The 277,752-nt window shown below is 39.3% G+C and overlaps 3 protein-coding genes and 1 non-coding gene across 7 annotated transcripts; 3 read left to right on the top strand and 1 right to left on the bottom strand.

Moving 5' to 3' along the window:
- The first annotated feature begins 57,547 nt into the window (after positions 1-57,547).
- LOC100586354 (L-lactate dehydrogenase A chain-like) lies at positions 57,548-58,963 on the top strand. Its single transcript, XM_003260425.4, has one exon. It carries the CDS (start codon positions 57,644-57,646, stop codon positions 58,637-58,639), a length of 996 nt encoding a protein of 331 aa, XP_003260473.1. The 5' UTR covers positions 57,548-57,643; the 3' UTR covers positions 58,640-58,963.
- An 11,191-nt stretch (positions 58,964-70,154) lies between these two features.
- FREM1 (FRAS1 related extracellular matrix 1) lies at positions 70,155-244,140 on the top strand. 4 transcript variants are annotated; one of them, XM_004086992.3, is made up of 37 exons: positions 70,155-70,234; positions 111,203-111,703; positions 116,561-116,655; positions 120,125-120,426; positions 121,863-122,059; positions 128,260-128,583; positions 131,094-131,202; positions 134,426-134,557; positions 138,260-138,604; positions 139,328-139,470; positions 153,833-154,029; positions 154,706-154,796; positions 155,494-155,661; positions 159,385-159,593; positions 163,601-163,694; positions 167,410-167,662; positions 172,377-172,571; positions 173,665-173,850; positions 175,361-175,557; positions 178,490-178,712; positions 182,411-182,555; positions 187,154-187,295; positions 190,925-191,120; positions 195,402-195,666; positions 203,755-204,169; positions 209,107-209,308; positions 210,042-210,186; positions 220,013-220,142; positions 223,472-223,544; positions 229,608-229,757; positions 231,242-231,480; positions 232,164-232,211; positions 232,459-232,623; positions 232,836-232,964; positions 233,417-233,532; positions 241,019-241,104; positions 243,697-244,140. In XM_004086992.3, the coding sequence occupies exons 2-37, from the start codon at positions 111,470-111,472 to the stop codon at positions 243,894-243,896; spliced, it is 6,540 nt and encodes a 2,179-aa protein (XP_004087040.2). In that variant the 5' UTR covers positions 70,155-70,234; positions 111,203-111,469; the 3' UTR covers positions 243,897-244,140. The 4 variants fall into 4 exon arrangements, with proteins under 4 accessions (XP_004087040.2, XP_030672153.1, XP_030672246.1 ...); XM_030816293.1 differs by lacking the exons at positions 70,155-70,234; positions 111,203-111,703; positions 116,561-116,655; ... (18 more) ...; positions 187,154-187,295; positions 190,925-191,120 and having other exon boundaries at positions 195,582-195,666; positions 203,705-204,169; XM_030816338.1 differs by lacking the exons at positions 70,155-70,234; positions 111,203-111,703; positions 116,561-116,655; ... (18 more) ...; positions 187,154-187,295; positions 190,925-191,120 and having other exon boundaries at positions 195,595-195,666; positions 203,702-204,169.
- LOC115836243 lies at positions 129,337-129,443 on the bottom strand. The gene has a single exon (XR_004031208.1). It is a non-coding gene; the product is annotated as a U6 spliceosomal RNA (small nuclear RNA).
- A 16,085-nt stretch (positions 244,141-260,225) lies between the features above and the next one.
- On the top strand, positions 260,226-263,242 carry CER1 (cerberus 1, DAN family BMP antagonist). The gene is made up of 2 exons (XM_003260426.3): positions 260,226-260,793; positions 262,580-263,242. Exons 1-2 carry the CDS (start codon positions 260,287-260,289, stop codon positions 262,874-262,876), a joined length of 804 nt encoding a protein of 267 aa, XP_003260474.1. The 5' UTR covers positions 260,226-260,286; the 3' UTR covers positions 262,877-263,242.
- Positions 263,243-277,752: the final 14,510 nt, after the last annotated feature.

The following is a 277,752-nucleotide window of genomic DNA, read 5'->3' as shown; positions in this document are numbered from 1 at the left end:
GTGAGGAACTGCGTTCCTTTGGAGGAGGAGAGGCGCTCTGATTTTTAGAGTTTCCAGTTTTTCTGCTCTGTTTTTTCCCATCTTTGTGGTTTTATCTACTTTTGGTCTTTGATGATGATGATGTACAGATAGGTTTTTGGTGTGGATGTCCTTTCTGTTTGTTAGTTTTCCTTCTAACAGACAGGACCCTCAGCTGCAGGTCTGTTGGAGTTTGCTAGAGGTCCACTCCAGACCCTGTTTGCCTGGGTGTCCGCAGCAGTGGCTGCAGAACAGCAGATTTTCGTGAACCGCGAATGCTGCTGCCTGATCGTTCCTCTGGGAGTTTTGTCTCAGAGAAGTACCTAGCTGTGTTAGGTGTCAGTCTGCCCCTACTGGGGGGTGCCTCCCAGTTAGGCTGCTCAGGGGTCAGGGACCCACTTGAGGAGGCAGTCTGCCTGTTTTCAGATCTCCAGCTGCGTGCTGGGAGAACCACTACTCTCTTCAAAGCTGTCAGGGAGGGACATTTAAGTCTCCAGAGGTTACTGCTGTCTTTTTGTTTGTCTGTACCCTGCACCCAGAGGTGGAGCCTACAGAGGTAGGCAGGCCTCCTTGAGGTTGAGAAGCCCCGCAATCTGCTGTCTGTAAGCTGAAGACCCAGAAAGCCCGTGTTGTAGTTTAAAGCCCTGATAACTGGAGAGCTGATGGTGTAGATTCCAGTCCAAGTTTGAAGTCCTGCAAACCAGGATCACCGAAGGCAGGAAAAGATCAAAGATTCAGTTCAAGAAGTCTAGCAGAGAGAAAGTGAATCCTCCCTTCCTCTACCTTTTTTGTTTTATTCAGACCCCAAATGGATGATGCCCACCCACATTGGTGAGGGTAATCTCTTTTACTCAGTGCCCTCACAGACACTCAGAAATATTGTTTAACCAGATACCTGGGCATCCTGTGGTCCAGTCAAGTTGACACATAAAATTAACTCTCCACTGAGCATGGTGACTCATGCCTGTAATCTCGGCACTTTGGGAGGCCAAGGAGGGTGGATCACTTGAGGTCAGGAGTTTGAGACCAGCCTGGCCAACATGGTGAAACCCAGTCTCTACTTAAAACACAAAAATTAGCCAGGCTTGGTGGCACGTGCCTGTAGTCCCACCTACTCGGGAGGCTGAGGTACAAGAATTACTTGAACCCAGGAGTCGGAGGTTGCAGTGAGCTGAGATTGCACCACTGCACTCCAGCCTGGGTGGCAGAGTGAGACTCTGTCTAAAAAAAAAAAAAGACTTAATTATCATGCATACCTTCACTTATACCACTGTTTCATTATAGCATTTTTACCTTCAGCTGTGTCTGGTGTCCCTGAATCCATATCCTGGTTCCATATCTCCCAAAAGAAATAATCTTGCTGGTTTCAGGTTGGGAATGAGGGATAGAGAACATTTCCCTGACTTTGCCAAGGGAGGAAATCTAGGAGTCTTAACTGCTTCTGGGACTTTTAATGGTCTCTTTTCAGCTCATCCCACCAAAGAGGTATGGCACTTCCAATTCCTGAGCTTTTATGAGATTCTGCAGTGTCAGTAAGCTTGCTTCCAGGCATCACCTCTGAAAACACTTGGGTTTCAGTTTTCTCTGGTAAGTCCATGTGTTCACCAGTACATTAGCTCCCTAAAGCTGCCATACAATTACCACCAACTGGGTGGCTTAAAACTATGGAAATTTATTCCCTCACAGTTATGGAGGCTAGAAATCAGACATCAGGGGGTTGGTTCCTTCTGGGGTCTCTGAGGGACAATATGTGCCATGCCTTTGCCTTAGCTTCTGGTGACTGCTGGCAATTCTTGACATTCCTTGGCTTGCAGATGAATCACTCCAATCTCTGCCTCTGTCATTACGTGTTCTCCCTGTGCATCTGCCTGTGTCTAACTTTCTCTCTTTTTGTAAGGACAGCAGTCATTAGATTAGGGCCCACGATAATCAAGTATCACTTTTATGATTTATTTTTTTAGATGGAGTCTTGCTCTGTCACTCAGGCTGGAGTGCAGTGGTGCCATCTCAGCTCACTGCAACCTCTGCCTCCCATGTTCAAGCAATTCTCCTGCCTCAGCCTCCCGAGTAGCTGGGACTGCAGGTGTGCGCCACCATGCTCAGCTAATTTTTGTGTTTTTAGTAGAGACGGGGTTTCACCATGTTGGTCAGTCTGGTCTTGAACTCCTGACCTGAAGCGATCCACCCACTTTGGCCTCCCATAATGCTGGGATTACAGGCGTGAGCCACCACACCTGGCCGTCACTTTAATCTTATTTTGATCACGTCCACACAGACCCTATTTCCAAATAAGGTCACAGTCAATGTATCCTTTGGGGGGATGCAACTCAACCCTCGTCAACTGATTTCTGAACTTTTGTGGCATTTTTCTGTTGTCTCTTCTCATGTTTTCTTTGTTCTTATGAGTATATGGTCCCTCTGTCTCCTTTTTTAACATTCTTTCTCTTTGTTTTAGGGAGGCTTCTTAAGGAGTGGAGGAAAGTGGATGTTTTCAAGGTATGTTAACTGGAGTATTTATTATTGCTATTTTTCAGTTGAATAGCACTAGGTTTGCAGTTGTAACCTGTAAAACTGCATTTATTATATACAATTTCAAGTTCAGAACTAAAACTTTGCTCTGAATAATAATTTTGTAATCATCTTTTGTAGAATGTGAATGAAATTTTTAATTCAAACATTTGACATTTAATGTCTTTGATCCTGTTTGTATGTTTGCTCCACAGTGATTTTGAAGGAATGGGTAGAGTTGACCAAATTTGGTATACTTCTTCAGGTTATCAGTGTCTGTCATTTTGAAACAAAGTTATTATTAATAAATGTTTTATATCTAGTACTTACTATGCAATAGTACTATTCTTTTTAATATTTGTTTTTAATTTGCAGATAATTATGTATACTTATAGAATACAGTGTGATGTTTTGATATATGTATACACTGTGGAATGATTATATCAAGCTAATTTACATGTTGATTACATCAAATACCTATTATTTTTTCGAGTGAGAACATTTCAAATCTACTCTTCTAACAATGTTGGAATATGTAATATATTATTATCAACTATGGACACTATGTGGTGCAATAGATCTCAAAAACTTATTCCTTCTGTCTAACTAAAACTTTGTGCCCTTCGATCAATATCTCTGCAGTACCCACTTCCAACCCCCAGCCTCTTCTAACCACCATTCTACTCTCTACTTCTATAAATTCGACTTTTTTAGGTTCCACATATAAGTGAGATTATGCAGTATTTGTCTCTCTGTGACTGGCTTATTTCACTTAGCATAATGTTCTCTAGTTTCATCTACGTTGTCAAAAATGACAGAATTTCCTTTTTTAAGATGGAATAGTATTCCATTGTATGTGTACCATTATCCATTCATCTGTTGATGGACACTTAGGTTGGCTATTATGAATAATGCTGCAATGAACATAGATGCCCAGATATCTCTTTAACATGTCGATTGCAATTCCATTGTATACATACTCAGGAGTGCAATTGCTGGATGATATAGTAGTTCTATTTTTAGTTTTTTGAGGAACCTCCATACTATTTTTCATAACGGCTGTGTTAATTTATACTCCTACCAACAGTGTCCAAGGGTTCCCTTTTTCTTATATTCTCACCAACCCTTGTTATCTTTGATAATGTCTATTGCTGTTGTAACAGGTGTCAGGTACTGTCTCATTGTGATTTTAATTTGCATTTCTCTGATACCTAAGGATGTTGAGCATTTTTGAATAAACCACAGTAGTACTAAGTGCTTTGCTAAGACTAACTCATTTAAGCATCATAACAGTCCTGTGAGGTAATTTCTATTTCTACTCCATTTTACCATACGGCAGCTAACATTCAAAGAGGTTTAGTGAATTGTCCAAAGTCACACAGCAAGCACTGGAGGTAAGATTCAAACCTGAATAGTCTATCATTTCAGAGTATTTTCAACACTATGCAATACTATCTCTCTAGCAATCAGCCAGATTGAATAAGATCTGTAGTTCACAGAGCCACTTGCATTTTTAATCCTAGTTTAATTAACTTAGGAAATTTGTATCTAAAGAATGCATTTTTTTTTTCAGTAGAGACAGGGTCTCACCATGTTGCCCAGGCTAGCCTCAAACTCCTGGGCTCAAACCAACCTCCTACCTCAGCCTTCCAAAGTGCTGAGATTACAGGCGTGAGCCACCACGTCCCGCCAGGATACACAGGTTTTACTGTATCCTCTGAACCTCCCTTTAATCAAGAGAGTGGACAAAACTGTGGGTCCCTCATTTTCAAAATGGCAAATAAAAGAGGAAATAAGGATATGCAACGTTTAGTTATTTTCTGCTGCCCTCTTTAAGTTGGTTGGGATTCTCTTTGTCACTACTTTGGGAAGATAACTTACCTTCTTATCCACTAGGGCTAACTGGAGCTTTTCTCATGTCTTTATGGTTGCTGGGAAATTTTCAAATAAAATTCACTGGGAGTGGTTTGAAATTGCAGAATTTTTAGCCTCCCAATGTTTTATTTTCCTCTAGTGAGTTGGACATAAATAATATCCTCTTTTGAGATTTGTATCTTTGAAAGAAATTTTTTTTTTAAGTTTCTCAGTGAAACAAAGAAAAAATTAGAAGGTGGTTGGGCGCAGTGGTTCACGCCTGTAGTCCCAGCACTTTGGGAGACTGAGACAGGTGGATTGCTTGAACTCAGGAGTTCGAGACCAGCTTGGGCAACATGGCAACACCCTGTCTCTACTAAAAATACAAAAATTATCTGGGCATGGTAGCACATGCCTGGGGTCCCAGCTACTCAGGAGGCCTAGGTGGGAGGATCGCTTGAGCCCAGGAGGCAAAAGTTGCAGTGAGCCAAGATTGTGCCACTGCACTCCAGCCTGGGTGACAGAGTGAGACCCTGTCTCAAAAGAAAGAAAGAAAAAACTAGAGTGATATCAGTTTTATTAGAAAAAATAAAATAAAATAATTTTAAAAATTGCCAGCCTCCCCAGAATTAAGCCATAATATGTCCATAGCTTTGTATCAGATTGCTGGCTTTGCTTGGGGAGAAAATTATATTTGTTTGTGTTATTTTTCCTTTTTTGTCAAATCTGTGGTGACACAATTGTCATCAATATACTTTTAAATCCATGTCTTCATTGGGGATGATGCTAGTGAGCTTATGTGGAAAAATTATCTGTATGGAAGCAGAATTGATTGATGACTGCCAGCACCTTTGATTTTCTCTTAATAATTATAATATGATACTTTAAAATATGTGTTTTTATAGAAATCCATGTCAAACAAGATACATAGAATGTGATTCTGTAGAATACTAATAAATGAGAATTCAGATGTGGACTACCAGAACTTTAGAGTGACAAGTAAAATAAGTGAAATGTAAGGATGGCATGGTTTGAGGTTTTGTAAATAAAATGCTACAGAAGAAAAGGATCCTAATCACAATATACGCTTAGAAAACACACAACAGTAGTAGCTATGAAATGTGTATGTTTTAGATCTAAAAGTTACTGGGTTTGCTATGCAGGCAATAGTCCTTGGTGAAACATGGATTAATAAAAGACAGAAAATGGAAGCAAGAATTCCTATATATTCTTTAAGAGTGTCTGATTCTAGCATTTATCTAAATTTAAGCTCTGGATCAAAGAGAATGTTTTTAGACTGGGCGCAGTAGCTCATGACTGTAATTTCAGCACTTTGGGAGGCCAAGGTGAGCAGATCACCTGAGGTCAGGAGTTCAAGACTAGTCTGGCCAACATGGTGAAACCCCATCTCTAAAAAATATAACAGTACACCAAGCCGGGCATGGTGGCTTACACCTATAATCCCAGTTACTTGGGTGGCTGAGGCAGGAGAATCACTTGAACCTGAGAAGCAGAGGCTGCAGTGAGGTCGCACCACTGCACTCCAGCCTGGGCAACAGAGCGAGACTGTCTCAAAAAAAAAAAAAAAAAAAGAATATTTTTAAAAGTTTTTTTTTTTTCAGTCTTTGTGTACTTTCAAGGCCATAGATGTCATAGCTAGCTTCTTAAGCATTTCTTTCTGCGTTTGTTATGAGAGCTGCTGAAAATTAAAGACAAGACAGGATGCCACTTAAGATCCCAGGACTTGGAGTGTAGCCAGACACTCAGCATTAAAGTGTATTCAGGGCAGGATAACCACATAGAGTGGCACATGTGTAAGGAATCATAGGCTTAGCCAATTGAATTTCTAAGGTTCTAAATGATGAAAGTCATTCACTCTGGCAGTCAGGAATGAGATGAGTCCCTGTGACTCAAGCTGTTGGCCACCCCGTAGGATAAATCAACTTTGAGAAAGCCCAGAGCCCCCACAGCATTATAATTCTGATTCCCAAATATGCTATAAATTAGGACTTCTTTTAGGGGCTATTGATAGTGGGCCACCTAATTAGGGACATGTGGATGATTGTATTACACAAGAAACAGATTTGGGAAGAATAAATTTTTTGTCTAAATTGCTGTACCAAAAGTCAGCAGAAGCTTCAGGCAGAGCTGATCCCAGATCATTGCTACTGATGGGCTGCAAATGAGCTGTAGCATTAATCTTTGACACCACACTCTTGGCCTTACCTTTGACCACTTTGACTCTGGCAAATTATACAGCTAAATGGTGATGAAACTGGTCTGCCCAATTATGCTTAATCCAGATCAGTTACCCTGGGACCATGTAACCTTTAGTTAGCACTAGCTAGATGATCCAAACACATCTTTGAAAGGCCCCAGAGGTTCCCCAGTCTTCATATTTACAGTGGATGAAAAGTCCAGCTGATTCACCAGTTCATTTCTTTTCCTACCACAATTTCTTAGACTCTAGCTCTGAGCACAAACTGGCACATAATGGGTACTCAATAAATATTAATTGACTTACCAGCCTCTTTAATGAATAGCAGTCACCGTCATTAAATAGTTACTCACCCATCCTTTCATCTGTTCAGTCATTTGTTCATTCAAAACATTTATTAAGCCCCAGTTATGTGTCAGAACTATGTTAGGCACTGGAAAGACCAAGATGACACGGTTGCTATGTTCTAGGAGCTTATAGTGTACCGAGGAGTCCTATAAAAGTATAGTCAGTATTCCTGCTAGTCACATAGAAGAGGTGTAAGAATTATGTAAGTCTTTATCACACTCCAGTCTTCCAGACACAGTGCTCCAAAGTAGTCTCTTTAAAAGAGCTGATCTAATCATTTTACTCTGTGACTATCACAGAATTGATCAGACAAAAATTCTGAACTAGTAGTGTTACTACCAGGAAATAAGAAATGACACAACAAAGGGTGATATGGTAGAGAGCAAGTTCAGTTAATATGAGGAGTTTGCTAGGTGATGTTACAAGGGAACGTCAAAAGCAGCAACTGAGATCAAGATCATGGAAAACAGCCAAGGAAACAAGAGCTGGGAATGTAGGGGGCAGTTACTAGAAGGATCCAACAGGATATTACTATTGAGGAATTGTCTTATACAAGGTCATTCTCCTCACCCTCCAAGTTATGTGTTTAATTTCTGAATATAAAGTTATATATTACTTTTAGGGCTGGGTGCAGTGGCTCATTCCTGTAATCCCAGCACTTTGGGAGGCTGAGGTGGGAGGATCACTTAAGCCGAGACCAGCCTGAGCAACATAGCAAGACCCTGTCTCTATAAAAAATAGTAATAATTTTAGAAAATTTGAATAATATCTAAAAATAAAAAGAAAGTTAATTATCATATTATGCCACCTAGATGCAACCTCAGACAATATTTGGTATATTCAGTGTTTTTCTACATGTATCATATTATAGTTTGTTAAATGAAATAGTACTACACATAAAATTTTGTAACTGGCCTTAAAAAGTAAGCTTTATAACAAATAAACATTGTCAAAATGTTTCATCGGTATTTTAATGGCTACATAAATATGCCATTGGACAAATGTTTGATAAAGCAATTAACTATTCTCTTAGTCATAAGTTTTTACTATGTGTCATAATTTTTTATTACTGCGAATAACTCTATGGTCAACATGTTTGTACATAAAGTTTTAAAAAATATTTTGGAATATTACCTTAGTTCAAATTCTTAGAGGAACTGCTGGCTCCACAGATAGGAATAAACTTAGTGTCATAATCCATATTCCCAAATTGCTTTGTAAACAAGGCAGCTTGAAATTGAAACAAAATAACGTATCACATTGTGACTACAGTTAAGAATATTGTATTGCATACTTAAAATTTGCTAGGAGGGCACATCTGATATGTTCTAAGCACATGCACACACAAAGGTACTGTGTGAGATGATACTATGTTAATTAGCTTGATTATGGTGATTATTTCACAAAAATACGTGTATATTAAAACATCAAGTCGTACATCTTAAATGTATACAATTTTTATTGGTCAATTATATCTCAATAAGGCTGGGGGAAAAGGAGAGTAAAATAAAAACGTTTTAAAATAAGTAAATAAATAGAAACAAAAAGAGTGTATGTTATTTTCCCATTGGCACGAGTTAAGGGCACTGCTACTTGGGAATAACCTACACATGGTAGGATAAAACAATAGGGGCTTGTCTGATTTATCTCCATTCTACTTGTCTTCAGCCCCTTCAGAGTTATAACCTAAAGATCAGGTTTTAAAAAATGGATTGGACGAAGGATTGGCAAACCCAGGTTCTAGTCCCATCCTTGCCATTTGTCTCCTCAGAAATCTTGAGAAGTCACTCAATTGTTGTGAAACATAGTTTCTCAAATTGTAAAATAAAGATGTTAGAAAACAAATTGGAATGAAAATGTTTTTTATCAGTTAGAAGCAGTACTTGAGAGTGCTCTTTTCAAAATAGCATTGTCATATAACAGTCTTTGCTAATTGTTTTGTTTAGTATTTCTTTTGAGGTTGAACAGTGAGATGGCTGTTTTGTGCTCAGCCTTCCTTAGCATGAATTTGTGGTACGTAGGAGGTGATTGTCTAGCCAGGGACTTTGTTTCCCACCCTATCTAGAATCAATGGTAGTCTGCTTCAAACAGATTTATCAGGAGCTCTTTTTCTGGGAAGGAGGTAAGATTTCAAAATTATTCAGTTCATGCAGTTTTCTACCTGTTACATGATGGTAAGAGAGAGGGTAGAAATTACACATAAAGACAGTGTATGGGAAATGTATGAGCAGGTCCTTGAACGCTTCTGCTATAGATTGAATTTGTCTTCCCCAAAATTCATGTTGAAATTTGAATCCACCCAGGGTGGAGTCCAGTGATGCGATCTTGGCTCAGTGCAACCTCTGCCTGCCAGGTCCAAGTGATTCTCCTGCCTCAGCCTCCTGAGTAGCTGGGACTACAGGCACCTGCCATCACACCCAGCTAATTTTTATATTTTTTGTAGAGATGGAGTTTCACTATGTTTGCCAGGCTGGTCTCAAACTCCTGACATCAGGTGATCCATCTGCCTTGGCCTCCCAAAGTGCTGGGATTACGGGTGTGAGGGAATCACATTTTATACTCCCTTCAAAATACAAGTGTGTGAAGGAACCGGTGTTTTAATCCAAGAGTATAAGAATGATTTCAAACAAATGGCGCCCTTTACAAATCAACAAGAGACTACATAACTTTAAAAATTTATTTTTTGGACACTTCCCATTTACTCTCTTTATTTTCAGAAAATGGTTAGCCACAGCCAGGCATGGTGGCTCACATCTGTAATATCAGCACTTTGGGGGACCCAGGCGGGTGGATCACGTGAGGTCAGGAGTTCAAGACCATCCTGGCCAACATAGTGAAACCCCGTCTCTACTAAAAATACAAAATTAGCTGGGCGTGGTGGTGCGCACCTGTAATCCCAGCTACTCCGGAGGCTGAGGCAGGAGAATTGCCTAGAACTCGGGAGGCAGAGGTTGCAGTGAGCCGAGATTGCACTACTGTACCCCAGCCTGGGCGACAGAGAGACTCTGTCTCAAAAAAAAAAAAAAAAAAAAAAAAGGAAAACGGTTAGCCTCTTGTATGCGTGTTTCATTCATGTTTATAAATTTACAACTTGGGCATAATGCAAGTATTTGTTCTGTCTTTTCCCCATTTGCTTATATTACAAATGACACAGTCTTCCTCCATTGTCCTTTGTGGGTGTAGTTGGATGTCCCCGCTCTGGTATGAGCAGGCCAGAGTTCAAATGCTGCCTTTGTTGCATACCAACTGCAGCTCTGGCATGTAAGATGGTAAAAAACAAATAAAACCACCACCTGTACAGGACCGTTGTGAGGATTAATGAGATAGTGTCAGTTTAAGTGCTCCATAACTGGTAGTTGTTGTTTCTGAGTTTATCAGGAAATCCCTTATCACGAACAATTTGTCTCCTTAATCTTTTTTCTTCCTTTCCTGCTTCAATATATCATATGCCTCTGGCCAACCCATACTCCTGGCGGGCTATGCGGTTGGATCTTGGCCCCTTCTCTAAGACTTTTCTTGCACGTTCCCCCTGCCTATTTATGGGTGTTACAAAAGTTATTGTAGTTTTTGCCATTAAAAAAAAAAAAAAAAAAAAAAATTGCACAACCGCAATTACTTTTGCACCAGCCTAATATATGTTCCAGGCGGACCTGGGAGGCGTTGGGGTGCACACAGGGAGAGGAGGACACGCTGGCCTGAGAGTTAAGGGCGCCGGCCCCGCAGGGTCAACCCGCCCAGCGGTCACGAAGGGAGGTGGAGTGGGGGGAGGCAACACAGGGCAGGAAGAGGGGAGGGCAAACGGGGTGCACATGGGGACTGTGGCGACGGCATGGAAGAGACAGCCAGTTAGCGTCTAGGCCCACTTAGGCGATGAAGGGCAGGTGAAGAAATCCGGTTCTGTCTTCCTGCAGTCCTCCCTTGGGGAGCCCCCCATCCTATCCTGCTCTGGACCGGGGCAGCTCCTGGAGGGCCTGCGATCGAGATGAAGCCTCCGAGCCGCCCAGAAGAGACTCCGAAGTGCACGCAGCGAACCCCGCGGTTCCCACGCACCCCCTAGGGTGGGTGGGCGAGCTGGGCGCCTCCGTGCGGAGAACTGAGGCGGGATCCGCGCTGTAGCTGTTGGAAACGCGGTTGGCGGCAGGGCCCAGCTTGCGGGGGATCCCCGTCCAGGTCCCAGCGGAGGGGCCAAGCTTCCGGTTTCTAAGGGCCTGGCTGCGTTCCTGCGGTCACAATCAGGGGTCTTTGCTTTCGCCCATCCCCTCCTGGAGAAATAAAGCAGCTTCTAATGCCTTGTCTTCGGTTGGGAACCTTTCTTGGGAAAGCTCCGCCTACCATTGCCCTTGTACCTACCCTCTCTCCCTTTTCCTGAAGTGACTGCCGGTCTCTTGCATCGTGTTGTGAATGCGTCGAGATCTTGGCGCTGCAGCGGCATCGGAGATTGGATCCAGCCCATGGAGTGGTCCCCAGAGTCCATTTGTCTGTCCCCAGGGCAGGGACCTCGGAAGAGCAAGGGGGAGGAGCTGACCTAGCCGGCTGATCTTTGTGGCTCAGACAAAATTTAGAGCTTACTTGTCCTTCCCACCATGCTCTCAGATCAGATGGACAAGATTAGCCTTACACTTAGAAGCGTTCTGGTGGAAGACTAGTGACTTTTTTCCTTCCTTCCTTCCTTCCTTCCTTCCTTCCTTCCTTCCTTCCTTCCTTCCTTCTTTCCTTCTTTCCTTCTTTCCTTCTTTCCCTCCCTTTCTTCCTTCCCTCCCTCCCTTTCTTTCTCTCTCTCTTTTTTTTTTTTTGACAGGGTCTCACTCTTGCTCAGGCTGGAGTGCAATGGCATCATCATAGCTCACTGCAGCCTTGACCTAGTGGGCTCAGGTGATCCTCTCACCTCAGCCTCCCAAGTAGCTGGGACTACAGGCCCACACAACCAAGGCTGGCTAATTAATTTAATTTTATTTTTTTGTAGAGGCAGTGTCTCACTATGTTGCCCAGGCTGGTCTTGAACTCCTGATATCAAGCTAGCCTCTCTCCTTGGCCTCCCAAGATGCTAGGATTACAGGTGTGAGCCACTGTGCCCGGTCATGGCGTTTTTTCTTCTTCTTTTTTAACCTGAAGCTCTATCCCATGTCAGTAAAACCTGCAGCTAATGTTTCCTGTCTCACTGTGTGGAGCAAATCTGCAGCAGTGCCATCTTAGCTCTATTGTGAGGATCTGTTATACCAGCACCTGTTAAGTTGCTTGGCATTTGGAGAAACTAGTTAAATGTTGTGTGAATGAATAAATGAATGAACCCAGCCAAGTATGTCCCATGAGCCAAGTACAAGGAGAAGAGTGGACTTTTGTTCTACTCACACTCTCCTTCATCGTTAGGAAAGGCACATTTTTCTACCCAAGGCATAAACTCCAAGAGTGGATACAATGGACAGGTCAGTCACCTGTTAAGAGAAATGGAGGTTAAATGATTCATAACATTTTGATTTCAATCTGCTGTCCCACCATTATCAGGTGTATGGCCATTTAAAGAAAATGAAGTTGGGGCTAGGCATGGTGGCTCATACCTGTGATCCCAGCACTTTGGGAGGTTGAGGCATGCAGATCACATGAGGTCAGGAGTTCAAGACCAGCCTGACCAATATGGTGAAACCCTGTCTCTACTAAAAAAAAAATTAGCCAGGCCTGGTGGTGCGTGCCTGTGGTCCCACCTACTCAGAGAGGCTGAGGCGGGACAGTTGAGGTGGGACAATTGCTTGAACCTGAGGTGGAGATTGCAGTGAGCTGAGGCTGCACCACAGCATTCCGGCCTGGGCAACACAGTGAGACTCCATGCCCCGCCCCCACTCCCAAGAACAAAAGAAAAAAAAAAAGAAAATGAAGTTGGATTCTTTAATTGGGGGACAAAGGTTTAGATAATCCGCAGGATGGACTTTGAGATGGCTTATGTTTGGGGGATTTTCTTTCAAAAATTTAGTCTCCTAATTATGTGCTCAGGCTAATTTTTTTGTTTGTTTTTTTTTGAGACCGAGTCTCGCTCTGTCGCCCAGGCTGGAGTGCAGTGGCGCTATGTGGGCTCACTGCAAGCTCTGCCTCCTGGGTTCACCCCATTCTCCTGCCTCAGCCTCCTGAGTAGCTGGGACTACAGGCGCCCGCCACCATGCCTGGCTATTTTTGTATTTTCAGTAGAGACGGGGTTTCACCGCGTTAGCCAGGATGGTCTTGATTTCCTGACCTCGTGATCCGCCCGCCTCAGCCTCCGAAAGTGCTGGGATTACAGGCGTGAGCCACCGTGCCTGGCCTTGCTCAGGCTAATTTTTAACGTGAGTATTTATGGAGTAATTTTTAGGAGATGTGGAGACTAAGTTGAAAGAAAACCTAGCCCCTATGCACCATGAACCTAGAGTTTAGAGTTAAGTTGGGATAGTCAACTATGAAGGCTGTTGGGACAGTAGCAATGTTGAAATTCATAAGAGATCGTTGTGAACTGGATGTTGACCCAGGATGCCTTAGAAGGTCATGGGTTAGGCCTTGAAAGAATGTACAAGGAGAAATGAATCAGGTGTTATTTTATTTTTAAAATTGTATTTACTTTTGAGACAGGGTCTCACTCTATTGTCTAGGCTGCAGTACAGTGGCCTGATCACAACACACTGCAGCCTCGATCTCCTGGGCTTAAGTGATCCTCCTGCCTCAGCCTCCTACGTAGTTGGGACTATAAGTACACACCAGTATGACCAGCTAATTTTTAATGTTTTAATATTTAATTTAAAAAATTTTTAAAAGGAGCATTGAAAATGATTTATTTCCAAGAGTCATGATTGCAGACAACGTACGGTCAGTAAGTGGTTGCAAAGCAAATCATTTTTCTCCATCTGATTTGGAAGGAAGAAACACTGATAGGAAAGTGAGTTATTTGGCTTTCTCATCTGGGCAAGCGTGTCAGTGCTTCTGTCCCCTCCTTCTTGGCCAGTGACTGGGTCTCTGGGAAGATTCTGTTCTTAAAAGGTGCTGGTCAGCCAGAGATGGCATATATGCAAAAGTGGCTTTTGAAAAAGTTCAGTGTCAGGCTGGGTGTGGTGGCTCACGCCTGTAATCCCTGCACTTTGGAAGGTCGAGGCAGGTGAATCACTTGAGGTAAGGAGTTTGAGACTGGCCTTGCCAACAAAATGAAACCCCATCTCTACTAAAAATCTAAAAAATTAGCTGGGGATGGTGGCACGTGCCTGTAATCCCAGCTACTCAGGAGGCTGAGGCAGGAGAATCACTTGAATACAGGAGGTAGAGGTTGCAGTGAGCTGAGATGGAGCCACTGCATTACAGCTTGGGCTGTAATGTAATCCTTAGATATTACGAATAGTATCACAGGGTGTACACCCACTGTGATATGAGAAGTAATGTCTTTCTTAGATATTATGAATAATATCATAGGGTGTACACACACTGTAACATTAGGAGTAATAGCTCCCTGAGATATTACAAATAATATCATAGGGTATATCCCCACTGTGAAATTAGAAGTAATATCTCCCTTAGATATTATGAATAATATCACAGGGTGTACACCCACTGTGATATTAGGAGTGGTATCTCCCTTAAATATTACGTATATTATCACAGGGTGTATAACTACTGTAATATTAGGAGTAATATCCCCCTTAGATATTACAAATACATACAGTGTATAAACTCACTGTGATACTAGGAGTAATATTTCCCTTAGATAATACAAATGAAATCACAGGGTGGACACCTACTGTGATATTAGAAGTAGTATCTCCTTTAGCTATTACAAATAACCTACTGTGATATTAGGAGTAATATCTCCCTTAGGTAAGAGAACGTACACCGCCATGCGATATTGGTGTACACCCTGTGCGATATTGTTTGTAATATTTAGGGAAGGAGAAGATGATGTTAATCCCCATATCACAAAGGGTGTACACCCCCCCGAGATATTGTTTGTAATATGCAGGGGAAGAGGATAATGTTACTCCCCATAAATAACCTGCGATATTGACCATAATATCAAGGAAGGGAGAGGATGATGTGACTCCTGATATCACAGGGGGTGTTGCAATATTGTCGATAATAACCGGTGGGGAGAGGATGATGTTACTCTTTATATCGCAAGGAATATACACACCCCTGCGATATTGTTTGTAATATCCGGGGGATGGTGTTACTTCCCATATTGCAGTGGGTGTACACAGCCCTGCGATATTGCTTGTAATATCCACAGGGGGAGGAGATGATGTTACTCCCCGTATCGCCGGGCATGTACACTCCTCTGCAATATTATCGTAATATTCAAGGGGAGAGAAAAGGATAGTACTACACGTATCGCAGGGGATGTACACACCCCTGTAATATTGTTTGTAATATTCAGAGGTGGAGAGGATGATATTACTCCCCATATCGAAGGGGGTGTACAGCCCACTGTGATACTGTTTGTAATATCCAGGGGGGAGATAATGTTACTCCCAATATTGTAAACACCCTTTGCATACATGTTCTGTGATATTGTTCATGATATCCAGGGTGGCAGAGGATGATATCGCTCCCAATATCGCAAGGGGTGTAAACCATCCTGTGATATTGTTAATAATATCCAGGGGTGGAGAGTATGATATTACTCCCAATATCGCAGGGAGTGTTCACCCCTCTTGTGATATCATTTGAAATATCTGGCGGGGGGGGGGGACAATGATATTACTTCCAATATCGCAGGGGGCGTACACACCCCCTGTGATATTTTTGCTAATATCCAGGGGGTGAGAGGATGATATTACTCCCAATATCACAGGGGATGTACACCCTTCTGTGATGTTGTTCATAATATCCAGGTGAGTAGAGGATGGTGTTACCCCCAATATCGCAGGGGATGTACAGCCCCTGTGACATTGTTCATAATATCCAATGGGGTAGAGGATAATATTATTCCCTATATAGCAGGGGGTGTACATTCCCCTGTGATATTGTTTTTAATATCCAGGAGGAAGAGGATGATATTACTCCCAATATCGCAGGGGGTGTACACTCCATGTGATATTGTTTGTAATATCCAGAAGGGGAGAGGATAGTACTCCCCATATTGCAGAGGGTGTCCATTCCTCTGTGATACTGTTTTTAATATTCAGGGGAGGAGAAGATGATATTCCTCTTTTTTTTATTATTGTACTTTAGGTTCTAGGGTACATGTGTAAAACATGCAGGTTTGTTACATAGGTATACATGTGCTATGTTGGTTTGCTGCACCCATTAACTCATCATTTACATTAGGTATTTCTCCTAATGCTATCCCTCCCCCATTCCCCAACCCTGTGACATGCCCTGGTGTGTGATGTTCCCTGCCCTGTGTCCAAGTGATCTCATTGTTCATTTCCCACCTATGAGTGAGAACATGCGTTGTTTGGTTTTCTGCCCTTGTAATAGTTTGCTCAGAATGATAGTTTCCAGCTGCATCCATGTCCCTGCAAAGGACTTGAACTCATCCTTTTTTATGGCTGCATATATTCCATGGTGTATATGTGCCACATTTTCTTAATCCAGTCTATCATTGGTGGACATTTGGGTTGGTTCCAAGTCTCTGCTATTGTGAATAGTGGCACAATAAACATACATGTACATGTGTCTTTATAGTAGCATGATTTATAATTCTTTGGGTATATACCTAGTAATGGGATCACTGGGTCAAATGGTATTTCTAGTTTTAGACCCTTGAGGAATCACCACACTGTCTTCGACAATGGTTGAACTAGTTTACAGTCCCACCAACAGTGTAAAAGTGTTCCTGTTTCTCCACATCCTCTCCAGCATCTGTTGTTTCCTGACTTTTTAATGATTGCCTTTCTAACTGGAGTGAGATGGTATCTCATTGTGGTTTTGATTTGCGTTTCTCTGATGGCCAGTGCTGATGAGCATTTTTTCATGTGTCTTTTAGCTGCATAAATGTCTCCTTTTGAGAAGTGTCTCTTCATATCCTTCACCCACTTGTTGATGGGGTTGTTTTTTTCTTGTAAATTTGTTTAAGTTCTTTGTAGATTCTGGATATTAGACCTTTGTCAGGTGGGTAGATTGCAAAAATTTTCTCCCATTCTGTAGGTTGCCTGTTCACTCTGATGGCAGTTTCTTTTGCTGTGCAGAAGCTCTTTAGTTTAATTAGATCCCAATTGTCTATTTTGGCTTTTGTTGCCATTGCTTTGGTGTTTTAGATGTGAAGTCCTTGCCCTTGCCTATGTCCTGAATGGTATTGCCTAGGTTTTCTTCTAGGGTTTTTTATGGTTTAGGTCTAACATTTAAGTCTTTAATCCATCTTGAATTAATTTTTGTATAAGGTGTAAGGAAGGGATTCAGTTTCAGCTTTCTACGTATGGCTATCCAGTTTTCCCAGCACCATTTATTAAAGAGGAAATCCTTTCCCCATTTCTTGTTTTTGTCAGGTTTATCAAAGATCAGATGGTTGTAGATGTGTGGTGTTATTTCTGAGGCCTGTGTTCTGTTCTTTTTTGGTTCCTTATGAACTTTAAAGTAGTTTTTTCCAATTCTGTGAAGAAAGTCAGTGGTAGCTTGATGGGGATGGCATTGGATCTGTAAATTACCTTGGGCAGTGTGGCCATTTTCATGATATTGATTCTTCCTATCCATGAGCATGGAATGTTTTTCCATTTGTTTGTTTACTCTTTTATTTCATTGAGTAGTGGTTTGTAGTTCTCCTTGAAGAGGTCTTTCACATCCCTTGTAAGTTGTATTCCTAGGTATTTTATTCTTTGTAGCAATTGTGAATGGGAGTTCACTCGTGATTTGGCTCTCTGTTTGTCTGTTATTGGTGTATATGAATGCTTTTGATCTTTTGCACATTGATTTTGTATCTTGAAACTTTGCTGAAGTTGCTTATCAGCTTAAGGAGATTTTGGCCTGAGATGATGGGGTTTTCGAAATATACAATCATGTCATCTGCAAACAGGGACAATCCGACTTCCTCTTTTCCCAATTTAATATCCTTTATTTCTTTCTCTTGCCTGTTTGCTCTGGCCAGAACTTCCAACACCATGTTGAATAGGAGTGGTGAGAGAGGGCATCCCTGTCTTGTGCCAGTTTTCAGAGGGAATGCTTCTATTTTTTCCCCATTCAGTATGATATTGGCTGTGGGTTTTTCATAAATAGCTCTTATTATTTTGAGATACATTCCATCAATACCTAGTTTATTGAGAGTTTTTAGCATGAAGGGGTGTTGATTTTTGTCAAAGGCCTTTTCTGCATCTATTGAGATAATCATGTGTTTTTTGTCATTGGTTCTGTTTATGTGATGGATTACATTCATTGATTTGCATATGTTGAACCAGCCTTGTATCCCAGGGATGAAGCCGACTTGATCGTGGTGGATAAAGCTTTTTGATGTCCTGCTGGATTCAGTTTGCCAGTATTCTATTGAGGATATTTGCGTTGATGTTCATCAGGGATATTGGCCTAAAATTCTCTTTTATTGTTGTGTCTCTGCCAGGCTTTGGTATCAGGATGATGCTGGCCTTGTAAAAATGAGCTAGGGAGGATTCTCTCTTTTTCTATTGATTGGAATAGTTTCAGAAGGAATGATACCAGCTCCTGTTTGTACCTGTGGTAGAATTCGGCTGTGAATCTGTCTGGTCGTGGACTGTTTTTGGTTGGTAGGCTATTAATTATTACCTCAATTTCAGAGCCTGTTATTGGTCTATTCAGAGATTCCACTTCTTCCTGGTTTAGTCTTGGGAGGGTGTATGTGTCCAGGAATTTATCCATTTCTTCTAGATTTTCTAGTTTATTTGCATAGAGGTGTTTATAGTATTCTCTGATGGTAGTTTGTATTTCTGTGGGATTTATGGTGATATCCCCTTTATCATTTATTATTGCATCTATTTGATTCTTCTCTTCTCTCTTTTCTTCTTTATTAGTCTTCCTAGCGGTCTATCGATTTTGTTGATCTTTTCAAAAAAGATCGTTGATATTTTGATTTGTTGATATTTTGGATTCATTGATATTTTGAAGGGTTTTTTTGTGTCTCTATCTCATTCAGTTCTTCTGTAATCTTAGTTATTTCTTGCCTTCTGCTGGCTTTTGAATTTGTTTGCTGCTGCTTCTCTAGTTCTTTTAATTGTGATGTTAGGGTGTTGATTTTAGATCTTTCCTGCTTTCTCTTGTGGAGATTTAGTGCTATAAATTTCTGTCAACACACTGCTTTAAATGTGTCCCAGAGATTCTGGTACATTTTGTCTTGTTCTCATTGGTTTCAAAGAATATCTTTATTTCTGCCTTCATTTCATTACGTACCCAGTAGTCATTCAGGAGCAGGTTGTTCAGTTTCCATGTAGTTGTGCGATTTTGAGTGAGTTTCTTAATCCTGAGTTCTAATCTGATTGCACTGTGGTCTGAGAGACAATTTGTTGTGATTTCTGTTCTTTTACATTTGCTGAGGAGCTCTTTTCTCCCAACTGTGTGGTCAATTTTAGAATAAGTGTGATGTGGTGCTGAGAAGAATGTATATTCTGTTGATTCGAGGTGGAGAGTTCCGTAGATGCCTATTAGGTCTGCTTGGTGCAGACCTGGATATCCTTGTTAACCTTCTGTCTCATTGATCTGTCTATTATTGACAGTAGGGTGTTAAAGTCTCCCATTATTATTGTGTGGGAGTCTAAGTCTCTTTGTAGGCCTCTAAGGACTTGCTTTATGAATCTGCGTGCTCCTTTGTTGGGTGCATATGTATTTAGGATAGTTAACTCTTCTCGTTGAATTGATCCCTTTACCATTATGTAATGGCCTTCTTTGTCTCTTTTGATCTTTGTTGGTTTAAAGTCCGTTTTATCAGGGATTAGGATTTCAACCCCTGCTTTTTTTTTTTTTTGATTTCCATTTGCTTGGTAGATCTTCCTGCATCCCTTTATTTTGAGCCTATGTGCGTCTCTGCACTTGAGATGGGTCTCTTGAATACAGCACACTGATGGGTCTTGACTCTTTGTCCAATTTGCCAGTCTGTGTCTTTTAATTGGGGCATTTAGCCCATTTACATTTAAGGTTAATATTGTTATGTGTGAATTTGATCCTGTCATTATGATGTTGGCTGGTTATTTTGCTTGTTGGTTGATGCAGTTTCTTCCTAGCCTCGATGGTCTTTACAATTTGGCCTGTTTTTGCAGTGGCTGTTACCTGTTGTTCCTTTCCATGTTTAGTGCTTCCTTCAGGAGCTCTTGTAAGGCAGGCCTGGTGTGACCAAATCTCTCAGCATTTGCTTGTCTGTAAAGTATTTTATTTCTCCTTCACTTATGAAGCTTAGTTTGGCTGGATTTGAAATTCTGGGTTGAAAATTCTTTTCTTTAAGAATGTTCAATATTGGCCCCCATTCTGTTCTGGCTTGTAGAGTTTCTGCCAAGAGATCCGCTGTTAGTCTGATGGGCTTCCCTTTGTGGGTAACCCAACCTTTCTCTCTGGCTGCCCTTAACATTTTTTCCTTCATTTCAACTTTGGTGAATCTGACAATTTTGTGTCTTATGGTTGCATTTCTTGAGGAGTATCTTTGTGGTGTTCTCTGTATTTCCTGAATTTGAATGTTGGCCTGCCTTGCTAGATTGGGGAAGTTCTTCTGGATAATATCCTGCAGAGTGTTTTCCAACTTGGTTCCATTCTCCCCATCACTTTCAGGTACACCAATCAAATGTAGATTTGATCTTTTCATATAGTGCCATATTTCTTGGAGGCTTTGTTCATTTCTTTTTACTCTTTTTCCCTAAACTTCTCTTCTCGCTTTATTTCATTAATTTGGTCTTCATTCACTGATACCCTGAGCAGCTCATACTGCAGGCATTTATTTAGTATAGAATTAACAACAGAAGCTTTGAGTAAACACACTTGTGGATAATTAACATGGTTAAGAGAGTAGTTTTACGAATATTTAAAGCTCAGGTACCAAGGTCTAAAGTAAATACCATCAGGGGGCAGTTTCCCTGGTCTACGTGCCCCACAGAGGGCCATCTGGCTCAAAGGTTAGTTAATGGAGGTAGGGTAAACAGACTTACCTGGGGAAGCCTCTATTGTCCCTAGTATTTACCCTATGACCTAATGCTCTAAGGTGAGATGTGGCTGCCTTCAGCCTGTTCAATTAGTACAAGTTATGTAACCTTTCGACCTTCCAAAAGGTTTGTGACTCTTCCCTATAACTTTCTCTAGTATTTCCCTTTAATATTTCTGCCACCATCCTGAGTGAATCCCAACAGGAGAGGATGATATTACTCCCAGTATCGCAGGGGGTGTCCACCTCCCATGTGATATTGTTCCTAATATTCAAGGGGGGAGTGGATAATATTACTCTCAGTATTGCAGGGGGTATACACTTTCCAGCAATATTGTTTGTACTATCCAGAGGAGGGGGAAATGACGTTTCTCCCCATATCACAGAAGGTGTAGACTCCTCTGTGATATTGTTCTTAATATTCAGGAGGAGTGAGGATGTTATTGCTCCCCCAGTTGGAGGGGGTGTACATTTCTCTGTGATATTATCATAATATCCAGGAAGGGATATGATACCCAGGGGGTTAGTGGATAATATTATTCTGAATATTGCTACAGGTGTACAGCCCCCTGTGATACTGTTCATAACATCCAGGGGGAAAGAGGATAATATTACTCTCAATATCCCAGGGAGTGTACCCCCTCCTGTGATATTGTTTGTAATATCCGGGGTGAAGAGGACGATATCACTGCAAATATTGCAGGGAGTGTACACCCCCTGTGTGATAGTTTGTAATATCCAGAAGGGGAGAGGATCATATTTCTCCCAATATCGCAGGGGGTGTACACCCTTCTGTGATATTGTTCATATCCATGGGGAAACAGGATGATATTACTCCGAATATGGCAGAAGGTGTACATCCCCTTGTGATATTGCTCACAGTATCCGGGGGGGAGAGGATGATATCAATCCCAATATCATAAGCACCCTGTGTGTACACCCCCCTGTGATGTTTGTACTATCCATGGGGTGAGAGGATGATACTACTCCCAATATCTCAGAGGGTGTACATCCTTCCGAGGAGAGGATGATATTACCCCCAATATTTCAGGGGATTTACACCCTTCTGTGATATTGTTCCTAATATACAGGGGCAAAAAGGATGATATTACTCCCAACATCACGGGGGTGTACACACTTCCTGTGATATTGTTCCTAATAGGTGGGGGTGGGGACAGGGTGATATTACTCCAAATATCTCAGAGGGTGTCCACTACCTCTTGTGATATTGTTTTTAATATCAAGTGGGGGCAGAGAACGATATTACTCCCAATATCGCAGAGGGTGTACACCCCCACTGTAATATTGTTTCTAATATCCAGGGGCTGAGAGGATGATATTACTTCCAATATCACAGAAAGTGTACACCCCCCTTGTGATATTTTTCCTAAAATTAAAAGAGGGAGAGGTTATTACTTTCAGTATCACAGGGTGTGCACAACCCTGTCTGATATTGTTTGTAATATCCAGGAGAGTAGAGGATGAAGTTACTCTCAATATTAGAGAACGTGTACACCCCCCATGTGATATTGTTTCTAATAACCATGAGGGTAGAGGATGATATTCCTTACAATATCGTATGGGGTGTACACCCTCACAGTGATATTGTTTCTAATATCCACTGGGGAAGAAGATGATATTACTTTCAATATTGCAGAAGGGGTAAACAACCCTGTGGTATTATACCTAATATTCAGATAGAGAGAGTATGATATTACTCCCAATATCATAGTGGGTGTAACTCCTTTCTGTGATATTGTTCTAAGTAGCCAGGGTGGAAAAGGATAATATTACTCCCCAAATAGCAGAAGGTGTACACCCCGCCCCCCATGGTTTTGTTCATAATATCCTGATTGGGAAAGAATGACACTTCTCCCAATATCGCAGAGGGTGTACACCCCCCCGTGATAATATTCCTAATTTCCACAGGCGGAGAGGATGGTATTACTTTCAATGTCGCAGGGGGTGTACACCTTTTCTGTGATGTTGTTCGTAATATCCAGGGAGGGAGAGGATATTACTACAAATATCACAGAAGGTGTATACCCCTTTCGTGATATTGTTTCTAATATTAATGGGGGAAAATGATAATATTAATCCAAATATCACAGGGGCTGTACACCGCCCTTGTGATATTGTTTCTAACATCCAGTAGGGGAGAGGATGATATTACTCCCCATATCTCATGGGGTGTACACCCCTGCTGTGGTATCATTTCTAATATATATGGGGCGAAAGGAATTTATTATACCCAATATTGCAGCAGGTGTACACCCCCCTATGATTTCATTTCTGATATCCAGGAAGGGAGAGGAAGATATTACTACCAGTATGGCAGGGGGTGTACACCCCACCTGTGATATTGTTCCTAACATCCAGGGGAAGAGAGAATACTATTACTATTAATATCGCAGGGGGTGTACACCGCCTTGTGATATTGTTCCCAGTATCCAAGAGGGAGAGCCTGATATTACCCCGAAAATCACATGGGGTATAAACTTCTCCTGTGATATAGTTCCTAATATACAGGGGGGGAGAGGATGATGTTATTCCTAATATCACAAGGGGTTTACACCCTGCCCCCATAATATTGTTTTTAATATCCAGGGAGGGAGAGGATGGTATTACTTCTAATTTTGTGGGGATTGTATACCCCTTTTGAGATGTTGTTTCTAATATCCAGAAAGCTAGAGGATGATATTACAAGGGAGTTTTTACCCTCCTTGTAATATTGTTCCTAATATTTAGGGAGAGAGATGACAATATTATTCCCAGTATTGCAGGGGTGTACACCCCCCCATGATATTCTTCCTAATATCCAGGTGGGGAGAGGATGGTATTACTCTCAATATTGCAGGGTGTACATGCCCTTGTGATATTGTTCTTAATATCCAGGGGGAAGAGGATGATATTACACCCAATATCTCAGGGGGTGTACACCCCCTCCATAATATTTTTTCTAATATTCAAAGGGGGAGAGGATGAAATGATTCCCAAAATTGTAGGCGGTGTACACCCCCTTTGTGATATTGTTCCTAATATCCAAGGGGTGAGAGGGTGATATTACTTCCAATATTTCAGAAAGCATACACCGCCCTTGTGATGTTTTTCCTAATATTCAAAGAGGGAGAGGATGATACTACTTTCAATATTGCAGGGGTTGTACAACACCCTGTGATATTGTTTGTAATAGCCAGGAGGGAAGAAAATGAAATTACTCTTAATATCGAAGAAGGTGTACACCCCCCCAGCATCATATTGTTTCTAATAACCATAAGGTAAGAGGATGATATTCCTTCCAATATCGCATGGGATGTACACCCTCCCAGTGATATTGTTCCAATATCCAATGGAAAGAGGATGACATTACTCCCAATATCGCAGTAAATGTACGTTTCCCCTGTGATATTGTCTCTAATATCCAGGGGGGTACAGTATGATATTACTCCCAATATTGCAGAGGGTGTACACACCTTCTTTGATGTTGTTCCTAATATCCAGTAAGGGAGAGGATGTTATTACTCCCAGTATCGCAGATGTACATTGTATTGTTTTTAGTATTCAGGGAGGAAAGAATGATATTACTCCCAATATAGCAGGAGGTGTACACCTCCCCTGTGACATTGTTCCTAAAATTTACGAAAGGAGAGGATATTACTCCCAATATGGCAGGGGTGCCTACCCTCCTTGTGATACTGTTCCTTGTATTTAAAACGGGAGATGACAATATTACTCCCAATATCACAGGGGCTGTACACTCCCCTTTGTGATGTTGTTCGTAATATCCAGGTGGAGAGGGGATGCTATTAATCCCAGTATCGCAAAGATGTACACCCCCTTTGATATTGTTAATATCTGGGGGGGGAGAGGATAATATTACTCCCAGCATCGGGAGTATACACCCGGTGATATTTCTTCTAATATCAAGGTGGGGAGGGGGTGATATTAATACTAATATAGAAAGAGGTGTACACCCCTCTGTGATATTGGTCCTATTATCCAGGGGAGGAGAGGATGATATTACTCCCAATATCACAGAGGGTGTACGCCTCTTTTGTGATTTTTTTTTTAATATCTAGAGAATTGAGAGGATAACATTACTCCCACTATCACAGGTGCTGTACACCCTCCTCTCATATTGTTTATAATTTCAAAAGGGGGATATGATATTACTCCCAATACTGTAAACATGCTGTGTAAACACCCCCCCTTATCGGGGTGGAGAGGAGGTGATATTATACCCCATGTGGTGGGAGGTGGACACCCCCTGTCATATGGCTCATAGTATCCAGAGAGGGAAAGGGTGGTGATATTATGCCCCATATGGCTGAGGGTGGACACACCTCTGTCACATGGCTCGTAATATCCAGGGAAGGAGAGGGGGTGATATTGTGTCCAGAATTTGTTCCTTCCGGTGGGTTCTTGGTCTCGCTGACTTCAAGAATGAAGCTGCAGACCCTCGCAGTGAGTGTTACAGTTCTTAAAGATGGTGTGTCTGGAGGTTGTTCCTTCAGATGTTCAGATGTGTCTGGAGTTTCTTCCTTCTGGTGAGTTCGTGGTCTTGCTGGCCTCAGGAGTGAAGCCGCAGACCTTCACCGTGAGTGTTACAACTCTTAAAGGTGGCGCGTCTGGAGTTGTTCCTTCCTCCTGGTGGGTTCGTGGTCTTGCTGGCTTCAGGAGTGAAGCTGCAGACCCTCTCCGGTGTGGCCTAGGGAAATGAGAGAACCTTGTATAGAAATCTACTAAGGATGGTTTTGAGGTCAGATTGACCGGAGTTTGAGTATTCTTTCTGTTGCTAACTAGCTGTGTGGCCTCCAAAAAGTTACTTAACTTCTCTGAGCCTCTATTTTGTCATCTGTAAAATAGAGATAATTATAGTACCTACTTCACTTCATTGTGATAAAGATTATGGAGTTAATTTCCTTGAAATCTAGCATAGTGCTTGGCAAAGGGTAAGCCTACTTTTATGTTAAGTCATATTAACTGATTTGCAGCATAGAAGCTGGCATTTTTGTGATTAAGATACGAAATTCTGAAGCAATACAGCAGAGATTGGTTTAAGGTCATAATATAGGTCACAAATTCCCTGACTTCCACCATTTCTGAGTAGTCTTTCTACTGTGAAGGGGTTTTCACCTGTCAGTGTGGAAACACAATGGCCTGGGACCTCAATGGGAGGCCCCATCATGCCCTGAGACGTGGTATTGTCGGGGAGTAGGAGTTCTGAATCCCATCCATTGTGTTCAGCTGAGCTGCAAACAGGAAATATTGTGGTCAATCTTGTAGAATTAAAACCAGGGATCCTTATTAATATGGATATTCAAGATGTTGAAGTCATAGCCCTGGGGGAGGAACTGGGAACACTCATAATCCCTTTGAAAGCATTTGTTATGTATGATTTATTGGTGGTTATAGCAGATGGTATCTAGAGGATGCTGAAAATGGGAACCTCAGGATTCACTCCTATTACCTGGTCTCCTAATTTTTGCCACCTGTCCTCTCTTCACTGAGTTCCCTGTGCTAGAGTCATACCCACTCCATAATGGTTTAACCAGGTCAGTCTGAGTGACAGCAAAAACCGCGATTGTTGTTTGTGGCACTCTGCCTAACAGTGTACTCATCAGAGAGTTGATTTCCTCCCAGAAACAGAACACAGGACTATTTGGTTCTTCTGGCCTAAGGCTTAAAAAGTTCTGAGCGTGGGGCCAGGACCTTTGGCTCTGATTTGGATCATCTCCCTTATGGAAATCTTTCTGAAACAGGACTGGTTTTTTGAAGCTCTTTGGACTTCCTGTCCATAGCAATTTTTTTCTTGTTTATTACTCATTCATTGATAAATAATCAAAACCTACATCCAAAGCACCCTAGAAAAATGAGGCTCTCTAGTCCCTACAATCAAGGAGTGAAAATCTAATTGCAGAGATGAAACAAGCTGATTTGTGTATCTGTGCTGGATATGTGGGGACTAACTCTGTCAGTTAGCAAAGTGAAGGATGCATGTCATTCTAAGGTTTCAATGGTCTAGAATCTAAAGATCTTGTGCAGATGTTACCATTAGAGGATCTTGACTGCGAGTTGTCCAGGTTCTTAGTGTTTTGAACAAAGAATGGGATGAAACACCCAGCAAAGGAAAGGAAGAAGGAAGCAATGAAAGAAGAAAGCAGGGACTTACTGAAAATGAAAGTACACTCCACAGTGTGGGAGCAGGCCTGAGCAGTGGCTCAAGGGCCAAGATACAGGATCTTCTCAGCTTCAAACACCCTCTACAGGTTTGCCGTTGGCCCCTTGGTGGTCACCTCATGTAAATGAAGTGGTGGCCCGCAATCGGTCTGATTGGTTGTGCAAAGCAACCAATGAGAGGCTGAATTAAAGTTACAAAGGTCACACTCCTGTGCAAACATCTGATTGGCTGCAAAAAGCAACCAATCACAGGCTAAGGTGAAGTTACAAAGCTGCACTTCTATGCAAACGAAGAGTCGGCCTGCCATCAGTCTGATTGGTTGTGGACAGCCAATTTCCCATTTGCTGCGCAGCAAAGGTGGGCGTTTGCAAAGGGAGTAGCCTCTGGTCCTTTTGTTGCTTAGGCATGGAGAGTAAGGGTTTTCCTTTCAATTTGGTGCTAGGAAGTCTGCATGAAATGGCCTTAGGTTCCCTGCCTCCAGACCCTATTCTTCTGCTTCAGAGAAACCTGATTTGCCATCTTGCTGAGTGAAACTGAGCAACGTAACAATGATGATGATAATGATAACATCTGGGTTCTCTGTTGTTTACCCAGTGCACATCTCAGATATTCTACGTATAATCTTTAATCTTCACAACAAAAGTATTATTATTATTTCCTTTTCACAGATGAGGAAAACATCTCAGAGAAGTTGAGTAATTTGCCCAAGGCCACACAGCAAAAAGTGGCAAAGCCAGGGTTGGTGATTCATGAAATGTGCTGCTTCCTATTTGTGTTATGTTAGGCATGATCCACGCCCTTTGGAGATTCCATTTCTTTTTCTGTAAGATGAAATCAAAAGGTAATTGGTTTGTCATAAGTATTAAAAGAATTAATATATCTGCCCAAGTGCAGTGGCTCACACCTGTAATCTCAGCACTTTGGGAGGCTGAGGCAGGAGGACCGCTTGAGCCAAGTTCAGCCTGGGAAACATGGCAAGACCTCATCTCTACTGAAAATGTAAAACATTAGCCAGGTGTGGTGGCATGTGCCTGTAGTCTCAGCTACTTGGGTGGCTGAGGCGGGAGGATCACCTGAACTCAAGAGGTTGAGGCTACAGTAAGCTGTGACCATAGTACTGCACTCCAGCCAGAGCAACAGAGTGAGACCTTGTCTCAAAATACATACATACGTACGTACGTACATACATACATACATACATGTAACAGGGCTTGGAAAACTGTAGAGTACTATCAACAGGTAGCTTAATATTATAAAGAATATTTACAGATAGTTCCTTGAGCTCATTTTGGGCTGTTTCATGCCAAAGAAAACCTGTGTTCTTTGTGTTAGAATGTGTTGGTGATGCATTTCTCTGTATCATTAGCAATTTCTGGTAAATTTGCCACCAGGATGGCTGGGCCATTCATCTGAAAAGCATTCACTGAGCTCCTTTACGTATGGAGCAAAATGTCAAGCTGGGTGCTGGCACCTGATGGGGCACATGCAGTCATGACTCCTCCTTCCTGAAACTTGTAGCTCCATGGGGGAATTAGCAGTAGATACAAGAACATACAAAAAAATACATGATTGCAAATCTTCATGAGTTCTCTGAGGGAAAAATGCCATTATGAGAAAAAACTAGTGGGGGTGGTATAGTTGAAATGGTCCAAGAAGTAATTTTTGGGTAAGGCTAGATAAACTGAAACTTGAAGGATAAGTAGGAGTAAACTTGGGGTAGTTCAGGCAGAAAAACACTCCCAGCATAAGGAAGAGCAAATTGCAAGGGCCAGGGTAAGGAAATAATAATACTTAATCATAGTAATTATAAAAGTTAACATTTAGTGAACTCTTTTTATATGCCAGATACTATATTAAGTGCTTTACCAGTATTATGTCATTTAATCCTCAAACACTTTCCGGGGTAAATGTTATGCTTTTTTAGAAACAGGGTCTTATTCTGTCACCCAGGCTAGAGTGCCGTGGTACAGTCATAGCTCATTGCAGCCTCAAAGTCCTGGGCTCGAGTGATCTTTCCATCTCAGCACCCCAAGTAGCCAGGAATACAGGTGCACACCACCATGCCCAGTTAATTTTTAAAATTAAATATTTTGCAGAGATAGGGTCTCACTGTGTTGCCCAGGCTGGTCTCAAAACTCTTGGCCTCAAACAATTATCCCACCTCTGCCTCCCAAAGTGCTGAAATTACAGGTGTGGGCCACTATGCCTGGGCCAAAACACTATTTTTATTCCTATTCTACAAATGAGTAAAACTGAAGCTGGAGAGATTAAGCAATTTATCTAAGGTCATATAGTGTGTAAGTTTTGGAAGGGGGTTCAAATTCATGCGGAATGATAAAAAAATCTTTACTTTCTAAACCATAGTCTTGGTTCAGTTAAATAACTGAGTCTGTCAGTTCATCTGTTAGATTTCAATTGCAGAAATAGAAGCCATTTTAGCTAGTTTCAAGAAGAAGAGATTTATCAGGTACTCAGTGGTTTACTAAGCCATTGCAAGAGCAGGAGGGGAAACCCTAAAGCTGAGAGTGTAGGCAGAGCTTCCAGAAAATCTGCTCTTAGCATTTCCTGGAACCATACTGTTTCTTCTGTGATTGGGAAAGCTGCTGATACTGCAGCAAACCACCAAATCTGGAAGCCAATGACTGCAGATCCACAGTGATTGTGGTCAACAAAATGTACGCATCACCCTGTCTCTCTCTTTCCCCTACTAAACTCAGGCCCAAAGCTAAGTCTCAGACAAGTGCTTATAACTGGCAGAATTAAATCACATGCTGGTCTCTAGCTGCAAGGAGGATTGGGGGAAATGTGGTTCTTAACTTTCCTGCAGTGCACCCCGTGAAGCCAGAGTGCAGGGAGCCACAGGGAAGTTAGAGAGGCAGATAGAACCACATCATGAAAGGCTGTAGTGGTAAGGAATTGATATTCCACGTGGAATACAAGGATGAGCAGAGGACTAATGTAGTCAGATGGTTTTTAAAGATAACCTGGCTGATGTGTGGAAATGTATCAGAAGGGACAGGAATGGGTGCAAGGAGACCATTTACAAGATATAAGATGGAAAGAAGTTGACAGATTTTAAAATATGTTTTGGATATTAAATCAACACGATATGAAATTGAGTTAGATGTAGGGAGTAGGAAAAGAAGGGCGTCAAGAATGATTCAGGCTTCAGGCTTGAGAAATTGGGGAGAGGCCGTAGCATCTGAGGAAAGGATGGGGAGTGGCTTGGTTGGATGAACATTGGGGGAAGACTTGGAAAATTGAGAGTTCTGTGATGGACATCTAAAGTTTGAGATATCTCTCAGATATAGTTGTGGAAATGTTAAATGGGCAGTTGTAGATTGTTCTGGAGCCCAGAGGATCAGGACTGGAGATAGAACTTTTGGAGGCATTGGCATATTTATTTAAAATCATGGGATTCGATGGAATTCTCTATGCACAGCATAGTGTAAGAAAAGGAGTAGGCATAGGAATGAGTCCTGAGCCACTCCAACAGTTTGGGTGGAAGAGGTGGGGCCAGCAACTGAGAGTGACAAAGAATCTGAGAGATGCAAAGAAAAAAAAAGAAGAGAGTGTGGAAAAGATTATGTGCTTGACCAAACTTTAATCCAGCTCCTGAACCTTTGTTTGAACCCATCTCTGTAATTATAAAGTCCAATTTTAGCAAAACCCCTTCCATGCCAGTTTACTAAGAACTCCTCCACCCTGTCCTGCCTATCTGATCACCTTGATATCTATCTAATCCTCCTATCCTCCACCATCCCCCAAGTGATGTCTGATCACCTTCCTTTGTCTTTAGCAAGATTCCTATTAGTTAGGTATAGCCAGAGTCCCCCTTTCCCCAGTGTTCCCTGTTAGTAATTTTCCATCCAGAGACCCTCACCCTGTTCCTTGGCTGTGAATTCCCAGTTGCCTATGTTGTGTTTGGAATTGAGCCCAACTCTACAATGAGATTCCTTCCCCCTATTGCAATAGTCCTGAATAAAAGCTGTTTTTACTGCTTCAACTACTATCCAGCTCTGGTTTTTCTTTGACAAGTGCAAGGAAGTGAAGAGAGTGTTTCATAAAGAAGAAAGTTGTTTTTTGAGAAAATAATTGCTCATTGGATTTGACAAAATGGAGGTCTCTGATGCCTTTTGGTGATTTGCAGAGGACTGAAGAGCGAATCAGAGGAGGGGAAGTGCAGAAAATGTTTGCAGACAACATATTGTGAGAGTACTGTGCGAGAAAGAGAACAGATGATGAGGCTGTGCACTTGCAGGACTGTGGGGTTAAATAGGGGGTGGTTTGCATGTGTTTTGAGCTGGGAGATACTGGAGCATATGCAATGCTGATGGGGAGCAGAGAAGATTCTGCTGGATGGGGAACAAGAAACTGAAGGAATGAGCTTTCTGCAGGGAGAGAGGGAATAGGATCTTGGCCCAAAGCATGAAGTGGCCTTTGATTCTCTTAACAGGAAGGAAGTAACAAGAGGTAGCCATGGACACAGATGGGCTGGGAATTCGGTGGTCAAAGGATGCTGGAAGGCTTGGCTTCTCCCACTGAAGCATGAGGCAAGGCTGGGGTATCAGTAAGTTTCAGTAAAGTTTCCTGGTCCATCTGTCTGAAGAGTCAGAGCTTCGGGGCTGGTACAGTCTCAATGGCTGCTTGTAGCTTTCTGGCCAGAATAACACACAGCTCTTTGTTTGATATTTGGGTAACTTATGGATCACTCTGGTGCCTGGCCCTAAAATGATTCTGTTATGATATAAGTTATCCTTTCCATGTCTAGAAACCAAAATTACCCAGCAAAACCCCATACTAATGCAATTTAAGTTTCTCTTCACAATCACACACAGTTATCATATATTGTGTCTACTACGACTGCTGCATACTCCCATTTTTATGGGAGAGGTAGGAATATGAACATAAAAATGGAATATGCAAGGTGAGAAAGTGAGAAGTCCCGGGGGATGGGGGAGTCAATGTAAGGTGTCTACAGAACAAGGAGGAAACCTAACCCATTTATTTCCAAGCATATTTCGGCCTCTAGTTTCTAAGTTCTTCCCAGAATCCCCAGCCACATTTGTCATGGTATCTTTCTTATTTCCTGGTGGGGAAACTCCTGCTCTAAGAGTGGTGGAGATACTCACTAATGAGAAATATGAGATATTAGCAGCAGAAGGCAAGCATTAGAAAGAATCTCCTGACAGTGGGTCCTAATAATGACAGACTATATCTCAAAGAGGAGAATAAAAAATCACATCCCCTGAGGCATTTAAAACCAAACATAGCAAATAGCTAGACTACATAGGGTGTGTGCACTTTGCCCTGCCCCTAGACAAGATGTTCAAATGACTGTTTCCAATTGGAAGTTTCCAAGATACTATGATTTAGCTGAAAGGCCCATGTGAGTTGTGATTAGATATGAAATAGGACACATGGTTTGCTTTATAATCCACTGAAGCCCTGATAAAGGCCAAATGTTTTGGAGGCTGTTTTAAGTTCTGGCAAAGGTCATGAGGCTGGAATAGCCAGACAGCTCAGGCGAACTTTATTAAAATATCAGTTCTTATTTCCATCTCTGGAGTAGAAGAAAGTGTGGGACAAAGAACTGGAGGAGCTTAGGTAATTATGTTTTGTTTATTTTTTCCATTCTCTTTCTTTGTTTCATTCATCAGTCTTTCTTAGAAACCACTTCCGCTATTATATTAGCAGTTGGCTTGCTAACTTATGAGTCGATTTTAGGAAGACATCTCATCCTAATGCTATCTCATTCTGGTGAGTTTGACCTTTTTTTCCTCCCTCCTCTTTCCTATAACATTTGGCTTTTTACTTCTCTGCCCCTTTCAGAAGATTTGTCATTGTTTTCTATGTGGATTTTAAAAAATTCTTAGTTTTTTTTTTTTGTTTTGTTTCTTAGTGTTTTCTTCCTCTTTCTTCTCTTTTCTTTTTTTTTTTTTTATTATACTTTAATTTCTGGGATACATGTGCAGAACGTGCAGGTTTGTTACATAGGTATACACATGCCGTGGTGGTTTGATGCACCCATCAACCCATCATCTACATTAGGTATTTTTCCTAATGCTATTCTTCCCCTAGCCCCTCACCCACTACAGGCCCTGGTGTGTGATGTTTCCCTCCCTGTGTCCAAGTGTTCTCATTGTTCAATTCCCACCTATGAGTGAGAACATGCGGTGTTGGGTTTTCTGTCCTTGTGATATTTTGCTGAGAATCATGGTTTCCAGCTTCATCCATGTCCCTGCAAAGGACATGAACTCATCCTTTTTTATGGCTGCATAGTATTCCATGAGGTATATGTGCCACATTTTCTTAATCCAGTCTATCACTGATGGACATCTGGGTTGGTTCCAAGTCTTTGCTATTGTGAATAGTGCCGCAGTAAACATGTATGTGCATGTGTCTTTATAGTAGCATGATTTATAATCCTTTGGGTATATACCCAGTAATGGGATTGCTGGGTCCAATGGTAATTCTAGTTCTAGATCCTTGAGGAATTGCCACACTGTCTTCCACAATGGTTGAACTAATTTACACTCCCACCAACAGTGTAAAAGTGTTCTTATTTCTCCACATCCTCTCCAGCACCTGTTGTTTCCTGACTTTTTAATGATCGCCATTCTAACTGGTGTAAGATGGTATCTCATTGTGGTTTTGATTTGAATTTCTCTAATGGCCAGTGATGATGAGCTTTTTTTCATGTTTGTTGGCCACATAAATGTCTTCTTTTGAGAAGTGTCTGTTCATGTCCTTCTCCCACTTTTTGATGGGGTTGTTTGTTTTTTTTTCTTGTAAATTTGTTTAAGTTCCTTGTAGATTCTGAATATTAGCTGTTTGTCAGATGGACAGATTGCAACAATTTTCTCCCATTCTGTAGGTTGCCTGTTCACTCTGATGATAGTTTCTTTTGCCTGTGCAGAATCTCTTTAGTTTAATTAGATCCCATTTGTTAATTTTGGCTTTTGTTGCCATTGCTTTTGGTGTTTTAGCCATGAAGTCTTTGCCCATACCTATGTCCTGAATGATACTGCCTAGGTTTTCTTCTAGGGTTTTTATGGTTTTAGGTCTTACGTTTAAGTCTTTAATTCATCTTGAGTTGATTTTTGTATAAGGTGTAAGGAAGGGGTCCAGTTTCAGTTTTCTGCGTATGGCTATCCAGTTTTCCCAACACTATTTATTAAATAGGGAATCCTTTCCCCATTGCTTGTTTTTGTCAGGTTTGTCAAAGATCAGATGGTCGTAGATGTGTGGTGTTATTTCTGAGGCCTCAGTTCTGTTCTATTGGTCTATATCTCTGTTTTGGTACCAGTGCCATGCTGTTTTGGTTACTGTAGCCTTAAAATATAGTTTGAAGTCAGGTAGCATGATGCCTCCAGCCTTGTTCTTTTTGCTTACGATTGTCAAGACAATATTGTAATGATAATGAAAATCAAATGTAGAAAGTCATCCATAATCCCTCAATTATAACAGATTTTGAGTTTTTAATGCTCCCATCTAGTCCTTATGTATTTGCGTTCCTAATGCTTAGATTGCTATAATAATTTATATAGGAACAATGTAGTATTCTGCTTTATTTCAAATACATTGTATCATAAACCTTTAGTTTTATTGCTTTAAACCTTCATGATCATCACTTAGTGGCCGAATTATATTTCATCATGTAGGGGGGCATATCATAATTTACTTAATCATTGTCATAAGGTTAGGCATTTATGCTGTTTTCAGTTCTGTTGAGTAATTGATACTTGGATGGGAGCAGTTAATATACACTTAGAAGGAAGTGGCCCTATTTATAGATCATAGGTTTTTCTCAGATAAACCTCGATTCTGTTCTTGGCTCGAACACTAGTTTTGTGGTCTTAGGTAAGCTTCTACGTATTTGTTTGTCTGTCTATCTATCTATCTATCTATCTAGCTAGCTAATCTGTCATCTTTTAAGACAGAGTCTCACTCTGTCACTTGGGCTGGAGTGTAGTAGTGCAATCGTAGCCCACTCCAGCCTTGAAATCTTGGGCTCAAGTGATGCTCCCACCTTAGACTCTTGAGTAACTGGGACTACAGGCACATGACACTATACCTGACTAATTTTTTCTTATTTTTTGTAGAGATGGGGTTTCACTGTGTTGCCCAGTCTGGTCTCAAACTCCTTGGCTCAAATTATCTTCCTGCCTTGGCCTCCCAAAGTGTTGGGATTACAGGCATGAGCCACCTTACCCAGTCACTTATTTTTAAATTATAGAACTTGATTGAGGCCTCATTTACATATAGTAAAATGCACAGATCTTAAATGTATAAGTCAGTAAGTTTTTATGTTCCTATATGCCAATATGACCATCTACATCCCCCTCCCCTAATTTGAGGCATTATTCTGATTTCTAGCACTATGACTTAATTTTGTATTTAAAAAATTTATAAATGGAATCACTTAATGTGTACTCTTTTGTATCTAACTTCTTTTGTTCAATAAAATGTTTTTGAAATTCACCCATGTTGGACCAAGCATGGTGGCTCACACCTGTAATCCGAGCAGTGTGGGAGGCCGAGGCGGGTGGATCACCTGAGGCCAGGAGTTCGAGACCAGCCTGGCCAACATGATGAAACCCCATCTCTACTAAAAATACAAAAATTAGCCAGGTGTGGTATGCACCTGTAGTCCCTGCTACCTGGGAGGCTGAGGGAAGAGAATTGCTGGAACCTGGGAAGCGGAAGTTGCAGTGACCCGAGATCTCACCATTGCACTCCAGCCTGAGTGACAGAGCAAGACACTATCTCAAAAAGAAAGAAAATAAAAAAAAAAGAAACTCACCCATGTTGTTTTATATATAAGTTTAGAAGTTTGTTGTATATGGTTATACCAATTTGTTTATTCTTTCTTCTGCTAATGCACATTTGTTTTGTTTCTACGTTGTGGCTGTTATGAATAGAGTTGCTATGACTATTTTACATAAGTCTTTTTTTGCAGATACATGCACTCTGATATAGTTTGAATGTTTGTCTTCTCCAAATCGCATGTTGAATGTAATCCCCAATGTTGAAAGTGGGGCCTGGTGGGAGGTGTTTGGGTGATGAGGGCAGGTACCTCACAAATAGCTTGGTGCTGTCCTTGTGATAGTGAGTGAGTTCTTATGAGATTTGATTGTTTAAAAGTATGTGGCATCTCCCTTCGTCTTGTTCCTGCTCTAGCCATGTGAGATGCCTGCTCCCCTTTCACCCTCTTCCATGATTGGAAGCTTCCTGAGGCCCTTACCAGAAACAGATGCTGGCACTGTGCTTTGTGTACAGCCTGCAGAACCGTGAGCCAAATAAACCTATTTCCTGTATAAATTACCCAGTCTCAGGTTTTTTTTTTTTTAATGGCAAACCAAAAATAGCCTAGTACACAATTCTCTTGGTTGTATTATTCAGGAGCGAAATTGCTTTATTTTAAAGAAAGTATAGTTGGTGAATTGATAAATGTGAACCAATGTTGTGTAATCACAGTATTGAATGGGATTTAAAAAATGCCAATAATTGACTTGGATAAATTTTTTAATCTCTCTAAGCCTTCATTTCATCAACTCTAAAATAAACCAAAACTATCCTGAAGAGTTGCTGTGAAGATTAAAATATGTAAAGACTATAAAGTACCTACCATAGAATCTGGGGCATAATCAGGTGTTTATTAAATGGCAGCTATGATGATGAGGATGATGATGATAATGATGGGGACAATGGTGACATAATTTCTTTATCTGCACTGGTAGGTAGATTTGTTGAGTTAAAATCCAGAGCTGATCTCTTTCTCTTATCCTTGAAAGATACCCTGAAAACATCCATGAAGTTCTGTGCCTCTTGTACATTTGCTAGACCTGTGGTTCTCAACAAGATCTCAGCATCCTACCCCTGAGATTCTGATTTAATTACTAGGATGGGGCCCAAACATCTGTTTGCTTTAAATGTTCCTCTAGTGATGTTAATTACCATCGGGACTGAAATCCACTGCTTAGCAGACGAATTGATTTATGCCTCATCTCCCCAGACTTTGCCATTTTTCAATTTTCCAAAGTAGCAGAGTTGTTGCATAACTTCTGCATTCCTCTCTATGCTGAAAACCTCACTCCAGCCACTCCTGAGACTCCCAGACAGCCTCTAAGATTTATGTCTTACTGGTGATCTCTCTCCCTTCCCTCCCTCTTATTTCTCTTGAGAATCTCAAGTCATGGATTTTAGAGGGTGTGTCTCTCTTCCCCAGTTGCAGCTTGGGTTCAGTATGAAGCATCATTCATCTCAAATGTCACCTTATCAATATTTTCTACTTACTTCTTCCTTTGTTTTTACTTTTTCATTTAAAATAAATACAAATAGGGTAAACTCCTCCAGCCTTTGGCAGGTGGCAGCCCACACGCTTGGCTGCTCCCACCTTCCAGGTGAAGATTATCCTGGCAGACTGTGGAAAGCTGTTGTGACTTAAGGAACAGCTGGGTTTTCTTCTATTTCTTTCACTTAAAAAATTTTACTTCATTTTCCCTCCTAATTATCAAAGTAATATCTGAATACTCTGGCAGGAAATTTTGGGAGTCACATAGAAAAGTCCAAAGAACAGCAAAAATTATGTTGTGCAGTTTTCTCTTTATATAGTAATATCCAGTTTCAGCTCCAGCAATTCCTGCATGAATGGCCCTGGTTACTCTTCTTTGAGCCAGTTGCTTCATATGTTCAAGAGGGATGATAGCAAAAACCTAATGGAAAAATTGGCAAATGTTTTTCTATGAGAAAAATATTTTTCTACTAGAGATTTATTATAAAATAAAAGACATGAGGGATAACTCACCAAAAAAGATTGAAATGGCCATTAAACATATACAAAATGTTTTTTTTTTTTTTTTTTTTTTTTTGAGACGGAGTCTCTCTCTGTTGCCCAGGCTGGAGTGCAGTGGTGCAATCTTGGCTCACTGCAAGCTCCGCCTCCCGGGTTCACGCCATTCTCCTGCCTCAGCCTCCAGAGTAGCTGGGACTACAGGCGCCTGCTACAGCGCCCGGCTAATTTTTTGTATTTTTAGTAGAGATGGGGTTTCACCGTGGTCTCGATCTCCTGACCTCGTGATCCACCAGCCTCGGCCTCCCAAAGTGCTGGGATTACAGGCGTGAGCCACCACGCCCGGCCCAAAATGTTTAATTTTAATCCTATACAAAATGTTTAATGTTACTCCTAAGAAAAGTGCAAATTAATGGCAAAAAATTAAAAAGCTTGACAATATACTTTTTCAGGGAGGCAGGAAAAAAACAGGCATGTCCACATATTGCTAGTGAAAGCACAAAATGGTACATCCATATGGAGTGGAATGTGGCAATGCCTAATCAGACCACAATGTGTTTACGTTTTGGTACAATAATCCCACTTCAAGGAATTTACTCTGAAGATGGATCTCAACAATATAAAATATATATGCACAAGGTTATTCAATGTAGTATTATTTATAATTTTAAAGTATTAGAAATGACCTAAATCCCCAAATATAGGATATTTTTATTGAATAAGATATGGAACATCCACATCATGAAAAACTGCAAAAATATCCAGGCCGGGTGCGGTGGCTCATGCCTATAATCCCAGCACTTTGGGAGGTCAAGGCAGGTAGATCACTTGTGCTCAGGAGTTCGAGACCAGCCTGGGCAACGTGGCAAGACCGTGTCTCTACAAAAAATTTAAAAATTTACTGGGTATGGTGGCATGCACCTGTAGTCCCAGCTACTCAGGAGGCTGAGGTAGGAGGATTACCTGAGCCCAGGAGGCCAAAGATGGAGTGAAACATGATTAAGCCACTACACTCCAGCCTGGTGTCAGAGGGAGATTCTTAAAAAATCTCCATAAACGAAGATGAAATAATTTACTGTGAAAACAGCAAAAGGCATAGGAGTATATAGAGTATGCTGTATTTCCTGTAAGAAACGAAAGTGATAATATACATCTCAGGAAGGATGAATCAGAAACTAATGAGATTGATTACCTACAAGAGATGGATAGGAACAAGGTAAAAGTGAAGTTTTAACTTTTGGCATCATGCTCATGTTTTTCACTCTGAAAAAAATTAGATCAACAAGGATGTAGGGGAAAAACCCTAAAATGGAATACAAACAGAAGTAGATCAACCTAACCTTTAAATGAATAACATGACCATACTGAACAGTGAAAAGGAACAAACTCAATAGAACTTTGGCTATTGTCCACCAAAAGACAAAGCTGAACTGTATGTATTAGGTTTGATTTCCACAATATATGGGTTAGCTATTCTGAAACTACTTTCTGTGTATGGTAGGACTGAGCAAATGAGTAAATATATTGATTATGCTGGCAACCAGATTTTCATAGTTTGAGAACAGGGATACAAATAAAAAACAGGAAAGCTGTGAGGAACACGATAGTGTTTGGTGTTGGATTGTAATTAGAGCTATTAGTATGAATATCTGTATATCTTTACACACATATGTGTATATACGCTTGTCCACTTACTTATAGGTGTATATATACTCATTAACACTTTTATAGGTGTATACAGATAACATCTATATGTATCTATAGACACACACACATTTCCTAACTGCCCGCTGAAGAGACTTAGAAGCAAACAACAATAAACAACAACGCACTTTTGTTTACAAATATCATGCCCCATTAAAAATAGATAGTGGTGCTAGAATTCATTACCGATTCCAGGGCCAGGGAAGAGAAAAACCAAGATGAGCCTGGAACATATTCTTGGCTAAAAATAAAGATGTACTTAAAAAACAGTGGGAGTTTGTATTAGGGTTCTTCAGAGGAACAGAACCAATAGGATGAATGGATCAACAAAAAACAAGAGACGTGTTATGAAAAAATGGCTCATGCAATAATGAAGGTCTTGGCAAGTCTCAAGATCTGTGTGGCAAGCTGGAGACCTAGAAGAGCTGATGGTATAGTTTCCATCTGAGCCTGAGGGGCTGAGAACCAAGAGAATCAATGGTGTTGTTTCAGTCCAAAGGCCAGCAGATTCAAGACCTAGGGAGAAACAATATCTCAGTTAGTCTGAAGGCAGGAAAAATCGACCTCCCAGCTCGAAGGCCACCAGGCAGAAAGAATGCTCTCTTTCATGAAGGAGAGCTAACTTTTTTTGTTCTATTCAGGCCTTGGCTAATTGAATGAGGCCCACCCACATTAAGAAGGGCAATTTGCTTTACTCAGCCTACTAATGTGAATGTTGATCTCATCCAAAAACATCCTCACAGAAACATTCATAATCATGTCTGATGAAATATCTGGGCATCCTGTGGTCCAATTAAGTTGACACATAAAATTAACCATCACAGGACTTATAAAAAAGAAAATACATAACAACAATACAGGATTATAACTCACTGAATAAAATAAGAATTGTGAGTCCATAGTGACAATAAGTAAATAAGTAAAAGAAAAAAGAAATCTCTTTCTTATAGGAGAAATTCAGGAATGATGGAGTTAGAAGATCACTAATTTGCAAACACCATAAAAATGAAGACAAACACAAATTTCGGGGAAATCTGCAAAATGCATGGCCCAAGCATTTACAAAAGTTTACTGTCATTGAAAACAAAAGCTGAGGAACTGTTTCAGATTGAAAGAGACTAAAGAGATACAACATCTGAATGCAATGACTGATCCAAGATTAAATCCTGGATCTCAAAAAAATTTGCTATGATGGACATTATTGAGACAATACAGCATAAAAGTATTATTGTGTAAGTGTGAAATCTCCTGATTTTAATTATTATACTGTGGTTATATAACAAAATGCCCTTTTTCGAAGGAAACATACAGTGAAGTATTTAGGGATAAACGAGCGAGATATACACAACTTGCCCAACTTGTTCAGAAAGTGTGTGTGTATCTAGAAAGAGACAGAGACAGAGAAACAGAAAGAAAGATAAAGCAAATATGGCAAATTGGTAATTGGTAAATCCAAGCAAACAGTGTAGGACAGTTCTTTGTAGTATTCTTACAAGTTTTCTGTAAGTGAGAAGTTATTTCAAAATAGTTTTTAGAGTTATTTTTTAAAAATGAGTGTTTATTTTATAGTGTTGTTACAAAGACTAAATAAAAGAATCCATAAGAAGGGATTAAAACAGCCTGGAATAGAGGAAAAAACTCAGGTTTTTCGCTATTAATAATAATGTGAATATAATATCAACATATTAATATTTGATCAATGTTAATTTACATACTTATAATTATATTAATATCAACATGTACATCAAAATACTTGATATCAATATTATATTAATATTCAATCAATATATTTATTATATCAGTAATAGCATCAATACATTCATATTAAATATGTATATATGTATAATGCATATATAATACATAAATATATATATTTATATATTTTTTATATATATATTTTGAGACAGAGTCTCTGTCTGTCATCCTGGCTAGAGTGCAGTGGGATCTCAGCTTGCTGCAACCTCTGCTTCCTGGGTTCAAGAGATTCTCGTGTCTCAGCCTCCTGAGTAGCTGGGATTACAGGCATGTGCCACCACACCTGCCTAATTTTCGTATTTTTAGTAGCGATGGGGTTTCACCATGTTGCTCAGGCTGGTCTCGAACTCCTAGCCTCAAATGACCCACCTGCCTCAGCCTCCAAAGTGCTAGGACTACAGGGGTGTGCCACTGCACCCTGCCTATACTAATATTAATGTAATATCACTATATTACCTATTGAAGTAACTTATTTTTTTAATTACATAATATCATATTATGGCTTGCTTTTTTCACTTAAATTATACCATAAGTTATATGATTTTTCAGACTCTTGGCCTCAAGCAGTCCTCCCACCTCAGCTTCCCAAAGTGCAGGGATGATAGGTGTGAGCCATCGTACCTGGCCTAGTAATTTGAATTTTAAAGAGGTGTGGTAGTTTATTTTTTGTATATATCACAATTTAAAAAATTTTCTAATTGTAGGTGTTTGTTGTTTCTAATTCTATTCTTTTAGAAATAAATAATACCTGATCATCAAAGTATTATATGTAAAATTACTTATACATTCATAAAATAACTTAAAAGTTATAAATTTTTGTTCCTTTTCCTAATGATGTAGGACAGTGTCCTTTAAGTGATATTGCTAAGCCAAAGGACCAGACATTTAAAACTCTTTAGTTAGCTGCCAAATGGCTTTCCAGAAAGATTTCCCCTCTTTTCTCTTGCACTAGCAGGATATAAATGTGACTGTCTTATATTTCTCTCACCAACATTGCATATCATCAGTTATTTTAATCTTCAGAAAGAGCTGATTTTCAGGGATTTCTGGATGATAGAATTTTGTTAGTTTTAAAAACTTTCTACTTTGTACTATTCTCTATTAAAAAAAGAAAAAAGAAGAAGAGCTTAGTCGTGGCCAGAGTAATAGAGAACGGAATACAGTGCAGATTGCATGCTCTTCATTGTCCACAAAGAAAAGCATGCTGCACCCTGGAAAATTAGAAGCCTCCTTAAGTGACTAGACCTCAGATAGCTTTTCCGTGAGGGTCTCATATGCTGAATAGCTGGTTTTTTGGCATTAGATAGACCTGAGTTCTATTCTTAGTTCTTTTCATATACAGCTCCTAAGCCTGTATTTTCTATGGGCAAAATGATAATAAAAGTGCTTTCCTCACAGTATTGTTGGGAGTTTTAAATGAAGTGAAGCATACAAAGTGGTAGCATACTATATGTCTTATAAATATTAGTTTTTTTAAAATTCCTGATGTAATTAACAGTATGTTTAAAGCTGCAATCCTAACAATAAATGAAACAGTGGGTGTTCTACATGTATACACAGTGTCTCTTAATGTAAGTCAAGAGAAAAGTATTGCCAAAGTGTAACCCACAGAAAGCAAATTCTTTGGGAGGTTATAAGTTGTCCTAGGATTAGAATCCTTGACTCCAGTGACTGTAGCTTAGTAATGAACTGAACCAAAGGTCTGTTTGCCAGATAACCGCATCATAAATGCTTGATTACATTCCTACATTTGCCCAGGAGACCACCAAAGAACAGCCCCCTGCTAGTTAGATTCTGAACTAAGATTTTTTTTAGAGAGGAGAACATTTACTTGGTTTGATTCTAAAAGTAACAAAATCAACAGGTTTTTAGCATATAAAATACCATAAAACAGCATTTAGATAACCTATGAATCAGACATGTTTAAAGAGATGTGGCCATTTCAAGATTCTTTAAATCAGTTTTGGCTTGATTGAAAAGATATCTAACATATTCTACTGTCAAGAGACCACTTAACAGAGCAATTGTCTACTTTCAAGTGGCTCTAAAGGAAATAGAGTTTCCCCAGCTCTAGGTTCTTACTATAAAACCAGATCATTAGTTGTAAAAGTGCTGCTAAATTTAAGGTTTTTTTAAGGTTTAAAACAATGGATGTTGAAAAATTAAGGTTTTTTTCCCCCTGTTTATTTCTCCAGGAAACAGTCACCATAAAACGCATTCGCTTGCCTCTTGATAGTAAGCAGATGCTACACTCCCACAAAACAGAGCTCAAGAAACCTTTGCCTAGGGGGCAGAATCTGCCATAAATGTCTCAAGATATTTACTTGGCCAAGATTTATGTTACATTGCAATTAAGCATAATCTTAAAAGAAATCATCCATTTAATTAATATTTATGTATGCTAGTAAATAATTTGAAAACATATGCTATAAATTTCTAATATGGAGTAGAAAGGCAATGTGCCATTGAATGGATGCATAGACATAGAAATAGAGCTTGGTTTAAAGAAAAAGAAATTCTGAACCCTCTTGGATGTTGCCTCTTTTCTAAATTCCCAAGTTAAAAAAAAAAAACATATAAATAAATTCCCAAGTTTCTATTTGTGTAATGGGGGCCATTAATTTACATTGATGATCACTTTTTTTTTTTTTTTTTAATGTAGAGGTAAACTCAGTGATGCCTGAAAATAGTCAGGTGAAGGGCCTTTGTTTGCAGCAGTTTATGAAAATAGACGGGGCATTTTATCAGTTATTCTGGGGAAATTGCCTCCCTAACTCCGCAACTGTCCAGGAATGCTTTACTGTGGCAGTAGTCTGGGAGTGTACAAAAGCACAGCAGACCACATTTTCAAAGCTTGCTTTCTTTTCAAATTCTCTGATGATCATACGGCCCAACCTGTGACTATGGTAGCTGGCCTTTTTATAAAGGGAATTTATTATTATTTTTGCTAAAGCTAAATTGCTGCTGAAATGCGATGACTTGCTTAGGAGAAAATACAACTTAGTGTTGATTTGCCATTCCCGGGTACTCTAAAGGATCTTCATTTAGAATGGAAGGATTTCTCCCCCCTCACTCTCTTGTTTTGGCAAGTATAGCCTTCCATCCTTCTGTTATAAAAACAGTTCCAACACCAAAAGTTGGCAGATTTGTGATCTTTCATTTCAGTCATGGGGGGATGGTTTAGAATTCTCTAGTCAAATTTAAGGAGGTAGTTTCAAAAGAAAAGCTATTTCTTCACTCTCCATTCCAGCCCTCAAACCCAGCTCCTTCTCCCTAATTCCACAGTTTTAATACTAATAACAAAATAACTAATACCATATGATTTTTTCAAATGTAAAAGTTGGAAGTTTGTGTATGTATGTATGTGTATATTTATTTTTTTATTTTTTTATTTTGAGACAGAGTCTTGCTCTGTTGCCCAGGCTGGAGTCTTACGTTCTGCTACATGGAAAGAGCACTAGATATGGCATCACAGATACCTACGTTCCAATCCCAGTCCAGCCTGTTAGCTTTGTGGCCATGGCTCAATTCACTGAGCTCCTCTAGGTCAATTTCCTCAGCCGTAAAATCAGGAGACTAACACCTTTTCTTTTTTTTTTTTCTTGATATGAAGTCTCACTGTGTCACCCAGGCTGGAGTGCAGCCTTATGTAATAAGTGATCTTGGCTCACTGCAACATCCACCTCCCAGATTCAAGAGATTCTCCTGCCTCAGCCTCCCGAATGGCTGGGATTACAGGCATGCACCACCACACACGGCTAATTTTTTTTATTTTTATTTTTAGTAGAGATGGGGTTTCACATGGCATGTCCATGTTGGTTCTAATGGATACTTGAACTCCCAACCTCAGGTGATCCGTCTGCCTCAGCCTCTCAAAATGCTTAGATTACAGGCATGAGCCACCACACCCAGTCAAAAGTTGGAAGTTTATACTTCATTTGTTTAAGCTTTATTTGGAGAAGCCAAAAAAGCTCCTTCTTAGTAGAAGGCATTGACATATTTTGAAAGTGATTGATTATTCATTAATAAGTATTAAAATGCTTTTATATTTAGAAATTTTTGAAGCCTACCTAACAACCATGCTTAAAGGTACTCCTGGCTCTAAGTATCTGGCTCAATTACTTCAAATTATTGGTATTCTTGTGAATGTAGCCGTAACAGAATTTGTCTTTGTGATTTGAATCTCTTTAGCCACTCCCAAATTGAAACTATGATCTTTGTCTCCTTAAAACCAGATCACCTTACTCAGTAAAAAATTCATGTTTTGCCTTTTATGTGACATTTTAGTTGATTCTATAAATTAGAATTTGGCATGCCATTAATCTCAAGCAGAAATGGAAGTGTCAGACATTATTTAATAATAGGTTGAAGAAATAAATCAAATTGTGGAGGAAAATCCATCAAGTTGTGCAGAGCTTTAGAGAAAACAGAAAATTATCGATAAATCATGAGACAACTATTCAACATCTGGTTTTAGGAAAGGATTGCAAAAAGCTGTCTTTTTTTTTTTTTTTTTAAATTTAAAAACTCACTGGTTCTCAGCCAGGCATGGTCGCTCACGCCTGTAATCCCAGCACTTTGGGAGGCTGAGGCAGGCGGATCACGAGGTCAGGAGATCGAGACCATCCTGGCTAACACGGTGAAACCCCATCTCTACTAAAAATACAAAAATTAGCCAGGCGTGGTGGCGGGCGCCTATAGTCCCAGCTACTCGGGAGGCTGAGGCAGGAGAATGGCATGAACCCGGGAGGTGGAGTTTGCAGTGAGCAGAGATTGCGCCACTGCACTCCAGCCTGGGCAACAGAGCGAGACTCCCTCTCAAAACAAAACAAAACAAAACAAAAAAAACCAAAAAACAAACTCACTTGGTTCTCTTAAGGTACTTAACTGCTAACAGTCTGCTAAAGACAGTCTCCAGCCTTTTTATGGAATATGTATTAACTCTTAGTTCTTTCTCAGAAGATATATTTGCTTCTAGTTCCCGTTAGACTATGCTTACTTTTAGTCAATGTAAAGACTAGATGGATACTTTTCTACCCTTCAAGTATAAAGATGCTTCCAGAAAATTAGCTTCTCTTAAGCTCTTTTCAGGCTTGGTGAGAGTAAGTTTTAGAGAAAAAAAAATGATGTTGACTTTTTTTGAAGAAAACAATACCAGGGGGATAACACTGATTAAGAATTATGGAGTTATAAAATACTGAGATTCAAAGTTAACTTGGAGAATGTTTAGATAAAATTCTTACGTTCTGCTACATGGAAAGAGCACTAGATATGGCATCACAGATACCTACATTCCAATCCCAGTCCAGCCTGTTAGCTTTGTGGCCATGGCTCAATTCACTGAGCTCCTCTAGGTCAATTTCCTCAGCCGTAAAATCAGGAGACTAACACCTTTTCTTTTTTTTTTTTCTTGATATGAAGTCTCACTGTGTCACCCAGGCTGGAGTGCAGTGGTGCAATCTTGGCTCACTACAGCCTCTGCCTCCGGGGTTCAAGTGATTCTCCTGCCTTAGCCTCCCGGGTAGCTGGACTAACACCTTTTCTGTCTACCTAGGTTCTGAGCATTAAATAAAATCATGAATGTAAATATACAGTCATGAAGCATGAAGCATGACACAATTTGTGGAGACAGAATAATTATCTTCCCAACATTCTTTATGGAACATATAAGCCCTTCATTGTTTCTTAGTTTCCGTAAGCCCTATTTTCTTTGATTCAGTCTTGGCTGCTACAATCATGACTAAAGCCAGACTGATTGACAATCTTGTTACATAAGGAGATAGAAACTGCTAATCCAGGAGCTTATTACATAAGGAGATTGAGACCATTTGCAAGACATTTACTTAGTAGTTCTCAAACTTTTTATTCTCAGGGTTACGTTTCACTCTAAAAAATTATTGAAGACCCCAAAGAGCTTTTATATATTTGAGTTATATCTACATATTTACTGTGTTAGAAATTAAAACATATTTATTTAAAAGAAACAATACCTTTATTACATGTAAACATTATTATTTTGATAAAAAATAACTATATCTTTGAAAATAAAAAATTGGTGAAAAAGTAGTGTTTTATCTATTTGCAAGTCTCTTTAGTGTCTTATTTAATGAAAAACAGCTGGATCTTCACATCTGCTTCTGCGTTCAATGTCTTGTGATGTCACATGTCATGTAGCCTCTGGAAAATTGCATTCTATACTTATGAGAGAATGTGAGCAAACAAGGAAAAGAATATCTTGGTATTATTATAAAAATAATTTGACCTCATGCATCCCTTGAAATGGTCTCAGAGACCAGTCATCCCTGACTACTTTGAGGATTGCTGGCTTAGAAGATATTAAAAACACACATTGAGGCTGGGCACGGTGGTTCACACCTGTAATTCCAGCACTTTGGAAGGCTGAGGCAGGCAGATCACTTGATCCCAGAAGTTTGAGACCAGCCTGAGCAACTCGGCAAAACCGTGTCTGTACAAAAAATACAAAACTTAGCCAGATGAGTTAGTAATGTGTACCCAGTTCCAGCTACTCCAGAGGGTGAGGTGGGAGGATCGTTTGAGCCTGGGAGAGGGAAGCTACAGTGAGCCAAGATCGGGCCACTGTATTCTAGCCTGGCGACAGAGTGAGAATCTGTCTCAAATAAAGAAATAAAATAAAAAAATAAAAACACATATTGCATTTTATGTTGTGATGAGGGTACCTCCTTGAAGAATGATACCTGAATCTGATTTAGTAATCATACAGATTTTACTAGGCTGTCATTTAAAGACATGACGAGTTAACAGTAGTCTCCTGTGATTTTAACAGTTATTCTTTCAAAAATATTTATTTATTTATTTATTTATTTATTGAGACAGTGTTTTGCTCTTTTTGCCCAGGCTGGAGTGCAATGGCGTGATCTCAGCTCACTGCAACCTCTGCCTCTCGGATTTAAGTGATTCTCCTGCCTCAGCCTCCTGAGTTGCTGGGATTACAGGTGCGTACCACCACACTTGGCTAATCTTTTTATTTTTAGTAGAGACAGGGTTTCACCATGTTGGCCAAGCTGGCCTTGGACTTCTGACTTCAGGTGATCTACCCACTTTGGCCTCCCAAAGTTCTGGGATTATATGTGTGAGCCACCGTGCCCAGCCCAACAATTATTCTTATAGCTAAAGGTACACATTGTTTGTAGAGAAACCAAGTTTTCTGTTACTTCACTTGAATATAAGGGGATTAAATATCTTTTTGTAGTCGGAAAAGCTTCAGGACTCCTTGTCTGACTTCTACTGTCTGGTTTGCATAACCAGTGACTACTTTACAAACTCATTCCTTCGAACAACTTAAGAGGAGCAGTTCGCTCTGAAGCACATATAAGATGATATTCGTACTGCAGATGAGACTTGGGAAGGTAGGGGTTTTGCCTCAAGTCACACAACAGCTTAATGGAAAAACCGCAAAAGGAGCCCAAAGTGCTTTGATCACAACTCATTCTTGTCCATTTGGTTGGAAAACTCAACCTTTAGTAAAAATAGGGAAATGCGCTCAACCTAAGAGTACATTAGAATGCTTGTTATATGCTCCTGTAGTGACTTTCACTTCCCCTCATGACCCTCATCATGTTGCCATTTCTAGTTAGATGTCCTCCTCTAATTAGATGGTAAGCCTCATGAAGAGAAGCTCACATCTGCCTTGCTCACTGTTGTAGTCCTGTATTTAGTCAGGGCTCTCCAGAGAAACAGAATTAATAGGCAATATATACGTATATAGAACAAGATTTATCATGAGGGATCACCTCATGCAGTTATGGAGGCTGAGAAGTCTCATGATCTGCCACTTGTAAGCTGGAGGCCCACAAAAACCAATGGTGTGGGTCCAGTTCAAATCCGAAGGCCTGAGAACCAGAGGAGCTGATAGTGTAAGTCCCAGTCTGAGTCCAAAGGCCTGAGAACCAGGAGTGCCAATGTCTGAAGGCCAGAGAAGATAAATGCTCCAGCTCAAGCAGACAGCAAATCTGCCCATCCTCTGTCTTTTTGTTTTATTGAGGTCCTCAGTGGATTGGATAATTCCCACCTGCATTAGTGAAAGTGATCTTCTTTACTCTTTTTACCAATTCAAATGATAATGACTTCCAGAAATACCCTCAAGAACCTGGAAATAATGTTTTACCAGCTATCTGGGCATTCCTTAGCCCAGTCAAGTTGACACATAAAATTAACAATCACAATTCCTGACACATAGCAGATGTTAAACCAATATTTGTTGGCTTAATGATTCTAATAAATCCACAGATTTAGTCAGGCTCAGGTTGACTGGACTTGGAAGTTAATGCTACTGTTTAAAACTCTGTTTCAAAATGCTGTGGCTAAAACATACAACAGCTTATTATATAGCAATTTCAGACCTGAAAATATACCGAAGAGAAATTAGTACATAGGTCCACCTAAAGAGAAATTTGTACATAGGTCCACCTAAAGAGAAATTAGTACACAGGTCCACCTAAAGATATACACAAGAATGTCCATAGCAACTTTATTCATAATGGCTCCAAACTAGAAACAATCCAAATGTCCACTAACAGAGAACGGATAAATAATTTGTTTAATATTCATGCAATAATATGCAGTCATAATGAAGAAACTATTTGTATGTGAAAGACATGGATAAATTTCACAGACAAATGACAATACAAACTATATTATTCCATATATACAAAGTTCAAGAAAAACAAAACTCATCTACAGAATCAATAGATGACATATAGATATATAGAAAAAGATTTATCATGAGCGTTTGGCCCATGCAATTATGGAAACTGAGAGTTTCATGATCTGTTATCTGCAAGCTGCAGGCCCACGAGAACCAGTGGTGTGGGTCCAGTCCAAATCTGAAGTCCTAAGAAACAGAGGAGATGACAGTGTAAGTTCCAGTTTGAGTCCAGAGGCCTGAGAACCAGGAGTGAGGCTGGAATAGTGCTCAACTATGAGTGCTGGTGGAGAGTATTGACTGGACATGGAAATGAGGAAACCTTTTGGGGTGTAGAAAATGTCCTATATCTTGATCTGGAGGTTGGTTACATGAGTGTAAATGAATGTGTAAATTTATCAAGCTCTACCCTTAAAATTAATGTGTTTTATGCACTTTATGCATATTATACCTCAAAATATGTTTTTTTAAAAACTCCAGAATTGGTATTCTTTCTAGAGGACATTTTGAATCTGCGATGTGGAAAAAATTTTGCTATGCTCAAATTTTCGAAAGTGCCCTATTTTCTACATAAATAATATGATTAACTAACTTCGATAATTAACATTTATGGTTGAACAAATTATTCCATTTAAAATTTATGTCAACTCCTGGAGATGTCTAAAAGAAAAACCCTAATTTTATCCACAAGTAACTGAGGTTCTGAAAGATGAGGCCACTTCTCCAAGGTCACACAACTTGTAAATGCCAAGGCTTCCTTCAATCCCAGAGCCGCTGACTCTATACCACTACTGCTACCCATGATTCCATGCATGACCAAGCTACTCCATTGTTCTTTTACAGATGTATTATATGGAGCTGATCTGAATTCAAAATATTAACTTTCTTGCAGGTTCTTCATTTGTGAACAAATGACATTTTATGCTGAAGATAGGCTTGCACCTGAGAGTCAACAACAGGGCCTTGTTAGATCTGGGCTGTGCAATGTTGTTCAGCTGTCCCATGATCCAGCAGATTAGAGCATTAGGGACACCCTGACACACTGAAGACTTGACATCACTTCAGATGAAAATGCTAAGATTGGTAGGCTTCTCCCTACCACAGGGAAATTAGAAATTATGAAATACATTGCAAAGACACAAGCCACATAACATAAAAAAAGGACCTGAACTTATGTTTAATCCTACCCTTACCTCTGGGAACTTGGGCACATTTCTGGGTTTTGAATTTCTCTTCTATCAAAGGAAGACCAATGGCCAATTCAGCCATGGCCAGTTCATCACTAATATCCCTTGAAACTCTGTGAATATATTCTATGAATACAAGCCTTAGAGGCAGCCTCTTGCTGCAAAAATGCAGCTACTAGTCTTTGATTCTTCTGTGTGTGAGATGAACACAGTCATGCCAAAATCATAGTGTTTTATAATAATCAAACAAGTTAATGTTTCTGAAATAGCTTTGGAAATTGTAAAAGGCTACCAAATATTGCATTACATATGCAATTTGCGATAATTGGAGTAATTCATACTCACTTAAGATCAGCCATGTTGGAGTAGGTTAGATCACTCACATTCTTCTCTTCATGTACTTATCTAATAAGATTTGATCATCACTTCAGAGGTTACAGATGATGTGCTGCTGTCTATTGGATGATGCAGTTTATGGCTTTAAAATCCTAAGGGCCACCCTAAAGAACCCAGGGTTACAATATGCTCAATATTTCTACTGATGATAGTGAAAAGTCAATTTCTAGAGGATTCTCTACTTAAGAAGACAAAAATCCTTGACAAATACCTGCTTGGTTCCAAGATATGGTGGCATAAGTTGAGCAAAATAACAGATCAGCGGAAAAGCATGGACAAGATAGGTAATAAATTCCTACTCTATTGGCTATAGTACTGAGCATTTACTTTGCTAAAAGGATGCTGGTTCAATGTGTCATGGAAGGAGTGCCCTGCAGAATAAATTTTGGTCTTGAAATTTGGGGAGGCTGAAGTTTCTGAGATCAAGTTGGGCCTTTTTGATCCCTGGTAATCAGAGTTGTGACAGATACAGGTGCCATTTCATAATATTTAGTGATGACAAAGTATCTAGCCTATATTTTATGTCCAAACAACTGCTGGTGATATCTAATTAAAGGACCCACTGGATCTAAGTCGAAGAATTCTAAAAAGACTTACATTCCCATTTCTCGGAAATAGATGATTAAAAAGACCCCCTACCCCTAGCCCTTAGTTTCTATCCATGATTAGAAACTGTGGTATCAGCACTCTTCCCAGTATTCAGGGGCCCCATCAATAACACATGCCGAAATGCTCTAGAGGGGCCACAGTAAGGAAAACAGAAGGCATCAGGAAATTCTCCATCATTTTTCAGTGACAGCATTTGTCAGAGGAGGAAATTAGATTATAGAAAAATGCTGAATTAGATATCTTTATCAGTGACTGTTAAAACCCCAGGGAACATGATGAAACTACTCTGAAGACAGTGGGGGTTGGTAAGTATGCTGCAAGAAACACAGCTATGGTACACTGTTGGAGACATAGGGTGAATGTGAGAGTGAGAGCACACTTGTCAGGACTCAGAAGTGCAAACAGCCCTACTGAATTATCAAAGAATGCACAAGGATGGTTGATGGCAACCACACACATTGTTTGCTGTGTGTTATCGGAGGTTGCTGGAGATTGCTGGGGACTTGCTATATCGTATTAAAATCACAACAATATGCCAAAGACATGGATGCCTTTCTGTCTAGCATTATCTATCCAATGCAAACCTATTTGCTTATGCCATCCAGTGGCTCTCCAGTGCCAACAGGGCAAAGACTAAGCTCCTTGGCAAGATATCAAAGGCTCTCCAAACTCTAGGTCTTGCTTGCCTATCTCACTTCATCTTCCTTTACCCTTGGCCGTCTGCTTTAAGCTTCAGTGAAACCCAACTTCTTGTGATTTTTCTACTTGTAGCAAACTACTCACATACCCATGCCCGTGGTCTTACAAAGGCTACTGGTTAAAATGACCCATCTGTTTTTCTATATCTGCTCCTTTCTATTCCTCCTTTTAGCATCAGCCCTGGCATTTATGTCCTCTGAGAAGCCTTCTCTGAATGTTCCTCTTAGCCCATCCTTGATCCTCCCATGGTGTCTTATAATGCATACTACTGCAGATGCAGGTATTATATGACCTTCTTTACATTGTCCTGTGGTTGAATTTTAGGTAAGTGGTGCAAATGTTAATACACTGGTTACTGCTACTATTGCTACACGTGATAAACTATTCTTTGTCTCAAACTCACAAGTTTTGTGTCTTCTGCCAGCATTCAAGAAAGTGTGGCAAGCTACTTTGTTAGCTTGCAAGTAGGGTAAAATCCCAGGCTTTTAATAGTTCATTGTATACATTATATTCATTGTTTTACTTCAGCACCAAAGTAGTGGTTAGCATATGCTTAGTGTTTAATAAATGTTAGATGAATGAATGAATTGACTTAATGCTATAGAATAAAAGCAAAGAAAAGCAGCCCAAAGTGATCAGTCCACTTAGACCATGTCTTTTCAATGGCACCTGTGCTTCTGCTTAGCCATCTCCAGTGTGTCTTCAGTGGTTGTCTAGTGTGGCTTCCAGAGTTTATTTCCTAACTACATTTTTATTGATGCCAGCAAAGAGAGCTCAGATACTTCTGTGACATTGTTTAGAGCATGAACCCAAATTGCACCATCATCAATGCCATTTCTTACATGCTTACCAGGGCAAGATGCAGTAAGAAGTGTCATACAATTGAAGTTATATAGTTTATATAATTCCTATGAATTATTGTGCTTAAAATAGATAACATTAAAAGCATAGTGTACTAAATGGGCTGTGCAAAACACAGAAGTATACAGTGCAGAAATTAAAGAAAGGCTTAACTAAATATTTGCAGCCTCTTGTGAACAAGGTTTAGTGTGTATAATTTGTGTCTGAAGTGCTGGTATGGCTTTCTGAAATTGTATATTCTTTTTTAACCCCCATTTCATATTGGAAAACTTTGTCATGAAGTTAAAAGGTGAAATAAAATATGTAAGGTCAACTGCTTATAGCTAAAAATTTAGAGAAAGGGTCTCTAGACTCTAGAGAAGCTGTCTTATAATTTTCTTTTACTTTCTGTTTAGAGCCTAGTCCACTTCCTGAACAAAAGGTTTGAGAAGTATTTTTGATATAATTCCAGAGAAGACCTCCAAAAGATTCCTAGACATGGGGAAGTGTCACCTATGTAAAAAAATATTTAATTAGGCCCAGTGCAGTGGCTCACGCCTGTAATCCCAGCACTTTGGAAGGCCAAGGCGGGCAGATCACAAGGTCAGTAGTTGAAGACCAGCCCGGCCAATATGGTGAAACCCCGTCTCTACTAAAAAATACAAAAATTAGCTGGGTGTGGCAGCGCGTGCCTGTAGTCCCAGCTACTCAGGAGGCTGAGGCAGGCTGAGGCTTGAACACGGGAGGCGGAGGTTGCAGTGAGCTGAGATCACGCCACTGTACTCCAGCCTGGGCGACAGAGTGAGACCCCATCTTTGAGATCTAGAAGTAATGAGAGATAATTTGAAACTCTGAACAAAGAAACTTTTAGAAAAAAGCATTTTTTATCATACTCCCACCCCCTACCTCAAACATATTTGGTTGAGTGAGTTGATTGTAAGTTGGGAACCTATCATAACTGTACTTTTAAGTAAAGACGTGTTTTTAAAGAAACAATGATAAAGTTCATTGCATAGCTGGTCATTCTTCAAATGATGCCAGATCCTAAGTGATTTCAGGCTTGTTAAGTATATTCATACTGTTGTGAAATAGATCTCCAGAACTTTTTCATCTTGCAAAACCTGAAATTCCATACCCATTAAACAAGAACACTCCTCTCTCCCTCCCACCAGCCCCAGTAACCACCATTCTACTTTCAGTTTCTATAAATTTGACTACTTTTGACACTTCACGTAAATGGAATCAAACGGTATTCATCTCTTTGTGACTGACTTATTTCATTTAGCATCATATCCTCAAGGTTCTCCCACATTGTAGCATATGCAAGACTTCCCTTTCTCCTAAAGGGTGAATAATATTCCACTGCAGGAATAAATCACATTTGTTAATCCATTTGTCCATCTATGGATGTTTACGTTGCTTCCATGTCTTGGCTATTGTGACGAATGTTCTGATGAGCGTGGGTGTTAAAATATCACTTCAAGACTGCTTTTAATTATTTTGGCTATATGCCCAGAAGTGGGATGGCTGGGTTATATGATAGTTCTATTTTTCATTTTTTGAAGAATTTCCATACTATTTTCCACAGCAGTATCACCATTTTATAATCTCACTAATAATGCACGATGTTCCAATTTCTTCTTGTGGAATTCTTAAGTCTGTGTTTTCTCCTTGAGAAACTCCCTGGGGATTGTGACCAGCGATGTCATTGATTTTCAATCTGACTGAAGAATGTAATTTTCCTTCCAATTGCAAAGTGTGTACTCCCTAAGGAAAGGAGGAGAGAAGGGTCATCTCCATATATGTTAAGTAGAGAAAAATGTCAATAGTTAGATGCTGGGTAAATACTGCAGGAAAAGAAAGGTGTTTCAGTACACCGCATTTATTCAAATCAATGCACCTGACTTGGTGACTGAAAAGTCTTTTCAGTCTGATGGACAAAGCAGATGTTTGAGCATGAATTCAATCATGAAAAGTCTTTATTAAAATACAAAGAGTCAACATATGTCACATGGGGGAGGCATATTACTAAGAATGTAAATTCTTATGACAAAACCTTCCTATGGCCCATGTGATAAATCTCTTTTCTGTTCCTGGTCTTATGAAGGGCATATTACGATGCTTTAGGGCACATTTATTTGTTGGACTTACCACAGTTCATAATTAAGTAGTTTTGTGATTATTTTTTAATATAGGAAATGAACACAGCATAAGGCCAGTGGCATGTTGTTGTTTTTTTTTCTCATTACATTTTCTTCAGTGATGAAGCTGGTGCCTGGGGCATTGTTGGAGGTTAATAGATACTTATGGCATGAAGGAATGGAGTGTGGTAGAAAGAGTCTTATTTTCTGAGGGAGAAGATACGAGTTCTATACTCAGGACCACTACTAAGTAGCTGTGATTTCTAAGGCAAGTGACTTAGTCTCTTGGTCTTGGTTTACCCATCTGTCAAATAAGAATTTCATATTTAAACACTTTTTTCCCCCAGACAGGGTTACTTGGGATCTTGGAGATTCTAGGAGGTGCCCTGAACTGCAGAATGCAAAAATCCAAGAGCTGGGGACACTTGGTCCTCCACCCCTACTTTCCAAACAAAGAGATCTACTTATTTCTGTTTTATGTGTTAGAATACTATCAAAATGTTTATTTACAAAATGATTTCAATGCTTAAAAAATATTCAAAGCCCATAATTTAAATTGGAAAATCTCTAAGTCTCCTTTTATCAGCTAACTACCTGGGCTTTCCTTACCCCCAGAATCTTCACTTTGTCCAGGGTTTTGATAAAGTGTCACCTCCTCAGAGAGACCCTACTTGACCAACAAATCTCTTGGTATAATTTGTATTTATTACCTGGTATTATTCTCTATTTTGTGTGGCAGGTGTTAGTGTATAAATCTTATCTCCTCAACAGCACTGCAGGTTCTTTGGGAATGAGGGCCACATAATGTATATCACTTTCTCCATCCTAATCAGTACTTAACATAAGGCCAGAAATGTAATGGATATTAGTATTCAAACTATTCATTCACAAATCTTTAGAGAACCACTCGTAATGGTTATCATACATTAGACACTTGACATTTATAAGTCTCTCAAGATACCATTTAATTTCTTCATCTTTAAAGTGGGGGAAAGAGTACTTTCTTCAAATGTTCGTTTTGAAGATTAATGAAGAACATGCATTAGATGAGAATAGCAAATCTCTGGTGAGCTGTAGATTCTGGGCTGGGGGTAAGGTTCACTCACTGTTTGAGTGATTAGTGCTATGTCTCTCCCCTACTCAAAACCCTTTAGTAGCTCCCTCTTGCCTCAAAAGTTGAACTAGATATATGTTATGGTGCCTGACCAGCTTTCCTATCCCTCTTCCCTGCTACCATTTCTAAAATCTTTTCCCACTCCATGTGATTCTGATGTGTCCACATCCAGAGCCCCCACTCCTTCCCCAGTTGTTCTGTCTTTTTTTTTTTTTTGCTAAAACTATTATGGATGATGACTCTCTTCTTTTTGGTTCACAAGTCATAGGTATGCAGGCCTACATTGCTGCTGTCCTTCTTTCCCATGAAAAAGCCTGTATTGCACTAGGAGCAAATAAAGTTAATATGCAAAGTAATGTGGAGACAGGGCTTGCTGATACAGAGAGAAAGAACTGATGCTATTATTTAAGTCCCTAGATCCACTCAAGATAGTAGGGTTGTTGCCAGGGTTAAATGAGTTAATAATGGGAGTGCTGCAGTCGCTGCCGCCAATTCTGGATCTCATTGCCATGCGCCCTGACGACCACCTGATGTGCATTCCCGATTCCTTTTGGTTCCAAGTCCAATATGGCAACTCTCAAGGATCAGCTGATTCATAATCTTCTAAAGGAAGAACAGAGCCCCCAGAATAAGATTACAGTTGTTGGGGTTGGTGCTGTTGGCATGACCTGTGCCATCAGTATCTTAATGAAGGACTTGGCAGATGAACTTGATCTTGTTGATGTCATCGAAGACAAATTGAAGGGAGAGATGATGGATATCCAACATGGCAGCCTTTTCCTTAGAACACCAAAGATTGTCTCTGGCAAAGACTATAATGTAACTGCAAACTCCAAGCTGGTCATTATCACGGCTGAGACACATCAGCAAGAGGGAGAAAGCCGTCTTAATTTGGTCCAGCATAACGTGAACATCTTTAAATTCATCATTCTTAATGTAAAATACAGCCCGAACTGCAAGTTGCTTATTGTTTCAAATCCAGTGGATATCTTGACCTACGTGGCTTGGAAGATAAGTGGTTTTCCCAAAAAACGTGTTATTGGAAGTGGTTGCAATCTGGATTCAGCCCGATTCCGTTACCTGATGGGGGAAAGGCTGGGAGTTCACCCATTAAGCTGTCATGGGTGGATCCTTGGGGAACATGGAGATTCCAGTGTGCCTGTATGGAGTGGAATGAATGTTGCTGGTGTCTCCCTGAAGACTCCGCACCCAGATTTAGAGACTGATAAAGATAAGGAACAGTGGAAAGAGGTTCACAAACAGGTGGTTGAGAGTGCTTATGAGGAGATCAAACTCAAAGGCTACACATCCTGGGCCATTGGACTCTCTGTAGCAGATTTGGCAGAGAGTATAATGAAGGATCTTAGGCAGGTGTACCCAGTTTTCACCATGATTAAGGGTCTCTATGGAATAAAGGATGATGTCTTCCTTAGAGTTCCTTGCATTTTGGGACAGAATGGAATCTCAGACCTTGTGAAGGTGACTCTGACTCCTGAGGAAGAGGCCTGTTTGAAGAAGAGTGCAGATACACTTTGGGGGATCCAAAAAGAGCTGCAATTTTAATCTTCTGATGTCATATCATTTCACTGTCTAGGCTACAACAGGATTCTAGTTGGAGATTGTGCATGTTGTCCTTTTTATCTGATCTGTGCTTAAAGTAGTAATATTTTAAGATGGACTGGGAAAAACATCAACTCCTGAAGTTAGAAATAGGAATGATTTGTAAAATCCACAGCTGTATCCTGATGCTGGATGGTATTAATCTTGTGTAGTCCTAAACTGGTTAGTGTGAAATAGTTCTGCCACCTCTGACGCACCTCTGCCAATGCTGTACATGCTGCATTTGCCCCTTGAGCCAGGTGGATGTTTACCGTGTGTTATATAACTTCCTGGCTCCTTCACTGAATGTGCCTAGTACAACATTTTTTCCCAATCAGTCACATCCTGGGATCCAGTGTATAAATCCAATATCGTATGTCTTGTGCATAATTGTTCCAAAGGATCTTATTTTGTGAACTATATATATCAGCAGTGTACATTACCATATAACATAAAAAGTCTACATGTAAACAATGCAACTAACTATCCAAGTGTTATACCAATTAAAACCCCCAATAAACCTTGAACAGTGAAAAAAAAATAAATGAGTTAATAATGCATGTAAATAAAAATGTACATAAGAGTGTGTATATTCAATAATTATTTGCTGTCCTCAATCATATCTCAATGTATAATATTTCTATGTATTCTTATCTTACTTCTCCAACTAGACTGTAAAGTTTTTGAGAGCAGGCACTAGGTCCTACTCAGCACTTGGCCTACACTAAGGTTCAGTAACCCTTGTTGAAGGGATCAGCATATTTCTGTGAGGCACAACCAGTGTGTGGCTTCAGCTTCAGCTTTCCAAACAAGTCTGTGATTTTGTTAGTAGAATTGTGAAATTTACTCCTAATATGTGGAAAGCATCTTTGCCTGTGGTTTTATTTTGTTAATTTCATTGTGTTCTAACTTAGGCTAAGCTGCCACGATGTTTTTGTGCAAAAACTGATTTTATTTTTATTTTTCATCATACAAAATGTCTTTTGAGAAAGCTGGAGTTAGGACATTTTTCTAGAGTCACATTTTAAAAAATTAAGGTTAGTAAGCAAAGACTCCCAACTCCTTGAGTTATGCTTGGAAAAATAAAATTGTTCCTGGTGCTAAGCTTTGAAATTACTAAATCACTCTCAAGCCCCACGCAGATTGTTAAAATGGAAAACATCTGAAAATTAAATTCTTTATGTTGCCTTTGGTGCATCTTCCCCTTTTCTGTAAAAGGTGGAGATAAAAAGGATTCCTGATGATTTTTTCATGTTTTTAATGCATGTGCAAAATTCTTATGTCTAGTTAATGTCTTAATGTCTAGTCATTTGAAGCTGTGTTCAAGTTAATTATTAATGAAAAAAATGCATTGCCTGTTTGATTTTCAGTTGTGAAGACAGAGTGGAATGGAAGCTGTCAGTTTATTCTGATTTCCTGTCTGAATTTAGTGGACAAATGTGGAAATGATAATATAATTGGTAGAATTTTTACCCTGAAGTTTCCATATCTACACACAATAGCTTTGAATATGGAGGATGGGAAATGTTTGCGCAAATAGATTCACTGAAGCACATGATTTGAGTATAAGCCCTTGTAAAGTTAGGGGACCCGAATCCCTCATCCTTTCAGATCCAACTGGACCATTAGCTCCAGAAATGAAACAAAGTGCTGGGAGAAGGCTTTCTTTGTTGTTAATAGCTACATGCTTGCACGGTGTGTGCATGTGTGTGTTTGGAAGCCTGTCCCTTCAGTGTCTCTCCAGTCAGGAGCATCTTCTTCCAAAGCCTTCATGCAGACCATTCCTTTAAAACCTGCCTCTTGTCTGAAATAAAACAATAGCCTGCTAGCAGCCTGGGAGCCCTTGAGGTAATTGGTGAATTGAAATTGATATGTATCTTTTTCATCTATGCTTTTATTTTTACCACAGATGTATAAATAAACAATTGTGTTGGTTTTTTGTTTTTAAAAATTACGTATCATTCTGTCCATCTTTTAAAAAATAGTTTTATTGAGGTATAATTGATATATAAAAATTGCACACATTTAACATATACAATTTGATGAGTTTGAACATATGGACATAATAGATAATCAAGGTAATAGATAAATCGACCACCTCCAAAAATTTCCTTGTGCCTCTTTGTTTTTTGCTTTGTTTCATTTTGTTTTGTTGTAAGAATACTTAACATGAGATCTATCTTAACAAATTTCTAAATACAATATACCCTTGTTACCTATAGGCACAATGTTGTACAGAAAATCTCTAGAACTTATTAATCTTGCATAACTGAAGCATTGTACCCATTGAACAGCGCCTTGTTCCTCCTGCCTCCAAGTCCCTGGCAGCTACCCTTCTACTCTCAGTTTCTATGAGTTTAACTATTTTATATACCACATATAAGTGGAATCATGCAGTATTTGTCCTTCCATGGCTAGCTTATTTCACTTAGCATAATTTCCTCCAGATTCATCCATCTTGTCTCATATGGCAGGATTTTCTCCTTTTCAAAGGCCGAATAATATCCCATTGTGTATATACACCACATTTTCTTTACCCATTTATCTGTTGATAGACTCTTAGTTGTTTCCATATCTTGGCTACTCTGAATAGTGCTGCAGTGAACATTGGAGTGCAGATATCTCTTCAAGATCCTGATTTCCATTCTTTTGGATATACATTCAAAAGCGGGATGGCTGAATCATATGATAGTTCTATTTTTCATTTTTAGAGGAACCACCAAACTTTTTTTTATAGTGGCTGCATCGTTTTACCTTCTCAGCAAAAGGGTACAAGGGTTCCAATTTCTCCACATCTTCATCAACATTTATCTTTTGCTTTTATTTTTTATAATTGTGATGGTTAATACTTAGTGTCAACTTGATTGGATTGAAGGATGCAAAGTATTGATCGTGAGTCTGTGAGGGTGTTGCCAAAGGAGATTAACATTTGACTCCGTGGGCTGGGAAAGGCAGACCCATCCTTAATCTGGGTGGGCACTGTCTGATTAACTGCCAGAATGACCAGAATAAAAGCAGGTAGAAGAATGTGGAGAGATGAGACTGGCTTAGCCCCCCAGCCTACATCTTTGTCCCATGCTGGATGCTTTCTGCCCTCGTACATCAGACTCCAGGTTCTTCAGCTTTGGAACTCTGACTGGCTTCCTTGTTCCTCAGCTTGCAGAGGACCTATTGTGGGACCTTGTGATCACGTGAGTAATACTCCTTAATAACCCTTCCCCTTTTTATATACATCTATTCTATTCTGTCCCTCTAGAGAACCCTGACTAATAAAGTAATATCCATCTTAATAGTGTGAAATAATATCTCATTGTGGTTTTGATTTGCATTTCCCTGAAGATTAGTCACATCAAGCATTTTTTATATACCTTCCATTTTTATATCTTTGAAGAAATGTCTGTTGAATTTTTTTGCCCATTTAAAAATGTCTATTGAATTTTTTTGCCCATTTTTTAATTGAGTTGTAGGAGTTCCTTGTACATTTTGGATATTAATCCCTTATCAGAAATATGATTTGCAAATATTTTTCCCCATTCTATGGGTTACCTTTTAATCTGTTGAGTGTTTTGTTTACTGTGCAGAAGATTTTTAGTCTGATGTAGTTTTACTTGTCTAATTTTGCTTTTGTTACTTCTGGGGTTTTTTTTTTTTTGGAATTTTCCTCCTCAGTGATTCTCGTTCTAATGTTACTTATATTTTTGGTATGATATCCAACAAATCATTGCTAAGCCTAATCATAAAGCTTTTCCTCTATGTTTTCTTCTACAAGTTTTATAGTTTCATGTCTAACACTCAAGTTTTTAATCTATTTTGAAGTGATTTTTGTATATTGTGTAAGCTAAGGGCCCAATTTCATTCTTCTGCATGTGAATATTCAGTTTTGCCAACACTATCGGTTGAAGAACTGTCTCTTCCCCATTGCGTGTTTGTGTAACCCTTGTCAAAGATCAGTTGACTGTACATGCCTGGGTTTATTTCTGGGCTCTTTATTCTGTTCCATTGGTCTCTATCTCTGTTTTTATGTCAGTATCACACTGTTTTGATTAATATAGCTTTGTATTATATTTTGAAATCAGGAGTTGTGGTATCTCCAGTTTTCTTCTTTTTTTTTAAGATTGTTTTGGCCATTTCAAATCTTTTCTGGTTTCATATGAATTTTATGATTTTTTTCTAGGTATAAAAGGAATTTACTTAAACACAATAAGTGCCATATAAGGGGACTTTTAAAAATTGTGGAAAAATTAAATTAAAAAATAAAAATAAAAAATATATACTTTATTTCTCAACATAAACTCCATGAAGTTCAAGATACTTTTGTAAATGATAACACCAACCAGTTAGTCTGTCCCTAAAGAACTGGGCCGGGCGCAGTGGCTCACGCTTGTAATCCCAGCACTTTGGGAGGCCGAGGCGGGCGGATCACGAGGTCAGGAGATTGAGACCACGGTGAAACCCCGTCTCTACTAAAAATAGAAAAAATTAGCCAGGCATGGTGGCGGGCGCCTGTAGTCCCAGCTACTTGGAGAGGCTGAGGCAGGAGAATGGCGTGAACCCGGGAGGTGGAGCTTGCAGTGAGCCGAGATCACACCACTGCACTCCAGCCTGGGCGACAGAGCAAGACTCCGTCTAAAAAAAAAAAAAAAAAAAGAACTGGAAATACTCGGAGTTTAGCCATGTCAATGCGGTCTTTTTAACATTATTAGCTGAAGAAAAATGGGTTCTCTTTAAAGACTTTTTAAGGTTAGGGGAAAAAAAGAAGTCAGAAGGAGCCAAATTTGGAGACTGTAAGATGGATGTGTAATGATTTCCTATCAAAAGTCTTGCAAAATGGCCATTGTTTAAAAGAATGAGCAGCAGCATTGTCCTGGTGGAGGTGGACTCTGGCAAAGCTTTCCTGGGTGCTTTTCTGCTAAAGCTTTGTCTAACTTTCTTAAAACACTCTCATAGTAAGCAAATCTTACCGTTCTTTGGTCCTCCAGAAAGTCAAAAAGCAAAATTGCTTGAACATCCGAAACAAGTTTACCATGATCTTTGCTCTTGCCTGGTCTGCTTTTGCTTTGGCTGGACAACTTTCACCTTTTGGTAGCCATTGCTTTGATTGTTCTTTGTCTTCAGGGGCATACTGGTAAAGCAGTGTTTTATCTTCTGTTGTAATTATTTAAAGAAATCCTTCAGGATCTTGATCTTACTTGTTTAAAATTTCCATTGAAAACTCTGTTCTTGTCTACAGCTGATCACAGCACAATAGGTTTGGCACCACTCAAATGGTAAGTTTGCTCAACTTTAATTTTTTGGTCAGAATTGCGTAAGCTGAACCAACTGAGGTGTCTGTGGTGTTGACTGTTGTTAGTGCTATTAATCATTGATTCTCTTCAATTAAGGTGTGAAGTAAATGAATTTTTTTTCGCATTTTGATGTGGATGGTCTGTCCCTGTGAGCTTCATCTTCAACATTGTCTCATCCCTTCTTAAAATGAGTTATCCATTTGCAAACTGCTGATTTCTGTGGGGGCATTTTCCCCACAAACTTTTCGTAAAGCACCAATGATTTCACCATTCTTCCACCATAAATTTGATCTGTGCTCTTATTTCAATTTTAGCAGAATTCATGTTGCTCTGATAGCAGTTCTTTTCAAACTGATGTCTTATAGTTGTTAGTGCCTCAAGCTAGACGTTCAGACATGTTATAACAAGTTAGTACAAGTTTATTTTGGTGCAAAGAATTTTTGAAATCCATGTAAAGTTTTTTATAAAAAAACTTTTTTTAAAGTCCTCTTTACTTAGTGATAAATATAATCAAGATGAAAGTCTCGTACACTGTACACTAAAAACTACAAATCATTGATAAAAATATTAAAGAAGGAACAAATAATTGGAAAGACAACCCATGTTCATGGATTGGAAGACTTAATATAGTTAAAATGTCCATACTACCCAAAGTGATCTACAGATTCAGTGTAATCCTTATTAAAGCGTGTCCCTATACTTTTGCAATTTCCTTTTTTCTTTTCTTTTTTTTTTTTTTTTTTTTTTGAGACAGAGTCTTGCTGTGTCACCCAGGCTGGAGTGCAGTGGTGTGATCTTGGCTCACTGCAACCACCACATCTAGGTTCAAGTGATTCTCCTGCTTCAGCTTCCCAAGTAGCTGGGATTACAGGCACCCACCACCATGCCCAGCTAATTTTTTTGGTATTTTTAATAGAGATGGGGTTTCACCATGTTAGCCAGTCTGGTTTCAAACTCCTGACCTCAAGTGATCCACCCGCCTGGGCCTCCCAAAGTACTAGGATTACAGGTGTGAGCCACTGCACCTGGCTACAATTTGCTTTCTTTACTCAACATCTTTTTGGTTTAGATGATGGTTGTTTCAATATTTTTCATTTACAATGGCAAAGAATGTCAGGTATAAGGCTTTTTGTACACATATGAGAATCTAAGTGTAACTCTAGAAGTTAAAATGCCTAATTTAAGGTTTTTGGAATATTTACTTTTACTAGAAATGGTCAAACTACTTTCTAAATGTTTGTAACTATTTAAAACTTCCAGTAGCAACTAAGAGTTCCCCGCCCCCCATCTTTTACCAGATTTAATTTATTTAATTTACCAGGTTTAATTTATTGGAAGATTTTAAACTTCTTATTTATCTAAGAGAATCTCATTTTTAGTCTCCATTTGCATTGGCCTGATTATTTGTGTAATTGGATGCTTTCATGTATTCATTAGCCATTTGTGTGTCTTCTCCTTTAATAAAAGGAGAATATTAAGATTTTTTTCTTAATGATTTGTATAGGCTTCAGAAGATTCTTTAAATTTTGAACATAAAGATTTTGTAATTTATTTTCATTGTGATTACCTTCTCCTAATTTCTGTTTTGTTTTTTTTTAAAAAAACTTTAAGTTTTTGCTCCATGGGAAATTTTAATTATTATATAAAATATATCAAGTTTTTCTTTTATAGCCTTTACTTATTGTATCATACTTAAGAAATTTTCCCTTGATATTAAGAAGATATTCCTTGACTTTTTTGGTTCCAAAAGTTAAAGGTTTTGTTATCAAATTAAGATACTCAAATCAACTGCAATTTGTTTTGATGTATAGTATGAGGTAAAGATCTAATGTTTTTTGATATATGATATGAAGTAAAGATCTAATACTATGTTTTCCATATGGATAACCAATTGTCCTGTCAACATGTTATTGATTGTCTATTATTTCATCACTGACTTCTATTCTGACCTTGGTCATACACCAGGTTGCTATATGTGAGTGACCTGCTTCTAAGCTTTTCTAGACTCTTTCTTTGCCTTCTATCACTGTGAAAATTCCACAATTTCTTAATTGTTAAAACTTTATAATATAAAATATCAATATTTAGTGGGGAAATTCATCATTAAATGTATCTTCTTCCAATTCGTCTTGGCCATTCCTGGTTTTTATTCTTTTAGATAAATTTTAGTATCAGCTTGTCATTTTGTATATATATATATATATACACACACACACACAAAATATATACAAATATATAAATACATATAATTTATATATTTCATAGTATATATAATATACATATATAACATATATGTACATAATGTGTATATGTGTACACATATTTATATAAAATGCCTTGTTGGCATTCCAATTGACACTGCATTGAAATTTTAATTTTGGGAGAATTGACATTTTTACCTTATTAAGTCTTCTCAACCAGTTTGATATTGTCTTCCCATTTATCTAGATTTTTTTATGCCCTTTATTAATTTTTTATTTTCTTCATGAAATTTTACCCAAATTTAATTAATTTAGATGAATTACCAGGCTCATTAAAGTTTTGTTGCTATTATAAAAACTGTCTTTTAAAAAGTATTTTCAGTAATTAGTTGTTACTTGTATATATGAACGCCATTTATTTTTGTATGTTGACCTTATGCCCAACAAACTGGCTGAACTCTTTGAATAGTTCAAACAGTAAATTCTTTTGCATATTTGTACAGAGGTGTTATCTTTTGCAAATAATGAAAGGTTTATTTTTCCTTTTAAATTTTTATGCCTCATTTTTTTATCTTGACTTACTGTGTTGGTTAGGGTCTCCTGTCCAACGTTGAATTGTGGAGATTGGAGTAAGATGTCTTTAATTGGATTTAGAAACTTCCCTTCTAGACCTAGTTGGCTAATAGTTTTCAGTTTTTGGTTTTTTAATGAATGAGTATTAAATTTTACTGAATGTCTCTTTTCTGCACCTATTAAGATAGTCATGTCTTTTTTCCTTCTTTAATATATTAAACTGCTAGATGTTCTGATTTTGAAACATCCTTGCAATCCTGAAAGAAAAATTCATCGCTATTGGTCACATTGTCTTTTAAAAAGCAGAGCTGAATTTGATTTGTAAATTAGTTATTTAGGATTTTGCATTTATGTTAAAAGTCAAATTGGCCTGTAGCGCTCTGATGTCAAGCAGAGCACGCTGCTCTTGTGCGCTGCTCAGGGGTGGTTTTATTTCCTGATATCCCCTAATCACGTCGTCAGCTCCCAAGTCTGAGGTCAGCAAGGCTCTTCCTATAAACCCTCTCACTGGGCTGTGTTATTGCTCTTTTCTGGTACACGGAGGTGTTTGTATTGCTTTTCTTTATTTATTTGTTTTCATGTTTATTATTTCAAGTGTGGTATGTATAACCTTTCTATTCCTGGACTCATCCTCTTCTCTTGCCATAGTATTGCTTCCCATGGCCATCTAGTTTTAGAGACTCAGCGAAAAACTATCTTTACGGTGCAATAGATAACACTTCTGTCTTGCTGCCATCATCGAAATTTAATAGGCACATTCCTAATTTTTATATGAATTGTTGGTGAAGGTATTGGCTGTGCTTTTCAGAGAATGCTACATTCTACAGCAATCAACAAAAATCATTCATATTTACAATCCAAAATGATATGCCAATCTCCAACACACATTTGATATTTTTCATTATCACTCCAACTAGGGCTAGAAGTAAAATGATTTCTTTAAAAATGAATTTTGTGCCAGCACTAAGTTCAGCAGCACATGCTTTTAGGGGAAGAATTCTTTGTTGTTTCTTTGACTAGTTCTTTTTAAATGCCCTAGCTTGGCATTTCAATCTGTTCAAACAGCATTTTGATTGAAGTTGATAATTGTATTATTTCCAGGCCCTTATTCATTTGTGGCAGATAGACGGAATGACATTTGTATAAACAGGTACTTCATATTTCAGGACATTTTGACTAATCTAACTCTTAACTGCCTATTTTAGAATATGTTCAGCACTGTTAGGCCAAGCTTCATGTATATAATTAACTTTAGAAAGATTATATCTCCTGCAGACTTTTTGAAATACTTTACAATCTAAGTTTGTTATTTTTTGCTTAGCATGCTTAAGTTATTTTTCCCATAGAAGTGATATAAAGACATTTATCTCTGTTTCTAGACTCATCTATAAACCTTATTTAGCTCAGATGTTAGAATAAGCATGTCGATGCAACCGTTTATACATAGTATACAATTCCTTTGTCAAATGGAATCCAAGTCTCAACTAACAGCTTCTAAAACCATCTTCATTTCTTTGCAGGTAAGATATTCACCACCTGGGCAATTTTGAAAATCAGTTTGAGAATAAAATTGTCTATTATGCTGTGTTTCTTAACTGTCATTATTAAGGCTTTATTTCTTGCCTTTTCAGGATTAATATATGACTCACACATTGTCACTATATTTATTTAATAATAACTGTGTTTAGTAAATAATATCTGTTCACTTATAAAGACCTTAGTGATTCTTAACTTTGATCTTCTTATTCTCAGAGCAAATAAAATGAATCAAGAAATTGATTCATTGAAGATTTGAAATCTCTGATGACTTTGAGTAGTGTATATGCACCATTCATTGCTAAAGTAACCACAGAGCATGTTTTTAAAATATGTAATTTTTTTCTCCCTTCTTACGCATTCTTTTGTTCTTTACATTTTTCTCTTTTCTTTCTTCCCTCCTCATGTAATTTTCTTCTCCTTTTTCATTTTCCTCTCTCTTTTCCTTATGGCTTCCAAAGAAAGGCATATGGTGTTGTGACCTTGTTAGGGGAAACCACAATCTAGGTTGAATTGGATTCACAGTGTTCTATATTTTTGGCAAAGGTTTAGGATAGCCAGACATGTCTTAATATAAACAGTTCCCCCAAAGTGAGTTAATACTTCAAATTCTCTCTTTATGGTTAATTTAAAAGTCCAGATGGTAGGCCATTATCTTTTTTTTTCCTGGTGGGAATAAAATACAAGGAAGCATTTTATTAAACAGTTGTTAAGGATTAAGACTTTCACAGACCACTGAATACTGACAAGTTAACTATGTGAATCTCTGTTGAGAGGACAGTTCTTGGCCTGTGATATATCTGCATTATTGGGATCATGCCCTATATGCAAATGGATCAGATTAATGGGATTTTTATGGATTTTCGAAAAGAGCCAGACACACAAAAAGCCTTACAAATGGAAGAACGAAGGTGGTACTTAAAAACAGCACCTTAGGATCTAGTTCCATCCTATCTTTTCCCTTAAATGTCATGACAAAAGTTAAAACGGGCCCTGTCCCTTCTGAATGCTGGGCTTCTCATCTAAATTTAAATAAAAACTTTTCAAGATGGGAATGTGTTGGAAGAAAAGAAGGACAGAAAAAAAGTGTGTTGGAAGAGTCTGTGTGAGTATGTACATGTGTGGGTGTGGGCATGTGTGGCCTGTGCATATGTGTGTGCCCCCATGTGTGTGTGGAGCATGCGTGAGAATGCATGCACATGTGTGGGGTGGGTCACTATGTATGCATGCATGTGAATGCATTTGCCTGTGTATGTGTCTGTGTGTGGTGACTGTGTGTATATCGTGTGTGTATGTGTGCCTGTGTGTGTACCTCTGTGAGTGGGTGTGTCTGTATGTGACTGTGTGCATGCCCATTTGTGAATGTGTGTGTGCCTGTGTCTGACTGTGTGTGTGCCTGTGTGCTGCAGGCGGGAGAGGCTGCTCTGGCTCGGCGAGTGGCAGAGCAATTAGTACAAAACCAGTAGTGAGAAAGGAAGCTGGGAAGAGACTGGGAAGAGGCAACCGACCTCATTAACAAAAGCTCAGTTTTGTCCCTGTGGACCCAACCAGCAGAAGGCACGGGGCGAGCCGTGGCTGTCCGCCAGGGAGGTTGGGCTCCTTGTAAACAGTTGAAGGCATCTTTATCATGCCCTTCTCGGGGGAGTCCTGAGGCTTGGCGCTCAGGAAGTTTGCAAAGCTGCAGCAGCTGCCTTGGAGAAGACCAGCAAAGAGAGCGGGGTGTGTATGTGAACTTCATTCTGTATTTTCTGTGAGGTGGGTTAATGGATTTTTAGTAAAAAGAAATCTCAAACACCGCTGACCTGAAAGACTGGAATTTCAGCTCTCTTCCTTCCCGGGGTTCTTTTTCCTCCCCCTTCCTCTCAAAGCCCTTTAAACCAGATTGCCGGGTCAGTGATTCTTATCCTGCCCGCCAGTTCCAAGGGTTTCTAACTTTTTTGGCTTGGAAAGGAAAACCACTACCTGTAAGTATCTGTTTTATGTGTTTCTTTTCATCGTGACTGTGAATGTTCTGTTAGCAGAATGCCCCAGAGATTGTTCGTGTGATATCATGAATGGCAAGTAACAATGCAAAGCATCTGCAAGAGTAGGCTTGCAAAAGTTTAATTCTCCTGTTAACTCAGAAGGTGGCAACTTGCAGTGTTAACAAACCAAATGCCAAAAATGAGATTCTTTTTATTACGTGACACAAATTTCTAACTCTCTTCTCAGTCCATTCGTGCTGGCACTTGCCAATGAAATAACCATTTTTTAACTGTGTAATTGTTTCCTCTGAAATTAGAATGTTTCTTCTCAGCTAAATGAAATGGCAAAGGGAAAAGACATGAAAATGAACGAAACAGATAATATCCTCATGGTACAAACATAGAGAAATTTGGATGAGATAATTTCTGGATACCTTTGCTTTAGTTTAGTTATATTTGGAGACACGCTTTCAAAAACATGATTTCTGTTTCATTGTGTGGAAGAGAGATAGTGCTAGGGAGGCAAAGAAATGGCCTTGTTCTGAAGTTTTGGACTGATTTTTAGGCTCTCTCTGCTCAGTACTGAGATTTGGTCCAGAGACTTTGGTGCTGTTGTAAAGAGTTTCTTTTCGTTTTATTTTGAAATTCCGGAAACAATTTTTGGCTTAGGGAAATTGTTTATTGTTTTTAAGGTATTTAATTTTAGTTTCTGATTTTTTTTTTGAACTATTGCACCCAGTCTTGTTGCTTGGTGTGCATTACAAAGCTTAAAAAGAGCATTTCCGGGAGCCGATTGGTGTTTATAGCCTGGGAATCTTACTGGAGAGATTAACCTCTGTGGTGCTGCTTCACAGAACAGAGCTAGTGATTCAAATGCTCTTCAGGTTTCTGCTCTGGAAAACTGACACCCGCTGTTCCTGACTCTAGGTAAAGCTTGAAGAGCTGTGCCTCAGCCCCCTGCTTACACTTGATAAAGGTGCCTTCAGTGCAGCTCTAGGAAACTTTGCTGTTTCTCTCCATCAGGCATTCTCAAAACTGGCTGTGTGTAAGAACTCCCATTTGCTTGGAAAGGCAGGTTCTCAGTCCCCAGGCCCAAAGGATTTTAGACCTGGAGTGGTGCCAGGAATCTTCCCAGGTGATTCTGAAGCAGGTGGGTCACACTTGGTTAAACATTGCTCTACATTGTCCTTGACATGAAATTCTTGTCATGTACTTGGTTAATATTAAACCTTATATCTAAATAAGAAACCTGAGTTTGAGCTGTTGTTGAACATAACTTAATGTGCAACATGGTTTTGCATGCTTGGCTGACAAACCAGGGCTTAATTTTAATCAGTTTTCCACCAATCTCATCTTTTTTTTTTCTTGCTCCCCTTTTCATCTCTGCCTTTTCATTCCCACGAGGGAAAAAAGGAGTTGGGCAAAGGGACCTGACTACCACGTTCCCTGCTTTCACATGTTGGGCTATATGGCCTGATCTGCCCCCGCATGGCTAAGCAATGTTTGTTTTGGAAACTTTAAACCCAGGACTGTTCTTAATTCTTTCCCAGCCTCCTGGGGCTGCTGGGCTGCAGGGGTTGGGCTAGGCTGAGTTGGGGTAAACTGAGCCGGATTTCATGGAACGGTTCAGGAGCCTCATTCCTAGAAAATGATTTTTGGATTGGACCATCCCACAGGGATGAGAAGAAACAGAAAGTGATTCCTCCATGGTGTTAAAACTCTCATTTCACAATATATGAAAGTCAGAGCTCAGCTTCCATCCCCATCCTTGCATTTTCTGGCATTTAATATTTATATTAAAAAGAAAACTGGACATGGCCATCAGAGCCCCTTCCTTTCTTCTCTTTCCTCATTCCAACCATTTAGGTGCACCTACCACATGCCAGGCTCAGTGCTAGTTTCTAAGGATTTCAAAATACCCACTGGGGATGACATGTGCAGGCAGGGTCCTTGTCCTCATGGTGTTTCAAATCTTAGTTGTTGCTAACCAGCCTTGGAAGAGCCATCTAATCCCTCAAAGCTTCATTTCCTCATCAGTAAAATGAGTTGAATTAAATGAGTTTTGGTATCTTCCTAGCTCTGATATTCTGACATTGATGGATATGACTCAGTCTTCTAAACACAGATATGGGATATGAGAGCTTTTCAGCATTTACTTTGAGAGTAGGCCTAAAGATTTGGCTAATTGCTTTTCTTCAAAAATTTTCAGATATATTTTTTTCTCTCACAAAGAACCATGACCACAGGAATATTGAGTTAGACAAGTGTGATCTTTTCAGGGCATGTAGCCATTCTTTACAGTGGGATCCTGTAACTCCCTGGAAAGGCTGTTTCCCTGGGCCAGGTTACATAGGAGGGCAGCCTCTTATCTTGTCTGAATCTGATGTCGCTACTCCTTTGGAGAGCTGGGTGGTCTGAACAGGGCTTGACAGCTTCCACACATGCACAGCTTGCAACCTGACCCTTTCATTCAAGTGATTCAACAGCTTTTGTGCTACCAGGTGAGAGGCTTAAACAGACATCTTCGAGGGGCTGAGCGAAACAAAAAACAAAACAAAACCCACTCCCTAATGAAATACTGGCTATACTATATTTTGTCTGTAATGCAGCTTCTCTCACTGCAGTGACTGGGGCACCATTTCAAAGGGCTCTAAAACTTGGCCATCAAGATAAGAAATTATAGCTGTGATTTATGTGCTTTTCTGACAACATAGCCTCTAGCTGTCTGAAGATAATATGTTTGAGTGGAAAACTATTGACTGGAGGACAGGGATCTTGCTAAGTTAGAATATTTTTAAACAAATGTTCTTTGCCTCTCATGGGTAAGTTTTTACAGAAGCCAAAAATAGTTTTTGGTTTCTCCCTTAAACCTGTCTATTTATGGAGGTGATTATATTTGGGGAAAATGTGTATTAAAAAATGATGCCCAAAATGCTCTTTTTGTGCATCATCCAAAGGCTGATAAGATTGCATGTCACTTTTCACTCTCAAGTTTATCCTTGAAACTTTCTTATCTGGCTCCCTAGCAACAGAGGACAGATAAACGCTCGGGGAACGACTGAGCCTCAAGTCCTTTATTGGATGTTCTGCTTTCCTGGAATTCTTCCCTGCTTTCTATCAAACATTATCAGCTGCTTAGTACTTACAGATGCTCCGTGCACTCTTCTCTTAAAATACGCGAGCCACAACTTTGTCTCATTAGCCCACACCCACTGCCATGGTACCTTCATTCTAAGGCTTACATTTCTTGTTAGCACAAAAATGATTTATTTGGTAAATTACAAACTCAAACCACAGTAAAGTTAGGAAGATTGTAGAAAGGATAGATACCGCAGTTGAAAATTCATCCAAATATTTAAAATTTGTTAGGCGTTTCCTATCAAATCTCTTTCATAGTACAGTTTTTTTTTTTGTAAAAGTGATCCTACACCTTAGAAAGACAACACAGCAACAACACAACAGCAATACTTTAATTCTGTTTTACATAAATGTCCCTCTTTATTATCACATGGTAGGATGGTTCTGTATTACCCAATAAGCATTAGTGATTGTTTTAAAACCAAAAGGCAGTGTTGACGCAAGGGCCCGAATGTTAAATCAGAGAGGTGCAGTAGGAAAAAATAATGGCCTTTGAAAAAATTTCACCTGGGTTCTAATCCTAGGCTACAGTGTTCTTTGGTTCTGTAATGTTAGCCCAGTTACTCAGCCAGTTTCCTCAGGGGTAAAATGAGGTCACTGGTATTTACCTCACTAGATGTTTGTTTATGGAGCATGATGTACAAGTGTTGAATAAATATTTCTTCTTTGGGAGACGGCTAATACAAGTATAATGGCTGAAAAGAAAACAAACATGGCAAGTGACTTAATTTATAGATGAAAAGAAAAGAGAAACAGGAAATAAAGTTACATTCCAGATCCCAATGTCTGGGCAGAACAGATCTCACCCCACCACTCCCCTGGCCTTTAACTCTGATCAGCAGCCTGGTTCTCACTTTATTCTTTTTTTTTTTTTTTTTCTTTTTTTAAAATTTGAGACAGAGTCTTGCTTTGTTGCCCATGCTGCAGTGCAGTGGCGTGATCTCGGCTCACTGCAACCCCTGCCTCCCTGGTTCAAGCCATTCTCCTGCCTCAGCCTCCCAAGTAGCTAGGACTACAGGCACGCACCCCCATGCCTGGCTAATATTTTTGTATTTTTAGTAGAGACAGGGTTTTGCCATGTTGGCCAGGCTGCTCTTGAACTCCCTACCTCAGGTGATCTGCCTGCCTCGTCCTCCCAAAGTGCTAGGGTTACAGGCGTGAGCCACCGCCCCCGACCCTCACTTGATTCTTATAGACCGAAAGCCTGAAACAGATCAGTGAGCTCACAGACTATGAAACTGTTTGGTATGGAGAAATCAAGGGCAATGTGAAAATCATTCTGTCTTCATTTTTTACTGATCCTCCTTAGGTGTTTTAGATAAATGCATAAGGAGATGCATAATTTTGTTTTTCTCAAGATTTTGCTCCATTGTAGCAAGGGTCCCCTCAGGGGTAATGTTAATTTAAGAATTTGAAACTCTGGGCTTGCACTGTAGTGAGCCTGTGAACCATCACCAAAGGAAGGACATATTCATTCAAACATGTGGAGGAGCATGTACTCTCTCTCTCTCTCTCTCTCTTTCACCATTTTAAAAAATAGGTCTGGTATTTGCATTTAGTCAGTCACTCAACTGATATTTATTGAGCTTCTCTGTGAAAGATTCAGTGATCAGCACTAGAGAAACTTGGGTGAACAGAACAGTCATGGTTATTATCTTCAAGGAGTTTATAGACCAGGAGGAACAGCAGACTTTTTTTTTTTTAATGGCTGCAAATAATGACAAAATGCTTATAGATATGCAACATGTGGCAAAGTGTATTTCAGGATTCTATGTGAACAGATAAAACTGGTTAGGCAGATTGAGGCCTGAAGGATGGGTAGAATTTAGCCAGGTAAATGGGGTTGTTGATGGCAGTGGGGAAGGGCGTTCATGGCAGATGGAACAGTATGGACAAAACCTGCAAAGGCTTGGAAGCTGGGGTTGGCAATATGGTGAGTTTAAGGATGGGAGGAAGTCCAGTTTGACTAGCACGTCAATGGCAAGGAGGAGAGTCATGCAAGAAGAGGTTGGAGAGGTGTGCAGGGGGCAATCGGGCACAGTTAAAAGTGATCCCAGAAAGTACCTAATCCACACTCCCTCTCTGAAACAAAGAACGCTGTTCTGTGTCTATACCTCAGCTCTTGCCATTATTGGACAGCACTGAGGGGAAGTCCTTTCTGAAAGTTGAGACTTTCACACGTTCTTCCTGGTTCTGCACCCTGGAACCATCAAGTCACTCCCCTTCAAACATCTGAAGACAGACTATTTTAAAAAATAAAGTGCTGCCAAAGCAGATCTGCTTTTTTCCATACATATGCACTTATTTTTGGGAAATGTAGAGTTACACAATTTTGCTTATTGGAAGGTAACTTACTGGTCAGTGCATCATTCCAGGCTCTGATTATCAAAGCTGTGGATCTTGACTGTGTCCTCAGTGATAATAGTTAACCCTCTTGGATTTGTGCTTTCTGTGAATTGGATAAAGCTTGTCTTCTATATCTTTGTTTAAAGATTTAGAAAAATGTTTAACCAGAGAGAACCAAAAACGAGCTATAAGGCACAACTCTTAAATATTTCTAATGAGAAAATGAGGTCCCTAACGTCTCTTTTTTGTTTCTTTTTAAGGAGGAAACTAGTCACTAGTCTCTATAACCCAGAATCACAGAAATGTCTAAGTTTTTTTTTTTGAGATGGAGTCTTGCTCTGTCACCCAGGCTAGAGGCGTGATCTTGGCTCACTGCAAGCTCCGCCTCCCGGGTTCACGCCATTCTCCTGCCTCAGCCTCCCAAGCAGTTGGGACTACAGGCGCCGGCCACCACGCCCAGCTAATTTTTTTGTGTTTTTTAGTAGAGACGGGGTTTCACCGTGTTAGCCAGGATGGTCTCGATCTCCTGACCTCGTGATCCACCTGCCTCGGCCTCCCAAAGTAATGGGATTACAGGCTTGAGCCACCGCGCCCAGCCAGAAATGTCTAAGTTTTAATATAAAGAGCTCAAAGATATCAATGTGTGTTGGTGTTCTTGTTTTTTATGAGAATGCTTAAGGCACAATAATTGCTGATTTCATTTATTTATACAAAAGTTGAACTCATATTACATGCAGCAGACAGTGTTGTCCTTCTGCCTTCAAAACACAAAGGCAAATACACTACCAGGTAGGATGTGATAACTGCCCTGTGATGGGTTTAAATAAAATATGATTGTTCTGCAATCGGAGGAAGGAAATCTTTCCAGATGAAATGATGAGGTCTTAGGGAATCCTGGATGAGGCATTTCTTGAGGGGTTAATAAATGGGAAGGATGTCAATAAGGATGGAAGCAAAGACATTCCAGGCAATATAAAATAGCCCCTTTTAACGTGAATCCATTGTCACTTAATGTATTGTGATATAATGACCCACTGTTCCCCAGTAGTCAAGCCATCAACCATCCATTTCAAATTACAGACGCAATTACCTTTTGCTTTCCTCATCAGTCATTCTTCATACTTTTCTTTCCTTTTAATATTTTCTTCATCTTAAGAATATCAGGTTCCTGCTGACCACATGTCATGACTCAGTAACTTTGGTCTCATCAGTGACTGTGGCCTCTGCTACCTACTTTCACACATTAGATCTAAATGAGACCACACAGCATTTTATAAAAATGACTTTACTTAAATTTTGAAAAACAGTCTATGTCTCAAGCCCTTAGACATTTTAGAACAATAAAAAAAAGCTGCTGCTGGAGGTACTGATTGGTGATTAAAAGGTCACTCGAGGGTGATTTATCAGTGAGAGAAGAATAGGAGTTAAATGGCCGTTTGATTACATTAAATAGTACCCAAAGAGTTTAACACTGCAATTTATATCCTATTCATAATCCTGTTTACCGTGTAACTCTGTTAAGACTTCCTCCTGGTGTCAGTAAGCTGGTCTTCCAAATTCTTAAGACATTACTACAGCAAAAGGAAGTAAAATAAAATATGTAGCCACATAAACCCCCATTTAAAAATCAGTTTGTAATATACTCTGGACTTAGAGTTTGGCAGCAGGATGGGGTGACAAAATTCCTCAGACAGGACTAAAGGACTAGCTTTGCACTTTTACAGAATCTTTCAAAAACCCCAGATGGCACCAATTTTGTCCTTCTCATTTGTCCGTAGAGCCTCTGTGGTGCTGATTTGACTGTTTAAGCTAGGAGGTGGCAGTGCACCGGGCATACCATTTAGTATTCAAGATACTATGTGGCCTCACCATCACTCATGGATTGTTGCTGAATTGCTTTACTGGAAACTATTGGTCTTCAATTACCCCCAGTAGAGACATTTCCTGATCTGTGGCTTTGTAAGTTGCTTTTGTGCCAGTCCCTTGATAGCGCACGGAAATCACAGGCTATGGGATTCACTGATAGGAAAACTCTGGGGTCCTTGCATATCCCTTCCCCCACTTTAGTTTTTTTCTGTGTTAAGAATGGCAAATGATATCAACCATGTGAGCTAATGGAGATATGGTCAGAGATCATATAGTGTTTCACAACAGGCTTAAATATTCACAGCAATGCTCAGAGACATCAAGTCTGAATTGTTAGCTCTGTGGCCAGAGAGATCTGACATTAAGACTTTAAGAGCTAAGACTTGTCCAGGAATGAAGGAAGTTGAAATTCCATATTAATTAACAACAGCCAAGTGTGGTGGCTCATGCCTGTAATCCCAGCACTTCAGGAGGCCCAAGGCAGGCAGATAGTTTGAGCCCAGGAGTTTGAGACCAGCCTGAGAAACATAGTGAGATCTGATCTCTTAAAAAAAAAAAAAAAAAAATGCCAGGCATGGCAACAGGTGCCTGTAGTCCCAGCTACTCAGGAGACTGAGGTGGGAGGATCACTTGAGACCCAGTGGTCAAGGCTGCAGTGATCCATGATCAAGCCACTACATTCCAGCCTGCGCTACAGAGTGAGACCCCATCTCTTAAAAAAAAATACATAAAAACTATCTTCATAACCCCATGAAGTCAATATTATGAATCCCCACTGTAAGATGATGAATTCAAGGCTGAGAAATTTTAAACAAATTTAATTATATTGTAGATTGAGCTTCTTTGTGCAGACACTAAAATGTTGAAAAAGTGAGTCGTTTAGTTAAAGTGTTTATCTTTAGTTCAGATGATTAAATGAGGTCTTCCTACAATAAGCCATGTGAACTAAAGGTGATCTGTGTTATGCATTACTATCATACTGTCTCTTTATATAAAAAAATCCATTTTATTTTTTAAAAAGGAATAAATTCCTTTTTCCCCTCAAAAAATTGATTTTTGTTTTTTGTTATTGAGTAGAAAAAGCCAGACTGTTTACCCCATGGAGAAAGCTGGAGGCAGTAATATGGGCTGAAATGAACAAGATTGAGGTCCATGAACATGTCAAAGAGTGTTATAAGGAATATGGGATAAGGGCCATTGTTTCATTGAAAAATTAACAGAAGTAATTGACACATTAGGAACACAGAGGGGAATTACACTTACAGAATGATGTGAGAGACTTTTAATTTACAGATCAGGAGGTTTAAATTTTTCTTCTTTATGGCAGATGATTAAGCAGATAGCCTCAAATCTCCTTCTAATGTGCTCAATAATGATTTAGCATTTTATGGTTTTAGAGAGATCTGTTACATACTGCCTAAACCTAAATATCCACTTCTACCTTGTCTTAAAACATCATACTATAAAGAAGCATGAAAAACATTAGCCTTATGAATAATAAAATTTATTGTTATAATATATAGACTTATCTTTGTCTTTAAAGAGTCACAGCAAGGAACAAAGTTAAAATGCAACAGAAATTAGTGGTAGCACAAAATTTTAGTAGTTAAACTTTATGTTAATTTCTTTCATTTTAGGCTTTGCTTCCTTTCTGACAATTTTACTAATTTAGCAAAGATTTTTCTCAACGTAGGAAAAAACTAGAGTTGGGGAAGGGATATGCAAGGACCCCAGAGTCCTCCTACCAAAGAATCCCATAGCCTGTGATTTCCATGCACTATAAGGGGACTGGCACCAAAGCAACTTACAAAGCCACAGATCAGGAAATGTCTCTATGCCACTGACTTGTGTACTTATGTCTCACACATGGGACTGGCTTTCCAGGGATGGCCATCCCAACTAGGCTGCCAATGAAACGTTCGCTCATGATGCCTCCCTTGGAGTGTCCTGTCTTTCTTTACCTTGTGTCAGGCTCTCTCTATCTAGGACCATCCTATCTTCCTCTCCTCTTCCCAGCCCTCCCACAACCAACCACCTCCACACTGGGTCTTGCTTTTGGGCTCTTCCTAGTGCTGTTCTTGGAGGTGGCGTCCCCAGCCCTAGTCCTACTGCTGTGGTCCACCCTGACTAAGAGACTTACTGAGTCTGAGGGTTGTTTTAGACACGCCAAAGATCCTAACTTCAGTCTTTGGACACCAAAGCTCCTTTTACCTTTTGTCATACTTAGAGGAGAATAAAATAAAATGCAGTTATTAATGCAGTTAATATTTGCAGCAGTGGTTCTCCATCCTGGTTGCTCATTAGAATCACCTGGAGTACTTTTAAATTCAGATGCCTGGGCCCCACTCAGACAAATTAAATCAGAAACTCTGGGAGTGGTGACTGGGTGATGGTAATATGAAGCTAAAGAGGGGGCCCGCTAGTGTAGGAGTGGCAGTAAAGGCAGCTCTTTCATTTGGTGTGTTTCCCATTCTCATTAATAGCGCAGACCCAGTAATCCCTCTTAAGAATGGTTTGCCTCTTTCTAGGACAGAGGAGTAGGTCTGAAGCCATGAGCGTGAAATTTATTTGCAGCCAGTGCTTTTCCCCAGGCCATGGGAATCAGCCCCCACATTGCACAACTCCAGGAACACCGTTCACATTATGGTCTGTGTAAACAGCATAAATGGTGCCCTGGAATTTGGTGTGCTGAACTGGGCAAAACCAAGTAAAGGAGTCTCATCATCTTTGGCCAACACCTTAAAGGACAGATAAGTTAGTACGTTTTTCCACAGAAATATCTTCCACCATGATGAGTTTTTGCCATGCTCAGGGACATCACAGTTTGAACTGTATTTGTCAGCCTATCTGGATATTGCGCCTGCAGTAAATACGTTTCTACCTCTAGACAAATTTCTTGCAAACCAATATTTTGAATATAGCCTATTTGTGTCTTGGAGACTCTAAGAAGGTGTTTTAGCCAAGACTGCTTGTGTGTTCCATACTGGTTTCACTTTTAAAATGTTACTCTGACTTACTGGTGTTTGCGATTCTTATATGATGTAATTTTCTACGTTGCTGTATCCTCCTGCACATATTTTTTCAACAAATGAGACATGTAATCAGACATTCGGATACTTTATTTGCAGCCTGTGATGTTTATGGAGATTTTGTTTTTGAACCAGTACTTGAAGCACTTTTAATCCCACTGCCTGAGAACACCCTCCCACCTGCATTCTCCACAGGCCACCCCCAAATTCTGCCAAAGTGAGCAGATCAAGTTTCGCTTTTCTTAATGCCATTAAGCTTAATGAGCAATACTGCATCAGAGACTCCAGCATGTGCAGCAGAATGGACACTGGCACACTGGCATGGGTGTGCAGCCACACGTGGTATCTCACTGTGGGGACATGGCCTGTGAGCCACCAGGGTGGCCCTTGTGTAGCTGGGGGTCAGGAGATCCCCAGAAGACAGTCTCCAAAAGCCCGGAAGTGTGATGAACAAAAACTCTCTGTGATTTGCCTTGTTCCTTTTTTGTTACTGATGGCCCTCCACTACTCTAGAGAAAATTCTCTAGCTGTGTTTGGGTGTCACGGGAGAGTCAGTTCAGCCTGAACCATGAGGCATGTCAAAAGATGGCTCAACTCACAACTTTTTATAAATTAGTAGACTTTAATTTTTGAGATGTTTTAGGTTTATAGAAAAATTGAGCAGAAAGTTCAGAGTTCCTATATACCTTCTCACTTCCCAACCCCTACTTTCCACTATTATTAATGTCTTGCATTAGTGTGGTGCATTTGTTACAACGGATGAGCAACTATTATTATCTAAAGCCTGTATTTTACAATAGGGTTCACTTTTTGTGTTGTACATTCTATGTTTTGTTTTTGTTTTGTTTTGAGACAGAGTCTCACTCTGTCACCAGGCTGGAATGTAGTGGCGTTATCTTGGCCCACTGCAACCTCTGCCTCTCGGGTTCCAGTGATTCTCCTGCCTCAGCCTCCTGAGTAGTTGGGATTACGGGTGCCCGCCACCATGCCTGGCTAATTTTTGTATTTTTAGTAGTGACAAGGTTTCACCATGTTGGCCAGGCTGGTCTTGAACTCTTGACCTCAAATGATCTGCCCACCTCAGCCTCCCAAAATGCTGGAATTACAGGTGTGAGCCACCACACCCAGCTGCATTCTATGGGTTCTGATAAATGTTTAATGACATATATCCACCATCACAGTGGTAGCTTTTAAAATAAATTTTAGAAAAATTTTTCTTCAATAGGTCTGGAATAGAAAGGGGCAGGAAGGGAACTAACTTTGGCTGAGCCTTGCTTTATGTGTGTGCTGGCAACTTTGATTTACATTGACAGATAGTATCACATTTAACTAGTGTAACAACCTTGAAAGGTGTCAATTATTGTCTTCATTTTGTAGATGAGAAAACAGAGCCCAAGGAAGAATAGGAACCTTGCTCAAAGAAATTACGGAACCAAGATAGGTGCACAGGTCTGGTAGAGCTGATTAATAGGCTGGCCTCTGATTTTCTTTCACTTCCTCTCCAAACCTGCATCAAAGAATTAAACTCTCTCATCCTCCTTTTTTAATGCTACTGAATCATAAAATTATTTACAAAGTTGTTTGTAAGAAAGAAAAATTATAAAAAATGAAGTGTAAGTCATAGCTGAAGACCTCAAAATTGTGCTAAGATCCTCAACAGGAAAGAGCATTAAGACTCTTATTAGACTCCTTGGCCAGGCTTGATGGCTTATGCCTATAATCCCAGCACTTTGGGAGGCTAAAGCAGGGGATCACTTAAGGACAGGAGTTCGAGACCAGCCTGGGCAACATACTGAGACCCTGTTTCTACAAAAAAAAATTTTTTAATTAGTCATGCATGGTGGCGAGTGCCTGTAGTCCTAGCTACTCAGGAGGCTGAGGTGGGAGGATTGCTTGTGTCCAGGAGTTTGAGGTGGCAGTAAGCCTTGATCAAGGAACTGTACTCCAGCCTGGGCAAAAAGAGCAAGACTCCGTCTCTTAAAAAAAAAAAAAAATTCTCATTAGAGTTCGATTAAGCCTCTGTTGGTTTTAAGTGTTGTGCTTTTTTTTTTCTTTACTACATCTCAGTATATGATGCTATGCTTTACATTCCTCACTTTGCTTGCATTAATGGGTAAAGCAACAACCAATTGTCTAACCTTTGACAAATCACTTAGCCTCTCTGGGCCCCCATTTCCTTATGTTGATCACCCTATGGTAGAGCAAGGAACATGGTTTCAGGCACCTGGGCTCTCCAAGCTGTCTGCTGGGATTGGAATACCAGGTACTCTAGTTATGAAAATGTGCCTTAGACAAATTATTTATCTATTTCCTTAGCTGCAATATAGGAATAATAATAGAATTGAGTTCATACATTGTAGTGAAGGTTAAATGAGTTACAACAGTGCCAGGTACAAAGTAAGTGCATAATACATGCTTATTATTGTTATTATATGTAAAATTTGGATAAGCTCCTTCTAACTCTAGAATCGTATGATTTTTCATATACTGAAACTTAGGCTTCAATAACATTGCACTTTTTGTCATTTACCATAAAATTTCTTAGGTCATCAAAAGCAGATCTTTACATCAGACCTCTTTAAAAAAATATTCATGGTCATTGATCTCTTTTCTGCTACAGACATCTGTGAGTTTGAATTTTATTATGAGCAAGGAATGCAAATGAGATGATCAAGGTTGTATCACAGATTGAGGAGCAATGCTGAATAGTTTTCTGAATGTCTGAGCAACCCTTTTCACAATGAAGTGTTTCACCCTGAATAGTGGAAGTTTCTTCAAGTGTATACTGGTGAGTTTGGTAAAATCATTAGAGCATTTTGCTCCTATGCTATCACAGCAAATACCATTTTGGTTTTTGTTGTTGTTTTAAGCCAAAGCAAGTTTATTAAGAAAGTAAAGGAATAAAAGAATGGCTACTCCATAGACAGAGCAGCACTGAGAGCTGCTGGTTGCCCATTTTTATGGTTATTTCTTAGTTATATGCTAAACAAAGGGTGGATTATTCATGTCTCTTTTTTTTTTTTTTTTTTTTTTTTTGAGATGGAGTCTCGCTCTGTCGCCCAGGCTGGAGTGCAGTGGCGCGATCTCAGCTAACTGCAACCTCTGCCTCCCCAGTTCAAGCAGTTCTCCTGCCTCAGCCTCCTGAGTAGCTGGGATTACAGGTGCATGCCACCACTCCCAGCTAATTTTTGTATTTTTAGTAGAGATGGGGTTTCACCATGGTGGTCAGGCTGGTCTCGAACTCCTGATCTCATGATCTGCCCACCTCCGCCTCCCAAAGTGTTGGGATTACAGGCATGAGCCATGGGGCCCAGCCCATTCTTCCCCTTTTTAGACCATATAGGGTAACTTCCTGATGTTGCCATGACATTTGTAAACAGTCATGATGCTGGTAGGAGTGGGAGGGTAGCAGTGAGGATGATCAGAAGTCACTCGTATCGCCATCTTGGTTTTGGTGAGTTTTGGCCAGCTTCTTTACTGCAAACTGTTTCATCAGCAAGGCCTTTATGACCCATATCTTGTGCTGACCTCCTCTCTCATCCTATGAGTAAGAATGCCTAACCATCTGGGAATGCAGCCCAGTAGGTTTCAGACTCATTTTACCCAGTTCCTACTCAAAATGGAGTTGCTCTGGTTCAAATGCCTCTGACATTTCCCCACTCCCTTTTGTAAGAGAACCCTTCATCTTAAGAGTTGTAGAGGGACGAAGATCTGTATTCTGTAACTTCTTCAGGCTGAATAGGGGTGATGATATTCCTGCCTAACTATGAGGATCTCTTGTATTTGGGTAGACAGGAGCTCAGTCAGAAAGTGTCAATATGTCAAGGGCCACTCATAACTCTGGAGTTCCAACAAAAGGTGATATCTAGAAGATTAATAAATGTTTAAGAAAATGTTGAGTAGGCTTATTCTGCATTTCTACACAAAGAGTACAACAGCAATATATTCCACAACAGTAAGGCAAAATAAGTAAAATTATCCCAAGTAAGCTAAATTAGAAGATTTTTCATGAGTTGGGCAACCATTGGAACCAAGCAGATGTGGGGTTGTTAGCTGATTCCATTATGTGCCCAGAATTAGAATATTGATCCAGATTTTTACATTACCCATCCCTCTTGTTTCTTCTTTTTGTTTTTTTTGTTTTTTTTTTTTTTTTTTTTTTTTGAGACAGAGTCTTGCTCTGTCGCCCAGGCTGGAGCACAGTGGCGCAATCTCGGCTCACTGCAAGCTCCGCCTCCTGGGTTCACGCCATTCTCCTGCCTCAGCCTCTCCGAGTAGCTGGGACTACAGGCGCCCGCCACCACGCCCGGCTAATTTTTTTTTTTTGTATTTTTAGTGGAGACGGGGTTTCACCGTGGTCTCGATCTCCTGACCTCGTGATCCGCCCGCCTCGGCCTCCCAAAGTGCCGGGATTACAAGCGTGAGCCACCGTGCCTGGCCTCCCTCTTGTTTCTTCTAAGCAGCAGCCAGAGATCACTGGTTGGTTCGCAGGAATAAGCAGTCAGTCTAAATTGCAGAAAAATACTCAAAAAACAACTGATGAGACTAGAATCTAATCAGGTGTACCATAGTTTTTGAAACATAATTTCTCTCTCCAGTTTCCCATTTTCACTAAAGACAAATCATGGTAAGACTGATTTGCTTTATTATACTTGGCCTGATTATTTGTATGAAGTGCAGCAAGAATAATTATTTTTCACATAGGCTTTTTAAGTTGACTTTGATGGAACTCTGTTCCATAAGGAATCTCAAATAAGACTTTTTTAAAGCTGAGACCGGCCATGGGTTTGTACCCTCAAATACCTGTGAGTTGGGTAAATTCCTCTCCTCCTGAGGTCCCAAGATAACTTGGAGCTCCTGGGCCTGTCAGAAAGTGACATTCTTTATTTACCACCAGGTCAGGAACCCTGTACAGAAACTGTGTAGCCAAGTTATGAGGCCATTTTTCCCAAAGGGCTTTTATTGGCTTTACCAGTCAAGTTTAATTCCTTAAAGGAAAGCATACCATTCCAGTCAAAGCCTTGGTAAAATAACCAATTTCTCCAACTGTGACCTGTTACAAAAGAAAACAGATTTTTATTGCACTTATGCAAATAACTATATTGCCATAAGTTAAGAATACTCACAACTAGTTTCCAAATTCTGGCAAAATCAGGTAGAGAGAAACAAATATGCTCCAAATTTTGTTCATAGGAGTATACTTTACTCAATTGTTAAAAGCTGTGAATAGCTCAAAAGGAAAGTTTTCTTGACTCTAAAAAAACAAAACAAAGGATTAGCGCCGTTTTTAGCAAAAAGTAAAAAAATCACTTTAGTCTTCTATTAGTTCAGTCCATGCAGTTGACTCCTGTCCTGCTTGATATTTGTGAACATTTCAGCTTTCCATGAGAGTCCTGAAAGTTGCTTTCCTCTATTCTAATGTGACAATTGCCAAAGTTATTAGAGACCTGCATTTAAGAACACCTGTCAAAGTCCTATAGCTGATGATAAGCTACCTTTTGAAGAGGATTAAAACAAGACAACAATTGTCAGTAGATGATAAAACGCCTTAGGGCAGCCACTATTAAAGCCACAATTGGCAAGGAAATTTTGTTTACTTCTGTGGCATACAACAATTTTGCATAACAATTACAGCTATTAATAACATATGCTGAGTCATATTAGAATTATCGGAATTTTTCCATTATTTTGGAGCACATACCAGTAACATATTTATATAAATGCAGCCCAAAGAAAGCTGACATTGTTTTATATTTGACAATGCTTTCTGCATTATTTTTATACCAAATAAGCCAAATGTCACTGTTGTATTAGTGTACTTTTAATGTTAAATCCAATTCTTAATAAAACCTTATAGACAAAGGTATTTAATCTTAATCAGTTTGAACCATAAGGTAAGATTCTCATAAATTTTTATAACCCTTTAAAATATTTGTGAAAGAGCAGATCAGTGCTCTAAGAAAAACCTGTTGTGCTTTTATTTCAATGTTCAATTTATAGAAAAACTGAATAACACCCCTTTAGCTTTAGCCAATATGTTCACACACAGAATCTCTTTTATAATTAATTTTTTACAAACCTTCCACAACTTGCTTAAACCTTCAGCTTTATCCTATCTAACTTAAAACAACCCTTTAACCTTTTAATCTAGGCAAAAAAAATCCACATTTCCCTGACTTCTTATAGTCTTTTACCAAAAACACATTTTACTTTCTTTACATACCTTACATGTCAAACTGTTTTTATTTTCCAAAGATTAAGCCACACAAACTAAAAGGCATTACGCTTTTTACTTTGCTAACAAAACATTTGATTTAAGCTCTTTTTATTTTTAAGCCAACTAACAAAAGCTCTTTTATATTACAACACAATGCTTATAACTACACAGAAGACAAAGGACTCATTGCCTGATCCAGGAATTGAACCCTGAACCCAGGCCACCAATGTGAAAAGAGAAAGCAGGGCCACATGGTTACAAGATCAAGCTCCCAAGGACATAACTGACCAGTTTTGCTGGGCTGTCTTAGACAGCAGGCTTATGGGGTCTTAGGCCCGCTTTCTATCCTAAGATATCCCTCTTTCTGACAGAAAGATATGGAAAGACAAGTTCATAGCACAAAGTACAACAGATTCACTACAGTTTAAGACTAGCCTCATGAATTCTTTTTCCCATTGATCAAAACTTTACAGAGGAGATAAACAGTAATTTTTACCATTCATTCAACCACACACACACAGAGAGAGAGAGAGAGAGAGAGAGAGAAAGAGAGAAGTCAAAATTCTTACCCTTTTGCTGGCATGCCAGGCTTCTGGGTTTCCTTTCTCTGAGTGGCCCTAGTGACCCGGCTGGCTGCACCACAGCCCTGGGGGCCAAGCCGCAACAGGAAGGAAGGCCAGAGTGAAATACATGTGACAAAACACAGGCATTAGCCCCTCTGCTTATCACCTAGTATCAAACTGACAAGGCTCAAACGTGCCCCCGGCTGGACCCTGCCATTTTTAATCCAACCTCTGACCAGGAATTTCAACTTGTGGTCTCTGGGCAAGATGGTCACCCTGAGTAATGGTAAAGATGGGAAAAGGAAAGGAGAGAGAGAAAAGCATTGCCTGGGGCAGAGTGGGGAAGGTGAAGAGCCCAGGGAGGCCAGAGAAAGACCCACCCATTGCAGCAACACTGAAAAGTTCAGGTGGCAGCTTGTCAGTAGAGGAGGGATCTTTCATGGCAGTTCCATCAGCTCTCAAGTTTCCCCTTTAGGGGGAAACTTGTCCCCATGTCCCATGGTCCTGTTCATGCCTAATTCTGTCACCCATAGCCATCAGCAAAGAGTGCAAGGCAGATTAGCCCAAAGAAAATAGTGGTTAACGTGCTATAGTGCCAAACCCATTCTTAGCTGAGAGGGACTTTACTGGGAGGGGCCTCTAACCCCCTAAATCTTAGGAAAGACTCTAACCTTCATAAGTTGGATCTCAAACCCAAGTTCGGTCAAGTGTCCTTGCCTTTTATTAAGAGGGGCGTTTAACCCACTCTATCTTAGGAGAGACTCTAACTCTCCTTAGTTGGGCTTCTAACCCAATCCCATCATTTACTCAGGTAAATGCACCCCACCTACCCAAAGTCAGCCAATTTGTGTGTGCAAATGATTTTCCTTTGGGTTGGAAGCCTCTTCAGTATCGTCCCTTTGGGGTTTTGCAGAATAATGTTACTGGATCCCACCACTTACCCAGAGTTAGCCTTTGGGTTGGGGATTTTTTTCAGTATTGTCCCTTCTGTAGTGGCCAAAAAGATGTTACAGGAAAGAGGTCCCAATCCAGACCCCTAGAGAGAGTTCTTAGGTCTTGCACAAGAAAGAATTCAGGGCGCGTCCATAGAATAAAGTGAAAGCAAGTTTATTAAGAAAGTAAAGGAATAAAAGAATGGCTACTCCATAGACAGAGCAGGCAGCAAATACCATTTTGTATTGTAAAATGTCTGATTATAAATCTCCCTCCCACAAGACCTCAATCTCTTAAAGATAGAGTTACCTCTTATTGAACTTTTTCTTGCACAGTGCCCCTCTACTTTTTCTCACAAAAACTCCTTGCTTCTGACATAACATCTACTTGTTGATTTTTTTTTTATTTTTTATTTTTTATTTTTATTTATTTTATTTTATTTTATTTATTTTTTTTTTAATTTTTTTTTTTATTATACTTTAGGGTTTTAGGGTACATGTGCACAATGTGCAGGTTTGTTACATATGTATCCATGTGCCATGTTGATTTCCTGCACCCATTAACTCGTCATTTAGCATTAGGTGTATCTCCTAATGCTGTCCCTCCCCCCTCCCCCCACCCCACAACAGTCCCCGGAGTGTGATGTTCACCTTCCTGTGTCCATGAGTTCTCATTGTTCAATTCCCACCTATGAGTGAGAACATGCTACTTGTTGATTCCTTGACTATGCCACATTCTTTTTCTCTGTCTTCAGACATGCCCTTACTTTTCCTATGTACCTTTCTCAATACTAATTTTTCTTTCAAATTTAACTCTTTCCCCTTCTGGGAAGCATACCCTAGGCCCAGTTTGAAGCAAATGCTGCCTTCCTATTTAGTCCTATACCATAAAATATATCTCACCATTACTGCACTTACCACCCTTGCTGTTTTGTTTTGTTTTTCTGAGGCAGGGTCTTGCTGTGTTGCCCAGACTGGCCTTGAACTCCCGGGCTCTGGCAATCCTCCTGCCTCAGCCTCCCCAGTTGCTAGGACTACAGACATCTTCCCCTGTGCTTGGCATTACTGCCTGTTTTGAATCATTAGTTTATGTTTGTCTTTCTGAATTATACTATAAACTCTCTAAGGGCAAGAATTTTTTTTTGTCATTTTTGTCTTCACAATCCCAGCACTTAACATAGCACTCGTCCCTAAGTGAGTACTCAGCAATTGTTTGTACAATGAATGAACAAATGATATGTCATGCTCAAAGAGCCAAGATACATTCTGAAAATTGAATTGGTCTCAAAGATGAATTCCTGGACATGATTTAATAAGAATTTAAACAGAATCTCACTTTTACACAGTTTGGTGTTTTTCTGTTGTAAATTAAGAAATGAAGAATTCGCTCAAGAGAGGAAAATTCATTTCAGTTGGCGTGACACTGGTGGGGAAGGTCCTAGGTGTGAGTTTTGGTACATGCCCACGGTAGGTCCCTGATGAAGAGTGGGGCACACCGTGGTGAATGTGAGTGAGTGTTTTTCACTCTGCTTAAGTTATTCAATTAAAGCAACCTGTTGTGAAAATTGTATGATACAACGCTGTGGCTGAAAGCAACATGATTTTAAATTATGGCCATTTCCTAACTAATCTTCAGGGAAATGTTTTTGATGGTTTAAGAGGCTTTGATAGCCGTTAAAAACAGAACTGTAAATTGAGGGCACACATTTTTTCCCTCTGCAATCAGTTTTCTCTACCTTTGAAGGTAGTTTTAGTAGAAGGCCTCTGTAGAAACAGGCAGATGTCTGGTTTCCAAGGGATATCCTGGAATTTGAATTTCCGAAGTAGACTTATTAGGTATAGATTTATCGGGCATGGCCAGAAATGTTTTAGATACCCTCTGGCCGTTCTATATTTTAGTCATTTTAATTCTCTAACCTTGTGTCTCTTGAATGATTTCTCAAAGAACCCATTTTGTTTTGTTTTGTTTTAATGAAAAAGAACACAAAACGTTTTCCGTAAGTTTGTAGACTTTGGGCTTAAAAAGGCTCCTTTCTGCAAGACTTCTTAGAATCTTTAATATGCTCATATTGTGATTTTTTAGAAGGTGATTTTAGCATTCCGTGCTTCAAATGTATTTGGGTATAGTGAACTTTTTTTGTGGAAAGCTTTTAAGGTCTCCAAAATATTCATTTTCACAAGCACAATTTGCAAAACATGACAGGGTAGAGTTTGAACTATTGAAAATCTGAGGAAGGAAACCTAATGAGTTCGTGTTGTAGGCAAAGGTTTGTCTGTCTTTGCAGCCTTGGTCATCATGGGGTTCAGAACATGGTATCCCCAAATAGGGTGCCTTGGCACATTGAATATTTTGAACTGGAGGAATTTGAGAAGTGGCATGTGCTGGAAAGACTCTCTGACCTTCTCTCCTGAACAGCAGATTACAGTACCCTCGTGTGAGAGAAGTGCCCTCCCGATACCCAGAGGAAAGGAGTATCCTTAGCTCCAAGAATGGAGGGACATCATGGGGAATCTGCACAGGCAGGTCTTGCTCTCTTTCCCCCAGTTTACCACCCTCAGCTCACACATCTTTGTCCTAATACATCCTCCCATAACTTTCTACTCTTTATCAAACTTAGGATAAAAATGCTCATGCTTAATGTTTCTTTCTGTCTTCATTTTTTTAATGAAGGCTCCCATGTCACATGACACATATTCAGTAAATTTTATGTTTTTCCCTTGTTAATTTGTCTCTTTTCAGTCTAATTTACAAGGCCCCAGACAACCTAAGAGACTAGAAGGAAAGGAATTTTCCCTTCCCTCTAGTCATGACAGTATAGCCTGAGGGAGGGCTCCGTCTCCAGAGTTCTGAGTCTGGCAGCTTCCTGAAGATCTGGGAAGGAAATGCTGAAAGGAATATTTCTGGAATAAGCATCTGTGATTTAAGGAAGCCACCTGGGATAATGGACATAGCACTAGTCTAGTGTCAGAACTGAGATTCCCATCCAGGCTTGGTTTCTAGATAGCTGTGTAGTCTTGGTAGGCATTTAACTGCCATGGGTCTTCCTCTCTTATGTAAATGAAGGAATTCCTAGAAGAGAACGCACAAATGGCTAAGGGACATTAAGATAAAAGGGAAAAAATCTATATCTTCCACATAAACAAAGGAAGTGCAAATTAAAACAGTGTCAGGTACATTTCACTTGGGAGATGAATAAAGATTAAAGGGGCAATGTTGAATGTGAGGAAGGCTGGTGAAGGTGGAAATTGGTACCAGCTTTCCAGAAAGCATGCATATCAAGAGCCTCAAAGTAAGTTCATACCCTTCAGCTTTACAATTCCACATCTAGAAATCAATCAAAAGACATAAACTAGAGAAACAGACCGATTTGTACTTAAGGATTTTTTATCACAATCTTTGACATAGTAACTACTTCAATGTAGCAGTGAGATGATTATAGCAACTATAGTACACCCATCTAGTGGCTATAATGCACAAATTAAAAGCACAATTTCAAGGAATGTTTAGTAATACAGAAAATGCTTACAATAGAACGTTATGTTAATAAGGGATACTACACAACTCTGTAGTACAGTTCCAATTAATTTTAAAAACCATGTATATGTATACATACATGCATACATATGAAAGCATAAGAGCCTTTTTGGGGGGTGTTGAAAAGGATTTTTTTTCTATATGTTTCTGTGTTTTTGTCCTTTAATGAGCATGCATTTCTTTCATATTTTAAAAAAAGTTATTTTCAGAAAAAGCAAATACATTGATAAATGAAATGAAGAATATGGCCTCGATGATTTCTAAAGTTTCTCCTGAAATCATACATTGTGTGATGTAGATTATGGTTTAGAAAAAATTGTAGAGAAGAGGAAACAGAATGTTATAGACAGAGTCAACACACATTTTATTGATTTAAATATGAGTCAATGCACATTTAATTGATTTAAAATAGAATTATGAAGTGGCCTATTTGACTTGAGACCTTTAACCTGGGCTTGTAGTGTAAGCAGTTGGAACATGAAGATGCTGGTAGACAGGGTATCTCTCTTAATTATTTGCTCTTAAAGCAGCAGCTACTTCCTTTAGAGAACATTGGTTCTAGTGAAACATTAACTTCTGTAATAGTATCTATTGCTCTCTGGAACCATAAAGGAAGTTGTTAAATTTCCTGCATACTATAGGAATAAAACCTTAGGGCTAGTGAAGTGATTGCAAAGAGTGTAAGGTTTTGTTGTAATGTGAAGCAGTGTATATATAACAGTAGTGGTTAAGGGCAAGGGTTCTGGATTTGGACAAAACCAGGCTCTAATTGCGATGACAAAGTCAAGCTGATGACATTGGGCAAGTTACTTAACCTCTTTATGTCTCATTTTCCAAATCTATAAAATCATTATCTACCTCCTAAAACCATAGTAGGGATTAAACAATATATGTAGAGTATCTTGAAGAAAACCTACTATATGGTAAAAAAAAAGCTTATCCGGGGGGTGGAGCCAAGATGGCCGAATAGGAACAGCTCCGGTCTCCAGCTCCCAGCCCCAGCGACACAGAAGACGGGTGATTTCTGCATTTCTGCTTGAGGTACTGGTTTCATCTCACTAGGGAGTGCCTAACAGTGGGTGCAGGACAGTCGGTGAAGCGCACTGTGCGCGAGCCGAAGCAGGGCGAGGCATTGCCTCACTCGGGAAGCGCAAGGGGTCAGGGAGTTCCCTTTCCTAGTCAAAGAAAGGGGAAGCAGACGGCACCTGGAATATCGGGTCAGTCCCATCCTAATACTGCGCTTTTCCAACGGGCCTGGAAAACGGCACACTAGGAGATTGTGTCCCGCACCTGGCTCGGAGGGTCCTATGCCCACAGAGTCTCGCTAATTGCTAGCACAGCAGTCTGAGATCAAGCTGCGAGGCGGCAGCGAGGCTGGGGGAGGGGCGCCCGCCATTGCCCAGGCTTGCTTAGGTAAACAAAGCAGCCCAGAAGCTCGAACTGGGTGGAGCCCACCACAGCTCAAGGAGGCCTGCCTGCCTCTGTAGGCTCCACCTCTGGGGGCAGGGCACAGACAAACAAAAACTCTGCAAGAACTTCCACAGACTTAAATGTCCCTGTCTGACTGACAGCTTTGAAGAGAGTAGTGGTTCTCCCAGCACGCAGCTGGAGATCTGAGAACAGTCAGACTGCCTCCTAAAGTGGGTCCCTCACCCCTGAGCAGCCTAACTGGGAGGCACCCCCCAGTAGGGACAGACTGACACCTCATTCAACCCGGTACTTCTCTGAGACAAAACTTTCAGAGGAACTATCAGACAGCTGAATTTGTGGTCTCACGAAAATCCGCTGTTCTGCAGCCACCGCTGCTGACACCCAGCCAAACAGGGTCTGGAGTGCACCTCTAGTAAACTCCAACAGACCTGCAGCTGAGGGTCCTGTCTGGTAGAAGGAAAACTAACAAACAGAAAGGACATCCACACCAAAAACCCATCTGTACATCACCATCATCAAAGACAAAAAGTAGATAAAACCACAAAGATGGGGAAAAAACAGAACACAAAAACTGGAAACTCTAAAAAACAGAGCACCTCTCCTCCTCCAAAGGAACGCAGTTCCTCACCAGCAACGGAACAAAGCTGGATGGAGGATGACTTTGATGAGTTGAGAGAAGAAGGCTTCAGATGATCAAACTACTCTGAGCTATGAGAGGAAATTCAAAACAACAGCAAAGAAGTTAAAAACTTTGAAAAAAAATTAGAAGAATGGATAACTAGAATAACCAATGGAGAGAAGGGCTTCAAGGAGCTGATGGAGCTGAAAGCCAAGTTTCGAGAACTACGCGAAGATTGCAGAAGCCTCAGTAGCAGATGCGATCAACTGGAAGAAAGGGTATCGCTGATGGAAGATGAAATGAATGAAATGAAGAGAGAAGGGAAGTTTAGAGAAAAAAGGATAAAAAGAAATGAACAAAGCCTCCAAGAAATTTGGTACTATGTGAAAAGACCAAACCTACGTCTGATTGGTGTACCTGAAAATGATGGGGAGAATGGAACCAAGTTGGAAAACACTCTGCAAGATATTATCCAGGAGAACTTCCCCAATCTAGCAAGGCAGGCCAGCATTCAGATTCAGGAAATACAGAGAACGCCACAAAGATACTCCTCGAGAAGGGCAACTCCAAGACACATTATTGTCAGATTCACCAAAGTTGAAATGAAAGAAAAAATGTTAAGGGCAGCCAGAGAGAAAGGTCGGGTTACCCACAAAGGGAAGCCCATCAGACTAACAGCTGATCTCTCAGCAGAAACTCTACAAGCCAGAAGAGAGTGGGGGCCGATATTCAACATTCTTAAAGAAAAGAATTTTCAACCCAGAATCTCCTATCCCGCCAAACTAAGCTTCATAAGTGAAGGAGAAATAAAACACTTTACAGACAAGCAAACGCTGAGTGATTTTGTCACCACCAGGCCTGCCCTAAAAGAGCTCCTGAAGGAAGCACTAAACATGGAAAGGAACAACCGGTACCAGCCACTGCAAAAACATGCCAAATTGTAAAGACCATCGAGGCTAGGAAGAAACTATAGCAACTAACGAGCAAAATAACCAACTAACATCATAATGACAGGATCAGATTCACACATAACAATATTAACGTTAAATGTAAATGGGCTAAATGCTCCAATCAAAAGACACAGACTGGCAAACTGGATAAGGAGTCAGGACCCATCAGTGTGCTGTATTCAGGAAACCCATCTCACGTGCAGAGACACACATAGACTCAAAATAAAGGGATGGAGGAAGATCTATCAAGCAACTGGAAAACAAAAAAAGGCAGGGGTTTTTATCCTAGTCTCTGATAAAATAGACTTTAAACCAACAAAGATCAAAAGAGACAAAGAAGGCCATTACATAATGGTAAAGGGATCAATTCAACAAGAAGAGCTAACTATCCTAAATATATATGCACCCAACACAGGAGCACCCAGATTCATAAAGCAAGTCCTGAGTGACCTACAAAGGGACTTAAACTCCCACACAATAATAATGGGAGATTTTAACACCCCACTGTCAGCATTAGACAGATCAACGAGACAGAAAGTTAACAAGGATATCCAGGAATTGAACTCAGCTCTACATAAAGTGGACCTAATAGACATCTACAGAACTCTCCACCCCAAGTCAACAGAATATACATTTTTTTCAGCACCACACCACACCTATTCCAAAATTGACCACATAGTTGGAAGTAAAGCTCTCCTCAGCAAATGTAAAAGAACAGAAATTATAACAAACTGTCTCTCAGACCACAGTGCAATCAAACTAGAACTCAGGATTAAGAAACTCACTCAAAACCGCTCAACTACATGGAAACTGAACAACCTGCTCCTGAATGACTATTGGGTACATAATGAAATGAAGGCAGAAATAAAGATGTTCTCTGAAACCAACGAGAACAAAGACACAACATACCAGAATCTCTGGGACACATTCAAAGCAGTGTGTAGAGGGAAATTTATAGCACTAAATGCCCACAAGAGAAAGCAGGAAAGATCCAAAATTGACTCCCTAACATCACAATTAAAAGAACTGGAAAAGCAAGAGCAAACACGTTCAAAAGCTAGCAGAAGGCTAGAAATAACTAAAATCAGAGCAGAACTGAAGGAAATAGAGACACAAAAAACCCTTCAAAAAATTAATGAATCCAGGAGCTGGTTTTTTGAAAAGATCAACAAAATTGATGGACCGCTAGCAAGACTAATAAAGAAGAAAAGAGAGAAGAATCAAATAGATGCAATAAAAAATGAAAAAGGGGATATCACCACCGATCCCACAGAAATACAATCTACCATCAGAGAATACTACAAACACCTCTATGCAAATAAACTAGAAAATCTAGAAGAAATGGATAAATTCCTCGACAAATACACCCTCCCAAGACTAAACCAGGAAGAAGTTGAATCTCTGAATAGACCAATAACAGGTTCTGAAATTGTGGCAATAATCAATAGCTTACCAACCAAAAAGAGTCCAGGACCTGATGGATTCACAGCTGAATTCTACCAGAGGTACAAGGAGGAACTGGTACCATTCCTTCTGAAACTATTCCAATCGATAGAAAAAGAGGGAATCCTCCCTAACACATTTTATGAAGCCAGCATCGTCCTGATACCAAAACCTGGCAGAGACATAACCAAAAAAGAGAATTTCAGACCAATATCTTTGATGAACATTGATGCAAAAATCCTCAATAAAATACTGGCAAACCGAATCCAGCAGCACATCAAAAAGCTTATCCACCATGATCAAGTGGGCTTCATCCCTGGGATGCAAGGCTGGTTCAACATACGCAAATCAATAAATGTAATCCAGCATATAAACAGAACCAAAGACAAAAACCACATGATTATCTCAATAGATGCAGAAAAGGCCTTTGACAAAATTCAACAACCCTTCATGCTAAAAACTCTCAATAAATTAGGTATTGATGGGACGTTTCTCAAAATAATAAGAGCTATCTACGACAAACCCACAGCCAATATCATACTGAATGGGCAAAAACTGGAAGCATTCCCTCTGAAAACTGGCACAAGACAGGGATGCCCTCTCTCACCGCTCCTATTCAACATAGTGCTGGAAGTTCTGGCCAGAGCAATCAGGCAGGAGAAGGAAATAAAAGGTATTCAATTAGGAAAAGAGGAAGTCAAATTGTCCCTGTTTGCAGATGACATGATTGTATATCTAGAAAACCCCATTGTCTCAGCCCAAAATCTCCTTAAGCTGATTAGCAACTTCAGCAAAGTCTCAGGATACAAAATTAATGTACAAAAATCACAAGCATTCTTGTACACCAATAACAGACAAACAGAGAGCCAAATCATGAGTGAACTCCCATTCACAATTGCTTCAAAGAGAATAAAATACCTAGGAATCCAACTTACAAGGGATGTGAAGGACCTCTTCAAGGAGAACTACAAACCACTGCTCAATGAAATAAAAGAGGATACAAACAAATGGAAGAACATTCCATGCTCATGGGTTGGAAGAATCAATATCGTGAAAATGGCCATACTGCCCAAGGTAATTTATAGATTCAATGCCATCCCCATCAAGCTACCAATGACTTTCTTCACAGAATTGGAAAAAACTACTTTAAAGTTCATATGGAACCAAAAAAGAGCCCGCATCGCCAAGTCAATCCTAAGCCAAAAGAACAAAGCTGGAGGCATCACGCTACCTGACTTTAAACTATACTACAAGGCTACAGTAACCAAAACAGCATGGTACTGGTACCACAACAGAGACATAGATCAATGGAACAGAACAGAGCCCTCAGAAATGATGCCACATAGCTACAACTATCTGATCTTTGACAAACCTGACAAAAACAAGAAATGGGGAAAGGATTCCCTATTTAATAAATGGTGCTGGGAAAACTGGCTAGCCATATGTAGAAAGCTGCAACTGGATCCCTTCCTTACACCTTATACAAAAATTAATTCAAGATGGATTAAAGACTTACAGGTTAGACCTAAAACCATTAAAATCCTACAAGAAAACCTAGGCAATACCATTCAGGACATAGGCGTGGGCAAGGACTTCATGTCTAAAACACCAAAAGCAATGGCAACAAAAGCCAAAATCGACAAATGGGATCTCATTAAACTAAAGAGCTTCTGCACAGCAAAAGAAACTATCATCAGAATGAACAGGCAACCTACAGAATGGGAGAAAATTTTTGCAACCTACTCATCTGACAAAGGGCTAATATCCAGAATCTACAATGAACTCAAACAAATTTACAAGAAAAAAACAAACAACCCCATCAAAAAGTGGGCAGAGGACATGAACAGACACTTCTCAAAAGAAGACATTTATGCAGCCAGAAAACACATGAGGAAATGCTCATCATCACTGGCCATCAGAGAAATGCAAATCAAAACCACAGTGAGATACCATCTCACACCAGTTAGAATGGCCATCATTAAAATATCAGGAAACAACAGGTGCTGGAGAGGATGTGGAGAAATAGGAACAGTTTTACACTGTTGGTGGGACTGTAAACTAGTTCAACCATTGTGGAAGTCAGTGTGGCGATTCCTCAGGGATCTCGAACTAGAAATACCATTTGACCCAGCCATCCCATTACTGGGTATATACCCAAAGGACTATAAATCATGCTGCTATAAAGACACATGCACACGTATGTTTATTGCGGCACTATTCACAATAGCAAAGAGTTGGAACCAACCCAAATGTCCAACAACGATAGACTGGATTAAGAAAATGTGGCACATATACGCCATGGAATACTATGCAGCCATAAAAAATGATGAGTTCATGTCCTTTGTAGGGACATGGATGAAACTGGAAAACATCATTCTCAGTAAACTATCGCAAGGACAAAAAACCAAACACCGCATGTTCTCTCTCATAGGTGGGAATTGAACAATGAGAACTCATGGACACAGGAAGGGGAACATCACACTCCGGGGACTGTTGTGGGGTGGGGGGAGGGGGGAGGGACAGCATTAGGAGATAAACCTAATGCTAAATGACGAGTTAATGGGTGCAGGAAATCAACATGGCACATGGATACATATGTAACAAACCTGCACATTGTGCACATGTAACCTAAAACCCTAAAGTATAATAAAAAAAAAAAAAAAAAAAAAAAAGATTAAAAAAAAAAAAAAAAAAAGAAAACCTACTATATGGTAAACACGTAATAAATGTTGGTTTTGGCCAGACGTGGTGGCTCACACCTGTAATCCCAGCACTTTGGGAGGCTGAGGAGGGCGGATCACTTGAGGTCAGGAGTTTGACACCAGCTTGGCCAACTTGGTGAAACCCTGTCTCTACTAAAAATATGAAAATTAGCTGGGCTTGGTGGTGAGCACCTGTAATCCCAGCTACTAGGGAGGCTGAGACAGGAGGATCCCTTGAATCTAGGAGGTGGAGGTTGCAGCGAGCCGAGATTGTGTCACTGCACTCCATTATGTCACTTAAATCACTGTATATTTATGTATGAAATTAAAATAATAATAGAACTAATTAGGTTTGTTGTGAAAAATAAATGAAAAGATGCATAGGAAGAATGTAGCCCAGTGCTTCTGTATAGTAAGTGAAAACACTAATAAGCAAAGTAGAAAGGAAGGAATTTGCACATAGGGGAGACTAAAAATTGTTTATTAAAGGAAAAAATCTTAGAAGTCCCAGGCTCTTTCTCATGATTTTATTATCCCTGTCTGAGAACATTCATTCTGAAAATCTTGTGTTTGGCAAGATCATGAAGACTTTCCATCTTTGTAGGGCAATTGAACAATTAAAGCTCGATAAGAGGTTATGGGCTTCTTGAAAGAGAAGAATCTGATTTATAGTTGTGTCTTCCCAGTGCTGCTTTGTAGTATGGGTCCACCAAGGAAATGGCATGAGATTGTCAGCATACAGGAGAAAGGATACTTGGCCAGGATGCCCGAGGCTTGTTTCTCCCACAGCTCTGCTGTCCTGCTGGGACCGCAGGCAAGTCGCTTCGAATGTTTACTTTTTATTGCCTATATAACCTCAGGGAGTTGGAAGGTCAGTGGGTGCCATGGCTCTGAAGTCTTGGTAAAGACTAAGTCTTGATTTCCTCAATTAAAACACAAAGAAGAGAACCACTTTCTCTAAGTTTAGACAGCTGGTTGTTCCCTGAGGACACAGTTCTCCTGATTTCCAGTTTGTTGCCCCTTGATGAATCAGTTTATGGCACATGTGATTTGGATGCAATTCAGTTGTTCTGTGGATAATTATATTCAGCTACAAGTTTATGCTTAAAACTTTAAATTTGATTTATATGAATAACTTTGGAAATTCATTTGTATGAAAATTTTGATGATTTAAAAATACATCATAAAAATTCAATTGATAGCTTCTTCTTCCTTTTTTTTTTTTTTTGAAACAGGGTCTCACTGTCTCACTTCACTTTGTCACCCAGGCTGCAGTGTCACTCTGCAACCTCAATCTCCAGGCTGAGGTGATCCTCCCACCTCAGTCTCCCCAGTAGCTGGGACCACAGGCATGTGCCAGCACACCAACCTAATTTAAATTTTTTTTTTTTGTAGAAAGGGGGTTTCACCATATTGCCCAAGCTGGTCTTGACCTCATGGGTTCAAGTCATCCACCTTCCTTTGCCTCCCAAAATGTTGAGATTAAAGGAGTGAGCCACTGCACCTGTACCTTCCACTGATAACTTCTAAGTTTAGCTTCTGACTAGCATTTTAAAAATTTTAATGTGAGTAGAAGTCAGAAAATCTTCATTGGCTTTCTTCGCCATTTTGTTGAGGATTTCAAAAATCTCTTCTGTTTGGGTGGGTTGATCCTGAGTTGACTATTTTCACTTAAAATGCCATTTCTCTATTAGTTTATTTTCTTTCTTTCTTTCTTTCTTTTCTTTTTTTGATGGTGTCTCACTCTGTCACCAGGCTGGAGTGCAGTGGCACGATCTCGGCTCACTGCAACCTCCACCTCCCAGGTTCAAGCGATTCTCCTGCCTCAGCCTCCCGAGTAGCTGGGATTACAGGCATTGTGCCATCACGCCCAATTAATTTTTGTATTTTTAGTAGAGATGGCATTTCACCATGTTGGCCAGGATGGTCTCAATCCCTTGACTTCGTGATCCGCCCACCTTGGCCTCCCAAAGTGCTGGGATTACAGGCATTAGCCACCATGCCTGGCAGTTTATTTTATTTCTTAAATGACTTAAGGGCACTTGTAAGACCTAAACTTGTGAAAAAGTTGTTCTCATAGAAGTAGAGAGTAGAAGGTGGTTACCAGGGGCTGGGGAGGAGGGAGGACTGGGGAGGTGCTGATCAAAGGATACAAAATTTCAGTTAGTCCAAAGGAAGGAGATGTATTGTACAACATGACTACTATAGTTAACAGCATTGTATTGTATAGTTGAAAATTGCTAAGAGAGTAGATTTTAAATGTTCTCCTCATAAAAAGAAGATATGTAAGGTAATAGATACGTTAGTTATTTGATTTAGCTATTTCACATTGTATATGTATATCAAAACATCATGACACAACAGTGTATGTATATATTGCAAAACAGCTAAATTAAGTCATTAACCTGGTGGCTCACACCTATAATCCCAGCACTTTGGAAGGCTGAGATGGAAGAACAGCTTGAGACCAGGAGTTTGAGACCATCCTGGGCAACATTGTGAGACTCCCATCCCTACAAAAATTAAAAAACAATTAGCCAGATGTGGTGGTGCACGCCTGTAGTCCCAGGTACTTGGGAGGCTGGGGCTGAGGCTTGCTTGAGCCCAGGAATTGGAGACTGCAGTAAGCTATCATTGCACCACTGCATGCTAGCCTGGGCGACAGAGTGAAACCCCTGTCTTTAAAACAAACAAACAAACAAACAAAAATCATGTTGTACATCATAAATATATACAATTTTATTTTTCAATTAAAAATAAGTAAAAATTAAAAATAAATAATTGTGTGAGTCAAGGGGTAACAACTGCAAGCCCGGGGAAGACAAAAAGATTCCATTGCTTATGTCATCTTTAGTCAAATAGTGATAACTACCTAGATCACTGATGAGAAGAGTTTTGGGCCACATATGAATTCTGCAAAAAGCAAAGCAAATAAAAAGCTATGAGGAATTATTGATATCTTGATAACTATGCTGGGCATAGGAGGGGAAGGCCCTTGCCTTGTGTTGGGTAGCCACCACTGCAAAATTCCAGAGAGGAAGAATAGTAAATACTATTTTCATCAAGGCACATCATTACCATTGACCATTAAGAATTTCCATTGCATTGAGAGCTGTACAGCTGAGATCCATTTTTTTTTCTTGTTGTGCACAGATTATCTCAAATTAGTGACAGGAGTATCATGTTTATATCAACATGAAGAATACAGGCTCATATAGTTAAACTGAATGTGTAATTATGAAATAAATACTAGCTCACATTTCCCCTCCAACCAATTATGTTACTAAATTATTTTCTTCTGTTCAAGAAATTTCCCAAGAAAGTTTGGTTGAAGAAATCCTTATGAATTTTCATAAGGAAGAATTCAAAACAGGGTGTTTTTTCACATTTCAGAAAGAATTTTCACACAGTTTTATTGGCATTTATTGGCTTATACAGATATACTGTACTTAGAATACATGATTACCATGTAAAGAAAAAAGGCAATGGTGGGAAAATGGTCAGGGAGAGCAGAACTGATTTGCAGTCATGTCAGAAGAATTTGGAAATGCTGAGAAACAGCTGAGCCACACAAGCAAGCCAAGACAAGATTTGTTCCTTGTTTTTTTTTTGTTTTTTTTTTTTCTTTCTTTTTTTCCTTTTTGAGATGGAGTCTCGCTCTGTCACCCAGGCTGGAGTGCAGTGGTGCGATCTTGGCTCACTGCAACCTCTGCCTCCCAGGTTCAAGAGATTCTCCTGCCTCAGCCTCCCAAGTAGCTGGGATTATGGGCACCCACCACCACGCCCGGCTGATTTTTGTATTTTTAGTAGAGACAGGGTTTCGCCCTGTTAGTCAGGGTGGGCTCAAACTCCTGACCTCAGGTGATCCGCCTGCCTGGGCCTCCCAAAGCACCAGGATTTGTTTCAAGGATTTGAATCAAGTCCGAGGTGGCTTAAAGTCAGTTTACAAGCTCCCTTGTGGAATATGGCCAGGTGCCCTTTCTACTTCCACTTCTAGCTGCCCCCAATAATTCCGCTGACCCTGAGGGTGCCCATACTAGCAATCAGAGCAAGCTGTGGACAGATGGATTCTGAGGCTCTGACTTAGCCCTATGCTGGGACCAAGAAAATAAAATTCTCAAGATGTGCTAGGCTTCCTATTAGAGTGTTGTTTTTCATGTAGGAGTTGGCTGTCACTGGACATAGTAATTTTGTGTCAGAGACAAGACAGTTATTACCATTTCATTTTGAGGTGTTAAAAGATCCATCATCACTGCGAAATCTTGTTTGCTTCAGAATTTTGCTTTGCTTTGCTGTTGTTCTGTTTTTCTTCTGGCCCTTTCTCAGTCTGCTCATCTGAATTCTTCTCTGTTTCCCCTCCCATGCCACCTTCTTGAAGCCAAAAATCAGAGCAGTATTTTCCATGGAATGTCCACATACTTGGTGTTTCCCAAAACCAAGAGAAAAATACAAGAGCAAAATTAGAATGCAAATAAAACCAAACAAAGCATACCCTTTTTGATTTTTATTGCTTCTAATTCTGCAGCCTTCAGTCTAGTCTCAGTTGATTGAAGGATGAGTTTTGTTTGATTTTGAATTTGGAAATTGTTACTCTTGCACTTTTTCCCCCCTCCTAATTGTGTTGCTTCAGGTTGTTTTTGAAATATCAAAATTTAGTTTTTTAATATGTATTCTGTCTTAGGACTATGAGAAAGAGAAAATTAGAATGTAAATAAAACACACTCTGTTTGACATTTATTGAACCTAATTTTGCCACCTTGCCCCCTTCATTCAGGCCCAATTCCTTCTACTCTGTTTTTCCTGAGAAAGCTTTACTTTCTTGTCTCTTTGATATATTTTGTAATAATAATGTTACATTTGTATGGGGGTTCATAATTAAGAAAATATTTCCACATAGATTATTGGTCTGACAGGGGAACTTTGGAGGAGGCAGGATGGGTGATTCCTTTTTTTTTTGAGATGGAGTCTCACTCTGCTGCCCTGGCTGGAGTGCAGTGGCATGATCTCAGCTCATTGCAACCTCTGCCTCCCAGGTTCAAGCGATTCTTCTGCCTCAGCCTCCCATTTTTGAAAGAGAAAAGTGATGTTCATAAAAATCAGGATTAGAATCCATGGCTGGGCACAGTGGTTCACACCTGTAATCCCACTTTGGGAGCTGAGGCGGGCGGATCACTTGAGGTCAGGAGTTTGAGACCAGCCTGGCTAACATAGTGAAACCCCATCTCTACTAAAAATAATACAAAAATTAGCCAGGTGTAGTGGCGGGCACCTGTAATCCCAGCTACTAGGGAGGCTGAGGCAGGAGAATTGCTTGAACCCAGGAGGCGGAGGTTGCAGTATGCCAAGGCTGTGCTACTGCACTCCAGCCTGGGTGACAGAATGAGACTCCATCTCAAAAAAAAAAAGATAACAAGAAAATTAAAAAAAAACAAAAAACAGGGTTAGAATCCAGATCTTCAAAATTCAAGTTATTCTTTCGACAGCATTGTGGTGCAGGGCGCCATAAGAATAGATATCTCCTCTCTCTCTTGTCTCTTCCTGGCAGATAAACATTAGGATCTTGGACTTTGACCTTGTCTCTCAGTTAAGGGTTTACCATGATATAATTAGAGAATGAGCTATTGTCCCATGTGCTGTTAGGTAGGAAGTTAAATCTTTAGCTGATTAGTGACTAAACAAAATTGATACAAAAACTTGAGGAAGAAGTGATTATTAAAGGTATAGTTAAGCAGTCGTGAGTCACACACACACACAAAATAACAGTGAGTTAAACAGGAAAGAAGTTTACATTCTCTGCTGTGTAAAATTCCGGGTGAATGGACTGGTATGATGGTTCTGCTTTACAAATGGCCCAGAGACCCAGGGTCTTTCTAGCTCACAGCTGCACCAGCCTATGCCATAGCTTAATTTTTTCATGTGCAAGGCAGCACCTTCCCTCTTGGCAACAAGATGGAGGGAGGCATAAAGAAAAAGGGAGAAGAGGCACACCATAACTACCTCTTAAAGGAGGTTTCTCAGAGCCACCATGTGACTACTCTTCTTCAATTCCTTTGGCCAGAATCTGATCACATAGCTGCAGATAGCTGTAAGAGAGGCTGTGAAATATACTCTTTGTTCTGGGTGACTATATACCTAGTTAAAATTTTTATTTCTATGGAGGAAGGTGAGGTTGGATGTTGTGGGACAAGTAGACATTCCTGTCAGAGATAGATTTTGGAAGAGAGTTACTAAGTTATCATAAGTGAAAGGAAGGAAACATTTGCTATATTATTTTAACAATCTATCTGAGAGAAGCTTATTTGGCATTCTAAATTGTTTACATGAAATAGAAGATTTTGATCAAGTTGTTCCATTTTGGTCCACATTGCCTTTCTTATTAAGTCAGTGCTAAACCAAAACATATTTGAATTCATTAAACACAAATTTGTAAAATATGGCAAAGCCTCCAAGATAGCTTTTTTTTCCTGTTGAGATTGACTAATTCCTATTTATACCCAGATTGGCTGTTAAAATGTGGGATAGTAACTGAGCTATGATCAATTATAAAAGGTAAGGGGTGTGGCTGGTCTAGAGACAGGCTGACCAATGATACACAACATGTACAAAGACCAGGAAATTGACTCGGAATCAAAGTCTTCGTTTTACGTGCCTTTGCATAATACAAGATATCCGTGGGGTTTCAAAGGAGATTCGTTTCAGCTGTTGGCTGAGTGGGTGGCAGGAGAAGAGAATTCCAGGACAACATACATATGCCTGCCTCTGCCAAAGACTGTTCTTGCAGAGCCTGAAACACACTGCTGACCAACCATTTGGAGATAACTGTTGGGTGAAATCCCACCAGTGCCTTTCTGTTTTGCTGCGTTCTTCAGTTTCATTTGGAATGCCGCACCTGAGAAGAAAGATATACCTGCCCTTTGTATACCTTGATGGGCTGGTACCAGGGAACTAATTATATTGGTGATTTTCTTCAATTTATTTTCGGTTAAGCAACACAATGACATGATGACATATTTACCTCTGAGATAGCATTACTTTCCACTGGCTGTCAGAAGATGCATCTTTAATGAGTTAGTATATTGTGTCCATAAAAATTTGTTCATAAAAATGTTTATTTTCAAGTTATCTACATATATTTAAAAAGCCTTTAAACACAATAAAATTTGTTTTGAAGTTTCTCTTTATATCAACACACATGCAATTTTACATGAATCTCATATGTAATTTTTGTACTTTTTTTTTTTTTGAGATAGTCTTGCTCTGTTACCCAGGCTGGAGTGCAGTGGCACAATCTCGGCTCACTGCACCCTCTGCCTCCCAGGTTCAAGTGATTCTCCTGCCTCAGTCTCCTGAGTAGCTGGGATTACAGATGCATGCCACCAGGCCCTGCTAACTTTTGTATTTTTTGTAGAGACAGGGTTTTGACATGTTGGCCAGGCTGGTCTCGAACTCCTGACTTCAGGTGATCCACCCGCCTTGGCCTCCCAAAGTGCTGGGATTACAGGCATGAGCCACTGCACCTGACCTGTTGTTGCATTTTTTAATTGCATGCTCTTCTTTTCCTTTTTTTTTTTTTTTTAAAAAAAAACTATTGCTGTTTGAGTCTGCTCAGGCTGCTGTAACAGAAATACCATAGACAGGGTGGCTTAAAGAATAGAACTTTATTCCTCACAGTTCTGAAGGTTGGGAAGTCTAAGATCACCTCTTCCTGGTTTGCAGAGGGAAATCCTCTTGTTGTAAGCCTCACATGGCCAGAGAGAGAGTGCTCTAATCTTTTCATCCTCTTGTAAGAATCCCATCATGAGGACTCTACCCTCATGACCTTATGTAAACCTAACACCTCCACAAGGCCCCACCTCCTAATCCCATCACATTGGAAATTAGGGCTTCAACATATAACTTTGGTGAGGGGACACAAACATCTAGACATAGCACCCCCCTCATCTTTCTTCAGTCTATCTATACTATATTGCCCCTATCATATTGTCCCTACGAACAACCTAATGCTTGTCTGTCCATATTTTTCTCCATGCCCATTTAATTATATGTTAATATGACATATGTCTCTATCTACATATATGCCTATACATAGATGCAGCCTTTAGAGTTGCTTTATCAAATGGAAGCATACTTTTCTCCATTTTATTTTTTCTGACTCCACAATACATCGTAGAAATCCCTTCACATTGAATGATTTATCTCTAATTCAAATTCTAAAAGTTACATTCCATTCCATGGTATAAATATACCTACGCTATTTAACCATCCCCTTCTTGACATTTACTTTGCTTGCAGTTTCCACTATGGACACTGCTGCAATCAACATTCTTGTTCATGTATTCTTGTAGAGGTTGCTTTTATCTCTTTTGGATAGATTCTCAGTGTTGTGTGGCAATAATGAAACGAACAGTGATGGATTTTGATTTTTACTTCACTTCTTCTTTTGGTGTTTGACTGGAGGTGCTGCCTGGGAAAGACTAGTTGGCCAATCATCAGGAAGTTTCATGGTGTGGCATTTTCCAGAGTCAAGAATCTCAACCTCAGTGTTATGGGCACAGAAAACGGACTTTTTCCATATATCCCAGGATGATCTGCTTTTTTGTGACAGATTCTCAGTAACAGAATTCACATGGCATCTTGATCCATGGCTAATGGTGCCCACTTATGATGCCAGTTCTTTTTTTTTTTTTGAGACGGAATCTTGCCCTCGTTGCCCAGGCTGGAGTACAGTGGTGCAGTCTTGGCTCACTGCAACCTCCGCCTCCTGGGTTCAAGTGGTTCTCCTGCCTCAGCCTCCCAAGTAGCTCAGATTACAGGCGCCTGCCACCATGCCTGGCTAATTTTCATATTTTTAGTAGAGACGGGTTTCACCATGTTGGCCAGGCTCTTCTTGAACTCCTGACCTCAGGTAATCTGCCTGCCTCGGCCTCCCAAAGCACTGGAATTGCAGGTATGAGCCACCGTGCTTGGCCTTTTTGATTTTGTTTTTGTTTTTTCTTTTTAGATATAATAATATTCCTGGGTTAAACTATAATCAGTATAAGGGAATTTAAGGCATTGTTTTCTCCAATTTATTCACTTAGTTAACAAATATTTATTGATATATCAGGCATTGTTCTAGACACTAGGGTTAAATCCATGAGTAAAAAATATAGAAATTCACATCTTTGTGAGGGACATGGCAGTGACTAATATTAGGCTGGTACAAAAGTAATTGTGGTTTTTGCCATTGAAAGTAATGGTGAAAACCACAATTACTGTTGCAACAACCTAATATAAAGGATCAAATATTAGGTGGTTAGAAAGCACTAAGGTTAAAAACAAAGCAGGAAAGTGGTAAAGAATGCTAGGAGATGAGACTGACATAATCCTAATGGGGTTGTTAGGTGTGACCACACTGCAAGTGTGACATTTGATGGGAACTTGAGAGTAGAGAGGTGGAAGGAGGGATATCTGGGGGAAGAATGTTCAAGTCAGAGACAACAGAAGTGAGAGTCTGTAGTGGGGGAGAGAGAAGGGAGGAATGGATCTTGATTTGTCTGAGGAAAAGCAAAGATGTTAGTGTGGCTGGAACAGGGTCAGCAAAAGGAAGACAAACAGGAGATGAGCTGAGAGAGATAAGAGTGAAACAGATCACATAGTGTCTTCTGGGTCATCACCAGGGCTTCAGCTTTACTCTCAGATGGGACACCACTGGAAGTTTTGAGCAGAGCAGTGACGTGATATAAGTAACATTTAATCAAAATATTGGCTGTGATGCTGAGAAATGCCTAGAGGTAAGGCAGGAGTAGAAGTAGGGACATCAAATAGGATGCTATTGCAATCATCCAACAGAGACTTGGTGGTGGCTTGGACCAGGGGGATCACAATGGAGGTAGTAAGAAGTAGCTGGATTCTGGATATGTTTTGAAGGAAGAGTATATTAACTTTTTATTTTTGTGTAACAAATCACTATAAACTTTGTGGCTTAAAACAATACAAATTTATCTCAAATTTCCCTTGGTCTGGGGTCAGATTATGGCTTAGCTGAGTTCTCTGCTTTAGGTTGCCACCAGGCTGCAGTCAAGATGTTGACAGCCTTCATTCTTATCCGGGGCTTGACTTAGGAAGAAGCCACTTCCAAGCTCATTCAGGGTGTTGGCAGGATTCATTTCCTTGTGGCAGTAGAACCCGTGGAGGCTTGCTTCTTCATGTTCAGCAGGAGAGCCCCTGGTTCCAGTCTGCCAAGAGAGAGTCTCCTGTATAACAAAATATAATCATAGGAGTGACACCCATCACCTTTGTTGAATTCTGTTGGTTGGAAGTGTTACAGATTCTGCTGGCACTCAAGGGGAAGGAATTTTGGATACTAGGAGGCTGGAATTATTTGGGGGGTCACCTAAGATCTGTCTACCATAAAGAAACAACAAGATTTTTTGTCTAGATGTAGAATGTGTGATGAAGAAAGGAACAACTGCAAAGTTGAAGTTGCTATTAATTAAGGTAAGGAAGACTGAGGGAGGGAAGATTGAGAGCTCAATTTTGGCTTCATAAAGTGTGAGATGTCTTTTATACACCACCCAGAGATGACAAGCAGACAGTTGCATATGCAAATCTAGAGTTAAGCAAGAGGGTCCAGGCTAGAGGTGTAAGTTTGAGGTCCATTAGCACATAGGTGGTATTTAAGGCCAAGGAATGAGATCACTAAGGAATGAGTGTAGATACAAAACAGGTCCTACAACTGGACTCTAGGGTCCCAGCATTAAAGAGTCAGGGAGTCTAGAAAGAACCAGGTAAGGAGACAAAGTGAGATAGAGGGAGATAAGAGGACTGCAGGAGTGTGGAGTCCTTGCAGCCTCCATGTGTTAATTAGTTTAAATCTCAGAAAGCAAAGTTTCCCCCTTACCTCCCAGTTTTGGGAGACACCTACCTATCTTGTTGCCTCTCCTCTCCCTGAATGTGCTGTTGTCTTAGATGCCAAATGTGAATGGAAAAAATATTGTATCTTGTCAAAGTTCAACAACCAGGTGTGCATTCTTGCCCAAATAAGCCAAGCTAAATCAGCTTGATTGTGGGCAATAGAGTCAGTTGGAGTGTGTGAACAGTTTTACTCTGGGACTGATACCATAAGAAACAGGCTGCTCTGTAAAGTATACACCCCCGTCAGTTATCAGGTGACACAAGTCAGGCACTGCCTCAAAAGTAAAAGGTTGCAAACAGTGACAAGGGAATGGAAATAGATCAGATGTGGATAATGGAGGCATTTGTTCTTCTACAACCTTCTGACAAACATTCATTTTGGTATCTACTGGTTATGCACAGAAATTTATCGAACTTATTAACATGGAAGGCCTTTCTTTGGGCATAACAAACCACTATTTGTTCACCTAATTATACTCTGAATTTAAGGATATATTTCAGTGCATTTTACTTTAGATAAAATCTTTTCATTTCTCATGGAACACAGAGAAATCATCATGAAATTCTAAGTGGATAAAGTGAAAACAAAGACTCTATTTGTGCAAGTTGAGTACATGGGAATGTAATTAGCATTGTAGATAGTATAAATACGCATGTCCATATGCCATGTCATTAGCTGTGTGTGCTGAAGCTATGTCACCCCATTCATAGTCCCTTTCACACATAAACAAAAACTTGAATGTTCACTTAGAAAAAAGTATATTTTCTGTAATTTCCACTCAAATGTTTCTTAGGTGTCTTCACTGCCCAGCAAAGTCAGAAGTGTGCCCAGTGTGACAAATCATTAAACTTCTTTCTTATCCGGGTAGCACTGATTTAGAATTAATCATGTTTTCAAACAATGTGTTAATAATGCTATCAGCTCTCTGAAAAAAATTAGATTATAATCCTCATTTAACAAATGAAGAAAGAGAAGCAAAGAGTTTGACAGCTGTCTATGAACTCAGGGAACCAAAAGCCACACTTGTTGGCAGTGAGGCTGGCTGTTTCCTCCTGGACCACACAATTGACATCCCGGTTGGGGTATGTCAAGTCCGGAAGCAGGAGCTATAAGCAGGGTAATGAAATGGCTGCTTTGCCTTTCAGATAGGTCTAGAGGTCAAGTTAGTTTATTTGTTTTTAATTTAGCTGAACTCATAGGCTGGTTGAAAGATCCCTTTGTTGGTAGCGATCTTTTGAATAGCCGCATAAACCTTTTGGTCTCTCTCTCGCTTTACTCCAACCCCTTCTCCCATTTGCAGGATTAGAAAAGCACTTGGGAGGCCCATTAATCTTGCCGGCGTTGTCAGGAGTGATCAGCGAGTTTTATTAAAAGCTCCGGGATTGCCTGAAAGGCCTCCTTGTCTGACTTTGAAATGAAAGGGGCATGCTAAGATCTCGGGGCACATTGTCAGGACCCCTCGCCCTGCCCTTTGGACTATGAGCTGACCCTCCAGGAGGAAGCACAGAAGCCCTCCTTTGTTAAAGGGATTTCGCCGGTGGACAGAAAGGAGTTGGGCCCTGTCAGCATGAACTCTCTGAGTTGGGGGGCTGCGAATGCCCTGCTGCTGGTGCTCCTCCTGGCTTGGGCCAGCTCCACCTTCATCAGCATCAATCGTGGGGTGAGGGTGATGAAGGGCCACTCCGCCTTCCTGTCAGGAGATGACCTGAAGTTTGCCATCCCTAAAGAGAAAGATGCCTGCAAAGTGGAAGTTGTGATGAATGAGCCAATAACCCAGAGAGTTGGGAAACTCACTCCACAGGTAGGTCCTATCTGCGATTTTCTGTTCAGTTGTGTATATGAATGCAAGTGTATGAAAGTGTGTGGGGGGACAAAGACAGAACAGAGATGTAAAAGGTCTCCCCTCAAGCCATCAAAGACGAGTATTAGAAGATGTTCACATTTGAAGTGGTAGAGTTGTAATTAGCAGACATAGTATTGCGCTGCTTTTCTATGTGAGGTGAAACCTATTTTTAAACATTCTTGGCTGACTTCAGATTACAAGCCTGAAACCAGCAGGATTTAATCCTGGTTATAATAACACTGATGGAGGAAATCAGGTTCAAACTAATATGGATGCATGTATATATATATATTTTTAATAATGCACTATTTCAGTAAGTCTTTCCAATTTCTCCTCTTTTCTTGAAGATAACTGGTATATCTTACCAGCTGCTTGACCTTATAGAGTAGCTAATTATACAGGAAAAAGCACAAAGCATAATGTAAGAGAATTACGTTTGAGTTATTCCTGCCCCCAATTATCACATCCATTGCCAGTCAGAGTGCTTTGGATAAGAGATCAAGATTTCAAGACATTTTTAGGACATACCTGTGACCTTAGCATAGCAAAGGTAAAACTTGAAGATGTTTCATCTATTAACATCACTTAAACATTTTTTCTGAGTAAGGGAAAAGAAGTAGAAAAGAGACGTGAAGATACTTCACTTTAAATATTCACTGTTCTTTGAAAATATCTGCTTAATTTTTTTCCTTTTAATCAAAATCTTAGAGACCTTTATATTTAAGGGTATTCTATTATCAATCCTTTTGTAGAGTGAAGAGTTACCTCCTAATTCATCGGGTTTAAAAGTCTATATTCTCTTACACTGTTTTTGCTTAAAGTAGGAGTTACCACTATATATGATTTTAAAAATTGCTTCTGATTTTATTACTTGTTCCTACTGTCCTGTAACTTTGCTCCCAGTGCAAACAATCTTGAGAATATTCAACACTAGATGCTGCTGCTGCTTCTGGAAAAATGGACCATTCTCTTTTGCTGAACTATGAACATTATTTCCTTTTCATTTGGCTAAAGAAACATAATTCATGAGGTTATTGAAAAGTGGTACTAGGTATTGCAGAGAGAGAAGAAAAGACTTAGATGGATACTAGCTCAATTGGTATCTCTAGACATTCCATTTACCACACTTCAAGTTATAGCCCCATTCTGAAACACATCAGAATTCTTTGGAAGAGGGTCTCACACTGCAGATATTTCTGATGTGGTAGCAACCAAATGTCTCTGCCTAGTTGCTTGTAAGATTTTTATTGTCAGTCAAAGAGCTTTAGATGGGTATCGAAAACATGTTAGAATGCAACAATGGCTCCATGTATTAGCCATTGTATTCCCAAGTGTTTGGTAGTTGCAATGTCTCCTCAGTTACTCCCAATTATACTTGCATTCTGAATGCGTTTTGGTTGGCACTTATGAGTCAGGGAAAAAGAAGATACCTGGGATTGCTCATACTGGAACCCCAATGTGCTAAATAGGGTGAGGAAGCAATACAAATAAGCTCAGGAGTGGGTGATAGAGACCCAACTACAGGGACCGGGGTGGAAAGGAAAATGCAGGCTAGTTGCAGTAGCTCATGCCTGTAATTCCAGTACTGAGGAGGGCTGATCACTTGAGACCAGGAGTTAGAGACCAGCCTGGTCAGCATGGTGAAACTCTGTCTCTACTAAAAATACAAAAGTTAGCCAGGTGTAATGGCACGTATCTGTAAGCCTAGCTACTTGGGAGGCTGAGGCACAAGAATCGCTTGAACCCGGGAGGTGAAAGTTGCAATGAGCCAAGATAATGCCACTACACTCCAGCCTGGGTGACAGTGTGAGACTCTGTCTTAAAAAAAAAAAAAGGGAAAATGCAGCCCTTAGAGTTTTGAGAGAGGGTAAAATAGGACCCCTGATCCTAGAGGACTGGGGTCTTTGATAGAGCAGGAACCCAGGGCTATACTGGCACATATGGGTGTCTTATAAAGACTGATGATTGATAATATGGTACCTCTTCCAATCAATGTATTTTTAAAAATCATTCAACATTTATTTAGAAGTGGGACTGAGTATTTTGTGAAAAAGAGAAGAAGCAAAATTCCCACTGGTAGCTCACAGGAGCAAGCTGTCTAAGCTGTCTTCCAGTTTGGACCTCAAGCATGCATGCCCAACTGAGCAAAACAAAAGCCCTACAGACGACCAGATTCTCCTTAGTAGGCAATTTGGAGATAATCTATTGTTAAGTAAGCCAGCCTCTGAGATCTCTCCTCCTACCCCAAATGGCCTATGACTCCTTACCGTATATGGCACGCTCTCTGAGAGAAATAAAATTGTCTCCATTATATATTTTTAGTGATGTTTTGATGGTCCTGATTGCTTGGCCTGCTCCAAGGCATTGAGGAGCAAAAAGGGATCTAAGTGACTAGAACTAGGTAAAAAGCATTTGTTCACAAGAATTAAGGATTGGAATAGGCCTGCAAGTCATCTCCATCTCACACTCTCTGATTTTAAGGTAAAACTCCAGTTACTAGAAAGATAGTATAGAGAAGAAACTACAAATTGCCTGGCTGATTTAGGAAACTCTTGGTTGCTGAGAAACACCTCTGAATATACTGATTCCCTAGCCTGCTATTGCTCATTAAGAAAAAGTAGAATCAAGTCATGAATACTTAGTGTATGTATTTCCAGAGGCAAATATGATATCTCGAATGGATTTATAGCCTCTAAAGTCGGTATGGGATTTATATCTTCCGATATTTATTCTGTGGTAAAGGAGTTCATTAAAATATGGAGTTTCATCACTTTTTTTGGCCAAATATTAAAACTGTGTGTGAGAGAAATCTGTATCATGGGAAAACTTTGTTTCTCAAACTGCCAGGTGATCGTTCCTATTTGTTATTCTCATAATTTCAACAAAAACAAGATTCCCAAGTAAAGTCTGTTTTGTTTTGTTGAATTTGTGCTTGGTTTTTAACGCAGGCTGGTTCAGTCCTTCCCTAGGGGTTCGTTCCTTATGGAGTTTTAGAAATTAAGCATAGCTAAGTGCACGTGCACACACACACACACACACACACACACACACACACACACACAGCCTAAACATTATTCTTTAATAGAGCTTAGTAATAAGCTGAAAGTCAAGCTTATGTGAATCCATTTCTAGCAAGAAGACTGTATTAACAACACCCTGCTGTGTAATGAACAGTTTCATGTGACTTGCACAAAAAATGTTTTGTTTAACATCTGTTCAATTAGTGTTTTCATTTCATTACTGAAGTTTGTCTTAGGATCAACAGGTTCATTTTCCTATTGAATATTTGGAAAGGGATTTCAGTTGATGCACACCAGTGCCTTCTGTTCAGATAACCCTCTTGATATAGTCAATTAGATGAGGTTGATGGCAATATGTTTTCCTCGTGTTTTAGGACAAGACTCCCTCACACATGGCACTTCTCAGACCTAGCCCAAAGCAAGAAATTTGCTGGGTGGAAAGCACCCCAGGTTAGCGCTGAACTTGCTTTTTTGAATAGGAAATATAGCAGTAAGAAAGTATCTCTAGTTTGAACCATTTTACTGTCATTAAAGTGAGTAATGAACTAGGAATGTGTGACGATTTAATTATAAATTGTAATTGAAAAGCAGTTGAAGTGGAAAAAACAAAGCTAGACAGTAATTAGAAAAGGATTTAGCTCTCCTTTGTTTTAGTTAGTAAATTTATGGACAATTATGGTTGTCGCCTTTTATAAAAGGAAAACATATTATGAAACATAAAACAGATGTTTCTTTTAACAAAGCAGATTGTCTCTTCATTACCATGACTATTTGTCAATGATATGGGGAAGGTCTTTGCTTTATCTCCTTCCTAGTTGTCAGTTAAAAAGAGGAACCAATGATATCTGTGAGAAAATAAAATTATTTGTATTAGTGTTAAAGTCTTCTCTGGGTGAATTATGTTGTCTGAAAATGTTTGAGGTTGTGAAAAGGTACAGACGAAACACCACAAACGCAATGGTGGACATGCATGCATACCTCAAGCGTATTAGAACTCTACCAAAGTCAGATTGGGCAGAATGAAGGGCATGATATGGGTGGGAGAGATGATTCTTCTTCTAAAAATCAGGTTCCCAAAATATAACAGTTAACAATCTCCTAATAATTCTGAGTGAGGTGAGACAGTTCATTATAATTTTATTTGAATAGAAGAAATTGCTTTTAGATTTCTGTTTTTTTCATCTGCCGTTTCTGCTATTGCCTAACTAATGAAAGCAGTTTTTTGCAAGTATGTAAGACACAACTCTGGGTCATGTTAGACTCTGATTAACCACAACAGTGTCCATAGTCAGTGGCGTCGTCTTTGAATATGAGAATACTATTCGGAAAAAAAAGGAAATAAAAGGAGAACACAGATATACAGAAAGAATACAGTGTGTCTGTGGGTGGGTTAAAGCATGCCTTTTCATGCAGACACACAGAAAGAACTCTCTAACTCAATTGCTGTGAACCCCTGAAAGGGGTAAATAAAATTTTGAAAAATGAAACCAGGTTTTAAATGCACTCTAGGTGGTAAAAAGACACTTATTTAGAGAGGTAATCATCCCTTAACTAATTTTCTTGAACTGCTTTGGTTTTCACAATTTAGATATTCTCAAAACAAGAGACAGTTGTATAAGTAGGATGGTAACTGGGTATGGGGGTAGGGTAGAGGTGGTGGTGGTTAAGACACACACACACACATACACACATTACTAACAGACCATATTTTCTCCAGGCAGTACTCTCCTGGCAAAATGTTAAATCTTGTACCAATTTTATCATAGATATTTATCCAATTCTTCATGTGAACTAGGTCTTTGACTGCCATTTCCTTCCCAATGAAGTCAAGTATGTTCACAATGGTTGTCCAATTCTTGATGAAGACACAGTGAAGCTCAGACTTTACAGGTAAGTGGCACAGGAACATCACTCATTTGCTGCCAAGTAACCATTCTGTGTACTTTTGAGGGCTTTTCTTGTGGATATGTATTGTCATGAGGGGAGTCAATAGATTCCAGACAAGAAAGTAATCAACAGAAACTGGAGGCCTGAGTGGATAAGGCAAGATTTGTGGCCAACTTTCACTTATTTCCACTTGTGTCGTCTTCCCTAGGATTCTTCTGTGTCAAATTTTTAGCCGTATCCTGTTTCCCTCTAGTGTCCTTATATAGGTATCTCTGGTGTTCCAACCCACCACTTGTGGTGGAAAATGGAAATTATAAACTACAAATTCTTAATGAAAATCAGGGGGAAAATATATTCCAAAAATGAATGAAATTCTTCTTTTTTGTTACCAGCTGCTTAGTTACAGAAAGTGCAATATCTTCCATTTTTAAACATATTAAATATTTAAAATTCCTTTTCTTTTTTTGAGATGGAGTCTTGCTCTGTTGCCCAGGCTGGAGTGCAGTGGTGCAATCTCGGCTCACTGCAGCCTCTGCCTCCCAGGTTCAAGCTATTCTCCTGCCTCAGCCTCCTGAGTAGCTGGGACTACAGGCGCCCACCACCACGCCCGGCGAATGTGTTGTATTTTTAGTAGAGGTGGGGTTTCACCGTGTTAGCCAGGATGGTCTTGATCTCCTGACCTCATGATCTGCCTGTCTCCGCCTCCCAAAGTGCTGGGATTACAGGGATGTGCCACCACGCCCAGCCTAAAATTCTTTAAAAATCAACTATGGAGTTAAACATGGAATGACTGTAGGAGACAGCAGTTCTTCTCCTATGCATATATACAAGAAAAATAAAAACCTTTGTTTTACATAAGAACTTGCACATGAAGTTCACTGCAACATTATTCATAACAGCCAAAAAATGGAATAAATCCAACTGATGAATGGATAAACAAAATGTGGTATATTCATGGAATGGAATATCATTCAGCCATAAAAAAAGAACGAAGCACTGATAAAGGCTACAGCATGAATGAACCTTGAAAGCATTATGCCAAGTGAAAGAAGCCAGGCACAAAAGGTCACATACTGTTTTGTTCCATTTATATGAAATGTCTAGAACTGGGGAATTCACAGAGACGGAAAGTAGGTTAGTGGTTGCCAGAGGCTGGGGAAGGGAAATGCGTCTCTTTTGGGGGTGATGAAAGTCTTCTGGAATTAGGTAGTCATGATGGTTGAACAACCTTGGGACTACACTAAAAAACTCTGAGTTGTATATTTTTAAAAGATGAACTTTGTGGTATATGAATTATATCCCAATGAAAATTAATTTTAAACTTAAGCTCATGATTATGGTATATCTGACTTCATAAAAGTAACTGAGAACTGATGTATGTGGAGTAGGCCTTTATAGGGTTTTTTATTTGTTTTTTATTGCTGTTAAGAATATGTGGTTAAATATGTTGGTGTGAATTTCCTTTAAGCACTAGACTAATGTAAAAGACTTTTGTACAAGACATTGGAACAGTGAACCATTCTACAAACATTTATGACCACCTATTACAGGCCAGGCTGTACGCTGAGCATAATAAACAAAAGGATGAGAATACACAGATTATTTTGGTGCTTGTAGTCTAAGGCAAAAGATGAGCAGGTAATTATGATGCAGAACAAGTGCCAAAAGAGAGACACAAACAAAATGCCGTGTTCAGAAAATGAAGCGACACCCAAGGATTCCTTAGGAAGATACGAAATCAGCATACAGGGCCATTTGATCTTTCTAAGACTTTAGAGTTAAAAAACAAATAACTTCAAAGAGCTTGCTCAGAGCGGGTGGGAAGGGTAGTGCGGAGTTGCGGGGAACATGGGGATGGTTAATGAGTACAAACAGTGGTTAGAATGGGTAAGACCTAGTATTTGATAGCACAACAGGGTGACTACAGTCAGTAACAATTCAATGGCACATTTTAAAATAACTATAAGAGTATAATTGGATTGTTTGTAACAGAAAGGTTAAGTGGGCCAGGCACAGTGGCTCATGCCTGTAATCCCAGCACTTTGGGAGGCTAAGGCGGGCAGATCACCTGAGGTCAGGAGTTTGAGACCAGCTTGGTCAACATGGCAAAACCCTGTCTCTACTAAAAATACAAAAATTAGCTGGGAGTGGTGGCAGGCACCTATAGTCCCAGCTATTCGGGAAGCTAAGGCAGGAGAATCTCTTGAACCTGGGAGGCGGAGGTTGCAGTGAGCTGAGATTACACCACTACACTCCAGCCTGGGCAACAGAGTGAGACTCTGTCTCAAAAAAAAAAAAAAAAAAAAAAAAAAAAGGATAAATGCTTAGGGAATGCTTAATAAATGGATACCCCATTTATTAAGATGGGATGATTACACATTGCATGCCTGTATGAAAGTATCTCATGTACCCCATTACATATACATATATATGTATATACCTACTATGTACCCACAAACATTAAAAATAAATTTAAAAAAGAAAAAAAGCTGATGAATGCTTGCTGCTCCCACTCCTTCCTTGGGTTTCTAGGCTGCTAGGAGCCTAGAAGAGTCCACATGAAAGGCAGGGTTAGAGGAGCTTCTTCCCCTCTTGGTCTTAAGCACATTTGAAATAAAATATTCAGAGCAGTGGGCAGCAGAAAATCAGGGAGCATGTTTGTTCCCCTCTGACTACTTCTCCTTCTCCAGCCCCTTTGGCAAGCTACGTGAGCCCGTTATGCCTCAGTTTCTTCCTCCGTAAAATGGGATTAACAATGTCTATCCTAGGTTTTCATAAGGGTTGTATTATATACTATCATAGAGAATTTAGCATAATGTCTGGGCCGTAATAAGAGCACATCAATTAGAAGCTGCATTATTGATGCCTGCTCATCACTCATTAATCTTCTCCCTTCAAAAAAAATGACACCCCTCTATTTTAGACTCTTCAAACAACCTGAGATTAGAGTTGCTAAGCTGATGGAGGGAATGGAAGTGGCAATTGCTGAACACCCTTTACATGCCAAGCAGTGAGCTGGGCACCCAAACTTGGCTGCAAATGACCACCTATGTAGTGGTATTTCTGAAGGGCAAAAAGGCCTGAATGCTTCAGAAACCACTCATCTCCACTCCTGAATTAAAACTCAATCCAGAAATTATACAGGCTTGATACTCTTAAATTACACACGTGCTAGAAGTGAGACTCTGAGGTCTCAGCAGTCATTAAATATCCACATGCATGATGAGTTTGAGAGCAGGTGTTGAAAGAAAGATGTTGGGAGGAAGAAGTGGCAGGAAAAGGTGCTGACACCAGGGTAAAGAGATGAAGGGAAGAGAACAGAGAGGCTGGGAATAGAGCAAGAAACAGAATCCAAACTCAATCTGTGGCACAAATTTGGTGAAGGCCAATCTTTAATCTTCCAGCTGAGTACATGGATATCAGAAATACCTGAGCACCAATTAATACTGCCTTTGCCCTGTGTTCTCCACAGATTTACTGAAACAGATACCTTCATAGAAACCTTTATCCTGTGGGTCTATCTCCTGGAACCAGACTGTAACATCATTCGTATGAGTAACAATGTGCTGGAGGTGCCTGAATTCAATGGCCTGTCCCAAGCGATTGATAAAAATCTGCTCAGATTTGATTATGATAGGATGGCTAGCCTGGAATGTACGGTCAGCCTGGACTCTGCGAGAACTCGGCTGCCAGCCCATGGCCAGATGGTTCTGGGGGAGCCTCGACCAGAAGAACCTCGTGGAGATCAGCCACACAGTTTTTTCCCAGAGTCCCGTATGATGTCTTTTAATGCCTTTCTGGGTATTACTAAAACTGACAAAAATATCCATGCATGCTCACCTTCCACCATGATGAAGAGTTCTAGTTAACCAGTCTACATTTTAGCTGGCTGAACAGTGTCAGTTAGTGGTTAAGAGCACAGACTTTACAATCAGAAAGACCTGGTTTTGAGAACTTCCTCTGTTTTTTATTTTCTGTGTAATTTTAGTTATTAACCTGTCTAAGCCTCTCTAAAATGAGAAAGGAAAATAGCTGCCCTGTAGGGTTGGGTAAGGATAAGAGTAAATGAGGTTATACATACACACAGTACTTAACACAGTGTCTGGCTCACAGTAGGTACTCATTCATTGTCAGCTGTTATTAGTAATAGCAACAGTAGTAGTTGGTGCATTTACGGAGTATTGTTGGATTATGAGCAAATTTGAAGTAAAGCTAGTGGGTAGCAGTGATAGATGAAATTAGGAAGAGTTTATGGGTAACATGCCTTCTGCTATTCACTCAATCAATCTATTTTGGGCACCTCCTGTTCTCTCTAGAAACTATGAGAAGCCAAGAAATATAAGGGATAATCTTAGCAATAGTAGTAATACTTTGAATTTGGACAGAATGACAGTTAACAGCACATTTGTTCTATTTTGTACGTCAGAGAAATGAGACTCAAAAAAAAAAAAAGTGGATGGCTGGGCATGGTGGCTCACACCTATAATCCCAGCACTTTGGGAGGCTGAGGCGGGAAGACTGCTTGAGGCCAGGGTTTCAAGACCAGTCTGGGCAACCTAGCAAGACCCCATCTGTACAACTTTTTTTTTAATTTGAAAGTGGCTTATGAGTATTATATACCAAACAAGAGTGGAAATACAGTTGGTTAGAGATGTGAAGACTGTTGGAGAGACAATTATGGTTTTCAGTGAGAAAGAGCATGTTGGTTCAGGTGGTCAAAGAATGTTTAAGGGAAGGCTTAGTAAAAAGACCAGGTGGACCTAGAAGGATACGCAGGATTTGAGTGTGTGATAGCCACATGGGGAGGGGATTTCAGTGAGTAGACAGCCTAGTAGAGATTGTATGATAGAGACATGGAAGCTGATTCTGTAAAGGAAAGACTGGAGCTAGACTGTGGAAGGCCTGTAGTGAGTCACTGGTCTATTTGTCAGAGATGTTCAAGCCTCAGACAGCACATTTTATTATTTTTTTCTCTCAGTTTAACTTTTGATGGGTGAGGGCATGATAAGACAACTGGTCAACCGTTTTTCAGTAAAGGAAACTACAAGCTTTCAGAATAATGACAACCCACTCAGTGAATGATTGGAGGGTACACGAGTGTTCTTGAGGCAGTGAGAGGGAATAAGTATTCATGGGATGGAGTACTGGTTTTTAAATTTTACAATTGTTATGTTTAAGTGACTCTCTTAATCCAGTGCTGTACATTCTAGAACTGGGAGCAAAACTGAAGTGTCCAGGTGGAAGCTGTACCCCAGGATTAAAGAAAATAGGAAGCCTTAAAGTGAGCTGTGAGGAGTTCCTGCTGATGGGCCTTCGTTATCAGCATCTGGATCCCCCTTCACCCAACATTGATTATATCTCCATCCAACTGGACCTCACAGATACCAGGAGTAAAACTGTGTACAAGGTAGAGTTTGGGGTGATGTGTGGGTGCCCCCAGGATTCACAGTAAGAGAGCCAGTTACATGGTGTTACTCATGCTGGCCACCATGCCAGGGAGAGTTCCTGTGCTTTTGGGGGTGAAACTGCCAGTGACTCATTGGAACTGCAGGCTTGTTGGTTCTGCTAGTAAGTGCTTAAAACAGTAGCTTTTGGCCGGGCGCGGTGGCTCACGCCTGTAATCCCAGCACTTTGGGAGGCCGAGACAGGCGGATCACGAGGTCAGGAGATTGAGACTACCCTGGCTAACACGATGAAACCTCGTCTCTACTAAAAATACAAAAAAAATTAGCCAGGCGTGGTTGCGGGCGCCTGTAGTCCCAGCTACTCGGGAGGCTGAGGCAGGAGAATGGCATGAACCCGGGAGGTGGGGCTTGCAGTGAGCCGAGATCCCGCTGCTGCACTCCAGCCTGGGCGACAGAGCGAGACTCTGTCTCAAAAAAAAAAAAAAAAAAAAAAAAAAGACAGTAGCTTTTGTATAAAATTTCCCCTTCTCTGGTTCTCTTCTAGGTCCACCATCGGTACGGCAATTTGGGAAGGACTGGGGCTAGTTACGTGCTAACCTTCCTCCTTTACTTCCAATACTCTTCAGCTTGTCATTTGACCTTTTATAACACCTCTTTGATGCTTCCTTTTGTCCCTCTTGAAATCAGGGGGTCCACTCTGCAAGGTCACAGGAAACTAGTGGGGGAGGAGAATCTCAGTCCCATGGTTATGTTTGTCACAGATTTGTCACTCTTCTAGGCTTTGGGATGAAGGGCTGGCTCATCAAGGAGACAGGCTCCCAAATACCTCCTGCATCTTCCAATCTCTTTTAATTCTCTTGTTTTTCTCCTATTGATCTCTATATGTTGAAATAATGACAGAAAGTGGATTCCATTTATTTGAAATATTTAACATGCAGTGCTGCTGATTCATGAACTCTATAATTTGTTTATTGGGGAAACTGTACCTGCTGAAACAGCTGAGACTTTTTTTTTTTTTTTTTTTTGAGACAGAGTCTCGCTCTGTCGCCCAGGCTGGAGTGCAGTAGCACAATCTCGGCTCACTGCAAGCTCTGCCTCCCAAGTTCACACCAGTCTCCTGCCTCAGCCTCCCGACTAGCTGGGACTACAGGCGCCTGCCACCACGCCTGGCCAATTTTTTGTATTTTTAGTAGAGACGGGGTTTCACCGTGTTAGCCAGGATGGTCTCAATCTCCTGACCTCGTGTTCCACCCGCCTCAGCCTCTCAAAGTGAAACAGCTGAGATTTTGTGCTGAGGAAAGATGATCCAAGGTGATGTTTGGAAATACTTCTATCTTTCACAATCTGGCTTCTCACTGGGATTTCTCCTAAGGGGCCCAGTCAAATATTGAACATTATTACCCCAAGGAATTGATATGACAAGGAATCATAAAGAAATGATAAAACAAAATCATAGAATTAAGATCTGGAAAAAAACTGTGAGGCAGACTAGTCAAATTGATCAGGTAAATCACTTGGGTAGCTTTTCAAGGATAAATTTCTGAGTCCAACTAATAGTTAAGAGCATGGACACTGGACCCAGATTGCCTGGGTTCAAACGTCCACTAACTGTGTGACTTTTGGTCTTATTTTCTTCAACTTAAAGTGGGTTAATAGTACTTATTTCTTAGAGTAACTGAGAGGATTAAATGAGAAATACTTATTATGTGCCTGACATAAAACCTGGCACATAGCAGCACTATGCATATTGCTGGTTTTAAAAGTCACCCAGTAAAAAACTCATTAGCCAGGTTTGCAAAACCAGGCTGGGTTTAGCTCAAGCTTCCTATTTTATAGTGGTGGCCCCGAGAAGTGACATACCTTGTTCATACAGACCTAAACACTAGGTCTATAGACAACTAATAGATATTTTCTGTTTGTTTTAACACAAAACTCCTTTCACTTTTAATGATTTCTTATATCCATTGAAAAAATTGGAGCCATTTTTCTTTTTGATCGAATTTTCTCATTTTTTTCTTACTATATTGAATAGGGCTTTATTTGTTTATATTTTAGAATCCATTTTATTGGGAGTTTATCCCTTTACCTTCTTGCTTTATCATTAATCTATTCCATAGCTTATTTGGCATGTCATAAAACAGATTCATTTATGAATATAAAAGTAATAGGTTCACTGCAGAGAATATTAAAAAACACAGAAAGCAAGATAAGAAGAATATAAATATAGCTGTATTTTTACCATTTTTACATACACACACGTGTGCATGAGTGCATGCCAGAGTTGGTTTTGTTTTATGGAATCGCATTTATACTATATATGAAGTTTTGTATCTCGTTCTTTTGTTATTTTTATGGTTGTACAGTCAATTCTCATCAAGTGACCAAATGACCCTTCACTCGTAATTTCTTCTAGATTTTTGAAGGTCTTCTTCCTTACATTTGCCTTTTTAATCTACCTCAAATAAAATTTTATTATATGATGAAATACAAGAAACAGTTTTTTCCAAATAGCCCAAATTTTCAACACTATTCATTGAACAATTAACTTGTTTCCCATTGATTTTAGATGATCTTCTATTGTATATAAGGATATAACATATACAATTTCAAGGCTAGCTCTTTTATTTCTTAAATTTACCTACTTATTCTTTGTCAGTCTCATATTATTCTAAACATAATAGGCCTATAATTATCTTACAGGCAAGTTCTTCCTTATCACTTCTCTTCAAAATTTTCATGGCCATTATCACCTAGACTTAGTTCCAAATAAATATAATTAAATCATTTGTGTTTGTTAAAAAAAAAAAAGCCCCTAAGGATTTTTATCAGTATCCAATTAGAACTACAAGTTATTTGGGGAAAATTAGAATAATGGAACATTTACAATATTAAGCCTTTTCATCCAGAAATGAAGTATCTCACTTCATTGGACAAAGGTTCTTTGATAGGTTTCTGTAAAGTTCATAGTTGCCTTCATGTAAGTTGAACATACTTATTAAGTCCGGTCCTAGGCACTTTGTTTTTGTGAACCTATGGTGACTAGAATATTTTTCTCTCATTATATCTTCTCAATGGTTATTGATGATAAACAGGAAAGCTATTTTTGGAATAATTTTCTTTTATCTGGCTTCTTTCCTGAATTCAATTATTTTAAGAAGTTCTCAATTCTTTGCGCTTTTAAAGACCATAATTATATCTTTCACTAATGATGATAATTTTGTTCTTTCTTTTTCTGTAATTATTCTTCTTATTTTTGCTCTATTCTCCACTGGTTTGAGAAGAACAATGTTAAATATAATGTTATTTATAAGAATCTTTGTCTTACATTTTTTACTTTTATCAACTGCCCACATTGAATTCATCTTTGAAATTATGTGGTCTCTCTGCTTTTTCCATTAATGATCACTTTTAATCTTTGTATGTAATTTTAAGTGCCTTTCTTGTAAGGTACATATAATTGGACATTTTTATTGAATTTCAGAATATTTGTCTTGAATAAGGAAATATAAACTTTATATTTGTGGTAGTGATACACTTTTTTCTATCATGTTTTATGCTTTCTTGCTAATTAAAAAATTTGTCTTGCAAAATAGATGATGTTTTCTTTGCCTTTATCTTACTTGACAATTCCTTATCACACTTTATGTTTCATTTGGACTTAATTCTAAACTTAAAAATATTCTTAAGCCTATATTTGTAATATATACAGTCAAAAAATGAAGTGCGCTCTCTTGGCTCCTTCCTATGTATGATGATAATTGATCCAATTGATCCTTTCTCCTGGCAATTGCTTTGTTTATATAATTTGCAATTTCAGTTCTAGCATATGATTGTTATACTTTATTACAAGCAGTAAGCTCTTTCATCATTTGTATCCACTTTATTAACATGTTTAAAATAACCTACTTAGACTTGACTCTAGACTCAATTGGTCTTAGCGTTAAGCACCAGTCCTTCTAAATCACAATTTACCCCTCTTGAGTTTTCTAATTATGCATCTTCAAATAATACTTCTTCCCAGTGACACATGAAGATTAGATACTCTAAACTCTGGGACATCTCAGTATCTCATTCACCTGCCTTCATCAACCATGTAGTGGGAAGGGAAGGGGTTGATTGTCTTCTCCTCTGTTCCTCTCTTGCAATTCTCTTTTCTCTGGGCATTGCTGGTTAGTTTCTTAATTTTCAGGCTGGTGGCAGGGGTGGTTTCAGGGAATGGGAGAGAGGGATCTTATCTGATCAGGCATTGATGACATATGATTTCATGCTCTCTGAGCCTGGTAGATGTCTCAAGCTGCATCTTTGTCTTAGGGACAAATTCGTAGTTTCTCTGGAGAGTCCCATTCATTGGTCTATCACTCATAGCTCTCTTAAGAGGATTATTTCTAGCCTGAGTGATCACTTGCAATTTCACCTGCAGCTCCTAGGATTTGATTCCATCTCCAGCATTTTCTTACTGGATTTTTGTCCTCTCAAGAGTGCACTCTGAAGTTCAGGGTCCAGGAGATCCCAGACCAGCCCTCTGCCCACTAGGCCCATAACTGGAAACATTTATATGTCCCTTGTTGCCACAAACAAGAACAGACTGATTCTGGCACAGCCATCATTTTTTTGCTTCCAGCCACTTAGCTTGCTCAGATATGAGCCCTGCATCAGCTCTCTGTGTGTGTTTCAACTGCAAGAAACACATTTTAAGGGACAGGAGATATGTCATTTCTCTGCTCTTCCTGCTCCGTGCCAGTGTTTGGTGTTGAAGGTCAGGAAAGTGACTGAACACAACACAGCAAAGCACTCCTCTCTCCTAATCAATCTTTTTCTTACCTTTCTCAATCTTTTTATATTCTTATATGGGCAAGAAAGTTCTGGAGTCTAGAGTTAATTCCAGACAACTTGCTTTGTAAATTCTGCATATTTTACTACCTGTCTTACATTCAGTTGCAAATCTAATCTCTTTTTAGCCTTCTGTTATACACAGATTACAACTCCTAGCCCAATGGCAAGCGTACAGCAGTATGGGACTAATGTGAATTTGATAACTGAGCCTGGTTCTCTCAGCAATGGGCTAGATCAAATCCTGTGAGAACTAGCATCTACTGCTATGAGGATTCTTTTCTTTTCTTTACAAAGTCTCACTCTCTTGCCCAGGCTGAAGAGCTGTGGCATGATCATAGCTCACCATAACTTCAAACTCCTGGGCTCAAGTGATCTTCCTGCTTCAGCCACTTGAGTAATTGGCTATAGGTGCGCACCACCATGCCTGGCTAATTTTATTATTTTTACTTTTTTTGTAGAGATAGGGTCTTGTTCTTTTGCCCAGGCTGGTCTCAAACTCCTGGCATCAAGCAATCCTCCCGCCTCGGCCTCCCAGTGTGCTGGGATTGCAGGCATGAGCTACCACACCTCACCCTGTGAGGATTCTTTCTGCCCATAGCACTTGTTGAGATCTTAGATCTTGTGGCACAATTTCGTGGTTTCTTTGGAGGGTCTCTTGCTCATAGTGCTCTCATTTTGGGAGGATGCATGCCTAGCCTCAGTGGCCACTTGCAATCCCCAATGCCCAACCCTTGCTTGGAGATCCAGGGTCTTAACTAACTAGACAACCAAGCAACTATTCTTCATTTGCATGAGAACCAAATCATAAAGACATATTTCCTTCATCCTTCTCCTGCCCTCTTTATAACTACATGACAGGAGGTGAGGAAGGCGGCTGGAGGAGGTTGTTGGTGGGTGCCAGATTGCTAAGTGCCTACTTTGGCTATTTCATTTGTCCTTACTTAATACTTGGGAGTCTAGTATTAATATTTTCATTTACAGCTGGAAAGAAAATGAGACCGAAGAGTTAAGTAACTTGTCTAAAGTCACAAATTAAAAGTGTTGGAGATAGAATGATAAACACAGTTCCTTCTGATGCCAAAGTAGGTGTTCCCTTCTTCACCTGGCTGCATGTAAGAGTCACCAGGGAGCTCGAGAAATACTGGTTTTCTGGTCCCCTTTTGGGAACAATTAAACAAGAACCTCTGGAGACGGATCCTAGGTACCAGTATGTGTTTAAAGCTCCCCAGGTGATTCCAATATGCAGCCAGGCTTCAGGTCATCGCTAGACGCTAGGCTGTGGCTGCATTAAATATTATGCTATTAGCCCTGTATGATATCACCTCATTCATATTATTTCCTCCTTTATATTTTCTCTATCCTTCAAAAGTCAGAGAGTGCGTGGCTGCCTGTCTATATCAGAGCTGGAATTCCAAATCAGATTCCAAAGGCTGCCTTCATGGCAATGTTTATTCTGGAAGTGGATCAGTTCATCCTGACCTCCTTGACTACATCAGTTCTGGACTGTGAAGAAGATGAGACCCCTAAACCCTTGCTGGTGTTCAACATTACTAAAGCCCCGCTCCAGGGCTATGTGACTCACCTGTTGGATCACACCAGACCAATCTCCTCATTCACCTGGAAAGATCTCAGTGACATGCAGATCGCCTATCAGCCACCAAACAGCAGCCATTCTGAGAGGAGACATGATGAGGTAAGAAGGAGAGACAAAGCTTCCAGCCTAGTTAGAAGTCACAGGGTTATTTACGAACCCCCTACCCTAAACCCTCAGGTTCTTTTGTACATTCATTGCCTCAGAAAAGAATCAACCACTGTAAATCAGGATGCAAACTAACTGCCCAGAGGAGCCAGGCAGGTGGGGTCAATGAGCAAACCCCACTGAGGGACACTGTGGCAAACTGAAGAAAGAGCCAGCCCCTCAGGAAGCAGCTGCCACTCAGCTCATGCCCACCGCTGCCCTGCAAGTATACAAGTGTGCCCACTGTTGCTGTAGCACTCATGTGCCAAGAGAAGTTGGAACATGATACTTTTTTTGGTAAAATGCTCAAATTCTTGAATATAGAAAACAATTAAAACTTGTAGTGAAACGAATTGTGCTAGCTACCAAATATTTCTGAGGGCCACATTTGACCCAGGGCTTACCAGTTTCAGAACTGCGGCAGCCTTCGACAGCCTTCCTGAATCACAGAGACCATTGAAGTTAGAGATGACTTTTGTTTACAATTCTTTTATTTTTAACAAATTTTTTTTGGTGTGTTTCTTTAAGTTCTGGGGTACATGTGCAGGATGTGCAGGTGTGTTACATAGGTAAACATGTCCATGGTGGTTTGCTGTACCTATCAACCCATCACGCAGGTAGTCAGTCCAGCATGCATTAGCTATTTTTTCTAATGTTCTCTCTCCCTCCACCCCCACCCCCAACAGGCCCCAGTGTGTGTTGTTCACCCAAAATATGGAACACTTTACGCATTTGTGTGTCATCCTTGTGCAGGGGCTATGCTAATCTTCTCTGTATCATTCCAATTTTAGTATATGTGCTGCCAAGGTGAGCACACAGTTCTTTTATTAATAAATTCTTTTATTCTTTTTTTTGTGAGAGCTTTTTATGGGAATCCTTAATTTTAATTAATAACACAGACTCAGGATAGGACATTCCATAGTCTTATTTGATAACTAATTTCACAATGAAACACTGTTTCATTGTGAAGGTCCTACTTCTATCTAATTTCCTTTTGCTGCAGGTTCCACCTCTTTCCTCTGGTTTTGTAGTTAGTGGGAGGGGAGGACAGCTGGTTAAACTCTTCCACATAATAATGCTTCATGTGCTTAAAGAACTACCAGCAACTTGATTCAAACAGGGTGGAAATTTTAAACGAGCAGACTGATACAGACTTGAGTTCAGGTTTATTAAGGAAAATGAGTGTCGCTGGGGTTATCTCTATTGTAATTTCGGCATTTTCAGCATATAGCCTCAAGGGGAGACAAAGGATTTCACGCAATAAATGCTATGCTTTGCCTTCTGCTTTTACTTCCCCCTCTTCATCATAGTCTGTGGCCCCCCATGGCTTCCCTGTTAGGAAGTAATTTCTCATTGCACATCCAATCTTAGAGCACCACTTTTCTGGCTGCTTCCTGTGTGTAGTTTCTGGCATTGTATAATGTACTCTTAAAGCAGAACCTGTTCAAATGTGTGATTTTTTTCATTAGACAGTAACTCTCAATTTTTTCAGTGGAGATCACGCAGTTTTCAGGTTGTGTGGACTGGAAGCCCTGGGCCAGGGGCGCAACCGAATGCATTACCCCTCCAAAACAGACACCTCCTGCCCATGTAGTTTCCTGTTCAGTCTGTTGCTTTGGCAGCCTTGAATCAGTTTCTTTTGTTATTCAGTGTTTGCTGATATAGTGCTGTTTGATTATTTCTCTTATCCTCTCCCATGGACCACATGTTCTTCAAAAGTAGGGAGTATGCCTTGCATTTCTATGTTATACCTCATTCTTCTCTGTCAACATCTGGTGCAATACATACACAGCACATAATAAAGATCAAAACTTATCACATAGCCCCTACTTAGTTATGAATTTCATGAAAGCAAATGAAGTTGAGATATTTAAAAATATGTCTAGTGAAATAGATGTCTCTAGATCAGGGTTTCTTCATAGTAGCAGTACGACAATTGCCATTTTGTATCAGATAATTCTTTGTTTGGGAGGTTGTCCTGTGTACAGTAGGATGTTAGTATCCTGGCCTCTACCCACTCGATGACAATAGCATTCTCCCACACAGCCACTTCTGAAGCCAAAAATGCCTCCAGACATTCCCAAAAGTCCTCTAGGGGGACAACATCACCCCTCGTTGAAAACCACTTCTCTAGATCCTGCACCTGTGAGAGAGATTTAAGTGACTGAATGTGGGAAGGAGTTGGTCTCCTAAGCGAGTGCAGAGACACTTCTCCAGCATATTACCAATTTTAGATTAATAAATTCGTTTATGTAGAAGAAAATTTAAAAATACTGTTAAAGTAAGGAACAAGATCTAGAACCTGAAAAAGTCAAATCAGGTTGTCTAAATGAAATGTGGGAACTGCAGAAACCTGAATCCCCTCAGAAACCTGAATCCTCTGTGTGTGGGTATACCCCAAAATTAATGTTACTTTACCCTCTAACGCTTCAGTGTGTGGCTCCTTTGCCTCTGTTTGTTTACAGGTAGAATTGGAGGTATACGACTTCTTCTTTGAAAGGAGTGCACCTATGACAGTCCACATCTCCATCAGAACAGCAGATACAAATGCCCCCCGTGTATCCTGGAATACAGGTAAAGCTCAATATAAGGCATAAAGCAACATAGCCCTGAAGGGAATACAAGAAAGTAGATGGGTCAGGAAAGAAAGGTAGTTTTATTCCTATGTCATACATGCGGCAACTGAAACCCAGACAGATTAAGGGCATCACATAGTAGCTTTTGTTGTTGTTTTTTTAATTCCTCCTGGCAGCGTGAGAAATTTAAATCCAGGATTTCTGTGTCCTGAGGCCAAGTTCTTTCCTCTGCCAGGATAAGACAAAGGGACACTTTTCAACTGAATGAAGCAAAAAAGTGACTATTTGTGATATTGAGCTGTAGTGGGACTGAAATCACCAACTCAAATTGTTCCAAGGGATTGGAGAAACGTTTAGCTTTTATAATCCATAGTCTATTTTTATGTTGGGCTGCATGGAAACTAAAATACGTAAATAAGAGCTTTAACTGCTTTAAAATATGGCTTTCTATGCCTCTCAATTCTGAGTGGACTTATGTGATGTATATATGTTGATCAGATGTAAATGTGGAATGTAAATGGAGATCTTTTCCTTCTCACTGATCCCATCAATACCATTTGAAACATACTTATAAGCAGTGGTGGTAGATTGTATTAAGACAAAAATATCTGTCTGATTTAAATCCTCAAGTGGCAGCTTAAACAAGCTGCCTCGGCCGGGCGCGGTGGCTCACGCTTGTAATCCCAGCACTTTGGGAGGCCGAGGCGGGTGGATCACAAGGTCAGGAGATCAAGACCACGGTGAAACCCCGTCTCTACTAAAAAATACGAAAAATTAGCCGGGCGTGGTGGCGGGCGCCGGTAGTCCCAGCTACTCGGAGAGGCTGACGCAGGAGAATGGCGTGAACCCAGGAGGCGGAGCTTGCAGTGAGCCAAGATTGCGCCACTGCACTCCAGCCTGGGCGAAAGAGCAAGACTCCGTATCAAAAAAAAAACAAAAACAAACAAAAAAAAAACAAGCTGCCTCATGTGTGTGTACACATAGGTATGTGTTTGTATGTGTGTGAGTTTCAGTAGAGATAGAGAACATCAGATGAGCAGGCTTCATTTATAATTCTGGCTGTACATTCTACTCTACCTCTGTCAGGGGGATAACGAGAGAAAAGACGGCATCAGTAACCTAAAGTTTAGGAATAATCACATGTTGCGTGGGCTCCTGCCTGAGTGGAGAGACAGAATAGTCTGTACGTGTATGTGTGATCGGTGACACCCAGGTTTGCTCAATGTCATTTTGGCTGCTTTGAACATCAGAATCCTTTTTAAAATAAATATTTGCTTATTATGAACTTGATCTGTGCCATCATTGAAATTTGGAGAATACATTTAAAATTATTTATTATTTCACCGTGAAGATATAACCAATGTTAATATTTTGCTGTATATACTTCTAGGCTTCTCGATTGTTCCTCTGCTGTGCTCCATGATGCCTTGTCCTATGCACTCCTGGCTTCCAAACCCTTATTGCCAGTCACAGAGATTCTTCTTATGCACTTCTGTCCATTTCTCCTTCCTTCCCTTCTTCCTTCCTTCCTTCCTTCCTTCCTTCCTTCCTTCCTTCCTTCCTTCCTTCCTTCCTTCCTCTCTCCCTCTCTTTTATATATGAATTAGCCCAATTTTCCTAGAAAACAGACCCTGAGGCAGATCGGATGTACTAACCCTATACTAAAAGCAAGAGTAAGGGGAGAAGCAAATAAAAAGGTGGCATGGCTGAGCTGGTGTCACAGCTTTACAATAAGATAATGCAGATTGCTCTGTAGTGTTGATGTCTCCAGGGAGAAGATGCAACCGCTGTGTCTGGGAAGCGTTGGAAGTGGGGTGGGGAAAAGGTCAACAATCTATTAATGGTCAGTTATTTCCCGTCTCCTGTCTTTAATGGGTAAAAGTTTACTTCACTGGCTGTTAACTCCCCACATGCCCAGATTGTGTTATCTGGCCCCTCTTAGCAGCCATTGCACACACTTCCTGGGTCCCCTGGTGCAGGGCCTGATCAGCCACAAGGTTGGTCCTGCCGCCGCTAGAGGGCAGTGGAGGTAGCTGGCTGCATCAGAAGATGAGGCAGTGTGGCCGGGCACGGTGGCTCACGCCTGTAATCCCAGCACTTTGGGAGGCCGAGGCGGGCGGATCACGAGGTCAGGAGATCGAGACCATCCTGGCTAACACAGTGAAACCCCGTCTCTACTAAAAATACAAAAAATTAGCTGGGCGTGTTGGCGGGCGCCTGTAGTCTCAGCTACTCGGGAGGCTGAGGCAGGAGAATGGCGTGAACCCTGGGGGGCGGAGCCTGCAGTGAGCCGAGATCGCGCCACTGCACTCCAGCCTGGGCGACAGCGAGACTTTGTTTCAAAGAAAAAAAAAAAAAAAAGGAAAAGAAGATGAGGCAGTGGTGGCAGGAGGGCTTTACAATTTTGGAGGCTGGGAACCCTCATGGGGCGGCTGCAGCTAGAGAACAGTCAGCTGGTCGAGGCCGGGATGGCAGGTGAAGCTGGCAGATGTGAGAGAAGCATAAGATAGGTCCAGCAGCACGCTACGTTGCAATTCGACCAGCTTGCTCTGCTCCCTTTCAGGATTCTCTGTAATCTGTTGTAATATTGGAGTTAATAGTACTAAAAATAAAAATAGTACTAAAAATAAAAGCTACATTCCAGTTTCTTGAAAAGCTTTTAAAGATGCAATATTCAGATGGTTTCATGAGTGGAAATTCATTCATCTTTTCTTAAGCAGTGGCAGTGGAGGTATGACGTTGGCATGTCATAGAACTTGCCAATACCCTTTTCTTATCTTTTTTTTTTTTAATTTAAGTTCTGGGATACATGTGCTGAATATGTAGGTTTGTTACATAGGTATACATGTGCCATGGTGGTTTGCTGCATCTATCAACCTGTCATCTAGGTTTTAAGCTCCGCATGCATTAGATATTTGTCCTAATGCTCTTTCTCCCATTGCCCCTCTACCCCCGAACAGGCCCTGGTGTGTGATGTTCCCCTCCCTGTGTCCATGTGTTCTCATTGTTCAGCTCCCACTTATAAGTGAGAACATGTGGTGTTTGGTTTTCTGTTCCTGTGTTAGTTTGCTGAGGATGATGGTTTCCTGTTTCATCCATGTCCCTGCAAAGGGCATGAACTCATTATTTTTTATGGCTGCATAGTATTCCATGGTGTATATGTGCCACATTTTCTTTATCCAGTCTATCATGCCAACACCCTTTCCTCCTTTCTTTCATAGGTCTGAATCTCCTTGAGGGGCAGTCTCGAGCCATCACTTGGGAACAGTTTCAGGTTGTCGACAATGACGACATTGGTGCTGTCCGGCTGGTCACTGTTGGTGGCCTGCAGCATGGATGGCTGACTTTAAGAGGTGAATGATCCAACTTGGTAACCTAGCAAAGAATCCAAAAGTATTTTCTTCAAAAGTAGATGTATTTAACAGATATATGTAGCATCTCTTGGGCCCCATTTCTCAATGAAATTGTCAAATGTAGAAAATCTGGAGATCCTGAAAACATTGACTTTTGTATTGAAATGCTCAGATCAATGTCTAACCATTTATGAATGGTACCTTGTATGTGGCTCATTGTTTAAACCTCAGTTTTGCTTTCTGGATGCCATGCATGGCTCCTTCTAAGTATACTCCTTAACTAGTTATTTTTTTCCCTGTTGGAGGACAGAATGTTTTTTATTTCTCTGCTTCAAAGAAGTATATTGAAAAATTAGGCCGAGCGCAGTGGCTCATGCCTGTAATCCCAACATTTTGGGAGGCCAAGGTGGGGGGATCACCTGAGGTCAGGAGTTCAAGACCAGCCTGACCAATATGGTAAAACCCCGTCTCTACTAAAAATACAAAAATTAGCCGGGCATGGTGGCGGGCGCCTGTAGTCCCAGCTACTTGGGAGGCTGAGACAGGAGAATTGCTTGAACCTGGGCAGCAGAGGTTGCAGTGAGCCAAGATCATGCCACTGCACTCCAGCCTGGGCGACAAAGCAAGATGCCATCTCAAAAAAAAAAAAAAAAAAAAAGAAAGAAAAAGAAAAATGAATGCTTAATTGATACTTTAGTAATAATGATGTTATGTTATTAGTAGTAGTCGTCATGGTTTAAAAGAAATAAATTTATAATTCTATGGGATGATAGTTAACAAGGTAATAATCCTAATAAAAGTAATATTTACACTTTATGATAAAATAAGTCATTCCTTATAATGAGCTCAGAGGATTTAATTCAATTATCTTCTTAGTTTCCCTAACTGTAAAGCAGAAAGATAACTCTCACCATCATTTGTGATCAGGGAATTCTGGAATCAAAAACAAAATAATAAATGTATGATAAATCCTCCTGCTTAATCCCAGGACAGTGGGAGGCCAGTTTAAATCTGGGTATACCAGTCAGGTTGGGTGTTCAGTTGTATGTAAGAGAAATCCAAGTGTAGTGGCTTGAAAATTAGTTATTTTCTTCATGTCTTTGAGGCTTGAAGACCTAGAAGGAACAATGAAAGAAGTCATGATCTAAGTTTGCTGTGTCTAACAAGTTTTCCTAGGAGCACAATACAACAATTTCCACTTGGATTTCTTTATCAAACTATGTCACATACAACTCCTCAGTGCAAGCAAGTTGGGAAGCCTGAGTATTTTTAAATGACCGTATTGCTATGCCAAATACAACTAGGATTCTGGTAGTGAAGAAGAAGCATAAAGTGGCTCTTGGTCAAGAAAGTGTTAAGTCGGGCCGGGCGCGGTGGCTCACGCTTGTAATCCCAGCACTTTGGGAGGCCGAGGCGGGCGGATCACGAGGTCAGGAGATCGAGACCACGGTGAAACCCCGTCTCTACTAAAAATACAAAAAATTAGCCGGGCGTGGAGGCGGGCGCCTGTAGTCCCAGCTACTCGGAGAGGCTGAGGCAGGAGAATGGCGTGAACCCGGGAGGCGGAGCTTGCAGTGAGCCGAGATCGTGCCACTGCACTCCAGCCTGGGTGAAAGAGCGAGACTCCGTCTCAAAAAAAAAAAAAAAAAAAAAAAGAAAGTGTTAAGTCGTTTATTCCTCTAAGGTCTTTAACACAGCCACATGGTGTGAAGAGAATAATGGGGTGCACCTGCCATTAAGAATTGTAAGTCTCTGGCTGGGCACAGTGGCTCACGCCTGTAATCCCAGCACTTCGGGAGGCCGAGACGGGCAGATCACTTGAGGTCAGGAGTTCAAGACCAGCCTGGCCAACATGGTGAAACCCCATCTCTACTAAAAACACAAAAATAGCCCGGCATGGTGGTACGTGCCTGTAGTCCCAGCAACTTGGGAGGCTGAGGCAAGAGAATTGTTTGAACCCAGGAGGTGGAGGTTGCAGTGAGCCGAGATCGCGCTACTGCACTCCAGCCTGGGCGAAGAGGGAGACTCCGTCTAAAATAAATAAATAAATAAATAAATAAATAAATAAATAAATAAAAAGAAGAGTTGTAAGTCTCTGAAGAAAACAAAGCAATGTTTATTAATACTATAGAAATGAAATGGAGAGTGGGAGACCATAATGCATTGATGGTCTGGGTTCAGAGGAAATAGAAAATAGTATGATCATTTATTAAGCTTTACTTTGTGACAGATACTGTGTAAAGCATTCTGTATACTTTATCTTATTTATCTCATATCAACTGTATGATATTAGATACCATTATTATTCCCATTTGACAAATGGGTAACCTGAGACTTAGAACAACTGATTTATCTAAGGTCATACACCTAGAAAATGGCAGAACTGGGATTTGAACCCAGTCTGTTAGATATTAGAGCTCTAGCTCTTGGTCTTTGAGCCAGTAATTTTCAAATAGGCTTGATAACACTGGTTGTTGCCTCACTCCCACCCACCTCTGAATTTCGGATTCAGCAGATCCAGGGTAAGGCTTAAGAATTTGCATTTCTAAAACTTTCCAGATGGTACGAGGCTGCTGGTTTGAGACCACTCCTCTAAGAACTGCTGGCATGTAGGATGGTAGCAATTAGCTGAAGAATAACCAACATTTATTGTAGGCTTACTGTTGCTTAAGTTCTCTCATTCTTGCTGTGGATTATGAGGTAAGTATTTGTATTAGTAAGGGTTCCCTAGAGAAATTAAACCAACAGAATGTCCTTCTGTCTGTCTGTCTGTCTGTCTATCTATCTATCTATCTATCTATCCATCTATCTGTCATCTATCTATCTATCATCTACCTACCTACCTACCTACCTACCTACCTACCTACCTACCTACGAGGTGATTTATTCTGGGAATTGGCTTATGTAATTGTGGAGGCTGAGAGGTTCCACGTTAGGCTGTTGGAGAACCAGGAAAGCCCAGGAAGTCATGGGTATTAGTCTGAAGGCCCGAGAACCAGGGAAGCTGATGGGTAACTCCCAGTCCAAAGCCAAAGGCTTGAGAAGCTGGGCAAGGGGAGTGGAGAGGGGTGAATGGGGTAGGGAAGGTGGAGGGTGGAGTGACAAATGAGGGTGTTAGAGGGTGGCTGGTTTATGTTCCAGAGTTCAAAGGCCCAAGAGCCAGGAGCTCCAGTGTCAGAGGGAAGAAGATGGAAGGAAGTCTCAGCTCCAGAAGAGAGACAGCATTCCGCTTTCCTCTTCCTTTTTGTTCTATTCAGTCTCTCAATGGATTGGATGATGCCTGCCCACAATGATGAGCGTGATCTTTTCTCAGGCTACTGATTTGAATGCTAATCACTTCAAGAAACACTGCTTCACAGAACCACCCAGCAATAATATTTTACCAGTTGTCTGGGCATTCCTTAGCCCAGTTAAGTTGATGGAAAAAGTTAAAACCATCACAGTAGTATTATCCATGTTTTCTAGATGAGTTTCATAAATTAAATACCTTGCTCATATCTGCACAACTGATAAATGTTGGAGCCAGTATTCAAAACTAGATGTGTTGTCCCAGAACCCACTAACAATCTGTAGTTTTTCCAGGTAAGGGAAATACGGGCTGCACACTTTCCTTAGCAGCCTCTGCTGTACTGATGCTTTCCCCACAGCTGCTGCTTCTGCAGTCCCTTGCTCAATCTGCTCCGTCTCTGCTCTCTCCCTCAGGGGGGAAAGGATTTCTCTTCACTGTGGCTGACCTTCAGGCTGGAGTTGTTCGCTATCATCATGATGACAGCGACTCCACCAAAGACTTCGTGGTCTTCCGGATATTTGATGGCCATCACAGCATCCGTCACAAATTCCCCATCAACGTCTTGCCCAAAGATGATAGTCCCCCGTTCCTCATAACCAATGTTGTGATTGAACTGGAGGAGGGGCAGACCATCCTGATCCAGGGATCCATGCTGCGAGCTTCAGATGTGGACGCTAGTGATGACTACATCTTCTTCAATATCACAAAGCCTCCACAGGCTGGGGAGATCATGAAGAAGCCAGGGCCAGGACTGATAGGTAAGTTCTGGGCAGTTAAGATCATTTGAATGGAATTCACTCTTCCATAGAGAACCTTCTACGTACCCTTCTGGGTTTGCTGAAATTGTGTCCAAGTTTGTGCTAAGGTGAACATCAAGTTTTTGAAGTAAGATAGTATTTTTATCCCTATTTTATAATGAGGAAGCCTGAGATTTAGGAAAGTTAATTTGATCTGTCCAAGGTTGTACATCTACAGATTTCCAGAGCTGAGCCTCAAAGTAACCATTACACTATGAAAAATTAAGTCAGCCGAGCAAGGTGATAGAACAAATTAGTCTAAAAGGAGATTTTTGGACTATTCTAGATTACTGATAATTTCATGAATAACATTTGTTTACATTTTGTTAGAATCATTTTGTAACTACTTCTTAAAGTAGGTAGATCCGGAGTTTGACAAAATAGGGATCAAGTAAGTAGTTGGTGTTACTTTGTATATTTGAAATAAGAGTAAGTTTCTTGAAAATATTTTTCTAATGCTAATTTTTCCATATATCAAGACAGATGTAGCAACTTTAGTTTTCCTGCTTTATTATTTATTTTTCTGCTTTATTATTTATCTTTGATGAAGACGTTTAATGCAGATTCCTTGGGTACATATAATATACTAGACAGATAAGACTTTTGAAGATAAGTCCAATATCATTGTCCCTTGATATTTGATAGGCTTGTACAAAAGTATGTGGTGTTTTATGGACCCAATAGGCTATCCTGTCCCTGGCTTCCATCAGAGGGATTTGTTTAATGGAATCATTTATTATCGTCACTTTGGTGGAGAAATCTTTGAAGATTCTTTTCAATTTGTCCTGTGGGACAGCCATGAACCTCCAAATCTTTCAGTGCCACAGGTAAGAGACCATTTCTGAACACTTTCCCAAAGTCTTATGCACAGGTATCAATTCTAGGAGATGTGGTTAGAAACCACATGAAAACAGGCTTCAAGGTTCAAAATTTGAAAAACAATCAATTAAACAAAATTAAGCAGATTTCTTTGCAATAGGACTACTCAAATGTTTCCTTTTTGAAAGAGTTTTATATATATCTATGTATTCAGTGTTTCAAGGTCATTTAACTATGGGTCCCTTTTATGTAGAGCAGCTCACAAAATTTGCTTGTCTCCAGACACTCAAGAAAACATTTATTCTATATGTGGTGATTAAATTATAGGCTCTAGAGTTAGGCTGCCTGAGTTTCCCTCTTGATCTTGACACTGACTGACTGGTCAACCCACGCTCCAGTTTCCTTGTCTGTAAAACAGATAATAATAGAACCTTCCTTTAGCGTTATTGTGAAGGTGAGATAATACATATAAAGTACTGAGAACACTTTGGTACTTGGGAAACACTCAATAAATACATTAGCTATTACTTATTGTTGTCTTTAAAGATCTAAGAGTCTCTTGCTACCACTAGAGGATATAATTTAAATGTGTAGAATGTAGAAATAAGTTTAAGCAAACATTGCCATATAGAAATTACAGAAAGTGGAGTCAGGGTAGTGTCTGGACAACTATAATAGAGTAGACTCCTTGAAAGGAGAGGCTGGTTGATAATAGAGATTTTAAAAAAGGACAGCTGAAATTAAGTAATCACCTACTGATATGGTTTGGCTGTGTCCCCGCCCAAATCTCATCTTGAATTGTAACTCCCACAATTCCCATGTGTCATGGGAGGAACCCGGTGGGAGGTAATTGAATCGTGGGGGCGGGTTTTTCCTGTGCTGTTCTTGTGATAGTGAATAAGTCTCACGAGATCTGATGGTTTTAAAAGTGGGCGGTCCCCTGTACGAGCTTGCACTCGCTCTCTCTGCTTGCTGCCATCCATGTAAGACGCGACTTGATCCCTTTTGCCTTCTGCCATGATTGTGAGACCTCCCCAGCCATGTGGAACTGTACATCCATTAAATCTCTTTCTTTTGTGAATTGCCCAGTCTCGGGTATGTCTTTATCAGCAGTGTGAGAACAGGCTAATACAACTACTATGTACAGTACTTTTTGCGAGGCATTTTGTACCTGTTATCTTGGAAGATAGCCTGTATATGGATCCAAGCAAATCTCCAACCTGTTCTAGAATGACTGCTTAAAGCAAGGGTCCTATTTGTGACATAACGCCTTCCCATAATGTCATAGACACTGACATTCGCTAATGCATAGATGATTGAGCCATTCATCTGTGTGCTAAGAAGAGTATAACAGAAGGAGATGATCAGGAAGAATGATTCCAGAGAGCTCAGAAATGGAAGGCAGTAGGTGATCCCTATTAAGAAGGAATAGAGAATGAATGAGAAAACTCAGTTCATCTGCTGTGTGACTAACAGGTCAATTCCTTTTCAAATAACATCGCCCTCTTTTTATCAATGTATTTTATGTCATTTCTAGATTAAGTTTTTGCTTGAAACCTTAGTTGATTTGATAGTTCAAGATGGTAACAGTTAATAGGATTTACTTCTAAATCTTCTGTGTATTTATACAATCTGAGTTATGTTTCTGACTAGGATACCTTATCACTTTTAGCAGCCTATAGGCCTTTTTAAAAATGAAAAATTCAGGACTTCTTTTTTCTTCTTTTGTTGTTATATATTTTATAAATCATGCTCTTCATATACACAAGTATAGATGTCAGATTTCTCTGTAATGAAAACTTTAGTGCAACATAATTATTTCTGAATCTGGGCAAATTGGTCAAACTAAACTCTGTAGATCTAGTTATAAGTTTATTCCCTGTGATAGATAGGTTTCTAAAGATGCTTATCATGTTTTTCTCTGCTTTCATCTTCTTAATTTATGTTAGAAAGAGAAAGAGAAGGGGAGAGAGGGAGATCTACAAATTTGCTCTCTTCATTACCATGTATCTTTGACCCCTAAATATTTATCCAGCTCAGACGTGTGGCCTACCTCTCTACCTGACATCTTTACATGTATGTATCATCAACATTTTAAATTCATTGACCAGAATACATTTAGCATGTGTCCCTAAAAACTTGCACAAAATAACTAGCTGGAATCTCTGAAGTCATCCCCGACTCCTTTCTCTAATGTCAGCACAACTAATCAGTCAGCAGGTTTACTAAATCTGCTTGATGAGTTTTTCTGATCTACCTTTACCTCCCCACCTCACTGCCATTGCTTCAGCTCCAACCTTCATCTTTTCTGGACTAGATTATCCTCAGAACCCCTCCCATGGCCTTTTACAAATAGAGGTGATTAACCAAATCCTTATAGTTGCAATGAATTAAAACTCATTAATATAGTAGCAGTATTCTTAGTGAAATTAAGCTAGCATTTGTTTTTCCCATTCTCCCTCTTCTGGTTGGTGGTAACTTTGTCTTAGTTCCTCTCCAGACTATGGACTTGCTGTCAGCTCTAACGTCACTGGTTCCAAGAATCCTCTGACGACCCCATTCCACAAACCCTCAGGCAGGATCAGCTTGTCCTTTTATGTGCTCTGGCATCTGTTTACACGTATCTTTGTTGTTGAACTTTCTATAAAGTAAGACCACTATTTCTTTTATTGGATCAACTCTGATCTCCTTGACAGTAGGGACCCGGAGTTATTCATTTCAATGTTTCTAGACGTAGATATCTGACTCAATGTAGACCCTCACAAACTGCTTATTGATCACAAAATGAATTCTGGTTCTTTCAACATTTACTGAAACTAGGAGGAAATAAGACCCAAACATTTAGTAGAGACTAGGGAGGGAGTGAGATGGGGAGGTAATAAGTGTAAAGCTTTATTCTTCAGAGTTTCTAGAAATAAGTGTGTGCATGCCAATGAAACAAGTATTTGTGTGTGTGTGTGTGTGTGTGTGTGCGCGCGCACGTGCATGTGCTGGCAAGCATTTTTATGTTTAAAGCTCCGATATTATCAGTGAAACTCCAATATTTGAAGAACTCAAATGATTACCTGGTCTATTTGATGTTTACATTGTCAATTTGGACAAGTATCTAGTCATGTCATACAAATAAAAATTGATTTAAAATATCCAACAAAATTCATAACTTTCAGCTGCTCAACTAGAAGTCCAGATAAGATGATTACTTGATGGTAGCTTTTGTGATCAGAATATTCCATGGTTTTGTTTTATTTTGATGTTGTAATGGAAGCACAGATGAGCAATGCCAATTTTGTCTACAACAATGGCATTCAGAATACTCAATTTGAAAATGATGAGAATTCCTTTTGAAATTGACACACAAAGCAAAACTAAAATATGGTTAAGCTTTTTCTATGACATAAAAAAGGCTAGAACTTCAGCTGAGTCACCTGCAAGCTGTGCTCCCTGGGGCAAATCATTTAACCGCTTTGGGGCTCAGGTTTTTTTCTCTGAACATTGGGAATAATAACCATGGCTATTATTAGTAAAGTGCTATCTAGATCACACAAGATAGCTAGTAGCACAGTGAGTACTCAGTACTTAGTAGGTGCTCAATAAATTAATTCCCTGTTTCTATCCTTTCATGACTGTTGCCAAAGTTTACAGCATGTTTATCCATTATGAAGCATTTCAATAATTAAAAATTAAATCCAGTTATCAAAATAACCACAATGGCAGTCATTTTTCTATTCTCCTGGAGTCTGTGTCATGATTTTTTTCCCTCCAATTATAGTGTTTTGCTAATCTACAAAGTTCAGAAATTCTCTGTGGGACCTCCCAGCCGTAGTGTGGATCAGTGAGGCTCCACTTAATTGGAAAACTGGATTTAATAAGGAAACAATAGTTATTGTGCCTTCAAAGAGACCATTTTCCATGCTAATTTATTCTCCAATGTGTTCTTTGTGTAAGAAGAATATACAGCATGCTTTTTTATACCCCTGTAATAATTCTTGGTGGGCACATTTGCGTGTGTGTGTGTGTGTGTGTGTGTGTGTGTGTGTGTGGTTTTAAGGAGCGGAGAGAGTTTAATATACAAGACAGGGCAAGAAGGAAGGGAGAAGGCAGAAGGAAGAGGCTCCCCTGTACAGAGACAGAGGTGGGAATGGGGCTCTAAAGCTGAAAGAGGAGGTCCCCAAGTATGGTGGACACCAGCCAGGTATATATGCAGAGGCTGGAGGAGGTGATGTCTGATTTGCATAGGGCTCAGGGAATAGGTTTGACCAGGCATGTCATTCATGTAGCCCATGAAAAAGCTGGTCCTCCCACACTAGCCTTTTAATATGAAAATGCGGGGCACCCTGATTTCTACACACGTGGGGATATGTGGGGGTGGCCACGTTGCCAGGAGCATACGGGCCAAGGGCAAGAAGGCCAAGGGAATTGCCATGTTGGGTGGACCCAGTTTCTAATGGCCAGCATTTGCATATTAAAGGTTGCCCACCTGACTCTAAGAGCCGGGGCTTTACAAGAAACTTTTCCGGATATGCTTTAAAAGATGAAAACTACCCCAGGACCCCTTTTCCTCTCTATCTGCATAAAATAATTTCTTTTTCTTAATAACTCCTACCACATTCCTCCCTGTAGCAATATCACACTAACTGCAGTTAGGGGGTTTTGGGTGAAGACTCTTTCTGGCTACTTCCTACTTAAAAGGGGCATTGAATGGGGAGCAGCAGTTAGGACTCCTCCTGAGGTTGATTTAAGGGTCTTCGGAAGAATGGCATGTCCATGTGTGGTTCAGTTTGCAGCACCATTTGGAGTTTGATTGCTTTTAGGCGAGAAGAAACAATTTGAGTTATAGTACTGAATATATAGCGTCCAAATATCAATTCAAGACATATAAGCAAGAGAGGGCTTAATAAAGGGGTTAACCAATTCCATAAAGAAGACTGGAATTTATTAAAGAGGGATTGTAGCCACCCAGGGCTGAAGCTGGCATTTTCCCTGAGCCTGTTAATAATTTTGATTTGGTTTTTAAGTACCTGTAGATTTTCCTTTCCTTTACTAGGTGTTAATCCAAAAGCAGCATGTTTCATTTAAAAGTACATCACTAAACCCAACAAAAAATCCTAGCAGACTTAGTGATAGTAAAACTTTTATGCTTCCTTTGTCAGTTAACTGTTATCCTGGTTATAAGGATAATAATTAAGCAAAATACTACAGCAATGAAAACTCTCTGCCCAATATTTTAGTTAGAAGGTGCTACTGTGTACAACCCTATTGCAAATAGTAGAGTGAGGACAGCAATTCCCACAAGTGTGGTGTGGTAGATAATTTCCATCTAAAATTTTACTTGCCAAGATATAGAATTCCCCTTTGGGGGTCTATGAAGTTGCTTGGTTTTATTTTCCCAAACAAAGAAAGCTCAGAGTTATGGGCACCTTACTCACTTTCATTACCTGGCAGAATTTGCAATATAATTGCTCAGAACTACCATATTGATTCACATTTTGACGTTACCCATCCCTTTTTTTTTTTTCCAAGCTGCAGATCACCACTTGATTCACAGGAATAAGCAGGGTTAATCTAAAATGTAGGCAAAAGGCTTAAAAACAAGAGACTAGGATTTAATGACACATGTATAAGCTTTGGAGCAAAATTTTTCTCTTCAGTCCTCATTTTTGGTAAAAAGTAATTATGAATAAACTTTAGTCTTATAGTTGGCCTGATTATTTGCATAAAGTGCAGCAAGAATGGTTATTTTTACGTAGGCCTTTTGGATTGGCTTTGATGAAACGCTGTTTCACAAGGAATTTCAGATAAGACTTTTAAAGCCGAGCCCAGCCATGGGTTTGTATCCTCTAATACCTGTGAGTTGGGTGATCCTTTCCTCTTGAGGTCCCAAGATAAACTCATAGCTTCCAGACCTATTAGAAAGTGACATTCTTCACTGACCACAGGTTAGGAACCCTGCGTGGCGACTGTATAGCTAAGGTGGTAGGTCACTTCTCCCTAAGGGGCTGTAATTGGCTGTACATGTTGAGCTTGATTCCTTAAAGGGAAACATACCCTTTCAGTCAAAGCCTGGATAAAATAACCAGTTTTCCAGTTGTGTCCTGTTGACAAAGAAAAATTGATTCTTATTGCACTGACGCAACCAACTATATTGCCATAAGAGTACTTACTGATAGTCTCCAAATTCTAGAGGAATCAGGCAGAGAAAAACAAACATGCTCCAAATTTTGTTTACAGGAGTATACCTTACTCAATTATTAAAGGCTGTAAATAGTTTAAAATAAGTTTCCTTGACTCTGAAAAACTAAACAAGGATTAGCAATATTCCAAGCGAAAGTCAAAAAGTTTGCTTTAACTTTCTGAGTGTAGTCCACTTACTTAAATTTTGTTTTGCTTGATATTTGTGAACATGTCAGTTTTTTAGGAGCCCCGTAGATTCTCCCTCTATTTCAGTGTTACAATCTTCAAAGCTATTAAAAACCTGCATTTGAGAACACCTGTTAAAGTTTTATAGGTTGATTATAAACCATCTTTTGAGAAGGAGCAAAGCAAGACAACAATTGTCTGTGAATGGCAACATTTCCAGGATAGTTACAGTTAAAAACATGACTGGCAAAGAACTTTATTTATCTTCGTGGTTTACAATAACTTTACCCTTAATTATGATTGATAGCATGTACTTAGGCATTAGAATTTTAGAAAGCCCATACGATTTTTGAACATATATTAGTGTTCACCAAAATATAACTTAAAGAAGATTGGACATCATTTTGGCAATCTCATGTGACTAAACATGTCAAATAATCCTGTTTACCTCTTTTCTGAATGTTTCAGGGCCCTCTGAACCATTCAAAATCCAGGCATCCGGAAGGATAATTTCCAGATTGCCATAAATTATTTTGCCAAAATGATGACTCAAAGGCAAAAACATTTTATTAGTCTTTACTATGACATGAAAATCCTGTTTAAAGCTAAATTTTACCCTTACATTAGTTTATTTGTTCAAGTGAAACCTTATAGATTATTCCATTTTATCAATTTGACCATGAGATGAAATTTTTACAAACCTTTTATAACCCTTTTACTAAAGGACAGAGTAGTGTCTTAACACCTCCTTGCTATGCATTTATTTCAATGCTTAATTTATGAAAAGACCATATAGATACCATGGGAGAAGGGAACTTGAAGGGGCCCCAAATAAGGGGGACCCTCAGATGACTTCCCTGAAAGTTACGTTTTTAATTTTGGGAAACTGTTTTCCCTGGGCCTGCCCGATATGGCTGCAAAAGAAAATAAACCCCTTTTTCTTCAAAGTTTCAAGGTCAAAGGAGTCCCAGTGCTTCAAAATACGTTCCAGGGGAGTGCATGTTGAAGACGATCTGTTACCCATCTAGAAAGAGAAGTGAGAATAAAAGCGTCGTTTTTGTCTCCTTCCTTTCGGTATGTGATCCAGGATGGAGACGAAAACAGTAGAGGGCGTCCCCCCAACTATTTTCTGTCCATCGCTCTTGGATTCCCAGCACCCACTTAAATGTGCCGCACATGACTGCAGGCGTGACCCTCCAAGCCATGGGGCCAGAGGAACTGAGTTTGGACCTTAGTCACGCTGTCCCCAAGCAATCAGTTCTCTGCCTTTTGTTTCCCTTTGACCTCCTAGACTTGTGTGGCCTGTGTGGCTTCCAAAAAATAGATTGCAAGAAAAATCATGTAATTGGGCAAGGCCCCTTTAAGGGAGGGAGGATGCTAGATTGAACTCTGTATCCTGCTATAATAGCCCAGGCTAAAGCATTTACCCATAGAAAAAAGGTTCTGGTTAACTTCCAGACTTAAAATCCCCTTCCTAATTAAGTACTGTCTTAATAGGAGACAAAATAGGTGCCTTAAAGGAATGTAGGAACCAAATGTCCATTTTCCTGCCAGTGGGACAATATCGAGATTAAAATTTGGCTGCAGAAGACGTTTTACTCTTAATTGTTAAAAGCAGAAACTTTCCATTCAAAGAAGAGGCCTAGAGCCTGATTTCTACTAGGTGGCTTAGAAATACCATGTGCTGGCCAGAGAAGTGGTGTCAAGTAACCTCACTGTAACCCTGTTCCTAGACTGTAAAAATCCTTGCACATTTCACGCAGAGAAAGAGTAAGAGGCTGCGGATAGAAAGGGAAGAAGAGTTTTGCAACAGGATAGTTGAGGTTCTCTGCCAACACCCAGAATGGGCTGTTGGAGGCTGCGTCCGGTCCAGAGGCCTTTGAATCACACCTGGCCAGAAATTATCAGTTGCCTCAGAACTTTTCCCAGCCTCACCTGATGGCAAGGTCACCAGTGAAGAGAAGCTAGTTCAAGCATGACCAACATTCCCAATACCTGTGGGTAATGGGGGGTTCTCCAAGTTCTGCCCAGCAAGCCTTATATCCGTGACTTGAGTACGGCAGCCAACACTAAGCGTATATACTAGGTTGACGGATGCCTGTTGATTTATTTGATTTATTTTAATATAGAGGCGAAGAGTGCCTCGTAATGACAGAACAGATTTTAAGCTTGTTCCCACACTTGCCACTCTGACGAAGGCTGTTCCTCAGATTCCTGGCCAATGCACCAAAGTGATATGGCTTCGATGAGTGAAGGAACACCAAGATTCTTGGCCCTCATGCTGGTTTAGATAAAACGACACGGACACACGTGGAGTGGTTTTAAGGAGTGGAGCATTTAATAGGCAAGAAGGAAGGGAGAAGACAGAAGGAAGAAGCTTCCCTGTACAGAAACAGAGCAGGGGCGCTCCAAAGCTGAAAGAGGAGGGGGTCTCCCGGTGGGCACATTTTTTTAACATGCTTTATGATGGCCTAAGTTGATACGTCTTTACATATTTATGCATATTCAAACAATTATTATTCTGTGGGTGAGAAAAGTCCCATTTTAACAAACTCCATTGAGAAATAAAGTGTTCTCAATGCACTGAAATTTGATTGTAACAAAAGCATTATTAAACACCCAATCTCAGGCAAACAGTAGAAAACTAGTGCTCAGATCAATTGCTGGGCTCTTGCTTGCTGGCTTCCCCCATGTCCCTCCAGCCTGCTTATGGCTACAGACTTATAAGGAATCAGAATATAAAGTGATAAATCAGTATACAAAATGACGAAACCTGGTCTTGATCCTCATATTCAGGCTCACAATATGATACTCCACCAGCTGGTATCTGACTTTCTTGTGGGAATGGGTTCTTAATCCTTTCTCTGCCCTGATTCTTTGATTTCTGCTAGCTCTTTCTTTTGCATCTTCCCTTGAAATTATCCAGTGCTATTTGTCACCCCCAGGAACTACTTACACTGTTAGTTTTGCCCACCCACTCTCTTCTCTGACTTGTGGTAAATGTGCACCCCCCAGGTACCTGTTCTCTCGTCTGATCATGTTTCATTTCTCCCTTCCACTTCACCCATGTGCTTTTGTGTCACCTTCTTCCATTCTTTCCTCATTTTCTAGTCCTCTTTCTGCATCTCTCATCTATCCTTATTTTTATTCTCCCTTTTTCTTCTAATATTACTCTCTCCTGGATTAATATCTCTGAAGGCTTAAGCTCTATAAAGCTGTCTACCAAGTAGAATAGAGTTGGAAATGTTTTTCAAAAGCAAGTTGAGTGAGTGAAGCTGTCTTAGTCCATTTTGTACTTCCGCACCAGAGTACTACAGACTGGGTAGGTTATAAACAATAGAAACTTATTTGGCTCATGGTTCTAGAGGCTGGGAAGTCCAAGATCAATGAACTACATTTTGTGAGGGCCTTCTTACGACATCATAATAGAGCGGAAAACATCATGTGGATGAGAGAGAGCAAGAGCTCGAACTTGCAGCCTCAAGCCCTTTTATAATGATCACTAACCCATTCATGAGAGTGGAGCCCTCATGACCTAAACACCATTAGGCCCCTCCTCCAAACACTGTAGCATTGGTGATGAAGTTTCCAACATATGCTTGTTGGAAGACACATTCAGTTCATATCAGAGACTTTATTTGATGACAGTCATGGCAACCAAGATAGAAAAAGTTCATGGAGCAGGCTGTGGAAAAGACCCATGATGCCAGGCAAAGCACCATTTTCAGACAGTAATGAATAGCTTTTCCACAACCTATGATGGATTATTATAAAAGAAATGTTATGATAAAAGCTGTTTGGCAAGTCCTCCTTACCCTCTAGCATGATACCAACCTGTAAGTGTAGTTTTAAGACTTAAAATCTCAAGCAGGACCTGACTTACTCAGTTTGCGAACATTAATAAAGTGCCTCCTACCTACAAAAAAATTGTGCTAGATGTTGTGGAGATACAGAGATGAATGTAATATTTATTGGGCACCTACTATGTGCCAGACATTTTACCCACATAGTAATATTTGATCCTTATAACAGCTCTGTGAGGTTGTTAGTATTATGTTCAACTTACTAATAAGAAAAATGACACTAAAAGCTTAAGTAACTTCTTCAAGGTTAAATAGCTGCTAGTAAGTGGTATATTCAGGACTGTAACTGTACCGTCAAATTCCATGTGGTTTACACCATATTGTAATGCTGGCCTCATGGAACTTTCAGTCTGGGAGAGAGACTCATTTGTAAACTAACAATACAAAACAATAGAATAAGTATGCTAGTTGAGGGATGTCTAAGTTTGTTTAATCTGCTATAACAGGATAAATGACTTATTTAGAAATAATAGAAATTTATTTCCATAAATAAATTTATACATAAATAAGCCATAATATTCTACCCCGGCACCCCCCACCCCCACCCCCACCAATTTATGTTCTTCTCCCATACAAAATACACTAATTCCATCTCAACAGCCCCCAAAGTCTTAACTCGTTTCAGCATCAGTGCAAAAAAATGAAGTCTAACATCTCATTTAGTACATACTTATGTACTAAATCAGGTATGGGTGAGACTTTTGGTACAATTCATCCTGAAACAAATTTCCCCTCCAGCTGTGAGCACATAAAATCAAACAAGTTATATGCTTCTAAAGTACAATGGTGGGACAGGTATAGGATAGACAGTCCTCTTCCAAAAGGGAGAAATAGGAAAGAAGAAAGGATCCAAAACTCAACAGGGCAAACAATATTAAGTCTTGAGGCTTGTGAATAATCTTCTTTGACTCTGTGTCCTGCCTTCTGGACATGCTGAGGCTACGGTTGGGCCCCCAAGGCCCCAGGCAATTCCACCTTTATGGCTTTTCTGGGTACAGCCCATGCAACAGCTGTCAGAGGTTGGCGTCAGGTGCCTGAGGCTTTCCTAGGTGGCGTTGCACATTGGTGGTCTCTAGGGTGGCCCTGACCCCATGGCTCTGCTGGGCATTGCCCTAGTGGGTACTGTCTGCAGCAGCCTTGCACCTGAGGCAACTCTCTGCCGGAGTCCTAAGGCTTTCTGAGGCATCTCTTGAAATCTAAGTGGAGGCAGCTGTGTTTTCACAGCTCTTGCACTCTGCACACAAGCAGAGTTGGTATTTGTGCCAAGGCCTACTTCTTGTGTTCTCCAGAGTGGTGGCTCAGGTGGTTCCTAGGCCTGCTTGGGCCACAGCTGGGATGGCCAAGGACTGCATCAGAATGCAGGGAGCAGAGATTTGAGGCAGTGCTGGACAGAGACCCCACAGGTCCCTCCCTTGAGACCATTCTGTCCTCAAGGCCCTGGCATTCTGAACCTGTGATGGGAATGGTGGCCTGATGTCTAAAATACCTTCAGGGTCATTTTTCCATTGTCTTGATAAATAGCAACTGGTTTCTTTCTATTCATACTAATCTCTTTATCATATAGGCACTTGGTCACACCTTTTGTGGCCTCTCCTGAAGATGCTTTTTTATTCTTTATATGGTCAGGCTGAGAATTTTTCAAATCTTTTAAGTTCTGCTTCCCCTTTGACAAAAAATTCTGGCTTTAGTTCATTTCTCTCTTCTAGTATTTTACTATAAGAAGTCAAGAAAAGCCATGCAACGTGCTCAACTCTTTGCTTAGTTATTTCTTCCACCACATATCCTACCTCAACCCTGCTCAGTTCTGCCTTACATAACGTGTCAGAACACAGGCACCATTTAGCCAAGTTCTTTGCCACTTTATAACAAGAAGATCTTTCTTCCAGTTTCCAATAAGATATTGCTCATTTCTACCTAAGACCTTATCAGAAGGGCCTTTACTGTTTGTATGTCTACCAATGTTCTGATTACGACCACTTAGGTAATCTCTAAGAAGATTGAAGCTCTGTCTATAGCACATCTCTTCTGAGCCCTCACCAGAATTGCCCTCTATGATCTGTTCACAGCAGTATAGGCTTTTTCTAGCCCACTTCTCCAAATTCTTCCAGTCTGTACCTATTACCCAGTTCTAAAGCCACTTCCACATTTTCAGGTATTTCAGTACCTATCTCTGTCTTAGTCCATTTGTGCTGCTATGGCAAAATACCTGAGACTGGGTAATGTATAAATAATAGAAATTTATTTCTCACAGTTCTGGCAGCCGGGAAGTCCAAGACCAAGTTGCCAGCATGTTTTGTGTCTGATGAGGGCTGCTCTCTGCTTTCAAGATGGTGCCTTGTTGCTGTATACTCCAGAGGGAACAAATGCTGTGTCCTTACACAGCAAAAGGGATAGAAGATTAATTCACTCCCTTGAGCCCTTTTATAAGGCATGAGTTCATTCATGAGGGTAATTAGACACTCATGAATTCAACCTCATGGTCCAATCACTACTAATGGCCCTGCCTTTTACTAATCTTGTATTGGGACTTAAGTTTCAACATAAATTCCAGAGAAAATACAAACATTCAAACCATACCAAGGGATAAGTAAAATTCAGGAACAATTCCAATTGAGAAATTGGAGAAAGATCTAAGAAGAGCCATTAAGGGCGAGAAAGACTCAGGTTGCTGGATAAAACAGGAGAAAAGCATTCTAGAATTGTGGTCAAGGACCAGTACATCGTCAGTCCATTGTGTATAATTACAGTGTTGGATTGTTGTTAAAAGGTAGTAAAAAATGTTGAAAGGTGGCTGGGTGGTGGCTCACACCTGTAATCCCAGCACTTTGGGAGGCCAAAGAGGGCGGATCACTTGAAGTCAGGAGTTCGAGACCAGACTGGCCAACATGGTGAAACCCCATCTCTACTAAAAATACAAAAATTAGCCGGGTGTGATGGTGGAAGCCTGTAGCCCCAGCTGCTCAGGAGGCTGAGGCAGGAGAATGGTTTGAACCTGGGAGGTGGAGCTTGCAGTGAGCTGAGATTGCACCACTGCACTCCAGCCTGGGTGACAGTGCGAGACTCCTCAAAAAAAAAAGATAAGGTTGAGAAACAGAGTGTATATTGAAAGTCTTGGATGCCATGCTAAGGAGTTTGGATATTCTATAAATAATTCCACACTTTCTGAGCAGTTGTTTTAAGATTTTTGAAGGGGTAAATTAACTTATTTGATTTGTACTTTTTTTGAAGATAACACTAGAGGTATGAAAAGTCTAGATTAGCTCTTGGATTTAGGGCTAACAGGCAGCTGTTGCAATAATGTAAGGATGAAATTATGAAAGTTAGGCCAGTAGCAATGGGAATGACACTTGCGCGTGGGATGTGGAGTATGGTCACTGCATAGGAAATTTTATAAGTAGAAACTCTGGGACTTGGTGATGTGTTATATGTGGGTGGAGAAGGAGGAACCAAAATTCATGTCAAGGTTTCTAAGATTGATGACTGAATATAGGGAAGTATCAAAGAAAGCACAGGTTGTTGGTAGAAGAGAGATGTAAAAATAAAACCAGGAACATATTTTGTGTTTTATATGCCCATTCTGTAGCACTCATGACTGGATTTACCATAATTGTGAGATATATATATATATATATATATATATATATATATTTTTTTTTTAAATGGAGTCTCATTCTTGTCATCCAGGCTGGAGTGCAATGGCGTGATCTCGGCCCACTGCAACCTCCTCCTCCAGGATTCAAGCGATTCTCCTGCCTCAGCCTCCCGAGTAGCTGGGATTACAGGCACCCACCACTACACCCAACTAATTTTTGTATTTTTCGTAGAGACGGGGTTTCACTATGTTGGCCAGGCTGGTCTCGAACTCCTGACTTCAGGTGGTCCACCCACCTCGGCCTCCCAAAGTGCTGGGATTACAGGGGTGACCCCCTGCACCTGGCCTGTGATAATTATATTCTTAAAATATAATATTAAATGAGTAGAGGATTTCCATTTTTGGCTCATATTCTTAATAGCTACTGAATCACTTGACAGAAGTATATTATAAATGACGGTTTTTGAAATTATCTTAACTGTGACTAGGTGATTGTGGGGCATTTTCTTTGTTTTTTTTTGGTATTTCAAATTAATGGTACGGACATTTTTATTCCAGGTGGCAACAATCCATATCACTCCAGTGGATGACCAGCTTCCAAAAGAGGCTCCTGGAGTTTCTCGGCATTTGGTTGTCAAGGAAACTGAGGTGGCCTATATAACTAAGAAACAGCTACATTTTATAGATACAGAATCATATGACAGGGAGCTGGTCTACACAATAACTACTCCTCCATTTTTCTCCTTCAGCCACAGGTATCTGAAAAGTCACCATTTGGGCTACTAGTTCTAGGATTGCAAAGTTGAAAGTGTCAGTATATAGCAATATATATATAGTACTGTGGTTCACTTGCTCCATTGGTCAGGCATGAAATTATACTCAATTAAGCATTTACTTTTTTCTCAAACAACTTCCTATCTCCCTTTGAAAGCTGTATTAGTTGGTAAGTGATCTGCAGCTTGTAGTGTCTTCAGCATTGGTAGGCTTAAAACAGTCTTTAATCCCCTTTTTGGAAGACAATGCTTATTTTTCTTTTAGTACAATTTACTGAGATCTTCCTAACGTTAGTTTTGCATATTACTGCCATGAAATCGTTACATTCTATGATCTCAATCCAGAAAAATGGCATGAATATACATTACGCTAGTATCGTATGCATGAGAGCAGGAAACCATTTTTAACATGAGTGTAACAATTCCCTTACACGATGCCAAGCAAAAGATTCTGTACATACCTTTTGCAGTCATGACAAGGATGACATTGATGAAACTGGACTTAATGCTAGAATCTCCCAACATAAAGAGAGAATATAAAGATAGAGCATCCAATTTCTTCTCACAGTGGGGTCTTTCAGTTTTTGATTGTGGGCTATTTGATTTCATTTTTCTTACCTAAAAATGAGCTGATGTGCTCCTCTGTATTTCTCTTTAGACACTTGGATGCTGGGAAGTTATTTATGGTGGACAGCATACCAAAAGTAGTTAAGAATCCTACGGCCCTGGAGCTGAGGTCATTCACTCAGGTATGAGGATATGCTAAAATGCTGACAAACATGATGCAAGTGTGCCCTTAGAAGGTACGGCATGCCCAGTATTGTGCCTGAGAATATTGGTCTTTGACATCCACGAAGGCTTGATATCTTTACACTTGCTGATTGTATGTTTCCATTAAGTGTGTGGCATCTATTTCAAAGTACTTGATCAAGTTGAATATGGTTTCACAACCTTTTCAGTAATTTTACTGAAAACAGACTTTTGTATTGTTTTGCCATCAGCAGGACTCTAGTTTGGGTATCTGGTGTATACGTTTTTATTCCACAACATTCAGTTTATTCAGTATCTTACTGTATTAGTTTCCAAGGGCTGACAGCAATATACCATGAACTGGGTGGTTTAAAATAAACCACCAGGACATAAAGGACTATGAGCTTTATTTTCTCATAGTCCTGGTGGCTAGAAGTCTTAAATCAAGGCGTTGGCAGGGCCATGCTCCTTCTGAAACCCTGTAGGAGAATTCTTCATTGCTCCTATTAGTTTGGTGCAAAAGTTATTGCAGTTTTTGCCATTGAAATAAAAATAGAGCTTTTGGTAATCTTCAAAGTGATGATGGTGGCATTTACAATGTTCAATATCAATTAACATGATGGTTCTTTTGGACCTCTAAAAGCTTTTCATCCTTGCAAATCAACACCCACATATCCATCTCAACTTACTTTGCAGCATGCTGTGAACTATATGAAAGTGGCCTACATGCCCCCCATGCAAGACATTGGTCCCCATTGCAGACATGTCCAGTTCACATTTTCTGTCAGTAACCAACATGGCGGCACTTTGCATGGAATCTGCTTTAACATTACAATCCTCCCAGTGGACAATCAAGTTCCTGAGGTATGTACAATGTTCTATACAGAGGATGAAAATGAGGAAAAGAAAGGAGAGACTTGAAGACCTACTGGAAATGGTAACTTTCCTTTAGGCTAGTTTTTTAAACTTACAAAAGAAATTTCCATCTATGGTGTAGTAAAAAAAAAAAAGAAAAAAAAAAGCAGGGGTAAGGAGTCTTTTACCTCCCATGGGACTTTCTATGTAAAAGGTGAGATTTTTCAGTTACTAAATTTAACATTATTTTCAAAGCTTTATCAAATTCTTTTTCACTTCCTCTTCTTTCTGCTGAGTTTCGCATGTTGATCAAGAGAAGGGGATTAAATTATGCGTCTCTTAGCCACTAGAAGGGCTTATTTACCCTCACCGCAGCCCAACTATGCTGCTGTGTAATCTAAAGAAGCTCTTTAATTTTCCAAAATGAATCAAGATGGACCCTTCTGTCGTACTTTGCCCCACTGCCCAGTGTTTGTGTAAGCCTTAAAGCACTTGGGTCTTTCATTAAAACCGAATTACAAAGGCATTGCTACCTTGTGCATTTTTTCTGTGAAGCTGGGATTTGCATTGAGAGTTTGTCCCATACCTACCTGGTTCCCCTGCCCACCTTCAGAATGCTAGGCTTAATTAGTATGGTCATTATTATTCTTATTATTTCCCTTAAAAGCAGGAAGACAAAATAGCATTACCCATTCATTATGAACCAGAAGGGACCTGAGCCTACACATGCGTCATCCTTAAGGAAAGAGGTCACCTTCCCGGGTGCCTACTTGGACTATAGCCTGCACTGGTGTTCTCTTTCCTGACACCTCATTATCTCTATACCTGCCCAAGGTTGTGGGGCAGAGGTCTTACCCTGAGGGACTAAAAGGGCTGCCCAACCTGCAGAAGTTTTGATGGATGTATTAGTCTGTTCTCATGCTGCTAATAAAGACATACCGGAGACTGGGTAATTTACAAAGGAAAGGGGTTTAACAAATTCACAGTTTCACATGGCTAGGGAAGCCTCACAACCACGGCAGAAGAGGGATGAGGAGCAAAGTCATGCCTTACATGGTGGTAGGCAAGAGAACTTGTGCAGGGAACTCTCATGTATAAAACCATCAGATCTTGTGAGATGTATTCACTACCATGAGAGTAGTGAATGGGAGAAACTGCCCCCATGATTTAGTTATCTCCACCTGGCCCCGTCCTTGACACATGGGGATTACTACAATTCAAGGTGAGATTTGGGTGGGGACACGGCCAAACCACATCAATAGGTCAAAACAATATATGAAAATAATGAATTGCCAACATTTAAAGATCAGAAGATTTTCTATCAAGGCTGATTCCTAGCTTCCCTTGAAACTCTGGCAGCTCTAATAAAATTTAACCCACACACCCCACAGCAGCCATTGCATAGGGCGTGCTCTCCAGCCCATCTAAGCCCCCACCCAATGTACTACACTTATTTCTATCACTGGCCTGACCTCCCACACCTGTGGACCTGCCACCTTTGGTAGAAAACCTGCCAAAGGACTCACATGGAGGATTTTAAACTAACTCCATTCTTTGACACCTTTCCTATCAGGGACCAGATCATATTCCCGGTGGTGAAATAGTTTAGAATACCTATGGAGTTAACTTGATTAGATTTTATTCAGACCATTCTTTTCTGTGTATGAGATACAGGCCATGAAATAGCCTAGCACTAAAGAAGCCAAAGCTTTCTCTAGAACAATCATGGAGAAATGCTCCTTTATGCAAAGTAATTCAAGCCTCTTGCTGGAGAATGATGATCTGAGAAGGAAACTAAAAAGTGTAAAGGAAAAAGTTAACTTCACTGAATAGTTTTGAGGAGTTGAGGAAAGAATGGCAGGGTAGCTTCCCTTTTTTTTAATTTTTACTTTTTACAGTATATGGGTCAAATCAAATAGTCCCTCAAAAAACTGAGGATATTAGAAACAAAATTAAATTAGCAGCTTCAGTGAGAACCACCACAGGAGTTGATCCCTGATGTAGAATTCCTGCAGAGAGCTGGCTGAGTGATAACCACGGGAGGATGTTGACACCATGCTAACCTGAGTCCCAGAAACCTGAGCACTGGATTTGGGCAAGAACTAAAAAGCTAATGACTAATGAGTGGGGGGAAATTAGCCTTATGCTTTTATTTTTTTGAAAGTTGCCCTAAAATATATATTTAAAAAATCATCTAATGTAGCAAAGTATATTCCTTGAAACATTGGAAATTGAAGATTCCATATTGGGATACTAATTCCATACAGCTCAGAAAAATGAGGTTGGCAAGCATGGACCTTTGTTCAAAGACAGCACTCCTCTCTGAGTAAGAGCTCCCTCTCTTTCTTTCTTCTACAAACAGTGAAAATATAGGTTTAGCAAAGTGAAAGTGAGACACTTGGGAGAGGTCAGGGTGGGGGTAGTTGTAGGGAGAGAAGTCTATGTTTTTGTGGTGGTAGTTGATTAAAGAATAGAAGGCAGTGGTCTCAGAATTGTAGGTCTCATAATTTCCATGATGCAAGGGGCTGCCCTTGTGGCACCACGAATGCCCCAGGTGGCTGTGGCCTGGAGTTGCTACCAGCACTGTGCTGTGGTGTGCAGAAGGACACAGCAGGCTCTTGAGCAGAGGCTGCAGCTTCACTTGCTTCCTTCCCTTTCCTCTGCCAATTTGTTGTCATCCTCCTTTACCAGCTCTTTCTTCAGGGAACATCCTCCCTGCTGGGACCAGTAGCTGCTCTGAGAAGAGTAGGTGCTTCCTAGGAGAACTGCTGCATCCTCCCATGGGCAGGGCACCTTACCCTAGACCACTTGGGAGGGGTCCTCAGAGCCCGTGATTTGGTACCCCACTGTATCTGCTTGCTTTCACTTCTGCGTAGCAATACAAGTGTGGGGGTAATGATAGGTTAAACAAAGTTAGCAGGCTTTCCTCCTGCAGGATCTCAGAGCCTTGGATATGCTTATGTCCCTTATAAACCTCCATGGTGAGGATATTTTATGTAACTTTTTTCTAGACTTATTTGGCCATAGAACACTTATTGCTCCCTCCCGATGGGGTGATAAAATATCCCAAGGCATTCAACTTGCTTTTTACTTACAAATGAATTATTAGTTGAGCAGTGAGTTTTTCTATTACAGCAAATTATCTTCGTGGCTTTAATATTTAAGTCTAATGTTTGAATAAATCTATTTCCTCTGGAATCTTCAGTTTTGCCACACTACTTCCATTTCTAAAATATTCACTATGACTGAAGTTCTAAAGCTCCAATCCATTTCCCAAGCCTTTAAGAATTTTTAGGATGAAAAGTAGATGAAACCTTTCCTTCAGGGGAATTTGACATAGATTTTGTGTATTTTTTAGACTAAGCTGTATGTGTATTGAACAGTGTTGGGAATGGACCTGAGGAGGAAAATTATTATTTCCTCAGTTTAGCAGCATAGATAGTAATGATTGCCAATTCTACTATACAGGCTATGCAATAAATGAAAAGTAGATACTTTCAATCTTAGAGATCTGCCTTGTTTCCTTGTAACACATTAATGCTTAGAATTAGAAATAGTAAAAAAAAATTTTCAGTCAAAATGTCTAGCTATGAACTTATCCTCTTACCACATTCTTGAAAAATTAGTTGGCATGTGAAGATAATACTGGAAGTTTCACAGTGATGTAATGAGCTCTGTCTTCAGGGGTCATGGAAAAAGGCTTTGAATGTTTCCTTCCTTTCTTCTTTCTAGGTGTTCACCAACCCTCTGAAAGTGACTGAGGGAGGTCAAAGCGTCATCAGCACAGAGCACATTCTGATTTCTGATGCAGATACCAAGCTGGACAATATTGATCTCTCCCTGCGGGGACTGCCTCTGCATGGAAGGGTGGACCTGAATGGATTTCCTCTAAATTCAGGGGGCACATTTTCTTGGGGCGATCTCCATACCTTAAAAGTTAGGTTAGAACATTTCATGGCTTTTTTATTTACATGCTTTAGTTTCTTATCTAGATCAGTTGTGAGGCAGAGTAAGAGAAAGAAGTTTGTCCAATTTCTTCAAGGATACCAACGTGCCACTTAACACACTCAACGGGTCAGTTGAAAATTACAAATAATCAATTTTTTCCTTTCCCTCCAGACATTTTATTTCCATCTGGCTTGCTATACCAGTGGAAATAACTTTATGGATATTTGAACAATAAAAATTTAATTGCCATGAATATTAAATTGGCGGTAACTGCACATATCACAAGAGGTAATAGTCAAACTAGATAAAGAGAGACTGAAATAATCTGTGAGGCTGATGTACATAATTGAACTTGTGTCCCGGAGAAGCAAATTTCATAACCCAGAAACTCTGGGATAGAACTCTGTTGATCAATGTCCTTAATGTAACCTTATTCCGTTCTACTAGGGCAGGGATCTGCAGGCAAACAAGCAGGGTGAGCTGAGTAGGTATGGCGTAAACTAATACTTGAGTCTCCAACAGGGATGGCACAATCCCTGGCCTCATGGTCCTAGAGAAGCTGCCTTACCTTAAGGTCTTTCATTGCCTCTACCTAATGCAGTTCTGTAGAAACTTTCCTACAAAATCCAGTGAAACAACTTCTCTGGAAAACAATACAAGCTATTCAAAAGCAATGGTCGGGTAGACCCACACACTCACTTCTCACTTGTAAATTCAAGCTATAAATGGGAATGTTAGCCCTTTAGATAAAGTATGATAGGAGATATTATACATCAAATGCTTAGCTCTGCACTTGACTAGACAGTTGACCAGAAACTAAGGTTTGTACACAAGAAGACGAGTTTAATCCTGACAGTTTAGTTCCACCATTGATTTACAGTCCACGATATCTTGATCTTTTCACCTGCACTCCTATCCTTGTTAAAAAAATTTTTTTTGACATTCCAGCTCTCAGCTATCTGTTAGATAGAGAGCCCTGTTTAGGTAATTCTTGCCAGGGAGTGAATGATGGATAGGAAAAACAGTACCAATATTTGCTAGAACTATCTGTTCAAGCATACTGTCAGAGGCTTACAATTATGGTTTTTTTTAAATTAATCTTCATAGTAATCAAGTCTGACAAGGTATCCATTCTCATATTTTAATTGAAGAACTAAGCACAAAGAGGTTGAGGAATTTGCCTAAGTTCATTCACCTAGTATATGGAGGGGTCAGATTTTGAAAGAATATCTGCTTGACTCCAGTCATCCTTTGGATGTGTACTCTTAGGGCCATTTGATCCTTTTAGGGATTTTAGCATAGTAAAATAGAATTAGTAAAAAAGAATTATCACTCACCAATATAGTTTTGATGAAAATTGCAGGGAGCATTGCAAAATAAAGCAAAGCGGGTAGTGCATGAGAGGATCATGGAGGGTGGGGAGGATGTGGGACTTCCCCACCATAGGAAGGGAATCCCCAACCTCAGTTCCTACCCCGCCTATGGGTGAAACTAGTCCTCAGTAAAATGCCTTTCAGCTCTGATTTTTTCCCCATAGTTAAAGATTATACATGTTCAATATATTATATAATTTTTTAATACAACTTTTATTTTCCATTCCTAGGACTCATTGATATGTTTAAAATTTGGCTCAATTCACTTCAGCAGCTCCTTAGAACTTTCCAGGCATCACTGCAATGGGCTGGAGAGTATGTGGAGAGCCTAGAATTAGACAATGCCTTTAAGAAATGTGGCTGAGAATTAGTGGAAGATAGGGCCAAGGCTAGATAAAGGAAAAGTATTTTTTAAGTCTAAGAGATTTAAGAATTTATATAGATTGAGAGGAAGATAGCTAGTCAATGGAAGAGGAAAAATGACAGGAAAGAGGCAATACATAATTCATTGATGAAGGTTTTAGGGAAAAGCTGAATAGATCCAGAGCACGGGCAGAAAGATTAGCCTTAGAAGTAGAAAAGGGGATGGCATTGAATCCCCTCCCCCCCACCTTTTCTACTTCTATGGCTAATCCTTCCGCCTGTGCTCTGGATCTAAATGCCATCCCCATCAAGCTACCAATGACTTTCTTCACAGAATTGGAAAAAACTACTTTAAAGTTCATATGGAACCAAAAAAGAGCCCGCATCGCCAAGTCAATCCTAAGCCAAAAGAACAAAGCTGGAGGCATCACGCTACCTGACTTCAAACTATACTACAAGGCTACAGTAACCAAAACAGCATGGTACTGGTACCAAAACAGAGATATAGATCAATGGAACAGAACAGAGCCCTCAGAAATAACGCCACATATCTACAACTATCTAATCTTTGACAAACCTGACAAAAACAAGCAATGGGGAAAGGATTCCCTATTTAATAAATAGTGCTGGGAAAACTGGCTAGCCATATGTAGAAAGCTGAAATGGGATCCCTTCCTTACACCTTATACAAAAATTAATTCAAGATGGATTAAAGACTTACATGTTAAACCTAAAACCATAAAAACTCTAGAAGAAAACCTAGGCATTACCATTCAGGACGTAGGCATGGGCAAGGACTTCATGTCTAAAACACCAAAAGCAATGGCAACAAAAGCCAAAATTGACAAATGGGATCTAATTAAACTAAAGAGCTTCTGCACAGCAAAAGAAACTACCATCAGAGTGAACAGGCAACCTACAAAATGGGAGAAAATTTTCGCAACCTACTCATCTGACAAAGGTCTAATATCCAGAATCTACAATCAACTCAAACAAATTTACAAGAAAAAAACAAACAACCTCATCAAAAAGTGGGCGAAGGACATGAACAGACACTTCTCAAAAGAAGACATTTATGCAGCCAAAAAACACATGAAAAAATGCTCATCATCACTGGCCATCAGAGAAATGCAAATCAAAACCACAATGAGATACCATCTCACACCAGTTAGAATGGCCGTCATTCAAAAGTCAGGAAACAAATGGTGCTGGAGAAGATGTGGAGAAATAGGAACACTTTTACACTGTTGGTGGGACTGTAAACTAGTTCAACCATTGTGGAAGTCAGTGTGGCGATTCCTCAGGGATCTAGAACTAAAAATACCATTTGACCCAGCCATCCCATTACTATGTATATACCCAAAGGACTATAAATCATGCTGCTATAAAGACACATGCACACACATGTTTATTGCGGCACTATTCACAACAGCAAAGACTTGGAACCAACCCAAATGTCCAACAACAATAGACTGGGTTAAGAAGATGTGGCACATATACACCATGGAATACTATGCAGCCATAAAAATGATGAGTTCATGTCCTTTGTAGGGACACGGATGAAACTGGAAATCATCATTCTCAGTAAACTATGGCAAGGACAAAAAACCAAACACTGCATGTTCTCACTCATAGGTGGGAATTGAACAATGAGATCACATGGACACAGGAAGGGGAACATCACACTCCGGGGACTGTTGTGGGGTGGGGGGAGGGGGGAGGGATAGCATGAGGAGAGATACCTAATGCTAAATGACGAGTTAATGGGTGCAGCACACCAACATGGCACATGTATACATATGTAACAAACCTGCACATTGTGCACATGTACCCTAAAACTTGAAGCATAAAAAAAAAAGAAGTAGAAAAGGGGAGAAAAAAAATCAAATCCACAGTGTCCCACTTTTCCTCATCTACTGCTCTGTCTGAGGGTTCTCCTGGCTCTAGTCAGTATATTCTGCAAGCAGACAGACCTATACCAAATGGTTCCTGTTGTCACAGTGGCATTTAAAGGGCTGCTGTGTAATTTGAGGACTAATTAGAAATGCATATAACACATTTTTTCAGGGTGGAGCAATTTTACATTCAAGGATGTATGAGTAGTTAAATATGAGACTTCAGGATTATGCTGGGTTTTTGTTGTTGTTGTTGCTATTTATTTATTTAGTGAACACATGACCAAAGGCTTGGAAGAGCTCATGTGTCATGCATCTCAATTTACTCTCACACTGTTCCTAAGAGATTGGTGACATATATCCCCACAGGTATCACCACGATGGATCTGAAGTTCTTCAGGATGACATACTCTTGGAGGTCACCGATGGCACAAATTCTGCAGAATTTGTTCTACATGTTGAGGTGGGTAGAAAGTTTCTTCCCTGGGTTATTGTCTTAGTCTGTTTTGTGCTGCCGTAACACAGTACTACAGACTGGGTAATTTATAATGAACAGAAATTTATTTGGCTCAGGACTCTGGAGGCTGGGAAGTCTAAGATTGGGTAGCTGCATCCAGTGAGGGCCTTCTTGCTGCATCACCCTATGATGGAAGGGCAAAAAAAGAGCAAGAGGGAGCCAGACACTGAACTATGAGCCTTTTATGATCAGCATTAATCCATTCATGAAGGTGGAGCCCCCATGACCTATAGACCTCCCACCTCCCAACACTTGCAAGTTTTCAATGCATCCTTTTTTGGGGGCACATTAAAATCATAGCAATCATACAGACATAGAGCATCTTGTTGGAAAGCTCTCAGGTCCTGACAGAACTTGAAACCTACGGCCTCCAAAGTGAGAGGATACCTGCTTCGATCCTTGTATGTCTCAGGCCTGCCAATAGAAACCAAAGTTATAATGATGAAGTAGTAGTACTATGCTATTGTCTCTCTCTAATCTATTTAGAGGTAGAATTACTCTGACTTCAAACATAGATATTTAATTTAAAAAGTAATTTATTCTATGTATAAATTATTTCTAATATCTTTGAACTATAAAACTCAGAAATATTTATTTAGCAGTGGGGCAGATTAGGCTAGTATCACTGGGGTTTTCCTATTTACAGATAAAGCCATGTATATGTGTGTGTGGTGACTCTTTGTGAGTTCCTGTACCATATAGTCCTAGCATGAGGATTTGATCATATTTCCCCCTCTTGACAAATGGAAAATCTGCACATAAAATTTGAGTGCAGACCTGGGAGGTTGGCTCACACCTGTAATCCCAGCACTTTGGGATACCAAAGCAGGCTGATCACTTGAGGTCAGGAGTTCAAGACCACCCTGCCCAAAATGGCAAAACCCTGTCTCTATTAAAAATACAAAAATTATCTGGGCATAGTGGCTTGCACCTGTAGTCCCAGCTACTTGGGAGGCTGAGGCAGGAGAATCGCTTGAACCTGGGAGGCAGAGGTTGCAGTGAGCCGAGATTGCGCCACTGCACTCCAGCCTGGGCAACAGAGCGAGACTCTGACTCAAAAAAAAAAAAAATTTGAGTGCATGCCCAAGGGACTTACAGGAACCCCCTGAATTTCTTTGTTTAGTGGCATGCAAGTCCAAGAGCATAACTCAGAGGGTTTGCAGGTATTTATAGTTGGTGACAAAAGAAGGTCTGAAGAAAAATATACCATGTTCCCTGAAGAGCCACTAATTATTTTCATTGTACTAGATTATTTTTCTTTCTGTTGGAATTTTTCAGATCTTTGTGATATGAAATCATTACTATATTGGTAATAATGTCTTTGTAAGATATTTTAGTGACTAATAAAGAATGTTCACATCTATAATTTTAAGAAGCAGTGAAGGAGTTATCCCCATTTTATAGCTAAGGATATTTAGGTACAGGAAGGTTCAATGACTTGCCCAAAATCGTTGACTAGACAGTGTAGACTTGGGCTGGCATCTCCACTCTTTGTTACCTAGGTCAGTGTTCTTTCCTCCTCACCCTGCCACACTTCTACATCACTAGGTGATTATAATGATCATACTGGCCAGTAGTTCCTGTGCCCCTCTCTATGCCAGGAACAAGGCAATCTCTTCCTTTCATTTTCCCACTTAGTCTTCATAATGGCCTTTGGGGTCTGAATAAAGAGCAGTATGTTATTGCAGCTTCAAAAAGGACAGTTTTCTTTGTTGGCAGACTTACAGAGAGACAAAGCTTTCTGAGTTAATTTTTTTGTCTGAAAAGCAAATTTGTGGGGAAAAAACCCCAACCCTATCTTCCATCCATGACAATAGGCAGTGCATTTTGGGAAAATAATCTGTTTATTGTTTCTTTTTAAACACAAGAGGATGGTCTTTAAAAGCCAAACAGAGGCACAGCCAATTTTTACACAAGTGTTTGTGATTTTTTTTTACCCAGAAGGAATATTCTTAATTGTATTGCCTTTGGACTTTATTATTCATTTGAAAGCTGAGACTCCTGTGAACTGCTGCAAGATGGTCATCATTGAATTTGTTGGTGATATTCCTCAGAGTCAGGAACAATACTGGAGAAGGTCTTAAATGAATTCACTCAGGGGACTTGAACAAAGGTGCTTTTTTCTTAATAAGCCAATAGAAAAGTAGAGAATATTATAGGCTTTAAAAATCTTTAATTAAATAACTAGCCTGGAGCTTTCGTTACCCATTCCTCTATCCATTAAATTTCATGTATATTTGTTTTAGAGTTTTAGCCTGTTTAAATAACAAGGTAGTCAGGACATATATGCATAGTCGCATTCACTCATTCATTTATTCAGCAAATATTTAATAAGTGCCTTCTTTGCCAAGCCTTAGGCCAGATATTTAGAATATGATGATGAACAAGACAACCAAAGTCACTGTTCTTCTATAGGTCACAGGCCAGGGATGAAGACAGGCATTAGACAGATTATCACCAAGATAATTAATTGATTAAAATTTAGATGGTTCTATACGTAAATAGGATGCTAAAAGAGAGTAAATAATAGAAGCCCCTAAATTAGCTGAATAGTTAAGGGAGGATTTCCTGAGGAATCCCCATGTAACCTGAAGGAGGAGTTAACCAAGCAAAGAGTTGGGGACAGAATTCCAGGGGGAAGAGAGATGGGCAGTGGGGAGAGAGATGATGCAGAGACCCTGTGATGATGGGGAATGTGTGTTGGGATAAAACTGGAGTGGAGTGGCAAAGGCACCCCATAGCATGGGATAAGGCCAGAGAAATCCTAGCAGAATCAATGGGCAGCCACTGAAGGTCTCCGAAAGGCAGTGACTTAAAGTCCACACGTTAAAAAGATCACTTTGGCTGAGCATTAGGGAAGAAGGTGTAGGGTTGAGAGGATTCACAGGGCAGACGTGGCAGCCTTGCAGCACACACCAAGTTGTGGCTGTGAACTCAGTGGGGGGTTGTCCTCACTCCCTTTTAGAAGATATGCTTTTCCAGATTTCTACACGATCTTTTTAAATTTAGAGTGCCAGCGTGATCCCATGTTGCTTTTCTTTCCTTTTTACTTGGAGTTTTATTTTCGTGAAAGTGAGAGAAAAACATTTTGTCGAGATGAAACCTGGCATTGATTGAATAGTTACGGAGTTTCATATTTAACTCAAACTGTTTGAAATGCAGCTGCTGCTTATTATAAGTCCAGAGAAACTTCCTGGGTGGCAGGAAGTTGAGGGTGGAGGAAAGCTTTGTAATCACCAAGTAATTTGAAACAAAAATAACTTTGATGCAGTAAATGAAAATGCCATGGACCACAAGGACCAGAATTCTTCTGGAATACGTGTGAATTTAATGAAAGAGGATAGGGGCTTTGGTGAAGAATGCCTTATATTACATTTATATTTTTTTCTGTCTAGAAACAAATGAGAGTTTTGAGTCCTGAACCATAACCACGTTCTCCCATTCCTACCTAAAATGTCTGTCACGTGGGGCATTCCTTGCAAGATGGTTTACATGGGAAAAGTTAAAAGACACAGATTACTTGGCCAAATTCCACGGCTATTGTTTCATGTGTCTGTAAGATGAAAATGCCTGTCATTCTGACTATGAGCAATGGATTACCTGTCAAAGAATTTGTCATTTCTTTCTTTTTCTGAAAACATGCATTTTTTCCATTGCCTAGGTATTCCCTGTCAACGATGAGCCACCAGTCTTAAAGGCTGATCTCATCCCTGTCATGAATTGCTCAGAGGGAGGAGAGGTGGTCATCACCTCTGAATACATTTTTGCTACTGATGTGGACAGCGATAACTTGAAGTTGATGTTTGTGATTGCTCGCGAACCTCAGCATGGGGTGGTGAGGAGAGCTGGAGTCACAGTGGATCAGTTCTCTCAGAGAGATGTTATCTCAGAGGCCGTGACATACAAACACACAGGTAAGCAGCAGCATGGTGACCAGTGAGGGAATGCAAGCAACATGAGAGTCGGCACTCCTCAGTGTGGGCTCCCATAATCAAACAGTCATAATAGTTACTTCCATTAAAAACAAGAAGCAGCTGCAGCCTAGCCTCCGTTTTTCCAGCATGAGCACCATATATGGAAGTATTTCTGATTGTGTTATTATAACGAATTTCAAACAGTGGAGAAAGGGCAGATATTACTTTCTGCTTTGTTCCTGACACTACCACACAGACCTTCCATTCACCCTATGATTCTCCTTAGCCTTTTTGGTCAGTTTGACCATCATACTTGGTAGGTCTATAAATCATAACAGAAATGCCTGAAGCAAGCTCCTAAGGTAATTATATTATTAATTTTCAAAGCTTACTGATCACCAACTAGCTCCTAAGAAGCAACTGGTCTGCTTTTTGAGTTCCTGAAAAGTAACGATAATGTCTTACCCAGTATATGACTTGCCCAAAGCAAATGACAGTGTGAACACAGGTTAGATGTACAGAAAATGTTCGTTTATTAGCACTGCAGTTACATTTCTGGCATTGCTTTATGTTGTCACCCAAGTGGCATTTGTTCCACTAAAAAATATTAATTCAACATCTGATATCTGTAAGTTATAGCACTAAGAGCACTAAGCACTGTGGGGTACACAGGAATATGACCTAGACCCTCCTATGAAAGACTTTGAACTTAAATGGGTAGACAAAACCCATTGGCATGCAAAGATGACAGTGTGACTGACACTGACACACTGCACATCATCACATCATCTCCCCTTGCACATCTTCTGAGGTCTGAGTTGGGGACACTTCCTTGATAACAATGCTGCATATTTCATCTGCTGGCTTTTGCTGTACTCTAGTCCAATTTCCTGTCTACTCATCCATATGCCTCTTTAAACTGCAAGTTCCAATGCAGGAAGTATGATCAAGTATGTAAGGTCCCAATGCAGGAAGTATGATCAAGTATGTAAGGTCAGGTGAGTGGTATAGGAAATAAGAACTTTCAGAATTCAAATCAGTTTCTTATTTGAAGAGATTCAAGCAGTGAGGCATGAAATAAATTCAAGGAGGAGGAATGGAGATAGCAAAGGATTAATTCAGAAATGGGAGAAGACATTTTGAAATAATATTTGTCCTATATACTTTGGAAAACAGTGATTTATTGGAACACCCGATGTCTCGGGACATTTTAATCACTTCACCAGACATCTTTTTTCTTTAAATGGTATCTCTGTATCCTCTTATCTGTGTTTAGTCTTAGGAAAGGTTTCATGGGTGATTTCCTTGTCCTGAGGAGCATAGTTCATATGTTTGATGTCCCTCAGGAGTTCACAACTAGGTACTCATTTTTTATTTCCCTAATGGATCTGAAATAGACTGGCAGAAAAGGGATCCAAAGACCAATGATTGTTATTTATTGCTTAATTATTTAACATCTCTGGCAGGCTCATGCAGCACTGGTAAATTAGGGGTGAGAAGAATCTGTCTTCTTTTCCAGTGCTTTGTTCTAAGTGCTAAACAACAGGTATACAGATTTCTAAATCTCCTGTAGTGTAACAGCCATAGACGGGACTATTAACTAATTTGTTTTTTAAATAAAACCCAGTAGGACAGGACATTGGGGCAAATTATTTCAAATAGATGGCTTTTGGTTATGTTACTAAGTTAGAAGGAATACTCGGTTCAAAGGGTATTTTGGTATTTGAATGTTAACGTTTTCTTGTAATGATTACTTACTTACTCAGTTGGTAGTTACCCAGCCCTGGGCTGGGATCAGGATAAAGAATCACAGCATTGTAGGATCTGAGGTTTCAGTGAGTTTTCTGGCCCTTCTCTTGCTTCTACATGTTGATTTAGAGGCCACCTAAGAATAATTTTATTAGCATTACTTTATTTGTTTCTATAAGTATAAAAATAATACACACTCATTGCAGAAAACTTGGAAAGAATGGAAAAGTACAATGAAGTTTTGAAAAATCACCTTATTACATATCTAAAAGAGTCACTGTTCACATTTCAGTATTATGGTATTTTATTCTCTTTATTCTGGCCATAATTTTAACATAGTTGCACATATGTTGTCACATATGCAGCTTTGCAGATTACTTTTATCATTTAGATTATCACCTAAAATGTTTATTAAAATATATATTAAATGTTAGAAAGTTATTATAAATATGTTTTAGTAACAGAATAACATCTTACTATATGAAAGTCCATTAACAATTTGCTATTCTCCCAATTAACATTATCTGGTCACAGCTACTTGGAGGCTGAGGTAGGAGGATCACTTGAGCTCAGGAGGTGGAAGCTAGAGTAAGCCAAGATCACGCCACTGCACTCCAACCTGGGCAACAGAGTGAGACCCTGTCTAACCTCAAATTTTTTTTTAATAACTCTATGATTAACATTTGTAAGTAGCAATCATATCCTTAGGCTATATTCCATTTCAAGGTAAAGAATTTCACTACCTATATTGTAGGCTTTTTAGGGGCTTAATATTTGGCCTGCTTTCCCAGCTATTTCTGTAAATATATCCTACACTTCCATTATAGAGAAATTATGGTTACTCAATTTGCAATTTGCCTTCTCTGTTTTTAAAGCTGTCTTCTCTTTCTAGAGTGACTTTTCATTTCTCTCCCCCATTGCCTCTCCCTACAGATCTTCTGTCCCATCCCGCAATGTTCTACCTTATCTGCTTGGCAAACTCTTACTCATCCTTTAATGCTCAGCACAAAGCCAGCAAAGGCATCTGGAAACTTTGCTGACTTTCCTTGGCACGTATGCCCTGCCCCTACGCCATTGTCAGCTAAAACTCTCATCTTCTTTCACCCTCAGCACCTTGCACACTATCAGGCTGGCATACATAAAATTGCCATTTAACAGGTAAAAAATGGTTTAATTGTAGCAATTTCATGTGGTTCTACATCATACATACTTACATATATCTGTGCTATTCTAACCACACTGCATTTCCTTCTCTACCATTTGACTGTGTCAGTGCCTGACGCATAGTGGGTCTTTTGACATTTGACATTGTTTTGAAATGTCTTTTGACAGTTCCAAAATGTGTGCCTTTTTCTCTGCTGGTGTGCCGGAAACACTAATTATCACATAGTAGGTGTTGAATAAATATTTACTGAGTGAATTACTAATGAACACATTTTTAAGCCAATTTGCATTTTAGATATATGAATAGGTGAGAGGTCTCTTATTTTTGACTCTTTCTCACATTGAAGGCTGATTGTTTCTTTCTAATTTTCTCAACTTCAATTCTGCTTTTCCTTTTAAGCCCAGTTTTCTCATCCTTTGCACACTTGATTGCTCAATAATATAATCTCTAGATTTTCCTTGTCATTTTTAAACAGGGGAAATAATGGCAACTACAGAGCTCTGCAGATTTGACCAGAGTGTCTGGTGAAAAGAGAGGATGTCCCTGATCTTTTGTACCCTAGGTTCATCAAAACTCCAAGCATTAATTCCTCCCTGTATTAGTCCATTTTGAGGCTGCTGATAAAGACATACCCGAGCTTGGGCAATTTACAAAAGAAAGGGGTTTAATGGACTTACAGTTCCATGTGGCTGGGAAGCCTCACGATCATGGCAGAAGGCAAGGAGGAGCAAGTCACATCTTACATGGATGGCAGCAAGCAAAGAGAGCTTATGCAGGGAAACTCCCATTTTTAAAACCATCAGATCTCATGAGACTCATTCACCATCATGAGAAAAGTGCAGGAAAGACCTGCCCCCATAATTCAGTCACCTCCCACTGGGTTCCTCCCACGAAATGTGGGAATTGTGGGAGTTACAACTCCAGATGAGATTTGAGCAGGGGCACAACCAAACCATGTCACTCCCTTCTTGAGATTTTCATGGTGATGCATGAGAATTACCAACAGCACGTGTGCAAAACTTTTCTGTGTCCTGGATAGCAAGCACTCTTACTCCAGGCTCTTAGTTGGTAACCCAAGAGCAGATTGCCCTGTTGCTGATAAACTATCTAATCCTGACATTTTCTTCCTTCTTCCTCTCACTGTCTAAACTGGGGACATTTTTAATCCTACAGATGTAAGACCTAAAGAGTGAAAAGAAGAAAATGAAAATAAATGCCTCTTCTTTTCCACAGACTGTTGCTATTTTTAAAAACATCCTGGCTAATGTGTAATAAGAAGAATATTGAAAGAAATGGCAAAAATGTGGCCTACTTTTGTATTTCACCTATCCAACATCCTCTTTTCTCATAACTGCTCTGTGGTTGATAGTTGTTCATTTAAGGTGGTTAATGCAAATGGAAAGACAATTACCAAAGGGACAAGGATGCCTTCTCCCTCTCCCTAAGGTTGGTCATAACATGAAATGATTATAAGGGAAGAATGAAACCTTCACTAGTGAAGCTTCGTGCCCTTGTTCATTCATGAACTGTCAGACCCTTGTTGGCCCAGTTTTGTCCCTCCTTATCATGATAGATGGCTGGTAGGGAGTTCACCAGAGGTAACAGATGGGCAAGAATTTTTGCATTATTTTCATGACTATATTCAATTTCATAGTGATAAAGTTGGGTTTTACATTTATTTTATCCACATAACTTTTTTTCCTTGCCATTTCAGTGCTTGTAGAAGAGGTGTGAGTAGATTTCATCTTGGTATTCTATATTTTTAAAAAGTCAGGTTTCAGCTATAGTTGTGTCTTCCAGGTGGCGAGATTGGCATGATGCCTTGTTTTGACACCATTACATTGGTGGTTTCGGATGGAGAGGCTGGCCCTTTTGTGAATGGCTGTTGCTACAATGGACCCAATCCATCTGTTCCACTTCATGCGTCCTTTCCAGTGTATGATCTCAACATCACGGTATACCCAGTAGACAACCAGCCACCTTCCATTGCAATAGGTGACAATGTGTTTTTCTGTTCCAGTAGTATTGTCTGACCTAGTGTCATACCTGTGGTTCAGTGAAATAATACATTTCACTTATAGTCTAAAAAGAAAACCACCATACGGAATTGTCCTTCAATAATTGCCTCAACACAAATTTGTGGAAAACTCAAATCTGTTAAGATTACAGGGCAAAAAAATTTGCATGTTTAAAAATTTTAATATTTCTGTATGGAGAGAGAATATGTGTGTTGGGGTGTGTGTGTGTGTGTGTGTGTGTCTTTGTGTGTGTGTTGGGACAAGGACAACATTGCAATCCTCAAATATTCTGATTTTATTTCACATGGGAAAATATAATTTGCTTGCTGAAGAGAGAGTAATTTATTTTATCCATAGCAATTTCTGTTAGAACAGAGTGAGTATACCGGAGAGACCATTTATATACATTTAACCTTATTTGCTTTTTAGAAAGTCATCTTTTCATAGGCATTATGTATATGTTCTGTCTCTCAGAAAAAAACATAAGCATATGTATGAATGTTATTGTAATTTGCAAACTATCTCCCAAGCAGTGTTCTGGAAAGAAAGCATTATCCCAGCAGAATAATTAAGCATCAAGCCATGAAAAAAATCTTCGTTATGAGTAATTCATAATAGCTCTCAGGCAATTAACGCTCTGACAAACAGAGGTACCAACTGATCTTGAAGAGTACATAAACTACGTTTAGTGGCTTAACATTAAAACAGTTTGGCAATTCTTACTTTCATTTGTCACTTCCATAGAGACACAAGGGAAATCAGAGTTCCTTGAGAATGACTAAAGGGCTGTGCTGGAGCAGTTAGTATTTCTGCTGTCTTTCCATTATCTTCTGGCTTGCCTGTACAAGAAAAAACATATAATTCTATAAGTCAAAGTAAATTCACTCATTACTGCTCAGGATTTTCACTTTAAAGAGAATTATGCCAAAGAAAATGAACATCTCCTGTGGAAATGTTTTTGCACATGGGAGGCTTCTCTGAACTAGAATTTCAGTCACTGCATTTTGTCCTACCTAGTCTGTTTAGAGGATTTCATGCTAAGTTGGAATTGTGTTTTTATTTGTATGCAGGTGCCATGTTTGTTGTAGATGAGGGCTGCTCAACAGCCCTTACCATTAACCATTTGTCCGCCACTGACCCTGACACTGCAGCAGATGACTTGGAATTTGTTTTGGTTTCTCCTCCCCAGTTTGGCTACCTTGAAAATATACTCCCTTCTGTGGGTTTTGAAAAAAGCAATATTGGCATAAGTATAGGTAAGTTGTAGCTTCGTGACCAGCAATGACTCCCTTCCTTATATTTATGGATGTGATTGGCCAGGTCATGCTTAATAACTGGGTAAGGACTTTCAAAATGTTTAAAGCACTGGGCGTGGTGGCTGACGCCTGTAATCCCAGCACTTTGGGAGGCCGAGATGGGCAGGTCACCTGAGGTCAGAAGTTCGAGCCCAGCCTAACCAACGTGGTGAAACCTCGTCTCTACTAAATATAAAAAATTAGCTGGGTGTGGTGGCACATGCCTGTAATCCCAGCTACTTGGGAGGCTGAGGCAGGAGAATTGCTTGAAACCAGGAGGCAGAGGTTGCAGTGAGCTGAGATTGTGCCATTGCACTCCAATCCGGATAGCAAGAGCGAAACTCCGTCTCAAAAAAAAAAAAAAAAAAGTTTAAAGCACCATATGTATTCAACGAATTATTATTACTATTATAGCTGATGCTTTCGAATCTCACTATTTTTCATTTAAATTTTTATTCTGACTTTCCCCATGCATGCAAATTTACTTCAAAATAAATGGAATTTTACTTATGAAAAATACAAGAATAAACATTGAAGAAAGAATGGTTTAAAAGGCCTTCATAGCAACACAGGATACCATGAGACAGTGAATCTAGTGGGAGCTCACAAGGTCTCATTCTCACAACCTTTTAGCATTTTGAATAGATATTGGTGGAAAGGGTGAGGAAATATACTATGGGTGTAACGGAGAGAAAGCCTGAAATGTTGAAGCAGATGACATTAATTTTAAAACCAAAATGTGTCCCAGATACTTAAATAGCTCTTGTATTTCAGTCAAAAACAAACCAACCAAAACAAAAACAGAAAGCAAAAACAAAATCTTCCAAAGACATATAAATGATTCTCCAAACCCCTTTTGAATAATGTCCATTTTAAATATGAAAGAGACTGAATTTAAGGTTAATTGCATTCAATGTTACTCAATTTTTCTTGTGACTTAATGCACATCTTTGAGCCTTTTTCTCTTTGGATTTAAGCCCATGTCAAAATACTAAAACAACGGGTTAGCTAATTCCACTCAATCCAACACCTTGCTTGATATGTACGTCTTCAAGTAGGCAGATGATTGATTAACTCTTGTTTTGCCTTTACGTGACGGAGGTGGTCTCTTTTTATACTCAAGTATGACAGAGAACCTTTCATGCAAAAGTAGTCATTTAATCAAGGGAAGGTCTCCGACATCTATTCTAAGTATCTGAAGTATTCTTGAAGTCCCTGTGCATACTAGTTAAAAAGTATTACTCTTCTGTTCTCCATGCAAATTTTATTCTTCTTTATGATCTATGGATATCTGCCTTTATGTTGATGGTTGGCTGTTGTAGCAGCCCTTGATAACAGATACTTAGGTCAACTGCTATGATCTCTTATTTGCATTACTGAGAAATTGACTATTATTGGGTTAAGGATTAAGGACCAAAAACTTGGAAAAAAATCTTTTCTTATTTGTCTGTTCCATCTTGGTGTGCTCTAGATTCATTTCAGTGGGAAGACATGAATGCTTTTCACATTAACTATGTGCAGTCCAGGCATCTGAGGATAGAACCAACTGCCGACCAGTTCACGGTGTACGTCACAGATGGGAAGCAACACTCCTTGGAGATACCATTTTCTATTATAATCAACCCCACAAATGATGAAGCTCCTGACTTTGTAGTGCAGAATATTACTGTAAGAAACATATCAAAATGTTCCATTTCTCTTTTATCATTTTGATTTTTATTTTCAATTAGTCCATTTACATTGCTCTAAGTGCATTAACACATTGCATTGGTGAGGAGTGGGGAAGGCTATGTTATGTAATGCAATCATTTGAAAATTATTAATCTTCTTGCCTTTCCTCTTCTGTTGGCACATGGGTTTCTCTGGAGAGTCCTTCAGTAATTGTGAGAGAGAAAAAATCTACAGGTGATTCCATCTATACCTACCTCTATTGTCTTGTATCTGCCTAGGGCTGGGGCTTCTGAAAGTAATAAGACCACTGGGAAGTTGTCCCTTGCTCTTTTCTGGAAGTAGTCATGGTGTTTTTTTTGTTTTGTTTTGTTTTGGTTTTTTTTTGAGACGGAGTCTCGCTCTGTCGCCCAGGCTGGAGTGCAGTGGCGCGATCTCGGCTCAATGCAAGCTCTGCCTCCCAGGTTCACGGCATTCTCCTGCCTCAGCCTCCTGAGTAGCTGGGACTACAGGCGCCTGCCACCACGCCTGGCTAATTTTTTGTATTTTTACTGGAGACAGGCTTTCATCGTGTTAGCTAGGATGGTTTTGATCTCCTGACCTTGTGATCCGCCCGCCTCGGCCTTCCAAAGTGCTGGATTACAGGCTTGAGCCACCGCGCCTGGCCAAAGTTGTCATGGTTTTACCTGCATTCCCTAGAGAGACTACTGGAGAGTGAAAAATATGAAGTCCTGTGTGTTACGGGCAAGCAGACTTTAAGCTTCACATAATTTTTTTTTTAGATAACCATATTTTGCTTTCTTGTGAGAAAATGCATTTATTTTGTAGATAGTTGGGCTTCCATCAAGTTATGCTGCAAGAAGATTTGAGGTTTTAGTTTATTATAATCCATTCCAAAGCTGTCTACTAATAAGGTTTGGCATTTTATGTATATTGATCTAAAATTTTTGTTGTCCTAATCTCAATAATCTATTCAATCTGCAAGAAACAACCTCACGTTTTAGTCAAGCTCTATGAAGAAGGATATTATAACTATTTTAAGTTGCTTTATTAAAGTTCTTGGAGAAAAAGGCAAGGTCCTATTTAAAATGTTTTCATAAGTATACCATTGTAAGTTGAACTATGATGCCACTTTAATCTTTAATAAGTAGGGCTAGATAAAAGAAAATCAGCATCCTTTTAGCACAAGTATCATATATGGCAAGTGATTTTTTGTTAACACATGTTCAATAAAATGTGATTGCAGGAGGGTGCCCTTCAAAGTCAGTAAGAGAGGGTGAAATGAAAGGATGCTTTAGGCCAAGCACAGTAATCCCAGCACTTTGGGAGGCTGAAGCAGGAGGATCCTTTGAGCCCAGGAGTTCAAGACCAGCCTGGGCAATGTGGCAAAACACCATCTCTACAAATAATAAAAATAAATTTTAAAAATTAGCCAGGCTGGTGGCACATGCCTATGGTCTTAGCTACTTGGGGGCTGAGGTGGGAGGATTGCTTAAGCCTGGGTGGGTGAGTCTGCAACGAGCCATGATTGAGCCACTGCACTGTAGCCTGGGCAACAGAGAAGACCATGTGGAAGGAAGGAAGAAAGGAAGGAGGGAGGGAGGGAGGGAGGGAAGGAAGGACGGAAGGAGGGAGGGAGGGAAGGAGGGAGGGAAGGAGGGAAAGGGAGAAAGGCAAAGGAAAAGAAAAAAGGGAGGGAGGGAAAGAGAAGAAGAGAGGAAGGAAGGAGAGAGAAGGAAAGAGAAAGAAAAGAGAAAGAAAGAAGAAAGAAAGAGAGGGAGGAAGGGAGGGAGGGAGGGAAAGGAAGGAAGGAAGGAAGGAAGGAAGGAAGGAAAGTTTTCATAAATTCAAACCATACATGTCCTTCAAGGCTTAATTGCCTTCTCAGTCATGAAAACATCCTGATCTCTGCCCTTTTGTGATTCTTGTTTATGAATATCTAGCAGCACTAGACATTTTCTTCCTTGAGTTATAGTTCTTGGTGGACCTTCGCAGTCTTACCTGACTTGGGTTGTTGAGAATACTATGTAGCATAGTAACATTGCAGATTACCAATATGCATGTGTAGAATTTATATACTCTTATTATTTAGATTTTGCTATATTTCAAAATGGGCAACAGAAATACTTCTTTGTTCTCTCAATCCTCATTATGAGAAAAGAAGTTTGAATCAGCTAAGTAACATACTGTCAAGTTCTAAATGACTAGATGCTACATGAAATGATAAACATTCAATTGTCTTTGTGTTTAAAGGATTATGAAACCTGAAGTGGGTGTGAGAGGGAATGGGAAGAGTAGTTCAGGAAATTTGGAAGTATGAGAATTGGAGGGAGATGAGGGACCCATTATGAAAATATACATAATTATGCATCCAGCAGCATCCTTTGGCATTGTTGTTGATTTCAATGGAAATACAGAAGTTTTCACTGCAATAACAAATATAAAAACCACCAAATATGCTTAGTGTATGTAGCAGATATTTGTGTCACTTATAAAGCAGATGGAAACATAAGACTTGTAGAAGCAAGGAGATCCATGAGGATTGGTTTTTGAAGGTGAAGGCTCTAGAATCAGTTTTACAACTGAACTTTTCCATGACTTCTTGAAAGCAAACACTGTCTTGGTAGCATTTTTCCCCTGACCTTTGACTTATGAACAATACATATTTTAAAAATTATATGTCCTTTGTCCTTCATGGAAATGAATAAAGTGCTTTGAAATCTTCAGAAAAAAATGTAAGGGAGATTAATAGATCTGTTGTTTCTTTTACATTCCTATTAAACCAGCAATTTCTTTTTAGGACTCATCCTATACAAATCTCATAGAAAATTTGAAGTAGGATATATTCAGATGATTTCTTTTGAGCAGTTTTCCAAAGAAAGACAAGTTGTCTTTCATGCATCACTGACTTTTCTAATGTGTTCTTGCTCAGGTGTGTGAGGGTCAGATGAAAGAGCTGGGCTCTTCAATCATCAGTGCTGTGGACCTGGACATTCCCCAGGATCCCCTGCTGTTCACCATCACTCAAAAGCCACGCCATGGCCTCCTCATCTATAGGGGGTTTAGCAAAGACTTCTCTGAGAATAAGCAGCCAGCCAATCCTCACCAGAAACATGTACCTGTTGACAGCTTTTCCATGGAACTCCTCAAGACTGGTATAGCATGTTCTACTTCCATGCATTTGTTATTGTTGGTTGAATAATTTAACCCATACTTATATGTGAAATCTAAAAAGGTCAAACTAATATAAGCAGAGAGTAGAATGGTGGTTACTAGAGGCTGAGGGTGGGAGGATTGGGGAGATGTTTGTTAAAGGATATGAAATTTCGGTTAGACAGGAGGAGTAAGTTCAAGAGATTTATTGTACAGCATAGTGACTATAGTTAACAATATATTGCATATTTGAAAATTCCTAAGACAGTAGATTTTAAGAGTTCTCACCAATCAAAAAAAAATGAGTATGAGAAGTAATGCATATGTGACTTAGCTTGATTTAACCATTCCACAATGTGGCCAGGCCTCGTAGCTCACACCTGTAATCCCAACACTTTGGGAGACCAAGACAGGTGGATCACTTGAGGTCAGGAATTTGACACCAGCCTGGCCAATATGGTGGAATGCTGTCTCTACTAAAAATGCAAAAATTAGCCGAGTGTGATGGTGCACTTCTGTAATCCCAGCTTCTCAGGAGGCTGAGGTATGAGAATCGCTTGAGCCTGGGAGGCAGAAGTTGCAGTGAGCCGAGATCGTGCCACTGCACTCCAGACTTCCAGCCTGGGCGACAGAGTGAGACTGTGTCAAAAAACAAACAAACAAAAAACAAAATAAACCCATTTCGCAATGTACACATGCATCAAAACACCCCGTTATATATCATAAATATATACAATGTTTATTTGCCAATTAAAAAATAAAAATTAAAAAATAATTTAACCTGGAAAATATAATAATACATCACAGAAATAGGGGGTGAAGAAACAGCATTCACCAATTTATTCATTTGTCCCTCAAGGGCTCTCTCTAGGCCTGGACTAATGTAGGACAGGAAGCCCTAGGTAGAGGTAGTAGGTAATTGAAAAGGCAACAGCATGTTTTCTTTTACTTTTAGACTACCATTAAAAGTGATATTTGAGTTTTTTTGTCATTCAAACATTTAACGCTATAATAAAAAAATTCTTTTTAAAACTATTGCGATCATGAAACTACATTTTAAGAGATTGGTCTGCCAAAATTTCCACAGTTGAAACAAATATAGAACCACATATAATAACGCTCATTATTCTCTGAGGGGATAATTTGCTCTTTAGAGAAATGGGACATTGCATAGTGCCTGAATTATTTTTTAATTACTCTTTTAAAAAATTCAATCTTATCCCATTTTTCACATATGAAAATACTTTTAAAAATTTGAGAAAAGTGTGCGGTTCCTGAATTACTGCTTCCTCCCATTCTTCTTCCTTAGGCGTTTTCTTTTCCAAGCCTGTAAGGTCCTTCCCCCTCCTTTGCCAGGCTAGCCAAGGCTGTGCCTTCAGAACGCACCTTTCTGTTAACCTCCGCTTGAGCCCCACCCAGGGTCTCCAGAACACTCCTTCTCTGTGCTTGCTTCATCTTAGCACTTCTGTAACATTTTTTCAACTTCTTTTAGTTATTTGTTTCCCCAACTAGTGTGTAAGCTTTCTGCCCCAAAGGTTTTTTGTAATTGTTGCAAAAATCATCTCAGGTTTAAATTTAAAAAGTGTATTTATATATTTCTCAGCTTTTATCAATTGCAAAGAAATATATTCTAGGACATAAATGATGGTATCACCAAATCAATAACCACATGCTACAAATCGTAGAATACATTGTTTAAAATTTTTTTTTCAAATTTGATCAAGGAAAAAATAATAATTCAAATTTTACTCTCAAGAAAGTCAATTTTTTAAGAATAACATTTGTTGGTTATTATCTAGTTAAATAAGAATTATATGATCATTGTGTACAGTTTGGACACAGTCATTTTGAAGAAAAAATAACAATTTCCTACATAAAAATTAGTATTTGGGTTAATATTTTGGTGACTTTCTCAGAAATTAGATTTTCACCTCTATTTTATCTGTGGTTCATTTATGGCTACATTTTTTAAAAACTTTAGTGTATTCTCGTAAACATCCCCCCATACAAATATACACAGTTTATAAAACTCTTCCCGTATTATATAATCTGTTTTTCTTCTTACTTTTTTTTTTTTTTTGGAGACAGGGTCTTGCACTGTCACTTAGGCTGGATTGTGGTTGTGCAATCACAGTTCATTCCAGCCTCGACTTCCAGGGCTCAAGTGATCCTCTGGCCTCAGCCTCCCAACTAGCTGGGACTACAGGCACAAGTCACCACACATACCACTGGCTGATTAAAAAAATCTTTTGTAGAGACAGGGTCTCCCTATGTTGTCCAGGCTGGTCTCAAACTCCTGGGCTCAAGTGATTTTCCTGCACTGGCTTTCCAAAGTGCTGGTATTACAGGAGTGGGTCACCATACCTGGCCTCTTCTTACTTTTAAAATATTGAGGCTAGGCATGGTAGCTCACACGTGTAATGCCAGCACTTTGGGAGGCTGAGATGGGTGGATCACTTGAGGTCAGGAGTTCGAGACCAGCTTGGCCAACATAGCAAAACCTAGACTCTACTAAAAATACAAAAATTAGCCAGGTATGGTCACACCTGTCTGTAACCCCAGCTACTTGGGAGGCTGAGGCGTGAGAATCGCTTGAACCCAGGAGGTAGATGTTGCAGTGAGCCAAGATCATGTCACTGCATTCCAGCCTGGGTGACAGAGTGAGACTCTGTCACAAAAAAAATTGTTATTATTATTGAAAATGTAGCTTTTGATAATTACATTATAAAATCATCAATATAGACTTACTATGCTGTAATTTTTTAAAAGAGATGACTTTGTCACCCAGGCTTGAGTGAAGTGGGATGATCATAGCTCACTGCAGTCTCAAATTCCTGGGATCAAGCATTCCTCCCTGCCTGAGCCTCTTGAGCAGCTATGACTACAGGCGTCACCTGGCTATTGTTTCAAAAAAAAATCTTTTAAAGACAAGGTCTCATTATGTTTTCCGAACTGGCCTTGAACTCCTGGCCTCAAGCGATCCTCCCACTTGAGCCCTGACGAGCTGTTAGGACTACAGGCGCTCACCACTGTACTGGCTCCTGTGCTACAATTTTATACAACTATCTCCCACTTTAAAATATCCAGATAGTTTTCCATTTCTTGATATTAAAACTTATATTTCAGTAAACATTTTATATAAATCTGGGTGCACATCTCCTAGTATTTTAGTAGCTCTGAAGTAAGTTTTGAAAATGTGAAATGTTAGGCTTCCGATTTTGTTCTTTTTCGAGGCTGTTTTGGCTGTTCTGAGTCTCTTGAATTTCCATTTAAATGTTAGGTAGATTTTTAAAAAAATAGTTTTATTTTTAATATTTAAGTTTTGATCTATTAAGAATTCATTTTGCTGATTGGCTCGAGGTAGGGATATAACTCTATAATTTTCCCCAAGTAATTAACTTTCTCAGTTTTATTTAAATACCCCACACCTTTGTTTATATAGTTTATTTAAAAATATATTCCTTCCTAACTGATTTTAAATAACACCCTTAATCAAATACTAAATTATTTAAATAAAAAGTCTTTAATAGGCTAAGAAGGCACTCTTTTACTTCACAAAACAAGTTTAATTTCACCATACTGCACTGATAAATGAACTCTTGCTAATACCCCTGCCTTGAAAATTAAGACATTATCTGTGACATATGTCATGATGGTTCAATCATAAGGAAGATTTACTTATTTTTTTTCCTTCTTCCAGGAGTGAGGTTGACGTACATGCATGATGACTCAGAGAGCCTTGCTGATGATTTTATAATCCAGTTGTCAGATGGGAAACATAAGATACGTAAAACCATTTCAGTAGAGGTCACCCCAGTTAATGATGAAAAACCAGTGCTGAGCAAGTAAGCTACCTGAAAATAGTCCCTTTCAGATTTCTATACAATTCTATGAAATCTACAATCTAGGTACAGATGTGTGTGTCTCCCAAAGAAGCAAGTCTTCGCTAGCTCCTATCACAGCTTGCCCCTGCCACTCAGGCATGAGGAACCTTTAGTGCAAATGTTAGTTAAGGTAACCTCTCCTTAACAATCAGCCCTTTAATTACTTGATTTTCTTCTAAACATACTAATTAGTTGTAAAGAATAAGAATGACTGAACACACAGTATGGAATGAACAGTCTACTAAACATATAAATACATGCACATACACCAACGTGACTGCACACCTACCAAAGTGCAATTAATATATAGATTCAACTAAAGTCTAATAACATTAACTGCAGACAGTCCTTACAACAGATTTGCTGAAACTTGTAACTAAGTGTGGCTGAGGGAAATAAATCAACCCACTTCTTTCATTATCTTGGTACTTTTTTGTCCACCAGTTCTCTCCTGTGTTCCATATGGGTCAACACCCCCTCCCACCTCACATCAAAATCATCATTTTCTAAAATTCTGAGTGATATTATTCAATTGTAAACTTTCTGAGTATCTCCCTGTATTAGTCTGTTGTCACACTGCTATAAGGACATACCCGAGACTGAGTAACTTATAAAGAAAAGAGGTTTAATTTACTCACAGCTCTGTAGGGATTGGGAGGACTCAGGAAACTTATAATCATGGCAGAAGAGGAAGCAAACACATCCTTCTTCACGTGGCAGCAGGAGAGAGAAAAACAAGTGCCCAGTAAAGGGGAAAGCCCCTTATAAAACCATCAGATCTTGTGAGAACTGACTCACTATCAGAGAACAGGATGGGAAAACTGCCCCCATGATTCAATTATCTCTACCTGGTCCCTCCCACGACACATGGAGATTATGGGAACTACAATCAAGATGAGATTTGGGTGAGGACATAGCCAAACCATATCACTCTCTCTGTAGCTGCTCAGAGTTTTATCATAGGGTATAGAGTATTCATTAATTCTATTTCTATAGCCTCAGCCAGTTCTTTTACAATTGGCAGCTGAACAGAGTTTTAGGGGACCAACTCTTCTCTAGAGCTAGAAGTAAAAAAGCATCTGGTTCTTGGAACCTCCTTGATGACTTCACCTCTTTATTCAATAGTGCAGCAGTAAGAGGCACATTGTAGATAGTCTGGGTTTTTATCAGGGAGTGAATAACTTACTGAAAGCACCCAAACCCCCCAAATCTTTTCCACTCTGCAGAAAGGAGGGCCTCAAACAAGTCCCTTCCTTATCTGCCGCATATCCTGCTGTTCCCTATGAGCCACTGATAAGGTTCTTAAAAAGCATTATGGGAAATACTGATGACAGATTTTTGGAGGGTTGCATCTCATACATAGGTTTGTCTGAAAGTATTCACCAAAAAATTTCTATTTTCTTATTTCTTAACTAATATGTTGGATTAGTATAGCCTTTATTTATAAATATGAAAATATGAAGGCTGTCACAGTATTACAGTACCTCCTTTTTGATGATCTCATTTTAAGAGGCAGGGAGGTGAAAGCTGGCAGGGTGAGGGCCCTGGGGCATCCACTGGAGAGGGGTAAAAGCTGGCATTTATTAAGTGCTTACTATAGGACAGACAGTATATTAAATTCTTTCACATATATTATTTCATTAAATCCTCACCAAAATTGTGGAAAATACATATTATTATCCTCACTGAGGAAAACTGAGACCAGAGAGGTAAAAGAGCTTACACTAGGCACCCACTCAACTTCATTTGACTCCAAAGGCTGTGCTGTTGTTACCAAACTCACTGGAATAGCTACATCTGCAGAATCATCAAATCTCCTTCAACCCTGCTTCAAAAACCCTCCCTTTTCTATGCTTCCTCTTTCCTTCTCTCCTGCGGATAGGAAGTAATATACTCTCTTTCTCTTCCATGTGTGTCCTTGGGCATATCACCTCTTTCCTTCTCCCGGAAACTGCTCCATCATTTTTTCCTCCAGTATCTTCAATCTCTCCGTTTTCATTTCGTCTGTAAACAAGACAGAGGGATATGACTTGTGGTTAAGAGAGCAAATGCTGGAGTCAGATTGACTCAGTTCAGCCGCTTACCAACAGTGTGACCTTGAACATGTTGTTTAACCTCTCTCAATCTCTCTGTTAACCTCTCTGTAAATGAGGATAATAGTGGTATCCTCTTAATAGGATTGTTGCAAGGATTAAATAAAATATGTAAACATGCTTGAAAGACTAGCTACTACATGGTAAGTGCTACTAAGTGTTATTTTTATTATTAGAAGCAGATATACTAATCGTAAAAATACAAAGACAAGCTAGTCCCCCATTCGTTTCACTGAGGAACTTTTTGGAAGAGTAGTTTGTGCTTGCTTCTTCCATTTCTGCCCACTTTCTCCAATCTCCACTTTATTATTTCTTTCTTTCTTTCTTTCTTTTCTATATTTTTCCTTTTTTTTTTTTTTTTTGAGAAAGAGTCTCGCTCTGTCACCCAGGCTGGAGTGCAGTGGCGCGATCTTGGTTCACTGCAAGCTCCGTCTCCCAGGTTCACACCATTCTCCTGCCTCAGCCTCCCAAGTAGCTGGGACTATAGGCACCTGCCACCACGCCTGGCTAATTTTTGTATTTTTGGTAGAGACGGGGTTTCATCATGTTGGCCAGTATGGTCTCGATCTCCTGACCTTGTGATCTGCCTGCCTCAGCCTCCAAAAGTGCTGGGATTACAGGCGTGAGCCACTGCACCTGGCCCAATCTCCACTTTATTAAAGATGCTCCCTTAAAAGTTACTCTTGGCTTTCCCGCCAAATCTAATGGCTCTTCTAACCTTCCTGGACTCTTTGAGAGCATGTAACACCATTTATTTGCTATTCCTTTTAGCTACTGTAGAGGATGCTTTGGGTCCTGCAGGTCACAGCCCCTCAGCCCATATCTGATTCTGGTCCTGATCATGGTGGAATTTGCCATGTCAGTGTCCCAATGTTCGCAGTGCCTCACTCCACTTTTCTGCCTCAGGGCTTTCATGCGGCCCATGTCCAGGCTCAGCAGAGAGCACTCTGGAGCAGCCCTTAACCTCGGGAGCTAGTAGATAAGATAAATGCTCCAGCTTCCTGTCCATTAGGAGCACAACTTGAATCACATCTACGTGGTTCCTCAAGATACCCAGCAGGATTGAGCCCCAATTCTCCATCGCAGTAAAACACCCTTTGTTGCCTTTTTCTCCTTCCCTTTCTCTCCTACTCCCTCTTTCCTACCTCCTGGAATCACTTCACAAATAAATTACCTTCCTTGTCCTAGGATCCTTTTAGGGTAACCTAGATTATGACACACCTTGTCCTCTCTTGGCTTCCAGACATTGAATTCTGACACTGAATTCCAAACATTTCATTCTGACCAGAAATTTAATTCTGAATTCTTCCTACCAAACTCTTCATCTTCTTAATGACGTTGGCTTCCCGTTTTGATGAATCTATCTGACTGCTAATCTCCATAAGCCTTCAACCAACTGATTGCTTAGCTTTCTGGAATAATAGGATTCCCACTCTCTAGTAAAGAGGTGTGCAAATGTCGCCACCCACTGCGAGGGAAGATGTCAGCCCTGGGTAGCAAGATACTCACCCTAAGTGAAAGTTGTTGGAACTGAGGTGTTCAGGTTTTGGCATCTCCGCAGAGGAATGTAACACTGTTGATGCCAGTTGCTGGTTCTCAAATGTCCTTTATCTGAATCCCAAGAAATTCAGGCATCCCAATTTTTCTCAGAAACTAAGCTGTAAAGTTGGACAGAGTTAGGCCCCATGTGATGACCACAACTGAGAGCTAGAAACACTGGTGGAAAGAGATCCCTTTCTCACTTTGGTGAGACCAGGGACAATGGCCATATAGGCTGTGATGGCAGCAGCACTGCACATTGAAGGATCTATAGAAACCACAGCAGTGGTGGCTCTGGAAGGAGCAGTGGCAGCTCTGCCCCAGCCTACTGTTCAAGAAGACGGGAGCTGACCTGGCATCTGTAACACTGGGAAAAGATGAATCTACAACAAGAACACATACTACCCAGAACATTACTTAGAATAGGAAGAGTAATTTAGAGAGTCCCAGATTACCTAAATATCACCTAACTCAGAATGGCATATCATCAATGGCACTGGAACATCAGTAGGCCAGTCATTGAATCTCTTTAATTGAGTTTGTCTGTAAAATTAGAACACTCATACCTAGCCCTCTTACTTCATGGAGCTGTTGTTGTGAGTGTAAAATGAAATACTGGAAACAAGATCATTTTATAGAATAAATTATAACTTAAAAAATTGTAAAGTTCGGTACATGTAATCAATTAGAAGTGCCTAATTACCTCTTCCCACATTCATTAGGGCTGACCCATTGTCTTTTCAGACTTTCACATGTGAGGATAGAGAGCCTGTTTCATTCCTCTCACTAGTCATCTTCAGTGCTTTGAATATGGAATATCATTCCTTAATTGTTGAAGATTGGGAACTGTGATAGTCAATATAAGTGTCCCCTACTAAAGGAATATCTTCTATTTTTATATCAACCCAGACATTTTTGTTTTTACAGGAAGGCTGAAATTGCAATGAATATGGGTGAAACTCGTATTATTTCCAGTGCTATTCTTTCAGCCATAGATGAAGACTCGCCCAGGGAGAAGATTTACTATGTATTTGAAAGGCTTCCCCAAAATGGGCAACTTCAGCTTAAGGTTAGTGATTTTTTACTTTTATTTTTCAAAACTAATGTAGCAGGTATAAATCTTCTCAATATACACATTTCTATGATGGGATTTATTCTCTGATAGACATATATTTGCCCAGAAGTAGAAAATTTAATTTTACTAGTTCAGGGTGAATTCATGCTGTTCTAAAGTTTCTTTGTCAACATGGGGTAAATTCAACAAATATTAAGATTCTTCATTGCTCCCTCTCCCGTAGGATTATCCCTAAATTCTGAGGGAGGGAATGAATGGGGTAAACCAAGCTGTCTGCTTTCTGAGGATAATCCAGGATCTTTTGTGATATCTTCATTTCTACCAGATTTTTGACTTGTGATTCATGTAACTTTCCTCTTTAGCATCCATCATCTCAATTATAAAACTCCTTCAAGTCTATACAGTCTTTCTTGTCCTCTCAATCTCTCTCTCTCTCTCTCTCTCTCTCTCTCTCTCTCTCTCTGTGTGTGTGTGTGTGTGTGTGTGTGTATTTCAGCTAAATTCTAGATCATTCTCGGGAAAATGAAAACTTTCATTATTTTTTCGTGATAATCAGGTCCAGGGAAACTTGGAGGGCTGCCTCTAGCTCCTCTGGCCCTAATGTCTCTGTTAAAACATTATCTGAATCCCAGCACTTTGGGAGGCCGAGGCGGGCGGATCACAAGGTCAGGAGATCAAGACCATCCTGGCCAACACTGTAAAACCCCATCTCTACTAAAAATGCAATGATTAGCCGGGCGTGGCAGCGCACACATGTAATCCCAGCTACTTGTTACTCTGGAGGCTGAGGCAGGAGAATTACTTGAACCCGGGAGGCAGAGGTTGCAGTGAGCTGAGATTGTGCCGCTGCACTCCAGCCTGGGTGACAGAGCAAGACTCTGTCTTAAAAAACAAAACAAAACAAAACAAAACAAAACAAACCATTATCTGAGTATTATCACCTCCTGTCTTCTCAATGATTTGCCACAGTGAGCATCTTTCTTTCTTTCCTTCCAATTCTCATCTTTGTCCCTGAGCAGGGACGATCCTTATGGCTTCTCCAGGGAGACTACTTACTCCACAAACAATATACCAAATTGTTCTGTATTCTATCTGACTTGAACTTAAAAGATGAAAGTTCAGTGTCCTCGTCCCACTGCAGTCCCACCTCCCCTTGCAGCACCAGAACCCTTATTGTTTAGGTTCAGATGGGCAAAGTCTCGGACCAAAAAGGCAGTGTGGGAGAAAACTTTGTGTGGGAGTCATCCCATCCTGCTAGCATAACAGATTTTAACAACTGCCAAACTTGAATCCCATGAACTGCATGACACCGTAAATTAACATTCCTGTATTTGTATATGTTCTCAAAATTAGATGCTTTAATGGAAAGCAAATAAGCATGGAAACAATAAAGGGATACTAGGGGTAGGGTCACCTGGGTTTTACTGCTAACTCAATAGCTTGCTTTGTGATTTGATAAAATGTCCTTCTTTCACTTTAGGCCTAGAATAGCAAAATTTCAGTCTGATTCAGACTGTGTGCATGATGCCCAAGAATCAGCCCAACACGAATTATATAGATCAGTCACCTGAGAAGGTCAGTTGAGTAATCAGCCCCAGTGTTTATTTCAATGGTAGATTAAGACTAGCAACCACAACCACCAACCATCCCCAATGCAATTATTTGATGGAATGCTTAACTTTCCATCTAGTGAAGGCACAGTCCTAGAAAAGCAGCAAGAATTCATTCTATGTGAAACAGCTTGATTGTCATAGATTGTAGGCACCATAGAGAATCAGAGTGAAGAGCAATCACTGATTTAAATTGAGGTACAGCTGTGTCCTTATTTCATTTCAAAGAGTAATGAAGCAGAAATGCAGTGAGAGCTCACACATTTGGGTGGCTTGGGAACGGAACTGTTTTGGATATGTGAAAATGCAGATGGGTCCAGGTTCCCAGCATGGCTCCACACAGTTCTCTCCCAGCTCCCTAGCAGTTCTCCGAGTCTTTCCAAGACCAAGGACCAGGACTCCAGCCCTCCTGGACTCTCCCAAGAGTTATTGTTTTCTTGTTGACTTCTCTTAGTTTTCCCCATCTTGAATCTGACTTTTATTTTCTTTCTATTTCTGGGTCTTCAAATGGTTCTATTGAGTCAATCTTACATTTTGGAGTGCAAGTAAGGAATTACATGGAGGCAAGAGAGAGGAAAAGATGTCTTCTTCTCTGCTTACTTCCTTAGACAAGATTAGAAAAGGGAAAATGTGAAATAGAATTGCAGGCTTTCCCATTTAAAACTTGAAGGAGTCTGTTTTAAAAATTATATTGGCAAATAGATCTTATGGAAACAAACACTAGCTTAATTATTATGATGTAATTAACTTCCATCCAGTGAGCATGAGGGCAGAACATAAGTCTACAAACATCAGATGGATAAACATATTAAAGAGAAAGAAACGTTATCAAGTAGAATGACATAAAGGCAAGTGGTAGCACAATGGAAAGAGAGGAGGACAAAGCTCTTTTGCCAGAAACTGGGAGTCTGTGGAATCTGGAAGTCTGTATTCTATCTGACATGAACTTGAAAGATGAAAGGTCAGTGTCTTCATCCCACTGCAGTCCCACCTCCCCTTGCTGTACCAGAGCCCTTATTGTTTGGGTTCAGATGGGCAAAGTCTTGAACCAAAGTATCAAGGGGAATAAAAAGTAAATTATTTACATTGCTGTTTTAGACTCTTAAATTAGACAGTAAAACCACAAGATAATATCATATAAATTTTAAGATGACTTTTAAAAAAATTATGTCTAATGACTTTTTATGAGCCATTCCTAGGGAAAGCTATGTACCTTAAATGAACAATAATAGGATTATTAATAAGATAATAAAGATTTATGATTACATTTTCTAACACTCTCAGTTGTTAGCCACCCCCCTCAGCATAAGAACCTTTTCAAATTCAAAATGCCACAATTTCTGCATCAAGCTCTGTACAAAATATATGCTTAAATAATGTTGGCTTACTTTTAGAAGATTCTGATAAAAATAATATATGATATTTGCAGTTTATATTTTTTGACGACTTAGGATATAAATGTAGGGAGTGATAGTGATCCCCATCATTCTCTTTCTTTAGTAAGGCTGGAAACATACTGGGGAGTAAATGCATCTGTTCTATTTTTGTTTTGTCTACTTCAGATAAGCCCAGTAATGAGCCATGTTGAAAAAAAATATATTTGACTAGTTGAACAATGAAAAGAACTAAAAAAGGGAAACTCTAAAAGAAACACATTTAATTTCTAAAGAATCCATTCCAAGAGCTCGATTACCCACCTGCTCTTATTAATTGGAATATTTAATCAGCTATGATTGCTTATGATAAATACCTTGGAAGTAACAATGCTGTTGAATTGTTTGACTTTGTCTGAAACCCTTTGGTTGAAGCCAGTGTTTTTCCAAGGTCTCAAATTATTCTAATATATTTCTTTGAAAAGAAAAAAAATCAGGTAAAATGGCAAAAAGTAGTCTGGAATTTCCCTGAAATATTATTTCTATTGGAGGTTTTTAGGGGATACAGAAAATGTCCACTAACATACATTGGGGGAAAAGAAAAAAACATGAGCAGCTGACTAACTCTGGCTCCTTCCAGATAGGGAGGGACTGGGTTCCTCTCTCCCCTGGCATGAAATGCACTCAGGAGGAAGTGGATCTGAACTTGCTGAGATACACACACACCGGGGCAATGGATTCCCAGAATCGAGATAGCTTCACCTTCTACCTTTGGGATGGCGACAACAGGTCCCCTGCTCTCGACTGTCAAATCACCATCAAGGACATGGAAAAAGGTAAAAGCACGTCTACCAAGGTTTACTGGGATCAACTTTGCTAACTGGTATAAATATTCCACGTTTGTTTCTTTCGCTCTGTTTCCCTCCCTTCTTTCCTTTTTTCCTGCCACTCTTCATCTTTGAAATTCTGTCATTTATATTTAGATCCTTTGGCTTCTCACCTGCTTTGCCTGGGACCTATGAGGTTCACAGAAGTAGCCAATCCATTCATTATTTTAAAAAGTTTATTGGAAATTCAGCCTTGCACAAAATATGGCTACACAGGCTACTTTAACTGTTAGGATTTTTTTGCTTTAAGTGAAATTTTACCAAATTGATGTGTAACTCTAGTTTTATCTTCAGGAAGTGATCTATCACTGGAAAATGGAGTTTCAAAGGAAAAGTACTTCTAAAATACTAAAATAATAAATGAAAAATACATTTTAAAATTTAAACATAATAAAGATAAACTTTGTCATTAGAAAGGCTGGAAGTTGCTGCTTCTTTCACTTTGAAAGTGCTAACATATACTCTTTAGGGACAAGGAAAGACACTATAAGATCAGCTTCTTGTGAGTTAATTAAGCAGAGTCAGTTGTATAAATGGTGAATGGGGGAGAGTTAAATGGAAGATGGGAGGAGAGTTTGTTTAAAAAGCTCAGCAAGGAAGAGTAGAAGCTCTTGATACCCAACTGTTACTACCCTGTAATTTTGCTTCAGCTTATATGAGGGTCATATCTCATTCATCTGTATTATCCCAGGATCTAGATATTCCCAGGATGAAGCATAATCTTAGATCCTCAGTACATGCTTGATTGACTGAATGCTTCCCTTTTTTGCCTTGGCTGCCAGGAAGCTCAGAGGTAAATTGAATGCTTAAGTGCAATAATAATAAAAAAAATCTTGCTTTATGTGTGGCAGAATTATAATTGTCCTAAATTTTTAAAAAATTAATTCCGTTTGATCTTGAGATGTTTACTTTGAGCTGTGTAATAATATATTTTATTTGCTTATTTCCTGGTTGTAAATGTGTTCCTTAAAGAAGTCTAATGAGTGATTTCAGATAAGCTAGATGTTACTGTACACATTTATCTCTCCCTGCAAAACACCTATGTTCATTATAAATATATGTCCAGGCAAAATGTAATACAAGTAATATATTAGGGCAGACAACTAGTGTACTAGAATAGGCCACCTTCTCATTGGCTCAGCACAACACAATTTTACACTGACATAGGAGAGCTCTGTTCCACATAGCCATCTAGGGACTCTTTATATCTAGACATTCCCTTATTCTGAAGGCCTTAGAGTCACTCAAGAAGTGAGATATGGAAGAAAATTAGGGGATGTCATGCACTAGGTGTGAAGGTTGTGTACCTCTCTTGTACACATTCCAGTGGCTGAGTCACAGTCACATGCCACATTAAGAGAGGCTGGGCAATAGAAACTTTAGCTTTGCACCCAGGAAGAAAGGAAATAAAGTTGGCCAGTGCGTTGCCAGACTCTACTGCAATTGACTTGTGATTATTTTCTAAAAGGATTTTTGAAAACCTATACCAAGTAGACACATTATCCTATTAACATTTTCAGTTCAAATTTTTTCTTCTTTGTTTCTTCTTACAAAGTGGTGTTTTGTCACTGTACAGTTTTTTGTTTTGTTTTGTTTTGTTTTTTACTTAACATAAGTTTTTTCAGGTTGCTGCATAACTTTGTAGCCATAATTGTTTATCTCTAAACAAGACTATACTAAAGAGTTAGATTTAATCACAACCTTAAAATTGAGCATTTGGTTGTTTCCATTTGGGAGCTATTATAAATAACATTAAGCTTCCCAATTGCTGTGTTGCTGTGTCTTCTGATTTGCACAGTGGCAGAAATGATGTTGAGATCTTTTAGATAAGTTTAGGAGGACATTGTCTATAGTTGACTCTAACCCACACTCTGCCCTTACAGTGCTGAAAAATTGCATCAAGGCAAGAGCTGGTTGCTCTTCCTCCCCTCAGGTCCATTTCCTGCTCCTGGTGAAACCTCTCATGGGTGCTTTGTGTTTCTCCCTACTGATTCATTCTTCTTACTTCCTTGATGTGTTCATCTTGCTTCTGTCTGTAGCATCTGTGGCTAAGGTTTTGATTTAAATTTAGAATGGTCTTTGATTCTACGTAGGACTGAAGTTGCATAGCATTTTGAGATAAAAGCATAGTATATGAAAAGACCAATTTAGTAATCTGAAATAGCGTTTTCCAATCATGGCACTATTGACATTTTGGGATGGAGGATTCTTTGTTGCAGGTGACTCCCTTGTGCATTGTACAATGTTTAGCAGCATCCCAGGCCTCTGAATCTAGAAGCCAGTAGCAACTCCCAGTTATGACAACCAAAAATGTCGCCAGACATTGCCAAATGTCCCTTGGGGAGCAAAATTGCCTGCCATTGAGAACCATTGGTTAAAATTGTACCACTTTGATGGTTTATTTGTATTCCTTATTTCTTCATGAGACTGAGTATCTTTAAAAAATTTTTTTGGCCCCTGTGTTTTTAAATTCAGAAATAGCTTGGCATTTACATCACATGTTTTTCTTTTTGGATATTCACCCTTTTAGTATTAGTTCACAAGAGCTCCCTAGATATTAAAGACAGGGAACAAAATAATGCAGTGTTTAAGAGCTTGTGCTCTGGACTCAGATGGCTTGTGTACAAATTCTCACTCAATGTTTTATTAATTGCGTAACCACAAGCAGGTAGGTTAGCATTTCTATACCTTAGCTTCCTCATTTATAATCTGGGGTTATGATATGACAATACCTCACAAGATTAGTGTGAAGGTGTAAGTCTCTTTAGTTCTGTACCTGACACAGAGTAGAAGCTCTATATTTGAGATATGATCACTTTGTAATGGACCTCAGGTGAACAAAATTCAATTATGATCCCTAGTTTGTGAAACTGCATAATTGGTCCATGTGCGACCCACTTCTACCTTCCTCAGTCATACATTTTTAAAAAAAATAGTGGTGAATTATGCATAACACAAAATGTACCATCTTAACCATTTTTAAGTGTACCAGTTCATAGTGTTAAATATATTCATGTTGTTGTCCATCCAATCTCCAGAATTTTTTCATCTCAGAAAACTAAAATTCTATACCCATTAAATAATGACTCCTCATTTCCCCCTCCCTGGCAACTGTTGTCCTATGTTCTGTCTCTATGAGCTTTGCTACTCTAGGTACTTCATGTAAGTGGAATCATATAGTATATATCTTTTCATGACTGGCTTATTTCACTTAGCATAATGTCCTCAAGGTTCATGCATGTTGTAGCATGTGCCAGGACTCCCTTCCCTTTTAAGGCTGAATGGTATTACAGTGTATGTATATGCCACATTTTGTTTATCCACTCCTCTGTTAAGAGGCACTTGAGTTGTTTGCATCTCTTGGCTATTGTGAATAATTGTGTTATGAATATGATTGTATAAATATACATTTAAAAATATATCATGAACATTTGTGCAACTACCACACAATTGATGGACTGGAATATTAATAATAGACATCTTCCTACATTATCCAGAAAAAAATACCATTCTAAATTTTTATCCTTTTCTCAGCTTGCTCATATAACTAATGAATGTTAATAAACTACATCTGTGTTGTTCCATGTAGCTGTAGTTCATTCATTTGACTACTGCATGAAATTCAATTGTATGAATAGAACACAGTTTGTGTATACATTCACGTTTTGAAAAGGCATCTGGGTTGCATGTAATGCTTTCAATTACAGACAGTACTGCAATGACCATTTGGGTGCATGTCTCCAAGGGTAGCAGGGCAAGTGTTTCTTTCAAGTACATAGCTGGGGTGGAATTGCTGGGTCAAGGCATACGTGAACATTTGACTCTTTACAAAATAATGCCAAATCTTGTACCAATTTACACTTTTTCCAAAATTTTATGCAAGACTCTCTTGATCTATGTCTTCTTCAACACTTTGTACAGCCAGGCTTCTACATCCTTGCCAATCAAAAAGTTATGAGATGACAATTTATCATGATATTTGTATTTCCATAATTGCTAATGAGCTTAAGCATTTAAAAATATCTTTACTGGCCATGTGAATTTCTTCTTCTGTGAAATATCTGCTCATGCCTTTTGGTTAATTATTTTTATTCATAATAGTTATAGAAACCTTTCTATGTCATATTAATTTTGATTTTTGCACAGTTTTGGCCTTTGTCTTCTGCCTTTGCCTTGGACATAATATATTTTTTAATATGATTATTGACCATAACCTCTTATGTCATGTAGGTGATATTGTCATCCTCACAAAACCACTTGTGGTGTCTAAAGGTGATAGAGGTTTCTTGACAACCACCACTCTCCTGGCTGTGGATGGAACAGACAAGCCTGAGGAACTGCTGTATGTCATCACCTCCCCTCCACGATATGGCCAGGTTGAATATGTTCACTATCCTGGAGTTCCCATTACAAGCTTCAGCCAAATGGATATAGCAGGGCAGACAGTTTGCTATGTACACAAGAGCAAGGTGACTGTCTCCAGTGACAGATTCAGGTGAGCCCCATGGAAAATTTTCAAACTGCTTCTTTGGATTAATACTTACAGAAAAGGAGATCTGTTAATGTGCTTCACTATAGTAACCATTTCACAAAATACATGTATCTTATAACATCACACTGTATACCTTAAATATATAGAATGAAATTTGTTTTTTTGAAAAAAGGAAAGAAAAGGAGAAGAAAATGAGTCATTTTTCAACTCTGGTGCAGCTGTGTTTTTCTTTTACTGCCTTGTTGTATGTAAGGTGAAGTCACACAATTAAAATGACAGCAGCAAAGCAAGAAATTAGGGCCTGTTATTGAAAAATAAACACAGTAAACAGATCTTTATGCAAGTTCTGCTACGAGGAGAATTGTGAAAAGCTGAGGCTCCCAGCTAAAGATAGATCTGGAAAAGTCATTTCCCTCTTTTTGGAGTATGTTTTTCTGTCTGACGAAAAGGCATTTATTAGTAAACATTTGGCATAAGCAGACACTGCCTTTTGACACAATGTGTTCTGGTAACTGTATCATAAATCATGTTGTCATAAAGTGAATCATATTTCCCCATAGAAACAATGTTATAATTGGGGGCTGTGCACCTGTTCCAGAATTCTGTATCAAATAAATCATTGGAATGAATAACAATCTGGTGAAAAGGCAAAGATACAACATTAATGAAAATCTACATTCATTTAAAATATGGAAATTTGTTTCAAGTCACATAAGGCAAGAGCAAGCCCAGAAGATCTATAATCTCTCAGCTCTCGAAGCTGGCTGATCCTGAGGTCCTGGAGAGAAACACAGATCCACAGGCTGGGCAGGAGAACTGGGAAATGTTGGACTTTGAACCAACTATTGTGCACAATCCAGTTTTGAGTTCTGTTAATTCAGAAGGAGGCCTGGAGAGCACTGGTTTGTCTATTGTACACCCACACTTTTGGCTCCTGGTGCAATTTTCACCATGTCACAATACAGTCTTCTAAAGAGCACTATAAAATAACATAAATGGAGCATACTCATATATTATTCAGTGGGTTCCCATAAACTATCAAGTATCACTGTCACACCCATATTCTAATATCATTGTCCTCTATCTTACTTTTACCTATCTAAATTCAATATATCTGCTCCGATAAACACTGGTTAAATGTCACTAAAGAGGATGCTGCTCACCTTTTTAGCATTAAAATGATTTTTGAAAGCTGATTTGGATAATCCAACAAAACAAAACAAAAAATGCCAGAAAGCTGGAACTAATGTCTTATTTTTTTATCTTGATAAATGTCCCTTAACAAGCAGGTAATCATTTAATTGATCAATATTTTAACTAGTCCAGTCTTTGAGTGTTGCTAGGCATTCACTAAAATGTGAGATGTGGGGATTCCTTTTCAAGCCGGCTCTTTTGTTTGAGAGATGGAGTAGTGAAGTTAAGATACAGGCTTGGGGGCAAGAACTGCCTGAGTGACTCACAACTCTGTGACCATCATCAGGTTACACAACCTCCTGTGCTCTTGTTTCCTCTTCTATGAAATGGAATGATGCTCGTAGCCCCTGCCTCACAAGGCTGTGGGAGGGTTATATGAGCTTATGCATGTAAAGTATTAGCAGAACAACACCTGGCACATAGGAAGAGCGAAGTAAGTGTTAGCTACTCTTATTGTCGTTGTTGTTGTTGTCATTATATTCTTTCCTTGACGACCTTCTTCCAATCTTTACAACACCAAGTGTGATCTTGAAGGAGGACAGGAGTTACCGAGAGGAGCAATTATTGTTCTTTTTTTCCCGTTTGCTAATGGAAGCTGGGTGCTTCTTGGCTTAATACATTTGTATCAGATCCAGGACTTTTAATTTTACATGCATTTCTGGAACTTCTAGCTTCTTTCCTTTCCTGCTTCCCTCCGTCAATGCCCACAGGACAGTCTGCTGAAGACATTAGTGACTGTCTTGAAGAAACCAGTGACCTTGCTGGAGAACACAGGACTGAATGCATAAAGATGTTGAGAAATGAAGGTTAGATGTTAATCGAATGGTGGGAATAAAGAACAAAACCTCTGTATGTAAGGATTGGCAATACTTTAAAATTTTCCTAATTTGCATCTAGAGAAAGTCTTACTAGATGGCATTTTAGAAATCATTTATCCCAGGAATTTCTACATTTCTAGATCCTCAGATAATTGCCAGAGAGAACTACAAAATGCAAATTCTTGGGCCTTACCCCAAAGAGGCAACTTTGGTAAGTCCGGTCTCAGGCCCAGAAATCTGTATTTTTGAAAGATATCTTCAGGTAATTCTGATGCAGTCAGGACTAGCCATCAATGGTCTGGTCTAGTCTGTTGTTCTGAATTGTTCTGAGGAGCCTCAAAAATTTATGGAAGTTGAGGCTGGGGCAGTGGCTCATGCCTGTAATCCCAGCACTTTAGGAGGATGAGACAGGTGGATCACCTGATGTCAGGAGTTCGAGACCAGCCTGGCCAACATGGCGAAACCCCGTCTCTACTAAAAATACAAAAAATTAGCTGGGAGTGGTGGCAGGCACCTGTAATCCTAGCTACTTAGGAGGCTGAGGCAGGAGAATCACTTGAGCCCAGAAGGCAGAAGTTGCAGTGAGCCACGATGGTGCCATTACACTCCAGCCTGGGCAACAAGAGCGAAACTTCATCTCAAAAAAAAAAAAAGAATTTATAGAAGCCTTTTTAGGGCCTCCCAGAGATTGAGATTCTGGGGCCTTCAGCCCAATGTACTGACGGAACTTAGGTGTGTGTGTTGTGTGTGAGTGTGTGTGGGTGTTGATACTAAAAACAGTACTATAAATACCATAAAACCAAACATAAGAAAACAAATATTTTATGCTTGCTAGTATTCAGTTTTTAGTATTTAAAAGGTTTCCTTTTAAATACGTTGATTCAAGTTAAAAATTGAATTGATAGAAAGCAAACTAGTAAATAGTAAGAGTACACATAGTACAGGCATATGGCAAAAATATGGTTTCAATTACTCAAGATTAGGAAAGAAGGTTTTAGGGAGAAAATAAACAACAAAGGCTGAAAAGCATTGATTTGGTGCAATCCCTTATTTACACGTCGGAAAGCTAGCATTGCCTGAACACCTGCAATGCATCAGAGAATGTCCTGGACTCTTTTTTGTATGTTATTTTTCTTAAGCCTTATGACACCACCTTGCGACAGATGCAGTAGTGTTCCCATTGCACACGTGAGAAAACCAAGGTTCCAAGAGGCAAAGGAGGTCACCTAAACTGACATAACTGAGTATCGCTGCTGAATTTGGGGCCCAGAGCTCATTTCCAGTGGAAGGTCCTTTCCATTATACCTCGTTGTACCAAAAATTTGTGGAGAATATGCATTTGTGTGAAGGAACCTCCTCAATGTGTCATTCTGATATTTGGCCAGCAGTTTTACATATTTGTAATGGAAGAGCCTAGCATCTGCCCAAGACCCGAATTTTAATCTTGTCATTTCACTAACCCAATCACGGACTGCTATGTTGTTTGTCAAGTGGCGCTAAACCAAAGCTGAAAGCCTGTTTTAATGAAAGTGTGATCATGGTGCTTTTTAAAAATTAAATATATGCAACCAATCTAATCACCTAAATTTATGTTGCTTGCTGTTAAATTTGGCAAGGAATTTGGCTGAGTAGAAGAGATAAATTCTGTGGCAGAGGATTTTCCCCCTTCCCTTTTTAATGTAAGCTATGGCAGCATTAATTAAATGGGGGAGTTTAATAGTCAGATTTTACCTTCTGCAAAAATATTTTGTGAATCATAAATTTCTCCTGCATTGTTTGGTGCTGCTGGCCTGGAAGAAAGATTTGGCAGCATGTTCTAGGACAGATGACACCGAGTGATTAGCAAGCTGACTTCAGCTGCTGGCAGCCGGGTACTAAAAGAACATGCTAATGTCCTCCATTTTGACATGCCGGCTGGACTTTTTTTTTTTTTTTTTTTTTTCTGAGGAGCTGGCGCTATTTATGATTCCATTTTTATCTCTTAAATGCCATGACAGATGGCAGCTTCTTCAGCCAACTCTATTGCCAGGCAATGCAGAAAGCTTGAAAGCACCGTGGTAATGGTGAAATCAGACCAGGCAGGCACCCCAGTCAAATCTGAGAGTCATTCCCCAAATTTCATGACAACGGTGGTCATCTTGGCTGCATCTTCTCAGGGGGATGTAACAAGGGAAATTAAACAAAATGGACCCACAGAAGGAGCTGCTACCACCAACTTCTTCACCTCAGAATGGATACCAACATAGCAGTGGCTTTATGGTTTTAAACATTGAGAATATATTTGGAGGATTTAGGGGAGGGGGTATTTGGAAGACCATCTGATCGATCAGCTTTTCCGGACATGAATAGCGCTGACCTTGTTTCACTTGTTCTGCTAGCTTAATTTTGACTGGGAACTCAACCGTAACCATTCATTCTGTCCCTCTCTCTGATGATGTCTCTCTGCCTGTGAGTAGTTTGCACTGTTACTTGTGAAAGTGGAGTGATGTATTTGATCCAGTCACGTTTAGAAATTGCATCATTTTCACCTCTGGCTTATTAGCTTTAGGTCAGCACAGACAGCTGCCTTGGTGTCCCAGATAGGAGCGCTGGCCTCAGAAAACATATTTCTTACTCTTCTGTGGTCTGTGGCCTGCGTGCCCTCACTCCCATCTGTCTGATGGCAGGCTGTCTGTTTCCAACGTGGGCAGATGGCGATCATCCAGCAGGGAGGGGTTTGAGATGGACAGCCTGGATCATAAGACAACTTCAGTGACCTCACAGAGGCCATGCACGCATCGAGTAGATGTGGCCGTCCTGAGATGAGCTTTGAGGACCCCATCAGGCATTCTTGTAATTCAGTCTCCAGAGAGGAAAGTCAGAATTAGATATTCAAGATGGCCACCTCTGATGGAGTCCCTGGCACTCACTCAAGCTTGCATTTGGGTTTGTTGCTCCTGGTCCCATCTCTCCCCTTCTTTCTTCTTCCTTCTCTGCTGATATTTGACATACTTTTAATAGCGCACAATGTCTATAGCTCTACAATTAATGCTAATGCTAAAAATACACGTCCTTTGGCTTACATTTGCACTAAGGTACCAATGGCTGATTTAACACTCTCCACAGAGCACATTTGATACAGGGATCTGGTAAGGAACAGAGAGCCAGTTTAATGTGAAACAGGGTAGAATGAGAGGTGTGAAACATATTTCTGGAGGGGGAAAATGGGAAAAAGGGAACTTGGAGACACTGAGGGAGCACCTAGCCTCCTTCTTATTTTATCGTGGGTCAGATGGTAGGATCTGGGGGAAATATGAAAAAGGAACAGAAAAACGGTAGAATAAAGGCATAACTCTGTTCTCAGGCTCTGCCTGAGAAATAAAGCATAATTTTATACCTAAAAATGTATATCAATTTACTTTTGAGACTGTGAAAGTGACTAAGTAAAAAGTTTGAAGAACAGACATATTTTTCTAGGTTCTTTTATTTTCTTTTTTAAAATTATTTTTCTTTTTTTAAGATGGGCTTTTGCCATATTGCCCGGGCTGGTCTCAGACTCCTGAGCTCGAGCGCTCCACCCACCCTAGCCTCCCAGAGTGTCCGGACTATAGGCGTGAGCTACTGCACCTGGCCTCCTTTCCTTCCCTTCCCTCCCCTCCGCTCCCCTCCCTCCCCTTCCTTTCCTTTCCTCTTTTTTTTTTTTTTTTTTTTTTTTTGAGACAGGGTCTCTCTGTTGCCCAGGCTGGAGTGCGGTGGCACGTTGATGGCTCACTGTAGCCTCGACCTCCCAGGATCAAGTGATCCTTCCACCTCAGCCTCCCTAGTAGCTGGGGCTACAGGCACGCACCACACCCAGCTAAATTTTGTATTTTTTGTAGAGAAAGGGTTTTGCCATGTTACCCAGGCTGATATCGAACTCCTGGACTCAAGCCATCTGCCTGCCTTGGCCTGCCAAGGTACTGGGTTTACAGGTGTGAGCCACTGCACCGGCCTCTTTTTTTTTTTTTTTAAATAAATAATTGATTTTATAAACGCCTCATGATCCAGTGATGAAATTGCCCAATTTGTTAAAAATATACTTATCAAAGGTTTAATTTTATGAAAGGAAAACTGATTGGTTTGTTTTAAGGAGACTGTGATTTTGCTCAATCTATAATTCTAAAGGTAATTGAATACCTTTATTCAAAGTGTGAAAAATGCTGCTATGGAGGAAATGTATCAGGTTTCATTCTTTACAAGTCTAGGTGTGTGAAATGTCAAAATTTACTTTATTTGTTGTATTTCACTTAGCAATTCTAACTTTTTGGACATAGATTTCTTTTTCTTTGCATCAAATCCACATATCTTCCTTGTCAACAGTCTTATTAACTAGATAATTAGAAAACTAAAAAACTTCAGCATAGCCTTCAAAACAATATCGGTACTCAGCCAAACTCATCTCTTTTTACTTTTTGTCTAACTGCCCTCCCTGAGTCCGTGGTCGCAGGCAGGCTGGTTGACTCGTTGCTCTCACACTATCAAGTTTCAGGTTTCTTCATGCTCAAAAGGATCAATGCTCAAACCCTGAAGGACAAGACACATTTCACAAAGAGTAAAGGGATTGTTAGTCAAATCTGCCAGATTTGTAAAATAAATATAAACGCCATAGCTTCTCTAGTTAGAAAAGAACCTCCAAAGAAAATATACAATTTATGTATGTATATAAAATTTATACATAAAAATGTTATATATTCTACAAAAACATTATTTTTAGAGATTTTTGTATCAGTGGAATAGAAGAGTGCATCCTCCACGAATATTTCCAGCAACTATGGTACATGGAGAAAAGCTAATAAGACACAACTCTGTGATTATTTCTAAGTGCATTTCTTTGGTGTACAGTGAATTTGTCAGTCCTATTGGATAGTAATGATTTCCTAACTTTTTGGAGTTTCAATATTGTGCCTTGTTTGCATAATTTCATGATACTCTTAATCTTATTGAAATAAAAATTACATATTGTAATGCTACAAAGATCATTTAAATTAGTGTTATTGTGAAATTGGCTTCAGCAGGTAGAATGTGATTTCATGATCAACAGAATCAAAAGCACATTATGGTATCACAAACCTAAGACTGTAAGAAAGATTTTGCTTATCTCGAATGTGTATCATTTCAGCTTTCTTTTTATAGTTTTGCAGTGGGGCTCAGGCACCACGACTCTTTTGTGGTGGATTGCTAAACCAACATTTGTTTTAAACTCTGCAAGAGTAGAGGGTGCAGGGATCAAAAGACCTACATTCTAGTCTCAGCTTCATCTCCTACCTGCCTTATGATCTCCCACCAACTTTCTGAACCTTTCTTTGAAGCAGGAAAATAATCCTTGTGTTGCATAACTCTCATCTGTCTTATAGGGAGAAAGTGCAGCAGCACATGTAAACCGTAAGAGATTAGAGCTTTCCGTAATATTTTAGAGTTGGGTGGTACTTAATGATCTTCTGGTCCATCCCCTTCATTTTTCAGAGCTGTGGAAATGAGACCTGGAATGGGAAGATGATTTAAGTGAGATTACATGTCTGAGAAATGTGATCTGCTATTAAGAAATTTACCATAAAAACATACGAGTAGAATGAATTAGCTAAATTCAGCCCATTTAGCACTTTATTGTATTGGCCTCCCAGTTATCAGACTTACAACTTTAGTTTATTACATACCAATGAAGAAAAAAACAATTGAAAAATTGTAAATAAATAAAGGGGGTATACTCTTCAAATTTGTATGATGAGTCTCATTGGATGTGAAATTTTTATTTGGATCAAGGAACCACATTAAGCACTGATGAGCGTGAGAAATATGATTGTCAGAATTTCCCTGTTCCATCACATGGGTCTATCATTAATGTTGTTGGGAAAATATTCTTGGGTGTAGAATGGTCCATTTATGCATTACTCCAGTGACTGGTTTAATGATAGGTATTCTTCTGCAAGATCTGCCCTTGATTTTTCATTTGAGTCACAACACGACAATACCCTTTAGTAAAGGTGTGCATTGTTATCGTTTCATTCCAGTAGATGGTGACACAAGAATCCATGCTGAAGGCTGCCTTGCCTCTCTTTACCAGATTCATCATCAGCAATGGACTGCGGACCGAGCATGGGGTGTTTGAGATCACACTGGAGACTGTGGACAGAGCCCTGCCTGTGGTAACCAGGAACAAGGGGTTGAGACTGGCCCAAGGGTCCGTGGGCCTGCTTTCCCCTGACCTCCTTCAGCTGACCGACCCTGACACACCTGCGGAGAACCTCACCTTCCTCTTGGTTCAGCTCCCCCAGCATGGCCAGCTCTACCTGTGGGGGACAGGGCTACTTCAACACAATTTCACCCAGCAGGATGTGGACAGCAGGAATGTGGCCTATCGGCACTCAGGAGGGGACTCCCAGACTGACTGCTTTACTTTCATGGCCACAGACAGGACAAACCAAGGCTTTGTTGTGAATGGGAGAGTGTGGGAAGAACCTGTTTTATTCACCATTCAGGCAAGTATGAAAAACACAGTTCATTTGCCAGAGATGTGAAAACAGTGACATCAAGAACTATTTTTTTTTTTTTTTTTTAGAGTCTCGCTCTGTCACCAGCTGCAGTGCAGTGGTGTGATCTTGGTTCACTTCAATCTATGCCTCCTGGGCTCAAGCGATTCTCCTGCCTCAGCCTCCCAAGTAGCTGGGCCTATAGTCATGTGCTACCATGCCCAGCTAACTTTTTTGCATTTTTAGTAGAGACGAGGTTTCACCATGTCAGTCAGGCTGGTCGCGAACTCCTGACTTCAAATGATCCACCTGCCTCGGCCTCCCAAAGTGCTGGGATTACAGGCGTGAGCTATTATGCCTGGCCAAGAACTATTTTTTAATTTCCTTTCCTCTTTCATTCAAGTACGGATTTTGCATCTGCAGCAAAAAAGCATATTAATATGAATGAAAGAGATATGGTCCCCTCATAGGTGCTAATGACTGACTGTGAGTGTTGATGGTAGCACAGAAAGGAGCAAAAGCCATGGGCTTTGGAGTCAGACAGACGTAGGTTTGAATTTCTGCTTTGCAATGTATTAGCTGTCTGACCTTAAAGAGTTCTTTAACTCTTCTGAATCTACTTTTCCTTCTTTGAAAAACATGCCTACAGCATTGTGGTGAGAATTCAGTAGGATTAGTTATCCAAAGCAGTAGCATATGGCCTGAAACATATTTGATGTTGAAACTTACGAGGCAGCATCTTTACACTATTCCACATGTAATAATGATGAGGGTAATAATAGCAGCAATTGCAGTTCCTTTAGTGTTAACTGCAAGCCAGACCAACTCCACATAAATCTTATTTGATTCTCATAAAACTCATATGAAGCAAGTTTTGTTATTTACGTTTTATAGATGAGGGTACAAGTTCAGGAGTTAAATAATTTGATCAAATACACACAAAGACCTCAAGTCTTTCTGATCCCAAATTCTGTGTCCTTTCTATGACACTACACTGCCACATTTGTTGACAATTACAACGATTCCTGGAGGGCATAATGTGTTTTTCTTTTTTAAGTCAAAACACATCAAGTATATTCTGGCTCTCAAACCCTTGAATCTACTCTCCTTGGAAGTAGTTCACCCTCTTCTACACACTCTCACCAAACAGAAAATAGATAAAATTTATCTCTCACTTCAGAATACTTTCTGACTAGTAAAATAGTTACATTTTCCCTTGCTCTGAGAGAGAGAGAGAGAGAGAGAGAGAGAGAGAGAGAGACATTTCTATTTTAGGAAATTGGCTCATTGGCTCATGCAATTTTAGGGCCTGGCATGTCCGAAATACACAGGGCATGTTGACAGTCTACAAATTTCAGCAGGAGTTAACGTTGCAATCTTTAGCCCAAAGGCAGTCTGGAGGCAACATTCCTTCCTTTTTGGGGGGCTTCGGTCTTTTCTCTTAAGGCCTACGATTGATTGGTTGAAGCCCGCTTGCGTTATGGTGGGTGATCTCTTTTCTCAAAATGTACTGATGTAAACGTTAATCCCATCTAATACACATCCTGCAAAGTTGACACATAAAATGAAGCCTCACAGACTCTTATCTATGAGGGAAGTCTTGAGGTCACAGAGTGAGTGCTGGGTGAGTCCTTGGCAGTCAGGAAGTCCAGAAAATGCAAAGAAATGATGATGCACTGGGAGAAGAAAGAAGATACTGACATCGTGAACACAGTAAGAAGCACTTTGTATTAAAATTATTGTTTTTATTTTTATCATATGTTTTAATTGATCTTAGTCACATTCCCTTTTCAGTCTGTTAGTGTCTTTTTTTAATTCCTAACTCCCCTAACCTAGGTTGAGACCTGTCTCTGTACTGTCCAACCAGGGATACTTTTCTGGATCTCTTTGGCTGCAAATTTATACAAATTCTAAATTCTGACTGCAGATGTTAGAGTTCCTTCCTACACTCCATAGCACAGATGGAAAAGAGGATGGAGATTGGGGAAAGTACCAGAACTTGAATCAGGTCTCTCCCAACACCAACACTCATCTTAAAGAGCATGGCTATTGTAAGAGAGTTATCTATTGGAAGTTGTGGAATTTACTGATAGGAAAATGTTGGACATATACTGTAAAGTTTCTTTTTTTTTGTCAAAAGTATAAGGCTTTCCTTGCAAAAAAAAAAAAATCATTATGTGTAAAAACCCCACAAGGTAAGCTTCAAACCTCCTCCCATAATTCCCCAGAACCCTCTGTCTCTTTGAGCAGAGAAGTCAAGAGGCTGTAGAAAGTGACTGACTCCACCAGCAGTGTAAGAGAGATGACACTCAGTGTCTTGCCTTCAAGAGCTTTTTCTGCCAAGACAATATGGATGTTGATCACCGTTGAGTGATAAACTGGCCCAAATAAGTCTCCCAACTATGGGTAAACTGTTCTTCTGGTGGTACCTGAGTAATTGAGGGCAAAACTGCTGCAAAACACAGATGTGTTTGACTGATACCAGCAGGCACAACCTGACATTCATTTTGTAGGAAATCTTTTCTGTCTGACCAAGATTATTGCAACTGATGCAACCTGTACTTCTCCTTTAAAGGGGTCAGGTGAGCGAGAAAAATGTAATGCCATTGCTTTCTGTGCATTTTCTGTAAATACAACACAAGTTATCAGGGGATAGAGCTTTCTTTAAAAAAAAATCTTGCAACCCAGTATTTAAAAATGCTTCTGGGATACTGAGCCAGAAGATCTACTTTTGACAAAGGTAGAAGTTGAATAAGATCTAGGATATATTTTAATGTGACCAGAGACATGACAGGGGGCCGTGTTGCTAGAGTTTAGATGTTTTTTAAAAAACCCATGATCACAACAGGCATTTATTACTTTTGTAACACTTTCATTTTTAAGGAATTATAACATCCAAAACCAAAAAAGAACAACCATCCTACATTCAACTGTTCGTTTAGTATCAACTTTGGGTATTTCTTAGATGGCTTAGAGGTACTTTAATTTTTCTCTTCTTCCACTAACCATCTCTCTTACTGGCCACATGGTTGTGGGAGCTTCTTCCCTCACAGGCCACAGTGACAATTTGACACCCAATCTCATTGCTTTGAAAGTTGCCACCCATACTCTTCAGGAGAGCAGAAGAATGACTACGACTTTTGAAAATGTCTATTGCTTTTTCAGTTTATAAAATAACTATGTCTTGCAAATAATTCATAAACTACAAGAAAAAAATTCGTGACAACCATACCACTCAAAAACCTGTTGTTGTTGGCTTTCTTTTATTTTGTTCAATTAGGAATGGGATGATATTATATATACTTTTTTTATGCATATTGCCTGTTTCCATCTTCGTGTATTAAGAACATTTCCTTATGTCATTAACTATTCCAGGTAGTTCTTGATAACTAATCATATTCCTGATAACATGATTTTTAAAGGCTGCACGGAACTCAGTCTCAGGTCGAGATGGTTTATAAATCCCCTGGTGGACTTTTCATTCTTTTTGTAAATTGCTATTATAAATAGTATTTTGGTGAATATATATCTAATCATTTTTTCATACATATCTGTTTCTGCAAGATACAGAAAAATTTTCACTATTTTGCACCCCTACCAGCAAAATATAAAAATATCTGTTTCTTCACATATTTATCAGCATGAGTTATAATTATTTCTGTTTTTTTTAAGAATCTTGCCAATTTGAGAGGAAAAAATGGTTGGTTGTGACAAAATTTCTTAGGAAATAAACAGAGGAGGAGTTGTAATCTTTCCCCACCCCAAAACAAATGAACACATTTGTGCAAATGCTCCCAGACTTTTGCCTATGTCTGTACAAACATTGTGTATAGATAATATATATTTTTAACAAAAATAGTATTATAATTATATTCTAATTCTATTCTGCAACTTGCTAGGGTTTTTCAGTTAACACAAAATTGTGGAAATTTTTCATCAATTCATTTTCTCCCTTATTCTTTTGAATAGCTACAGAGTAGTTCATTGTATCATAATACACAAAAATATACATGGTCTTATCATTGACAAGAATTCTTTACTTTGCTAGGGCAAAGTAAGATTTACAGTAGTATCAGTTTGGTGTAAATGAAATTAAGAACCGAGAGATTAGGAGTGAGGCGAATGAAGATTCTTGTACATGTTTTCTAGTATCAGTGGTGAATCTGTTCTAATCCATCCAAACCTGCTCGGTCCATAACCTACAACAGTTATCTTGCAAATGCAAGATGTGCTGAGCTCTGTACAGACTGAACGATGTCCTTTGTTGTGTTTGAACCTACACTTCTGTTCTCACTTATGAGTAATTGCTCATCCACCATCTTCACAAATCTAGTCCACCTGTTCAGCTACCTGGCTCTCATCTTCAATGAAAGAAATATGCAAATGTCTAGAAATAATCACCTTATTTTTATTCAACGTTTTTGCCAGTTGAAAAAAGACATGCCAAAAAATTTCTATATATTTGTAAACCCTCACAATTTTGTGTCTGTAAATCACTAAATACCAGGAAAATAGGAGAAGTTCTTCTGTGGAGTTAACATGAAGTCTGCTCTAGAATTCTTGGGTCAATTTTAGTGTATTCATTTAATAGACATTCCCTGGGCTTCTGTTATGGTTCAGGCACTGTGCCAAGTGCAGGGAATCCATGAGGGTAAAAGGCCTGATGCCTGCCCTCTCGGAACTTGTATCCTAAGTGGGAGTCAAGCAATAGACAAATTGATAAAGTGGAGTCAAGGTTTACAGTGGAAAATTGGCCTCTGTTCCAAGCACTGTGATATTTGCTGAGGCTATTGTGAACAGGACAGTCTTTAGCAGGAATCCACTAGTGAGGAGTATAAGGAATCCAAAACATGGGACAGTGTGTCATTGTTGAACCAATAAAGCCCAACGTTGCTTGGGGGTGTGGGGCCTTTGGACAACATTTTATGTCATTGTTGATGATCCAGGTAGACCAACTGGACAAAACAGCTCCTCGTGTCACACTCTTGCATTCCCCTTCTCAAGTGGGGCTCCTGAAAAATGGCTGCTACGGGATTTACATCACTTCCCGCGTGTTGAAGGCATCAGACCCTGACACTGACAACGATCAGATCATCTTTAAAATTCTACAAGGCCCAAAACATGGACATCTGGAGAACACAACAACAGGTACTGGCCTCCTTAATCCTTATAATTGCCATTTTAAAATACCCAGTGGCTGGCAGGGCTACAGAGTAATTTAATTAAGTGCAGGCCCATTTGGTAAACACTCCCCAGGGCTTACTGATAGATGCAGTTTATAAATCAATATTGCTCCTAAAGAGGGTTTGAAGCTGAGCCTTCCTAAATTTATCCTGACTGGAAGAACCAAATACTGATATACAACTGTATTTATAATTTTTTTCTCAACAGCTGATTATAATACATTCAAAGGAACATAGTATCAGGACCAAATTTCCTATTTGTGACTGATTTTTTATTCTGTCATGAATTCTAAATGACTCTAAATGATGTCAGATCTTTTTTTAAAAGTTCTTGGTTTTTTTCCTAATGGTTTCTCTGGATTGTATATTATTTCTACTTTATGAGCACAATGATCATAATACATCATTAAACAGGATGGCACCAAGTTACAGATTTTTATTACTGTGTCTTTCTACTCTCCTTCTCTTTATTTTTATGGTTTTTTAAGGCAAATATTTCTGAAGCAGTCAACTTAATGCCTAATTTAAGCACATTGCATTTCAGTTTTAAGATAGTTAATGTTAATTTCTTTTTTAAAAATGTACTTTGGCTGTTTTTTTAAAGCTGTGTTTAAAATAAAATAGCCATACAATTTTATTAGCTTTTATTTAATGTTTTGTTTGATTACCCATGATATTCATTTATTTCTTTTTTGTAGGTGAATTTATCCATGAGAAATTTAGCCAAAAGGACTTAAACAGTAAGACTATTCTTTACATCATAAACCCATCTTTGGAAGTAAATTCAGATACCATGGAATTTCAAATCATGGACCCCACAGGGAACTCGGCCACTCCTCAAATGTAAATTCTCTTGCTTATTCAGTAGTCCTATATGTTACATCCATAATGTATCTGAATATTAGAAAAGTGAAATGTTCTTTTTAAAACAGAACCCAAGAAGATAAATTAATAGACCATTTCACAAGCTCATAGAATTTATTTTGGAGAATGAATTTTCTTTTTATTACTGCTTGAAAATAGGAAAGCCAATAGCTTTACAGAGTACAGAAACATTAAAAAGCTAAGTTGACGTTCGTATTATGCTTGTCAACGTATACACTTTTATACACAGGGAGGGTTCTGTCTTAACAATTCACTAGCATCCAACACTGAGTTTGCAGGTTCATGTAGCAATTGTGCAGCAAGAGGTCACTCTAGGACCGTGTTAGTAACTATAGCCTTCTAAAATATCTGCAGTCGGAGGAAATGAAGTAGTCAAGAAGAGTTAGCCAAACATCTTCTCTTTCTCTTATGAAGAAAATTACAATTGCTTGACATTATGTTTATAAGGTGATAAACTTATCCTATGTAAGATGAATATAATGTAAAGAGGAAACTAGACTTTGGAAGGTGTATAAAGGGTATGACCCTCAAAATAGCAAGAGTAACAAATCTTCAAAATTAACAAGATTAACAGACCACAGCCACTGACTGGGTCCCTATTCTAGACTTTTCTTGAATGTAGACATTGAATATCTTACCAGCTAACAGATAGTCATAGAAAGGTCTGTCAGAGTCCAGTTCTTCTGGTACTGTGCTGTTTTTTTGTTTGTTTGTTCGTTTTGTTTGTTTGTTTTTGATACCCTCCCAGATACCCCAAAGAAAAGTTGTTCATTTACCCCTGTTTTAGTAGTAACTATATCCTAGTCATACTCAGCATCATAAGTGATACCGCTCTGTTATACTCCTTTTATGATGGAGTATAGATTAAGAAAAGAAAGCTGAGAAATTCCTCTGCAGTCTTCAGAATTCTTGCATTTTCTTTCGGATCCTGAATTGTAGTTCCAAAATCTGACCAGCAGAGGTCACAGTAGTCATTGTCAGAAAAAAGCTATCATCCTTTTCTTAGCAAAACACATTCCCAGCGCCCCACTCAGTTGCCCTGATAAAATGCCGAGCCTGGCCCAGATTTATTAACTCCACAGACTTTTATCGAGTGGCTACTATATGCCAGGTGCACAGTACTAGGAGCTGGGGAATAGGTTAGAACAAAGTAGACCTGGCCCCGATATAAAATGTAATCTCGAGATTACAAAATGTAAAGCATATGACCTCCATCCATTAAACTGTCTTTGCCTAAGACAAATAATTCCCAGGATCACAATCTTTATGGGAAAATATGTCAACTACTTGCAATGTCAGACAAATATCTTCCAATTCTGGAGAAAATGTAAAACAAAAAAACAAAAAAAAAACCTGCTCCAAAAACGTTAATACGTGGACTTCACTTTTTTTTAAACATTTTAAAAATAATTCAACTAAGAAAACATACGAATGTTGATCAGACTTGCTACTGACCTAATGCTGACCTCTTGTCCTCCATGTGTGAGTGCAGTGTAGCTGGCAGATAATTTTCTTCCCCCAGTAATGATGCTAGGCTGATAATGCTTCACCCATGGCCCCTTTCAATCTTTGTCACTATCAAGGACATTGCTTTTGGAAGATGATTTATATTTTTAAATATACTCTCAAATTCATATAAGAATTACAGCAAAATTTGCTTAATTTAATTATGACCTTAATTGAGGCCATTTAAAATATCCTCCTGCTTTTATTGGATATTAACTTTCATGTATCTGTGCTGGAGATGTTTCTAGTTCAACTTGACGTAATTTGTTCATTTGCCCATGACTGAACAAAATGCTGTGGCATATGCCTACCAAGGGGTAATATGGAGAGAAGTTTTATTTGATTCTGACATATATTAGGCTATTTTCTTTATAAGGGATGGGGGGGTTTAAAATTACTCAGCTTTTATCATCATTGTTTTTGAATGGTATAGTTGTCCTCAACCCCATTTGTAAGCAGATGTTATTGGAACTAGGTGAACAATTTTCCAGTAAAAAACAAGGTTATGAATAGGGGTTCATCTTCCCAAGACAGCCAGCCAGAACGTAGTTACAGGTACAATATAAATTACAGCCATTTGCAATATACTTGGTGTTTGCTCTATTTCATTGCTATTCATTTAATCATCAGAACCACCTATGAGTCAGGTACCATCATAATCTGAAATTTACAGATGAGAAAACTGAGGACAGAGCTAGAAAGTGACTTTTCTTAGTGGAAATGCAGCTTTAGAGTGCGTGATTTTTCTCAGCACACTAAAGAACTTCTTGCCCATTTTAAGGACTGTGCTAATCTGGCCTGAAGGGAATGGAACACCAGGCTTGTCTTCTTCTTTCTCTTCAGACACTGGCCACCCAAGCAAGAAAGAAGGAATACTTACTCATATAGGACCTTAAAGTTCAGCGGGATTTTTTTAAATGTACATTATAGATCTCTATATTAGTGTGCACTTCGTATCTAACACACTAGAATTTATACTATAGATAATAAACCACTGAACTTGGAGCTAGAGGACCAGGTTTGAGCTTTGGCTCTGCCCTTCATCTAGTAACTGTTCAAGCCTTAGTTATCTCTTCTGTAAAATGGGAGCGATGCTACAATTTGTTTAGAAAAACAAATGAAATGTGTAACGTATAGGAAAGCATCTTGTATATTTAAACTCCTTAACAAATGCAACTTGCGGTGGTGATTACTGCTGTAGTTAATTCATGTAGGTACAATAATTGACTGAAGAAGTATCCCGGAAACATTTGGTGGATTAGAAAGCCTGCCTCTAATTAGAAATCGATCCTGGGATGAAGCACAAAGTGAACAGTCAATATGCGTATTAATCAGTGAGCTAAATGCTGTGGGACTTTGTGTTGCTCTTTGGCTTAGACAGGATTAATAGGTTCGTATTCCTCATATTTGAAGGGGTGAAACCTCTGTGATAAAGCTAAAGGGACTGCGGGGTGCCATCTGGAACGGAAATGGACCTGTTTTAGAGCACGGGAAGGACCCATGTTCAGTGGAAAATTCAGAATCTTGACTGTTGGTCGGTTTGGGCTATTGCAGGATTCCTGTGGAGTCCTGAAGGATGAATAGATGCTCCACTATGAAAAGCGTTAGGAAATGCTTGTTTCGTGAGATTCTTCAAGTTATTGCCAGCTAGCTAGCTTGCGTGCTTGTTTAAATGCATCACATCCTAGAATCATCGAGATGTGCGTGTGGATTGGGAATCTCTCAGAAATGAAGCCTAGGCAGCAAATCTCAACCCAACTGGGCTATAGAATCAGCTCTCTACCTGCCACCCCACACACAGGCAGAATAGCTCAGGGAACAAGTTCTTCATGGAATACATCTGGGAGTCACTTTATTGTAAGTAGAAATTATTTTATAATGCTGATATCCATGGAAATTTGCATAAAGATTTAGATTTAGCTAAGTGCCTACATTTCAGGCACTGTGCTAGGTGTTTTCATGAGTTGTCTAATTTTATCTGCAAAACACAATCCTCTGAGGATAAGGAAATAAAGCTCAAGGCTTTTAAGTAATTATCCTGAAGTCACTGGAGAGTGAACCCTGACCTCCAGACCTAAGTGAGTGCTCATCTTATTGCCTCACCTCTTGGCTGCTCCCCCTCACTAGCTTGTGCCTGTTTTCTAGTCCAAGTTCGATCTCCAAGATGATCTGCAGAAGCCCCAAGCTAAGTTACACAGGACTCACATCATTCATGAAAAGCACTTTTGTGGACCGCAGAATGTGGCCAACTTCTGACCAAAGTTGTTTTCCTGATACAGCGTCCACGTGGACCTCTTTCTTGTGCCCACTGGAGAAAAGTGAACTTCAAAAGCAATGTTGAATGCAGAAGTCCTCGATAACTCAGTGGCTGTTTCTCCGGTTCTGCACTCTGATTCTTCCCCTCCCTCTGGCAACTCACATTCTAACTGTTCTTTTGTCCATTTTTGGCTTTAAAAGAGGAGGGACAGAAGAATAAAAGGAATTTCCACCAGGGAAACTTTGCAATGTTTAGCAGCTTTTATGAAACACCTGATAGGGGAAGAGGTTGAAACTGCTGGCTAGCTAATACCTGCACATTACCTGCAAGCCAGGAGTTAAGGTTTTTGTCTTCAGACTAGATCTTAGGAAAGCACAGAGGAAGGGAAGGAAAATAGCACTTATTAAGCACCCACTGTGTACAGGTGCTTTATACATATTAACTAATTTTAATTTTAATCATTTGACATGAGTGTAATTCTCCTCATTTTTAAGATAATGAAAACTGAGGCCCAGGGAGACTGAGTGACTGACTGTATCACACACTAAATCCCACACGAATCAGTGGTTACAAGGTGTGCTTGATTCTAAAGCACTTGTTTTGGGTACTCACTATGCTGCCTCTTGGCTAAACACTGTTTCCCCATTATCAAGAGAAAAAGAGAAAAATGAAAACACAGGTGTTCATAGCATTCGATTATGGAGCTTAATAGCATCATCTTTGAATTGATAAGTCTTAGATTGGATACTTGAAAAAATATTTTTTAACATTTTCAGGAATTCTTGTCACATGCTACTTGATTATAAATGAAAATATAGTTATAAGGATAGTAATTTAATCACAATTTTAGCTTCTGTAAACCTTTTGCTGAGAAGCTCAAAATACTTAATGAGAATTCATGAAGGTTCACTTAACCCCTTTGAAGTACAGACTTGTCATTATTGCACTTTGTAATAATTACATTATTATAGGAAGCAAGGAAACTGAGGCATGGACAGGCTAAATATCTTTTTCACAGACTCTTGTTAACCTGGATTAATGCCCCAATTCCTAAACTGGTGATTTAACTCCAGGTATTTCTTTCAGCTTCTTGTTTCTTCATAAATGAATCAAATAGCTAGAAAATAAAATATCAGAAAGAACATATTTATTACTCCAGGACAGGGTGTCTCAACATTGGCACTATAGGCATTTTGAGACAGACCATTTGGTGTCACAGGGGAGTCTCCTGGGCACTGCAGAACATTCAGCAGCACCCTAGGCCTCTATCAGCTGAAGGCCAGCACCATTCTCTTCCCAGTTGTGGCAATTAATACCATCTCCACAAAATGCCAAATGTTAAGAATTACATGCATGCCTTAGAAAATAGCATACATATGTTTTAAGAAATTATGAATTATGTTAGAATGCTCATTTATCAATGCCATCTTTCTCTCCATGCTAATAAAGCCTAACAATAGTCAAAGAATCCAGAGTAAGTCAGGGCTAGAGAGAACATGTGAGGATCATCTAGCCTAGCATTTTTTTCCAAGTGTGTGAAAGATGATGTTAGTAAGGTTGGGGAGAAAAATATTTTCGATGGTTGTATTAGTCCGTTTTCACACTGCTAATAAAGACATACCTGAGACTGGGCAATTTATAAAGAAAAAGAGGTTTAATGAACTCATGGTTCCACATGGTTGGGGAGGACTCACAAGCATGGCAGAAGGCAAAAGGCAAGTCTTACATGGTGGCAGGCAAGAGAGAATGAGAGCCAAGTGAAAAGGGAAACCCCTTATAAAGTCATCAGGTCTCGTGAGACTTATTCACTACCACAAGAACAGTATGGTGGAAACTGCCCCCATGATTCAATTATCTCCCACCAGGTCCCTCCCACAACATGTGGGAATTATGGGAGCTACAATTCAAGATGAGCTACAATTCAAGATGCAGGGATACAGCCAAACCATGTCAGTGGTCAACTTAGCTCAGGAGACAGTGGGATAAACAAGATTCATTCATTCAGTTAGCAAACATTTAATGAGCACTCACCATGTTTTAGATGCTCTACAGGACACCTGGGTTACCACAATGAACCAAAGACCTGTGCTTCCTTGGAGCATACATAGGATCTAAATCAATGTGATAGTATGCTTGCTGTACGTGGTACATGCTCTGGAAAAATGAAAAACCTGACCAGGAGAAGGGAGATCAGAAGTCCTGTGTTTGGGAAAGACAAAACCAATCTTTATGTGATTTTTAAATTGAGTGTTTAAACAACATTTCCTTTACCTGACTGCTTAGAGCTGGTGAGTGACAGAGGGACCTGAAGCCTCACAAGTTCAAATCCAATTTTATTTCCACTGCTCCATGCCGTGTCTCCCCCTTACAACAGTGGTTTTCAGGGATCCGAATTTATCTTCACATTGAACCAGCTTTTGCTTTCTTTTTTTTTTTTTTTTGAGACAGAGTCTTGCTCTGCCGCCCAGGCTGGAGTGCAGTGGCATGATCTCGGCTCACTGCAACCTCTGTCTCCTGGTGAACCAGCTTTTTCTATTGTGATGAACATATTAAAACCGTAAATGGAAGAAGTTCTCAAGTGGGGGTGACTTTTCTCCCAAGGAGCATTTGTCAAGGTCTGGAAACAGTTTTGGTTGTCGTGACTAGAAGGAAGTGGTGCTACTACATCTAATGTGAGGAGGACAGGGATGCTGTTAAACATCATTCCCACACAGGACAGCCTCGCACAACAAGGAATTGTCTGGTCCAAAATGGTTGGGAAAGCCTGACTTAGAGGCTTAGGGAGTTTTCCCCTCCTGCTAAATGACTTGAAGCGGTTGCCATATGGGTTACACATCAAGTGTGTCCATGGCATACAGTTCTGACTGTAGAATGAGCTTCACTCAATGGTGACAGGAAACTGGAAGCGTTGTTAAAATGGGAAGATATGAACCAATCTTTATCTATGTGACACCTACACATCTAGAACTTTACAAATTTCTCTCATGGGCTCCTGGATCTGGACATTTACATGATGCCAGGCATATAGCTATGTGGCTTCTTGCAGGGAAAATTCCCAAGTGATTGACTACATCTCTTATTTTTCTTCCAGGTGTTTGTGTACAGTTTAAGCAATCACAGTCTCAGTATAGAAAGATCTTCTCAAATACAGTACTGCAAAAAGCAAAAAAAAAAATCACATTCAAAACATAGATTGTACATATTCTGTGGGTATGCAGGTGCTTTGCTATTTAGATATTTTTCTCGAAAATATATAGCCTGGCTTAAATTTCATGGCTTTTCAATAGCTCTTTATTATTTGTAGCGAATAATTTTAAGAAAATAAAATAGGGCATTGTGTAATGACAACCTTAAGCATTATGCAGCATTCAAATGGTGCATCAGGGAAATGCATGCACATTCCCAAACAGTAAGACCCTTTTTACCTTGAAGCTGAACAGCCCTCTGAATGGTTCCCTTCTGGATTTAGATCAGAAATCAAATTGCATTTAGCTTTTCGCCTTGAGGTCACCAGGATCTACAGAATGGCATTGATGGATTTTTACTTGTCATGGTTAGCATTAGCAATGGATGAATTCTCAGAAGAATTGGACATTGAAACTCATTTGAACCCTACTGATGGCTGAAATCCATGCAAATGTATTTGTTTCATTCTTTCCCACTGTCCTCCTTTCCTTCCCATTTCATCTTTCTCTCTTTTCCCCTAGTCCATCTTGCTGACTTTTTTTTTCTTTCTCATTCACCTGGATCCTTTTGGGATTCTTTGCAACATATTTCTATTGGCATTTACGATATCCTTGTTGTTTGTTATCTTGTAATTCTTTAAGCACACACTAACACTAATCCCTCCTATCTGTGGGAGATACGTTCTAAGACCTCCAGTGGATGTCTGAAAGTGCAAATAGTATTGAACCCTATGTACACTATGCTTTTTCCTATACTGCACATACATCGCTAGGATAAAGTTTAATGTACAAGCTAGGCACAGTAAGAGATTAATAACAATCACTAATAAAATAGAACAACTATCATGGGATGCCAGCATCACTACTCTTGCACTTTGGGGCCATGCTTATGTAAAATTAGAGTGACTTGAACACAAGCACTGTGACACTGTGGCAGTCAATCTGATAACCAAGCCAGCTACAGAGTGACTAATGGGCAGGTAGCATCTACTGTGTGGATGTGCTGGACAAAGGGATGATTCTTGCCCCAAGTAGAACAGCAGGGGATGATGTGAGATTTCATCACACTACTTAGAACAGCATGGTGCTTAAAACTTATGAATTATTTGTTTCTTGGATTTTTCACTGAATATTTTCAGACCACAAGTAACTGAAACCTTCAGAAACCAAATTGTGAAAAAGGGGGATTACTGTAATCATTTATTTCTGTTTCTTGATCTGTTTCATGCCAGATTTAAATTCAGTTGCATCGGAGACCCATGCAGTTTCCAATTTTTTTTAATACAAGGATCCTGTTTTCATGTTTAAAATTTTGTTAATATGAAGTAGCAATAAACTCAAACAATACATTTTAAATCTGATTGAATAAACATGTATGTTTATATAGATTCATGAGCCTCTGTAATAATTCCATGCTCTCACCCTACCCTTGCCCCCTAGCCCATGATGCTCAACTATGAACCTATGCTGTTGAGTTTATCTGGCTGGTGAGCTTAATCCATAGAACGTGATTTTGACACATGATTAGTGTGGACACAGTGGTTATTTGAAGACACACTTCCTCCCTAATATGAATGGCCCCAGGAAAGCCTGGAGAGTGTGTGAAATGTGTGAACCCGTGTTCCATATGGTAGCACCCAGAATTTGTAGTTCCACAAAAAAAGAAAGAAATTATAATAAATAAACTTAAAAGTTGAGAGGAAAGAGTCTGAATCTGACTAGAAGTTTGGGAAGTACAAGTAAAGCAACCACTGAGGATTTTGTAAATCTAGAATAAAAGGCAACTGAATAAAACAAAAACAATGGAGGTACAGTTAACAATCGTAGTGAAGGTTGCTTGTGTCTTTTATCCTGCTCTATAGTAAGGTTACAGATGGCAAAAAAAGGCAAGACCTCAAAAAGGAAAACGTTTCTGGGTAAAGATAAAACCGTTTTGCTCTGCTTGAGCTCACAAAAGAGTTGCAAAGAACTTCAACTGGGGAGAGAAATGGTAGAGGATGGATGGAAGATTTGGCATTAGATTTATGCTTGAATTTCATCTCTGCTATTAGCCTTGTCATGACTTTTTGCCTTTAAGTTAGTTACTTAACCTCTCTGAAGCTTGTTTGTTTGTTTTTGAAAAAAAATGTTCCTCTCTAGATGAAGATTAAAGAAGACAATTTCCACCAAATGTTGGACTCACTAAATATATTGTAGAAAGAAAGACTATCCTCTATTTATCAGGTTTATTTAGCTGTATAGTTGTATCCAAGCCTCATACCAGTAGAGTCCTTTTTTATGCACAGAAAGAGAAACAAATAACACATATGAAACACATGTACATTTTAATTCCTAAGCACATCCTCAAAAAATATTTTGTTATTAAACTCAACCCAAGTTCAGAGAATATCTCTGTCTGGAATTGTTCTTGTTGTACCAATTATCCTTATCTAAATTATAAGATAGAAGACTTCCTATCAGTGTCTTTTCCAAAAAGGAATGCCTCCTTGAACTTAACAACTGCTGGTTCCTTTCCCTTCGAAACATTCAAGATTGAGTCCCCTTTTAGTTGTAAATATCTGTGGGACCTTCAGCAGCCTTTTAACCTTAGATTCTTCATTTGTAAAATGGAATTCTAATCCTTGCTCTGTCTACCTTACAGGGTTGTTGTAAGGATCAAATGAAATAACGTTAGTATACATTCTTTGTGAACTAAAAGGTATCACATAAGTCTAAGGAATTTCCATCACTGGTGTAGGTTGATCAACCACCTGTTTCCACTCAGTCCGCTCAGCGGAGAATCCCTATAGGCATATACTATGCATTCTCATGATTTCTCTTTTCCTTTCATGCACAGTTTGGAACTGAAGTGGTCTCATATTGAATGGTCACAGACCGAATATGAAGTCTGTGAGAATGTGGGTGTGTTGCCCTTGGAAATTACCAGAAGGGGATATTCCATGGACTCGGCCTTTGTGGGTATAAAGGTAATGACTCTGAAATGTAAATTATCAAGCTAAAACTTATGTTGCTGGTTGGTGTCTTTCATTATTTTTTTTTAGAAAAATTCAGAGTGACCAAGGAAATTTCAAATTGCAGGGAGATCCCACTATTCTGAAGATTCTAAGCACAAAACCTCCTTGTCCCTCCATCCATCATCTAGGTTTATAAACTCTGAGATATGATTTTTTAGTGTACGTGTTGCTGAAGCTAGCACAAGAGATATTATTATTATTATTATTATTATTATTATTATTTTGAGACTAAGTCTCGCTGTTGTCGCCCAGGCTGGAGTGCAATGGCACAATCTCGGCTCACAGCAACCTCCACCTCCCGGCTTCAAGCGATTCTCCTGCCTCAGGCTCCCGAGTAGGTGGGATTACAGGCACCTGCCACCACACACCGCTAATTTTTGTATTTTTAGTGGAGACGGGGTTTCACCATGTTGGCCAGGCTGGTCTTGAACTCCTCACCTCAGGCGATCCATCCACCTTGGCCTCCGAAAGTGCTGGGATTACAAGCGTGAGCCACCTTGCCTGGCTGAGATATTAATTTTTAAAATCCATTTTTAATTTTGAAAGCTGTTATTTGTTTCTATAAACTCTTTAGACTTTGAGGTTTTATTTCACAGGGAACTATATTCAACTTTGTGAACTTGGGCTGAACTCTGCTTTAGAAAGAGATGTTGTATGCAAGACATTCTGTGGGGTACCCAGAGCAAATTTCAGTCCCAAGAGGCTTTCTCTTAGTATGCACCTCAGTCACTTCCCATGGACTCAGTTGATGAGGCAAATAGGCAGCTTAAACCCATCTATCTTAAGAGTTGTCCAAGCCATACAAAATTAGGAGAGCATATACTAATACAGACACCCTGAAATATAAAGAATTTTCAGTTAACCACTTCTAGATCAGTCAACTTGCTATTTCTTTTCATTGATGTGACCCATGAAGCACAACCTATGGCTTCTAGAATTGAAGAATTTTTTTTTAGGAGTCATTATAACAAGAGCGCTTCAAGAGAATGAGAGCATGAAACACTTGTACATACTAATGATGGAGAATGAGCTGTAAGGACTCCCTCCCATCCCCCTGCCATCTGATGAAAAAGACACTGGTATTAGCTTCTGAGGAAAAGTCCATTTCTGTTAAGTCTCAATTTAATAATGAATTCAAATCACCCTCAGAAGCCTGGGAACATAAATTTGACCATATCCAGGCTCAGTATTTATCTTTCCAGTGGACACAGGTTCTTTTTCCTAGATCTGTTGGTTACTTTTTTGTTATTAAGACAAGAGAAAACTTGGCATGCCCTATAGTTTTCCAGAAGATTGCTTATGGAATAAGGAAGAATCTGCCTGGATGGTTTTCTAATAATCCGCCAGTCCCCCATAGAAAGCACCATATGCTCTAGGCTGGAGTTTTGGGCCACGCCACCATTCACCTTGCCAGGTAGAAAGAACAGGCATGGTGTTACATGGAACCTCATGCTTATTTATGCTGAAAGTGAACAACAAACCTGCCAGCTGAGTGTGCAGGCCTTCATCAAGCACAGTCCCAGAGTCTTTCAGGACAACTCTACCCTGAGCACAACCTGCAGCCTCACACTAAAGCTTGGCTGCTTGACTAGGAGCAGGGAAAGAGGTGGTGCTTTCACCCTGTGTGGATTGCCCTGGTTTGAATTGTGCACCTTCACCTGACTGATTTCTCCAACCACCTTGCCTCAGACCGTTCCTTTTCCCACATAGGATTCTGTAAACTCAGTGGTAGTAAATACTAGGTAATTGCACGTGCAAGAACCATGCAGGGAAATGCAACTTCCAGCATATGGTGGATACAGGTGTACAATGAGCTGCCTTTTCACAATGAAAGGTGGTTCCAGAGGAGACTTGGCATTGTAGACAAAGAGCAAACGGAAGCTTAGGAAGTAATACCCCCTTTTCCAGCAAACTGTTTCCACTGCTAACCAATTAATATATGAGGGGGCCTTTGATTTGAAATGGACATATTGTCTGAGGCCATAGAAGTAGGAATTTTTCAGCTTTTCATTATGCACTTCATTCTTTTGTAAGAAGGTACAGAAATATATTATCCCATGTTCCTGACTATCTCAAACATCTAAAAATATGCACAAGTAACAGCTGCCTGTTATGCTTGCACAGAGTTCTCATTTGATGACTTATTTTTCAAATCAGCCAAAGACACTTTTTTTTTTTTGAGATGGAATCTCACTCTGTCACCCGGGCTGGAGTGCAATGGCACCATCTCGGCTCACTGCAACCTCCACCTCCCAAGTTCAAGCTATTCTCCTGCCTCAGCCTCCCCAGGAGCTGGGATTACAGGCGGCTGCCACCATGCCTGGCCAATTTTTTTGTTTTTGGTAGAGACGGGGTTTCACCATGTTGGCCAGGTTGGTCTTGAACTCCTGACCTCAGTGATTCACCCACCTCGGCCTCCCAGAGTGCTGGGATTACAGGCTTGAGCCACTGTGCCAGCCCAAGGATGCTTCTTAACATGTGTTTGGGCACCCTTTGGGTGGAATTCAAGGCCATGACTTCAGAGCGCTAAAATCGCCTCTTTGGTTTTTAGACTTGGAGCTGGAGCTGAGAAGCAGGGGTGTGTCAACAGTCTCCTTAGACTAGGGCATTTTTGTTGTTGTTTTAAAACACCTACCTGATGGGGTCCTTGGAAGTCCTTGGTTTTGGGTGTGGATCTCCTTTATCTGGCTGTTCACCAGGTCTGCCAGTTCCACAAAACTCTCCTTTCATGTTTGTGAAGAGTGATGGTTTCATCCAGACAGGAAAATGAACCAGATGTGTTTGAGTTAATCTAGTCTAAAGGCTTTCAGTGCCCTGGAGCTTGCAGGATACCTCCAAGCTAGCTGACAGTCATCACATAGGTTGTCAGGGGTACCTGCTTTTTCTTCTCCTCTTCAATTTTCTCCCTCCTTTTCTTTTGAGGGACTATTTTAAAACCAAATTGGGGTAGAAGGAAGATAATAAAATTGTGCTTTCAACAAAGACAAAAATATAGTTTAAAATTCATGTTCCTTTCTTCAATAACTAAATCATTTATGAAGGAAAAACCAAACAAAACAAAAGCTTTCCTTTCCGTTGACATTAGCCTAGCAAAAAGTCAACTTTAAGGAAAATCCATGTTGCCTGGATCCCAAATGGCTTATATAATTTTTTTAAAAACTCTACTTAATATTAAAAACAGATTTAAGAGCATGAGTTTAGTCTAGTATGAGGGAGAATAGCTATTTCTCTATTGTAGAGTATTTATTTTTAATTTTAAAATATTTTTTTTCCCTCCTAAGGTCAACCAAGTGTCAGCTGCAGTTGGAAAAGATTTCACCATGACTCCATCTAAACTGATTCAGTTTGACCCAGGTACATTTTGTGTCTGCAGTTTGTTTTATGTGTTTTGTTTTGTTTTTTGTAGGCATGTCTGGAGATTGTAGAGAAGACAGAATATTACACAACTTTGGCCAACTAGAAACTCCTCAGGGAGCCATACCACCCCACTCTAAAAGAGAGGTGTTTGTATCTGAGGTTTTGCCCTTATTTTTTTTATAACAAGTGAATTTTGATTTCAAATGAGAAGAAAGATTATAATAAATATGAGATATCAAAGCAAACATCCAAGACAATCCAGAAAAAAATACGGTCATTTAGAAATTATTTGAAGTTCTAACACAAACCTGTTATAGTTTAATTGCCTCAGATTTTTAATGAAAATTTTCAGAATGTTATGTTTATATGGATTCCTAAAGGGCATTTCTAAATGATCCCTCATGGAATAGATTGATATTAGGAGATTCCAGGGGAAATTATTATTTGGTTAAGTAGCACTTATTTTGTTTTAAATTTGTGGAAAAATTTTGCTGGGTGCAAGTGGAAATAAAAAAGGCTGGTACTTGCTCTCAAGGGTGTTCCATTGTGTGAGAAACACAGACAAGAAAACACTCACTGATGGTGCACTGGGACCCAAAAGATGAGCTGTTGTTCGGGCTAAGAGAAATCTTGGAAGACTTCCCAGGGGAGGCAGTATTTTAGCATTTAGATGAAGAAGAAAACTCCAGGATGAAGGACTAACACAAAAGCACCAACACACCTTTGGGGAACTGTGCCTAAATCTGAGGCTGGAGCCTGGCCATGTTTCCCTGGCTTCTGTGGATAGGACAGGTAGCTCTGCCTCACTCACTGCATGCCACTCTCCATTTCCCTGGAGTTTGAGATGGATCTGAATCAAATGTGGGGGCTTGGGAGCGGCAAATACAATGGGCCTGGAGAAGCAGACAGGACTGTGGCTTTGTGCTTTCCTGCCAAGGAGATGTTCTGCACACTGAGAACACTCCTCTAAGTGTGAACTATTGACATCATCTGCCACTAACTCATAAAGGGTCGAGCAAAGGCAAAAGAAAATGGCCTAAGTACCAGCACCACCTCAAAATTGTCTGTCTTAATATCAAACACAGAAAAGAAATGGCTTTCTGCAGTTCACTGAGAGTAGCATGATGCTTGAGGACTGTGTTCGTTTCTTAAGGCTGTCATAACATGGCATCAAACACTGGGTAGCTTGAAATAGAGACATCGAGTGTCTCAGTTCTGGAGTCCAGAGGTCCAAGATCAAGGTGTCAGCATGAAGGATTACTTCTGAATCGATTCTGTGCCTCTCTTCCATGCTTTTGGTGGCTGGGTGGCAAACTTTGGCATTCTTAGTGTCTGCTGCCTCACCCCCATCTCTGCTTTCATCTTCACGTAGTGTTCTCCTTGTGTGCATGTCTGTGTTATAAAGTCCTCGCCCCTTTTTTTCTTTTTTGAGATGGAGTCACGCTGTGTCACCCAGGCTGGAGTGCAGTGGTGCAATCTCAGCTCACTGCAACCTCCGCCTCCTGGGTTCAAGCAATTATCCTGCCTCGACCTCCCGAGTAGCTGGGACTACAGGTACACACCACCACACCTGGCTAATTTTTTTGTATTTTTAGTAGAGACAGGGTTTCACCATATTGGCCAGAGTGGTCTCGAACTCCTGACTTTGTGATCTGCCTGCCTCAGCCTCCCAAAGTGCTGGGATTATAGGCATGAACCACTGTGCCCAGCCAAGTCCCCCTTTTTATATAATACCAGTCATAATGGATGAGGAGCCCACCTTATTCCAGCATGACCTCACATTAACTAATTACACCTGTAATTACCCTAGTTCCAAATAAGGTCACATTCAGTGGTACTGGGAGTGAGGACATGAATTTTTTAGAAACGCAATTCAGCCTATAACAGTGAACCTTCACTTCGACATGCGAAAATCTGTATTTTGTTTTTGGCCTCCTTCCTGTGATATTTAACATTCTGACTCACATAAGCTGGTTCTTCCGGCTGACCTCCTTTTGTGGGAAGAGATCCTGTTATATATGGGAAAGATTCCTGTTATTTATGTGCTGTTTACTCCCACACTGGTACAGGCTCTTGCAGCCAACCCAACAATCCCTACAATGAAAGGGTGAGATGATTTGCACTATGTCCCTTCCTACTTCATGTTAAGGCAGTTCCAACTTTTCCATTTCTTGAGTCTTTGCCATATGTCATCTTCATAATTTGAGGTCTGTTTGCTACAAGATCAGGAGTAATTTTGGCTGCTAGTAGGTTTCCAGGAGCCCATCAGGTGCTCTGTTTGGACTGATAGGAACTAGAATGTGTCACACTAGAAGAGACTCTGAAATCTATCTCTTGGAGATTCCACTGGATAAGATAAATACCCATTTGTCTAGAAGAGCTCACATGCCGTTTTGAGTAGATACTAATGACTTCTGGGGGCTCTAAATAATCTTATGATTTTAGATATGATTTAGACAATTTAAGAAATAATATAAGCATATCTTATAAATTAAGAAGAAAAATTGGCTGTTCATTGTTTTGGAATTTATTAACCCAGAAGCAGTTTTACAAACTGAAATCCTGCTTTAGAGGATTTTGAAGTTCTCCATGTCCACAGGTCCAGTAAATATTTACTCCTATCTCATTAATCCTTGCGTCTTCTGGGTCTGGTGTCCCCGTCCCCATATCCACCCCTTTTACCAAGGGAAATTAATTTGTTTCTTTTAAAATGGCAGCTTCCATGATTGGGTGAAGAAACAGAGTGAACAACCGAAGACAGTGGGATGCCGTAAGGTTTGAGAACTCTTATGTGGGAGCTGGAAGGAAGCTTGCCTTGAAGTTGCAACTATGCTACCAAACCAAAAAAATACCAACCAAACAAAAGCAAACCCTAACTACTTTGCATTCAGCTATTGTGACTAGTCTTGAGTGGATATAAAAATACTCCTAAGAAAATGATTGTTTTCCTTTAAAATATGCATTATTGAAAGGCTTGCAGCATTCTTAATTGATACTTCATCATTCCTTAGAGTCAAAATGTTTTCCAAGGGAAAGGATCTCTAATGTGGCATTTACTAAAAAATATTGAGAAAATGTCTTTCAATAGAGAAATCTGCTTTGCAGGAAAACATCCAGGAACTCACCTACTCTGTAAAGTGGAATATGTCTGCATAAAATGACACCTCTCTTTTCTCTTCAGCACCTTTTGTTTTGTGGGAACAGGGAGCCAGTCCAAGCCTTCTGAAAATGCTTGTATATCTCAGGGACTTAGCAAATACTTTGCACCTTGAAAGTGAAAGAGGAAGGGAAAAAATGATAAAGTTTTTACTTCCAATCTCATTAACCTAAAGAGTTAGTCCTCTGTGCACACCTGGAAGGCATAGAAACCAAGTTGGAATGCACACAAACAAATCAGAAGCACTTAAATGAGACTCAAAAGATATTTTCTCTAACTCCTAACCATCTGGTTCTACTCTGTAATGTCCAACAAAAACCTCAAGTTTTTTGTTTTTTGTTTGTTTCTTTGTTTGGGGGGTACTATAATTTTTTAAAAAATTAACCTTAAAATAAGAGAGTCGGTTGGGAGTTGGAAATATTTTTTGTATTGGATTTTATTTACATAATGCTTAACTTTATGGTCTTTGAGGGTCAAAAACAGTTCTCCAAATACTAATAATCATATTTTTCATATGCTTTCTTCATTGACCACCTCTTACCTTTTCATGCCAATTGTATTACAGCAGCTGTCTATGTGGTCTCCAAACTTCTAGCCTATCTGTCTATCTGCCTGGATCTCCAGACTTTCTCACATAACACTCTGAGGTTCATTTTGCTAATCCACTTTCAGTTTGTGACTTCTTTGTTCAAGAACCTTCCTTGTTGCCTATGTTGTAAAGTCTGAATCTGGCCAGGTGCCCAGGGCTCTCTGCAGTCTGGCTACAAATAATCTTTGCAGCCTTATGGCCTCCTGTCTACCCATGTAACCTCTCTATTCCAGCCAGCCAATTCACTCATCCTTCCCGAGTCAAGACCTCTACTTTGCTGTCTTTCTGTCTTTACTTATGTTGTTTTCCCGTTTCCTCCCTCCTAATCCTTTCACTTCTAAAGCCCACATTTATATAGGCTCTACAATCTATTCTGTATCTTTTAGTAGGTAAACATACATAGCTTTCAATAATTATTTGACTTTTCTGGTTTTGCTTCTGCCTCCTCCAAAAGATTTTAAGCTCCTTTAGATCAGGGCTTGGCTTATGTTACACCTCTGGTATTCTCCATAGCATCTAATGCAAAGATAAGCATATCATAAGTACAAAATATATATTTTGATGTATTGATTTATCCATCCATGAAATGGGAATTGTATGGTATTATTATACATACTAGATGCTTCAACTTCTGCGTTTGCAAAGGCTGTGAACGTAATTAAGAACTCAGTACTCAAAACTTAATAAATTAGCTGTCAGCCTGTTTTTTAATAAAATACAATTATTCCAAATACACCTATTTTTTTCCCCTCTAAGTAGAAGAAATGGATAGCTTCACCTTTCCATTGACTTCTGTTGAGGATTGAAGAGACTGATTAGATCACGAGATCTATGTGAGGCATACCTTCAAGAAGGAGGCCACCATATAGATGGACAGTTGAGAGGTATAAGTCTGCAGAAGGCAATCTGCAAGATAAAAGAGTCGTTTTTTGGAGATGGGGACAAGGTCTCACTCTGTTGCCCAGGCTGGAGTGCAGTGACACATCCTGGGCTCACTGCAGCCTTGACCTTCTGGGCTCAAGCGATCCTCCCACCTCAGCCTCCTGAGTAGTTGGGATCACAGGCACGTGCCACCACGCCCACCTAATTTTTGTTTTTGTTTTATTGTAGAGACGGGGTTTTGCTCTGTTGGCCAGGCTGGTCTCAAACTCCTGAGCTCAAGTGATCTTCCCACCTTGGCCTCCCAAAGTGCTGGGATTACAGTTGTTTACCACTGCGCCCAGCCAAGAGTTATATGTTTAAGAGAAGACTTTCTAAAAAGTTTAACTGTATTATATAGAGGGGCTTAAAGGAGTAAAAACACTCAAATAGCCAATGAGCAAATGGCAGAGTAAGCTTTTCTAACTTAGCTAAGAAAAGTTAAATCATAAGTTTACTGTGTTTATTCCTCTTAAACTTGAGCCTTCTTTCTCCACTTAAAAGTATTCCCTTTACTTCCTTCCACCACTTGTTCTTCTAAATAAACTCAGGGGACATCCTATGATCCACATCATGGAAACTAGTCAGGATGAGATCATCTCAGAAGTTTCTTCTTGCAATCTTAATATTTTGTGTATCTGGGGTTGCTTTGTTTCCCATCTTGGTGTTGACAGCATGGCTGGGATATGTTTGTAATGTCAAAACTGTTTTGTATAATATTAAGTTCACAAAGTTACTGTGAACCAAGCTTGATTGTAACTTCATGAATAGAGGCAGCCAGAAAGAGGGAAAAAATTGGCTCTATTTCTAGAACCCCCAGCCCATAAATTCTCTCTAGGAGGATATCAAACTACTGAGTATTACACCATCAGAAAAAGCATTTGTGGGCTAGAAAGATCTCAGGAAGTGGGGAAGCCGATGCAGGCAGCTGTCTTTAGAAATGATTAAGAAATCAATCATTTCAAGGGTTCCATGAATAGCATGAAGTACCATCCAATAATCACTTCTGTCTGCATCAACAGCTTAAGATTTTTTAAACTATTAAGATTTTGAGATTGCAACACTTGTTTATTCTTAAGAAGAGAAGGGACAGGTTGGGAAAATAATTAAGTCTTGGATCTCATCTAATAACCATTTTTTTTTTATCCCTTGCATACTGCAGCTTACTTTTTTGTTACAGTGTTTGCATTTAAACGGAATCATCATTGTCCAGGAACAAATGTGGTCTTTTCATATTATTTGGGAGAACAGCAGGACTTCAGTGAGTTGGTAGCAGTACAATAGCTCACTCCGGCTACTGCAGTCAAGCTGTAGACATGTTAATTAATATATTTCTCTGACACCTAGGTGATTGAAATAGCAATTAAAGAGTAATTAAAATGTTTACTTCTTGTAGGAATGTCAACTAAGATGTGGAATATAGCAATTACCTATGACGGATTAGAGGAAGATGATGAGGTCTTTGAAGTAATTCTGAACTCCCCTGTGAATGCAGTTCTTGGCACAAAGACAAAAGTTGCAGTGAAAATTTTGGACTCAAAAGGAGGTATTCTTTTGATCCTCATCTTGAAATCAGGAGCGGTCCTGGCGCTGTAGCTCTTGCCTTCAACAGCCAACGTGCTTGATAACACCTTCAAATCAAAATGCTTAATTTCTTGTCAAGAAAGCACCCTCAGTCGTGATGTAGGCCCTTTATTCTGGTTTCTGCTTCATGTGGTTTTCCTCCTGCTAAGAACGATCACTTGAGAAAAGCAACAAGTCAATGCCGTAGTTGTTTTTTTCCTACCCATTTGTTGTTCTCACTGAGGGGGAAACAGTGTTGGTGAGAATCTATCGACAATTATTTTCCCCCAGAGTCTGTAGAGCTGTAATTATCTTTCTCTGTTAAAGAGCACTCTTAATGCCTAAAATCTGAGCCCCCACTGTAGTGTGACCAGGAAAATTCTAAGAGAGGAAGGAATTGGAGAAAAATAGATGTGAAGGATGCAGCTGGCTTGGGAATTTGGGAGCAGCTGGAGAATATTAATGAATGACTTTGGATGGCAGCGCCAAACAGGTCCTGGATTGTCTATGCTAAAGAACAACCTGTGAACTAAATAAAGACCAGCCAGACTCTTTGGTGCTCTGATTTTTTTCCACCAAATGCCTTTTAGTTACTTGTCTTTTTAGCATTTGACAAGTGGTCGTACCATACTCAATCTTACACTCCCATTTTTATACCTGTCATGCCCTATGATCCATATTTTTTTCTTGCCTGGAATCTATTATCTTCTCTTCTCTTTCTTACTCTATAAAAAAAATGGGACCTCCCCTCTTTTCTTTATAATATCCTTGTTTCCGCAACATCTCTCCCCACTACCTTTCCTCACCAAATTTATTTCTTTTCCAGTAGAATTTTCTGGTCACATGAAGTACACAAAATACATGACATACACACCTTATATATGAAATATAAAATACCCAGACAAGGGTTTTGCCCTCAAATTTTTTATGCCTTCCCAGAAATACTAATTGGTGAGGTTTCCAATCGGAGCCACTTTATTAAGATTTACTGGGTCTTTGTTCTGTAGCAACTAAGAGAAAAGTTTTATGAATACTGCTTAATTCTATGACATCGTTAAATAATTCCAGTTTCTACCGCTAGGAAATGATTACTTTAAAGTGCTTGTGGAATAATGCTTGATCAGTGAATAAACTTTTATATTGGGGAATACTATAATAAGAGAAGTGAGACTTTCCCCCCAGTATATGATATGATTATAAAATCACAACAGTGATTTTCATTTGGGGTTTATGAAATTGATTTCATGACTTTATAATCACTCAATAGATGCGCAGACGGGCACAGCTTTCCTGGATGTAAACTGATGAAGAGTAAAGGAGTTTCTGGCAAATGGTAAAAAGGCAACATCTGGTGGGAAAACCATCCATCTAGGTTTAATGACAAGCTGCTCCAGGAGCTGTGTCAATGTGATCCCTTATCCGTTTGTGTAAAATGAACTGACCGCCTGCCATCTTGCATGCCTCCAGGACAATGCCATCCTTCATATTCCTCCAACCAAAGCAAACACAGCACATGGGAGAAGGGCATTTGGCGTCTGCTGCCCCCAGGGTCTTCCTCATCCACCACTTCTGGTTCCTTTCATCTGGAAAGAAGACCTCTTCCATCTTCCATGCAGCTAGCAGTCACCAGGGGAGACATCCTGCGGGGCTTTGATTCTACAGATCTTTCTCAAAGGAAGCTTAGGACCCGTGGGAATGGCAAAACAGTAAGCATGGGGACCTTCTGGGAAATGATGTGCAGAATACATATTAAAAGGATCAGAAGATATTAATAGGTATTCTGAAACACTGAAGAAGCTGTTTTGATTCTCATAGTGAATGGGGGTCATGGTTCCTTGCACGGTTATGCAGTGCCTTCTGTATACAAAGATCTTGAGGCTGCCTTGCTTCTTTAATTGTACTGAAGTGATAGATACGCTGATTCATCCATATGATTTCTGCTTTGATTCCTTTTGTGACCAAGACAAAAAGGGAATGATCCATGACCCTGAAATAGAGTGAGATGAAATGATGCAATTGGGTGTGGAAGCCATGGCTTTGATCTTATTAACACAGCATTCTAACCATTGCATACTCTCATATGTGCACACACGTGTGTGTGTCTGTGTGTGTGTGTGAGTTCTTGGGCCTCTGTGTACTATAGATATACCAAAAAATAAAGATGTATTTTTTCCCTGACTGGAACTGTGTATGTGTGAATCCACACAACAATCATAAATTCTGATTAGGCCTAGTGATTTTTGAAATTCCAATGATTTGGGCATGGAAAATCTTAAGATCCATATGTTTTGTAATTGTTCAGGCATTAGCAAGATCTTGGTGGTTTTGCCCTATTGCTAGTTATTAGTCAATCCAATTCTGTTCATGTTTTGTTCTCTGTTAATTTCAGGTTCGTCCACTCTCTGTTTATAGAAATGGAACAGACATCATCTATAATGTAAGTGTAGTCACAGAATTGCTAAATTTCTTATATGTATGGATGCAAGTATTTAATGAAACTGTTATTTTATATTTTTTATATTTATATATTTCTCTCAAAAAATTGTTTTGAAATTAGAGGCTTGAGTGTTCAGAGAAACAAATCCTCTTATCTTTTTCTTTGAATTTTTGAATTGCTCATTTTTTTGTTTGCTATCTTGATGTTTGTTTTTTCCTTATTGTTGTTGATTGTTGGTTTCCTCAAGTATCATGGGATAGTTTCCTTGAAACTGGAGGATGACAGTTTCCTAACTCACAAAAGGAAGGCCAAAGTATCCATCATTAGTCAGCCACAAAAGACAATCAAAGTGGCAGAACTACCTCAAGAAGATAAGGTGGAATCCACAACTGACTCACACTTCCCCAGACAGGTATGAAAATCTTTGGTCTTTCTTATTCACCTTATAACAAGTTGTTTGCTGGGCCATAAACACCCTTAATTCACAAAATAGCCTCCAAGGTTGGGGGGATAGTTTACCCAACACAAATGCTTCCCAACAAATGAAGACCCAGAGGAGGTGAATGTGTGAGCAACTTTCCTTAAGTCAATTCTAAATTGCTAAATTGCCTTTCCTTCCCAAAGGACCAGTTGCCCTCATTTCCAAAGAACTGCACTCTGGAATTAAAAGGACTCTTCCATTTTGAAGAAGGCATCCAGAAGCTGTATCAGTGCAATGGGATTTCCTGGAAAGCCTGGAGTCCCCAAACCAAGGTAGGAGACGGGCTGAGCAGCCAAGCACCCTTACTCACAATGTGCTCTATGATAAGCTAATAAAGGGGAACGATCTGGTGCATGACTCAACCCATGCTACATCTTCCTGCCATTGTTACAACTTGAAGGCCAAGAGGAAAAAATGGCCCAAAGTGGCTTTTAAAAATCACAAAATACGTTAGTTAAATCAATACCATTTAAGAAGATATTTACTTGTTTTGTTCAGTTATCAGAATGTCAAAGTTGTAACACTGAAACATTGCTGACTGTGGTAGTGTTTTCTGTAAGAAGCCATTGCATTTCTCAAGATGAAGAATTGGGATTAGGGCTGACTCCCTTTGCGGTGACGAAACTACTTGACTGAAGTTAGGGAACTCGTAGGACTCCTTATGCTGAGCCGACTCCAGATTGTAAAGACCATCATGATATGAACACAGACAACTGTTTTTCAGGATATGGAAGACAAATCCTGTCCAGCCGGGTGGCACCAGCACTCAGGCTACTGTCACATCTTGATCACAGAGCAGAAAGGCACCTGGAATGCGGCTGCCCAAGCTTGCAGGGAACAGTAAGGCACCCTATTGCACATTTGATTGATGTTTTCTTTTCTCTATTTCTCTATTTTCTCATGGAAGCGGAGAGCTGCTTCATTCATTCAACAAATATTGAGTGCCTAATATCTGCCTGGCTTTGTTTTAGGATCCCCGAGGGAGTTCCCTAGTTCAGAATGGATTTGTGATGGGCCTTGATAATGTATTTGGTTGGTGCAAAAGTAATTGCAGTTTTTGCCATTACTTTTGCACCAACCTAGTATTTGACTGAGCTCTTTTCTGTTAAAGCTGCACCATTGCCATGTTTCTTTTTCTTTTCTTTTCTTTTCCTATCTCAGTCTTTGTGAGGAAATCAGAAGGAGATTTTCTGAGTCAGCAGCCTTGCAGTTTCTTTTTTTATGTGATAAGAATTCCTGCCCATTTAATTGAAAGTATATAGTAATGAAAAGCCTTATAGCATCGGGCCTCTAGCAATGCGATTATATAGCAACGATTATAAAGCTGGGCAAGTGAGACAAAGGCTCACTGGGTAACAGAACATTCAATAATGAATGACTTATGGTCAGAGAATGACAACCAATGTATGTTGTCTAGAAGGACTTTAAAAATGCATATGTATCCCTGACCCTCCTTTTTGTTTGCCAGTCTGGATATTATCTAAACAACACAATTAGACTAATATGCCCCATGGCTGGAAATTGAGACTAGGGAAGTCTCTGGTTATTATTGATCTGATCTTGTACTTCATAAACTTTAAAAAGTTATACACATCTAAAGACGCCATTAAGAAAATGAAAGAGCAAACCACATTCAGGAAAAGCTGTTCTCAAATCATAAACCCGATAAAGGTCTTAAACCCAGAAAATACAAACAACTTCAACAAATCAATGACAAAATGACGATTCAAACAATAGTAAATGATTTGGAGTCTTCGCAAGAGTAGATGTCCAGTTGGTCAATAAATAAATGAAAAGGTGCTCAAAACTGTTAGATATTAGGTAAATGAAAATGAAAAGCACAATGAAATACCACTTCACACCTACTAGAATAGTTAAAAGTATGAGTATGACAATCCAAATTTGTTTTTAATTTTTGAACTTTTATTTTAAGTTCAGGAGTAAATGTGCAGACTTGTTACCTGGGTAAATGTATGTCATGGGGTTTGTTGTACAGATTATTTCAACATCCAGGTATTAAGCCTAGTACTCATTAGTTATTTTTCCTGATCTTCTTCCTCCTCTCACCTTCCACACTCCAATAGACCCCAGTATGCGTTGTTCCCCTCTATGTGTCCATGTGTTCTCATCATTTAGCCCTCACTTATGAGAACATGCCGCATTTGGTTTTCTGTTCCTGCTACAGATAATAGTTTGCTACAGATAATGACCCCCAGCTCCATCCATGTCCCTGCAAAGGACATAATCTTGTTCTTTTTTTATGGCTGCATAGTATTCCATGGTGGACAATACCACATGTTGATAAAGATGTAGAGCAAATAGAATTCTCGTGTGTTGTTGGTGGAAGTGTAAAATGGTACAATCACTTTGTAGAACTGTCTAACAGTTTCTTATAAAGTTATATGCATCTACCCTATGACCTGACATATTCTACTCCTAGGTGTTTAACCAAAAGAAATAAAAATATATACTAAAAAAGCTTCATAAAAATATTGTATAACTTTATTCATAATAATACTAATTTGGGTCATTTGTTTTTTGCTATTGATGTTTAGAAATACTTGATATTTTCTCCATCAGCAAGAGAATAAATTTTTGATAAATTATTTTATAAGTCATGGAATAAACTACTGAAACCTCCAACAATGTAGATAAATCAAAAATAGAATGTAGAAAGCAGCCCTACACAAAAGAATACTTATTATATGATTCCATTTATATAAATAAGAGAATCTAATCTATGTTGTTAGAAATAAAAAATTGTTATCTCTGGTAAGATTGTGGAATGACTAGAAAATAGCACAAGGTAACGTTCTAAAGTAAGAGAAGTGTTCAATGTCTTATTCTAAGTGGTTATTAAATGGATCTATATACAACTGGCAAAACTCATCAAATTGAGTATTTAAAAATCTATTCATTTTATTATATGTAAATTATACCTAGATTTTTTTTAAAGCCAATAAAATGTTTTAAAAGTGTGTTTAAAAACTGGTGAAACCACCTTTTTCTTCACTGGTGTATTTCATGTTCTAACTGTGAGTAGAGTCACCAGAGAGGTTAATCAGTGGCTTTCAGGGTTTTCTTTGTTGATAAGTTTGTGGTATCAAATAAGATAAAATATTAAAATTTTTACAAATAATAATTACTTTAAATATATATATTTCCTTAGTGCCACATGTTAAAGAACAAATAAGACATTCTTCCATCATTAAGATGGTTAAGATGTTAAAATGAGGCCGGGCGCGGTGGCTCACGCTTGTAATCCCAGCACTTTGGGAGGCCGAGGCGGGCGGATCGTGAGGTCAGGAGATCGAGACCACGGTGAAACCCCGTCTCTACTAAAAATACAAAAAATTAGCTGGGCGTGGTGGCGGACGCCTGTAGTCCCAGCTACTCGGAGAGGCTGAGGCAGGAGAATGGCCTGAACCCGGGGGGCGGAGCTTGCAGTGAGCCGAGATTGCGCCACTGCACTCCAGCCTGGGCGACAGAGCGAGACTCCGTCTCAAAAAAAAAAAAAAGATGTTAAAATGACATCTTAACTAGATGTCATTTAGTTTGTCTTAATGCATTGAAAGCTCCAGTAGAAGTAGTGGTATTGGTCTTTTTTTCTCCTCGAGGAAAGCGCTTTGATGTTGATCAAAAGCTATCTAAACCAGCAAGAAGAAGATTGCAGTATGCAACAACAGGGAGAATACTATGATGTCTCTGCTTACAAAATTAAGGGAAAGACTAGTTATACTCCAGCCAAAGTTATCAACATTAAATGGTTGCTGGGATTTGTTGATAAAATGTAGATGAACAGAACGGAACTCCCCACCTTGAAGTTTAGAAGCAATCTTTTGTTCATCTTCCAGTGGTTCTTAAAGGACAATGCAAGTAACTGGTCTATAATGAAGCTTTCATTGGTTCTTAATGTATGAGAAAAATAAGGACAGTATGTATTGAGAAATATCTTTCCATTCAGTCATAGATGCTGGTGTCACGTGGCAAGTGTGTTTTTTTAAAGGACTGTTCTTTATTCTGAGATTATAACAGTCTAGTTTTTTATTGTCAAAAACCACTTTTTATGAAATAATAGCAACTTACAACATTGTCGACGCCCTCATGTTGACAAACCTACATCAGTCTCCCATCATCTTTTGTTTTCATTTTATTGTTCCATCTATTAATAATTGTGAATAGGTTCTATTGGTGAGTAGCAATGAGTTCTTTACCTATCTATGAATACTGTACCATTTGATCATCATAATAATAAACTTAAGGCCTAAATTAATTTAAAAGCATAGATACTTTCTCATGCACTTAATCTAAGATTTCATCTGCAGCTTGGTTTTAAGCACCTTCACCCATGACCCTTTTATATTAGCCTGACTGTAGTTCTACATGCCTCCTTGTCAATAATGTCTTACTTTTATATTTATAGTATATAAAATTATTTCACATGTGTTAGCTTATTTGATCCTTCCATCACTTCTCTACAGTTTACAGATTTATTTTAAAAAGAGGTTCAAGGAAGCAAAATCACTTGCTCACAGGCATACAAGGAAGTAAATGAAAGAGATAGAATTTAGTTTTTCATCTTTATAGTCTCTAAAACAGGTCCCCTAAGCATAGCAGATTTCTCATCATAGATGTACTGACAAGTATGTCTATTTTAACTACGTGTTGAGGTAACCCAAAGTAGATTTTCAAAATTATGTGTTAATAATTGTTTTTCTCTCACTGCAAACACATATTAAGATTTTAATTAAATTATGGACCCTAAGTTTCCTTTGGATTTGAATCAAACTAACCTTTCAAGGCAAACCTAGGGTATGATCAAATTCCTAGTTTATAGATTCATTTATTTAACAAATATTTCTGAAAGTCTTTTACAGAGGGTCATTCACAACACCCATATTTCCGTAAGGACAGCAAATTTTGCTTTATCCTTTGTCCCTAACCAGATTGCTAACTCAACTTAATCTTTATCTCCAGTCTTCTTTCCTCCCCAGTGGTGTTTTATTATTTTTCTAAGTCAAAGGAGCCAGACTCCTAGATTATGTGCTTCTTGAATTTACATATTGTAATCTCATCTGCTCATTTCCTCAGGCAGTCATTGTACATTTGGTAATTCTATTATTATAGAGCATTATCTATGAAGCCATTTTGTTTTCCCACAGGAGTGTCTGGAACCCCTGCTGGCCTATCCTTAGAGTTACCCTGAAATCTACCTATACTTAATCAAAAATTTTCAGAGAAGTAGATGTTTATTTCTATAACCAGAAAAATTAAAGCTTCTGTTTCTAATTCTATACTACAAATATTTGTGTATGTGTACCTATTTATAATTTTATATCCATATATACGCCTATACAGATAATACCCACCACGTTTTATATGTATGTGAGCATAAAATAAAAGGAGTGATATTTTTATAAAATAATAAACATATGAATACCTAAATGTTTCTTTTGTGAATAACTATGCTCTTAACATTTTACCTATCTTGAAGCAGAGCTATCTTCCCATCTCACTCTTGCTTTTTGGAGAGTCAAAAAGAAAACCGAAATTGTACTTGAGCAGCTAAAATGGATTTTCCCAAGTTTGTTTTAAAGATAGCTTCAGGAATCTTCAAGCTAGAGAAGATGTTAAATATCCTTGAATAAAACCCATTATATCCTGATGCTGAAGTTGAGGCTGCAAAGTTAGGGAATTTCAGTAAGCAAATTAGTTCAGTAAGAGAATTAGGGAATTCAGTCAGGGAATTAAGGGGTAATCAGAAAGTGGAACCCTGGTCTCTCATGCTCTGTACAAAATGTCATAGTGACTGGGACAGTCCCTCAAGCCATCCCTCAGCTTATATTTAACACAGGTTTCATATTGTGTGTTCTAAGCCTACAGCGCATTAGAATGACCGTGTTGGATGTGATGGGGAGGGGAGGAGAGGAGATGCCTCATCATACCTGCTGTAACTGTCAGACAGGAGCTGAGAGTCAACAATGAGGTCAGAGCCAAGTCACAAAACTCAATCCAGTGGTCTAAGGCCATTCAGTGGAGGGGCAAAGAGCCTTATATATCTAAGAAGGCCTAGAAATCACCATTGCATCAGACAGCAGCAAAGTACTATTATTAGCAGGGGGAAAATCATTTAAAAATAGACAAATTATGTTCACCATATCTAGTCTATAAAAGCAGAGAAATAGATCTGAATTTTGAAAAGACATAGGCAAAATGAATAAAATTAAATTCAACAGCTAACTAATCTAATGTGTTGCTAATTTTGTTTCCTACTTTTCATTTCATATCAATAGATATTAACCAGGCAAAAAGATCATGGTGATTTAATTTTTTTCCTTGATTTTTTAAATGTTTAAAATTATTTTTTAAAATTTAATTTTATGTTTAATTGACAAATAATAATTGTATGTATGTGTGGGGTACAATGTAATGTTACGATACATGTATACATGATATATTTGTTTCTTGTTTGAAACTTTTTTTATTTTTAAAGAAGAAAGAAAGAATTACTTAGTGGCTTTTTACTTAAAGCATTTTTAAAGAGGTTTTAATGAGCACTGCTGGGGAATTAGGCACAATCAAATATTGCTTCTAGGAATAACTCAGCTAGCTGCAAAAATAATTTATAAAAAATTCTGTTTTGTGAAAAATATTTTACATATGTTTATAAAAACTAGTGCTGTAATTTCTATGCATTATATGAAGGTTTGACAGTTGGGGCTATACTCATTTCATTGAGTGTAATGAAGGAGTCATAATAATATGTTTATTTGGCCAAACACACTAAGCTCCAAATTTAAACCTAAAGTAAGTTTATCTAAATAGTTTGGGTTACCTTACTCATCAAATTAACTTGGTATTTGCCAAATTTATACCAGCTAGAAATACACTTATGAGAAGAATAGTATTTTGTCATTAAATAATTTTTTGTATAAATTTTTTTATTTTATTTATTATTATTTATTATTATTATTATTATTATACTTTGTTTTAGGGTACATGTGCACAATGTGCAGGTTTGTTACATATGTATCCATGTGCCATGTTGGTGTGCTGCACCCATTAACTCGTCATTTAGCATTAGGTATATCTCCTAATGCTGTCCCTCCCCCCTCGCCCTACCCCACAACAGTCCCTGGAGTGTGATGTTCCCCTTCCTGTGTCCATGCGTTCTCGTTGTTCAATTCCACCTATGAGTGAGAACATGCAGTGTTTGGTTTTTTTGTCCTTGCAATAGTTTACTGCGAATGATGGTTTCCAGTTTCATCCATGTCCCTACAAAGGACATGAACTCATCATTTTTTATGGCTGCATAGTATTTCATGGTGTATATGTACCACATTTTCTTAATCCAGTCTATCGTTGTTGGACATTTGGGTTGGTTCCAAGTCTTTGCTATTGTGAATAGTGCCGCCATAAACATACGTGTGCATGTGTCTTTATAGCAGCATGATTTATAGTCCTTTGGGTATATACCCAGTAATGGGATGGCTGGGTCAAATGGTATTTCTAGTTCTAGATCCCTGAGGAATTGCCACACTGACTTCCACAATGGTTGAACTAGTTTACAGTCCCACCAACAGTGTAAAAGTGTTCCTATTTCTCCACATCCTCTCCAGCACCTGTTGTTTCTTGACTTTTTAATGATCGCCATTCTAACTGGTGTGAGATGGTATCTCATTGTGGTTTTGATTTGCATTTCTCTGATGGCCAGTGATGATGAGCATTTTTTCATGTGTTTTTTGGCTGCATAAATGTCTTCTTTTGAGAAGTGTCTGTTCATGTCCTTCGCCCACTTTTTGTTGGGGTTGTTTGTTTTTTTCTTGTAAATTTGTTTGAGTTCATTGCAGATTCTGGATATTAGCCCTTTGTCAGATTAGTAGGTTGCAAAAATTTTCTCCCAATTTGTAGGTTGCCTGTTCACTCTGATGGTAGTTTCTTTTGCTGTGCAGAAGCTTTTTAGTTTAATTAGATCCCATTTGTCAATTTTGGCTTTTGTTGCCATTGCTTAGTAATTGTTATAAGTAGGCAGTTGCTGATTTTCCGAAAAGATGTTTGAAACCTATTGTTTATGTTTTAAAACCTACTGATGTTTTAAGCTATAAAGCCCAGATATTATAATAAACCATCACTTTCTTTGATGTCACCTACCCCCACCCTGCAGATACTTTTTAAATAAAACTGCACTATTAAAATCTTAGAAAGTTCTTTTTAAATACATGCTTTTTTGTGTATTTTAAACTTATTTTTATTTCTATTATGCATTTCGTATCAGCAGAAATGTTAACTGCTTGTTGCTGATACTCTTATTTTCATTTGCATGTAGATACCTGGGCAACCTTGTAACTGTATTCTCCAGGCAGCACATGCGGTGGCTCTGGGACATTGGTGGGAGAAAGTCCTTTTGGATAGGCAAGTATCTGGGAGGGAGGCTGCACTGAGGAGGGAGGCAAGGACATGAAACAAACAGGCACCACCACCCTGCTACTCCCTTCCATGGGTTAAATGATTGTGGTTTACAATAATGGCAACCAATAGATCTAGCCATTTATCTTTTAAAACTCATCTTAAACCTTTTTTTTTTGACATAATACTTTCATCTTTAGACATCTATCCCAAAGAAATAAATAGGGATGTGGTCAGATTGACAGGCAAGAGAATTCAATGCAATAACATTTCTAAAAGTAAAAAATTAGAAATTGTTATGACTGAAGAATGGTTAAATAATAGTATAGCCACATGAAGGAATATGTAAGATTTAATGCTTTTGCAAGCCATTAAATAATAGACATGAAAAATTGCCTTATGTTTATTTATTAATTCATGTAACAAATATATGTTGGATGCACATTATATTACATATAAAATGTAAAGTGTATTCCATTTATGGCAAGGTGCAAAGTGAAAATGCAGGGTCCACATCCATATAAAGTATGAAATAATTTAGAATAAAAACAATTATATGCATGTGGTGTATGTATAAATGTAAATAAATTATATATATTATATATGTATATAAATATATATAATATTTACATATTGGAATATATACATATATTCATATATATACACATATATACATATATTCATATATATACACATATATACATATATTCATATATATACACATATATACATATATTCATATATATATATACACATTATATATTCCAAATAATTAGAAATGACTTACCTCCAGTCAAGAATTATAGGTAGGCTGGGTATGGTGGCTCACGCCTGTAATCCCAGGACTTTGAGAGACCAAGGCTGGAGGATTGCTTGAGCCCAGGAGTTCAAGATGAGGCTGGGCAACATAATGAAACCTTGTCTCTATGAAAAATTTAAAAATTAGCCAGCCGTGGTGGCAGCTAATAGTAGTCCCAGCTACTTGGGAGGCTGAGATGGAAGGAGTGCTTGAGGCTAGGAAGTTGAGGCTGCAGTGAGCCGTGATTGTGCCACTGCACTCCAGCCTCGGCAACAGAGCAAGACCCTGTTAAATCTAGGTGATTTTAATTTTATTCCCTCTTTTCTGAAGTCTTAATATTTTCTACAGTTTTAAAAATAATAACAAATCTTTTTTTTTTTTTTTTTTTTGAGACAGAATCTCACTTTGTTGCCCAGGCTGGAGTACAGTGGTGCGATCTTGGCTCACTGCAACTTCCGCCCCCTGGGTTCAGCAATTCTCCTCCCTCAGCCACCTGAGTAGCTGGGATTACAGGTGCCCGCTACCATACCTGGCTAATTTTTGTATTTTTAGTAGAGACGGGGTTTCACCATGTTGGCCAGACTGGTCTCGAACTCCTGACCTCAGTTGATCCATGCACCTCGGTCTCCCAAAATGCTGGAATTGCAGACATGAGCCACCATGCCCAGCCAAATAACAAATCTTTTTAAACCACTTTAGAAGCAGAATTTTCAGGACACATCAAAGTCAGTATCCCCACTACTTGTCTTTAAAGGCATTGTATTTGAGGGAACTGTAATAGTTCCCTCTCTTGGCTTTTCAATATTTCTGCAGTACTCAGTGGGTCCCTAAATTCTGAAATTAACTGAGTATTAAGAGACAAGCTGGAGGATAAGTTTTCTCTACATCCATAATGACTCATTGTAAGGCTCTGTCCTCACAATATGCTTAGGCATAACGTCATCCAATCAATAATTCAGGGAGGCCATTCCTAACCAAAAGTATTTCATTTGATTCCACCCAAAAATACTGACTGAAAATCAGTTGGGGGAAGGTAAAATGTTATGTATCTAGGACTGTCATGGTCAAATTTGATTTGGGGAATGTTGGATCATGCTATGGCAGGGAGTTCCTTTCTCATTTTATTCTTTTTTCTATTATGAAAAAGAGTGAGTAGGGGAATGCTTAAGAAAATATTACAGAAGCTTTACAACATTAAAGTGTAATTTGCAGAATTTGCCAGTGGAGGTAGAGGGGCAAGTCAAGAAAATCTGCTTTTTATTGGAATTGTAGCAGATTGAAACATCTTAACCTCCCGACTCAAAATAATACATAGTAAGCCACTTTCAAATATGAAAACCAGGACATTTAAATAATGAGGAAGAAGAACAATAGGCAAGAGAATATCTGTTTCCCTGTGATAGGAGTTCTGCACATAGGATGATATGAATAATAATAATAGCTGCCATTTATTAAACACTTATATATGCCAAGAGCTTTACATGCATTATCTTTTTTAATCCTCAAAACAACCCTAGATGTACTATTTTTATGCCCATTCCTTAGATGAGGAAACTAAAACTCAGAGAGGTTAAGTAACCTGCCCAAAGATGCTCATCTAGCAAGTAAGTGGTGGAGCTAGAATTGGACTGGGATTTGCTTGACCCTTTGTGTCTTAGAGTATTCCAAGTTCCTATCCCTTGTTTTAGAATCTGGGCCCACACTTGCATGTGATAACTGAGCTTAGAGCAACAGTTGGATATGATATCTAAGTATAAATGCAATAAAAGTAATTGGCACATTCTTTTGGTTTACATTAGGTTTGAATGACCAAGTGCGTGCTGGCCACTGGGAGTGGATCGGTGGTGAACCTGTTGCCTTCACCAATGGGAGAAGAGGGCCCTCTCAACGCTCCAAGCTTGGAAAGAGCTGTGTTTTGGTTCAAAGACAAGGGAAATGGCAAACAAAAGACTGTAGGAGAGCCAAACCTCATAATTATGTGTGTTCCAGAAAACTCTAAATATAACAGACCCTACAGGTGGCCACCTGGAATTTGTCACCAATTTATTCACAGGATCTGTGAATATTGCTCCATAGAAAACAAATTGTTATGATTGAGTGGGTATACCTTTGTGATTCTGTCCAGTGAAAATGGAACATTTTTAGTAGTGCCAGAAAGATTGATAAATAAATACTTTTTACAAGATAAGATACAGTTTTTGAATCTCAATACCTTTTAAAATAAATGCCAGCAGTATTATAAAGTGTAAGATTTGTTTATTCCAGAAGACCCTCACCCTTACCCCATTCCAAATCTCAGGGAACACCAGTCTCATAGTCCTTGGATTTGTTTAAAAAATTTTTTGGTCCCATTACCTCTAATGAATTTATTCTGAAATATATATCGTAGGTGCTCCTACCACTTTAGTCTGAGTGAAGCTAACTCTACTAGTTCACTAAACCAAAGTTGAACTGCAAAGTTGTCCCTTTGGAGCCCTTTAAATGTGAAATCTAAGATTAGAGGCTGGAGTTGAAAAAGAGAATTTTCTATGATGAAAAAGACTTTACATGAAAGAATCTTGTAGGTGGATGCTCATCTACAAAGCTCTAGTTCAGGTAAGAATTCAGGGGGCTGCCTGTGCTTCAGAGTTCTACTCATCACTATTCATGAAACAGATCTCCCTTTCCAATTTGAATGTTGGCATTGTAGCATCCCAAAGCTAATGATTGGGTTTCCCCAGCCTTACAGAGTCATGAGAAATTTCAAGTAACATAATCTCTTCCTCTGTGTTTATTGTACTGACAAGCATTTCTCAAGGACATTTGGGATAAAGAGTATGTATGAATGATGTTTGACATATGGAAGAAAAATACTGCTTCCTCAGAAGTGTCCTGATGAACTGTGCTGATGAACAGAGAAAAATAATACTGAAAACAGAGCCCCTGAAAGCCTACATTCTCGGAAAGGATTTTGAGGAATTCTGAGCCACCCTTAAATCTTTAATATTTGCAGAAATGCCATGTTAACTAGATTCTCTAATGGAAAGTTACCTTACTAATTTATAATCTCAGCAGAGTGGAACATTTTCATAACAATGAAGTATGTTGCAGCCTTACCAGAACTCCCTTCTGAAATCAAGGTTTAACAGTTATAGGAAATTAGAACTTATGTCTGAAACATTTATTTAAAGTTTTTCTCTTTTCATAATCACTTAGAAATATGGTTGTGCCAAATGTCACTTGCTCTATGAGCACCAATGTAACTTCAGAATCAAAATGGGGTTATCAAGTAGGCTAGAGCTCTGGTGCTGGTTTTATTATAAAAATACCTTGAGTGTTGTAGACACTAAAACTGCTTGAAGAAAGTCAGTTCAGTGTCTGGGATATAAAAACGTGGCAAGCTTTTTTTTATTTCAGTTCATTTCTCAAGGTTGTAATTAATAGAAACATTTACAAAGAGAGATTAGAATATGATCCAGACATTCTGCCTATTACTTAAATCTAAACGTAATTGTAGCGTCAGAGGGTCCTTACCTGAGATGTCACAGGTAGGCTCCAGATTGGCATAATGTACAGGTTCTCTGTGAGACACAAGCAGTTTCTGGTGTTTAACCAAAAGATGCCACACCTATCCTCTTTTATTATTGTTATTATTATTATTATTATACTTTAAGTTTTAGGGTACATGTGCACAATGTGCAGGTTTGTTACATATGTATCCATGTGCCATGTTGGTGTGCTGCACCCATTAACTCGTCATTTAGCATTAGGTATATCTCCTAATGCTGTCCCTCCCCCCTTCCCCCACCCCACAACAGTCCCCGGAGTGTGATGTTCCCCTTCCTGTGTCCATGTGTTCTCATCGTTCAATTCCCACCTATGAGTAAGAACATGCAGTGTTTGGTTTTTTGTCCTTGCGATAGTTTACTGAGAATGATGGTTTCCAGTTTCATCCATGTCCCTACAAAGGACATGAGCTCATCATTTTTTATGGCTGCATAGTATTCCATGGTGTATATGTGCCAAATTTTCTTAATCCAGTCTATCATTGTTGGACATTTGGGTTGGTTCTAAGTCTTTGCTATTGTGAATAGTGCCGCAATAAACATACGTGTGCATGTGTCTTTATAGCAGCATGATTTATAGTCCTTTGGGTATATACTCAGTAATGGGATGGCTGGGTCAAATGGTATTTCTAGTTCTAGATCCCTGAGGAATGGCCACACTGACTTCCACAATGGTTGAACTAGTTTACAGTCCCACCAACAGTGTAAAAGTGTTCCTATTTCTCCACATCCTCTCCAGCACCTGTTGTTCCCTGACTTTTTAATGATGGCCATTCTAACTGGTGTGAGATGGTATCTCATTGTGGTTTTGATTTGCATTTCTCTGATGGCCGGTGATGATGAGCATTTTTTCATGTGTTATTTGGCTGCATAAATGTTTTCTTTTGAGAAGTGTCTGTTCATATCCTTCGCCCACTTTTTGATGGGGTTGTTTGTTTTTTTCTTGTAAATTTGTTTGAGTTCATTGTAGATTCTGGATATTAGCCCTTTGTCAGATGAGTAGGTTGCGAAAATTTTCTCCCATTTTGTAGGTTGCCTATTCACTCTGATGGTGGTTTCTTTTGCTGTGCAGAAGCTCTTTAGTTTAATTAGATCCCATTTGTCAATTTTGGCTTTTGTTGCCATTGCTTCTGGTGTTTTAGACATGAAGTCCTTGCCCATGCCTATGTCCTGAATGGTATTGCCTATGTTTTATTCTAGGGTTTTTATGGATTTAGGTCTAACATGTAAGTCTTTAATCCATCTTGAATTAATTTTTGTATAAGGTGTAAGGAAGGGATCCAGTTTCAGCTTTCTACATATGGCTAGCCAGTTTTCCCAGCACCATTTATTAAATAGGGAATCCTTTTCCCATTGCTTGTTTTTGTCAGGTTTGTCAAAGATCAGATAGTTGTAGATATGTAGCATTATTTCTGAGGGCTCTGTTCTGATCATCATTGATCTATGTCTCTGTTTTGGTACCAGTACCATGCTGTTTTGGTTACTGTAGCCTTGTAGTATAGTTTAAAGTCAGGTAGCGTGATGCCTCCAGCTTTGTTCTTTTGGCTTAGGATTGACTTTGCGATGCGGGCTCTTTTTTGGTTCCATATGAACTTTAAAGTAGTTTTTTCCAATTCTGTGAAGAAAGTCGTTGGTAGCTTGATGGGGATGGCATTGAATCTATAAATTACCTTGGGCAGTATGGCCATTTTCACGATATTGATTCTTCCAACCCATGAGCATGGAATGTTCTTCCATTTGTTTGTATCCTCTTTTATTTCATTGAGCAGTGGTTTGTAGTTCTCCTTGAAAAGGTCCTCTTACCAGCTCCTGTCAAATTCCTTCTGGTCCACAGGCTTCTTGCAGTATGGAAATGTGAGATTTGGGCTAAAGAAAAAATAGTTGTTTACCTAAAGGGTTAAGTCCTAGGAAGGATGTAGAAGTTTGGGAAATGAGGGATTCAAGGGCCATTCCTTCCACTGGAACTCTAAAACTATATAAACCATCTAAAACTGGAAATCTAGAACTATGTCAACTATGTAGAACCTTGTCAGCATGGCAGATTTATTATACATTTCTGCAATATAAATGATAAATGATACTGAACTGATTGCAAATGTTAGCATAAAGAGTGAGCATTTTGATTTTTATAACAATTAGAAATGCTACAAGAATATTTAAAAATATTCCTGATCATGAAAGCATTAATTAAATTGGAAAATCCAAGTCATTTTAAGAAGATAAAAATAGAAATTCAGACAAGTTCGGGTGATGGGCGGTATTCATCACAACCTTCATTTTATTCTTACAATTGAGCTGTGACTCAGGGGGAAAAGAAGTAAATGATTGTCAAGGTTCTCTCTGCCTTGATTGATAGTTTCTGATGGGAGTGGGAAGGAAGGAATTGGAGTAATGGGTAGAATGGGAATGAGAGATTACAGGAGAGAGAGGTGAGAAGGGTTGAAGAGAAGACGATGGGAACTGATGGTAGCTAGGAAGGAAAGCATCAAGAAGGACCTGAATGTACCCAGCTCTTCTCCCCAAACTTCAGTGCCACCTCAGGAAAAGGCCCACCGTATCCAGTGGCATCAGTCCAGCTCAGCAATGTCTAGCCTTTCAGAATCTTCCGATTGTTTGGTCTTTAACAAAAACATAGCATCTATTTGCTAAAAATAAACTTAAGCCACATATGATAATCACTTCATCTCCTTCCAAGAAGTGGTGAAAATGAACCAGGTGACATTAATTTGATTTCTGTTTTTGTTTATTTTTAATACAACCAAAAAGATATGCACATATTTTAATTTACATTATGGTTCTGTATAATTTAAACCATAAACTGGTGCTGATTAATTTCTGCAACAAAGCAGCATATTAAATGTACTGCATCTAGTGTTGTAGCAAAATTAATAAACTCGTTTTAAGTTCTGAGACACTTTCCTTTAGCTTTTAACATTTTATCTTATTCCTGGAGGCACCTGGGTTTTAGATTTTAGTGATTCTGTTTAGCAAGGGATGGAGGAGAAAAGTCAACATGTTTTTTATCTTTATTGGTCAGACCGGCCTTTCGTTGTATCGCTTCCATGTGTCCATACATCCAACCACCATTCATTTGACGAATATTGAACATGGCATGCCAACCATGCAACTGACATTGTTCCAGATACTGGAGATATTGTAGGGAATAAGATAAAAACAGAAGTATAAAAGCATAGCATATATATGCAAATTTATAATAGTTTTTACACCTCAAGCTTTTTATCAGGAAGGAAGTCACAGTGGAAATCAGTGATTACATTATCCCTTTTCCTAATTGAAGGGAAACACACAGATACAAACAGCTCAGGCTGAATTCTGTTATACCTCTTTCTTGATTAAGAAACTGATATTAACTTCCTAACTTTTAATCAGGTCAAAGTGTTATTGATAGCAGCTGTCCCAAATTTTCTGTCTCCAGAATCAAGTTAGGAACTAAAGTTTTTATATCTAGTTAATTGATTTTGTAACAATTACTTTTTCCAAAATGATGAGTACATGTCTCTATATCTTAGGGATTCCTAGAGTAACAAATTAAAGTGAGATACCTTTGATATCATCTTACTTAATACTCATGTTACAACAGAGAAAGTTACTGTGCGAAGAAATCAGCACTAGAACTGAGGTCTTCCACATTTTAGGCCAAATCTCTTCTAATTATTCCACATATCTATTGGCATTCTGAGCAGATAGTTTTATTATATTCAAGTAAAATATACTCATCTTTGAATGATGAGTATAATAAAATTCACCATATACTTGAAAACACTATCATAAGCAAAAGGCAGACACAAAGGGTCACATATTTTGTGATTCCGTTTATATGAAATGTTCAGAATAGACAAATCTATAAAGACAGCAAATAGATTAGTGATTTCCAGGTGGGGGAAGGAGGATTGGGACTAACTGCCAATAGGTACAGGGTTTCTTTTTGAGATGATGGAAATATTCTGGAGTTACGATAGTTGTACTGGTAATTGTTGCAGAAACAGTGGATATACTAAAAACCACTGAAGTATACTGTTTTAAATGGTAAATTTTATGTGAAGTGTATCTCAATAAAAATGGGATTAAAATCACCATATAAAACTTATTTTAAAAAGCTATAAATGGGTTGATGTAGCTATATGTTTCTCTTTCTCATCCAAGATATATTACTCAGTCTTTGCCCCATGTCTCACCCAGGTTTTTGTTTATTTGTTTATACAGTTAAAGGGAATGAAATGCTGATTTGACATATTTTAAATTTATGGTGCTGTTTTATTGATCTTCCTCTCCTTTCTCTCCATCAATCACAGGGGGACTATTATTAATGGCAAAGTGTGTCTGGATGTCTGTAATGTGCAGAACACCATGATTTTCTCAAAATTAATTTTACAAGCCTTTAGAACAGGATTGTGCAGGAAATGAATATACTATCCTCATAACTTACACATATAACTTCATTTTGAGCAGTTTTTATAGGTCTTATATTCTGTAAGGCAATAAAGTTTAGTTTATCTTAAGACAGAAAGGAACAAAAATCAACCAACACTTCCATTAAAGGCCTCATGGTAACCCCCAACACTTTTTCCAAGCAATGACGCATGAGTTCACCTTTCGCTTCTATTCCCATGTGTATTTTTGCTTTCCAAAAGCAATCAATCTCAACTTATCCTACAGTAAAAAAAAAAAAAAAAATGTTCGAATCCAACTATATGCTGCCTACAAGGAACATACTTTAAATATAAATAAACACATTAAAAGTAAAAGAATGGAAAAAGATATACCATACTAAAACTCGTCAAAAGAAAGCCAGAATGGATAGATTAATATCAGACACAGCAAATTTTAGATCAAAGAATATTGCCAAGAATAAAGAAGTTTATTTCATAATGTTAGTGGGTCAATAGGTCAATACATCAAGAGAACATAATTGTAAACACTTATGTACTAATAAAGTTTTGTTTGTTTGTATGTTTGTTGTTTGTTTTTCTGAGATGGAGTTTTGCTCTTGTTGCCCCAGGCTGGAATGCAGTGGCGTGGTCTTGGCTCACTGCAACCTCTGCCTCCAGGGTTCAAGCGATTCTCTTCTGCCTCAGCCCCCTGAGTAGCTGGGATTACAGGCACCCACCATCATGCCTGGCTAATTTTTGTATTTTTAGAAGAGACAGGGTTTCACCATGTTGGCCAGGCTGGTGAACTCCTGACCTCAGGTGACCCACCCACCTTGGCCTCCCAAAGTGCTGGGATTACAGGCATGAGCCGCTGCGCCTGGCCTACTAATAACAAAGTTTTAAAATGCACGAAGCAAAATGTGGTAGAACTTCAAAGAGAATAGATAAATCTATACTTACAGTCAGAAATGTCAATACCTCTTTCTCAATAATTGAGGACTGTGAATAAGTAGACAGAAAACTCAGAGTATAGAAGCATGGACACTATTAACAAAGTTAACTTAATTGAAATTTGTAGCATATTCTATCCAACAACAGCAGAATGTACATTCGTTTCAAGTTCACATGACATATTTACTAGGCAGACCATATTCTGGGACATAAAATAAGTCTCCATAAATTTTGAAGGATTCAAGTCATACAAAATATATTTTTTGACTACAATGGAATAGTATTGACCACACTTGGAATAGGGTGACAACTTCAAGCAGTGCTTGTTCTCACCAGTAACCAACCCCAGCAGGAAGGAGGAGCTGGGGGTGGGAGAATTAGGGTTTTAAGTTGCCGTATCACAAGTGAGAGCTTTCCTGTGTGCTAGGACATTTGTGTTCAACATGTGTTTTCAGTTCTCGGAGGAATCCAGATGACTAAGGGAGTCCTTTCTAAAACCCCAGGACGTCTCGCTTTCCGATGTGATCAATGATACAGAAATCTCATTCTAAAGAGAGATAAATTAGGGAATAGTTTTTCACATGACAGAAAGGATGATCCTATTTGCTTTGTTAATGGATTGGACTTGGGTAATAGTTATTTTCTATTGCCCAAAGAGCATAGCTCCTCCATGGAGCCATATTTTCACAATTTCCTTTTACATTCAGCATTGAAAGAACACATTTGTTGCATATATTGAGGAGGACTGTTTGCAAATCATGCCCCAAATCAACACTTGAAGGTCTAAGTGGTGCTCGTCAGAGAGAAAGGTGGTTCAGTGTATGTGGGAGTCAGTAAGGATTCAGGGCAGAAGCTACACAGAATGGCCCAGCAGGGATTGGCTTCCAGTAAATTGTTTTCTTGCTTATAGATTTCCTACCCAGTAGAATCACTGAGGTCATTTTAGTGACTAGACACAAATAACAGGCTTCTTAGAGTTTAAGATTTGAACCAAGTTGAACTTTTGCAAATGTGACTAAGGCCTGCCAGCTTGATGGCAAACCTGGGCCCAGCATCAGGTACAACAGAAGGTAAACCCTGACTGGAAAGTTGTGCTTTACTTTTCATTTTATTGTCACAATTTTTCACAGTTTGCCTCATGCCACCTTGTTACTTAATTCCCACACCTCGGAGGAAAAATGTGTAATCTTTTAATATTTATGTTACTTAAGATACTTAAGATTATGTTTCTGCCTAGGTGTTGCCAAGATAGTCAAGCCAACTCTTGTTTATAGAGGGTGGAAAATATAAATCTGTCTAAACTCTTTCATGAAATGAAGGTCTTAATATTTCCAAAGAGTTGAATTGGGTACTACTCTTGGAGAGCCTTAGAGAAGTGTTGTCAATACAAGGCATCATTGTTTTAGGTTTCCTATCCGTGACTTGCTTTTTTCCCCAACTTTCCTCTCTTTTGGCAACTTCTCCTCACATTCTGTCCTACATTTGGCCCTGAGTCAGTTGAAAGCTTTGCAAGTTGATTTTCCATTCCCATCTGAATTTTAGCTTAGCTGTGGAACTGTTTTCCATGTGTTTTTAATCATTTGTCCATGTGTTATGAGCTTATAGGGACAATATGGTTCCCCCAAGCTGCCTGCATTGTATAAGCAGAAACTGGCAAGGTGGCCAGTGGGGGAACAGTTTTCAGACAGATGCCCCCTACACTCATTTCTGTTGGTGATACACCACCCCCATGCTCCAACTGGAGTAAAACAATTTACAAGCTGCATAAAGTTACCCAACAGACATATAGTCCTCTGGCATGAATTACCTTTTTTAGGAGTGTGATTATCCTTCAGGGGAGACATGCCTGGGAACTGTGACTGGTGTGACAATGTTCAAAGGCCTGCTCTGAGACTGTGGCCAGGCGGGGAAATGAAGAATGGTTTAGTCCCAGATTCCATGGAAATTTGATTTTAAAATAGAATCTAAAGACAGGGAATTAAGTATAAGTTCTCCAGGGCAAAGAGATACTTCTTAGAAAGTAAAACGCAACAAGGGCCTATGTCAGAAGTTTCCTTTCACATTTTTATTGGACTCAGTATGTCAAAACAAACATCCATTCACCTCCTAAGTGTAGACTGAGGGACCAGGAATGGAAAAGAAACAGAAAAATGCATTAAACAAAATCCCTTTTCTCAAAGTTGCTGACAATGTAGTCTCCAGCAAACGTAATCCCTGCCCGCGAGGATCCTGTCTTCCTTGTTAGAAAGATACGCATGTACCCAAATTAAGACAAGCCCGAGGAATCACTGAATGGCCGAATCAAGAAGGAAACTTGGCTTTTCAGAGTCCCAGATACATCTCAGTAACATGGGGGAGATGTCTCCCTCGTAAATCCAGAAGTGGGTGTGAGAAAGTAGAGGTTGGGTAGGGGCAAAGCTTGCCAATATTTGACTGGAAAAGGCAGAAGACAACGCTGAAGTACAGAACCTGAAAACTTCTATGGAATCAAGAAAATTTGAAATGATCAAACATTATATAAAAGCATCCAGTGGAGTGCGAAGTTTGACAATTCAGGGTAGAGTGTGGAGTAAAGTTGGTTGGAAAGGACGTGATTCCAACAGCAGTGTGGAAAGGAGAAACGAACTGGTGTGGTTTGATGGTCAAATGTAAGGAGACTCACTTATCTGATCGGTTCTATCTTTCTCTGCAGAAAAAGGGGTCATTTATCGAAAACGATGAAAGAGGCAGAGCAGTCAAAGGTTTTAGATAATTAGAGAAGATTTTCACTAACCCATATGGAAAATGAAAAGTGAGTTAAGTAGAGGAATGAGAAGGATTGCTGAGCAGAGTTGAGGGTTCCGTTGAGACAGAAGGAAATTTGTATAGAATCCATTTTTGCCCATTTTGTCTGTGTCTCTGAAAGCATTCCCTATCCCAGGCATGGGCCAGGGAGGATGAACAGCTGGGTGTTTTCAGGGTTGGACTTTTTGTTGTTGTTGCTGTTGTTGTTTTAGACAGAGTCTTGCCCTGTCGCACAGGCTGGAGTGCAGTGGCACAATCTCAGCTCACTGCAGCCTCTGCCTCCTGGGCTCAAGGATTCTCATGCCTTACCCTCCCGAGTGGCTGGGATTACAGGCGGGCTCCACTGTGCCTGGCTAATTTTTGTATTTTTAGTAGAGACAGGGTTTCACCATGTTGGCCAGGCTGGTCTCGAAGTCCTGAACTCAGGTGATCCGCCTCCCTCGGCCTCCCGAAGTGCTGGAATTACAGGCGTGAGTCACCACGCCCAGGCCCAGTGTTGGACTTTTATTAGATGGGTGTGAGAGAATAAAAAAGGGACTAGGGAAAATATTGCAAAAGTTTGAAGTGATGGACCATGGAATTAAAGCGGGATAGGGAAGAAAATGAAGACAAATAATTTAAATATGTTAATCAATTAATTACATAATTCATTTATTATTAAATGAATATTTTAGGGCATTTACTATGTGAAAGGCTGTGCTACAGCCTGAGCTGATGATTAAAAAGACCCTACTTTTATGGACTTTAAAATCTGGGCCGGGTGTGGTGGACTGTAATCCCAGCACTTTGGGAGGCCAAGACGGGTGGATCACAAGGTCAGGAGATCAAGACCATCCTGGCTAACACGGTGAAACCTCGTCTCTACTAAAAGTACAAAAAAATTAGCCGAGCGTGGTGGCAGGCACCTGTAGTTCCAACTATGAGGGAGGCTGAGGCAGAATGGCGTGAACCCAGGAGACGGAGCTTGCAGTGAGCCGAGATTGCACCGCTGCACTCCAGCCTGGGCAACAGAGTGAGACTCCGTCTCAAAAAAAAAAAAAAATGTGAAGTGGAGGCAGATGTTAAACAAATGTTCAGTCAAAAATTATTTCATGACAATGGTGGTAGTACTATGATAAAGTAGGGTACAGATGCTGTAGGAACTGAAACAACTCAATGTTGTTATGAGAGTGGAATGTGAATTCACAGTTTAGAGGTAGAGCTGTTCTTGATAGTAACAGGGGTCAGAATGTAATGGGGGTGGGGAGGCCAATTGGCATGACAGCAGTCAGATTTCAGCCAGGGTATCGAATGGGACTTCCATGGGATACTGATGGAATGCTAATGATCAAACCCAACCAGCCACATGGACACTGAAGTCACCCAGGATGATAGTAAGATTCAGGGTGAAAAGAAACACCGTGGACTAAATGAGGAAGACAGGGCAAGTAATATTGCCGCTACAGACTCAGGGACATAAAGTTAAGTGCCTGATGTCATAGAGTTTATAAGCTGTAATGCAGATCGAGGAATCAGATTTAGTTTTTTTGGCCTCAAGTCCAGAGATACTTCCACTGACATTACTTAGCTCTGAGATCAGTTTTCTACAGAAGGAAAAACAGACAAGGTAAATTTGAAAGATGAGGAAGAAGGAGCAGGACAGAGATGTTGCATCAGTGACTGCATCCTGAACTGGCTGTAAGTATAGGCACAGGCACTGGAGATGGATGGACAGGTAGGAAGGTGGGGCACATGGTGAGGGACAGCTCGGGCTGCCTTGGCCTAATTCTCAGATTTGCAGGAGCCCTCTCTGCACCCTTGGTAGGGAGCTGATTAGACACGTGTAGATATTGTCCATGACTTGTGCACAGTAGTAGATACATCTTCAGATGCAAAAAACAAAATACCCAAAATACAGCAAACTACTGTTGGGGGGTGTTTTCAACAGAGGGTGGTGAGATCACTGAAGCTACAAACAGAATAATCTAATCTTCAAAAGACAATCTAAGCATCAGTGCCTTGAAGTGGAAATGGGGATTTCTTTTGTCGGCAGTTACACCATTTGATATTTGTCCTTTTCCACTGGTCACACATTTTGGTATCTTTGGGTGACAGTTTTAAAAGATTGAATAAAGAAACTGATAATAATGGTTCTCTCCATGGCAAGGATAGGCAGCCTGGGGTGGAGTCAGAGGAAGATCAACCTTTCGTTGTGCATTTTTTTGTGTGTTATTTGAATTTTGTTACTATGCGTATTTATTACCTACTCGAAAATGAGAAATGTACTGCACCATGTCTACAGTGCTTCCTTGAATTCAACAAATATTTATTATTGAATAAAATTAGCACAAATAAAGCATACAGTTCACTACATCTTTGGGATTTGGCTCTGCCTGAAAGGCCCTGATTAGTACAGGAATGATGCCTGCCTACATTTTCTGTTTATTTTTTTTTTTTGAGATGAAGTCTCCCTTTGTTGTCGTCCAGGCTAGAGTGCAGTGGCATGATCTGGGCTCACTGCAACCTCCACTTCCCAAGTTCAAGCGATTCTCCTGCCTCAGGCTCCAGAGCAGCTGGGATTACAGGCGCCCGCCACCATGCCCAGCTAATTTTTGTATTTTTAGTAGAGACAGGATTTCACCATGTTAGCCAGGCTGGTCTCGATCTCCTGACCTCAGGTGATCTGCCCACCTTCGCCTCCCAAAGTGCTGGGATTACAGGCATGAGCCACCATGCCTGGCTCAGATTTTCCCTGTAAAACTTATTTTGAATATACTAGGCTGTCCCTATAGATTGCAAAATCCACTAGACCTGAACCTGAACAAAGACACTCTCAACACTTATCTCCAGTTCCTAGAACAGAGCTGGCACTCAGGTATGCACTGTAAGAATGAAAGAATTAGTCCAGTTAAAGGCGCATCTTCAGGGAATGGGCTCTTCCTCACGTGTCTTTTCCATGGAAAGGGAAGGAGGGAGCCTACATTTTGAATAATTAACTAAATTGTTTATTAAAAGGTTTAAGGGGTAATCATATATCCTAATTTTCCCTTTTCCTTGTTCCTTGGAAAATAAGAAAAAAGGTCCTGTTTTCTTCTGAGTTAAAAAAAAAAAAATCTAACCTGCCATGACATGATTGCTATTCTGTATTTTGAAAAGAGAGGTAGTGATGAGGCAGTGGCATGCTCCCCAGTCAGATTTCTCCCCTGAATCCTTCAACCCAAATGTCCTTTTCCAGCTCTCAGTTGTCCTGTTTAACTCTAATGTCCTCCTCCCACCTCAACACTGCCTCTCACCTTTTGTTGATTTAAGATGGGTTTTTAGGGAAGAACTTAGTCTCTCTGTTCGCCCTTGGAGAGCACTGGGCTTCTTTTTAACTGTCTTCTGAGAGTCTGTAAGAGGGACAGAAAATGTAGCTGTTGCTGTCCTCTCACAGGCACACTGGGGAGCTCTGAAAAGGAGACAAACCACCTCAACATGTCTTGAGCGGCTGGGTCTCATGGGCCTCTTGTCTTGTCCATTTTGTAAAAGTGTCACCAGCATATGAAAACATTTTTTATTTAGGTATCTTCTTGAGGTCTTTAGCGTTCCTGAAGACATCTTAGTGCCTAAGAAACCCAAGTCAAGTTGAAAACAGTCAGATTCTGCTGAAAGCCTGAACTGTAAATGGAAATGAATGGATTCTGGGATTGGCCCCTCTGGTTCTCATGCATGTCGAGGGTTGGCCCAGGAAGTGGACTTAGCAGGCTTGGGCTCACTCACATGAACTCAGGCCTACCCTTCATTGTGGCGTTTGGTACTAAGTGCACTAATAATTGGTGATGCTGTCTCCCCATGAAAGCTTCCTACTGTATCTGGAGACCTCCTCCAGACCTACTTCCATTTCCATTTGGTTCATCCAAATTGGGAGGTAACTAGATGCCTGTATCAACTGAAGACCAACAGAAGCATCATATTTTTGCTAAAAGCTACAAAATATTTGCTTACGTTCTTAAGAGATTATAATGCATTACATTATACATATATTACATGTTATACATACATAATTGTACACACATAGTGTATCAATGGCTTTAGAATTGGTGAATGGACACGATGGTGAAAGGTGATAGTCATTGCCTTTAGCTGAAAAAGACAGAGGTTGGAGATGGGCTTGTTCCATAGTTCTTATCACAGAAGGCTTGGCTTTGCTAGATTTACTTTTCATGGATAGTATTTACTAATGGGAGTAGGGAGAACATTTCAAGATACTTGCACATTTTGTCAAAAGAAGTGACAGAACAGCAAAAGGATATTCTCTGTGAGTGATTTTTAAATGGCACTTAAAAGCCCCAAATTAGGATCAGAGGAAGGGAAGTTTAGGACCAAAGGAAAGTGAAAAATGGATAACTGACATCCCTATAGATGATTTTATACAATAAAGTTAGATGATGCATAATAAATACCAATAGACTATCTAACCTACTTGAGGGCAGGGACAAAGTTCTACTCATTTTTCAATTATCTACCAGTATCTAGTATGATTCTTGCCACACAAAGTGAGTCTTCTACACATTTCAGTTCAACAGGAATTATCTCAACTGTGTCTTATGTTCAGTAATTCCAGAGCCAAGCAAACTGAGACCCGAGATAGAATTTCTGAGATAGTCTTTAGTTTTGAGAAACAGTAGATACTCTGATTGATAGCAATGGAATTTCAGTTACTGAAAAGCAACAGTTAAAAGGATTCAGGAAAGGTATCATAACTGGTTTCCACACCATATTATACCAGGAGGCCCAGTGACTGGCTCTGGAGAGTGTATTGCATTGGACGGCTGAGGGGAATTAAGAAATTCAAATAGCAGTCAATTAAAAAAAAAAAAGATGTTGACATAGCATGGTGTCTCACGCCTGTAATCCCAGCACTTTGGGAGGCAGAGGCAAGAGGATGGCTTGAGGCCAAGGGTTTCAGAGCAGCTTGGGCAACATAGTGAGGCTCTGTTTCAACAACAACACAAAATTTTAAATAGCCAGGTGTGGTTGTGTGCCTGTAGTCCCAGCTACTCAGGAGACTTGCTTGAGCCCAGGAGTTTGAGGTTACAGAGCGCTGTGATTGCACCACTGCACTCCAGACTGGGCAACAGAGCAGAACCCTTTTCCTAAAATAAAAAAAAAAAACAGTGGCAAATACAAATGCTCATTTATTATATATCAACAGCACCTTTCATTAATACTAGCACATGTTCCATAGATATTTGGTACAAGTACAATATATCTCCACTCATGGCATTCTGGTAAAGTGATGGTCCATGTTAAAAATAGCTCATTATCATGGGTAAAGGGACTTACTTACGGCTTTATTTCATAGAAATCAGGCATGGCTATCAAGAACAGAAATGCCTGGAAAACAGACTCCAGTGGGTCACTTCTTGGAAAGAAAGCTTAATCAGTATTGACAAAAAAGGGGGAACATGTTCCAGGACTATTTGTGTTACTGATAGCAAGGAATATAGTGATTGAATTAAAAGGGGAGAAATAAAAGCAGATATTGCATTGCTTCCCAGTGGAAATACTGTTTGAATCATGTGGTAGGCTGATCGGACTCTATTCTGGGGTTTCAGTTTGGTGGACACGTTTCATTTTCGTATCCTAGGCTGATTCATGATAGTTTTGAATGATAGTTATTTTTCAATTTTTCCTTTGATCCCCAAAGACTCTTATTTGTCTCAATCTTTATTTAGCCTGGCCGTCAGTTAGTGTAAAACAAGGGGAGATGATGTGGATTCAATAATTTAAGAAACTGACTAGCCAGCTTCACACCCAAAGTTATCAAACCTGGTTCTTAGAATCCACGTTCTCATGTCTGGCTCTTTGTTTAAAGGAAAAAAAAAGTCAATAGGATGGCTGGAGGGAGACATTTCCCTATCCTCATTGAAGACTGATGAGCTGTCAGTCTATTACGTGGTATCCTGTTGAGAAACATGTGAACAATTGGAAGAGTTTATCTGATGACTGACCAGTTGTGAAATTTAGCACCCAGTAATTGATTCTTAATGTGAGAAGATTAACTTGGGAATTGTGAGTTTCTATGTGTGGAAAGGAAAACGTATTCCATTTACTTAGTTACCATGCAAAAATCAATAACCCCAATTCGCATGTAAGTAAGAAGCAATATGTCCCTTGCTGAAAAAAATTAACATCCTTCTAGCTCTTCCTTTCCTCTCCTTGCAATTTTGATATAATTCTTTGGGGTGTGTGTGTGTGTGTGTGAATAGCCTTCCTAAAGGCCTGGGCTTTTTCTAAATGTATGCCTTTAATTTTTATCCAATATACTTCTCTCACAGCAACGTGTCTTTTCTATTCTATTCCAGCACAAGGCAGATGCCCAGCAAATGTGAGCTGACTCTAGTCCTTCTTCTGACAACAGCCATGGGAAATTTAGGCAAAGAATGAGTTGTCTTTGCTAATACTGCTCTTTAAGCTGCAGACATAGCTAAACTCTTAGCTAATTACCCCCTGGGTCCCAGGCTTTCACTGGGGCCTTTTAAAATACACAAAGCCAAAGTGACGGCAGGAGGCCATTAGCACTACATAATTCAAGCAAACAATAAATGTGTTTATTCTGCCTGGCTACTGACCACCTGCCTTCCCATACCACCAGGCAGGTATCTATATATACGATTTCCTTTCTCCCAGTCCTGCAGAGAATGAGCCTTTCCTTTGGGCCTCATCATTTACAAAAGAAGCTTGAGCCCCTGACAGCATGCATCTCCTCTTATTTCAGCTGCTGGTACTCCTGCCTCTAGGAAAGGCCACACGGCACCAGGATGGCCGCCAGAATCAGAGTTCTCTTTCCCCCGTACTCCTGCCAAGGAATCAAAGAGAGCTCCCCACAGGCAACCATGAGGAAGCTGAGGAGAAGCCAGATCTGTTTGTCGCAGTGCCACACCTTGTAGGCACCAGCCCTGCAGGGGAAGGCCAGAGGCAGAGAGAGAAGATGTTGTCCAGATTTGGCAGGTTCTGGAAGAAGCCTGAGAGAGAAATGCATCCATCCAGGGACTCAGGTAGTGAGCCCTTCCCACCTGGGACCCAGCCCCTCATCCAGCCAATAGATGGAATGAAAATGGAGAAATCTCCTCTTCGGGAAGAAGCCAAGAAATTCTGGCACCACTTCATGTTCAGAAAAAGTCCGGCTTCTCAGGGGGTCATCTTGCCCATCAAAAGCCATGAAGTACACTGGGAGACCTGCAGGACAGTGCCCTTCAGCCAGGTATGTGTTCTGGGGGGAGAGCAGGTAAGAGTTTGCAGGTGGTAGTGGACAGCTGGGATGGATGGAGAGTAGGGGAAAAGGCTGTCGGGAGCCTGACTCTAGCTTAACTACAGATTTGGTCCTTGGGCATTCATCATAGGATTTGGCAAAGATTAAGTTTCCTTCTGACCTTTCCATTTTTTCTTGGCATTCTGGAAATGCTGCAAGAATGATATGATGATACTGTCAATATCAGTAATCATTCATTCACACTGAAGACAAAGAGCTTTGTTTTATTTATTTATTTTTGCATTGGAGGTGATCTACTCAGAGATAGAAGTCAGACTGTACCTTCAGTTAGGAAATTGAGAATTTAGGGTAATCACCAGAACTCCTCTGTAGCTATCTTTCCGCACTCTATTAATATGTGGATGAGCAGGTCAACTCCATTTGTTGATAAGGTGGGGTGCCTTGGACTCCTTCCCAAATACTCTCATATCCATTTACGATGGTCTTAATCCCTATATTCCATACTTAACTACTTTATGAGTTTATGAGGGGCTTCTTTAATAGCTTGCTAAAGCTACCCCACAACCTCAAAGTACGTTGAGGTTCTCAGGCAAAAGTTGTCATATCATTTCTAGTATTATGATAGCAAAAAAGTGATTTTGTTTAACTTATTTTCTCTTATGAGCGTTTTAAAAAATCAATCTTGATGTGAGATCATATCTCCTCCCCTTAGAAGTACCTTTCTCCTGATTCATGTTGTGTTGGCTGATTTGTAGTTATTATGATCAATTCCACGCTATTAAGACAAAGGGACATCCTACTGTCTACTTCCTCTGGTTGTGGCAATATCTACATTCCAAATGTTAAATTAAAATTGAGAACTTGCATTAGGTCCTTAAATATGAAGATATTGAACCAAAAACAATGCAGGGTAGAGTAAATTTTTATAGTCGAGTAATGCTACCCAATTAAGCAAGCAGTAGAATAGGGCAATTGACTGTGCAAGGCAGTTAAGTATTCTGCCTGAAAAGGCAAGGATATGTAGCAATGACAAGTCAATTATCAAATAATAATGACTACTCTGTTGGCCATGTGCAATTAGAAAATTACCCCTAAGAATCAGGCAATCAAATTTCTTTTGAAATTCTTCTTTTGAATTCTATTGCTAATTAAAATTAAGATGTTTGACTCTTACATATTTTGAAAGGCACATAAAGCTGGGTGCTTGGAGTTATGAGAGGTAAAGATGAGGTAATGTACAATGATTTGCAGGCATATGCATTGTAACTCTGCTTGCATACAACTTCATAGACATGAATGTACTACAGGTCTTGCAGAATAGGATAGAATTAAACCTAGAATGTTCTGATCTATTGTATGATCAATGTAACAAATACGTATTGGGAGTCTACTATGCACAAAGCACTGTGAGGAATAAAAAAGTAAGGCACATTACTTATGTGAGATAATTACCATTAGAATTTTTCAATCGCTCACATCCAATTAGACAAAATTTCTTAAAGTTTGGCACTAATAATGTAGAGTAAAATATTTTTTATGTTAACTTAGGGATTCCCTAAAGGCTATTTAATAATTTACTCAATAAAGAAAGTTTAATTGAGATGGTTCTATGCCCTTATAGATACCATCACTTGCATATTGCAAATTGTATCCAAAATTGGAAAACTTTGAAATTTTTAGTGCAAATTATCCTCAGATTTACAGTCCATAGCTTCTGCATTATGTGTGTTAAAGAAATAATTCAAAATAACGTAATGGAAATGTGTTTGCTTTTCAGACTATAACCCACGAAGGCTGTGAAAAAGTAGTTGTTCAGAACAACCTTTGCTTTGGGAAATGCGGGTCTGTTCATTTTCCTGGAGCTGCGCAGCCCTCCCATACCTTCTGCTCTCACTGTTTGCCTGCCAAGTTCACCACGATGCACTTGCCACTGAACTGCACTGAACTTTCCTCCGTGATCAAGGTGGTGATGCTGGTGGAGGAGTGCCAGTGCAAGGTGAAGACGGAGCATGAAGATGGACACATCCTGCATGCTGGCTCCCAGGATTCCTTTATCCCAGGAGTTTCAGCTTAAAGAGCTATCCCACTATTACCTTTGAAAAGCAAAACCACAACAGCAAAGACGCTGATTATTCAGTCTGAAAATGTTAAGTGGGTACATAACATTTTCAGGGAAAGGTGACTTGGAAAGTAGTTTTAAGATAGAATGATAGAGGAAATGATATTAGTCTAGTTATCGGTACATGTTTGAGACCTTGTCTCAGCTCTGCCACTAACTGGCCATAGAATGTTAAGTTGTAAAACTTTTCTCCATCTAAAGATTTTCATCTATAAATGATGGACCCGACCTAGATGAGTGCTAAAATCCTTTCCACTACTAATATTCCGTGATGTATTTTCTCGAAGTTTGGGTAAAAGCCCTCCATCTAAAGAAGGAAAAGAAATAAGCGAGACCATGAAAATGGGCTCCTTTAATAGTGTGTCAAATCACCAGCAAGCAAAGAAGCAAGATAGAGAGGGAAGAAGGAAGGAAGGAAGGAAGGAAGGAAGGAAGGAAGGAAGGAAGGAAGGAAGGAAGGAAGGAAGGAAGGCAGGCAGGCAGGCAGGCAGGCAGGCAGGCAGGCAGGCAGGCAGGCAGGCAGGCTAAGTGAAGTATTTGTAGGAAAGATTCTCATGCTTGCAGTTACTTTTGCAACCCAAGCAGTGTTTTACTTGACTTCTATCAGATGATTAAGTCTTTCCACAGATGTAAGGAGTAACTTGCTTGGCTGCCTCCTTTTTAACAATCCTCCTCATATAAAGTACTTAATGTCAGGTCTCTGACTTTGAAGAAGGAACGGTGATATTACTTTTAGTAGTTTATATAGGGAAGAGGAACAATCACTGGTAGCCAAACAAGTACCTATATTATGAGGAAGGAAAAATACATGACCACTACCAGGTTTAGAGATCAATCCAGAGATGCTAATGAATGTAACCCCCCAAAATTCAATCTTCAGGCAAAATTATTTACTCACATGCATTTTGAATTAGGTAGTAAGGTTTCTATGTTTGAATGACTGTTTTTTGCTATTTAATAAAACTTTGTATTATAATTTTTATTCAGCAAGTGCCAAAATTACAAGTTCTGAAAATATTCTGGATATTTTAATGCATTAAATTTTAGTATATGAAGCATTCTGAAAAATGTTCTTATATTTTTCCCTTACTTGTTTTGTCTCATAATTTAAAGGTACTATCAGGAGATAACCTAGCTGGAAGCATTTCTGGAATGTCTTCATAGACCTATGACACTGGACCAAGGGTTTCTTCTGATCTGTAAGCAGCCTTCTGTTTAAGTCTCTCAATCACCTCTCTCCTGCCTGTATTAATTTTTACACGTATATGTTACAGAACTGCATTTTCCCAGCCAGACTACTTTTTCTATTAAGTTATTCAAATTTTTATTTTTAAAAATTATTTTAATAATTAGGTTTCTTTTACTTTTAGTGCATACACATACACACATTTCCCAGAATAACTGTTTTTTTAAATAAATCAATTTATATTTTCATTCTATTCCTCTTTAATCACACCATCTAACATGACATTCCAAAGAAGCAAAGGCATTTATATTTAGTGTATATTTTGTAACACATCGACATGAATATGAGTTACACAGATACACACATGGCATTTACATTGGAATATATTATTATACCCTTTGGTGGTCAAAGGCAACCTAGTTGGCCAACAGATGCTCATAAGGATAAAATTGTTAAGCATTAATGATATCTCAGCTGGTCAATATATTTTGGTGCCAAAACCTATCAAACAGCTGTCATGATTGCAATTGCCTAACCCTGATTATGAAAACCTATCTCTGCCAATTGGACTGTCCTTCTCCTCCTTGCAAATAGACTCTCAAGCCCAAACCCCAAACAATTATCTGTTTTATTCAAATTTTGGTCTGCCCTTCCCTTGCATGTAAATTCTAGATGGGATAGTTGATAGTGGTATCAAACCTTACATTTGTAGAATAATTGCATGAAATTCAGCAAAATTGCTCATATTCAATCATTTTTACTTACAAAAAAGGCAATTTACAAAGGTTGAGCATAATATGTAAGAGCATAAGAAACCAAGAGGAAAAACACAAATATTGAACATTTATTAAGTGCCAGATACCGTGCTGTCTTTTACAAAAAGTAAACAATTTAATCCTCACAAAAACTATATAAAGTAGATAATCACTGTATTTTATGGGTAAGAAAAGCAAGCCTTTAAAAGTTGCAGCAATTTGCCTAAGAGCATTTGGAGAATATTTTCTATTTTGGATTAAAATATTTGCTCATTTGTTCTTTGTCAATTTATATTGAACTCTTCCAGGTCTCTTGCCTATAGGCCTCAAAGCCAATTTCTTTTTACCTCTTATCTAGCTCTCGTATCTGAAGGATTTTGATGTTATATCTCAAAAGAGAAATCATCTCTAGGTCAGGTTATCAGCCAAATATTTCCTTGACTCCATTGGTCCTCATGGCACGCCTCTTCATAAATCCTGGTCTCATTTTCCTCTCATATAAAATAAGGCTGGTAATAATTACCTGAAAATTATTGTGATGATCAAGTGTACATAACAACACTTCAGAGAACTTTAGATCCTGTAAAACTACAAGGGATTAATTTATTCTTCTCCGTTCAGATCTTCTATTTTTTAAATTTGTTTTGAGAAATTGAAAACACACAGAAAAGTGCAAAGAATAACATAACACTGAAATTCCTATCACCAAAATAAATAGTTACTATTTTGTCATCTTTTGCTTCTAGTCTTTTTTTAAACAAGCCATTTCAGATATAAGTAAAGTTCCTTCTGACCACAATACCGAGTCTTAGTCCCCAAGCTTTTGCCTATGAAACACCACACCCCTAAAAATTCCTGCTTATACTTTCAATTCCCTTTTATATTTTTGCTAATTTATATATACTTCCATAAACAATATGTAGTATTATTTTTTATATGCACTACTTTAGTCAGCATGTATTTATTTGTCCACCAACTATGTACAAGATACAGCTCTAGATGCCATGAATACAAAAAGGGAACAAGTCAGACAAGATCACTGCTTCTATAGAGCTTACATTCTATTGGGGGACATATATAATTTGAAAATCAATCAATTCATCAATCAATCAACTCAAAAAGAAAAATATCAGATGGCTATAAGTGGTATGCAAGTAATTAAAATATGCTAGAGATTGATTAGATTAAGTGGTCTCTGAGATGGTGACATTAAAGCTATGTGTTTTGAATTATGTACATGATATTCTCTGTTAATTGTTCTATAATGGCATTTTTCACCACACATAATTCTTGTTTGTTTTTACAAAGTTCTTAGAGGTTTTTTCCCATCTATATTTTATCTCTATTCTAGAAATTAACTATTCCTTACAAAGAGTAGTTAACCTAGCTTTGATTTTCTCAATCTGCACAATTTATTTAACCTGTCAATTTAATTCCTAAATAAGACTTTTATTTATCCTCTGAATTTTTACAGGTAATGTAATTTATTCTATGCAAGACACTGTGCTAAGAACCTTGGAATATTCAAAGATAAATAAGATACATTTCCTGCCACCCTGGAGCTTACAATGTAGTAGCAGAGATAATGTATGCAAATTTTAAGGCAATGATAATAGTACTTTTATAAGGACTACTAATTATTGAGTTCTTACTATGTGCTCAGATGCTTTATATTTGTTATCTCCTAGAAGTAGATATTTTATACTCATTTTTTTTGACAAGGAGAATGCGAGTTGGAGGGGTTCATTCATTCAGTCCACAAATACTTATGAGTGTCTATGATGAGCCTGGTCACTGTGCTGGGGACAAAGAATATGAATAAATGGGTATAGGATTATCTAAATATAATCCCTGACTTGAAGAATCCTACTGTCCAGGAACAAGTAACTGCATGTTTTTGCTACTTGTCTACTCTTCCATATATTCTAGAATGATGATCTCTCCATCACACCCTACCCCCAGTCTCAAACACCACTATCCCAGTGAAGCCTTCTTTAACCCTCAGACAAGTTCGGGTTCACGTCTAACATGATTTCACGACACTGAAACCTTTGTTTTATAGCACTCATATCAGCTTTTAATTATATCTTTATTCTGGTCATCATTAATTAAATTATAAGGTCCATGAAAACAGGTATCATATTGCAGGAGGTTTCTTTCGGGATTGTAATCAGTGTCTGGAAGGGGCCAGCACACAGTAGGTCCTCAATAAATATTTTTTGTCTGCATGAAAGAAACAATATCAATAGGTATCATCTACTGAGGTTATGTCATGTGTCAGGCACTGTGCCAAACACTTTCTATACATCATTTTATTTAATCCTCATGAAACCTTATGAGGTAGGGAATATTTATAGATAAAGATGCTAAGGCTCACATAAATAAATAACCTTCCCAAAGTATCACTGTTAGGGAATAGGAGAAGCTGAATGACTCCAAAGCCTAAGCTCTTTCTTACTATGTTATATTGTCTCAAGATAGCAAATATAGAAATATATATAAAATATAAATATTTATTTATACATATGCATGCAAATATATGCACACATAAATATAGACACACATATAGATACATACGAATCAAAGTTAAAGACCTAATACTAGTCCATCCCCTCTCTGATTCCCAGAGGTCATTATTCATGCCTGTCTTACCACACCTGTAACAGTGAGGATGTTTCCAACTCCAGTAGCAGGAAACACAGCTCAGAATGTATTAAATTAAGAAGGAATGTACTGTCTCTAACAAGAAGTCTGGAAGGCAGCCAATTCCTTGGTTTGTCAAGTCAGCAGCTCTACCATTCCATCAAGGACTCGGGTTCCTTTCATCTTTCCTCTCTCTTACTTTCAGTGTGTCTTCTACAAGCTAAAACTCCTCTCAGTCACAACATGGCTGCTGCAGTTCCAGGCATCATGCTTCACTATTCACACACCAATGTCTCTCCCACTTCCATCCCTTTAAAAAAGCTAAATAAAATCAGTTATGTCTAGAATAATTAAGGAGCGGAACAAAATCAAGGAATAAAGAGCAAATGGCTGTTGGGCCACAGCTGTTGCCACTTTTTAATTAATTAATTAAGTATTATTAGTATTTTTATTATTATTTGAGATGGAGTCTCACTGCATCTCCCAGTCTGGAGTGCAGTGGCACAATCTTGGCTCACTTCAACCTCCACCTCCTGGGTTCATGTGATTCTCCCACCTCAGCCTCCCGAGTAGCTGGGATTACAGGGGTGCGCCACCATGCCTGGCTAATTTTGGTATTTTTAGTAGAGACAGGGTTTCACCATGTTGGCCAGGCTGCTCTCGAACTCCTGACCTCAAGTGATCCGTCCACCTCGGCCTCCCAAAGTGCTGGGATCACAAGAGTGAGGAACTGCACCCGGCCCACTTTTTAATTTATCATTATTTATTTACCTGTCTTATCTTTCCTTCTAGATTATAAACTCCTTAATGGCAAGTCCTTATATAATAACTTACGTATACCTTAACAAAGTTTACATCTTTGTTACCCTTCTGTTCCTAATATATGCTGTATGTTGTATGCTTTATATTTACATACATACATAAACATATACACGTATACATAAAACATGATTTTAATGTTTTATAAGGGGTAAAAGCTCAATACATGTAAGCTAAATGAATGAATTTTGGGAGCCATTCTTAGAAGGATGGGTTAGTGTACATAGTGTGGGAAGCTTTGAATAGCAGCCAGCACATTTTAAGAATGTATGGGGAGTTTTTGAGCAGATTAGGAAGGTATGAGGTTTTTTTTTTTTTGCTATTTTTTTGAGACAGAATCTTGCTCTGTTGCCCAGCCTACAGTGCAGTGGCATGATCTCAGCTCACTGCAGCCTCAGCCTCAAGTGATTCTTCTACCTCAAGCCTCCCAAGTAGCTGGGCTTACAGGCATGCACCACCACACCTGGCTAATTTTTGTATTTTTAGTAGAGACGGGTTTTCACCATGTTGGCCAGGCTGGTCTTGAACTCCTGACCTCAGGTAATCCGCCTGCCTCAGCCTCCCAAAGTGCTGGGATTACAGGCATAAGCCACCGCACCCAGCCGGTATGGGTTTATAAAAGTAGTTTCAGAGGGGCTCATGAACCCCCCTGGAGTGTACACAAATGTGTGTATGGGCATACTTCAGGGGAGAAGGTCCAAAATTTTGATGAGCTTCTCCAACAATTTCATGAGCCAAACGTTTTACCAGCGGGTATAATAAATGAGAGAAAGCCTTGAGTCCAGTTGAGCCAGGGAGCTGGAAGAAACCTTGGAAATCATGTGCATAAACCTCTTCTTCTGGAGCTCAGAAAAGTTGGGTTTCTATTTTGATAACAGAGGATGAATTTTAAATATACGTTAGTGGGTCCTGTTCACCTTGTTGACTCTAATGCCCACATGCAGGAGTGATGAAATGAGTGAGTAATAGTACCCTGAGCAAAGGAATGGACTTTCCTGTAATACTGGTTTTCCAAAGTGAGGACTCATTTATCCACCCACATTTCCAGGGGAGAGTCAAATTTTCATTTCGTGGGTTTCCTCCCTCTTACTCTGTTTTGTTCCTCCTCCTTTCCTCCAAAAGAAATAATCACCAGGGACCCACCTATGGGTGGGGACTTGGTTAATAATATTTTTCAAGGAAGTATGACAACTTCTCCTTTTCTGCCAACTAAGGGAAACATGCCTCTTTCACGTCCCATATACAAAAAACAAGAATTTCCAATAAGCGTGTTTTATAAGTCACAATGACATTGTTAAAAGGAAATCTGCAACCTGCCCAAACCTAAGACAAGAAATAGGTGAAAACTTAAACGGATAGACAGAGCCAACATCCTACTCAAACTCAAGTAAATCACTGAAAGCATGCCCTCTTCGGGCCTGGAATCCACCGGATTTAATAGTGTCTTTGAACCTTGAAAAATAATGTCCTGTAGCTTTACAGGATTATGAAAACAGTGTAAACTTATCATTGAAAGGGCTCCCAAATGTGCACATATGAGCAAAAAAAAAGACCTATCCCCCATTCTCCCACTTGTCCTTAAAGGAGATTATAAATCCTTTGATAGCTCTAAGAAAAACTGCAAATCGGGTAGAATTTTCTTTGGCATTCACTTTTCCTGCTTCCGGCCTCTGGTCTCCCCCTTGGGCTCCCTTCTTTTTCTTACCCTCATTTCAGGATATTCAAATTATTTTTAATGCCTCAGGTCTCCTAATTAAAGTCTATTCATCCATGCAGCCCACTGATGTATTAATTCAGTTATCATTTATTTAGAGTCTATTAAGTGTCAAGCACTGTGCCTATTGGAGTACTAAGATGGCTGACAGGCTCCTGCCCTAGAGAAGACAGAATTTTCCTGGCTGAGAGTTTAAGTTTCATTCTACAGGCAACTGCTTTTGAACCTTGGCTGTGTATATTAAAACTACCTATGAGCTTTTAAAACACAGAGGGACTGTTCCAGTGGGTGAAGATGGCATTTGGGGATCAGCAGGCATTAGTCTATATATTTCTAAAGCTTCACAAGTGATTTTGCTGCAAGGTCAGATAATGGGGAGGTAGGGAGTCACTGAAGAATTATCACCACATGAATTCTGCACTCCTGAGCAGATTTCTTCTAGAAAGAAAATATCGTGCTGTTCTCCTAACCCTTTTTGATCCTCCTGTTGTTTTCCACTGAAACTCTCTTCCAGGCTCTTATAGATTTCAGTTCTACACAATTAAGGAGTGACATTACTCCTACCCATTAACTTAATTGCATTTTTAGCTCAGAGGAAATAAGGGTCTTTACCTATGTTGATTTTTCTCCTTAAAATAAGTTGCTCTTTAAACAATTTTCTAAATTGACATTAAATTATACACATTTACTGTTTATAACATATTGTTTTTTAGTAAGTAACATTGTGAAATGACTAAATCAAGCTAATAACCATAACACATTACCTCACATAGTTACCTTTTTTGTGGTGAGAATACTTTACGCTTTTAGCATTTTTCAAGAATACAATGTACTGTTACCTGTATCCCCATGTTGTACAATAGATCTCTTGAATTATTCCTCCTAAGGGAAATTTTGTCTTTTGACCATCTCCCAACCTGTTCCCAGCAACCATCCCAGCTCCTGGTAACCACCATTCTACTACTTCTATAAGATCTTTTCTTGTTTTAGATTCCACAGGAGTGAGATTGTGCAGTACTTGTCTTTTCATGCTTAGTTTATTTCACTTAATATAGTGTCCTCCGAGTTCATCCATGTTGTTACAAATGACAGGATTTCCTTCCTTTTTAAAGTTGAATAGTATTCTACTGTGAGTATATACCACATTTTCTTTCTTCATTCATTTACTGATGGACACTTAGCTTAATTCCATATTTTAGTGATTGCAAATAATGTTGCGGTAAACATAGGAATGTAGATATCTCTTTGACATCCTGATTTTATTTTCTTTAGATATATACCCAGTAGCGGGACTGCTAGGTCATGTAGTATTTCTGTTTGTAGTTTTTCAGGGAACTTCCACATTGTTTTTCATAATGGCTATACTAATTTACATCCCCACCAATAATGTGGTAGTTTTTCCACATCCCCACCGATGCTTATCTTTCATCTTTTTGATAATAGCCATTTTAACAGGTGTGAGGTAACATCTCACTGTGATTTTAATTTTTACTTCCCTGATGATTAGGGATGTTGAGCCTTTTTTCATATGTCTGTTGAAGGTTTGCATATATCGTGTGGAGAAATGCCTATTCATATCCTTTGCCCATTTTTAAATTGGATTACAGTAGCTTCCCCCTTATCCACAGAGGATGTTTTTCAAGATCCCCAGTGGATTCTTGAATCAGTAGATAGTACAGAACCCTATTTATACTATTTTTAAAATTTTGACAACAGAGATGGCTGCTAAGTGACTAAAGGGCAGGTAGCATATATATAACATGGTTATGCGGGAAAAACAGATGATTCATATGCTGGGCAGATGAAGCCAGACAGTGCAAGATTACATCACACTTCTCAGAATGGCACATGACTTAAAAATTATGAATTGATTATTTCTGAAATTTTTCATTTAATATTTTCAGACCGTGGCTGACCACAGGTAACAAACCACAGAAAGCAAAACCACAGATAAGGGGGGACTACTATATTCATTTTCTTGCTATTAAGTTGTTTGCATTCCTTACATATTTTGAGTATTACCCTTTAACAGATACATATTTTGCAAATATTTTCTCCCATTCTGTAGGTTGTCTCTTCACTCAATTGATCGCTCCCTTTCTATGCAGAAGCTTTTGTTTGATATAAATCCATTTGTCTATTTTTGCTTTTGTTGCCTGTGCTTTTGGGGTCATATCCAAAATAAATCACTGCCCAGACCAATATCATGGAGCTTTTCCCCTCTTTTCTTCTAGTAGTTTTACTGTTTCAGGTCTTACATTTAAGTCTTTAATCCATTTTGAGTTGATTTTAGTATGTGATATGAGATAAGGGTCTAATTTCATTTTTCTGCATGTGAATATCCAGTTTTCCTGACACCATTTACCTTTCCCCATTGTGTGTTCTTGGTGCCTTTGTCAAAAATCAGTCAGCTGTTGGTGCATGAATTTATTTCTGGCCTCTCTATTCTGCTTCATCTGTCCATGTGCCTCTTTTTAATGCCAGTACCATGCTGCTTTGGTTACTATAGCTTTGTAGCTTATTTTGAAGTCAGGTAGTATGAGGCCTACAGCTTTATTCTTTTTGCTCAAGATTGCTTTAGCTATTTGGTGTCTTTTGTGGTTCCAGACAAATCTTAGGATTGTTTTTTCTATTTTGTGAAGAATATCATTTGTATTTTGATAGAGGTGGTGTTGAGTCTGTAGATCCCTGGGCAGTATGGACATTTTAACAATATTAGTTTTTCCAACTCATGAACATGGATTCTCTCTCCATTTATTTTTCTTTTTCCAATTATTTCATCAACATTTTACAGTTTTAAATGTAGAAATTTTTGACTTCCTTGGATAAATTTATTCCTAAGTATTTTTTGATAGCTTTTTCAGATGGGATTATTTTCTTGATTCCCTTTCCAGATAGTTTGCTCTTAGTGTATAGAAATGACATTGGTTTTTATATGTTGATTTGTATCCTGAGACTTTACTGAATTTGTTCATTAATTCTAATGGTTTTTTGATGGAGTCTTTAGGGTTTTTTATATGTAAGATCACATTATCTTCAAACAAGGATAACATAATTTCCTCCTTTCCAATTTGGATGCCTTTCATTTATTTATCTTGCCTAATTGCTCTGGCTAGGACCTTCAGTAATACGTTGAGTAGCAGTGGTGAGAACGGGTATTCTTGTCTTGTTCCTGCTCTCTGGAGAAAAAAGCTTTCAAATTTTCTCCACTGAGTGTGATGTTAGCTGTGAATTTGTCAGGTATGGCCGTTATTTTATTAATGTACTTTCCTTCTATGCCTAATTTTTTGAGAGTTTTTATCCTGAAAAGATGTTGAATTTTGTTGAATACTTTTTTTGCACCCATTGAAATAATCATATGGATTTGTCCTTCATTCTGTTCATGTGATGCATCACATTTATTGATTTATGTATGTTGAACCATCCTTATATCTCTGGGATAAATCAGCTTGATCATGGTGAATGATCTTTTAAATTTGCTGTTGAATTAGGTTTGTTAGTATTTTGCTGAGGATTTGTGCATCCATGTCATTAGTGATATTGGTCTGTAGTTTTCTTTTCTTGTTGTGTTCTTATCTGACTTTGGTGTCAAGGTAATTAATACCAGCCTCAAATGAATTTAAAAGTAGTTGTTCCATTTTGATTTTTTAGAAGAGTCTGAGAAGAGTTTCTATTCGTTCTTTAAACATTTGATAAGATCCAGCAGTGAAACCATCAGATCTTAGGTTTCTTTTTGATGGTAGACTTTTAAAAATTTTTTTATTTTAAGTTCTGGGATACATGTGCAGAGGGTGCAGGTTTGTTACGTAGGTAAACATGTGCCATGGTGGTTTGCTGCACCCATCACCTAGGTATCAAGCCCCACATGGGATTAGCTATTTATCCTGATGCTCTCTCTCCCCCTGCCCCCCCGATAGGTCCCAATGTGTGTTGTTTCCCTCCCTGTGTCCATGTGTTCTCATTGTTCAGCTCCCACTTATGAGTGAGAACATGTGGTGTTTAATTTTCTCTTCCTGTGTTAGTTTTCTGAGGATGGCTTCCAGCTTCATCATGATCTGCAAAGAACATGATCTAATTCCTTTTTATGGTTGCACAGTATTCCATGGTGTATATGTACCACATTTTCTTTATCCCATCTGTTATTGATGGGCATTTGGGTTGGTTCCATATCTTTGCTATTGTGAATACTGCTGTAATAAACATACGTGTGCATGTATCTTTATAATAGAATGTTTTATATTCCTTTGGCTATATACTCAGTAATGGGATTGCTGGGTCAAATGGTATTTCTCATTCTAGATCCTTGAGGCAGTAATTAATAGCCTACCAACAAAAAAAGCCCAGGACCAGACAAATTCACAGCTGAATTCTACCAAAGGTACAAAGAGGAGCTGGTACCATTCTTTCTGAAACTATTCCAAACAATTGAAAAGGAGGGACTTCTCCCTAACTCATTTTATGAGGCTAGCATCATCCTGATACAAAAAACCTGGCAGAGACACAACAAAAAGAGAAAACTTCAGGCCAATATCGCTGATGAGAATCAATGTGAAAATCCTCAGTAAAGTACTGGCAAACCAAATCCAGCAGCACATCAAAAAGCTTATCCACCACAATCAAGTTGGCTTCATCCCTGGGATGCAAGACTGGTTCAACATACACAAATCAATAAACATAATTCATCACATAAACAGAACTAATGACAAAAACCAGATGGGAGAATTTTTTTACTGATTCAATCTACTTACTCATTATGGGTCTGTCAAGATTTTCTATTTCTTTATAATTCAGTCTTCGTGGGTTGTATGTGTCAAGAAATTTATCCATTTTTCCTAGATTATCCAATTTATTGCTATGTAATTGTTCATAATAGTCTCCTATGATTCTTTGTATTTTTGCTGAATCAGTTGTAATATTTTCTTTCTAATTTATGGTTGTATTTATTTGAGTCTTCTTTTCCTTTTCTTATTCTAGCTAAAGGTTTGTTGATTTTTAAAAAATCTTTTCAAAAAGCCAACTCAAAATTGTTGATCTTTTCTATTGTTTTTTAAGTTTTAATTTCATTTGATAATGCTCTGATCTTTGTTACTTTCATTGTCCTACTACCTCTGAGCTTTGTTTTTTTTTATAAGTTGTAATGTTAGGTTGTTTATTTAAGTTCTTGCTTCTTTTTTTGAAGTAGGTGTTTATTTCTTTAAATTTCCCTGTTAGAACAGTCTTTTCTGGATCCCATAGGTTGGTATGTTGTGTTTCCATTTCCATTTGTCTCAAGAAACTTTTTAAGTTTCTTTTTAATTTTATCATTGGCCCATTAGCTGTTCAGGATTATGTTGTTTAATTTCCATGTATTTGTGAATTTTCTGAAGTTTCCCCTGTTATTGATTTCTAATTTTATACCATTGTGATCGGAAATGATGGTTGATAGGATCTCAATATTCTTAAATTTGTTAAGACTTGTTTTGTGGCCTAACATAAAATCTATACCGAAGAATGTTCCATGTGCAGTTGAGAAAAATGTGTATTCTGTAGCTGTTGAATGGAATGTTTTGTATATGTCTGTTAGGTCCATTTGATCTACAGTGTAGTTGAAGTTCTGTGTTCCCCTATTGATTTTTAGTCTGGATGATCTGTCAATTGCTGAACATGGAGTGTTAAAGTCCACTACTGTTATTGTATTGCAGTATATCTCTCCCTTTAGACCTATAAATATTTGCTTTATATATTTAGATACTCTGATGTTGAGTGGGTATATATTTATAATTGTTATATCTTCTTGCTAAATTGATTCCTTTAATATTATATAATGCCCTTCCTTGTCTCTTTTTATGGTTTTTGACTTAAAGTCTGTTTTGCCTAATATACATATAACTACTCCTGCTCATTTTCTGTTTCCATTTGCATAGCGTGTCTTTTTCCATCCCTTCACTTTCAGTCTATGTGTGCACTTATGGTGAAGTGAGTTTCTTGTAGATAACATATCATTGGGTCTTGTTTTTTTAAAATAACTTCAGCCACTCTATGTCTTTCAATTGGAAAATTTAATCCATATATATTCAATGTAATTATTGATAGGTAAGGACTTACTACTGCTATTGTGTTATTTTCTAGTTTTTTTCTAGATCTTTTGTTTCTTCCTTCCTCACTTGTGGCTTTGTGGCTTTTTCACTTCCTTTGTAGTGAAGTGATTTTTTCTAGTGGTATGTTTCAATTCCTTGTTTTTTATTTTTTGTACATCTACCATAGGTTTTTGTTTTGTGATTAACATGAAGCTCACAAAAAAATATTTTATACTTATTGTAGGTTATTTTAAGCTGATAAAAACTTAACTTTGATTGCAAAGCGAAACAAATCTTTACACTTTTACTCCACTCCCCCATTTTGAATTTTTTATGTCACAATTTACATCTTTTTGTACTGCATGTCTCTTGACAAATTATTGTAGCTGTTATCATTTTTAATAGTTTTGGTTTTTTACCTTCATTCTAAAGATGTAAATGATTTATCCACCACTATTACAGTATTAGAGTAGAGATGGTCCTCAACTTACAATGGTTTAACTAACAATTTTTTTACTTTATGATGGTTTTATTGTGATGTAACCTCATCACAAGTTGAGGAGCTTCTTATGACTTATGATGGGGTTATGGGTTCTACAGAATGTGTGTCACTTAGCACCGTTGCAAAGTCAATAAATTGTAAGTCAAACTATGATGAGTCGGGGACTGTCTGCTGTGTTGCCAGCATTAAATGCACTTTTAACCTGAAATATTTTTTACTTACAATGGGGATATCATAACCCCATCATAAATTCAGAATACAGATGCTCCTGAAATTATGATGTGGTTATGATATGCCCATTGTTTCAGGAGCATCTGTATTCTGAATTTGACTGTGTACTAACTTTTACCAGTGAGTTTTATGCTTTTAGGTGTTTTTGTGTTATTCATTGTCATTCTTTTATTTAAGCTTAAAGAACTTCTTTTAGCATTTCTTGTAAGACAAGTCTGGTGGCAATGAACTCCTTCAGCTTTTGTCTGTCTGGGAAAGTATCTCTCCTTCATTTCTGAAAGACAGCATTGCTGGTGCATTATCCTTGATTGGCAGGGTTTTTTTTCCCTTCAGTAATTTGAATATATCACCCTACCCTTTCTTCGCCTGTAAGATTTCTGCTGAGAAGTCTCTGCTAGCTGTATTGGAACACCCTTATATGTTGTTTGCATCTTTTCTCTTGCTGCTATCAAGATCCTCTCTTTGTTTTGGATTTCGACAGTTTGATTATAATATGTCTTAAGGTATTCTTATTTTGATTGAATCTGATTAGAAACCTTTGACCTTCCTGTACCTGGATATATTTCTCCAGATTTGGGAAGTTTACTTCTATGATTTTTTTAAACAAGCTTTCAGCTCTTTTATCTTACTCTTCTTCTTTGGTTCCTTTGACTAGAACATTTGTTGTTTTGATGTCCCGTACATCCCATAAGCTTTTTCCGTTCCATTTCATTCTTTTTCTCCTGGAACTGCATAATTTCGAGTACTCTTCTTAGAGTTCACAGATTCTTTCTTCTGCTTGATTAAGTCTACAACCTATTGCTCTCTACTGAATTTTTCATTTCATTCATTGTATTTTTCACTGCTAGGATTTTGTTTGATTCTTTAAAATTATTTTAGTCTTTGTATTATATTTTTCATTCTGGTCACTTGTTTTCCTCACTTC

Source organism: Nomascus leucogenys, chromosome 1a (genome assembly GCF_006542625.1).
Source record: "Nomascus leucogenys isolate Asia chromosome 1a, Asia_NLE_v1, whole genome shotgun sequence".
Lineage (NCBI taxonomy): Eukaryota > Metazoa > Chordata > Mammalia > Primates > Hylobatidae > Nomascus > Nomascus leucogenys.
This window is presented reverse-complemented; position numbering and strand designations above follow the sequence as displayed.

Bases quoted from the DNA above. Each gene is read 5' to 3' on its own strand.
- LOC100586354 (XM_003260425.4), top strand. From the start codon at position 57,644: ATGGCAACTCTCAAGGATCAGCTGATTCATAATCTTCTAAAGGAAGAA.
- FREM1 (XM_004086992.3), top strand. From the start codon at position 111,470: ATGAACTCTCTGAGTTGGGGGGCTGCGAATGCCCTGCTGCTGGTGCTC. The intron at 154,030-154,705 runs GTATCTGAAAAG...ATTTCTCTTTAG, and splicing joins TTTTTCTCCTTCAGCCACAG to ACACTTGGATGCTGGGAAGT. The intron at 155,662-159,384 runs GTATGTACAATG...TCTTCTTTCTAG, and splicing joins TGGACAATCAAGTTCCTGAG to GTGTTCACCAACCCTCTGAA.
- CER1 (XM_003260426.3), top strand. From the start codon at position 260,287: ATGCATCTCCTCTTATTTCAGCTGCTGGTACTCCTGCCTCTAGGAAAG. The intron at 260,794-262,579 runs GTATGTGTTCTG...TTTGCTTTTCAG, and splicing joins GGACAGTGCCCTTCAGCCAG to ACTATAACCCACGAAGGCTG.